At 44.3% G+C, this 281,394-nt stretch overlaps 3 protein-coding genes, 1 long non-coding RNA gene, 1 other non-coding gene and 1 pseudogene across 13 annotated transcripts; 4 read left to right on the top strand and 2 right to left on the bottom strand.

Moving 5' to 3' along the window:
- The first annotated feature begins 34,234 nt into the window (after positions 1 to 34,234).
- Positions 34,235 to 34,307, top strand: TRNAA-CGC (transfer RNA alanine (anticodon CGC)). The gene has a single exon. It is a non-coding gene; the product is annotated as a tRNA-Ala (tRNA).
- A 36,796-nt stretch (positions 34,308 to 71,103) lies between these two features.
- RGMA (repulsive guidance molecule BMP co-receptor a) lies at positions 71,104 to 112,769 on the top strand. Of its 3 annotated transcripts, none has more exons than XM_072950719.1 (4): positions 71,104 to 71,432; positions 89,495 to 89,610; positions 102,716 to 103,230; positions 110,353 to 112,769. In XM_072950719.1, the coding sequence occupies exons 1-4, from the start codon at positions 71,419 to 71,421 to the stop codon at positions 111,061 to 111,063; spliced, it is 1,356 nt and encodes a 451-aa protein (XP_072806820.1). In that variant the 5' UTR covers positions 71,104 to 71,418; the 3' UTR covers positions 111,064 to 112,769. The 3 variants fall into 3 exon arrangements, with proteins under 3 accessions (XP_072806820.1, XP_072806821.1, XP_072806819.1); XM_072950720.1 differs by lacking the exon at positions 71,104 to 71,432 and adding an exon at positions 89,271 to 89,329; XM_072950718.1 differs by lacking the exon at positions 71,104 to 71,432 and having other exon boundaries at positions 89,336 to 89,610.
- Positions 112,770 to 125,363: 12,594 nt separating this feature from the next.
- Positions 125,364 to 217,896, bottom strand: CHD2 (chromodomain helicase DNA binding protein 2). 5 transcript variants are annotated; one of them, XM_006198482.4, is made up of 39 exons: positions 217,279 to 217,896; positions 216,805 to 216,937; positions 198,804 to 199,035; positions 195,315 to 195,401; positions 193,587 to 193,648; positions 187,383 to 187,490; positions 184,912 to 185,052; positions 183,861 to 183,994; positions 182,334 to 182,559; positions 180,827 to 180,927; positions 179,793 to 179,837; positions 179,441 to 179,619; positions 177,206 to 177,330; positions 174,507 to 174,723; positions 172,547 to 172,636; positions 171,516 to 171,706; positions 166,236 to 166,424; positions 165,379 to 165,541; positions 164,886 to 165,038; positions 162,714 to 162,785; positions 159,534 to 159,683; positions 158,773 to 158,921; positions 157,656 to 157,752; positions 157,130 to 157,222; positions 153,695 to 153,865; positions 152,576 to 152,751; positions 150,335 to 150,376; positions 149,482 to 149,621; positions 148,020 to 148,158; positions 147,681 to 147,831; positions 146,427 to 146,549; positions 145,065 to 145,193; positions 144,018 to 144,158; positions 142,115 to 142,249; positions 140,383 to 140,561; positions 138,444 to 138,543; positions 135,803 to 136,016; positions 129,990 to 130,236; positions 125,364 to 126,008 (listed from the first exon to the last, which is right to left on the bottom strand). In XM_006198482.4, exons 2-39 carry the CDS (start codon positions 216,864 to 216,866, stop codon positions 125,675 to 125,677), a joined length of 5,487 nt encoding a protein of 1,828 aa, XP_006198544.1. In that variant the 5' UTR covers positions 216,867 to 216,937; positions 217,279 to 217,896; the 3' UTR covers positions 125,364 to 125,674. The 5 variants fall into 5 exon arrangements, with proteins under 5 accessions (XP_006198544.1, XP_015089895.1, XP_031547731.1 ...); XM_015234409.3 differs by lacking the exon at positions 187,383 to 187,490 and having other exon boundaries at positions 217,279 to 217,866; XM_031691871.2 differs by lacking the exons at positions 216,805 to 216,937; positions 217,279 to 217,896 and adding an exon at positions 212,977 to 213,230.
- On the top strand, positions 182,710 to 183,670 carry LOC116285784 (translation machinery-associated protein 7-like; annotated as a pseudogene).
- A 2,118-nt stretch (positions 217,897 to 220,014) lies between the features above and the next one.
- On the bottom strand, positions 220,015 to 233,320 carry LOC140689700 (uncharacterized). Of its 2 annotated transcripts, XM_072950721.1 has the most exons (6): positions 232,865 to 233,320; positions 232,282 to 232,483; positions 230,482 to 230,550; positions 229,832 to 229,917; positions 224,966 to 225,035; positions 220,015 to 220,390 (listed from the first exon to the last, which is right to left on the bottom strand). In XM_072950721.1, exons 1-2 carry the CDS (start codon positions 233,202 to 233,204, stop codon positions 232,458 to 232,460), a joined length of 366 nt encoding a protein of 121 aa, XP_072806822.1. In that variant the 5' UTR covers positions 233,205 to 233,320; the 3' UTR covers positions 220,015 to 220,390; positions 224,966 to 225,035; positions 229,832 to 229,917; positions 230,482 to 230,550; positions 232,282 to 232,457. The 2 variants fall into 2 exon arrangements, with proteins under 2 accessions (XP_072806822.1, XP_072806823.1); XM_072950722.1 differs by lacking the exon at positions 232,282 to 232,483 and having other exon boundaries at positions 232,865 to 233,311.
- A 90-nt stretch (positions 233,321 to 233,410) lies between these two features.
- Positions 233,411 to 248,212, top strand: LOC140689701 (uncharacterized). 2 transcript variants are annotated; one of them, XR_012064749.1, is made up of 3 exons: positions 233,411 to 233,608; positions 233,878 to 233,929; positions 245,673 to 248,212. It is a non-coding gene; the product is annotated as an uncharacterized lncRNA (long non-coding RNA). The 2 variants fall into 2 exon arrangements; XR_012064748.1 differs by lacking the exon at positions 233,411 to 233,608 and adding an exon at positions 233,651 to 233,720.
- Positions 248,213 to 281,394: the final 33,182 nt, after the last annotated feature.

A 281,394-nucleotide genomic window follows, 5' to 3' on the forward strand; every position in this document is an offset into this window, starting at 1 on the left:
AGCAACATGGGTGGGCCTGGAGATTGTTGTTCTAAGTGAAGTAAGTCAAAAAGAGAAAGAAAAATACGATATGACATCACTTATATGTGGAATCTAAAAAAAAAAAAGACACAAATGAACTTATTTACAAAACAGAAAGAGGCTCACAGACATAAAAAACAAACTTATGGTTACCAGAGGCGAAAGGGAATGGGAAAGGATAAATCGGGACTTTGAGATTTGCAGACACTGTATATAGTATTCTACTATACATAAAATAGATAAACAAATTTCTTCTGTATATCACATGGAACTATATTCAATATCTCGAAATAACCTATAATAAAAAAATATGAAAAGGAATATATGTATGTATATGTATGGTTGAAACATTATCCGGTACACCAGAAATTGACACAGCATTGTAAACTGACTATACTTCAATTAAAAAAGTAATTTTTTACTTAATTTTTTTACCCGCTTGCACCTCCCAATGTGAACATGCCAGCTTCACCCAGGGAATAATCGGCTGAGTTGGGGCTGAAGTCCAGGCCTCCTGACCCCTGTCCCCTCCTCCCTGCACGGCATGGGGACAGAACGGCCTTGCTGGTGTCTCCACTAGGCTACAAGTTAGCACAGGCAGGCCCCGACGTGTCCTTACCTCTGGGCTGTAACGCCAGGTCTCACAGGGGAAGCCAGGAGGGGTCTCTCCAGTCACAGCATCACAGCGTCCTGGCGACTTTTTACGACCCAGCACAGGCCATGTCAGGGAATGTCCCTCTACGCTGTCTCCACCTGGAGAATGCGGCTGACCCCCACTTCCCAGGAGAGGATCACCCGAGGGCTAAGTGCTGGGCCTCCCTGCCCCCAGTAGGGGCTCCCGTTCCCCCCACAGCACCCAGTGCGGCCCTGGAACAGAGCAGGCCTGCACTGCCCAGTGAAAGCTAGCCAGTCCCCAGGCTGTAGAGGAAGCCACTGCAAGCCATCTCCACACCCAGACAAGGAGCGCAAAGCCTGAGCAGGTCCACAGTATTGTTTTCAACTACAAAAGGCAGAAAGCAAAGAGATGGATGGTCTGAGGCACTCACTCCCCTGCGTGAGCCGGGACCCCATGAGTCTCCTCCTTGGGTCTCTCCTGGCCAGAAATTTCCTCCCTGCCAGTGTCACAGGTCCCCTCGACACACACACACAGCTAGGCCTGGGTTGGCCCAGGCAGAGGGGAGGGAGCCTCTCGGGGAGACGCAGGCCGCGGTCCGGCCACTCTGAAAGACCTGTTCTTCTTTCCTCTCGGCTCAGAAGCCCAGGCTCCGTCTGAAGCCAGCGCACACATGGCAAACCGCTCCTCCCCGAGCCAGCCCAGCGTGGCTCCTCCCGGCACATCAGGCCCAGGGGCCTGTGTGTTTACGCCCTGACCCATGGCTCAGGCCTGTTTTCTCTCCTGGGCCACGACCCGACCTCCCAGGATGCCTGCCCTGGGCCTGTTGACTTTGCTCCTTCCTGTCTCCTCACACTTTCCCCCGTCTTCCCCATCTGCAAATGGCATTTCTCGGGGTGTGAGAGATGCCCCGGACCACAGGTATGAGTCCTGTCTCTGCTGGGCCGCGGTCCTTTCCAATCAAAGGCAGAGGCCTGCCCGGCCCTGTCCCGGCGGGGAGAGAGGGCCGCGGCCTGTCCTGACAGCGGTCAAAGGAAGCTTTGTGCTTGGGGGGCTGCTCACTTCTCATCTTTCATTACAGTTATTTCACAGAGACTGCCTCCCCTGTCTGGGGGCTCCTGCCTTGCCTGGGGAAACAGCATAGTTCAGAACCTTCAAGTGATCTGGGACCCAATAATTGTGGGTTCGAATCCTGCACCATCATTTCTTAGCTGCCCCTCACTTTCCTCCTCTGGGAGGAGGGGAGGCTATATGTGGACGGCAGGGACGGCACAGCAGACCTGGTGGGGCTCTGGTCAGGATGAAATGGCAGAGCCTGTGGGAAAGCCTGGGGCCTGGAGGGCACTCCATAATGCCAGCCGCCTTTTCCCCATCCCACACCTCAGGACCCGACCACCACAGGGACCCCATCCCTCGTGCCCCTACGTGACCTGCCACTCTCAGAGCAGAGTCCCATCCTGGGAGAGCTGCCCCGGAAAGGAGGCCCCCACGTCATTCCACATCAACCACTTAGGACCCAGATTTCTGTTTCTTAACAAAATCATGTTGTCACATTTTGTATTGAATAATAAGGTCCTCTTTTTAACAAGATAGAGTCACATTTTATGTTGAAATAATAAGGTCCTCTATTTAACAAGAAATAGAGATCTATCAACGTGTGAATAAAAGTCAAATTTCTACCCAGACTGGGTATTTTCAACTTCTTCTGTGCAGCCAAGAGGGGCCACATTTTGTTGATGACACATAATCAAGAGGGGGTTGCATGTAAGTATTCCCCACCTCCAGCAGTCCCTCCTTCCACTCTCCCCCACTCCTCCTTCCCCAACACCTGCCACCCAGTGCGTTTCACTAGGTGTCTCCCCCCAGTACTCCCAGCAAGGCTCCTGCTAGTGAGACGAGCCCCACTTTTGGAGTTCAGTTTCAAATCCCAGCTTAGTTCCTAACTGTCTGTGTGATTCAGCAAAGTTGCTTTACCTCCCTGAGCGTCAGCATCCTCACCTGCAAATTCAGGAGGGCTGGTGGCAACAGACTCCTCTCAGGGCTGATGAGAAGATCCAATGAGATGCTGTTCAAAGAGGTTCTGGTGCAGGGTTGGAGCAGGGTAGAGGGTAGCCTCCAGCATCCCACCCTGTGCTTTGCCCCACCCCAAACTGACAGACGCTGCCCAGCCCTGCCCTCCAGCAAGCCAGGGCCCCAGGAAGCAGGGCACTCTGATTCTTCCCCAGAGGCTGTCCCTGTCCACCCCTGTAGGACCTCCCTCCAGTGAGCCCAAGGCAGAACTGGCCAGGCCAGCTCCCAGAGGCACCGGGGAAGGCTGACTCGGGAGGAGGCAGGTGGGCAGCGGAAAGAGACTGGGAAATAAGCTACAGACACAAATTTGAACATTCATTAAATCTTCCCAATTTTAAAGGTAATGTTTTATGGGAAATTTAGGTTGCTATTATGGAAAATCTATAAAGTACAAATGAAGTAAGATAAATGTTTAAAAGCTGATGATGCCCCCACACTGAGTGCACCTCTGAAGGGGACTGAATCCTTTCCCCCCTCTTACATCTGTGACGCTTGATCATCAGTTGATGACATCCTATTGTATACCCAGCTTTGCATCCTGACTCTGGAGCCTGACATTAAATAGTCATAAGCACGAGGAAATGGTGTTACTGTTTCCCAATTCTATTGAAAAAATTATTCTGGCTCCAGAGGACTTGGCCAAGGTCATAGAGGTTGAGCTCGAATGAAAGAGCCGCTTGCATTATATCCACCAGCTTCTCCAAAGTTGGTCATCTTCACTTCTGGAAAATTACTGCAAATAAAAACAATAGATTCCACATATAAGTGATCTCATATGGTATTTTTCTTTCTCCTTCTGGCTTACTTCACTTAGTATGACAATCTCCAGGTCCATCCATGTTGCTGTAAATGGCATTATTTTGTTCTTTTTTATGGCTGAGTAGTATTCCATTGTGTATATATACCACAACTTCTTTATCCAAGTCATCTCTTATTTACAAAACAGAAACAGACTCACAGATATAGAAAACAAACTAACGGTTACCAAGGGGAGGGGGCATGGGAAGGGTTAAATTGGGAGTTTGAGATTTGTAGATATTATATATAAAATAGGTAAACACCAAGTTTCTCCCAGCACAGGGAACTGTATTCAATATCTTATAGTAATCTACAATGAAAAAGAATATGAAAGTGAATATATGTATGTACATGTGTAACTGAGGCATTATGCTGTACACTAGAAATTGACACAACATTGTAAACTGACTGTATACTTCAATAAAAAAAAGAAAAAGAAAAAAAAAAGAAAAAGAAAAAGAAATAGAAAAAGAAAAACATCCGTAGAAGAGTTAAGCCTTGGCTTTGGAACAGGGCTTTACCTTTCAGGAGGACTTTCATAACTGTTACTTCTTCTGTCCTTCAGACACCCCTGTGAGGTGAGCAGAGAGGCTGCCACCATTCCCACTTCACAGATGAGGCCCCAAGAAATAAGTGACTCCCCAGAGGTCACATAGGTGGAGGCAGAGGTCGAAGCGGACTCAGGCTTTCCCCTCTAAACTCCACCACCACCTTCTGGGCGCCCAGGGCTACCCTAGGGGGCTTAGGTGGGTGGAGAAGCGATGAAAGTCAGAGGGAGCCAAGTAGGAGGGGAGAGAAGTGTCCTGAAGGAAAACGCGGAGGGAGGACCACAGACGACACATCTGTGCCCTCAGTTCCTCCTCCAGGGCAGCGTCCACAGCGAGGTTACCACGCAAAGTCCCCGGCAGATTCTGAGCTACGTGCTTCCAGAATGTAAGGCTGCTCAGCTCCTCCCCCTCAGGCCAAACATGCCCTCGTAGAACCTTTTTCCAGGCGACTGACTGTGGGTCAGAACCCGACTCAACTCCAATTTCACCGGAACAATTGCTGATTGCAGCACGATGCTCTGAGCCTCCCTTTAAACTCAAGGGGGGAGCTTGAAATAGCAGGTTCAGGGGTGCTTTCCACCCACACCGGGATGGCCCTGAATTCACTTCATGCATCTGGCTATGAACTTCGACTTATTGTGGTCACACCTGACTCTGACCTCCAGACGTGGACTCTGCAGGAGGGAGACACGTCCCGTCCACCCCAGGAGATGGATGGGTGCAGAGAAGGCGCCCAGAGGGGGCGGGCTGTCAGCGCCAGGCTCCTCTGGGGAGAGGGCAGCAACCTCCCCCCACCTTCACTCCTGGCTGGGAGCCGGCTGGGAACCGCAGGGACACGCGGCAGGCTCGTGAGTGGCAAAGAGATGCTCCCCTTCGTGAAAAGCACTTACTAGGGACCCGACTCAGCTGAGTCCTTTACACTTTTCATCATACTCTTTCAGCTGCAAGGAACAGACACGCCTGGGAAGTCATTGGCTTGGGTGACGGGAAGGGTCAGGGTGGTCCTGGCACAACTACACCCAGAAGTATAAACAGGGAATCGTGCCATCAGGCTCTCTCATTCCCTCTGTCCCTGTCTCTCTCTCTGTCTCTCTGTCCCTCTCTGTCTATCTCTCTGTCTCTTTCTGTGTGTCTCTCTCTGCCTCTCTCCATATATAAATCTCTCTCTGTCTTTCTCTCTCTGTCTCTGCCTCTCTCTCTTTCTCTCTGTCTCTCTCTCCCTTTCATAGGCTCAGGGGTATTTATGCTACGTGGGTGTTTTCACAGAGCTTTGACGTCTGAGTTATCATCTGGGATTTCTATCAAGCTCCATCTGTTTCCAGAACTGTGTGCAAACAGTAACATCCAAAGCTCAGGAAAGAGGGGACTTAAAGCATTTTCATTTGTTCTGACCTGAAAAGCCATATGATCCAGAATGTGGGAAAGGAAACCAGAAAGAGGAAGGAAGAACAGATTTTCCAGCCTGGTCACAGCTCACAGAAGCCTCTCAGACTCCAAGAGAGTGGCCCAGTTGCACATAAAACCAGCCCCCGGCACACGTCTCGTGTCCCACGGTGCAGCTTCCTGAATCACCATGCTTGCCTACCGGAAGCACACTCGGGTCCGGGTTGAAACTCTGGCTCTGCACCTTTCTGCAGTGTGATCTTGTGCGAATTACTTCGCCTTCCTGAGCCTCAGTCCCCTCAACTTTAAAACAGGACCAATAGTCCCTCCTGTGAAGACATGTGTGAGAATTAAACCCATGCAAAGCCTTTAGCAGGGTGTCTGACACGTAACAAGTCAGTGGTGATGATGGCGGTGGAGACCCCAGTGATGACAGCAGTGGCAGTGGCTGTGCTGGGGGTGGCGGTGAAGGCGGCAGAGCTGGCGGTCACGGTGATGCTGCTCATGAGTTGGCAGCGCAGGGGAGCCCGGGAGAGGTGGTTAAGATGGTGCTGGTGGGAGGTGGTCATGGTGGAATCCGCCTGTTCATTCCTCTACCTTCTACAACCCCCTTGCACTTTAGGAAGACTGGGCATGTCACTGACAGAGCTGTCCGGCTTTCAGACTCACTTCTCCCTAAGGGACTTCCAGAATCACCAGTCGGCGTGCCAGCTCCTTCAGTCCAATTGCCAGTCACTGAGCACGAGTCATTCACCTTGCTAAGCATGGAGCCAGGCTCTGGGCTGGGCGCTGGGAGAGTGGACAGACACTCTCTCACCCCATCCTCACCATCCCCTGCCTCCAAACTGCTCAGCTTTCCAAGCCCAGTGTAGCTTCCTTACCAGCTCCCCGCAGTTTCTCCCCATCTCCCTAGCTGCTCTGAAAGACCTCATTTCTCAGTTTCTGTTGTACTTGAGATCTCACACTAGGGAAACCCAAAGTGAACCACAAAAATACAGATTTTCCCCTCAATACAGACCAAGAACTTCCTCTTGCCTGGATCCAAAGTTATTGTAAGGAAATTCCTCAACATTCAGAGGACAAGCTCTAAACACCTAGCAGAGCCTCATAATTGCAAAACCAAACTGGATTTAGAACAGAAGCATTAAGAAGTGAGTAGTGAGAAGGGATAAACTGGAAGTTTGAGATTTGCAGATAATAATAGATGTAAAACAGATAAACAACAAGGTTACACTGCAGAGCACAGGGAACCATATTCAATATCTTGTAGTAATCTATAATGAAAAAAGAATATGAAAAGGAATATATGTATGTTCCAGTATGACTGGAGTATTGCACTGTACACCAGAAACTGACACATTGTAAACTAACTATACTTCAATAAAAATATTTTTTTTAATTTTTTAAAAAGAAGTGAGTAGCAGCGGAAGTAGGGTGGGAAGGGATAAGCTGGGAGGTCGGGATTTGCAAATATTAACTACTATATATAAAATAGATAAACAGCAAGGTCCTACTGTACAGCACAGGGAACTATATTCAATATCTTCTAGTAACCTATAGTGAAAAAGAATATGAAAGGGAATATATGTATGTATATGTATGACTGAAACAGGATGCTGCACACCAGAAATTGACACAACATTATAAACTGACTCTACTGTAATAAAAAAAAAAAAGAGTAGCAAATTTTAAGACAATGTGGATCCAGAACGTATGTCACACTTAAGTGAGCTACAAGTTCTTGAGAGGCAGAGATGCTGTCCCACTAAGTTTTACAGAAAACACGTTGTCTGTGGAGATTTCAGTAAGATTGATAAAAAGGGCAGGAAGCACTGAGGTCCAGGTCCTGGCACTGTAGTAACTAATCGTTCAGTCTCCCCCAAGCTTCAATTTCCACGCTGCAAATTAAAGATCAGCATGAAACTGGCCTTCATCAGAAGAAGGGATTGGTTTCTAAACCGTGAAGGGCGCTGCAAAGATTAGAGCCTTTTTTATCCCTCTAATCATTTGAACATCTTTCTAGAACCACCCGACTTTCATCCTTCAGGGCAGGGCTGTGGCTCCCAGCTGTCCCAGAGGACTATCCCCTATCCCATTCTGTTTTCAAGCCTCTTCCTGAAAACCTAAATTGTTCTGAGGTCAGTGATCAACGAAGGTCGGAGCTGAATTGCACTGACTTGTGGTCTGTGATGAGCGTTATGAACAGAAGCCTCTGGTGCACGGAGGATGGGGGTCAGCAAATATTGTGCAGGGTAACTTGCCAACGTGTGCATCCCCCTGGGTTTGGCAGTCTATTCCCAGGGAACTTCCCAGGAAAACAGGGAATGGAGTCATCTTTTTTTTTCATAAGTCTCCCAAGCCCCTTTCCAACAATTCCATTCCTGCCAGCCTGGAAACTTGTATGGGGTGAGGTGGGGTAAGGTGTAAGCTGAGTGACACCAAAAATTTCAGTGAGGACTCACTTAGAGAAGCTTGTTCTCAGCTAGCATGAAGGGCAGTGCTGGTGTGTCTTGACTGGAGAACTACGGGGTCAGCTGATGGCTGTGTAACAGAAAGTCTGCACCCACCCAGCCCTCTTCCCTCTACACTCTCCACTGCCTTGGCTGTTACTTTTTTTTTTTCTTTCTTCCCCCAAATTCAACTTGTTTCCTTTTTCTGGGAAGCCACCTCCTACCACCGTCCTCTACTCTCACTCCTTCCAAATGGTCCCTGAACAACCTAGACAGAAATCTCTAGACTGCTTTCCCCACTGTACCGGAGTCACTGGTTTAGCAGTGTTCCCTCCACCTGACCGTGAGCTCCTTGAAAGTCAAGATTGTGCTTTCTTTCTTTGTATCTCCACATCTCCAGACCCAAGGAAACTGGAATGAAGTTGCTAATGGGTGTCCAGGGTTCATTTAGAATCCATTCTCTCAGGGTTCCAGCAAGGCAGGTGACACCTGTGTCGATGGAGAGATATCCCAAAACAAAGGTGGATATTCTGCCTGGAAATTTTTTTTTAATTCAATTCCAGAAATCACTGGTGTCAAGGACACATGTTAGGAAAGGTCTTCTGTCCACGCAGTGCCTTAAACACATTGAGCATCAAAGGAAATGAATCTGGGTGGGGGCTGTGTGGCAGAAATAGCTCAATAGTAGAGCGTATGCCTACCATGCACAAGGTCCTGGGTTCAATCCCCAGTACCTTCATTTAAAAAAAAAAAGAGGAAATGAATCTAGGATCCCCTAAAAATCAGCGCCCACATAGGAGATGTTTCTGTGATCCTGGCTTCCCCAGCAGCAGGGTGGTCTGGCTACAGTTGAGCCAGGATAGCTCAAGACACTTGGCATCCTCTTTCAACCCACTAATGATCTCTGACTCCTGAGAGAACAGCAGGTCCTCGGTGAAACAGTGGGACACTCACCCCTAACACCCATCTGTAGCTCAACCACTTCTAAAAACATTGGTTTGATTGCATTTCTAACATGTGGGAAAATATCGTAAGCCACGTAGTGTTCCCCATGTTCCACCACGTGTCTGCCACTGTTAGAAGTTGGGTCTGGTTGGAAGCCAAGAAATTCTCCTGAATCCCAAACCAGAAGAATTTTTGCAACAAATCTTTCTGTGTTCTTACTGCTTTATGTATGTACTTTCAATCCCAACGCTTGGCCAATGAGGCCAGTGGAGCAGTGTCTTCCTGCTAAGCAGATGTCTATCCACCAGCCAAAGGGGAAGGTCTCTTTTAAAATCACAGCACAGATTAACACAGCCGAGGAAGGTGACTCAATTTGCCTTGAGTCAGAGAAATTAGCTGGATGGCTCCCCTGCAAAACAGCTGGACTGGGTTTAATTCAGCCTTGCAAATAACTTTTCACCTACTTGTCCAGGGCACTGCTGGTGCTGAATAAATTAAAAATTAACCCCAGAGAAAATTCAATAAAGGACTTGAAGAAGCCATTACAAAAGAAGAGGTACAAATGGCTTAAAAATAGATAAAATATGTACTGTTTCAGCCATAATTTTTTAAAAGATGAATTAAAATGATAATAAGGAACCATTTTACTCCCAATCAAATCACTACCGATGTTACAGAGTTAAATGGACAGTCTCTGGAAAAGGACAGTCAAGAAAATAAGCACATTTTTTCACCCATCCTTTGACTCAGCAATTCCACTCCTAAGAATCTATCCTAAGGAAATAATCAGTGCTTGGCTTTGTGACATGTATACAAAGATCTCTAGTTCTGTATCGTTTTAATAGGAAAATCTTGAAACAAGGCAATTGAACAATATGAGCATATGAATGTTACCTTATGCACATGTATGGAATATTGTGGAATTCCATGCAGCTCTGAAAAGCCATTCTCTATAACAGGGTTCAGCAAACATTTTCTATCAAGTGCCAGACAGTAAATAGTTAAGGCTTTCTGGATCAAGAGGCAAAAATCAAGGCTATTGGAAAAAACAAACTCCCACAAAGCTTTTATTGACAAATTCAAAAGGTAAGAATTACTGAATAATATTTTTTGTAATATAGGCCAATAAGTGAGAATAATCTAATTCTTTTTGGACTGATAACAGTTGATTAATTGAGGTTCAAAGTCAGTTTTCTTTATCCTCAAATTGATTTCCAATGTTCATCTATAACAAGAATTCTTAGCTCAGAGGCTGAATGTAAACAGACAGCAGGCCAGAACTGGCCAGTGTCTGCATTTGCTGACCCCTATACTGTAAAAAAAGGCTGGTTAACATGGAAGAACATTCATGAATTATTGTCAACCAGATTCTGAAATAGTCTGAGCAGATGTGACAGTGTGAGTGGGATGGTCATTCGTGCTGTTCACCAAATATCTCCAGTTCTCTGCCTTTCCAGGCAACAGGTACAACTGCATTTCTTGGCTCCCTGGGAATCACATGGGACCACATGACTAATTCTAGCCAATGGGTCTCACGTGGAAGGAACGCATGTCATTCCAAGGCCACAGACGGGGAGGAAACATTTGCAAATCACATATCTGACTCCTATCCAAAATGCATATTTTTAACACTCTCAAAACTCAATAATAAGAAAACAAACAATGCAATATTTTTTAATAAGCAAAAAATGTAAACAGATACTTCACCAAAGAAGACATATGGATGGCAGATAAGCATACGGAAAGGTAGCCAACATCATTAGCCATTAGGGAAATGCAAATTAAAACCACAATGAGATACCATGTCTCACCTACTAGAATGGCGTAAATTAAATGTTTTTAAAATGTAAAACTGACAGTACTGAGTATTGAGGAAGAAAAGAAGCCACTGGAACTCTCACGCATTGTTGGTGGGAATACAAGATGGCACAGCCACTTTGAAAAAGTTTGGCAGTTTCTTTTAAAGTTAAACATATTTTCTGTGTGGCCCAACAGTCTTGCTCCCAGATATTTACCCAAGTGAAGTAAAAATCTATATTTACAGAAAAACCTTATACCTGAATGTTTACAGCAGCTTTATCTGTAATCACCAAAATCTGGAAACAAACTTAATGCCATTTACCTGGAGAATGGACACGCCAACTGTGGTACATCTATACAATGAACTACTTCTCAGCAATAAAAAGGAATGGAACGCTTGAGAGATACAACAACATGGATGCATTTCAAATGTATTTTCCAAGTAATAATAGTCAGATTCAAAAGGTGACATATTTATGATACCATTTATATTACGTGGTGGAGCAGGCAAAATCATAAGAACAGAGAAGAGATGGTTGCCAGGTGCTGGGTGTCGGGGGGTGGCGGTGGACTGGCTACAAAGGAGCAGCATGAGAGATATTTTGGGGTGTTGCTGGAACTAGTCTTTATCTTGATTGTGGAACTGGTCAAAATTCATAAAGCTGGACACCAAAAAAATGAATTGTATTATGTAAATTTTAAAATTAAATCTTTAGAAAGTTGTTAACGTCTATACCTGAAGGGAAAAAAGAAACACAAACACCACTGCCTGGACCACAGTGGTGGACAGCTCAGCCTTGTTCAGTCCAAAGAGCCAGCCTGGCTTCTGGCCCCTGTCTGGGTCCAGCACGGGTGTAAGTGGAGGCAGAGTCCCCTGTGAGGAAGCTGACGGAGTATCACCTGCTGGGAGGAGGGAAGCCTGAAGTCACTGGAGTTGTCCAATGGGCACCTTCAGTGGAGCCCTTGAAAGGCATCTCCTGGCACCTGACTCTTGGCCCTCTGCTCACTCTGGTCCAACACCTCCCTGTCTGCAGGCAGAGGTTCCACCACATCCGCCTGAGTTTTCTGTTTCTCTCCTATCAGACCCAAACCCTCTTGAACAGAAGCAAATGAAAGTCAGAATCAGCAGCCGGAGTAAGCACATGAAAAGTTGTTCAACATCACTAGCCATTAGGTAAATGGGAAAAACCACAATGAGACATCACTTTGTAGCCATTAGGATGGCAATGATCAAAATTTAGACAATAAAAAATATTGGAGAGAATGTGGGAACTTTGGAAGCCTCACATACTGCTGTTGGGAATATAAAATGGTGTGGCCACTTTGGAAGGCAGTTTGGCAGTACCACAAAAACTTGAGTATAGAGTTACCGTATGACCCAGCAATTTCTTTCTTAGGTGTAAAACCAAGAGAATTGAAACCATATGTTCCCACAAGAACTTTTCACAAATGTTCACAGCAGCACAATTCACAACAGCCAAAAAGCAGAAACAACCCAAATGTCTATCAACTGATGAATAACTAAACAAAAAGTGGTATACATATCCATCTGATGGAATATTATTTGGCAATGAAAAGAGAATGAAGTCCTGACACAGGCTACAACGTGGATGAACCTCAAAACATTCTTGTGAAAGAAGTCAGACACACAAAAGGTCACATATTGTGTAATTCGTGTATGTGAAATACCAAGAATGGGCAAATGAACAGAAACAGAAAGTAGACTTGTGGTTGGCAGGAGGTGGGGATGGGGGAAAGGAGAGTGACTAATGGGTATGGGGTTACTTTTGGGGGTGATAAAAATATCCTGGATTTAGATGGTAGTGATGGTTACACAGTTTTGGGAATATATTAAAATCACTTAATTATAGCCATTGAAAGGGCAGTTTTACAGTACATGAATTATATCTCAATAGGAAAGAAAGGAAGGAAGGAAAGGAGGGAGGCAGAGAGACAGAAAGAAAGAAGAAAGAAAGAAAGAGAGGAAGGAAGGAAGGAAGAAAGAAAGAAAGAAAGGGGGAGAGAGAGAAAGGAAGGAAGAAGGAAGGAGGAAGGAAGGAAGGAAGAAGGAAGGAAGAAAGGAAGGAAGGAAGGAAGGAAGGAAGGAAGAAAAGAAAAAAATCAGCGGCCCGAGTTGATAGGCCTAGCTGATCCCAAGAAGAGAGTAAAGGGAAGACAGAGATGCTTCTGCCAGTCCGACCCTTTCGAACAGCAATCTTCTACCTGAGCCCCGCTCAAAGCTGTTCTGCAGATTAAATAAGACGAAGTACAATGCTTGACCCCAAGCAGCACGAGGGCTACGTTAGCTGCTGACTTTTGTTGGCGTGACTTTTGTTCCACCCCTTGACAGAGGATGCCGGGGCGATATAGAAGTGATAAGGAGATGTTTAATTATTGTCTTCCATTCCTGGAGGTCTGGGAGGAAAAAAGGACCATTACACATCTCCGCATTGCACTTTCTTGTTATCATAGTGATGGAGGGGCTACTAGGGAACTTCCTATCGTGGCCTCTTTCATTAAGCCTGCCAGCGTCCTGGCTGAAGATGGAAGGTGAAACAATCAACCAGTGTTCCATGAGCACCTATGTGGACAAACATCCCTCCGCGGTCTGTGGAGTGCACTCAGGTACTCTCCCCAGAGCTCCATCCACATAGACCCAACAAGTTAAAAGAGGCTGTGTGCTTCTGCAAATGAGCCTCCCGTGAAAGCTCAGCTCTGCACAGAACCCGACCCTCAGCTCCCTGGGGAAGGGTGTGGGTCTGACCCAAGTTCCCGGTGAGCCTGGCAGGAAGCACAGGCTTGGGTCACACCTGGTGAAAAATGGATGGATAGATGGATGGATAGATGCATGCATGCATGAATCTTACTACATACATTGGCACCTGCCAGACCAAAAGCAAATGATGAAATTCAGTGAATAAAGCATAGCACACAAAGTCAGTATGAGTACAGGACTTACAAGTCCATCTTGGGGACCACTCAGACTCAAGATAAAATCCTACACCACTGGCTAAGGGGGGCTGGATGAGAGATTTAATCTCTGTTCAGTTTCTTCATTAGTACAATAGGGGAGTTTGTGATATCTCCCTCATAGGGCTGCCATGGGAAATTAAACAAGGTAATTCATGAAAAGCACTTAGGACAGTGCCAGGAACAAAGCGAGTATCAATGAACGGTAGCCCTTGTCATCATCATCAGAATCATTATCACTATCAGCTATATCAAAAGGATGGAGCAGCCGAAGTTGAGGCAGTGAAACGTGGCCACTCCCTGCCTGTCAACCACGAGCTCTGCTTAATGAAAGGGTCCAAAATAGCAAGTTCCCTCATAGTAGACCCTCCATCACTGTGATAACAAGAAAGTGCAATGCAGAGATCTGCAATGGTCTTTTTTCCCTCCCAAACCTCCAGGAATGGAAGACAATAAGCAAATACATCTTCTATCTAGTCCTGGCAGCCTCTGTATGTTGTGGCTGTTTGTGCTCTGTTTGTGTGTTTCTCCATCACTCGGGCTGGGCAAATTTGATCTCATCAGCAGCTGGGAAACAACCAGCTGTGATCTCAAGTCTTTGGAAGGTCAGCTAGAGAGGCAGCATCTTCCTAGCAACAGTTGCCAGGGAAGATTATGAGGGTGGACTCAACTCCCAGCGGAGACGAAGATACGGAGAGCTATGTAATTGGCATTTGTTTGAATGGGGCGGGTCAGGGAGACTTGCCACTGTGAAGGGCATATTCAGTCCCTTCGGTTAGTGAGATGTTCATTCCTTTTGTTCCGAGTTCTGGCTGGCCTTTTTGTTTTATTTGATGTCATTTTATTTTCCTAAAATGTTAGAACTGAAAATTCTCCAGTCCAAAGAATCATAATCTTATTTGACCCAAGATCCCATTTTTATAGCAAATATTTTACAATATCCCCTTTGCTATTCTTAAATGGAATTGTACATATATAACCTACCTAGGTACATAATTTAAAATATATATATAATACCCTACAATGTAAACAATATAAGTGAGAAATAAAGCAGTTTATAATAAAATAAAATGAATTTCAACATTCAAATGCTTGTGAACGAATAGAAAACATAATGAATAAATCAGATGCTTATATCTAGTTTTGATATGCTATGCATGCTTATTCTATCTAGCTGACATTTTGAAATATGAGCTAAATAAGTACATTAACACTCGGTATAGAATCACCAAGAATTCAGTGTCTACAACTGCAGAGTTAGAGAGTGTTGTATTGACACCTCAAAATCTCGGAATGACCTTATCATCAGTGGCGTGATTTTCAAAATAGTGAACAACGCTTTGCAGAGATACAAATAAGACAAAGCACATGCTTTCTTCCCTTTACACGGTACTTGCCTTTCTAGAAAATTCACGGTATATTAAAACCATGAAGCAATGGTTTGAATGTATATTTAGAGCAGAGTTGGAGTCAAGGCCCAGGTGATTACAAGCCAGTTTTTTTTACCTACTCAGAGAAGAGAAAAGTTGGTGGGACATGACTCAGGATGCCTTGTCCTGCGCAGGATACCATCACTCTCTGATCTCCACCCACCCAATGCCAGTAGAACCCTGACCCATCTCTGTGACAATCAGAAATGTCCCCACAAATTTCCAAAATGTCCCCTAGACGGACCAGTGATCTAGTCCAATCCCCCTCATGATAAAGGGGGCTTGTTCAGTGGAAAGCCAAGATGAAATTCAGACCCTTCAACTCTCAGGTCAGGGATTAGGACAATTAGCTGAAATTCTGTGAATCCCCCTCACTCTCTGAATGTGTAAACAGCAAGGTATGAGACGAGCTGGCATCATCCATGCTTCTTTCTATTTATCACCTCCTCTGCCATTTTCAAAATCAACCTTGATTTTGGATTGCCAGTGATTTCTTGTCATGTACTAAGTTGTGAGCAATTTTGAAGCTCTGATTTTGGCGGAAAGGCATTATTCTTTGGAGAGAAGAGTCATTTCTCCACCTGGTGCTTATTTCACTTGGGATGGATCAACAGTAGAGCCTGTCAATGCTCAGCCAGTGGAAGACCGTAGAATGAAGACCACACAGTTGGCCACAGTGAAGAGTTTTTATTTCATTTTACATGTAAAGGAAAGATGTGATATTGTGATAAGTATTATATATTTGGATTTCATCCCCGTTCTTGGACAGAGCCCCTAAAACCCTCAGAATTTCTAAGTGATGGGGAAAAAGGATCTTTCGTTATTCATAATAAGCCCCTTTCAACCATGCTTGAGTTTATGCTAATGAAGTGACTCCTGGAAGATGGGGGCTGGTTGCCAGGGGAACCAACTGGGTGATTAGAGAGTAGGAACTTTCAGCCCCACCCCTGACCTCCCAGGAGAAGAGAGGGGCTAGAGGTTGTGTTGATCACTAATGGTCAATGATTTAATCAATCATGCCTATGTAATGAGGCCTCATTATAAACAAAAACAGAAATAAAACAGTAACACCTAGCCAGGGAGATTTGGAGAGCTTCTAGGTTGCTGAGAACACGAAAGTGCTGGGAGAGCACCTGGAGAGGGCATGGAACCCGGAATCTACTGAAGTCAACTGTTTCCCTGAGTTCTGTGAACGATTCTAAGAAATTATCGACCTGAGGAGGGGATCTTGGGAACTTCTCATTTGTAGCCAAGCTGGACGAAAGTTGTGAGTAACCTGGAGACCCACTACTTCCGATTGGCATCTGATGGGGGCAGGGGGTCAGTCTTGTGGGACTGAGCCCTTAACCTCATGGGGTCTGCACTAACCCTGGGTAGATAGTGTCCAAATTGAATTGAATTGCAGGACACCCAGTTGGTGTCGAAGAGTTGGGGAAATACTCGGTGTGGAAAACCCACACAGTTGCTGTCAGATATATTCTATGCCCAGAAGGATATAGTAGCTTTTGCATTTAAAAGGTATTGCTATGTTTTAAGAATAAGAGTGTTATCACCTGATTTACTTTTTTTTAATTATATTGAAGTCACATAATAATAGTATCGTTATTATTAAGAGAGACTGAAATGACTGACACATGTTCAAAGGCAATGTCCAGGATGTTAAGGAACTAGAATCTAGACACCAAGGGAAAAGAAGGCTGAACTGATGTTGTCAAGGAGAGAGGAGGTGGGGAGCGTACAGCTCAGTGGTAGAGTGCGTGCCTAGCATGTACGAAGTCCTGGGTTCAATCCCCAGTATCCCCAGTACCTCCATTTAAATAAATAAATACGCCTAATTACCTCCTCCCACCCAAAAAAAGGAGAGAAAGTGGGATAGAAAGGTGAGCTCAGACTTAAAAGTGCCCAAGAAATGTCCACATGGAAGCAACCAGCAGGTCTTCGGCAACGTGGTCTGAGTTCTGCAGTGAAGGCGCTGGGCATCAGGGCTCAGATCTGGGGGTCATAACCAAGGAAGGGAGAGTTGACACCACAAGACTAAATTAAATCACACCCCCGAAAATATGTGTTGAGTAATAATAAAAAAAAAAAGGTTAAGGATAGAACTCTCAGGAAAGCCCATGTTTGAGTCAGATGGAGACAGTAAGCCAAGAAAGGATGATGGGGGAAAAAAAAAAGATGATGAGAAAGAACAAACTGGAAAAAAAGTATAGAGAGTGATGTCCACAAAAAAATTACAAAAATAGCCTCCAAGGACAAGGTCTTGTGCTAAGTGCTGTACAACACACACCATCCTGTTTAATCCCCATGACGTTAACAGCAAGGTAATTATCATGATCCCCAATTTACACTTGAGGAAACCACAGCACAGAAAGGGTAAGTGATGTGTGCAAGGATGCACAGCTAATACGTAGAAGGCATAACTAGAATTTGAAACCAAGTAGTCTGTGTAAAGACTCTACCCTGACTTCCAGCTGAATTAAAGTAAACTAAAAGCTAAAACTTGTGCCTTGGATCTAGATCTATGACAAAGATCATGTGCTAAATTCTAAAAGCAACAACCATATCAACAGGGTTTCAGCTCACAAAGTTGAGTTGGGGGCTCTGACCACCCCGCTCCCGGGGAGCCCTTCAGGCTCAGGTCAGAGTCAAGGACCAGGACGGGCTCTGTCATCCTTCATCACCACGATTTTCACCCTTCTGCAGTCCTCGGCAGAAGCGTGAAGGTGGAAAATTTCTCATTATGGATCACCCTGCCTTCTCAGTAAAGCAAAAATTACTCCTCAAAACAGATCTTCCCAGACAAATGAGTAAGTGGATGAACAAAGAAAACATATGTCCAGTCTGTTATACAGAACAAATGAATTCGCTCTTAAAACATGGAAAGCAAAACTGATTGTGTCACAAACACGGATATAATTTCTCACTCCTATCCTTAGCAGTCAGGTCGCCCACATGAAACAGCAACGTCTGGACCCTTAGGAAGAGTTTCCTGGCAGGTAGCAAGAGAGGAACTCCAACCCCAGTCCACAAAAGAAAACCAAGCCTGGACTGACAGGTGCAAGCCATACTGCATCAGTAGTCCATGCCATCCCCCGAGAATGGTTTCCTGCCATATTGAATGAGAATATCCTTACAGAAAAGAGATGAAATCCATTGCTTATCCTCAACTTTGTGGGATATTTGGCTTTGCTAATCTCCTCCAGGAGAAGAGGAATCAGCTGATACTCAAAACCAAAATAACTGTCACAGCCCTACAGAGGTGGTGATGATGGAGATGAAGCAAAGTGGACAGATTTTGAGAGAAACTCTAGGAGGTAACATCAAAAGATAAGATGTGGGCAGAAAGGTGAGTGTTAAGGATGATATGTAAGTGTTCCCCCTACAGGCCTGGGGTCAGTCACTGATTTGGGAAAACCTGGAAACTGGCAGATTGAAGGAAGGGAGATGACAAGTGTGGGTTTGGACACTCTGAATTTGAGGTGCCTTTGAGAGACCTACAAGAAGGCGGCTGGCAATCGCTCAGAAGTTCTGTGGAGTTGACATTGACTGGGGCATCCTCATGTACGTGAGGGTAACTTACAGATTTTCATGACTTACGGACTTAACAGTTCGGGTGAATGAGACATCCCAAGGGTAAAATCAGAGAGAAAGCCCAGGATTCAGTTCTTAAGGAACTGCAACATTTAACACCAACAGAAAAGGGGCAATCTCGCAATCCCGAAGTCAGGAAAGTCTTACGTCAGGATAGTCAGAGGAAGAGAGTGTTTCAAGGAGGAGGGAGCGGTCGTCATTGTTCGACACTGTGAGGTCAGGAAAGAGGACAGCAAAATATCCAGTGTTTGCAGTGACAGACGATAATTAATGCTCTCAGCAAGAGCCGTTTCTGTGGTGTGAAGGGGGCAGGGACAAGAGTGCAGCGGGATGAAGAGCGGCAGTAAGAAAATGCAGATATATGGGCAGCAGAGCGCCCCAAAAACCCTATAGCGTTTACGCGCGGCATAGTATGAAGTTTCTGCGCATGCGCGCTCCCAGGAGAGGCGGGGCAGGGCCAGGCTCAGCATCAGACACCCTGCGCCACCGCAGGAAAGGCCGGGGCCCACCCCGGGGTCCTCCCGGCTCCATCCGGGGGAGGAAGGGGAGGGGGGAGGGGTGGAGGAGGGGGCAGGGAAGGACAAGGCAGTAGCCCGTCGAGGCTGTCTTGCTGGCAGGTAGCGGGAGCCACTCTCTGGCCCCTGGGCCGCGCCCAGGTAACTAGTAGCAGGTTCCCCCGCCAGGGTTTCCCTTCCCTAACTGAAGTTCGCTGTGCTGTAATGAAAAGCTGCACTGTCTTTTTTCATGTGCCCACTGGTTTTACTATCAATAACACTACTAATTACACACCTTTGGGGCCATTGCTACACAAAATGGGGTCTCCAAGCCCCAGCACTCGGTGACCTGGGAGCCAGCTAGGGGTGGAACCACAGGCCCCACCCAGGCCTGCTGAATCAGAACCTGCGTTTCAAGAAGACGGCCACGCGGTTCGTGGGCACTTTCAAGTCTGAAAGCACTGGTTTGGAGAATGCAGTACCTGCATTTATGCCTCATTCCCGGAGACAACCCTACAAGTCAGGTGGATTATCCCCATTTATATTTGGGCAAACAGGCTCCAAGAGGTCAAGTGCACAGGTCCCAGAGCTAGCGAGTGGAGGGGCCAGGATCTGCATCTCTTCTCTGAGGCACTGTACACTGCAGTGCTTGCCTCACTCAGGGGAGAGTTAGCAGTGGGCCACCTAGGGAACGGGATCTGGAGAGGAGCCGAACTGGGGAGACACCTGTTCTGGAGGGCACAGCTCTATCAACAGAGCTGTGCTCTGAGGAAGGCCCCCTTGCCACCCACCTCCATGGGCATGTGCACTGGAAAAAGAGAGGCGGGCCGCTAGGAGGGAGCCGCCAACTCAGGTGGGGGGGGTCAGAAAAAGCCACGGAGGTTGTGATGCTGAGTTGAGCCTTGACAGATGGGAGTCCCCAGACAGATCAAGAGGACTGAGGGTGTATCCATGCAAAGGGAGGCTTGCAGTAAAGGTCTGGAAGCAGCAAACACTGGGGAAAAGCTAACCTGGGGTGATTTACCGATCTTAGCAGGCAACAAAGTCCCCTGGGGAACCTGATAAAAAATTAAAGGCTGAGAAAGAGAAAGGAAAATACCATATAATATTGCTTATATGTGGAATCCAAAAAAAGAAAAAAAGACACAAATGAACTTATTTACAAAACAGAAATAGACTCAAAGACATAGGAAACAAACTTATGGTTACCAGGGGGAAAGGAGTAGGAAGGGTTAAATTGGGAGCTCAAGATTTGCAGATACTAACTACTATATATCAAATAAATATACATGAAGTTTCTTCTGTATAGCACAAGGAACTATAGTCAATATCTTGTAGTAATCTATAATGAAAAAGAATATGAAAAGGAATATATGAATGTGTATGTATGACTGAAACATTATGCTGTACACCAGAAATTGATACAACATTACAAATTGACTATACTTCAATTAAAAAGAATGTGAATTGTTTTTTTAAAAATCAATTAAAAAAAAAAAAGACTGATTCTCCAGCTTAACCAACAACAACAAAAAATATTTCCAGTTCTGTCGATCTGGGGAGGGACCTGGGAATATGCATTTTAAGCTGTAATCCCAGGTACATTCTATGAACCCTGAGAAACATAACTAAGTGGCGTATTTGGCTGGCCTGTTGGGCGGAAGGAGGAAGATGCAAGAAATGAGAATGGAGAGATAAACAGGGCTTTTGTTCCTGGAGGCTCGGTCGTCAGGGGAGAGAAGATCGAAAGAGTCTGAGGTCAGATTGCCTCTTAGAAAAAGCACGCTGATCAGTGGCTGCTTCTCCCACCAAAGTAGAAGCCCCGGGGTCTGTTTTTGCTGCCACTGAATTGCTACCAGTGTTTAGCACGCATTAGGTGCAAAGTAAGTATTTCTGGGAGAGGGAAGGAAGGAGGAAAGAAGGAAGAAAGAAAGGAAGGAAGGACGGACAGAGGGAAGGAGGAAAGGAAGGAAGGAGGGAAGGAGAGAAGGAGGGAATGATGGCAGAGTAGAGGACGTTTTGGAAGGAGTTTGGGGGCCAGAAGTCTCTCCCTGTGATCCAAGCATGGCATAAGGGCCTGTCTATGGCAGGGGAGTGGGAGTGGAGGGAAGGGGCAGAAGGTACAATCATTCTGGCATTTTCAAGGCCATAGAGGCCTCACCGGGCTTCTTAGAGGCATTTCTGTATTTCTGGCACTTTCGGGAATGTCTATGAAACTAAAAGATCAATGAGACATCATCGGGACTGGAGTGTACCGCATAGCCTGTCCTCCATGCCCCCCCACCGCCCTGGGGAAATATTCTTCCCCAAGCGTCGACCGCTGGGCAGCAGGACGGGGCTGGTGCTGCATGCAGATCCCAGCAAACCTAGACCAGGCGGCCGCTCCTGGACCTCGTTCCCGCCAGAGGCTCCCTTCTGGGTTTGGCAGTCATGTTGGGGTTTTTGTGTCCTAGTGACATTTAACTCTGTGTTTAATTTATGTTTAATAGGCAGCTATTATGTTAAATAGAGACCAGCTGAACTGATTATTTAAGACATGGTTATGGTTGCTTAACAACTATGTGGTCTGACTGCTACATCTCAATAAAGGTTTCCCAGTACTCGGCTATTATCACGAATTTGCATTCAGTCACTATCCTCACCTAACCACTAACCTCTCTTTAAATATTGCCTGAGGGGCCTGGAAGCTTCCAGCTCTATTTGATCCTCTGGTCCCCAGACTCCTGAGCGTCTGAGAATCCAGGAGTAGCCACAGAAATGAGGAAGCTGGAGCTAAGATCACGTGGGGCTGTGCAGGAGGGCCTGGCCCTGCGGACAGCGAAGGAGATCGTGGCTGCCTGCCAGCTCCAGTTCCAAACCGCCTGTCAGCAGTGTTCAGGACTTGCCTTCCAATGGCAACGTGGCTTTGTGGGGAAGTTCTGAGGCCACGGCTGAACCCAGGAGGTGACTAAGACTTAGGAGAAAAGAATCTGTGTGAGAGAGAAAGAAAGAAAGGAAGAAAGAAGAAAGGTAGGAAGGTAGGAAGAAAGGAACAAAGAGAGGAAAAGAAAGAGAGCGAGAGAGCTAGAGAGAGGGAAGGAGGAAGGAAGGGAGAAATAAAGAAGCAGGAAGAAAACTTACACGGGTACCAATTCTCTAGACGTTTCCTCTAGGGCAGTATTACTTAAAATGTGATTCATGGATCAGTGCCAGCCTGAGACCTGTTCTTCCTGGTCCACAAGTTGAGAATGAGCATTTAGGAACTTAATGCAGCAATTCAAAATCACCATGATATCCAAGCATGAGATCAGTGGATCCCGCTGGTCGAGCAGGGTATAGACCAGTTTGGGCATCACTGGACTCACATGCACGTGGCCTGAGTTAGGACTAATCTTGTGCACGGGGACCCCATATCTGTCCTCCAAGGACTGGAAATGTGAAAACTGGTCTTTTAGCTCAGTTTTTGCTTTGGGGCTGTATCTTTGAAAACCACTGCTTTGGGGCTGTATCTCTCACCTCATTTGTTTCTCCACCCCACCTGCACCCTTTGGGGCATGTAACAGGGCTTTAAAAACCTTCATTATGTACATTCTAAAAAATCAAGAAAGACTGTAAATATAATAAAAATCACTGGATTGTACACTTGAAAGGGGAAAAGTTCATGGTACAAAAGGATCAATTTTAGAGTAATTTTACGTGATTGTATCTTAATAAAGCTATTTTTAAATGATAGGTAGGTATAGATAGAAGGTTGGATGATGGATAAATAGACACAACATAAATGTCTTTCTGTGTCAAAGCAAAACAAAAGAAGGATATTATGCACCATGTGTTTTTGCATAGCCTGTACGGGTAATCGCTGTTAGCCCTTCCAGATCCACTTCTCCAGGGGCTATGCCCTGGGGACTGAACTCTGCAGACTGAAAAGATGCCCGCCAGCACAGGTAAGAGTAATCTTCTTTACTCAGTCTACTGATTCTAAAGCTTCTCTTCTGGAAACACCCTCACAGACATATCCAGAAACACTGTATCACCCGCTCTCTGAGCATCCCTTAGCCCAGTCTAGTTGACAATAAAATCAACCATCATACATTCACTCAGTCACTCAACAACCATTTCTCAATTCTGACTAATCCTCTTTCACCAGCCTGGAAACTGAGGATTGGCCTAAAACAGGGAACCTACCCTCTGGGGGTCAATATGAGCCAGCAGAAGAGAAAAATATGTGCACAACTAGCTGTGACTCTCCAGGTCGAAAGCTTAACCAGTTGTATGAACAAAGAGCACTGAAAAGGAAGCAATAGATGCTTGTCCTGTTCACAGCAGGGACTCTATGTGATCTCAGACAAAGAAGGACCACTTCTCCCCTTCCAGTTAACACCGATGACTCTCAGCATGGCTTTGGGGGTACAATATTTGACCTCAGGCACTTTTTGTGGGTCTATCCATGAGCCAGGGCCGCTCTGAGTGCACGAGCTAACAACACTCCACACCCCGCTGCCCTGGCCTAGAGATCTGGGGCTCTGACAACTTGGACTGCAATGGGTTTGGCGCACTGAAGCCTGAGACAAATTTAGGAGAGGAAGTCCTCCCTGAGGGCCCGTCTCAGGCCAACACACTGAGCATCAGAAACACATTTTTTAACCAGAGCCTCCATGAAGTGAAAAAATTGAACCAGCTTAAATCCCAGGAAAAGCAACTTAAAACAATAAAACACAGAGAATTTAGGAAAGTGAGGATGATAATATGACAGCAGGATCTTTTCCATTCATGGTCCAAAAAAGATTCACGAACAAACAGAATTGATGGATAGAGCTGTGGGTAGAGAGTTCAAAAGAAGAACTTCACCAACAGCTTCTGAGAATGAGGAAAATCAGACTTTGAGAAGCAAGTTCTCAAATGGTATTTATTCTGTTGACAACCAGCAGGTAAAGCCTTTGGGAAACATAGCTTTCTGAACGCCCAGGGAAAACTCAGAGGTCAGGTTGGAGTTATTTACACTCAACCAGGCTGGCCTAGCATGGATGACTCAAACCTGCAGGTAGCCCAGAGCATCCATCAGGCTCCACCTCCACCGGCCTCCTCCTGGCGCTGTCCTCACCAGACCCATTTACAAGCCACAAAGTGACCAACTTCCATTGCATCTTCTGTCCAGAAAACACTCTCTGCCCAAGACCCTTGTTGAAATTGTCCCAAATCTTTCATTTTCTGTTTAAAAAAAAAAAAGGTACTTTTGAAAAGGCAACTTTTAATGGATACCACTATTTCTAATTTTTGCTAGAGAGTTACTGACAAATCTGAGTAAAAGAGCTGGATTTCACCAGTTCCAGCCTAAGCGGGGTGTGCCTTCCCTGCCTCTCTGCGTTACAGGCACAGGACTGTTCTGCCACAAAACCAAGTCTTCCCTATGAATTCTGAGAGAGAAGACTGGCCTGGGTGTCCGCAGCGCCCCAGCCCGTGTTCCCAGACAACTCATAGGCATCTTGCTCTGTGTCTGTCTCCCCAAAGGCCTGCCCCTGCAGACCTGCCAACAGCTGAAAGTTATAAATAGGACAGCTAGGGCGGGTGGAGAATGGAGAAGCAAAATCTAAGAAATGTTCGGGTGCAGTGGGCCAAGAAAGCTCTTGGGAGGGACAAGGAAGGAAAATCTGGCTTCTAAAACCAAACAGGATGGTTCACGTGAATCTCATCCATTTACTCTGTTGGTCACAGGGAATTGACTATTAAGGAGAACTTGGGGAATTTCTCTAACCCAGTGACGTGACTTGGGCAATGTCGCTCCCTCAGATAAGATCCTATCCGGGTTAGTAGCTGGGGTTGGGGGTGGGAGGACCAGCAGGCTCCTCCAAAATGGGAATTCCACGGGATACCTGAGCCTAAACTTGAAATGTGGCCTCATGGTGAGTGTGCCCAGGCAGGGGCAGTGACTGATTTTGCAGGGACTGGTTAACATCTGTTATGATGCTAACCTCCCCACCTCGATCCCAAGTGCATCTATGTCCTGCTGCTACCCATTCCCCAGGGCCCACTGCAATGCCCAGCACGTACGTAGCAGGTGCTCACCATTTCACACCCCGCACCACCCACCCCCTTCCAGCCTCTGCCCCACCGCATGCACTCACCCGCTCAGGCTCTCACCGCGCTGTGGGGAGAGTCCATGTCCCTGTCGGTCTCCTTGTAGGCACTTTATCAGCTCATCCTAGTCAGCTTCTGAGCCCCAGCTCCTCGCAGGCCGCCTGGCTCACCGGTGCTCGTGGAACGACTGAATTGCTCCGTAGGAAAGACGCACACAGTTTAAAGAGGATCCCACTTGTGAAGCTCTCCTGTTGTATACATTGACAGTTTAGGACTTCCCTGTTTATCTGTGATGTCATTTACTCCTTCCTCACCGGTGTCTTCAGCTTGGGAAATATGAGTCAGCTGTTTTTACAAAGCAGCGCAAGAGAGCTGAACGGCAGGGGCGGGCGAGAAACTGCAGGAAGGAGAAGCGATTTTCTTCTCATCCTCGTCCAACCGATTCCTTAGACGATTTCTGACATTTCGGGGTTGGGAAATTGGGCTTGACCGCAAGCTTCCCCACTCTGGGACTACTCTCACTGCCTCGTACAAGACGGTGAATTTGGGGATCTCAAGATCCACTCTGAAGGCACAGGAAGTAGATTCTTCCTTTTGTCCCTTAACAACAGGGAGGCTCATTTCCGGAGCCTGGTTGATTTCAGGTTTGCCCGCTGTCCAGGGAGCCGGTTCCCCGCGGGTCAGGTACCCTCGCTCAGCGTGGCCGACCCCATGACCTCGGAGGAAGTTGAAACATCGGACACAGCTAATGGAAACATCCACCACCTTCTCCTCCCCTCAGGCCTGAGAAGCCCAGAGTGTGTGACAGAGGAAAGGGGGCGGGTCACACTCCATCTGCCCCCAAAACAGAGGGCAGGAGGAGCTACTGGTTTTCTCCTGCATCCTTCAAATGACATTTTATAGTAAGAAATTCATTTTTAATCGCCATCTTTTTCTGATGGTCAGTTTTATGCGTCAGCTTGGCCAGGCTGCCGTCCCCGGTGGTTCACACACAAGATGGATGTCACTGTGAAGATTTTCTGGAGATGGGATTAAAATCTGCATCAGTTTACCTTAAATCAGAAAGATGATCCTAGATAATCCGGGTGGTCTGGTTCCATCAGTTGAAAGGCCTTAAGGGCAGAACAGAGTCTACCCTGAAGTAGAGGAAACCCCACCTGTGGAGAGCAATTTCAGCCTGTGCCTGAGGGGTCCAGCCAGCTCCCCCTGCCAGCCTGTCCTATGCATCTGAGACTTGCCTAGATGGCCCCCCAGTGACGCAAGCCAGTTCCTCAAAATCAATCTCTCTCTCTCTCCCTCTCGACATATACTTAGATATAGATATATACACAGATACGTATTTATATAAAGACACAGATAAGTATGCATGTGCACAGAAATATATACACATGTCTCCTACTGGTTCTGTTTCTCTGGTGGAACCCTGATTGCTACACGTATACACATACCTACGTCTAAAACAATAGATGCTCAAGACACTAGTTATTCTTCCTATTTACAATGAACTTCTATTCTATGCATTTAATGTTGGTCCAGCCCTCTAAATCAATTTTGTATCCTATTAAAGGGTCAGAAGTTGCAGTTTGGAAATCTACACAATAGTGAAATTTCTCATGCACACATTCCACTGGGATGCCTGGATATTAGAAAAGACACCTGTCTAAAAGGAATTCTTGAGCAAAATTGCACCCAGATTACACCCATGGTCCCACCTGCATAGCACGAGTCAGGCTCTACCAGGCAGCCTCTGAAGAAATGAGGATGCTTATCCCAGGGGAGTGGGGAGCCAGTCAATAACCCCGGGGTCACCAAAGAGACAGAGAGGGAGGTAGATGCACTGATAGGCTCCCCTGGAGAGCAGAGCACTAGAGAGGTCAGGATGTTCCTTCTGGGAGCAGAGAAAAAGCCAAGAGAATCTTTAGCAGAAACCCAGTTGGAGACAGCACCCCGCAGCCAGGGGACAAGGTTTTGGCAGTGGGAACAGTGTGGCTCTTGGTGGCAGGCTTCCCACAGAGACATAACTCCCGGGACCTCATCTGCTGGGTTGCTGGGCCCCGTGCAGGTAAGTTAAGTTGATCACACACCCCCAGACCCAGGAAGCCTGTCCTAAGATAACGTATGGGTAAGAAAATCTGAAGGCTTTAGTTATCGTGGGCTCAATCTGAACCAATTGTATTAAAAAAATAATAAAAACCTGTCACAAAGTATCAGCAGCAAGTTGCAGACAACATGGAACCCTCCACCTAGTTTACGCAGAAAGGGAACTAGATCCTTACAAAACCGACGGCAGACGGAGGAACAGGCTGGAGCTGAGCTTCCAGGAAGGAATCCAGACAACCTTGGTCATGACCAGCTAATGAGGACACTGTTGTCTTAGCTGCAGGTGCCACCTCCCACCCTGCTGGGGCTCCCAGGACCTCTGGTGCAGCTGTCACAAGAAAACTCAGCACCTCCAGAGTCAGGAAGAAGCAGGGGACACAGCACATGCTTCATGCCATCACCCTCTCCTTCCGAATCTCATGGGCTGCATTGTTTGGGGGCAGCCAGAGCCAAGCTGCAGAGACTGTGGGTGATGGAGCCACAGCTAGGCAGCCTCTGGGGCGGGATACAGCCGTTCCCTCCACAAGAGCCAGCCCACCCCACGTCCCACTTAGGTGACCAGAAACATGCAGAAAAGCAAGCCAACGAACCAAAAACCCGGAAACTATAGCACCCCTGAAAGCTTGGGGTGCTCACAGCTGATCTGCCACTAAAATCTTGGAAGAAACAGACTATACTTTAATTTTTTTAAATAAACAATAAAAAATATAAATAAAATGAAATAAAATCTTGGAAGAAAAGACATCAGATATAAAACCGATAGCATGTATCGTGGGGCACAGTCAGTGGTGGGCTTTGTTCTGCCAAAGAAGCAAGTATGTGGATTAAGAGAAGGAAAGGAGAGCCCTCTTGGGTGGGGGTCAGAAAATAGCGCAGCTACCTCGGATGTTGGGGCACTGTTTTCAAAGGTGACCAGATGTTTTTTATTTTTATCCCCAAACCCTCCTTCCAGTCCACCTGCAAATTGTCAGCACAGAGTTTAATGGCACAGGCTCTGGTGGCAGACAGCCTGAGTTTGAATCTTGGCCTCAACACTTAGGACTGTGTGACCTTAGATAAATTATTAACCTCTCTGTGCTTCTGTTTCCTTTTCTGAGGCAGAAGGGAAAGAAATGAATAAAAAAGAAAAGATCATGAGATATTTCTCCAAGGAAGACATCTAGGTGGCTAATAGGCACATGAAAAGATGCTCAATATCACTAATTATCAGAGAAATGCAAACTAAAACTACAATGAGGTATCACCACACATCAGTCAGAATGACTATCAATAAAAAGTCCACAAAAAATAAATGCTGGAGAGGGTGCGGAGAAAAGGAGACCCCCCTACATGGCTGGTGGGAATGTAGTTTGGTGCACCTGTTATGAAAAACAGTATGGAGATTCCTTAAAAGACTAAAAACAAATTTACCATATGATCCAGCAATCCCATTCCTGGGCATATATCTGAACAAAACTCTAATTCAAAAAGATACATGCACCCCAATGTTCATAGCAATGATATTTACAATAGCCAAAACATGGAAGCAACCTAAATGTCCATCAACAGATGATTAGATAAAGAAGTTGTGGTATATATATATACACACACACACACACATACACACACACACACACACACACACACACACAATGGAATACTACTCAGCCATAAAAAAGAATGAAATAATGCCATTTGCAGCAACATGGATGGACCTAGCGATCACCATACTAAGTGAAATAAGTCAGAGAGAGAAAGGCAACTATATGTTATCACTTGTATATGGAATCTTAAAATATGATACAAATGAACCTATTTACAAAACAGAAAATGATAGACATAGAAAACAAATTTATGGTTACCAAAGGGGAAGGTGGGAAGAGGGGGATAAATTAGGAGTTTGGGATTAGCAGATACAAACTACTATATATAAAATAGATAAACAAGGTCCTACTATATAGCACAGGGAATTACATTCAATATCTTATAAAAAATCTATATGAAAAAGAATATATATATTTATATGTATAAATGAATCACTATGCTATACACCAAAAACTAACACAACATTGTGAATCAACTAAACTTCAGTTTAAAAAAAAAGAAAAAATCACTGCATTTATCCACCTACGTGAGTTCATACGTATAAAGCTCTTAGCACAGTGCCCAGCCGGCAGGAACAGTCAGTGGTTGTGAGCTGTTGCTATGAGAGATGACATGCCCACTCCAGACTGAAACTCACAGTCACTCAAGGGCAGCAGCTAGAGGAGGACTGGCCTGAGAGGGCGACAGCTGCAATTTTTGCACCATCATGCAAAGGACACACACATTATCGCCACATCGTGCAGATAGAAAATTGGGGAAAACAGAAGCATAGATATGCTCACGCTGTGGTCTCTCTCCCACATTGTTCAGGGATGAGCCAGATGGTCCCTGCTTTCTCCCAAAAGAGGACTTCTATAGGGATACAGATGCCACCATGGACATCATAAGTCACCTCAGGGCGGAGGAAGGGGCCGTAGAACCACCCAAGGCAAAGTCAGGGTCCAAGTTCATGTCTATTCAGGTGTCCTCTCATCAGATGGCATCACAAAAAATTTCCATCCAATCACTGATGTCAAAGTAAGTCAAAAGGAAAAGAGGGGAAGAGTACAGATCCTCTTTAATGTGTCCTGTTTGAAAGAAAGGAGACGCGTATACGGTCGCTCCCCGTGCCTTCTTTGTGCCCCAGCCCTGCCTCCCCGGTGCCCAGGAGCCCGGCCGGGCAGCAACGCTGTGCACAGCGTAACTGGCTGAAGTCAGGCAGACCAGCAGGCCCTGTGGAAGTTGTCACTGGAGATGCTGGCACAGTAGCATAGAGACACCTTTGCAAGGAGGGGTGGTCTTCTCATTTCCACCATCCCAGCCTGTGAGGAGGGCACCATTCCTGTTGTGGATTCAAGCACGGATCCAGAGGGCTGGAGTAGAGACCATAGACTCGCATGCTGACGGCTCTCTTCCCTTTGGGTACAGTTGCTTCACATGGGCTTGTACGTGGGTAACAAAGATCGAGTTCATGATCAGCTCCTTGGATTCACTTCCATAGGCAAGTATCTTGGGTATGATCTTCGCGGTCCCAGTACTGGATATCTGGGGGCCTGACCATATAGTTACGTCATTAGCAATGATCCATGCATCTGCATAAAGGATCATGTCAGTAAATTTGAGGTCAGTGCGTTTTGTGGCCAGGGTCCTGATCTGAGGTCAGTGCATTGGGCAGACCTTCCTCTGCCATGGGTCATCAGTAATTTACCACCATTACAGTGGAGTGGGTGGATCATTCCAGAGAATCTTCCCATCTCAGGGCGGGCTGTTTCACCCGTGCTCACTTGTCAGTGGCCAGTGTTACAGGTGGACCCTTTGCTGAGCATCAGTTTGGGTCCAGCGGTAAGTGAGGCCGTGTTTCCAGCTAGTGTGTAGACAGCCACCTCTTCACAAGGATGGCTGAAGGTTCTAGGCCAGATCTGGCCTTTAATCGGGTGCCATTTCTAGCTCAGGGTGGAATTTTCTGGAATTTGTGCAACCTTATGGGAATTTGGTTCCACCAAGCATTACTGGGGAACTCAGGACAATTGAAGGCACGCATCTTGTGGGAGGAGTCTGCGGGAGGAGCCTACCGGAGGCGTGCAGGAAGGAAACCCACCTCAAGAGTGCCCAGGATTTCCAGCCAAGTGCAACAGCAGCCACTCCAAGACAAGCAGGTCGTTCAAGTGAGGTGGATTTGCTGCCGCAGAAGTCACTAGGGAGGGGCTGCTGAGAGTCAGGGGAGACGAGGGGGGAGGTGTTCCGAGTCTGGGAAAAAGCGGCAAGATGGTGTACACTTTGTGGCTGAAAGTTGGGGGACTAAGAGAAAGGGGCCAGGTGGTACTCTGAGACCAAAGGCATAGATTTAAACATTTGTATTATGAAAAATTATAAATAAGCATTCAACGCGAGAATTTTTAAGCCCAAGGATAGTAGGTGAGAGGGCATGATAAAGACAAAGCAGAAATCAAAGAAATTAACAACTAAGAGAAATGACCAATTGTTCCAAGATTAGTTTTTACAAACATGCAGTTGGGTAGAAAAACCTCTGAAAATTCTAATACCGAAAAAAAAAAAGGGGGGGGGGAAGGGAGATCACAAAAAAGAAAAAGAGTGGGGGGAATGGAACACAAGACATAAGAATAGATATGCAGGGGGGTTTTTTTTTCAACTGTAAGAAAATATGGTGGGACAACTTTATGCTAATATATTTCAAAGTCTCAATGAAATGGATCATTTTCTGTGAAAATACAAATCACTAAATTTGTCTCAAAGAGAAGTCACAAAAACCTGCAATGCATAACAAGCATGGAAGAAAGCAAACCGGTTTCAAAAAACTGCCACCCCAAAAAAGGCTTTGGGCTCAGACTGTTGTCACAGCGTGTTCTTTCAAATGTTCATGGAACAGATAATTCTCACATTATGTAAACTATTCCAAAGTACAGAAAACGAAGGAATACTCTCCAACTGATTTTATAAATCTGGCATAGCATTAAGAATAAAATCTAAAACAGGGTAAGTGAATAGATTCATTTCAATAATAAAGATACAAAGCTTCTAACTAAATCCTAATTAGATATTAGCACACTAAATTCGACAACACAACAAAAGCCAATGACAGCTTCTGGGGAGACACGCAGGCTGCACACGCTCCTGCCACGTGCCACTGCAAGGATGCTTGCGTTTGCTGTGGGCCAAATGACACCTGCATCGGGGAGCTGATGCCCCACCCAAGAGGGCAGCCCACGGAGCAAGGACCTCCCTACCCTGCCCCGCAGCGAGAGGACAGAGCTGAGTTTGTGGGAGACTTGGTGGAATAAAAAAACCTTGTGTCCAGCACCTGGGAACGATGCTCCACAGTTTCCCCCAAATAACTCCTCTGCGCGCCCAAGATCACCCACATTCTCAGCCGCAGAGGGAGGTAAGAGCAGCCCCAGTAATTAAAGGAAAGTCACTTTGCTCTCCCTGCTCCCCATTGGGCACTCGAAAGGGAGGGGAGGACAAACAAGAGCCAGAGATCCCCGCTTGAGCCTCTGCAGAGGGAAGCGAGGAACCAGGATTTACGCTGAATTTGAGATCGAAGAGTTTGATGGGGTTGAATGTCAGTCACTTGGGATGGGGAAGCTGGATGCTCTGGAACCAGTAGGGGAGGCAATCCGGACAGAGTCTGGAGGAAAGAAGTGCGTTTTTTTATATTTTCTTCTTTTCATCATCTGTGTTTTCCTGATTTCCTATAACAAGCATACGTCACTTTTATAAACAGAAAAGAATTTTCAGATTGGAACTGATGCTGTGGATTGTGTGGAAAGGAAAATTTGCCATTTAGGGAAGGTTTGAAGGAGGCTGTGATATTTAACCTTGAGAAGATTTAGAGGATTTAGAAGATTTAGGTAGATTTAGATATCATATATCTGAAGAGGTTGTCTTTGTAACTGTCAACTCCATAAAAGTGTAAGCATGAATCATCATCGTCATCATCATATTTGAAGAAAAATAGGCTTATTCTGTGATCTTGTAGGTGCCGAAACAGAGGTCATTGATTTCCAACCTCAGGGAGACAGATCTCAGGCCCATGTGAGGATAACCTTTCTATCCACTGGGCAGCCCAGTGTGGATCAGTCTCCCAGTTAGAGAGTTACAACTAGATTTCCCCATAAGCGCCAGGTAAGGCAGTGTGCAGGGTCCTGGACCAGCAGAGACTCCCTCCACCAGCCCCTGGCTCCCTGCCCAGCCTCAGCCCCTCCCATCATTCCTCCACATTCCCAGTCCTCCGAAAGTCTGTACCCTTGCTGGCGCCCCGTGGGGGTAGAACCTTGTTCTTCTCAATCCTACAACCCTGGGACTCTGCCTGACACACAGCAGGCACTCAGCAGGAGCTGGCTAACTGATTGAATAAAGCAAACACACCGTCGTCGATGCCCTGTTTCTTAATCCACGCAAGCAACAGCATACTAAAGCCAAAGTGACTGCGTGTGCAGGGCTTAAAACCCGGACTGCTCGCTATCTCTTTTGTAATTCTCTGAAGCAAACTCTATGCCCTATAAATCAATCAAGGTGGACATGATTATTGTGCACTTTGGTTAATTGCAAACCCAATCATTTCCCATATTTAAAAAATGGCCTTTTACATAAAGTTGAAATGAGCCACTGGTTTTGAAAGTGCACGTAATGTGCTTTCCTGATGGGCAAAGGAACTTCAGGGAAATATTTATTGTGCTCACGGATGACATTCAGCTATTGTCCGTGTTCCTTTTTATGGCATCATAAAGATTACTTTTTACGGTCAGGCTAGCTGACATCTTCATCAAATCCCCTAATGTGCACATTCACCGGGCGATCATTTGTGCCAATGAGTAACATTCAGCAACATTCAACAAAGGTTTATGAGTGCTTGCTCTGAGCAGGGCCCTGAGTAATGGGATTTGTTTCCAAAGCTTTCAAATCTGCTAAAAATATTCTCCATTTCACAAGCAGTCCGGACAAAACCTAGCTTGGTCTAAGTCTCCTCTCTGGGGCCCACTGGGTGAAAATGCACCTATAGCTGCCCAGAGAAATAAAAGCTCCCTTGAAGGACCCTCCAGATCTCCTGGAAGGCTGTCTCTAGCTGGCTCTGGAGAACGTGCCTGTTAAATCCTGTGGACAAGCTCTGTCTCTTAGCAACTGACTTTGGGGCATGCTGCAACCCCTCAGCCCTGGGAACTTGCCTGGCCGCCTCCCGGAGACCAGGGAAGCTGGATGACCACCAATCCTCTTCTGTCCCTAGGTCAAAAGGCAAAGGCACCTTCAAAGCAGTGAAAGCAACACAGCTAATTAGCACCTCTGAGGTCCAGTTTCTTTGTCTGCTAGTGGGGACAGTACTGCCTTACCTCCCAGGAATGTTATGAAAATCAAAAATAAAAGCTATCAAAGATAAACCACCTAGCAGGGAGGGTAGAGCTCAGTGGTAGAGGGCGTGCTTCGCGTGCACGAGGTCCTGGGTTCAATCCCCAGTACCTCCGTTAACATAAAGTAAATAAATAAATAAACCTAATTACCCACCTCTTAAAAAAAAAAAGATAAACCACCTAGCTTAGTGCAAAGCATCAAGTAGCTGTCCCCAAAAGGCTCAACTCTTTGCATTTCTTCAGGCCACGAAATGGCCAGAGAAGACCCCCCCTCCCTCGCCCACCTTCTGCCCCCTCTCAGGCTACCACACAGAAGTGGCAGAGAGATGGAGAGAAGAGGACAGATGTGGAGAAGTATGCCAGAAGGGAACTCAACTGGCCTCAGTGGCACGGGAAGGGAGGGGATGGAAGGGTTGGTGCTGGCGCCAAGTCTTCTAGCCAGGTGACCGTGTCGATGGTGACGCTAGGGGCAAGGGACATCCTTGCTTTGAGAGCCCTGTGCTCTGGCTTTGGCTGTAACCTCTGTCCCCTTTCATGTCCTTCTTCATTCACCAAACTCTCCCTCTTACGACCGCGATGTTTCCTCCTCCAGGAAGCCTTCCTTACCCTCCGAGAGGGAAGGAACCCTCTCTCCTTCAGTGCTGTGTGGTTCTCAGCATTCCATCATCATGGATTCTGATCTCTCTCCATTGGGTGGGGGTGCTGCGCCTGGGTGTCTGGGACAAGCAGGCAGAAGACAGATGAGACTGAACAAACCATGAATGAGCAAACTACCCATCGGCTCCCCAGCAGGAAACAGAATCTAACTCAGGTGGCATAGAGGGAGAGGCTCTAATTAGGGGGAAGTTTCAGAGGTGTGGCACGGTCCAGCAAAGACAAACAAGGGAGACTGAGGCTCCCAGAGACAAATGCCCGGGAAGCTGTTGCCACCCCTAGGGGGCAGGGGGTAAGTGATGTTACCGGGAGGACGCAGGTAGGGGAAAGATGCCGCCTTCCTCCATTCAGGATGCTGGAGCAGGAGAGAAAATGGTCCTCACCTCTCCCCCACCCTCTTGTCTCCAACCCACGCCTCCTATTGGCCACTACTAGGCACTGACTTGTGCCTTCCAAAACTCACATGTTGAAGTCCTAACACCCAGCACTTCAAAATGTAATTGTATATGAAGAGAGGGCCTTTAAAGAGTTAATTTTAAGGTAAAATTGGGTCTTTAGGGCGGGCTGTCATTCAGCATGACTGGTGTGCTTATCAGAAGAGAAGATTTGGACACAGACACACAGGTGAGGCGGGGGGGTGGGGGAAGGGGCATGAGGGGAAGACGCTGGAAGAGGAGGAAAGAGGCCTCAGGAGAAATGGATCCTGCCGACACCTTGATCTCAGACGCTCCCACCTCCAGAACCGAGGAAAGAATTTCTGTCATCTGAGCCACTCAGTCTGCAGGATGTGTTCCGGGTACCTGAGCAAGCTGATCCAGGTACCCGGCTGGAATCCAGCATGCAAAGCAACAGGGCCACGTGGTCCTTAGGGGTCAGCCTCCTGCAGCCTAAAGCAGAGCAGAGAAGGGCGGGGTAGGGGGTGGTGCCTGGGCAGAGGGCAAAGGAAGAGTAACCTACACACAATGACTCATCAGTTCAGACTGGATGTTGAGTGCAGAGCAGAGAGGAGTTGATTCTGTGCTCAGAACTCAGCATGAGGTTGGAAAGCTGGAGCAGGGTCAGAGGGAAATGCCGCCCCATCCCACTCCCCCGGAGCCAGGTGGTACCCTCGGGGAGAAGGGAGGCCCAGGGGCTGTCCAGCCTGGATAGAAGGGAATACAGATTGCACTGCCTGGAGAAGCCACAGGCAGTCTCAGCTTACCCTGCACGCCTAGAACACACAGGACCAGCGGATCTGGTTCATGGGCCCTGGATCTAGTACCGACTGAGCCACGCAAACGGCAAGGACTGGAACCGGGATGAAGGCGCTGACTTTCTCTACACCTTCCGAGCCCTGGACTGTGTACTGTGTTTCCCAGGTATGATCTTATTTCATGATCCCAAGATTTCTTTTTTATTTTAATTTTATTTTTATTGAAGTGCAGTTAACTTACAATGTTAGTTTCAGGTGTACAGCAAAGTGATTCAGTTGTACACATATATATAAATATATTTTTTCAGTTTATTTTCCATTATAGGTGATTACAAGAAATTACATCTAGTTTCCTGTGCTATACAGTAGGTCCTGATTGTTTATCTATTTTATGTATAGTAATGTGTATCTTTTAATTCCAAGGGGATTTCCACCCTGTGATGTGCCCTGTGTCTGCTTCAAAATAAAAGAAGAAAGTGAAAAACACTTTATCTGTCCTGATCCCAAGATTTCTAAGCAAACACTGAGTTCTAATTTGCAGGTAAAGAGATTGAAGCTCCAGACCCCAAACTAGTGAAACTGAGAATCACCTGAGTGCCTTGAAAATGCAGGTTCCTGGGCCCCCGAGCAGGAATTCTGATTCAGTGCATGTGTGGTGGGGCCCCATCACATGCATTTTACAGAAGAGCCCTGGGAGGCAGGCAGTCCCTTCGGTTACGCCTTGACAGGGCAGGAGGAGGCATCTCAGGGCTACAGCAAGGCCTGCCGCCCCTGGACTTGTTAGTGGGCAGACACTGGTCCTAGGACGATGGAGACATGGAGCAGACCTGAACCCGACCTGAAATCCAGGGTTTAGCAGGGCCCAGCAGAGCCCACAGTCAACTGATAATACAGCAATACACGAAATTATTTGTGAAAGACTAGAATTATTATTGGAGTTAATTTCTATTAGTTTTTCTCATATTATTATTTAAATGGTTGTTAATTTTTGACAACGAAATCCTTTCTTCACTTGGGAGCTTATTATGCAAAATAGATACAAGGTGTGACTCTGGTTGAAGCTGGGTTGAGTCGCCCAGATACCCCCATGTCAGCAGCTGCCCCCACCCCGAGGCGCCTCCACCAGGCTCTGTGGCACAAGGTCTACCATCCACTGCCTTTGTCCTAAGTCTGGACTTGAGCTCTGACATCCTGTCACCCACTGGAAATGTTCCGGCATCCTTCCTACTGTCCCAGACCCATCTAAAGCCAGTCTCCTAACTGAGCCCCAGTAACTTAGCTGAGCCCCAGAGGGCCCACCTGCCCCCAGCAGGCTCCTCGCCTCATGATACAATAGTGAACAGAGTGATGGCCCAGATTTCCAATGTGACTCAAAGCCTTCTTCTGGCAGGCCCTTCCACGTCTCATTACAAGACTCCCGTTGTTTTACTGATTCATCTCACCCAGGAGCTCAATATTCCTTGGGGAAACAGCCTCCCGCCCCACTTTCATCCCCATTCCATGCCATGTGGGTGGAGTGGACTCCGTCTCTCCCCATCTCAACAAGTAAATGGCTGACTCAAGCCAGAGTCAATCCAAGCATCCATCCTTCTGGCCACAGTGATTGGTTCAGGCTCGGGCAAGCCCTCCAGCCAACATAACTGAGACTCACTTCTGGAACTTCAGCCAGAACTTTCTTTCAGCCGATATCTCTAAGCTATAGGAAAGAAGCCACAGCTGCTGGTAGCCACTGTGTGAGAAAAACCTGTCTAACAACGGAGTCACACAAAGGAAAGAGGAAAGAGATGGAGAGAGACATGTGGTACCTCTGAGCATCCGCATCCCATCGTGCCTGGTGCTGGCCCAGCATCTCAGTAATATGAACCAATACCGTTACTTTCCTTTACTTAAACCAGCTGGAGTTGGCGCTGACTACAATCCCCTTAGAAGCTGAACTACCCCGACCTCGCTTTGTCCCTTAGAATGTATGCTGGACAATTGCCCATCCTCGCCCAGGCAGCTTTAGGGTTTGTGTCCCAGCATTTGCCTCCTGGACACTGCCTACTGGGACATCCTCTGCCCCCTGCTCCTCTGGGCACCGTTGTCCCAAGGAAGCTAGACCTTCCTCTGCCCATGCCTGTCTTGAAATCCACCATGCCACCTCTTCTAGCCCTTAACCCAATATCATTTGCCTTTGATGAATGAAAAGAAAAGGAAACAATCCACTCAGAAGGAAAGAGCAACATTTTTCCCACTTGCCTCTTTTCAGGGACCGACCACAGCCCCGCTGCGGGCGACAGCTGTCACTGAAGAGTAAGAGCATCTGAGGCAGAGCTGACGAGGACGTTTAAACGGGTGAGAAAAGCTATCGATTGTTGACATGCTGCTGGCTCCTTGGGTTTAGATCAATAGCTCATCGATGCCTCCTTCTGAGTGTTTAACAACCTGCCTCCTTCTCCCCTCCAGACACAACCAGGGCTGCTCCGACCCTGGGAAAGAAAGCAGAGCTTGGCTACGTGCCACGTGGAGCAGATTTTCTTTGTTTCAAACGATTTGTCTCGAATGATCTGGGTCCCACGGGCCCAAGGGTCTGCTCGCTTAGATAGTCATTCATCACACAAACACCCACTCTGATACTAAACACACTGAACTCAACACCCCTGTCCCTCTGCCGAGAAACTGTGACCCTGCTCAGTGGCTGGGGCCCCTTCCCCGGCCCCAGGAGGGATGTTCACTATGTGGCTAAGTGATCATGTATTTTGATTATATTTGCAAAAGTTAAAAAGAAAAATGCAGGTGTCCTGAAGCATCCCAGCACGGCTTGCATGTAGGTCCACAGCTGACCCTTGCAGTGAAACAGTTTCTCACCTGCTTACGAGGATTCAGCTGCCTCTCAGTGCCACCAGCGCACTGGATGTGAGAGACCTGAAACGCAAGTGCCGTTGGCTCATCCGGCCCAGTGTCCATTTATCTGTAATCTCCCAGGGCAATCTCATCCCTCACAGCATCCTTGTCAGCTCTGAGGCTAATGTTCACCAGGGCTGAACGTATGTCTGATAAGACAGCGTCTTTGAGCCCCAAACTGAAGCCCCTCCTGACCTTCAGAGGGTTCCCAGACGACCTGCAGACACCTCAAACTCAGTGTGTCCAAACTGAACTCTCTATCCTCCCCCGAAACCTGATGATCTAACCACATCTCAGGTCCCAGTCCCTATTGAACAACGGACTGTGTGTCATAACCATAACCAACCACCTCCACCTCTTGATCTTAAATGCTTGATTCCTCTTTGTCACCCAGTCCTGTCCTTCCCCACAGCAGCCTAGCTGGGCTAGAACAACTGACTACTTTTTTAAATTTTTTTTTTATTGAAGGATAGTCAATTTACAATGTTGTGTTCATTTCTGGTGTACAGCAAAGTGATTCAGTTATACATATATACCTATTCTTTTTCAGATTCTTTTCCATTATAGGTTATTACAAGATATTGGATACAGTTCCCTGTGCTGTACAGTAGGACCTTGTTGTGTATCTATTTTTTTACATGGTAATTAGTGTCTGCAAATCCCAAACTCCCAGTTTGTCCCTCCCCACTCCTTTTCCCCACTTCTAACCGTAAGTTTGTTTTCTGTGTCTGTGGGTCTGTTTCTGTTTTGTAAATAATAGAACAGCTGACTTCTAATTGAGCCCTTATTTCCCCTCCAATCTGCTTTTCGCCCTGTAGCCCAGGTGTGATCTTCTCTAAAGTGCAGATCCAACCCTAACCCGCCCTGCACTGATCTTCCAGGGTAAACTCTCCTTCCAAACCTGCTGCTCCAGCCAGATCGACCTGCCTACAGCTTCCCAGGTGGTTCCCCACCTCCGGGCCCTCGTTCTGGCCGTCTGCTCATCTGGGCCACCTCGCCTGACTCCTTTCCCTTGTAGCTTGAACCTTCCTCCAACGCTGCACTCTTCGGTTGCCTGTAGTCCTTCACTCCTGGGTCAGTCTCACTTATTCAGGCTGTGAGCTCCACGTCTCACCTCCTCGCTGAATCCCCAGCATCTAAGCAGCTTTCAGAAAATCTCCTCTGAGCAAGGATCAGAAGGAGAGTTTCTGCCTTGTAGGTGATGTTTCCCTGCGTCCCAGAATGGCCCCTAGACTGACCTCAGAATGCAGCCAACCTGGGTGCAGACACCTGCGGACAAGAACCCGGGGGCGGGTCAGATTGCTGGGCTGAAGGAAGATACTCCAAAACAGGCAGCCTGGGAGCCTGCCCTTGAGGGGAAGGAGAAAATGGTACCAGCCCCTTCCGTCCCCCGGGGAGCCCACTGATGCCCTGAAAACTTCTCTCAGCCCCCATGCCTTTTCTCTGGTCACCTAGGAACGCTGCTTGGTATTCGTAAGTGTAGCGAATGCTGCTCCCACAGGCCTTTTTCCTTCCATTTCATTAGCCAGGAACTCTTTATGGTTTAATGTCTGCTCTTCTTCTTAAATGCAAAAATGTAAGCCTCCTTACCGTGAAGAGCACTCTTCATTCCCAGGGTCGGTTCACCTGGAAGAGATCTACACGGGGGCGTGTTCAGGACCCTCAGCCTGCCCTCTGGACAAAGCACAGGAGGTGGCCCTCACACCCCAGAGGCCCCACGGCAGAGGACAGCTGTGTTTTCTGATGAGCATGAGACATGAGGTGAAGGGAGGAAGCCACTCTTCTCAACAAATTCCAAACCACCACAGGATAATTCCTCGCAAGGTCTCATAACACACATACCTTGAGTTGATATTTTCAAATGAGTGCCTTCTTGCAAAAATCACTGCACCGCCATCAGCCTCACACCAGAAGCCCAAGGCCAGCGACGAGTCTGGGGTCAAGTGGTCAGACAAGGCAGCAGGGAGAACGAGGCAGGAGTGGAACCAGTCGGTCCATCAATCAAACAGATACTAAGCTCCCACTAAGTGGCAGGCACACCGGGTCAGTGGTGGATGGGACAGAATCATCCCAGCTCAAAGAGCTCTTACTCTCCTGAGAGGTGGCAGACAGTGGGAAAGGCTGGGAAGTGACTTACAGCCCAGAGGGGTCCAGATTTCCTTCTCGGGAAGTCAGAACTCACTGAGGGCTTTTAGGCTGGAAAGTGACAACATCTTCTGGTTCATACTTTGAATGGGCCATCCAGCAGTTGGGGTAAGAATGGATTGTTGGAGTACAATCAAACCATCGTAGGATCAGAGCTACTGTAGCAGATCCAGCAACTGAGGAAGAGCATCAGACTGGGGTGGCTCTGGAGGTGGCCATTTGGGAGCAAGTTTCAGGTGTACCTTTGGGGTCCATAATGAATATAACTCGGGAGATGAGGAAAGCATCAGAAAGGCCTCCTCGACTTTTCACTTGAGCCGTGAGGGGAACTGTGGCACCATTTATAAGACAGAAAAGGCTGAGTCCAGGGCGGAACCATCGGTGGAAGGGGACAATCAGAGTCTTGTGTGGGACATTTTAAGTTTGAGACACCTGTGTAGAGATGCTAAGGAAGCAGGTGGACATGAGTCTGCAGTTCAGGGGCCGGGGGAGGGGTGGCAGATGGTCTGAGTTGGAACTAGAAAGAAGCTTAAAGACCGCAGAGCAGAAATATGATGACATCGTCTATCCCAGAAGGGAACACGAACAATGAAATTGCCCCTGCATTTCCATTTAGGAGGCAGGTTTATTTCAGAGTAAAAATAAGAAAGAGTTTTGAGAGGAAGGAATCAGCCTCTGCAATTCAGCCTTCCTGTATCTGGGAAGATGGACAAACCATCCACCAGTAGAACCTGCCCCCATCCCTGGCTCTGCCATCATTTCCTGTGGCCTCAGACAAGTCACCGTGACTGTTTAAGCCTCAGGGTCCTCGCCTGAGAAATGAGAGAGTTCGTCTCAATCATGTAGCTGTAGTCCCTTTAACACCTCGTCTCAGAGCCCAGCTCACTGTTGGGCTTGCATTCTTGGGCCAGCGCAGTGCTGGGTCTGGGGCCACGCTCGGGAGTACTGAAAAGGTTCCTGCTTCAGGAAACTCATCTGGAAACTTAGAGAAGCCAGCATGAATGATAGCAGAGGGCATAGCCGGTGTCTCCGAAGGTACGTGATCTCAATGCAATGTCCCCTCCTCAATTCCTGCCCCGAGAGCCTTAGACCCACTTTGTTCTGACAATGTGCAGACTCTCCTCTCTTTGGGAAGACAGGAAATTATCTCTGTGATGGAGACAACCGAGGGCCACTCCCTGATCACTGTCTTGTGTGCTACAATCTGTGTTGTGGGCAAGACCACCACCGCATCTAAGCGGAGAGCGTTTAACGTTACCGGGTAGGTCTTAGTTACCAGGCAAGGAGATTCAAACTGCTTGTGTTGTTTCCAATATTACAGTTTGTCACCCATCTACATGGCATCAGAGAACTAACTCAGTTCTAGTTTTTTTTTACACACTGATATAACATTGTAACTTGCTTAGAAGTATTTTTTGCAGAAAGAAAATAAGGCTAGAAGGAAGAATGCTACAAATTTCACAATAAATGGTAAATGCAACTTATTGCAGAAGAGTAAAATGAGTGTCTATCATGTAAAACATAAATTTAAGGATAATTTAGTGGATAATATTGAGACATGTTCAACAGATACACAGAGAATTTTATAAGAAGTTTCTTTGCAACAGTCAGAAAAGAATCAAAGAAATTAGTTGTCTGAAATCAGAATTGTGTCCAACATTTTTAAACAAATTTTAGCCAAGCTGAGCTAATAACTTTGGCCAGCTATAAAACAATTTGGATTCCTGCACAAAAAGAAAAAACATTTTAGATAGCGAGATGGTAAGAGAAATTGTTACTTCACCTATGAAGTTATGTTTAAAATTATGAAGAGAAAAATTAAAAATGTATTCTACAGAAATGAACACTCTTCAGCTAAGATCCAAACCATTAACTTTAAAATACAAGACCTTCCAAATAATTTCAAAGATATGTTGATTCAAAATTTTTAAAATTTCAAGTACTTTTTTTTAACTTTAGATAAATCATGCAATATGGGAGACACTGCTCTGCAAAAAAAAAAAAAATTCAACAGTAAGTTTAGTGAAATTTAAATGCAGACCAAGTATTTCTAGCACAAATTTAGCATCAGAATGGAGATGTGCCATAGTGTAAAATACACACTGGATTTCAAAGATTTTGTATGAATAAAAGAATGTAAAATATCTCATTAATAATTTTGAATATAGATTACATGTTAAAATAATATTTTAGATATATTGAGTTAAATCAACTATGTTATTAAAAAATGTTTTTAAAAACTGCTCAGTAATCACTCAGTGCAAGAATCTGGTTCCCATCACGGGGGAGGGTTGGGGGCAGGAGGAGAAGCGGAGTGGGGAAGAAGGAGGGGGGTGCTGCTGTTGGAACTAATTCTAAATAACTATCAATTGTTAAAAAAGAAATACACACACAGTCTGGAAATAAAACCCAACTGAAGAAGTGACAGGGTGATGACAAGGGGTAGGGATGTAAAACTGTGCTGAGATTCGACTATAAAAAGGGATAAAGTACTGATTCGTGCTACAACATGGATGCACAGTATGCTAAGTGAAGTCAGCCAGTTACAGGAGACCATATATTGTGTAAGTGCATTTACATGAAATAATTGAAATGTCTAGAAAAGATAAATCCTTAGAGACAGAGAGCGGATTAGTGGTTTCCTAGGGCTACAGGGGAAGAGGGAGCTGGAGGGTGATGACTAAAGGGTCCAGGGTTTGTTTTTGGAGTGAGAAAAATATTCTAAAGTTGAATGTTGTGATGGTTGCACTACTTTAGTAATATACTAAAAACCGTTGAACTGTGTGCTTTTTTTTAATTGAAATACAATTGAGTTACAATGTTGTGTTAGTTTCTGGTGTACAGCATAGTGATACAGTTATACATATATATATTCTTTTTCATTATAGGTTATTATAAGCCATTGAATATAGTCCCCTGTGCTGTACAGTAGGAACTTGTTGTTTATTTTGTATATGAATTATATACTTTCAATGGGTAAATTGTACGGTATGTGAATGATATCTCAATAAAGCTATTATATATATACTTTTTAAGTGCACTGAGGCTTTTATTCTTGTCATACAAAGGGGGGGTGGCTAGATACTGATGGGTTCTAGATGATAATAGATGAACTGCTGACTTTTAATTCAATCATTGAAGTAAGAGCCACTCCTCTGCCACAAGAGAGCAGAGACTAATCAAGAAATGTTGCTCTCAAAAAACTGCTTCCTGAACTGTGTGAGGGTTGGAAGGAATGTCATAGCTGGTGGTTGTGGAGATGTGATAAAATGAAATACGGGTTTCATAATAAATGTCACTTCTGTCAATTCCGGGAGTTGCAATATGTGCAAAAACAGAACTCTTCCCGTGGGGTGTGAAAGTGAGAGCTACGCTTGCAGGAGCTTGTGGAGCAAAGCCAGAGGGATGCAGGATGCTACGGTGGAGAGGATGCTGGAGGGACACGTGGGAGGCGGGGAGAGGAGGCGTACCAGGTATGGGGACCGAGAAGACACATCCCTTGCAGTTCATAATCTTGGGGACCACCATACAGCAGACTTGAGAGATATTAAAAACTGAACTCTACTTACGCTTTCCGTTAGTATCTTAACACTTGGTCGTGCCCTAGTCCAGTGGGCAAACGTCTCAACCTTGAGTTGCACCAGAATCATTGCAGGGCTTTTCAAAACACAGCTTACAGGATCAGTAGGTCGGGGTGGGTCAGGCATGAGAATTCAGATTTCTAACAAGGTCCAGAGGATGCCGATGCTGATGTTAAAACTGAAGCAGATAATCCATGGACCAAGCTCTGAGTAGCAAGGGTGAAGGGCACCTGCCAAGTGCACTTCGGAGCTGGATGAGGGCATAATGAGTTCTCTTCAACGGGCATTTAAGGCCCCTCTTGAGATGCTCCAGGGGCAGAAAGGGTGAAGGGAGGGGTGTTGTTTTGCCCCAGGAAGACCTGCGGGACCCTCACGCAGTTTACACTGGATTCTAGGCTTCTTGCTTATTGATTGCAATCAGTCGAGTTACCTCGGTAACAAATTGCCTTAAATTATTGAAACAGAAGTAGGCGCAGCTGGGTAAGGAACGCACAGGATGGTCCGGGTCTATATTCATTAAGGGGTTGCCTGCACTGCCTGTCTCCCACTGGGTCTGACTCCAAATGATTTGTTCCCACCAACCTGATATTTCTCCTGATACTGGCAGTGTTTGCCCATCTGCAAACTCCCCACTCGAGCGGACTGAACTCCCTCATGCATTTCTTATAGGTCTCCGAACGTAGTCTGCAAGGTTCTGCACATATTCGTGGAGTGGCCACATGCACACAACCAGTGTGTCTTTAAGCTGCTTAATAGCATGGATGCTAAGCGTTTAATCCCTCCTGATGATATAACTGACAAATAAGATTGTATAAATTTAAGGTGTACGATGTGATGATATGATATACGTATGTATTGTGAAACGACCACCCCAATGAATTCAGTTAACGCATCCATCACCGCACGTAGCCACCATTGTGTTCATGTGTCTGTTGAGAACATTGAAGATCTGCTCTCTTAGCAAATTTCAAGTATACAATACAGTATTGTCAACTATAGTCACTATGCTGTACATTGAATTTTTGCCCCATAAAAAGGAGCAATGTTTTCTTAAGGAAACTTTCCCTGTAATGAGATATGGAGACTAGCCGTGGTAGGGCTGATGAAGATTAAGATAGGTTCCCTCGAAAGCATCATGAGACAGAGTGTGCAAATCACCATGGAAACCAAGCCCTGTTTTATTGTATAAGAGGTTTGCTAATTATCCTAAAAAGCTAAGAAAACCCACTGCCTAAGGGGAGATCAGAGTGGGTATTAATGAGTAATATGGCAAGATAATGGAGGAATGGGGCAGCTAGGAGCACCCATTTCTCCCTGATGAAATGAGGGGATGATTTGCATAGCCGGGCAGGAGAGTGTCATGCTGTCCTGTTGGATGCAGGGATGTGAGGGTCAGCCATGGACTAATGCCGGGTCTCCCCATCCTCTGAGGCTAGCTGCTGCCTCGCTGATGTTTCTAGTACCCACGGAGCCACCCAGATTTGGCGGGGACAGACTAGTGAAGGAAGATGGTGTGGCTGCTGTCCCAACCCAGGAAGCCAGCCTAGCCCTGTGGGATACACCCTGTGGGTTAAGAGGCTGGACCAGAACAGGAAGATGGGGACGGAGGGGGCAAACCCATCCTGGGCACCTGCCCTGGGAACGTTCACCCATGTTAGCTTTTTGAATGCTCTCTTAAACCCTGGTGCGGACAAAACTGAACACTATTGTATACCAATATGTGCCCAACGCAGAGACTTTTCTTTTTAATTCCAATAATCTTGAACATAAAAGAATATGAAATAAGGGCCATGACACTCCTCTAGATGAACACAGGCTAGATTGAACATATATAGATTTGCCACATTCATTTCAGAACTTTTGTTGTTGTTGTTATTGCATTGTATTGTTTTGTTGTTTTTTTAATTGAAGTATTGTTGATTTACAATGTTGTTAGCTTCTGGTGTACAGCGTAGTGATTCAGTTATACGTGTGTGTATATATATATATATAAAATATATATTCTTTTTCATTATAGGTTATTACAAGGTATTGAATATAGTTCCCTGTGCTCTACAGTAGGACTCTGTTGTCTGTTTTATACAGTAGTGTGTATCTCCAAATCCAAATTCCTAATTTATCCCTTCCCACCCCTTTCCCTGGACCTGTTTATTTTTCAACACATTTTTAATACAATATAATTGAAGCAACTTCTGAAACACTCACTACAGCTGTACAAATCTTTCCTCCCATGTCTCTGTGCTTTTACTAATCCAAGTATTTATCCATAAAAAACAAATAACGTGTGCTTTTTAAGTTTTAGGTCATTGGTATCACATTGTATTTATATTCTGCATCTTTGTGCTTTCACTTGACATTGCGTTTTCAGGAACTGTGGGTGTTGATCAATAAGAGAGTTCAGCAATGTCGCTGGGTTTATCCCCTGAATACAAGGGCAGTTGCAAGGAATGGAGTCTGTATGATAGATCTGAGGACTTGAGACTTTGGGACCCAGAATGTGGTCAGTTTATGGAAACGTTCACCGTGGGACCGAGAAGTACGCACTGTCTCTGTATATGGGGTTCCCTCTGTATTTATTGGATCAAGCATGTTAGTGGCATATACTTACTAAATGTGTCTACTTAACCTGGTTTCTAAAGAATTGCATTTAGAATCATAGTATAAGACTTTACCTATATCAATGATTCTGATCATCACAGTTTTTCAAAAATATGGATGGTATGAGTCTTACAGATGAAGAAACATGAATCTCAGAGCTGGGAACCGGCAGACTCAGGCTTGGCCCCTGTCTGCTTTTAAAAACAATCAGTCTTCTAGAAGTCAGTATCTGCAACTGAAGAAATGATCTAGCCACCAGGGCAAGTAGAGGCAATTCGGCCTCAATCCAGATCTGTGAAATGGGAGCTCTCAACCTCTAACCTATTGTGCAAAATCTAGCTAGCAAAACTCTGGCCTCTCTGAATTATATCTTGCTAGTCTGCACTTGGCATTTTGTGACCTTGTCTGCTGACTTTGGACAATCTCCCTGACTGTCCCCGGGGTGTTCTATTTCCCATGGATGTCCTGACACGCCTGGGCCCTCTGGGCCTCACGCCCACCCTCTCCCACCCATCAGGGCTGCCCTGACCATCCAGTGACCCAGCAACGGCAGGTTCTTAAGTTAACAACCAAAGCCCAGTGGCGAGGGTATGGCTCAGTGGTAGAGTACATGCTTAGCATGCATGAGGTCCTGGGTTCAATCCCCAGTACCTCCATTAGGTAAATAAATAACCTAATTACATCCCCCACAAAAAAAAGTAACAACCAAAGCCCAATCCAATATATATTCTCAGCCTTTATGCTGCACTTCCCACAAGTTAGATAAGAAACTGAAATGGCAGATTCAGCATGACACTGACGTGGCCTAGACATCAGGGCTCCTGCCTTGCAAGGGCCCCTTATAAGGCCCTGCACTTAATTCTGTATTCGTAATTTTATCTTCTCAAAGAGGATTCCAAAAATCGCAGGAACTTCAGGCCACCCAAAACCTGGGTCCGCCCCTGCAGAAATGACTTCTTTATCACAGAGACCTCCTGGTCGAGCAGTGGGCGCTGTGGGAGAGTTCACAGGCCATAATCTCAGGACTGAAGCTTAGATCAGTGACACAAATACAGGCCTCCCTGTGCCCCACCTCCTTCCACTTGTGCGTCAGCCGGGCACCTGCCCCTACCCAGTGGGACGTGTTGGCCTTGGTCAGCCCTGCTCCACTGTAGCCTTCAAGCCCAGGGCAGGCCACAGCTCCCAGCTCAGCGATCGCCTGGGCCCCACCCTGCTCCAGCTGTGTCCACGGGGCTCTTGGGACAGGGCCAGGCCCAAGCCAGATGATCTGACATGATGAGAAGGGAAATTCTCCACATTCCTGCTGCAGAAGACATGTGCCAAAGGCGATGCAGTTAGGAGAAGCAGGCTGGGGATTTCTTGAGCAGCCAAATGCATCTTCAACCCTAACAGAGTTCAACGTGGGAAAAAACTGGGTCACCTCTAATTAAGTCGAGTTTTAGGGGGAGCTAGTGGATGGAGCAGGGGGCCTGGGAGGGGAAAACCAAGGGCAATGCAGGACCAGCATCAGGATACTCTCCCAATGCATACGGACTTCCAGTTTTGGAAAAATGTCTTCATATTCCCAGAAATGACCCAATGGAACCATCAAATTACATTATTTTCTCCAGTCATCAATGCATCGAGATGGTTCCAGGCGGAAATGGCCAAAATCCTGTTTTTAACTCTGTGCTGACTCTCTCACTAAGTAATTACCCAAAGTTTCTTGCAAAGGTCCTCCTTGCCAAATGCCCGTTCTCCTTTCTCACCACCAACAAAGGAGGTTTGGTGAGGAAAAAGTCAGGTTGTCAGTTTGAACTTCTCAAGCCAGTATCAGCAGAGCAGCTCCTACCAGGACATTTGAGGGGTGTCTGGAAGTCTGCTCAGAGCCCTCTTCCCCTCACAGCCAGCGAGCAATCTATGGCTCTAGAATCCCTCCCTAACAGACCCTCTTAGAAGCCTGTACAATCTAAGTCCTGTATTATCTGGTCCTCTTGCAAAGCGAAATATTCCTTCAAGACTCAGCCGGTCATGTTCTCCACGAGGCCCTGGTCTGACTGCCTCCCACCTTGAGGTTGAACCAAACACCTGCCCCGCCACCAACATTTCCGTATCATAGCACTTGTGATTTTATACAGCTGTCTACATCAATTCTATCTCCCTCACCAGACTGGAGATGTCCCATTCTCACCCTTCCCTCCTGTGGTTCACTTTATCTCTACACCCTTTAGAGTTTACAAAGACCTCTCACCCCCCCCCCATTTAATCATTATGATGATGAGCTGACATTCTACAAATCAAGAAGCTGAGACTTGGAAAGACTGTGTTTGCCCAAAGTCCCAACCCTAGGAAGTATCAACATCTGGATGTGTACCCAGATCTTCTGATCCCAAGTCTAGTGCCTCTTCTCACTGTCCAGCAGCTACAGGTCACAAGGCTTTAAGGACAGGAAGATATCAGGAGGGTAGAAATACAGAACATAGCTTCCCTGCCCTCAAACAGAAGATCGGATGAGAAACCGTGGACAGAAGTGCAAAAAAATACAAGACCGTCACACGTGAACATGCCCACAGAGGCTGGGCAGGGACTGGGAACGGCTGAAACAAGCTGGGTGGAGACTATGACCCACCAGAGAAATGTGTCCACTCAAAGGTCCCAGGGTTTATTCAGAGCAGACATATTGCTACTGCATGGGAACATAGACTCAGAATTACTCTCGTTTTGGGTTTTTTGTTTTTTTTTTTTTTTTTATTTTTACAGTTGGGAATCGGGACTTTAAATGTGAAATCTCCAATTTTTTTGTTGGCAGCTAATCCAAATGTTTAAAAAAGAAAAGAAAAACACTGAGGACCAAAAAAAATACATCTGGAAGCTTAATGTGGCAGATTGTAAGCTCTGCTGCAGACTCAACACCTAGACGTCAGATCATTCAGTGCAGACTCCTCTCGCTCAGCTCCGAGGCCCCCAGTCACTCCACCCAGCGCAGCCTGCCGGGCAGAGAACGGGTGACGCAGGACAGTTCCCAGCACGCTGCCTGCGTCCCTTTGGTGGCTGCCTCTCTTGCAGGGCTGGAGTTTCTGAGGATACAGAAGTGGGGGCCTTCAGCAGCAAGGCTGCCCGCTTCAACCTAACTTCTTGTTCTTCCACGGTCCTCAACTCACACCAGAACAACCCCGTGACTTTGCTCAACCAATGGTCCATTCAGATCCGTCAGCCTCCCGGAAGGTGATTATTTTTTAATTTGTGTCTGATTTGGCATTTAGGTTGCTTCCATCAGCCTTTTGACCACTATCTTACAGGATCCCTTGAAGATTCTTCCTCAAGGGCCCCGCAGAACCTCACACCGTGTTTGCACAACAGTGAGCATCTCACAAATGTGAACTAGAAGAACCAAAGGCCTCAAATCTTCAGCCGCTCTCTCTTCTCTGCTCTTGTGCAGACATTTCTGCCCGAGACCAGCAGGAAGGGTGGGTTTCCACCGGCTGATAAACCCCTGCCGTTCCTACGGTTACTGATTGCCAGCCATGCACCAGGCACCATTCTCCATCAGATCCTCCCTATGACCCTCTGAGACACGTCCTAGCTTGGTCCTATCCTACCGATGAGGAGAACAAGAACCAGAGAAGGGAAAAAAAACACTCAAGTAGCGGAGCTAGGATTTGAACTCAAGTCAGATCGATTCCAGAGGTCCCCCACTACCCATGATCCCAGCAGTGCAACATTCAGAGGAGCTGTTATTCGCCCCATTTTACAGATGGAGAAAGAGGCTCAGGGAGATTGTGAAACTTCCTAAAAGTCACACCCGGCTGGTAAAACAGCCGAGTTCACAGCTGCATCAGGACAGCAGTGGGCTTGGCCCCAGGAGCTGTTCTAGATCCACTGCTCAATTTTAACACGAGTTCAGTTGACATGAAAAAAATAATTGTAATAAGCATCAGAAAAAAGTTTCACGCTGGCTTTGCCATAATCCCTGCTAATCGTGTCTTTAATTAAAAAGCTAAAATTTTAAAAAAAAGTACCCATGAGCTTAGCACATTGGATGGTGTCCTTTATTTGTAAGTCTGATTTCTTTCCCATTTGCAAGTCTGCGTTTGTCTCCCATGCCTCGCCATTTACTGTGTGGTCCATGGACCAGCAACAGGAGCATCTGGGAGTTTCCCAGGAACGTGGAGTCTCAGGCCCCACCCCAGCCTCGCTGACTCAGACTCTGTGTGTTGACAGAATCACCAGGTGGCCTGTATGCCCAGGAAAATTGGAGAAGCACTGGACTGTGTGACCCTAAGACGTCTCCACTATCAGCCGTTTTACAGAGATTTCTTGGTATATCCAGACAACGTGGTCTAGTGAGCGCTGGTTTTTAGATACAAAGATGCTACCCACGCACAGATCCTGAACAAGATGAGCCTGAATGGACCCCCAGGAAACATCTCAGAAATCTCCATTTCTAAGGGAACCCACTTTGGGAGGACCCAAATTAGACTTGAACCCTCAGCTCCCCCTGCACGCAGCCATCAGCGTCATCCAAGGCAACTCTGCGTCTTCACCCACGATGCCCACCCACCCCCCTCCCAGTGCTTCTGTCTTTCACAGCGCTGCAGGGTGAGTGTCCCCGCTTTCAAACTCCTTGCTGAACGACGAGAAAAAACTGATCTTTTGCCACATGGAAAAACGCACCCAGAAATGAAGTAATAGGGGAATAGAAGTGAACCTTAGGGGCCGTCCGTAAAGCGAGCCTAGGATGATGGGTTTGAGAATGTCCTTATAAAGCCATATGGCGACTCCTCGGTGGCCAAGCTGTGGGTGGTATGGGGCTGAGAGCAGACCCGAGGAATCCTGGGTTATGAGAAGGTCGAAACTGCTTCGGTCAGAGGCCACGTCTGCAATTAGTCCTTAGGGGAGATGCACGGGAAGGGACCCTTGGCTGGGAGAAGGACCAAGCCCAGGAAAGGCAAGAACCTTCTCCACAAGGCGGTGCTCGGCTTTGCTTGGGGCCTGCTGGAATTTCATTATCTGGTTCACACCGTACAGATGGGAATTTAATAATTAATTAGGGAATAGCTCACCCCAGAGCCCGTGCAGGGGGATTATGCAAATCAGCCAAGATGTGTGGCAAGGGGCTAAATATTTCATAGTGCAAATGCGATCCACCGAGAAGGCTTAGGCAGGAAACCCACCATCACCATAATTATTATCGCTCCTGCAAAACTACTTGGCTTTCCATCAGACGCCTTCCTTCCAACTGCTTTGGCCAAACACATCTCCTCAGAAGTATAAAATTTTTTAAATGAAAGAAAAAGAAAGTTACTGCAATGCGAAAGAATATTAGGGATGAAAAGAACCTGTTTGCATCAAATTAAAACTCACCTAGATGCAACCTTTGCTCCACATACAATTTCTTTAACACTCAAATAGCTTCTATCCTGACCATTTTCTTTCACGTGCACTCGGAATATCACCTAAACTAGGAAGCTGAACCAAAAGAAACCAATGTTACCTCCTGTGCACTCCACACGCTGCTTCGTGCATTGATTAAGTCACCCACTGGTTCTGGGTACCTCCAATATCCTTCCTACAGATTCTCCTCTACTTCCATAAGCCTAGAGCACTTTCCTGTCTCCTCCCCACAAAAACCTTAAATGTTTTAGCTTGTGTAGATAATCAGAGCTACAGCACCACGAACCCATGGGCACCCATGGGCTTCTAGCGAATTCTGTTTCACAACCACCACCACCATTACCACCTCAGGCTGAAAACTCAATCGTCTAGAATGGGGTCAGCAAACTTTTTCTGGAAGAGGCCAAATTATAAAGATTTCAGGCTCGGCTGGCCACATGGTCTGTGTTGCAACTTCTCAACTCTGCTGTTGTAAAGGGAGGCAGCCACTGACCAAGTGTAAACAAACGGGCGTGGCTGTGTTCCAATAAAACTTTATTTACCAAAACAGGTGTCGAGCCAGATTTGGCAGCCATCCAAACCTCCCCACATCTAATGCTCTGCTATAGCATTTCTTAAGACTTCACGCAGCTTTACTAGGAAAAAAAAAAAAGATGGACTGTCTCTGTGACTCTGAGCATGTATATATGCAGACCTAAATATATTACATTTAACTAGTGGTTCTCAAGTTTGGCAAAGTCTGGAGACCAGGGTCAGCATCAGGAAGAGCGTCTGGAGACGTGTTATGGGTATGTACGTGTGCAGTTGAATGGGGCACCACACTTAGAACGGCCCCAGCCCCACACTTGATTTAATCCTCTGCTGTCACTATCATAAAATTCTTCACAATTTTTGTATAAGAGGCTCCACATTTTTGTCTATGCTGGAGACATAGAAAACATCAAAGATGGCCACGACCGGGGAGGTGCTACTGGCATCCAGAGAGTGGAGGGCAGGGATGCAGCTAAGCACCCCACAACGTGAAACAACGTGAAATGTCCAATAGTCTATCTTGTCCGGCCTACAAACAAAGTCCTTTTGTGTAGTGCAACCTCATTTAACTACGTTTTACATCTTTATAAGACTTAACACAAATATTTACAAACCAGGGAAAAAGCCCCTCTCCCAGTCTAGGTATTTCTGATTTCTTTTTGTTCAGCACAAATCAGCCTCTTTTAATCTGCCCCCATTTCGTGTACTCACGTATTGACCTGTTTCCTAGAGAAAGAATACATGCAAATGGCATGAATTCTTAAGATTCTGAAATATATTCAGTAAAAGTGAATCTCCCACCAACCCCTTTCCCCCATCCCTGTTTCCTTCCTAAAAGCGACCCCACGTAGCGTGTCTTCAACTGTCCTCCGCAGACATTTGGTAACTGGGGGCATTTTATATGCTCAATTTCTCTCCTGCTTTTTCTCAGACATCCTTTACCTGCCCGCCTAAAATGTTCCCCGGAAGTCCCCTGTATCAAGTCCAGCCCTACTTTGCTTCCCATTTTTCTGGGGCCACCTACTTCCATAACGAGGACTCCAGACCTTCCAGAGCCTTCTGCTCCAGCAACTCTGCCTCCTGGGAGCGGCTTATCAGATTCCCCGGCTCCCCTTCTTTGGAAGCCCTGGCTGAATAAAAAGTAGTGCTCCATTTTCCATTTCCTAACTTCTCTCCCCAGATGCTCTCTGTCACTCTATTTAAAGTCTGCTGGGACCCGGGGCCGTCAAAGTTGTTGAACAGAATAAAAAGCTCTTGAGCTTGATCCAGGCCAGTCTTCTATACATAGACTTGGCCCTCATTTCTGTTCCAAAAAGAGCAGGAAAGAGACAGCCTGAGGTTGGAGGCTGTAACTTCCCCTGGTATTGACTTTGACTTGCAGAGCGACGGACGGGCCTGGGTGGATGTGACCACCGACGTGCTCCTCAATTATTCATATCACTTTTGAATTAGACAGAGAAAAAGACAAACAAAAGCAACCAGAAAAGCATAAGCCGGCCGGGAACACCAGTTCAAGAGAACGATTAATTATTTAGAGCTCTTTAACCACAGTCTCGATTCAAGGGCAACATTTGTGTAGGGAGAAGTGAGAAGCCTGGCGGAAAGTGTGGCTCTGACCCCAGGCGGCAGCAGATGGCTTCTGGGGGAGCAGCAGGTCCCTGGGAATCTGTCCGTCTTCTCCTTCTTGACCTTTCAACTCCCATGGCAGCTGTACTTTGTCTCCCTGCAGGAAGGCTGCCATTTACCCTCATCCACCGGGGAGGTGAGAGTGAGATGCCCCAGGATGGGTTGTCCTGGCCGCTTGATGTCAGAAGTGGCAGCTCAGTGATGGGGAGAAGGCTGGGCCCCGTGTGCCCTCAGGAACCTAGGCAGGTCTGTCCTCATACTCCGAGGTGACGCACATGGTGGAGGAGATGGAACGGCAGGAGTAGGGGGTCATTGTGGAAGGAAATCCCTCCACCAGCTGAACCCTTCTGTCTCCCAGTGCTGCTATCGTGTGGTCCTTCAGGCCACGCTGGGCCCCTCCCACTCCTAGCCACATCCCTGTCTCAATGGATGCTTGGACAAGGCGATGCCAGGAAGAAGGGTGCAGGATAAGCTGGGGGTAAGAGAATAGAAAATACACACTTGGAATGGCAAAGGAGTCTTTTTGGGGGGATGGGGAAGTAATTAGTTTATTTATTTTTCTGGTGGAGGAACTGGGGATTGAACCCAGGACCTTATGCATGCTAAGCACATGCTTTACCACTGAACTATATACCTTCCACACCCCTCAGCATGGACTAGTCTTAATTTTAAGTTCCCAGACTTGTTGCGGTAGAAAAGTCTGTGCAGCTTATGTGTGTGTTTGAGTGTGTGTGTGTGTTTGAGTGTGTATGTGTGTATGTGTATATGTGTTAAAATACATGTAACATTAAATTTACCATTTTAATCATTTTGAAGTGTACAGATCAGTGGCATTAAGTGCATTCATATCTTTGTGCAACCATCACCACCATCCATCTCCAGACCTTTTTCATTAACCTAAACTGAAATTCTGACCCCATAAAACAGCTCCCCATTCCCCACTCCCCCCAGCCCTTGGCAACTGACATTCTACTTTCTGTCCGTGTGAATTTGACTATTCTAGGCACCTCACATAAGTAGAATTATACAGCATTTGTCTTCTTGTGACTGGCTTATTTCACTTAGCATAATGTCCTCAAGGTGTATCTACATTGTAGATGTGTCAGAACGTCCTTCCTTTTTAAGGCTGCATAGTATTCCATTGAACGTATAGACCACATTTTGTTTATCTTTTCATCTGTCCATGAACACTTGGGTTGTTTCCACCTTTTGGCTGCTGTGAATTATGCTTCTGTGAGTATGGGTGTGTTCAAATATCTGTGGCTTGAAAAAAAACACATGTCTCCAATTCTTATCTTGTGAGGTTTTATTTCACTAGCTCTGGAGTAAGTCCTGGGAACCTATACGTTTAACAAGACCCCCAACTGATTCCAATGCCAGATGAGGCTTGGGAAACAAGGAACTAGATCCCTGAACACACTGTGCTAATCCCAGCAGCAAGTCCTCTTCGCAGTCGGATGGGTTCCATTGTCGTCCCATCCCAACGGCGAAAGTAAAGCCAGCTTCCAGTCTGTAAAGTCAGCTCCAACAGTCTGAACAAGAGAAGCCTGATCTTCCTGCTTACCATAGGGAAACCGCAGCTCGAGTACCAGGATTCAAGCTCATCTCTTTCATCCAAAAACCTTGCTGTTAGGCTCATGGACTAAGCTGCCCTGACTCCTCTAAGCCTGTGGCAGCTCTCTGGGGCAAAGCTGGGTATCATCCGACACCACAGAATAAGAGTAACAGGAGAGGAATGGGCTGCACCCCAGGGGGACTGCTGCAGGAGGGGGCTGTCTAGAAAGGTGTCATCCACAGCTTGGAAACAGGGAGCATGGCATGTGTTTGGGTTTTCAGATGGTAGGTCAGCTTCTTATAGTCTTCAGCGCAAAGATGCAGAGATGAAAGGACAGCTAGAAACTCTCACCAACTTTTGCTCCACTCCCACCACGTGATTCAAGATCCCATTCTTGGCATTGAATACATGTGCTCTGACCGGGTCCTCATACCAGCCCTTCAGGGAGAGATTCTCTCCACTTTACAAATAAGAAAATGAGAGTTAGTGGAGCTGGGTGTTCTGCCCACAATCGCTCAGCTGACAGCAAAGCTGAGACTGAAAACCAGATCCCTCTGTCTTGGCAGTGACATCTTCTCCCTCTCACACCTCTTCCTCCCTCCTACTGTCCACCTCCCAGCTCCAAAGCAGTCCCAAGGCCTTTTAGTCCCATTAAAGAATTTCACAGATTAAAAAGGTTTTTAAAAAAATCCCAGAGTTTGCAGACTGGCACCATCGAGGATCTAGGAGAAAAAGAAGGTTTTCGTTTGGGGGAACATTCTGCTAAACTTCTCATCTTCCAGCCGTTGAAGATTAGACCCTGGAGTTCCCAGAAAAGGGGCCTTTGCCTAAGCAAACCTATGGTGTGTCTCCAAGCTCCTATCAAAATTACCACCCTGCTGCTTAATAAGATTCTATTGGGTGCATACCAGGGAGTCACAGTGTGAGTCCATCAAACTTCCTGGGGTATTTTACAAATCATGTCCAATATCCTTTACCATATCATGTCCATGTTTATTTCAATAAGTTGTTACTGACTAGATGAAGGAATGAATGAATGCATACTTCTCAGATGTCCTGAGTTGATTGTTTGAGTGCTGAATTGGTCAAGCTTCTCCAGAGAAACATATATTTAACATACACACACACACACATATACATACATATATATATATTATATGTATGTTATCATATATATGATATACATATATATGACAGGTGGAGATCTTAAAATAAATATCTATCTATCTATCTATCTATATATATATATATATATATGTATATAAAGAGAAATTGACTCACATGATTGTGAGGTTGGCAAAAACTTTGTTGGGCAAGCCAGCAGGCTGGAAACTCAGGCAGAGTTTCTGTTTTTCAGTGCTGAGGCACAATTCCTTCCTCTTCAGAAACCTCAATCTTTGCTCTTAAGGTCTTCAACTGATTGGACGTGGCCCACCCATATTATGGAAAATAAAATACTTTATCTAGAGTCAACCGATTGTAAATGTTACTCATATCTGAAAAATACTTTCACAGCAACATCTAGACTAGTGTTTGACCTAGGGCACCTAACCTAGCCAAGCTGACACAAAATTAGCCATCACAAGTATATACTCCTAAATCTAGAGATTTGTAAAAATAAAAGTTACTATGGATACTGCTGAAGAGAAGGGAAATAGGATGTTCAAGGCTGACAACTGTTAATAATAAGATCATGACATAATCACAAAATCTGGAGTTGTTACTATTTATATCCTCCTTGCTTACAAAAAATATTTGAAGAATCAGAGTCATGAGCACAAATCCAGAATTGTCAAAAGAACTAAAATTATTGAGTGTCATTCAGTGTTCACACTCTAGTGAGTGGTAAAATTAAATATTATTGTATCTCCATCAAGTCATAGTATTTCAGAACTAGGAATGACTTCAATTCAAGACCACTGTTTTATGGGGGGAAAAAAAATCCAGGACCAAAAAGATCAATGGACTGAAGGTCATACCCTGTTAAGCCACGTGTCCCAGTCCCTCTTTCCAACCAGACCACATACTCAAGTTACTCCAACCTCTACTGAGTATCACATGCCAAGCTTTCTGCCAGTCCCCTTGATAGGTGCTGGGATCACATGCCAGGTTTTTTCAAAGCATCTTATGCATATGAATTCATTTAATCCACACAATGATACTTGAAGGTGTGCACTATTTTCATCGCTGGTTTGCAGAAGGAAACGTGGAGGCACAGAGGTACCTGAGGTCACCAGGCTCCCAGGCCGGGTTGATGGAATTCACACCCAGGCAGCCGTGCTCCCAAGAATGTATTCTTGTCCATTATACGATACCATTTACTGTCAGGAAGATGAAAGCATCAACAAAGGTTTTTTGCTTTTGTTTTTTTAATATGTTGGGTGGGGTGATGAAGATAGGAGTCTTAGAATATGCCTGGGAGTTATGCAACAAAGAGAAGTGAGGGGAGAAGGAGGATAGGAGTACACCTAGATTTCACGGCGGGGGGGGGTTCTCCCTTAAAATGTAAAGTTATCAATACAAAACAAAGTGCAAAAATAAATATTTACTTAGAATAAGAAACAACTCAGCAAATTGCAAATTTGTAAAACTGACCAACTACCATAAACATTACACCATCCAAAAAAACCATTTTTATTAATCAACTGCCTGATGGACCTCTACAATACTTCAATGCCTACATATTTATCCTGCACATTCCTTGATTGCATCTTCCTATGAAAATGCAATATTTTCAACAGAGAAAATAGATCATTCAGTCCTTCCTCTGACATGGTTGACAGAAATTTTATTTTTATTCTTATCAGTTTAGAAAGAATTTCTGGTTTGGTCATATAAATTGTAGGATTGTTGCCAAAACTGAGAAGACCTCTCAAGGTTTATGTATGAGCTATGAAATTTCAGGTATTTCAAGATTTCTTATTCAGTGACTACTCTTATAGTCTTCAAAGTCTTTGAATTGATGAAACTCTTTGATCATCTGTTGTGGATTTTCTCAATATAGTATGCATTATAAGTTTAAATTATGTTGTTGGTGTCAGTATTTTGGTGCAAATTAGCAAGAAATATAAGCCTTTACCAAATGTGCTCATATGATTCACTCTTCTAAATTAACTAAATTATCAAAAAATCCAAAGCACTGGTCATCACTTCTATTAGAAGTTGAATACCCTTCTCCTAAAGAATTTCTGCCTTTAATCTATCTAAAATAATTTTTTTACAATTTTTTAATGTCAGACTATTTCTATTGATTTCATTGTTTATTTTGATTACCTTTTGTTCATATTCCTTTAAGTTTACTTGAATTTGCTCTCAAATAAACTAATTCAAAGGTGACAAAATAGGTTCACTTTCATCTACATCCAAATTAGGAGAATGTAATTTTTCACTTCTATTTAAATGTCCCAAAACATCTTTCCAAATTCCAAGAAAAATGCACACTCAAGGTTTATCAACTTTTTTGAATAAGCTTTTTGCCTCTTGTTTATGTTCGGGCTCCTCTTCCAAGTCTTCAGAAGTATATCTGACTCATCAAGAGTTCCTTGACACATCCCACGTTGCAAGGCTTGTAAAGCTACAAAATGGGCAGATCTCCCCGTGACACAAATTCTTGAAAGAATAATCCTGCCTTGGCCAACCTGGAAAGAAAACATGGAACCAATGCAACGTGTCGAAATAGTCAACGACTTTAGGCAGGGTAGAGGCAGCAGGAGGAACAAAAAAGAAAACATCCAAGGTGATACTTGATTGCAGATAAGATATTTTATTTTTGCAAATTTTGTAAACACTTATGGTCATGTGAACATATTGCTAGTCCTCGTCCCAGGGCCTTGGAAGGAGCTTGAAACTGAATCTGTGAGGCGGAAAGAAGTTGAGTGCCCCAACAAGGAGATAACATCAACAAAGGTGCGGGGGACCACCGCAGTCAAACTACTCAACAATTGCAACACCACAAGGATCTCTCATGCTGTCCTTTTATAATCACACTCACCTCCCTCCTACTCGACCTCCCAAACCCCAAACCCCAAACCCCAAACTCCTGTCCTCCATGGACAATGATACAAAATGAAACAAAGTGTTATCATTTGAAGAACGTTATATAAATGGAATCATAAGTTCATATCATTCAAATAGACCTTCTTGGTCTGACTTTTTTATGCTCGGCATCCTTTCCTGGAGATTTATCCAATTTGTTACATCTGTTGCTAGTCTGCTCCTTGCTGAATAGTATTTCATGGTCTCCGTGTATCTCTGTATCACATTTTGCTGAATCATTCACCTACTGAAGGACATCTGGACCATCGAAGGACAGTTTTTGGCTATTACAATAAAGCTGCTATGAACATCTGCGTATAGGTTTTTGCATGAACTTAGTTTTTATTCCCCCAGGTAAATGCTCAGGAGGGCACTTGCTGGGTTCTGTGGTAGTTGCATGTTTGGTTTTTTTTAAGAAACTGTCAAACTGTTTTCCAGAGCTGGACCATTTGCATTCCCACCAGCAGTGGATGAGTAATTCAAATCCTCACCAGCATTTGGTGTGCTTTTTTTTTAAATTTTAGCCTTCCCGATAGGTGTGTGGTGGTATATCCGGTGATTTTGATTTGCATTTCCCTGATGACAGCTGATGTTCAGCATGTTTTCTGATAAGCACCAGAGGGGTACGGCAAACGGGCCCTTGAGAAAGGTCACTATGTGGAAGCAGTTTCTATTGAAACCTAAGGACCATTGGGGGCCGGGCCATGAGAGTGAAGGGACAGAGAGGGATGGGGTGGGAGATTCCAGAAATGCTTCAGGAAGTAAAGTAGGCCGAATGTGGCGACCAGGGAGACAGGCAGAGGAAATCGGTATAACTTACAGGTTTCCAACTCAGATGGAGAGGAATTCATTCTGGAAATGTCGAGTTTTATCTGCAAACCATCCATGTAGCCCAAAGCATTTGGATATGAGCTTTCAAAATCAGGGTCAGATCTGGGCTGAAGATATGGAATCGGAAACTCAACAATTTCCGTCTCTAAAATTAGTGGTACGGGCAGAGTGGGGAGCTGATTTTTTTAAACCTCTTGTCTACTGGTTCCCTCGTGGGGCCCGGCCCCTGGGGACGGCTGCAGAGGGCCCACCAATCCCCACACAGACATCTTCCACAGCACATGACACGCCTCACACACCTAGGTGTTATTTCTCAGTTGTATACAGATTCAGTTATAATTTTACAAATCCATTTTTAAAAAATTTAATTTTAGATTTTTTTCCATTGTGCATATTTTTCAACCAGATAATAGAAGTGCTGAAACTGGCTTGGAAGCATGCAAAATGTTTAATCATTTAGAAGTGGCTGTGACTTCTGGCCAATTGCAGGGACAAGGGGTCTTGGCTCCAAAGTGCCGACTTTCGGGTCCCCCTGTGTGTGCTTGTGTTGAAGGCAATCTTCCACCTGCTTTGTTACCAGGGGACTCTCTGCCATTCCCGCCCACCCCCAGGCCTCCCTGACAATTCCTCCTCCAGTAACAGGTGGCTGCCTTCTCTTTGAACTGGACAATCCCTCTCCTCTGCCCACCCCCTCCAGAAACCCAATGGCCTGAGGGCCTGTCCCCTCTGAGCTATGCCTGGACTCCCTCCGGGGGTCACTGCTGGGCCCTGGCCCTCCCCGGGAGACAGTGCCAGCCGCGCTCCAAGGGCCAGGTGGCTCTGGTCCAGCACAGCTGTGGGCTCTCCTTTGCAACCTTTAAGAAGATTTTTAAATTACATTTCTCAGGTCCTTCTGATCTCCAAGCGCACAACTGCACACCCTCCACCAGCCCCACCCGCAGATACGCAATATGAAAGCAAGCTAACCTCCCCGAGCTGGGTAGAAATGCAAACCAGGGTGTCTCGGTGGGGACCCAGCACTAAGAGTTGTAGCTAATAATATGGTGGTGGGGGGTGGGTAGGGATTCAGGCCCCAAAACACAGTGAATGTGGATTCCAGCTTGCCCTTGGTGTTTCATAAGGTTGCTGCTTGATTCCAAAGAAACTGAGGTTATTTTGGGGAGGGGGGTGGGAGGGAGGGTGGGACAGTCGAGCTTGGCCTGCACTGTTACCAAATGGAAATCACTGACCCTTTGTGACACGGAAGTCATAGGTCAAATCCAAGATCGCTCTGTAAGTCGGGGGGGGGGGGTGGAATTGTTCAACCAAGAAAATGAGCCCGTCCTCTTATCTCCTAATAATACCTGCAAAGTCTCCTGCCTGAGAATTAGCGAGGATGGTGACATGGAGAGCGATAAGGAGATACCGCTGCCTGCCCTTGGTCTGCATAATTAATTGATGATGCATGCTTTCAGCTCTCCAAAACTCCATCGCATATTTCTTTTCCAACAGCGGGGATAGATAACAGTGAAGCTTCTCTTTTTTTATTTATATTTATCTTTTTGCCTTATTTTTGGAGTTTTCAAAAATTAAATATTCAATGCCCAGACCCTGGTTATTAAAAAAAACAAAAAGCTAGTTAACTTCCGCTGCATAAACTGGCCTCTTAAATAACTTCCCTGGAGACCCCGAGAGTCTTAAAATGAGTCCGTCGGAGGAAGCCAGGAGGCAGGGAGGAAGAGGAAAGAACTAGTGATTGAGGAGATACTGCTCTCTCTTCATCGCCTGGGTTTTCCTTCCAGAACGTTCTCAGGCCCGTGATCAGAAGACACCCCCCACCCCGTGCCAAGGTGGCTTCACCCATGGGCTGAGCCATACCCTCCCCTGCACAGTCATGGTGGCCCGGTGGCCTAGGGGAGGCCCACCTGAATGTAGCAGCACTGCCTGCTCCCTGGGGTGATCCCGGAGTCCTAGCTGTCATGTTCAAAGGGTTAAAAACAGCATACATTTTTTGTTTCCTCATTGTTTTATTCAACAAATATTACTAAAGAGGAATACATCAGTGATCAAGATCGTTCCTTGGTCTTCCAAAATTGTATTGATTGGGATGACAAGATCTAGGGATTGGATAACAATGAATAAATTAGTGAGAAAACAATCAAATTTTGATAACTGCTCTGTGGAGAATTAAAGTTGGTGACTTAATTAACAGATCTTTGTGACGTTTTAGACTGAGATCTGAATAATGAAGAAGAGAAAGTAATGAGAGCATCCCAGGCATCGAAAACAGCCAGTGCAAAGGCCCTGAGGCAGGAGTGAGCTTTAGGTGATGTGATTAGATACAACTGGGCCATGGAACTAAAGCAAAGTGTAAGAGGGGCAGAGTGGTAGGTGAGGTCAGAGACGGGTCAGGAGCTGGGTCTTGTGGGTTTGGTAAACCAGGGTAAGGAGCTGGAATTTTATTCTGTGTGTGATGGAAAAACATTGCAGATCTCAAACAAGAGACATGGTCTCATTAATGTTACTAAATTTCACTTTGTCTGCTGTGTGAAGGAATGGATTTGAAAGCACAAGAATAGAAGCAGATCAGACCCTGGGGCTGCTGTGCTGGTCCCTGGCTCCATGGAAACAGAACAGCAGCTACCTAACTACATTAATTTCCCAGCCTCCCTTGCAGCTAGGAGTGGACCTATGACTTCCTCTAATGGAATATTAGAAGTGATGATGCAAGCAGAAGCCACGCCCACCCCTTCACACACACACACACACACACACACACACACACACACACACACACACACACTCTCTTTCCCCTTCCTACAGGCAGCAACCCAGGCTTGGCAGCAAGCCAGCTTTAATTATGCAGATCACAATAAGGCTCTGGGGGATGGCAGAACAATGACTGGGAAAGAGCCTGAATCCCAGAATGACCACAGGGATCACTAGCCTGGAAGGCTCACCTTGGACTATTTTGTGAGAGACAAAGAATATACACGTTCTCCGTTAAGCCATCTTATTGTTGGGTCTCTTTATTACAGCACAGCAGCCTTACCCTAACTGATCTGTATATTTTTAAATACCAGTGGCCTCTTTTGTTAAAAAAGTAATTGAACCCCACAAACACTACCTCCAGACAACAGGTATGATCCCTGTGTCTCCCCTCTCCAGTCCATGGCTAAATTTATCCAATTTGTGGACTAGGTTCAATGCCTGGTGCTCTCCCAGGAGTATCTTTAAAACCCAGTTGGGGCTGGAAAACAAAATCAACAAGACCTCCATGCATGAGGGATGAGAATTTCTTTTGTTTTATATACTATAGTATATTTATTTAAAAATTTGGATTAAGTACTGCATTCCTTGTTCTTAATAAATGCTTAATAATTGATAAAGTGAAATTTAAAATCATGCAATCTGATGTTAATTCTACTAGAATAGGAATAGATTTTTTTAATTGAATTAAGTTTATTCCAGAGAAGCCAGCTTCTGGGGGTCATGAGATCTGACTTCCATATGTTAGTGAATCATTTTATTAAAGACGTTGGTGAGTTAAGAAGCAAGATGAAAACCCTGGCTGATCACTGAGCATGTATTTACAGCAGCCAATGAGCTCCTTCACAAAGGGTCCAAATTGGAATATCAACCCGAGAGCCCCAGAAATAGGTGCGACTCAGTCACTTCCTGGGAAGCGCATCTGAGTATTAAAAGGAACCCAGTGTCTCCCTGACCTTCTCTGGGGCTCACAGACCCACAAAGCCTTCCAAAGCCCACCAGAAAAACATCCCATCAGCGACCTTGCTCTGGGGACATCCGGTGCATTTGGCTGGGGGTGACAGCACGGCATGCACACCCCACCAGCTTTGACAACACCGCAGAAAGGCATGAGCTCACACTCCAGAGCTGTCAGCACAGGCGTTTCTGGCTTAAACCGATGGAGCACAGAAGGAAAATGCGCCATGTGCTTAGCAGGAAATGCACCATTGGAGGACTCAGATGGCTATGGATTTGAATCCTAACTACGATGTGTTCATCAACTCATTCACCTCTCTGAATCTCAGTTCTCCATAAAATGGTAGTACTTGCCCCCACCTGGCATGCAGAGTGCTGTGAGGACGGAGCAAGCATCTATAACAAAGATGGAATGTTCCGGCAGGGTCAGCATGCAGTAAACAAGGACAAAACAAAATCCAAACCCATCTTGCCTCGAGATAAAGAAGTCAGCAAAGGGGGGAGGGTACAGCTCAGTGGTGGAGTGCGTGCTTAGCATGTGTTTGGTCCTGGGTTCAATCCCCAGTACCTCCGCTTAAAAATAAATATACTTAATTACCTCCCCCAATCCACTCCCCCCAAAAAAACAAACAAACAAGGGAAGTGAGCGAGCCTTGCCCTCCTGGTCACATCACCAGGAGGGAATGCAGCGTGTCAGTTGGCCCCGCGGTCTGGCCCTGCGGTTTCTGAATTGCCAAGGACGGGCTTCTGCGGGGGCCGTCGTGGGGTGGGTGGACGTGCTGACCAACCACATCCTAGCTGTTGTCTTGCAACTGCGGCTGCCCAAAACCTCCAGCTAGCCTCCTGGCTAAACCAGCCAGCAAGGCCTCACAGGAAAGTCTGCTTTCCCGTCACCTAATTCTGTTGTCCAAATTTACAAAACAACAATGGAGACATGTGTTGTTTGCTTCCCATTCCTGAGACTGGCTGATTGCTTACTTAACAACAATAGCGACAAAAACACCTTTTTTTTTGGTCTTATGGTTCTTACCATTAGACAGCAAATGACTGGCCTGTGGGAAAGAAAGCTGAAGAGAAACAATGAATTAATTTGATCTTCTTTTCTTGTGATGAGCAGAGGTGCCGTGTTTTAGCTTAAACACATGTACATACTATCAAATACGGACAATCAGGGAATTTGCTCAGCATAGCTTGGGGGTTCCCTCCCATGGCGAGACAATGCTGGTTGGTCCAGGCGCCATCCACCTCCTTCCAAGCTTCTCCTCAAAACTTCCCAGTCTCTATAATGAGCACTTACCACCCCTGACACGGCTGCTTCTCTCTCCCTCTTCTGCAAAGCATTTGAGTCTTCCACCAGCCCCATGCTTCCCAGTACACTCTTGGCACCTTGGGTCACGCTCTTGACAATGATGTGCCAAGATTAATAGAATCTTCTGGCTGGTCTTCTACCTCCTGTCTCTCCAAACCACTGACCTACCTAAAGTGCAGCTGCACTTACATTATTCTGCTCAGTAAACACTGATGGCTCCCTATTAGTCATTCTGCAACCAAGCTTCTCCATAGTATGGCCCTAACCCCCCTTTTCCATCACATCTCTATTCCAGTACATGAATTCCAACTAGACTTAACCACTTTTTATTGAATTTGCCCACCTTTTGCCATCTTCAGGCTTTAGTCACGTGATCCCCCAGCCTGGCATACTCTCCCTCCTTCCTTATATCTGCACCCTAAAATCAAATCCAGGAGGAGGGTATGGCTCAGTGGCAGAGTTTGTGCTCAGCATGCATGAAGTCCTGGGTTCAATCTCCAGTACATCTAGCAATAAACAAACAAACAAACCTAATTACCACCCCCTCAAAAAACCCCAACAAAACAAATAAAATATAATCTATCCATCAGAGACCATCTCAAGTAACACCTCTTCCATAAGGACTTTTCCAATCCTGGGTTCATTCCTCAGGACCTCCAATTTTAAAGTAAATAAATAAACAAACAAACAAACAAAAATAAACTTAATTACCTCCCCAAAAAAAGACTGCCAATCCTTTCAACTAGTAGTCAGCTTGCCTTCTAAATACTTTGTCATTGTCTTTGCCCTTTCCTTCTGTCTCTTCTTCCCTTCTACCTTGCAATGTCAACTCCACCGTGTCTGTAGGGGATTCTGAGCCAAGGTCTGATGGGCAGGGAAGGCCAGAGACTGATCTTAAAGCTGCATTTGCACAAGCACCATGCTTCACTACAATTATACGCAGAGAGAGGCTAATGAGATGAAAAATGGAGCTTCTAAGGTACTGCCCCCAACCCCAGCTACTGACACCTATTTGTTCTTCTTTTCTTTCTCCCACTGGACTGCAAGTGTCTTAAGGGTAGAGGCTGTGTTCTTCAAGCCAACATCCCCAGGGTCGCACTCATTGCCGGCCTTGGAGTAAATGCTTGACACAAGGTACGCTGGATTTATGAGAGCAGGCAATGCTGCTGGGACGCATCTAGCCCGCATAGCTTTTTTTTTTCCTCAATGTTTACACTTTAAATCTTGATTACTTTTCTCTAATGATAAAAATGTTGCTGTAGAAAATTTCAGATCTTTCAGAAACAGGCAATACAGGAAGTGAAAGCCATCCACAACTCCATCCCTAAGGGCGAATCACTCTACCTTTTTCTTCTAACATTTATTTAAAAGAAAATAAAACTGTTATTGTTTTGTAAATGGGATCATACTGTGTTTAACCCAGCAACTTGCTTCCCCTGCTTAAGATTTTATTTGGTTTTCTGAATAAATAAGAGGTCCATCACATCTCTTTAAAAAGATTGCATAATCTTCTATGTGAACATGTTTTCCCAATTATTCTACTTTGGTGAACATTCTTGCTCACATATCCTTGTACCCATGTGAAGCATTTTTGGATATAAAATCCCAGAAATGGATTTGCTGGGTCGAAGGGTGCATGGATTAACATTTTTATTAGACGGCACTAAATTTCAAATCTTTCCAATTGGTCTGTGGCTTGAAGTGGAAAGAGCACAATTCTGTGTTACAAAGTCTGTCTCTCAAACAATAGCCACCACGTCTAGAGTTTGCTTCAATTCCTTTGTCAGAAGTCATTGCAATGACAGTTTCCTGTCGCAGGCTGGCATGGAATCTCAGGTGTTTTCAGTTTGTCTGTATAGCTTTTTGCTGTCTATGCAAAACAAGTAAGTCACCAGCACCCAAATTCCGTCCCAGTGTCCCACTGAAGCCAAGGATGGGTCAGCCCCTCCCTCTTTAACAGGCTCCCACAGCTCCTGACCTGCTTCTCCTTTAAGATCCATTTTTACTTTTAAAACTGAATTTACCCCAAAAAACATCATGGGGTGGTACGCAATTCAAAGGGACAGCTCCTGGTGCCAGCCCCCAGTGGAGAGTTGTGCCAATTCATTTGACATTGTTTTGTCAGCTGGAAAGAAATCCTAAATCAATTTCAGCAGGAATCCAGGTTCTGAGGGTGCCCTCTGGCCGTGGGCGCCACCCTTCACTGGAAACAGAGACAGTACATTGCTCCACAACCCAGGAGCATCCTCTCTCCCTGCGCTGGGCGTGGTGTCTCCTCCCACCAGTTTGAGTCCTGCTTGCCTCACCAACACAGCGCCCTTCCCTGCAGACTAAACTAAGGGCTTCCGCAAGGGGCTTGGAGGGACACCTGGGACTGCATCTCCCCGTCACAAACAAGAGAAAAGGAAAGAGTGGCAGAGAAGGGGATGGAAACTCCAGCACTCCTGTTTTCCTCTATGAATTGTGAGGCCAGATTTTTTTTTATTCTTATTTTTTATTGAAGTGTAGTTGATTTACAATGTTAGTTTCAGGTGTATGGCAAAGCAATTCAGTTATACATAGGCATACATACATATATATTTTCAGTTTCTTTTCCATTGGAGGCCAGATTTAAACCTCTCCCTTGGGAACTCTGTGCATGGGATGAGAGACAGAGAAATTAGTCTTAATGCTGCATTAGATATTCACTGCCCCCCACCTTTTGTTTCATCGTGGCCTTAATTTTTTTTTAATGCTTGAACCCAAGTTAGCCCGTTTCCTGTTCATATATTTAAGGAATTCAGGCCCTTTGCAGTAAAGAAAGACAAGCATTCCCTGAAACTTGATACGAGGAATGTTTCTAGATTGTTGGTTGGAAGCGTGTACATTTGTTAATTTGCACCCTAAACACACCCCACGGCCTCATTTAACTCTAAGTGCTCATGTGTGCAATGCAACTGCCTATGCATGGTTCCAACTTAATCAAGAACTTAATGAGTAGCATTAATATTCGTTGTCTTCTCCCCGGGAGCCAAGGCTCATCAAGGTAAATAGCTGGTGGCCGCCTCCACAGTCTGTGGCTCAGCTGAGAATTGTCCTCATCTAGACAGTGGACTGTTTGTCCCCCTAAGATGGGAAAACCCTGCTGGGTGCTTTCCAAAGCCTCCTTTTGAAAATGTTTCCACTTAACAGATCTTTGAAAAATGCCAAGGGATTTGGGAGAGCAGTAAGAAATCTACCATCTGGATGATGTCCTTCATATTCTTGTAGCACAGCCGTCGTGTAGCAGGCACTCCACTAAGTGCTGGGGACTCAAGGATGGCCTCAGGCAGTCCCAGTTCCTGCCTTCAAGGCACTTACAGTCTGGTAGGAGAGGCCCACACCTACGGAAGGGTCACCCTAACCAGTGCATAACTGCAAAGTGAGATCAGCGTTAGGAAGGGAAGTGTACAGTGCTGGGAGAGCCACTCCCTAAGGAGGGGAGGTTGGAGACAAGTTGAAAGGTGGATAAAGGAAATCCGTTGTTCACTAACTATTAGGGCCAGACTTCTCTCTGTCTCTCTCTGTCTGTCTCTCTCTCCTCCCCGCCCCCACCCCAGCATCTAGCACAACTCCTCTATTTATAGATAAAGAAACTGAGGCCCAACAGAGCTGAATGTCTTGCCCAAGGTCACAGCTAATTATAGAAACCAGCGATCTCAATACCTAATGGCTTCCTGCAAAATCACATGGATTTTATTTATATCCCAGCTATAGATTATCTCCATGCCAATAAAACACGTAATACTGAGTGAAAACCACATCCCTCAAGACCACAAGCATAAATAATGATCATGTCTTAACGTAGATGATACCTTTTTATTTTGTAAATCCAAACAGTTCTCATCAACTCAAAATCCAAGACAGCTTGTTTTCTGTAAGAACGCGAAGGCCATAACCCTGTCTGAAACGCACTGGCAGATTTCTCTAACCGTGCAATGCTAATTTGGGCGTGAGCTGCGTGTTCGGGCTGACTTCATGCCCCAGCTGGGGTTTCAGATTTGCACAGGGCGATTGAGTGGCTCTTTGCTGTTTCCCTGCAAGGCGCTTTCCCCGGACTCTGGAAGCCTCTGGGGAATTTACCGCAGCTGAAGTGGCGGTGTTCTCGCCAGTGTGTGCATGCGCTGCATAGGGAAACATTCTTTTGAAAAGCCGGGGAGCGTCCACTTGCAATCCGTGCGTGTGCGTACGCATGTAAAAACGCAGAGCAAGGACGGGAAGGACTGGCAGCCGGGCACACCCTGACCCGAGGCTACCTCTGGGGAGCGGCTGCAATGGGCAGGGGATGTGATACGGTCCTTTTACTCTAGATGTGCCTGGGCTGTGTAAAATTACACTCAAGAACGTATTCGTGTATTTCAACGCGTCTTTCATGCATTAATTTTTTCAAAAGAAGAGTCTTAAACAAATATCTCAGAACAACAAAGGTGCTCCTCTGCAGAGAGCAGCAGCGTTTCTCCCGAATGCGACTGTCAATTCTAGAAACCTCAGAGTAGCTCCCCCTCACCCTTGGACCATCAGGGAACTGATGATAGAGATGTGCTCTCCGCGGCATCCCAGCGGGAGGTTAGGAAAGTTGGAGCGCTTCGAGGGTCGCCGCACTGGCCGCCCGCGCCCCCCAACCCAGGCGTTTAGGGGACTCTTAACTTTGCAACGCGCGCACCGCCCCCCTACCCCCCAACTGGTGCTGATGCGGGAAGGTGCGGCCGCAGTGGGGCGGGGCAAACGGAGCCCGCACCCCCGCTCGTCTCCCGCCCCCGCCTCGCCGGCCCCGCCCGCCTCGCCCCCCGCCCTCGCCCGGGGCGCCTGGCCCGCCCCCTCCCCTCCGCGCGCAAACGAACCTCGAGACGCCGCGCTTGGCGGCGGCGGGCGGGGGCCGGGCGAGGGAGGGGGCTGGCCCGAGCCGCCTGACTCTGCAGTTGTCTCCCGAGCGCGGGCTGCGCCGCCCAAGCCGCTGGGCTGGGGAAGCACTAGCCGTTCGCTCCCGGGCCGGCTCCTCCAGGCGCTCGCGGGCATGCAGCCCGGGAGCAGGCGGCGCGCCCCGGGCCGCTGCTGAGCCGGCCGGGGCGGCTGGGACCAGCGCCTGCCGAGCCCCTCCCACCTTGCCCCGGGGCTGACGAGCGGCGCCCCGGCACCCCCTCTTCGCCCGCAGCTCCGCCAGCGCCACCCCCCGCGGGCTGCAGGGGCTCATGCAGCCGCCAAGGTAAGCGCGGGCCGGGAACGGGGCGGACCCGGCTCTGGCATCCCCGAGGCGCTGCCGCCGCTTGCCCGGGCCACGGCACTGCTTTGGTCCTCCCCAACCCCCCGTCTCATCTTGCTCCTATCCTGCCCAGATTTGGAGCTTTGCTGCGCCTCCATCGCTTTAGCTCTTGGCAGCAGTAAAGTTTTTGTGGTTTGGTATTTGCTCTTTTTTCCTAAAATGCTTTCCCCGAGCAGCCGGCAGAGCGCGTGGCTGGGCAGACCCAGCGAACGTCCCTACCACGGTGCGCTTGCTGGGAGCTTCCTCACCCCCGCGCGGCCACCCCCGCATCGGGCGACCTCTCCGCCCGGCCCGTGGAGCCTGGGACGGAGCGGACCACCAGGCTGTCCCGCCGTGAACCCTCACTGGCCCGACTTGCCCGGGCCCCCTCCTCCTGCTCCCTGCCAGGCTGCCTAACCTGCTGCAGAGGAGCGGATCGAGCGCCTGCCCCGGGGCATCGGCGGTGCGCACTGTCTGGGCTCGGTTCCGAGCGGTCCTTTGCCTGGGAGCGCAGGTGCACAGGAAGGTGTGGGACTTGGGTTAAGTGCTTTAAGGGACAGGATTCCCGAGTGGCCCTGACGTTCCTAAGTGTACAGGTGGGCTTCGCGCGGGGCTCAAGATGTGGCTTATCCCAGGGAACAAGCTGGGGCAGGGGCACAGGTGTATTTAGGGGGAGGGCCTGTGTGGGGAACGCTCGGGTGCACTTCTTGATTGCATCCTGTTAATGTAATGGCTTTAGATTTGCTCAGTGGTAGAATCAATTCCCCCAAATTGAGATTTTTAATGGGAGCCTGCGAGCTGCTATTATGTGATGTGGTTTCGGAAGGCGTTGGATTGTATTTATTTTATAAATCGGGGGAATTGCGGGCGGATTAGGGGAAATCGCGCCATCTAGCGGAAATGGTCAGCTGCGCGTTTCTTTTAGGCGGCGAAGTTGGGTGTTCTCAAAGTAGGAGACTCCGGCCCGAGGTGGGGAGGCAGAGGAGGGTCCTGGGACCCGGAGCGAGTAGTTCTCGGTGTATCCACAGTCCTCCTGAGCCGGAGCGTCGCCACGTCCCCGGCTCCACCCGGCAAGCTCAAGGGTCAGAACTGCAGGCCGTACTGAGTGGCAGGCAGTCGCCTCAAGGAGATCCGACACTCTCCATCTGGCTTTAGGGTCCTCTAGCAAAACCACAGCATAAAATGTTACCTGCCGGTAAGACGGTGCCTGTTCTTTGGGCGGCTATCCCAGATATGGAAAAAACCTGTTCACGGCCCCGTTCTCTTCTCCCGTGCATCAGAAAAAAAGTGATTTTTCAGGCGAATCTTGAGCCGTGAGCCCTAGAAAAGAGATTGGTGTTCTCTGAAGGGCAGCTGAAAGAGAACTGGGAAAGAGCCAGGTGCAGGTCTTTACAGGAAAGGTATAATGTAACAAAAATGGCAGTTTTTTTACCCAAAGAGGAGGTTTCCTGCTGTTCCACTACCACATGTATAAGGGACATGAGCTCCAATTAGCAGCTGGGCCTGGACTTTGCTGGATGGCAGGCAGAGCGGACAAAGGCTGTGGGTGGGGCGCCCACACATTCAGGCGGGCTCCGCATCCTCCGTGCCTGGTTTTTGCTGCCACCTTCCAGGCCAGCTGATATTAGCAGTGAGCTGGGCTCTCCCTGTCCTGAAGGGCAGGCTGGTTTCTTGTTGAGCAGGGTGGTGTTCTGCTTGTGGCGAAGACCACTTGCCCTCTTGGGATCCTCTGAGCCGTGGCGCTAGTGGTGAGGGAGATCCCAGCCTCCTTTGCTCAACACCCCTGATCTTATTTCCCTCCCAGGTGACGGACAGGTGCTTATGCTCTGAATGGACATTTGGAATGGTGGGTGGCTTCGCTGCTTACCCCCGACACTGCTGGAAACTGTCTCACCATTTGCAGGCATTGAATTAATAACTAGATTTATAACAAAAAGGATCTTGCAGTAACCTGGCATCTTATTCAAGGAGGGGTTTCTCTGACCTTTGCTAAGAAACCTCTGTCTTTCTCTCCTTACAAGCCTCTCCAAGGCGTGACTCACTCCCTCCCCAGCCTGTGTAATAATACAGAATGGAGAATGAGAAGCCCCTAGTTAATATGACCCTCGACTTGGCTCTTCAGCCACCCCACGGAGGCCAAATACAGGACTTCTTAGAAGAAGAGATGCAAAACAGAACGAATAGCTGCTGAGCACGCCTAACGCTGGGACAGGGAGTTTTTCAGGTCACTCTCACAGTGATGCTTGCTGCTTCTAGGAAGCAGGCAGGAAGAAGTGCTGGCATTCCCATTTCTCAGAAGAGGAAACTGATGCCCACTGATGTGAAGGGGTATAGCCAGGGTTCTGTGCATTTGAAATGCTTTTTTGCCTACAACCTTGCTACCAAATGAATTAAACTCAAGCACTTGCTTCTACCAACCACGGTCCCTAAATTAGGCCTGCGTTAGGAGGTGTGATCACTGATCTCTCCAGAAGGCTGACATCCAGGAAAAGAGATGGAATATAACCAAATGAAACTGAGCATAAACAGACAGGGATTATCGGAAACCAGTGCAGGCTCACTAGAATCTGTGAGTCCTGTGAAAAGAGAAGGCACTCCTCCTTAAAGATCACTGTTCTAGAACTTGAGTTACAACATCCCCAATGTAAGTTCAAACAACTGTTAAGCATCTGCAGTGTTCCTGTGGCTCTCAGGAGAATGGCTTTGCTTTTCAAACAACATTCATTGTTTATTCATTCAACAAACTTAAGACAGATTTAACCTGAAGCAGGGAGATCCAGGCTTTCCCATCTGTAGTATCAGCCCTATTCAGATGACAGGCTTCTCTTTTTCTTATTTTGATTGAATAACAGTGCGGTTTCAGCCTCCCTTCCCTTAGCAACAGAGCTCTGAAGAGCAATGAACAGGGCAGTGGAAAAAATTAAGGATTGCCTCACCCAAGTGTACGGGCAAGGTCAGGAAGAAGTCAGTTTCCTTGGTGACAAATGAACAAGTGAACATCTTTTTAAAGGATGCCCAGTTTCTTAGCCAGGTCTGACCTAAGAGTGGCAAATGCTGTCTCACGCTAGAGCCTTGGGTTCAGGAGACAAGAATGCCCACTTGACAAACCTAAGAGCAGGAGGAAGAAGAAATTTTGAAATTTGGGCAGAAATTGGAAAAAAAAAAGGCAAATGCAAATCTCTTTTATAGCCCCATCTAAAAGAGTTAAAGACACTGCTACTTGACAGAAATAAATCTGCACTACTGCCTCCTGGACTTGTAAAAGTCTCATATCTAGATTATTATGCTACAGAATAAAAGCAGAGCAGACACTGTTTACGCAGAAAATAATGACAAAATTGCTAGCTGAGTTTACTTCTCGTTTCCCAATTGTTTGTTTAAAGCAACACTGCAAGATGGAGAACTTTCAGGAACCAAGATAACTGGATTTGCCAGCGTAGGAAAATCGGGCAAAAAAAACTTGAAAACAAAAGATTCTGTCAACAATCTGGTAACACAAAGCCAGTTCCTGTAGATCCTGTGTCCCCTGCGGGCACAGGAGGGAGGAGCAGATATGAGGACAGATGCCCTAAAGCTTGCTAATTTCTGTCTCATTAGGGCCACGTGTAGTAGCTGCCGTCCGTTGTGGCTTCCACTTAGGTTTCATTTTTTCATCTTTGGAGACTCTCAGATCTCCAGATCTCCGCACCAGCTCGCCCTGGCTGACAGCAACAGTCTGTCCTGTTTCCTGGTAATTCTCTGTGCTCCATCTGCCCTTGTGAACAGAGACACTCGGCCTCAGTCCTCAGCAACAGCCTTGGTACCATTACTTGTTCTTTTTTGTTCTTTTTTTTTTTACATTTACCCATTTATTAAAGAATACAGATGAACAGCCAGAGAGAGAAATGAGGTCTGGGAGCACCTTGAGCTTCTGTCCCTGTGGAGCTGGGGGAGGTGTGTCACCTCCTGGTATATGGATGTGGTCATCAACCTGGAGGCTCCCTGAAACCACACTATTTGGATTTTATGGAGTCTTCCTCACTCCATTTCCAGCCCCTCTCCCTTTCCTAGAGAAGTGGCCATCAGCCCTGATCCAGAAGCCATCCAGGAGCTCCCCCAGAGTCACCCTGTTGGAACAAAAGATGCTCCAAGAGCTCTTACCACATAGGAATTTACAAGTGTTTTAGGAATCTTGTGTCAGAGCTGGGGATGAAGAACCAATATATATATTTTTATTACAAATCACATCATCACAATTATGATGGTACCAACCCTTTCTAAATCCCTTATTATTCTGAATATGTCAATTGCTGTATGCATAATACCTTCACGTACAGCATTAGTATTAAAAGAGGTAAAAAGCCACCGAACTACTATTTCACCTGGAAATGTGTCCCGTTTCCTGAGTTTTTCTTCACCCTCTTCATTCATGTCCATTCTTTTTTTTTTCAATTGAAGTATAGTTGATGTACAATATTATATGTTACAGTGTACAAGTATAGTGATTTACAATTTTTAAAGGTTATACTCTATTTATAGTTATTATAAAATATTGGCCGTATTCCCTGTGTTGTACAATATATCCTTGTAGCTTATTTTATACTTTATAGTTTCTACCTCTTAATCCCCTGCCCCTATCTTGCCCCTCCCTGGGTCCCTCGCCCCACTGGTAACCACTAATTTGTTCTTTGTATGTATGAGTCTGCTTCTTTTTTGTTATGTTCACTAGTTCGTTGTATTTTTTAGATTCCACATATAGGTGATAACATACAGTATTTGTGTTTTTCTGTCTGACTTATTTCACTTAGCTTAATGCCTCCAAGTCCATCTGTGTTGCTGCAAATGGCAAAATTTTCGTTCTTTTTTATGACTGAGTAGTATTCCAGTGTGTATGTATGCACATGTGTGTGTGTAGATTACATCTTCTTTATTCACTCATCTGTTCATGGACACTTAGGTTGCTTCCATATCTTGGCAGTTGTCAATTGTAAATAATGCTGCTATGAATATTGGGATGCATGTATCTTTTCAAATTTTTGGTTTTTTCAGATACATACCCAGGAGTGGAATTGCTGGGTCATGTGGTAGTTCTAGTTTTAGTTTTTTGCAAAGCCTCCCATTACTTATCCTTGTTCTTGAAGAAACATGCAAATAATTTTTCATCCTCTTTAGGAATTGTTAGGAATTCTCTCCTCGCTGGCTTCTTGAAAGTCTACTAGCTATAAACATACAAGCAGACAAAGACTTAACCCATGATGGCATCCTAAACATCCATCATGGTATAAGCATTGTCCATCACATGCAGACACTCCACCTTAGAATTCACTCCTCTGACACACTTTTATGCACTTCCCGATTGTTCTGGACTGCTGTGTGTTTCTTCCTCCAGGTTGGCTGTTTAAAATCCGCAGTGTTGAGTTGTGCTAGGTGCTTTCACAAAGTTTTGTCCTCTCTCTCAAAGCCTGACCCACTTGTGAGATTCCGAGACCTTGCTGGTTAACCCCTTGCCGAGATGCCATTTCCCTGGCTCTCAAAGAGGCGTGCTCAGGAAACATCTGCAAGGCAATCACTGTGACGTAGAAATTTGCTGCCAGGGTGCATTTTCAGCTCTAGAATAGAACAGAATGGAAGGCTCTCACAAGAACAGGTCCCTTGGACGGCTGAGAGTTTAGCTAAGCCGCCCCATGGTATTGCTGCCTCCGCATCCATTTTGTTTGACCACGTGGCCCATGGGGACCATAAATTGACACCAGCCCTTAATACAAGTGCGTGCTCTGCTCTGGATGGCAGCCAGCCATCATGATCGGCAGTCTCCCCTTCTCCCCAGGGCCTACTGCTCCTAAGCTAAGTCCCCCATCAGGCTCACCAAAAGCCCTTTCTTCTGGTTTGTGTCAACCAAACTGGCCTTAGCTCCAGGAACCCCAACGTGCTCTAACCACAGACCCTGATAAAGGCACGTGCCCTGGGTCCTGTCTCTCTGTTTGCACTCGGCCTTGACTTTCCCACGTGGCCCCTCCAGGCATGCGCGGGACTCCCTCCAGGACCTGTGAGCCATAGACTGTATTTCAGTTTCTGTCCTGATCTGTTAAACCCTAGCTCACCTGCCGGCACCCTGTGCTCCACTGAACAAGTGTGAATTTGACAGATTCAAAAAAGAAGAGCACGTGGAAATGCACATTTCATTCACAGAATCGTAAAAACTACATGGTTTCCTCGAAACAATTAGTACCTTGAAAAGAATCAGAATTTATTGGAAAGAATAAGAATTAATACTTGTTTGAAAATTTTGGTGTATAGTAGACTCTCATTTACATTTAATTTAATATCCTTTATGGAAAGAGGTAGAGTATAAATAATAAATCAACTTTTAAAAAAAGTTTTTTTGGGAGGGGGAGAGAATTAGGTTTTTATTTACTTATTTATCTTTAATGGAGGTCCTGGGGATTGAACCCAGGACCTTGTGTGTGCTAAGTAGGCCTGCATTCTACCACTGAGCTGTACCCTCCTTCCATAAATCGACTTTTTAATGCAGTTGCACTTTATCAGATGAGTAAAAAGCAACGTAGAGTTTAGGGGCCAGCACACCTGTGGATGTCACAAGGTTCATGAGGGCGTCCTCTCACAGGCCCGGACCTGCTCATAAACCCTCACTGCTACGTTTGGCAGGTCGTTCTGCCCCAGAACAAGGGACTCGTGGGAGTTTAATTTATGTTGTTTCACTTCCGTCAGTGCAGCATACTTGGGTTTGTATCCTTGGGTATCTCAAGATCATACGGTCAGGGAAAGCTAGGTGCCGCTTTCTTCCATGCAGAGAGAGTTTTACGTTGCATTTTGAGAAAAGAGATCCCTAAATTCCAAGCATCTGATTTCTTCATGCGCAAATGGATGCTCCTGGCAGAGTCTGTCCACTTCGGGCCTGGCAGGGAGCGTAGTGCCTTCCCAGCACACGCACACCAGGGCCAGGAGTCACCGAGGGCAAAACCAACCCAAGCCAAGACGGCACCCAAACCAAGACGGCGCCCACGCCCTCCCTTTCTGGGTCAGTGACCAACTTCTAGGGGCAGAAGCCCATCTGGCTGTGAAGTTGAACACGCTCTGAATGCCATGTGGTCTGAAGGGACCGCAGGGAATGGCTGCTGCAGGTAGGTTTACCTAAACATCATCCTGTGTATCATTTACTTGTCACTCAGAGGCTATTAAATCCTGGTAAGCACTCTATGAAAACTTGACCCCAAAACACCATTTTCACATCCAAAAGGAAGAAGAAGAGTACTATCACTATTTCAGCTTCCAAAGTTTTTAGGAGGGTGGGGGAGATTATTCAGGGAAATTTTCTCTTTTTTTAAAACATTTTAATATTTTTGCTTGCTCTGGGAAGCAGTGTGTCTCTAAACATATTCACAGTTCCAGTGCATGATTATATATATGGAGCACACTGTTTGTCTAAGGAAAAAGTAAACCTGGTGAAGATGAGAATGGGCTGTGATTTGGTGGGAAGAACACTGAACGTGGCATCATCAGGCCTGGATTTGAGCCCCTTCCTGCTATTTGTGTGCTTGGTGACCTGGGACAAGTCACTTACTCTTGCTGAGTCTCAGTCTTCTCTTTTTGAAATGGAGACAGCTGTGTCCATCACATAGTTGAGGTGACTCTACTGTTACATGGGAGATTTTGTCTAATAGAGATTGCTCAACAGAACCTGAGTTGAATTGATAATGCCCTTAGAACCCACTAGGAGTCCTTGGGCACTCATTCAAAAAGACACACACACCCCAACACGCAACATTATTCACAATTGCCAAGATATGGAAGCAACCTAGGTGTCCATCAACAGATGAAGGGATAAAGAAGTGGTGATGCGCGCGCACGCACACACACACTCACACGCACGATGTGGAGTAGTACTCAGCCATAAAAAAGAACGATATTTTGCCATTTGCAGCAACATGGATGGACTTGGAGGGCATTAAGCTAAGTGAAATAAGTCAGACAGAGGAAGACAAATACTGTATGATATCACTTACATGTGGAGTTTTAAAAATACACCAAACTAGTAAACATAACAACAACAAAAAAGAAGCAGACTCACAGATACAGAGAACAAGCTGGTAGTTACTAGTGGGGAGAGAGGCTTATAGGGGTGAGGAAGTGGGAGGTACAAACTATTGGGTGTAAGACAGGCTATGAGGATGTATTGTGCAAGATGGCAAACATAGCCAATATTTTGTAGTAACTGTAAATGCAGTGTAACCTTTAAAAATTATATTAATTTTTTTAATTTTAAAAATAAAATAAAATGAAAGTCCTTGGGGAACTCTGCAGATTTCCCCCCAATTCCCACACATACAAAGGCTCTAGCAGAATCAGGCACATAGTAGATATTTTGTTACAACCAAAACAATTCTTAAAACTAATATTGGCAACTACTTATCAACACTTACTCTATGCCAAGTATCTGTTCTAAATGGTCTCTTATAACTCATTTAATCCTCGTAATAATCTTCGGAGAGAGCAAAAGAATATCCCCATTTTTCTGATGAGATAACTGAGGTTTCTCAGGGGTCTGGGTTCATACTGCGTGTTCTCAGCTAGCGTGATGTATTACGTCTTTAAGGTAAAAGTAAAGACAGCCCTTCAGCCTTCCAACAAGTGTAAAATAGAAGACCACGGTGGTAGAGGAAAATGTCACATAAAACAGCACATTTTTTCTTTCTGGATTGGCACCCTTCCCCACCTCCCATCAGCTCGGGATCTTCTTTATTTCAGCTTTGCATTAGCCATTCTAAACAATTTTCAATTTGATGAATAACTTGGTTATCTCTGATCCTATTGCTAAACGTCTATGGTATTTGTGCTTGGCACCAACTTGTTCATTAATCCAAATACTGCAGCCTTCTGCTGGTGGAGAGGGAGACGCAGACTCACTGTCAGTTCAAACAGTTGCCATTTGGTGGATAAATGGTTCCAAGCTGGTTCTTCTCCCAAGAACTTACTGGAACAGGGAGAGGTGGATGCTGGGGGGTCTGTTCTCTGTCACAGGAACTTGGCGTGTCTTGGTATGGGTACCCAAAAGTTGCTTTAAAACCAGAGGTTACTAGATGTTTTCAAGGTGTGGTTTCGGGTGTGCAGTGGTATTGCTGGGGATTATTGCTGAAGAATCTCGTACTGACACTAAAACATAAAAATGTCACTTTTCAAATAACATTACCTACTTGCTCAGCAACATTTCCGTTGGGGGAACCCTGAAGTGTTCCAGAATGGCTCCTCGGAGTCGGGTGTGGGCAAAACCAGTCAGTTACAGAGCCAACACCAGCTCAGTGACTCCCTCGAGACAACAGACTGTGGAGCTGGAAGCCCACCCCCACCTCCCTGGGGGCAGCCAGGCCAGGATTCTGCTGATGGAGAAGCTTTGGGTCCAGAGATAGGACAGGACATGCAGGGGTCCCCCAGCTAGGGGCAGTGCCGCCCCAAATTCCTGGCCTCTCTCTTTCCCAGTTTCCACCGCAATGTCTAAAATGTCTCAGTCTCAATACTGATGATTAAGCGTTTCACAAAGACTATCACTTTCGTCCTGCGCTTTGTGGACGGAAGAATTTGCAAGTGTAAACCAGAAAGGAGGTGTGCACTGGAGTCTCAGACAAGAGCTCAAGAGGAAAGTGACGGGAGGAAGACTTTCAGAAATGAAACTCCCGATTATATATTAGTTTATAATCCCGGTTAGGGAGGAAGGAGAGATGTGTCCAAAGAAGAAATGAGGCTGTTCCAGGTGTTTTTTCTGAGAATCTCAGAGGTGAAGAAGGAGACTGCAGAAGGTCGGCAGGAGGGGCTTCAGTTATGGAAATGGGACCCGACAAACTGTTAGCAGGTCATTAGGAGGGCTCCAGCCCAGCCTGGGCTGAGGCTGGGGGAACTCGAAGGGAGTCCTTCCTTCTGTTCAGAGCAAGAGGTGGAGCACAGAGATGGAGGAGGGTGAACAGAGGCAGAAAGACCAAACATCTCCGTGCCTGGGAAGGCGTTGGGGAGCTCATCAGAGGTGGTGTGACGGCTAGGAGTCACCAGACCTGCCCCAGCCCCACTCTGCCACCACGCCAGCTGGGTGACCTCAGGCAGGTGCCTTACCTTCTGCAGTGTAAGTTGGCGTAAATGTGGGTTGTCTGACTTCCAGATGAGAAGGGACAGATGAAGTGTTTTTAAATGGGGATTGAAGTCCAGGAAAAGAGAAGAGGATATAGCTTTTAAAAAGCATTTGGTATTCCTCACAGAGAGACTATTTTATTTTATTTATTTAGTCAGTTTTAGTTATTATTAAGTGAAGCATAGCAGATGTATAATATTATACGAGTTACAGGTGTACAATATATTGAGTCACAATTTTTATAGGTTATAATCCATTTATAGTTATTGTAAAATATTGGCTGTATTCCCCGTGTTGCACAGTATATCCTTGTAGCTAATTTTGTACTTAATAGTTTGTACCTCTGAACTTCCCGACCCCAATTTGGCCCCACCCTCTTCCCTCCCCTCACTGGTAACCACTAGTTTGTCGTCTCCATCTGGGAGTCTGCTGCTTTTTTCACATGGACTGTTTTATATTCAAGTCTGTCTGGCCTTCCATCAGTACATCCCCTTCAGCTGGGGAACTCATTCCTCGGACTGCTCAGCTCCCACTCCTGCCATGATGGACAAGTTCATAGGACTATTTAACTGAGAGACAGAATAAAATATGAAATATCCCCAGAATAAAAACAGGAAATAGGGAGCATTTGGGAGGTTGCTAATAGTTTTTGGTAAAATTATAGTGAGCTGGCTAGATAAATTGATTGATTGGATTTATACATGCTTATATGCATATGGAAATACCTAGAAAGATGTGCATGAAACTGTTCATGGTTATTCTCTCCAGGGACAGTGACCCGATTTCATGTAACAGGAAACTGATTTCTTTTAACATATGCCTTTATTACTGTTTCCATTTCTTGAAATAAGTGTGATGTTAGATTGAAGGAAACGGAAAGTCCGGAAAATTTGTTTTCCCAGCATTTTCTTTTTTAAAAAATCCCTTTTATATTTTCCCGGCACTGTGAATATGCCCGTATCTACCAGTGGGGGTGTGCTTCTGGAAGGTTCTGAAACAGGCCCTCCATACAGATGTCCATGCCAGGCTGGTTCTCCAGGCCCTGAAAATCCCCAGACTGTGTTCCTGAAAGTGGACTCCTGAGCAGGAATCCTGTCCCACAGGGCAGTCTGATGCCGATTGTCCACAAGGCGGAATTTTGACAGACGGTGTTCCAGACAGTATGCGTCTGATGGTGGTGTAGATGTCACCAGACCGGGTACTAGTGATGGCTTGCTTTGCAGTCAGTGGTCCAGTTCATTAAAGAAGCTCCTGACAGAGACCTCCCGCCCCCAGCTCCGAAAGACCCTCCAGCCTTAAGTCCTGAGTTGATTTGCGGGGACAGGGATGGGGCTCCCGAGACACCACACAGACACCCCTGTCGGAGTGCTCCACACTGTGCTGGAATGATTTGTCTCCACATCTGGCTGCATCCCTGGGCTACCCGGAGTGGGTGCAGACCTGTCTGCTGCTCATCTGAGAACCCCCAAAACCTCACTCCGAGCCCAGTACTGAAAAACAATAAATAAGCTAAAACAATCTGCCTTGGGTGCGAGGGCCGAACGTTACTCATCTGATCACACTCATTTAAAGACAGGTCCGAGAGCAAATAGCCTCTGCTAAGGGGTTTAAATCCATCGGGAGAATTTAAAGAGAAAGTGAGATATTGCTTCAGTTTCTAAGAAGAGCTATTGGAGTGCCAGAGAAAGATGCGTTTCAAAAAAACCCATTAAAATATTGGAATGAAATATGCATGTTTTAATTACTGAGAATAAGCACCCTCGTGGGGAGGGAGGGAGCATGTAAGCCAAGAAAACAGCGTGCACACGTGCAGAGAAAGAAAAAAAAAAAAACAAAACAGCTAGACCAGGGTAGGAACACACCGAAGGCTTCCCGACATGAACAGTGAAGAGGTTCCTCAGTGCCTGAGTGAGGACAGCGAGACCCAGAAATACTTTGGAAGAAGAGAAGCAAGGCGATTCCTAAATGGTCATGGAAACAAATGGGTCAAGGAGAGCCTGTGGCCCTCCATCCCAGGACCAGCTGGAGGGAAGGGAGCATTGGTGATTAAAGATGGCAGTTGTATCTCAGTGATAAAAATATACATCTCTCTTCCACGTCGCGCCTGAGCCCAAGGGCGGACGTGCTGGGCCCCCAGTCCACAAAGGAAGCCCACCCCTCTAGGGACTCACTTTTATTAGCCACTTTGGTGGAACAGATAAGCTAAAAAAGTAATATCAGCAAACATGTTTTAAGGTCCTAATTACCTGGACAGAGCAGCACACATTTTCTGAAAAGAGAACATGAAACTGGACCAGTCTATTTGCAGTCTTTGAGGAGGCAGAAACGGGCCTGAGACGAGAGAGAGAGAAAGCCAGGGATGAATTATGTTTAGACTCTCAGAATTCCTTCTGGCAAAGTTCCTCCCCAAGGGTCATCTCCAATAGTTAAGTTCCTCCAGAACTTAGGGGGAAGTCGCCGTGGACCGGAATTGTCCTTAGAGACAGGAAGCACAGAATAGGATAAACAGGTGCTTTTCTGGATGAAGAATTATAAACAGTGGGGATCCCCAAGGATGGCTGGTGCTCCCAGGCTTCATTTAAATGTCCATAGATCATCTGAAGGAGAGAAGGGTTCCAGGCCTGCAGCTGAAATGAAGGCTCTGCAGAGAGATGGCAAACAAATGGTGATTCGCTGCAGGACCAGCTGATGAGTTAGCAAGAAGATACATATTAAGCTTTTGCAGGGGGGCAAGCCTCAGTTAATGCATTTAGGGGAACAGAACCCAAGTTACAAGAAAAAGGACTGGGTCCAGTCTGTTTATAGTCACAAAAAGGGGTTTGGGCGTCCTGGCAAAATGTTTGACCAAGTGTTCAGAAGTAATATTGGAAATGAAGCCAAGAACACTGCTCTCCCTGGGCTTCCCCCAAACCTGGCAGGGTTATGAGCTAGAGGAAAATAGCTCAGAACTGCAGAAAGGTGAGTAATCAGCCAGGCAGAAGTTTTTCCTGAGAAGCTGGGCTGCTTTGTTCTTTCAGGAGTTTAGTGTGGAAAGATGAAGCCAGAAAGGTGATATGATCAAAGTCTGTAAGACCTTGAAGGTTGTGCAGAGAATGAGCAGGTCTGGTTCATCAAATTTGAAACTTGAAGGTTGAAAGGGGAATTTGAGGGATAAATTACAAAGAAGGATTAGGTCCCATTCTGAGTTGTAAAGTGAAGCAGCTGAGTTTCTCAAGTCATGGTATAGGCAACATGGTTTCAGAAGTACAGGGTGGACAGGATGGGAGTAGACTCATGAAATTTTGCCAGTAAATGAATGATGGATTAAGAGCCATGGACAATATATCCCTGTACTTCTGAGGATGGTGAAAATACTTCTTGAGACCAGTGTTTTTGAGACCTTAGCTTCCTCCTTATTGGTCAAGAGTCTGTGCATGCAAGCGAGAGGAACTGAAATCAAACCAGTTTCAGCAAAATAAAGAATTTTGTTGACTCCCATAGCTGGAACAGATCCTGGTATAGCTCAGAGGAGCTAATGAGAAAGAGCTTCATGGAGAATCCCATGCTGAGGAGTGATATGGGGAAGGTTAGCCCTGAAAATTGCCATCAGCCCCTGGAAAGCTCACCAGATAAAATGCAACTTTGGTAATAAATAAATAAATAAATAAATAAATAAATAAATAAATAAACAAACAGTATGTCAACTCTGCAAACACAGCTTCAACCTGCAACACCCATAAACACTCACCTTGCCATCAGATTGCTACCCCCAGACCCATCCTGTGTAGGATGAGAAACTACAGAGAGCAGAACGGGATCAGTGGGCTCTCCCATAGCAACAGTCTCAGGACAGGTTCTAATTGGTCAGCTTGGGTCATGTGCCAATCACTGCTTTATTGAAAGTGATTGTTAAAGTTCCCCGTCTTGCTCGGACTTTAAGTCCAGCAGGGTAAGCTGTGACTCAGCCTGGGTCTTTTGTGCACCCAGGGTTGATAGAGGGTGAGGGAACTTAACAAACCTATGAGTCCCTACACATGAGACTCCCAGGAGAGCTCGTTTTATGATGGCAGTGCCCAGGCTCTATTTCCCAAGACTCAGATTCAGCTGCTCTGAGTGGGGCCTGGGCATCTGTATTACTGTTAAACCCATCACAATGGTCTCCCAAGAGAATAAATCCCTCCCCTTCTTGAGGCTGTGGGTGGGGCTCCCAAATACTAAAACCGCACACCCTAGCAGAGTACATGCTGGCCCTTCTACAGCTCTCCCAAGCTCCTGCTCTCTCTGCAGCCCAGCCTCTTCCTCCTATAGCCACCCTCAACCTTTTCCAGCTCCTCCAGCAAGCCACACCTTGGCCCGTGATATATTCAGTGTTCCTTCTACCTAGAATCCTTGCCCCTCTCCTCCTCCCCTGCCCACCGTCTTCCCCTGGCACGCTCCCACACTGGGAGCCCTCCCCACGCCACACCCCAGCCTGGGCTGGAGGCCCCTGGCGCCTGTGTTCTGTGCCGCCCCTGCCGGAGTCTGGGTGATGCTCTATTGAAAGTGATTGTTAACTTATCTGTCTCGCCTTGACTTTAAACCCAGTGTGGACCTGCATCACTGGAACGAATGGCACATACAGCACGTCAGGGACGGGGTTGGGCGTGCTTGGCTCTGCAGTTTATTAGCTGGTCATTGGGTGAGTCCCTAACCTCACTCAGCCTCAGTTTTCTCATCTGCACAATGGGGAGAATAATAGAACAGACCTTAACTTACCAAGTGTCTAGAAATGTCAAGCACTTAGCCAGCACCTGACAGAGTGTAAGAGCACGTTGAGACGTTAACTGTTATTACCGTCATTCTTACTGAAAGTGAACCCTTGAAGGCACCTCACGGGACACACCACCTTTTTTGGTAAAACTTTCCCTGGGTAGTTAGTTGTTCATTCCTCACCTCTGCTTTACCCCGCACCTTCCCCTAATATCTGTTTCTACCAGTAGTTCCGAGATAGGAGCTGTCTTATTGATTCCTTTATCCCCCAGGGACTAGCATGCTCTGTTCCTGAATATGTATTTATTGACTGATACCTCAGTCCCTGGATTTGGGAACACCCTGTTCATACAAGGAGGCAGGGGAAGCTGGAGTCCCCGCCCACCCCTGCCCCTGGGAGGGCTTCAGCCTTACGCAGACATCGCCTTTCAGAAGCCGCCTGCCCGTTCCTCACCATATTTCAAGAATCTCTTATTTCTGCGAAGAGTTAGGAGTTGTCAGTAGGCTGGCTGGTTTGGCCATTACAGACAGATTTCTCAAGGTCAGCACAACGCCATATTGCTCTATTTGGGCCTGGGTTTCTCCTCATAGTCTAAACTGTGTAAAGGCCCAGTCTCCACTTCTGCGATGCCCGAATTCAGCCTCATACACTTCTCGTGAGAAGACAGCCCTTTGCGTCCCTTTCCCAAACGACTTGCTTACGTCATAGGAGTTGGCTCTCCTCCCAAAATGGCAGCCAGCCCCCTGGCAGGACCGCTGGGGAGCTCCCACGGCCCAGTGCCCCTCCCACATTGTGCAGGCACTCCTCTTTTTACTGAGCTTCACAGATAATGCATTTTTTACAAATGGAAGTTGTGTGGCCACCCTACGTCAAATAAGTCTATCGACGCCATTTCTCTAACAGCATTTGCTCACTTCACATCTCTCTGTCCCATTTTGGTAATTCTCTCAATATTTCGAACTTTTTCTTTATGATTATATTTGTTATGTGATCTGTGAGCAGTGATTTTTGATGTTACTCCTGCAAAAAGATTTCGACTCACTGAAGGCCCAGATGAGGGTTAGCATTTTTTAGCAATAAAATATTTTTTTAATTAAGGTATTAATTGGTTTTTTTGGACATCATGTGCTGTCACACACTTTAAATAGACTACGGTATAGTGTAAACATAATTTTGATATGCACTGGGAAACAAAAAAGTTTTTGTGCCTCCCTGATTGCAATATTTGCTGGATTGTTGTAGTCCAGAACCAAACCTACAATATCTGAGGTATGCTCATATTCAGGTGCAGTTTGGGGGTGATAATATTATCAGCCTGCCCCCTGCAGATGAAGAAACAGCGGTATAGAGGCTAAAAGCCCTGCACCAAAGGTCCACTCCTGGGCCAGGACGGTGTTGGAAGGTGCTTTCAGGTCTTCTGCTGCCTGCACAGCGTCTTCACTGGGTCCTGAGCCACGTCCTCCGACCTGGAGATGCTGCAGCAGTAGTGATGGTGGTGAATTTACTGTCTGGGCTGCTGGGAATGCTCACAGCTCCCTTCTCTCTCATTAGCGAGAAGCTTTAGAATTAACTTGTGAAAAGGCAGAATCTAGCAAACGGTGTTAATTGGTGGGCCTGACAGGTGCCTCTGTGTATTCTGGCTCTGCCTGCCTCGGTGTGCCAGGGCTGTCCTGTGATTCTGGAAGATTAATTGTGGGTCATGCCTGAGAGGAATGTGATTGGAGACCTGAATTTTGAGGTTTGGGGCTTTCACTGGGCAAACCTGTAGCATTTTACCAACCTGTTTCAGAGAAGCCAGATTCACAAGTATTACTAAGCTTTGGATTGTATCTACCGACCTAGGATCCCCTTCCCCTGGCCCAAAGCCGCTTCTCCAGAGCTCCCCTCCCCTCCTGGCAGTCACAGTCCTAAATGCAGCCTCTGTGGCCTTCAGCAAGTGAAGACTGTGAGAGTGCTTAAGAGAACATCTAAATTGGATAAAAACTCAATTTTTTTTCCCCAAAAAACCAGATAAGCAGGCTTGGAAGTGAGGTGAGGGGGACTGAGGGGGGAATTGATTTAACTAAGATCGCTTGGTCTGGCCTATTTGTGTTCGGTCCAGAAGATGTTTCTCGGGGAGAAGTTTCCAGTCCCTTAAATATCCCAACAGCGGCAGGGATCTGCGGGGCCTGGGGAATCTTGGGGAGTAGACATTTTGCTCCTGGAAAAATAAGTGACCAAGTTAAGGCAAGTCACCACCCGGATGCCCTCCCCAGAGCGGCCTTGGTGGCCTTGCCCTGGCAGCGCCAGAAGGCCTGGCCCGGCGCACGGCTGGGACCACACCATCCACACCACCTCCCCGGTGGCAGCTGTCCTGCTGCCTCCGTCAGTCAGGCCCCCAACTTGGGAGCGCAGCCAGGGCAAGTCCTGGGAAAGCAGCGAGGTGCCTGGAGGGGATGCTGGAAGCGGCTGAGCACAGGCCAAGTGGGTGGCCCGGGTGGCCCAGGGCTGCTGCAGGCGAGACCCTCGAGGTGCTTTAGTGGCCGAGATCCAGCGGGCCATCCCGCCCAACCCCGGACAGCTCGGAAGCGGATTTTTCAGCCTCCTGCACTGGGGACGCTTCTGAGTGAGGGAAATGAGCCGGGGTGTCGGTGGCGTCTTCGGGACGGCAGTCTAGTTGTAAAGGGGTCCTGGGGTTTCTCTCCAGTCTGTTTCTACTTGAGTCGGGTGTGTATAGGGAAGATTGAGGGGAGTGGCGGGGAGCAGGGCACGGCCGCCCTTGCACTCTGCAGGCCTTAGTCTTCCCGGGGGATTTGGGCATTTTCTGCGTGGACTGTCGCGGAGTTCGGGGAGCCAGGGCGCGCCCTGTGGCCCTGGGTTCCCGAGGTCCCCGTGGCCAGCGCCGCAGCTGGGCCGCCTGGGTCCCCGCCCAGCTCCTCACCCCCCACCCCCGCGGGCGGCGCTGAAACCCGAGCGCGAGGGGGCGGGCCGCGCGGCGGCTGGGACGGCGGGGCCGCGCCGACATTGGCGGGGAACCGGGTGATGGATGGCGAGGGAGGGGCGCGCGGGGAAGGGGGACGCGCCGGGCGCCCGCGGCCGAGGTGGACCGAGCCTCCCGGCTCGCTGCTCCCGCCGGCGGAGCGAGGCTGCCCTTTCTCCGCAGCGTGATTTATTTTCTTCTTTTCTTCTGAACTCTTCTTCCAGGGAGAGGCTAGTGGTAACAGGCCGAGCTGGATGGATGGGTATGGGGAGAGGGGCAGGACGTTCAGCCCTGGGATTCTGGCCGACCCTCGCCTTCCTTCTCTGCAGCTTACCCGCAGGTAAGGAACTGCGCCCGGCCTGGGGACAGCCGGCCGGGCCCGCTCCCCGGGTCTCCTCGCAGCGCTGGGCCACGGGTCTGCGAACGCGTCGGAGCTCAAGTTCGCCGGCCCACCTTGGTCCCTCGCCTCCCATTTCCACGCGTCTTTGTTTCTCCCGCGCCCCTCCGAAGGCGCGACAGATCCCCGGGCGGGGTGGGGGCTGGACCCAGGAGGACCCGTCACAGGCTGTAATGAAAAGGAACCGGGCAGGGAGGTAGCAGGCGCGGGAGACGTCTCCCAACTTCCGAGAAAGGGGTTACCGGGGACGCGCCCCTTAGGGGGCCGAGAGAAGGAGAGGCACTGACTTGGAGCGAGGGGCACATTCTCCAGGTCCTCCCCCAGCAGTTTGCAAACCTGCCCGGTACCCAGGGGTGGAGCCAGGGGCGCCCCTGAGGTCCCAGCCAAGTCCCCGACCGCCCCCTCCTGCGGGACCCCGTCCCGCCCCCGCGCGCTGGCCCACGCGGGGAAGCCCACGGACTGGGCTCCAACAGGCAACGGGTCCTTACTCCTGTTTGATAACATTCCGCGTCGCCCCCTGTTTGTTTTTATTGTGTCAGAAAGGGAGAGAATTTCAGAATTAAAGCTGAAAAAGCCCATCTGTTTCCAATGAATCCCCCATAGTTTTTCACAATGTTTTTGGCAGATCGCTGCTTTCAAATTCCTCCGAGCCCGGACCTCTTGTTTTTGTTGGGGGAAGGGAAGCTAAGTCCACAGAGAAGCATTTGTTCCTTCCCAAACGCTCCAGTTTCTTTACTTCCCCCTCCCCCTTTCGGGGGAGGGGGAAGGCACGAAACTTAAATCCCCGGTCTGTTTTCTTTATAATGTTTCATTAAAGTTTATTCCATTTTTGCCATATGCTACTCACAGCCTGGAAACGCCAGTTAAACCCTTTATACCCATTTTTTCCCTTACTAAAAATACAAATAAACCCAGTGTCGCGGGCCAAATGGTCCCCGATGCAAGGCGGGATTTCCCGGCTGTTTCCATTGTGCTGCGGGATTCCGAGGTGTCTTTTTGCAAAAACGAGGGCTTGTTTCGCTCCGCAGCCGAAACGGATCGGCAGCCCCCGCGCAACACCCGAGCTGTGCAAGAAAGGACTTGAGTAAGACTGGGATTGGATTGTTTTGTTTTGCTTCTCAGCCAACTGGGTTTCAGGAACTGGCAGAACTGGGCAGTCCGGGCTCGGCCTGGCTGCAAGTTGGGGCTCCTGGTGGGAGGACTGTTCGGGCAATAAGGATCCCTTTACCTCCCCGCCTCAGCTCCTCTCAGGGGGCCCTGCGCGCCCCAAGGGCGTCCCGGAGAGTCTCAACCTGCTCGCTCGTAGCCCTGGATTCCACTGAGGAGGCCCGGGCCAAACACAAGATGAGGGGTGGGGGGAGTGTCAGTGCCCTAAAGAGCCTTTGGACCCATTCGCCCTAGCCCTGGAACTTTACAACCTGCATAGTAGGTCAAGCAGCGGGCTGTCCTGCCCCCGCTCCCCTTTTCTAAAGGCAGTTTCCCCACCTACAGAAGAGCCTGGCTGAAAGGCAGATGTGGTTCCCTCCCAAGAACTAAGAAAATAAAATTTAAAATGATCCTCTCTTTAAAAAGGAACCCACCCCCACCCCCACCTTTTGCAGAAGGAGGAATTCCCCATATGTGTGCATCGCAGTTTGGTCCAGATAATGATCCAGCCCATTGGAAGTTTTATCAGATGGGTTGATAAATGGCTTTTGTCCCTTGGCTGCCGTGGGGGATGTGATCTCAGCTCAGAGCTGAAATTGAGAAGGGGGGCTTAGAGGCCCTTAAAACAACACCTTCCCGCTCTTAAAGGAACAGCACTTGTTAACTTCTTGGGCTGGAGAGGGAGGAAAGGAAGGGCTGGCGGGAGGTATTCACAGGTAGGAGGGAGCCTCGAGGGCTGGGCTGGTGGGGTATTTGTTGCTTTTCAGCTCAATTCTTCACCTTAAAAACTTTAAAATGTCCCCCATAGTCCGAGGAAAGCGGGTGGGTTATATAATTCACAACCCGAATTCCACCACTTGCTTCCAAGAAGCCCATTTCTTTTTGGCTTCGAGGCTGGTAACTAAAACCTGGCAGATAGAGCAGATAGCTGTTGCACTGTCATGCCAACTGGCTGATGTTTCTTCTAATTTGAGGCCTTGACAGCTACATTTAGTCAAAATTGCCCACCTTGCTGAAAACTGAGCTTCTAGTACGTCCAAACGAAAAGACGCCAGGGGCCTCTGGAAACGTGTGTGCTTGGGAAACCTGGGTCCAAAGACAGTTTCTTGAGAGACGAGGTGGGTAATTTCTACCAGAAAGAGATGGACTGTTTTATTCTTGACCTGTCGGCAGAGGGCTGCTTGGGGATAAAGTCCGAGAAGCTGCAGGTCTCGGGGGAGCAGGATGGGCACTGAAGAGAAGGAAAAAAGAAAGCAGTGGAGACAGTCCGTGGCCCTGTGTGCAGGCCTCTCACTGAGGACAGGTGGAATCTGGCTGGAGCTGCCTCCTGAAAGCTTAGGCTTGTTCCGTGCTAGACTTGAATGGCTTCCAGGAGTAAACCCAGAGGAGTGCAAATTAAATTGGACGTAGTTATGTGGAGAAAGATGCCTTAACCTCTGCTAGACTGAGAGGGTCTGTGTCTTTGGGGAGTGTTTACATGTACCCACTCAACGTGCATGGCACGCGTCCTGTGGTCCTGACTCAGGGACAGCGTTCCAGGCCCTCATCTGAGCAAGGCTGGCGTCTGCCTTCAGGCCTAGTGAAAGGAAAGGGGCCCTTCAGTGTCCCTCGGGCTTTCGGGGTGTCTGCTCGGACGATGCTTTTGCCTTCAGCGGATGGACAGAGTGGCCATGTCTGGCTGGGAAGGGTGGGGGGCGTGGCGGGAGGCCATGAAAGTCTTCTTAGGAGTCTTCCATCTGCATCAAAACACAATTAATAGATACTTTTTGAACTTTGAAACCACTGTGACTTAATAAAACGGATTTCTAAGAGACAGCCATCAAAGTTGCATGTTGCAGACATGTTGGCATGCTTCCCGCCAACTACATATGGAGGCTATAATGGTGGTTCTCAAAGTGTGGTCCTCAGATCAGCAGCGCCAGCCTCCCCTGGGAACTCCTTAGAAACCCAAGTTCTGAGCCCACCCCAGACCCACGGCAGCAGATGCTCTGGGGGTGGCGCCCGCAGCCTGTAACCGTAACAGGCCCTCCAGGCGGTTCTGATGCACTTCGAGTGTGAGGACTGCTGTTCTAAAAATTATTGCCCTGGCCTTTCTTCTTCCTGCATCTTTCCCTTTCTTTTTTAAACTGCAGCTGTTTTAGAAATGTTAGGTCTCAGCGGGGAGACTGAGGCTTGCAGAGACCCAGGCCCTCTGAAGTGTCCAAGAACACCTGTGTCATTGTAGAGATGAGAATATTGATCTCAAAGATGCTGCTCAAAAACGTGCGAGCAGGTCAGCCTGCTTCCCGTGTTGTTGTGCTCCCGCTAGGACTTTGTGTCCCAGAGGGAGAGAATGAAGCAAGTCCCACTGCAAGAGCCAGATGGCAGCAGGGCCAGCCAGCCGGCTGGTGTGTGACACACCCCAGGGTCTGCAGGGCAGAGCCCGGCTCTCAGGGAGGGTGAGATGTAAAATCCTGCAGCTGGTTGGCCCCTTAGGCCTTGAGGGTGGATTAGGGGTAAGGAGAGGCTCTCTGGCTAGTTTAAGAGGGGAAACCTCTGCGAGGTTGGAGGAATTGCGAGCAGTCACCCCAGCGCCTAACGGAGAACTGGGGAGAGGTGGTCCGTGGGCTCAGATAGGGATGCTCCGTGAGATGGGGTCCCAGGTCTCTGCGTAGGTAAGAGGATGGGGTGGGGACCACGTTACAGGTTTTGGGGGGCATGTGATTCCTGCTGAAATTCCCTCTGGGGCGCAATGTGCAAGGAACTTGGTGGAACTGGGCAGAGAACCCCGACTTTACGTTTGGTTGAGTGGTTAGGTGCCACCCTGTTTTACAGCCCTGGCGACGTTCAGCCTGCCTAAAATTGATGGCGCTGTTTCTTCTAGTGTGACCAACTCATCTCAAGTTTGCTAGCTTTAAAACTGAAGAATCCCATGTTTTTAGAAGTGCTCTTCGTCCTGAGCACACCAGGATGGTTGGTCACCCTCAGCTCTTCCCCCGTCGCCTGGACTAGTGCCTGGCCTGTGTCTGTTAGACTCCCCCAGCCTGGGACCGTGAAGTCCTGGGTGTGAAGTGGCCTCTTCCTTCTGCCCATTCACCTGGGGCTGGGCTCCTTCCTCTGCCCTTTCCTGCCAGTGCCCACTGTCACCTTGCTTCAAGACCCTCACCAGCCTTAGGACCTGCCTCCCCAGTGACCCCCACCCCACCCTCCAAGTAGCCAGATGAATCACTCACTCTAAAACTCCTGCTTGGAAACTCGCAGCTCCCCATGGCCCTCTTTGGAGCATCCACAAGGGAGAACTCTCTGACATCTGGTCGCGCACTCCTCCCCCGCCTCATTCTCATGGCTTCTGTCACATCCCCAGGCTCCAGGTTCCCCTGGCCTCCTGGTCCTCTGTACCATCCGTGGGCAGCCCCTGGGCCTTGCTTATGCCACTGCCCAGGTTGGAATGGGAGTGCCCACTGGATTAGAGTCCGAGGTCAGTGCCATCCCTCCAGTGACCTGGGTGCCTGTCATCTTGGCTGCTGGCGTCTGTGCTGCCTCTTGCTTCCTGGGTCTTGGGGGTTTTGTCCTCCTCTAAATCACTAGATCTGTTTATAAGGGCAGGAACCCCATTTCCTGTTTCTTTATGCCCCCTCCTTTCTACACACCCCAAGTGTACCCGGCCCTACAGGACCTTCAACAAGTTATTTATGTTTCTGGGGTTTTTCTAAGTTTTTGCTCATTAGGCGGAGACCACAGGTTTTTTTTTTTTTTATCCAGATACCGTAATCTTTTTTTCAAAAAAAAAAAAGGTTTTCTGGTCATAAAAACAAGGCTCATGCCAAAAAGGATAAATAAGGAAATGAAAATAACCACGTTCCAACTTCCACGGGCTACCATCGCGAATTAACACTCACAATCAGCCTTCGAGACATAATATCTTCATATTGTTCTCTCCAAAATAGGACCATTTGAAGCAGTACAATATCTTTTAAAGCTCCTCCATTTATTGAGAGGCCACAGTGTACCAGGCACTTTGCTAGATGCTATAAATATGTCCCCTCATGAGATGGTCACCCCTCCCCAATGACTGTCATCATTCCCACTGTATCGAGGAGGAAACAGAGGGTCAGAGAGGCTGCCTGACATTACACAGCTAGTTAGTGGCAGAACCAGAAGTAGACCCCAGACCCCTGCCCTTTTCCATATACCACATTTTGGATGAACACACTCCTTAAACTTGCTAGGGAGTGTTTTAGACTCTGTGCTGTGTAGCATATAAGGCTTCAAGGTGGGGAAAAAATAAGAAACTTGGGAGGTGTGATTAGATAGCAGAATGAAGAGTGACCACGGATCTTGGGTAGTGCCTCTTCCCGAAGGCCTCTCCGCTCCCTCTGCATCCCTGGCTTAGCATTCCAGACAAGATGCCACCCAGCCATAGGTTAGGAAAATGACTTTGGCAGTGCTGTCATGGTGCAGATTTTCCCAAGTCAGATTCATGTCTTTGGGGTTTTGCTTATTTATTCATTTCACGCCCCATTTCACCCGGGCAGTCCGAATACCGAGACGCCTATTAAAGTGATCCCTCTGCGCCCAGGTCCCCACAGAAAGGAACCCATTATTGCTCCCCGTGCTAAGGAATGTTCTGTGAACACAGGCTCACACACACGTGTGTGCCGGCCGGGCGGGTGCCCTCCCACTCATCGGGACGGTGGAGGAGGGCCTGCTTGCAGATGGCAGGGCTGAGGGGAGAAAAGCCACTTCAAATGAATTTTGGCCCAGAGCAGCCAAGCAGATGAGCCCAGGGATGCTGGAGGCAGAGCCAGGAGGGAAAATTATCATCTCAAAAGCCAGCCCTAGACTCAGGAAAAAGGGGTTCTGCCTCAGAACAGGAAACCCAGATTGCTCCCCTGCAAGCTTCATTTGTACCTGAAAAGTGATGTCTTTGCCCGTAACCACCCTCCTGGTGGAACTCAGGGTCGCTTAGGTCTCTGCCCTAAGACAGGCTGGTCTCGGCAGGAATCTCGGGCCTGGCCCCCGCCCACCGTGGGCTCCACTTCCCCAGAGAAGCCCACAGCTGCCTGACTGCTTGTGGCCTTGGGCCCAAGGGCCAGCACACGTGCTTTTTCACGTCCTCTTTGCTGTTGATCTGGCTCCGTGTGGCCCCCTTGGGAGCTGGGGGAGCAGGTCCAGTTTGGAAAGCTGAGGTGTGCCCTTTTCCTTGGCACTCAGCGTGGTTTCTTGCAGCGACTTGGCGTGTGTGGAGGCTGGGACAGAGCAGCCTGGCTGGGTGTGACGAAGGGGCAGTGCCTCCTGCCTCAGCCCAGCGAGTGGCACTCAGCCACCTCTGCCCACACTTGGCAATGAGTTAACCCCCAGCTCCCCAGCCTTCCCTCCTCCCATCCTAGGTCAATCCAGATTCTCGGAGAGGCTCCTCTTGCTTAGCTCTTTCTCCTGGAGGCCAGTCCTTGAGAAAACTCCCAGTGCGTTCAAGGGGTGAGATACACACTGGAGTCACAGGCTAGATCAGCCCCCTGGAATATTCTTAAGCTGAACTGGGAGGGACACCTTTTAGGAGAGGTGATTGGTTCTGGCTGTTTGTGGGTTAAGTAAGGTAGGATCCGCTGCACCTGGTGAAACCTCCAGTCACTCACCTGGGCGTGTTCCTCTCCGTATCTGAGGCCAGACACCTGGATGTTTACGCCAGGACGATGGAGTGACACGGACCAGCAGCCTCTGGCATCTCGCAAGCAAGGAGACGCCAGAACACTGCCCTGGCTAGTGTTTGCCAAATCCTGGCTCTAGATCCATTTACTGTCACCTCTCAGATTCGGTGCTAAGGGACAGGAGACGGTGGAGAGTGGCCACGCGGCAACGCAGGTCTCCCTCTGAGCACGGGCAGATGTCCCACCTCCTTTGGGATCCCCACCCCAACATGTTGCTAAGAGCCTCAGCATCCATGCTGCCTGGGCAGGTGGGCGGTGAAGACAGGGGACAGGCAGTGTCAGGCTTCAGTGCTGCCCTTTCCACCAAGGCTGTGTGGCAATTTCTCTCTGAAGCTACTTTCCCTGTGCTCTGCCTACTTCCATCCTAATTAAAGCCATGGCCTCTTAAGTTACACCACTTCCTAGAATAGCGTTCTGGTCATGCCACGCACTTACTGGAAATTATCTGGGGGGCTCACCATGATCCACTGGACCTAGTCTAAAATCCTTAGGCTGGCGTACCAGGGTCCGGTCTGGAAAACAGAAACCATACGAGGTATTGCCACGGAGGGAACTTAATACAGGGGACTGTGTCTGTACGGGCGTGAGAGGACAGAAAAGGCTGCGAGGGACCACAGAGACGCACAGAGTTGAAGGGAGCAGCTTCCACCCCTGGGCTGGCGGGGACAAAGGGAAGAGGAACGTGGGGACCCAGGGCTCAGAAGAGGGGCCACTGCCCGGCTGGTCTTGGTGCTTCGGAGCAGCACCATCAGCTGCTGGAGGGCAAGAAGAACCACTGCTGGGCAGTGGTGTTAGAAACAGCCAGGGGACAAGGTAAACCCGCCTGGGCCTCATCTAGTGCCCCCTGGTGGTGGAATCTAACAGGAAGCTGAGTGACGGGGGGAATGGGGTTTGCGGAGTCCTGGCCCTACACGGAGCAGGGGAGAGCGGTGTGAAGCTGAGTGACTTTTACTTCATCACAACTTTCATTCAGGACTTTCACATCTGGCCCCAAACTCCCAGCCACAATCTCACCATCTGGCATCTCGCCTCTGACCAATGCTAGTTGTTCTGGAAGCCCCTTGGGCTTCGGGACCTTTGCCCCGCATCACCCACCAAATCCCAGGGCATTTCAAGCCCCGGTGCAAAGGCCGCTGCCCTGATACCCTCTCCGCCTCCATCCTCAAACCTCAGTGTTCAGGTGGACCTTATCTGCCCTACATCCCGGCAGTCTGTGTGGCTGACCCCACCTGATCACAGAAACCCACTGGGGCTTGTGCCGGGGACAGCAGGAGGCATGGTGCGTGGCGCACAGTGGGATCCAGAACCTTCAGCAAGTCCACGAATCCCGGCAGTTCCTCTGTAATCCACCGAGCTGGGCTGAACCCCCGTGACAGCCTTCCTCCTTCAAGAAGAGGCAGGTTTTTCTCTTCCCAGCTCACCCCACCCTCCTTACACGGCGACTGAAACCTGATCTAATCCCTTGGCACACGGGTAATTTATTGGTCTGTTGGGCTTTTCTTGGTGGCAAATTGCATTGTCTTTATTCCCGGGTTCAGGCTGAGGAGTGGCTCCCGCATTCCTAAGACTCCTTTCTCAGGGCCGAGCCTTCCCACCCCTTGGCGCTCGGCGAAATAAGTTTGATTGGGCTTCTTTGTTATGCAAACAAGACGGTAATAATCAGGCTATTATTCTGAAAGATTGGGCTTGATTAACAGTTCAAAGGAGGTCTCTGAAAGCAGTGAACGCACTGGTGCATAAATATTTTCATCCTGCCTGGGTTGGTAGAGCTGGTGCTCCCACAGCTCCCTGCCCACCCCCATCAGTCTTTCTGTTTCTCGGAGAGAGAGGCGCTGGGTTGCTGTTTAAAGAAAAGGAGTTAAATCAGGCAAGCTGTGTGGCAGTGATTTCTCTCCCTGCTGTGTCTCAGTCCACCTCCCCCAAAGTGAGAGGGTACGTTTGTGAGGGGCTGTGGCACAGATGCTCTGAGTGTGGAGGGTGGGAACCAGAGGAGTCCTGGACAGAGATGAGGGCCCCCTGCTCTTGGGATTTGCGGGCACCCTCTCTGGGGCATCCATGCTTGACACACAGTTCAACGGGGCCCACAGAGAGGAGCAGCCGGAGAGGGAGACCAAAGAAGGGGACTCTGGGGAACAGAGGGGTCATCTCCAATGTTTGGAGGGTTACATTTGAGCCCTTTCTCTCTGGCTTTAGGGATGGGCCAGGACTTCACGGATCTCCCTGGGAGGCCGCTGTGGGTCCACAGCCAGGGCTGCCCAGGGCAGGAGGGGCCAGCCCTGCCCGGCAGAATTCCGATGGCAGTGGAGGCCAGAGGCTGGACTCCCACCGGGCAGGGATGCTGCAGGGAGATCTCCCGCTGGCTGGAGGTGCAAACCAGTGACCTCTGGCATCCTTTGGGCCCCGGGGTCCTTGGCCCACCTTGAGAAACCAGCATGGAGCTTGGTCACAAAGTGATCATTAGATAAAGTGATCTTGACAAAGTCAGTTGCACAGAGAAGCAGGGATCTCTGGCCCTAATTGCACAAGTTGGGGGCATATGGGTCCAATGGTTGCCCAGGGGCTCAACCTAAGCACCGAGGGCACTGCCTGCACCCGCACCCTTTGAGCCAAGGGTCCTGCCTCATGGGCACCAGAGGGAGCTAGGGGGCTTCCTGTTGATGAGCCCGGGCTGGCCACTGTCTTTGGATTCTCCTCAGTTTGTTCCCTAGTAGCAAATCCTGGAAGTCCTAAGTCTCAAGAGGCTTGAGTCAAAACACACCTCTTACAGGCTTCTGAAGCAGCCTCTGCCTTTTCCTGAGTGTCGGAAACGGAGCTCCAGGTACCAAGGGTCAGCCGCCCCCCACCCCACCCCCACCCGAGGACACAGTGGCTGAGATGGAAACAGAAGCCCAGGGAAACTTCTTACTTCCAGTCAAGTTCTTTAATCCCCTGGCTCTGCACAAAGGGGCCGGCGTGGCCCCGTCGGGAGGTGGCTGGCGGCCCAGAGGGCCGTTCTGCCGTCTGCAGGAGCCAGGCAGGAACCGGGCAGCTGGCGGCCTTCCGTCGCACTGCAAGCACCAAGGGAGGCCTGCTCAGAAAACCTCGTTTCCTGTTCCTGCTCACGCGAGTTTCAGAAAGATGTTTCAGACTCTCGGGCTTTCCTCTCCTCCCTTCCTTCCTTGCACACTCACATCAGAAAAGACCCAGGTTTACTGTCTGGAATTCAGATCTCCTGTTTTGTTTTGTTTTTTTAACTTACAGCACATAAAACTCAGCCCTCTGGGGTCTCTTTGGCAGGTGCCGCCCCAGCCCAGGGCTTTTCCTTTTGATGCGGTGCCAGGTTACACTCAGGTCCCTGACCTGCGGGACCTTTGGCCTGTGATTTACTAGAGTGGACATGGGGTGGCAGGATGACTCCATGGGGGTTGGGGCCCCTTGGCTCACCACCCGTGGGGACTGTCCAGCCCTGGCATCCGCAGCGCACTCCCCTGAGGTCCCCAGGAGACTATTGAAGGCCCGCCTGAGGCAGCAGGGCCCAGGAGAGCTGTGTTACTGCCTGGAGAGATGGCCCAGGGGACTGGGATCCCTTGGGTCTGGGCCCAGCTCGTGTTGCTCTCAGTGGCCTCTTGCAGACCACTCCCCGACCCTGATCTGCAGCTTCTCCTGTATAATGGGAGCGCTTGGACTTCTTTAAACTCTTAGGAAAGATGTACAAGGCCCAAGGGTTCAGGGCAGGTGGGGAAACCAGGACAGCAGAGAAGTGTAGCCCCCAGTCATCATGGTCCTGGACCAATCCAGGTGGGCTGTGGGGACAATCACGCCCAAAGGGGCAGGAAGAGCTGCCCAGACTGAGCCGATCTGAATCGAGGTGGAAAAGTGTGCCGGCCAGGTCCCTAACCTGAGGGGGTGGGGAGGGCAGTGCCTGAGATTCACTAGGGGAGAGGCAGAGGGAGGGGATGGCTCCCACCCAGTGCCCTTCCATACTCTACCTGGTGACCCTTAACCTCTGACCTCACAGGGGGTTGAATTTGTCCCCCTCTGAGACCTTTCTCGGGGACCCTGTTTGTAAGTGGAGTGCTCACTGGTCCCAGGTAGGCCATGTACATCTCCTCAGCAGCCTCGGAGGCAGTACTTCCTGCCTCATAGGGAAACTGAGGCAGAGTCAGATATCCCCACAACTACTGGTAGGGGACAGGGCCGGGCTGTGGGCCAGACTCTCCCCCTCCTTTGCTCATCATCCCACACAGTCAGTGTCCCCTTCAGGCTTCTTCATTTTTGGCCCAGTCCAGGGTGGTAGCATGGAGAACATTCTCCAGATGGCTAAGAAATGGAATTGGCAGGACCTCGAGGGAGTGAGGGGCCAAAGGAGCTCTCACACACACACACACACACCCCCAGCTCCTGGGTGCAAGGGCAGCTGGAGAGTGACCACTGTCACCACGCCACCTAGGGGTGGTGGGCGGAGCTGCCATATCCCTCTCAGGGTGGCCTTGTTCCTACCAGGGGCTCTGGGAGGGGGAAGGGAGCAAGAGAAGGAACCACACTGAACAGAGATGAAAGGCCTTGTCTCTAAGGGCTGGCAGCCTGAGTGCCCCGGGTCGCTCAGGGTTGGCAGCTGCGACCCTGCTGGGTTTGCATCTTGGGAGACCTGGCTCCCTCTGACTGCCCCCTCCAGCCCCTCCAGCCCGCAAGGACAAGCGCCGTTCACGCACTCCAGACTGGCCAGGCTGCAGGGGGTGCCGACTTGGCCCCTCTGAGGCTGTTGAAAAGAAAATGACCCTCTCTGTCCCCTGGGAGCCTGACAGACGTGCAGAAGCCAGGGCCCCAGGGCCGGCTGGGTCTCAAATAAAAAGAAAAATGCTCACCTGGATACTACCTGAAATGACCTTGTTGTGCCTACAGTGTGACAAACACAGGGCAAGTTAAGGGGAAAGCCTGGCTTTTAGGACGAGCCCCGGCTCCCCTGCACCCGGGTGTGTGACTTGGGCAGGTCACCTCAGCTCCAAGAGCGCGGTGCCCGCACCTTCAGGGGTGGGCAAGCCCCAGGAGGGAGGTCGTCCAGGCATCCAGGTACGGGGTCTGGCAGCACAGATGAGGGTAGAAAGCCAGCACCAGAGAAGTAAACTGACATTCCCAAGGTCACAAGCCAGGCTAGTGGCCCAGCCAAGAGTGGCTGAGATTCCCAAGGCCGGTCCTTCCGGCTGGTTTTCTGACCCCTTTACCTGGAGCCTGTGTGGAAACTTCCCTCCTACTGCCACCTGTGGTCACTGTGCAGCGGAATCCAGGAGGCCAGGAAAGGACAGGTTACTTGTGTCTAGGGACAGGAATCAGGTGTGTTAAAGCCACCATTCTCAGGCATGGTTATATGTAGCTAATTAACTCTAAGGTCTCAAAGTTTGTGAGTGACCGTAAACATTTTTAAAAAGGCATGAATTAGAGCAGATCCAAGGTTAACACTCTCAGTTGCTTCCCACCTTGCTCTCTCGAGCAGGAGAGAGAGGGATGGGGCTGTAGCAGCTAAGAGTGAAGGTACCCTCACTCTGCAGACAAAGTCACGGAACCAGGCCCTCAGTGACCAGGGCGAATATAATCATTGCACTGGCCAACATTCATTGAGCTTCTGCTCTTTGGTGGTGCTGTGCTAAGCCCTTTAACACTTTCTGCAACCTCACACAGTGGATACTATTATTATATGATTCCATTTTCCAGATAAGTATAATGAGGCACAGAGAAGTTAAGGGATATGTACAAGGTCACACAGCGGCAGAGATCAGGACACATACAGAATAGTGGGCCTTAATGCTCTGCCAGATTTCTGTTGCTTTTGCCAAATTCATGGGGATGGTTGTGAGGGTGCCAACAGATGTCAGAGGCCCAAGGGTGGCCTGTTAGCTCCCACAGTTCTGCTGCCTTGAAACACAAACCACTCCCCTAATGTAGAGAGCTGGGAGGTGGGGCGCCAGCCCTTTCAGCCTGCAAGTCTGCAGGCCTGTTTTTTGGAGGTCATTACAGGCTGCAAGAAGGATCCAAAAGGTGGAAGGGGCAGGCCCCACACTGAACTGCCACCCTCGGGAACTTTTCCTGTCCTCTGTGTGCAAAGGGGCCGTGTGGGTGGTGCCATCTGAGTTGAGGCATCCTTGGTCCCTGGCCCAGCCCTCAGCCCTAGCCCCCCAGGAGTGGAGGAGGCCTGGGCTGGCCACGCCCCCCTGACTGTGCATGCCTTCCCATCCCCACAGCCACCTCCCCGTGCAAGATCCTCAAGTGTAACTCTGAGTTCTGGAGCGCCACGGCGGGCAGCCACGCGCCAGCGTCGGACGACGCCCCCGAGTTCTGCGCGGCGCTGCGCACCTACGCCCTGTGCACACGGCGCACGGCCCGCACCTGCCGGGGCGACCTCGCCTACCACTCGGCCGTCCATGGCATCGAGGACCTCATGAGCCAGCACAACTGCTCCAAGGATGGTCCCACGTCGCAGCCGCATGTGCGCACGCTGCCGCCACCAGGGGACAGCCAGGAGCGCTCCGACAGCCCCGAGATCTGTCACTACGAGAAGAGCTTCCACAAGCACGCGGCCGCACCCAACTACACGCACTGCGGCCTCTTCGGGGACCCGCACCTCCGGACTTTCACAGATCGCTTCCAGACCTGCAAGGTGCAGGGCGCCTGGCCGCTCATCGACAATAATTACCTGAACGTGCAGGTCACCAACACGCCGGTGCTGCCGGGCTCTGCAGCCACTGCCACCAGCAAGGTAAGGGGCGGTGGGCAGGTTGGGGCGGCCCTTGGTGGGGGTGGGGGTCACAGCACCCAACCCAGACGCCTCCTGCACCCACCGTGATGTTACTGTCAGTAAATGAGCACATTCTTTAGAAAGGAATGTTCTGGAGATTCTTTGTCATAGGTTAAAAACCACCCTGGAACCACTTCTGCACATTTTCCTAGAATGTGAATGTTTCTCATCTGGACACCATGCACTAGGGGTCTGTGAAATCAGCATTCTGGGGTCAGAAACCAGCATACACACGTAAATTTTTTTTTTCATTTGGGCAAGGTTGAACAGGAGAGCCAAACCTAGTATCCATTAAAGGCAGTTTGTGAATACTTTGTAGGTGGAAGGGTCAAGATTTAGGAAAGAGTTCCTGTGTGTACACGCATTGGGTCTAGATGTAAGATGGATTTCTTACTGGAGTTACAGTGCAGGAAGTTTAGAAACACTCCCAGCGCATCTAGTTTCAAACTTTTGGAATATTCTTTTCTTGCCTCCCTAAACTACGTTTCGGTAGAATTCCAGTGGTAAATCCCAATAAAGAGAAACCGATTCCGATAAAGGGAAACCTGTTTGTGGTACGTGTTCATCGTTGCCCTCTCAGAGCTTCCTGTCTAGTGAGAGGACAAGTGGACCCCGCAGCCTCCTGAAGGCGACCGTCCTACCCAGAGGTTCTCGTTGTGGCTGCACAGTAGCAAACTAGGCAGATTTTAAAAGATAGTGATTCTCAGCCCCCAAGGCCGGTCTGACTCCAAATCTCTGAGTGAGGGCAGACGTGTTCTTTTGTTAAAGTCCCTAGTGATTCTGGTGCCTGATGGGTGTTGGGGAGCCTGGTGGGAAGCCAGGGCTATGCGCTGCTGCTGGGGCCAGTCCGGGCTGCAGCCTCAGAGCAGAGAGGGACATGGTGTCTGGGTACAGGGAAGACAACAAGTGAAGACAGAGCTTCAGCCCGCTGGGCACCCCATGCAGCCTCTCCGTCCTCCCTTGGGCCAGCCCTGCCCTGCCCAGCCAGGCAGCTCCACTTGACACATCTAGAACCTGAGGCTCTAAGAGGCGAAGTGGCCTCCCCACCCGACGTGCAGTCAGCTGAGAACACCAGGCTAGGATCTGACCTGGGCCGGAGCATGGCGTGTTCTCACTGCCAGGACAGGCGGTTCCCATCTGAAGGCCCAGAGGCAACCGAGAGCTGGTCATTTTCTGACCCAGGGAGGCCTCAGTGTCTGGGTGGCAGGACTTGAGCTCTGCTCACGGGTCCACAGCCAGAGGCAGCCGTGATGTGGCCCGTGGCCCAGGCAATGGGACATTCCTGTCCACCCTAGATTCTCCCTCCCGTTTTCCAGGAGGGTCTCCTGCAAGGGTGGGTGTGGCCTCCAGTCCAGGAGGCTGGTGGGTGATCAGAGTCCCCACGATGGGGGCACCTCTGCCTCCCCTGGGCCTGGCCAGAGCCCCTGGGGTTTCCGGTTTGGCAGTAGGTCTGTTTTCCCAGAAAGAGCACGTTGCAAGGCGGCGTGTGGGGCAGCGCCAGGCTGGCCCACAAGGGCGTTTCTGTTCCTTCTTGTCCCTCCACAGCCCAGAGGAGGACAGTGAGGTGACCTGGCAGCCAGGAAAATTCCTGCCACCTCCCTCTGCTCTGGTGGCCCTTGCATGCCCACAGGGGTCTCTCTCAGGGACCAACTGCTGGGTAGGAAACAAGCTGGCCTTGGCCCCGTGGGTGTCCTTTCAGGCCTTGGCACCAGGCCATTGAAGCCTAGTGAGCAGCAAATTGTGGCTGGTGGTCCTTCTGCCCCGTCCCTACTCCCCGCCCTCTGCAGACCAAGGGGGGCCTGAGTCAAGGACCCGGCCACCTTCTCTGCGGCCCCTTCACCTTCCCGCCTCCATCCCCAGAGCCAAGATAAATGAACGCTGGGAGCCTGAGGCTGCAGCTTCTAAATCTAGCAGCAAACATACTGTGGAGGGGGACCCCACCTCCCTGTCCCATCCTGACAGGGGGGCACCCAGAGGTCCAGGGGGTGAGAGGGCTGTGCACCTCAGGAGGGCTGCCCCTCCTGACCCAGGGTGGGGCATCAAATGTGATAACAGACCTGGGAGGAATAGTGGTCGGTGACCAGCAAGGCAGAGCTGCTGCCCTCTTTGGGGAGGGGGTGACAGGTAGAGCAAGAGCCTTTAGGTCCCACACTGGGGGGTCCCGCAGGCTGGGGTGATGCGCCTGGGCTTAGACCCTGGACCCCACCCTAGACTCTCCACTGACGTGCAGCAGGACCCTGAGCTCAGCAAGGCAGTCCAGAAACCACATGGATGAATCATTCATTCCTGTGTTCCATTCATTCATTCAGCCCACATTTTTCAAATGCCCACTCTGTTCCAGACTCACTGCTGGACACTGTGGTCAGCAGACCTGCCCAAGCAGACATTGGCGGGGAGGCCTCCCTTCCTCTCCCAGTGTGGAGCCTCCAGAAGAGTAGGGAGCTCTGCAGCTGGGCCCCTTAACCAACCCAGACTGTTCCTGCTGCGACCAGGGGCCCCCTTGCTCTTGTCAGCAGGCTAAGGGCCCTCTGGCAGCCTTCTATTGTCTTCCCATCAGCCAGGAGGCAGCGCAAGGCTCTTGGCTGGAGGCCAGGCAGTGACAGGCTCAGTGTCTGCGGCCAGGCGGGTCTCGGGTCTCAGGGCAGACTGGGGGCCTCATGGTGCCCAGGTGAGAGATGTCGGTGGCTGGTCGCCAGCACCCTCAGCCTGCCTCTGCCTGTTCTTGTGGGCCTCCATTACTCAGCTGTGTTTGTTCCCTCGTTGATTCAGAAGACACTGACCAGGCAGCTCTTTTGTGACGGCCTCTGTTCTTGGGGATGCTTCCCTCCCAACAGCTCCCAGGCTAATGATGGAGAAGAAGCCGGCCAAGGGGTGCTGGCGATGGGTGCTTGGGCAGCAGGATGCTGAGGGCCTGGGGGCGCCTGAGGGAGGGCTCCTGCAAGTCCTTGCACCGAGCTTGCACTCGAAGGACGGACAGGAGTAGGCGGCAGCAGAGCCAAGCAGAATGTGGGCTTTTATCTCTGAGGTGGTAGGGCCGGGGGCTCTTGTGATACCCCCGCCCCCTGCAAGAGCCCTCTGCCTGACTCCCTGCTCACAGGAACCCACTCCCCTCAGCTGCAGTGCCCGCCCAGGAGTGTGATGTTGGCTGGTCCAGCCCTTCCCATCCCTCTGTTCTTTGGAGGGTCAAGATGTAGTGTTTTCCAGCCAGCTTCCTGCTCCCAGGTTCTGCCTCCCCTGCCCGACCCCACCCCCGGCCCCCCCTGCTCTGTCTCCCTCTTGCCAGCTGTGCATTTTACAGGTGGGGAAACTGAGCCTTAGGGAGGAGAGGAACTCCGGGGTCCCTGCCTTCCCCCATCCCCCTTGCAGGCCCCTCAGGAGCACTGACGTCCCCTCACCCGGCATCACTGCTCGGCTTGTCTGTGATGCCACCCCTCACCCCCCGGAATGTGAGCTCCATGAGGACCTGGGGCTTGGCCTGTTTCCTCCGCTCCTGGGGACACAGCCCCCAGTCCCAGGCCTGGCACATAGTCAGTGCTCCCTAAATAGCTGTCAGTGAAGCGGGGCTCTGCCCCCTGCCCCGCGGTGGAGAGGGCGCGGGCCCCTCCGGGAAGGGGGGCGGCAGAGAGGGGAGCGGCAGCCACACCCGTGGCCGCATTGGCAGCGAGCCGCCCGGCTTTCGACAGGCCCCCTTCATGCTGTTACTTGTGGTTGAGTCCCTGGCACTGGTGCCAAGAAGAGTCAAGCGGCCTGTCAGCCTTCCAGGAGACTGTCTCCACGAGAGATGGCGGTTAGAGCGAAACCAGCCTTTCCTGTTCCAGGGAGGCTGATGGCCCTTGGAAAGCCGCTCCCCCCCTCCCGCCCCCAGTGTCTGTGTGTCTGTGTGGCCCTGCACACCAGGCACACCAGGCAGGGACATCGGAGCCCCTCATCCCATTCCCCTCCCTCAGAGGCAGGACCACCCACTGCCCAGACCACCCCGGCTGGCCCACCTCCCGGCCCCCCGCAGGCAGCCTCCACATCAGGGCAGGAGCCTTGGATGGAGCAGGAGGTGGATCCAGGTGAAGTGGTAGGTCTGGGCGGGAGGGGGGGTGGCCGTTCCCTGCGGTTCAATACATAGGACTCGCTCAAGGCGGGATGGAGAGGCTACAGCCACCTTGGACATCCCACAGCCTATGACCTCCAGGGAGCCCCGGGCCCAGGGAGCTGTGCACGTGGCCCCCGGCATTCAGCTTCCGAGCCCAGCCCCTCCTTGTGTCCCAGGAAGACTCCAGAGTGTGCCCCGTGCCCACCCCGCCGTCACCCCTCAGGCCCCACAGGCGCAGCACGGTGGCCCCGAGGCTTCTAGGGCCCACGAGGAGGCTTTCCTTCCTTCTCAAGGCAGAAGGGAAAAGTCAGTGTCATCCCACCTAGACTGTATTAGTCTTCACACCGACGCAATCCAGAAATGCGGCTTTCAACCCTTCTGATGGAGGACGGGCCCCACAAAGCCTCAAGCGCCTACAAGTCTCAGGCGTCACACTGCGGCCTGCATGCGCCCCTAACACCCTCTCACCCTTGCATTTCTCAGGAGCAGGGTGAGAAGGGCCAGGGTCTCGTCTGAGTTCCCTCTAAAGGCCTCAGGCTCCTCATATGCTCCCTGCCTGATCGCCACTGAGCTTTACTCTGGTGGTGTGGGCAGGAGGACCCACCGAGCAGTGATGAATCAGAGCCAGGGACACCTCCACCCCGGCTCTTGCCACCCTGTTGGGGTGCTCAGCCTTGAAATTTCTGCAGCCCCTGGGCCACCTCTCTCTCCAGTCCTCAGCACCTGCTCCTGAGGCCCCAGGCAGAGGCCACTCCCTGCCAGCCTCCCCCTAGGCCTCCTGGCTGTGCCCCAGCCACCCCAGAACTGCAGCCAGACATGCTCCAGGCCTGGGCCCTGCCTGTCTGGGCTGGCCTCTCCCTACCCTCTGCCTGAGCTGAGGTCCGTCTGCAGCTCTCCCCACCATCCCTTCCCCATCACAGTTGCTCTGGGTCTCCTCTTTGGTGCCTGGCAGGAAATTGCCTTAGTGCCTTGAGGTGCTGCCCTCAGCCCGCAGGCTACCCCAGGCCATCTTCATGCCTCTAAACAGCCATGTACCCCGGGCTGCCCAGGCAGAGAATTCAGCCATGGCCAGCCATATGTGTCATCAGCAGCTCCCTGCCCCTTGCTGGAGCCCCCCAGGTCTAATATGTTATGAGGAGGCATGGTACCCCTCAGGGAGCCTTGTGAGCCAGCTGGCGAGGCCTTTCTTCTCCAGGTTTGGTGGCATGGGTGAGGGGACAACAAGGCCTGGAATGGTGTACAGGGGCCGTGCAGAAGTTGGGGTGGGGGGTCCTTTTAGCAGGGGGTTCCAAAAAGCCTGGGCACCGACTTGCCCCCATCACCCTGCCTCCCTCCCTGGCTTTGGGCTGGGAGTCCAGGTTCCAGTGGCCCTTGGGCCCGGGGGTGCTGTGACCACAGAAGTACCCAGAGCCACCAGTGGTAAAGCCACTGGCACCCACAGCAGGAACGTCAGTGGGGCCGTTTCCCAGTTTCCCTCGTGTCTCCGCCCCGTACAGTCTTCCCGGTTAGGATTACGGAGGAAGGAGCAGCCGGACGTTTCACCCTGGGTGGCGGGGAAACACATCATTCCCTCGGCTGTTTCTGGCTCTTATCCTTCTCCCAAGCCTCCCACCCTATGGCTCTGCGGCCAATGAAATGCCCAGGCACTGGAAACCAAGAGCTTAATCCCACCTCTGCCTCTTGCTCGCTGTGTGACCTCGGGCAAGTCACTTTCCCTCTCTGAACCTGAATTTCCTTATCTGTAAATCAGAGGTGATGTCACCTGCCCTGCTGCACCGCACAGGACAGGAAGTAATGAATGTAGTGAGCGTGTCTGTGGTTCTCAGGAGGACAGTTACTGATGGAGCCACTCAGCTCTCTGCTTCTCCAGCAGCTCAGCACTGCCCCTTGCCCCAGCCTCAGGCTCCAGCAGAAAAGGGCCTCCCTGCTCCCCTGGCTGTCCCAGTCTGGAGCCCCCTTCTCCCTTTTGCTGACCGGCCCCTCCCTCTCCTCCCTGTGCCTCCTGCTCACCTCCAAGGCCCAGCTGGTTACCCCTCGGGGCAGCCCTGCTGCGGTGGCCTCTGCTGGCCTCTGGTCACCTGCATGGATTTTGCTTGCTCGTTCTTTCTTTGAACGTCAGCCTTTTCCATTTCACCTGCTGTTATGTTCGGCCAGTGGCTTGCAGCCCTTTTCCAGGAATTCTGCTGCGGGTCCCCTGGCAGTGTGAGAGGTGATGTTAGATGGTTGTGGGCCTTATGCGTTTCCTACTGCTGCTGTAACAAGTACCACAAACCTAGTGGTTCAGACAAAAACTTACTCCCTTATACTTCTGAAGGTGAAAGTCTGAAATGGGTCTTACAAGGCTAACATCGAGGCAGATGCTTCAGCAGCTCCAGGGGGAAATCTGTTACCTCTTTCAGCCTCTGGGGGCTGCTGGCATCCTTCAGCTTGAGGCCGCATCATCTCTGTCTCCATGGAAACGCAGCCTTCTCTTCTGTGGTCAGATCTCCCTCTGCCGCCGCCTTTTGAGCGCATGTGATCACCTTTAGGGCCCACCAGGAAAACCCAGACTCCTCCATCTCAGTAACTATAACGTAATCCCACCTGCACAAGCCTGTTTGCCATATGAGGTCACACGTTCACAGGTTCTAGGGATTAGGGCCTGATACCTCGGAGGCCATGATTCGGTCCACTGCAGTGGACAAGGACCTTCTGTTTTTAATTGGCTATGCTTTTCTTTTTATGGTTCACCTCTGCTTATGGTCAATGAACTGGTTCCCACTTAGTGTAGTAGTATGAAGTTCCCCTTCTAGTCAGAAAAAAATTTTTAAGCAAAAAAGCAAATTGTTTTAAAGAACAATATGAAATGCATAACAGGGCAGGTGGCACTGAGCTGTGACCAGAATGGGGGACGGACAGTCTGGGGCATCCTGGGGGCCCCTGCCATCCTTCCTCGGAGTCCAGAGCATCATAAAAATGGGGCTGGGCCTCACGCCCTCTCTGTGTCCCCTTCCCCGCAGCTCACCATCATCTTCAAGAACTTCCAGGAGTGTGTGGACCAGAAGGTGTACCAGGCTGAGATGGATGAGCTCCCGGCTGCCTTCGCCGACGGCTCCAAGAATGGCGGGGACAAGCATGGGGCCAACAGCCTGAAGATCACGGAGAAGGTGTCGGGCCAGCACGTGGAGATCCAGGCCAAGTACATTGGCACCACCATCGTGGTCCGCCAGGTGGGCCGCTACCTGACTTTCGCGGTCCGCATGCCCGAGGAGGTGGTCAACGCCGTGGAAGACCGGGACAGCCAGGGCCTCTACCTCTGCCTGCGGGGCTGCCCCCTCAACCAGCAGATCGACTTCCAGGCCTTCCACGCCGAGAGCCCCGGTGCCCGCAGGCCGCCGGCCGCTAGCCCCGCCCCAGCGGCCCCCGACACCTTCCCGTACGAGACGGCCGTGGCCAAGTGTAAGGAGAAGCTGCCCGTGGAGGACCTCTACTACCAGGCCTGCGTTTTCGACCTGCTCACCACGGGAGACGTGAACTTCACCCTGGCCGCCTACTACGCGCTGGAGGACGTCAAGATGCTCCACTCCAACAAGGACAAGTTGCACCTGTACGAGAGGACTCGGGAGCCCCCGGGCCGGGCAGCCTCTGCGGGGCCGCCCTCGGCCCCCCGGCCCCTCTTCAGCAGCCTCTTGCTCCTGACTCTGCTCCCTGCGCTCTTGGAGGCTGTGTAGGATGGAGAGCCAGGCGTCCCTAAGCTGGTCGGCGGCTGCACGCGAGGGCTGGTGGCCCCACACTCCCTGCAGGGGTCTGGAACCCAGCCAGCCACATGGGACGGTTACCTCCGAGCTGCCTGGGGCTGCCTGCTGGCAAGGGCTGGGGGCATGGGGCATCCCCTCCCCTCCCCGGGGCCCGTGACAAGGTTGTGGTGACCGGTGCTGTGATGTTTGTGACAGTAGAGCTGTGCAGAGGGAGAGCTGCTCCTCTCTGCCTGCCCCGCCGTGTGAATGTGCAAATCAGAGCCCCTCAGGCCCAAGCCCCCGCCCGAAGCCCCCACCCCGCCAGAGACACTGGGCGTGGGCAGAGTCGAGCTGCCCCCACCCCTCGCAATGCACTGAAACAGGCCCGGCTGACTGCTGCACGCGCATCCTGGGGCCGCCTGCGCCCGCGCCCGCGCCCACGCGCACACTCACACACACTCGCACACAGGAAGCCAGGGTCTGAGGCAGCCTCAGGGCTGGACCCCCCTGGGCAGGCAGGGCATCCTTTCCCCTTGGGCTTGAGGACACCCCCAGGGCTTGCTGAGCATCGTTAGGAAACTGATAGAACCCTTAGGCCAAAAGGTTGTGCCCTCCCGGTGCCTTCCTGCCCGTGGCCTCCCTGAGAGCCAGGGAGAGACCACCGTGTGCGCCCCGGATGCTGTGGGTGCGGGTTCAGCCCTGCAGGTGGAGGACAACGCATGCTGGCACGTGCTCTGAGCGATGGCCCTTCCCCAACCCTCCTGTCCCCTGGCCCCTACTGTTCTAAGGAAGTCGAGTCTTTGTTTCTAAATGTCTAAACAGAGAACTGCTCCCTTGATTTCTGTTCCTTCCTCTCCAGCAGGTGGCAGGAGCCTGTGGGCAGCGGGGCTGGGGCCACAGGGTGTGGGCTGGAGACCCAGTGGATAGGGCCAGCTGGCCTGCCCTGATCCTCTGCTGTCTCCTCACCTGCCTCTCAGAGCCCCCCCCCCCCGACATTGTCCACCCAGGTCTGCATTCTGGGGAGAGGAGCAGGTCCTGGAAGGGGTCTCAGCCCTTAGCATCCCTGGCAGGGTCTCCTCCATCTCAGCCTTCCCCTTAAGCCCAGTGGCCACACAACCAGGAGTCTTGCCGCTGGGCCTGGCTCCAGCCTCTTGTCAGCCAGGCTGCCCGTCCCAGGAGCCCCGAACCAGCCCCACCTCTGCTGCTGTTTCAGAGAACCCCAGGGACCAGCACTGGGCTGGGCTCCACTCCCAAAGGTACGGCCGGGCCCCAGAGGGTGATCCTTCCAGAAGCCCCCACAGGCCCACACTGTCCCCACCCGCCCGCCACATCCCCGGCAGCCTCTCTGCTGTTCCCCCGGGACCTCTCATACACTGGCCCAGGAGGCTGCGGACGTCCCTGCCTCCCCCTCCAAGAGGTCCTCTCTCCCTGCCAAGCTGTGGGTGTGGGCGGTGGGCAGGCAGGTGGGTGGGAGGCGTGGCCTGGCCCCTCCCTGCTGGTTTTTAAATGGTCCCTCTGTCGGAAGTCAAAAGTGAAGCACTTTATTTTGGTTGTGTTTGATCGAGTTCTGCTTGGAAGTGGGGACCCCTCACTGTGTCCTGTGTCTGCGACCTGTGTGGAGTGTCACCACATGTACATACTGTAAATTATTTATTAATGGCTAAATGCAAGTAAAGTTTGGGTTTTGTTTTGTTATTTTCTTTTGGACTACGTGTTGGAGTTTGTTTTCGGAACAGGCTTTGGTCCCTTTGAGGGTGGAGGGTTGACTTGGGTGGTAGGTGTCCCATTACAGTGTGTGTATCTGGGGTGGGGGACAGTGCGTGTGCGTGTGTGACTTGGCTGTTGTGAACACCTGCAGAAGATGAAGCAGTTTAACAACCAAAGCCTCATGCTTCTCTAAAATTACTTTTTCTCCTTGTAATGAGCTATCTTTAGGGCTTAAGGCGTCCAGGTTCCCTTGCGGAGCTGGAACCATCTGGAAGACAGATGGCCACGTGGTGGAGGGACAAGGAAGGGTCTTCTGGGATGAGGTTGGGTGGGCTGGCCTGAGATCCAGGATGAGACCATCTCTGCTGCTACCATCAGGCTAGGACCCCCAAGCTGGGAGTGGCTGCTTCCTTCCCAAAGGTCCCCCTCCTGGCTCGCAGCCCAGGGATAGGGTGATGGCACTGTGGAGGGGTCTGTCAGCCTGCAAGAGACCGGAGCTTGTTTGGGGCCAGGTTAACTGCTGGCTGTCTTCACATTTCATCTTTTGAAACTACCAATGAGTCAAGAACAAATGCCTGCCCATTTTACAGATGAGAAAAGGGAGGCTCGGGGAGCTGGAGTGATTTGGCTAGGGTTACTTAGCAAGGGCAAGGCCACAATGTACACTTAGGTCTGTTTTGCCCCCAAATCCCTGCTGTGAATACTAAATGCCATGCAGCAGAAGAGCAGCAGATTTAAGCCAGACCACATCTCAGCTTCTCCACTTTCCTAGCTGTGTGACCTTGAGCAAGTCACTTAACCTCTCTGAGCCTCCATTCCCTCTTCTGTAAAATGGGCTTGCCCATCCCATAGAGTTGTTTGAAGATGCAGTGAATTAATTCATGTAAAGTACTTAGGACAGAGCCTGGCACACAGTGAGTGTCCAGTGTTGGTGCCATTCTTATCCCAAGCAAGAGGGGTTGAGTGGGAAGGTGTGTGAAAGGAGGGGGAGAGGGCCACGTGGACCCTGGAGCTTGGTAGGGAGAGGAACTGAGAAGCCCAGAGAGTGACTGTGTACACCAGTCCCAAGCCGAAGAGGAAGCTAAAAATAGGAGGAGAGGACTTCCTATTTTTACGCAGGCTCCCAGACAGAACAGGGGAACCTGGGCTTCGGGAGGGAGAAACCAGCCTGGAAGGGACAAAACCAGGCTGGACCATCCCCACGCACCTTACCTAGTCGCCCAGACTCATCCTCGCTAGCAACTGGGATGAAATAAATTACTCACTTGGGGGTCGGGGGTGGGGAGGTGTTGACACCCCTGTTGGCCTTTGGCCAGCACAGAAGAACACATTATTGAGAAGCCGGGGAACACGGGAGGGGAAAAAAAAATGTCTCGTTCACCATCAGATGAAAATGCTACGGCACTTGCCAGAAACTAGTCTTGGGTTGGAATTCGTTCAGGACCCTAAACTTAACCTGCTGGAATTCTTTTCCAAGTACCACGCTGCTGGTGAACATGGAAGTTTGCATTCATCGTGAATATGGAACAGCGTCTTAAGCTCCGTGGTCCCCAAGAAGCAGGGTCATCTTGCTGGGCGGGCCGGGTCTGGAGCAGAGACCCGGCGCAGCTCGGCCCGGCCGGGCGGCCTGGAGGCACACGCAGCGGCGAGAGCTCCCGGAGATCCCGCTTGGTGAAGCAGAATTTGTCAGGATAGAAGACGGGAGACAAGGAGCGACCAGAAACAAATCAATGCGAGTCATTTATAATGCAGGGGGGGCAAATCTGGGGATGAAAATGATCACCAGACACTTGGACAGAGACCCGCTGGAGCCAGGCCAGAGGGGGGCTCGTCAGAGTCGGGCCAGCCAGCCGGCGGGTGGAGCAGGGGTGGCACTTGGTCCCGGGCGGCAGGCCGACTTGGCCTCCAGACTGCCTCTGCCCGTCGCTGACTGTGTGGTCTCCCTTGGATTTTTTGAACCTTAGATTCCTTATTTGTAAAATGGAATTATGAGTACCAAACTCCCAAGGCCATGACAGAACTCCAATGAGCTAACGCTCATAAATTGCCTCGCACATGGGCCCTGGCGCGCCCGGGCAGCGCCGGGAGGCTGCCAGAAACGGCCATCGCCTCCCTTTGCGATTGCCTGTGTTCCTCGGTTCATCGGATACCGCTCTCAGGATCGCTGGTGCCGGGGGGCACAGCAGAGGCACGTGCATGCTAGCTTGCGTTCTCGTTGGAGACACAGGTCTGTCACTAAGCACTTCTGGAAGTGAGTGCCCCATGGTGACAGCGACATGAAGAAGAGGGTTCACGGGGCAAAGGTTCAGAGACAGATGCAGAGTCAAAGTGGGGAGGAGGTCAGCAGGGACCTCTGACTAGTTCACCTGCGTGAATCCAGGGAACAGGCCGTGCAAAGATCTGGGGAGAGCATTCTCCACGGAAAGGACGGTGAGTACAAAGGCCCTGAGAGCAGCAACCCAGAGAGTTTAGTGGCAGCAGGAAGCAATGTGACTGGGGAGCAGTGAGAGGACAGACCAGGGTCCAGAGTGAGGTCACAAAGTGGCCGGGGCAGGGAAGGCCTTGTTATTCCAGTTGCCCTAGGAAGCCGCCAGCAGGCTTTGAGCATGGAGAGATGGGCCTGACTCCGGTTCCAAAGGAATCACTGCAGGAAAGAGTGGGACCATCAGGGGAGATGGTCAGGGGCTGCAGCACGAAGCCAGTCAGAGGTGGGATGTCAGAGGCAAAGCCAGAGATGATGCGGACGATGGGCTTTGGAGTTTAATGTGCAGATGGAGCTGGCAGGGTTTGGGGAGTGAAAGAATTTGAAAGAGAACCAAGATGCTGCCTCCAGGTGTGGGGGCTGGGCTCCAGGGAAAGCCAGAGTAATATGTACTGAGACCAGGGGGAACAGGTAGGGAGCGGCTCTGGGAAACCGACAGCAGTATCCGCACGTAGCTGGACTGTTCTTAATTTTTAAATCTAAATGGTGAAACTTCCAAGAGCAAATTTGTAAGGAGTGAAGGGTTCAACATAAACCTCCCAAACAAAGGGAAAGTGTTATTTGTAGTTGCCCAAGTCAATTGCAAAGCCATGGTTGGTAAGAGGCCTGGCAGGGGTCTCCTGGCTGTTGTGAGGGAGCTGAAGATGTTTGAAGGCTGTGCCAGAGCAGAGAATCTTGGCAGCCCCATGGGTTAGGTGGCCTGGGCCACACCCTTGGGAAAAGACAGCTGGCTTCTCTAAGATTGAGCTTAATATCATGCTCATAAATATCCAATTATGCATGAACCAAAGTCTTGATCCTGATGGGGATAATGATGCTAAATTTGAAAAATTTTACTTAAAAGAATAGCAGGGAAACCTGGGTGGGGCATGTTAACTCCCCCAGCTACCGGACGATGTAGTGGAACCTCTGTAGACTAGAAAGAGTCCCCTTCAAGCTGTGGCCTTGCCACTTGCTGGCCACGTGACCTGCAGGCGGTTCTTCATCCACCAAATGAAGGTGGACCGTGAAGAGAAGGGACAGGAGAGAGGGTCCCCCGGGTCTGAAGCCTGAGAGGCTTGGGGTCAAAGGAGGAGATGGCCCAGGTGTGCCGTGGGTACTGGGCTGGGACACCAGTCCAGGGACGGCCATCAGCTGTCCCAGGTGGGGGAGGCCGTGTTGGCAGTCCCAGACTTGATCCTGCAGGTGCGGACCCCACTCCCGAATGCCTGGAGACTGGAGTCACCCCAGCCAATGCCACGACAGCTCCATTTTTGGATACCTGCCATGTGCCGGGCGCCCTGCCAAGTGTTTGCTCCAGGGACTGATTTATCACGGCGGAGCCCCTTCCAGCCGCCTCCTTCCTGGAGCTCAGGTGACTGGAAGCCGGGGTTCCATCTGAGGGGTGTGGCGAGCAAGGCTCCCAGGTGGCCCTCAAGTCAAGGCAGGGGGCCTGGACCACCAGAGACCAAATGCCAAGGTGCGCAGAGCCAGGGGGACGCCAGCACTTGCCTTGCTGAGCTGACACATCCTTCCCGCTACTAATGATTGACTGGGGTGGGGGCTGGTGGTGACTCCCTCAAGGAAGTGCCCAGGCCCCTCCCTCTGGGTGTTGATCATGTGGGTCTAACCTGCCTTCTCGCTCTCCTGTCCTTCCTGGCACCAACACTGGTAGGCGCGTCCCCTGTGAGCCCTGGTCGCAGTCTAGATTTTGGGGACACATTCATTTATGCTGCACACATTCAGTGAAGCCCTGTGATGTGTTGGGGGCTGTGCTCGGGGCACTTGGGCCATTGAATGAGGTGGGGACAAGCTTCAGCGGCAGGAGGAGCTGGGGTGCAATCTGAGCTCCACCACTTCTGAGCTGTGTGATCTTGAGCAAGTCACTTACAGTCTCTGGGCCTCAGGATCCCCAACTGAGAAATGGGGATAAATCCGACCTCAAAGAAATTTTGTGTGTGTGAGGACTAAACAAGAAAACACAGTACAGCCACAGATCCTGGCACCCAGTGACCCTCTGTGGATGGTGGCTTCTGCCTGTGGACCCATCACACAGGCTGCTTCGTTCACTCACAAGTCTAGGCCATGAGCAGCTTGGGGTTCATAATATACGGATGCTTTCCGGGGACCCCAGGCCCTGCAGGGCTGGAGTTAATTCATGAGGATGAGTACAGATCTTTGTAATTACAGCTCCTTCAACTATAAAATCAAGACCCATTTATTAAGCCCATACAAAACTATAAAACCAATAAATCACAATTGAGCAGCATTAATTTAAACCACGGGTGATGTTTTGCGGACACTGAATGGCATGGGGGGAGCCATCCGGGTCCAGGCTCTCTCCGGCTCAGCTGTCTGTCGTCTGTGCCAGGCAGTGACTCCGTCCCCCCGTGCCTTTCACTCCTCAGACCCTGGGAAGCCCCTCGTCCCGGGTCCCCTCTCCCCCTGGGGTAAGGAGCCCTGACCCCTTGGCCCCAGATCAACCCTTAAGTCCTGGGCTCCTCCTCGCCCTTCCCGAGGACCCAGGATTTGCTTCAGTTGATTGAAAAAGATGTTCATCAAAATGAAAACATTAGCAAAATTAAATTCTTCTAGAGACCTCTAAGGACTTCCCTCCCCATCATACATCTGTGGGCCCCAAGTCAGGAAGGGAGAGGCCCTGGTGCCCCGTAGACAGAGGGGTGCGGGAGGGGGGAGGGCAGAGAGGCCCCCCTGGTTGGGGGTTGGGGGCTGCAGGACCCCAGAGCGATGTGGGAGGAGGTGGCCCCAAAAAGAGCCAGGGAGGCCCACAGAGCCTTCATCTCCAACCTCTCCAGAGCAGGGAGGGCAGGGTGTGGGCTGAACCTCAGGACAGGTCACCAGGCCCAGGCCGGCCCAAGCTCGGGACCAGCAGCCCTGAGGAGGCAGCCACAGTGGTGATGGTTCACCCCACATGTGCTTCACATGGGCCAGGTGAGGCTCCCCCAGCAAGTGGGTGACCCTGGATCCCCCCTGAGAGGTTAAAACCCGTCCCAGGTCACAGCAGTCGGGGTGCAGCCTGACCCGAAGATGGACAGTCTCCGAACCCCATGCTCTCAGCCCAGCTGCTGCGAGGGCCCTGGGTCTCCTTCCTGGGCCTCGGGGCCCCCATGTGAGCCCACTCTGCCGTCCACCCTGCGGCTGCCACCCCCAGACCTTGCCGCCTCTTCACCCTCCTGCCCTGTACAGCGAGCCTCGGGGCCTGGGCTGCCTCCCTCCTTGGCTAAGGCAGCCGTGTGTGCGCCCCCGCAGGGCCGTCCCAGCACTGCAGCACTGAAATAACACCACAGTGGTTAGGAAATTGCCTCAACTGAGTATTTGCCACGGGTCTCTAAAGCCGCATCACCCTTCCCTCCAGCTCCCCGACCTTCTCACAATCCCCCAGACGAAGGGTTAACACCCGGCAGGCAGGAGGCCTTGGGGAAGTTGTTCCACTGCCCAGAACTGGCTTCTAACTGCTTTAAACGTCCCCCTGGTCCAGGAGGCCTGCCCACTGGGACCTGAACTCCAGCCTGAGCCCCTAGCCGGCTCAGCCCCCGGGGAAGGGAGCACCCCAGACCCCGCTTCCTGGTACCCTCTTGGGTCACCTCACAAGAGAGGGCTCCAAGCCCCGCCCCTACATAGCCCATGTGGAGGCAGGACTCAGAGCTGGAGATGGAGGGAAACTGGTCCCCACTGGGAGCCCCACTTTTCTTGGGGGGGGGCATGGTGGCTATGACAACATGGGGGCAGCAGACTATGCCGGGGGCCCTGATGGCATCTGTGGGCACAGGGAAGGGACAGACAGGAACTGGATGGGGGGTGGGCAGACAGCAGGGTCAGAGAAGGCTCCTCAGAGGAAACTGAGCTTGGATTGAATCCTGAGGATGAACGAGTCAGCAGGAGGAAGGGGACAGTGGCCTGGAAGCAGACCCGCAGGATCTGAGGCTGCTGGAGCAGTTTGGGCTGGCTGCAGTCAGGGGGCTCAAGGAGACAGAAGATCAGAGCAGCCAGTAGGGCAGGTAGTAGAGGGGCATGGACCCAAACCAGCAAGCTTAGTGTTAAGGTGAGCATCACCGGGAGCAGCAGAGTGATGCTGGGCCCTGTGGCTCAGGGCAGCCCCTCCCGCTGCCCCACCGAGGTAGAGGGGAGGAGAGGCTGGACCTGGAGGAGCCTATGCATCCCTGAAGGGTGGCTGGAAGTGACGGTGATGCAAGGCCGACCGTCAGCCAAGCTGGGCCTCGGCGGGTCAGCACTGCCTCCGGGCCTCCTGCTGGTGGAGGCAGGTGAGGCTGGCCTCTCCCGGTAGCCTTTACCCCCTCCTCTTCCCTACCCCTGTCACACTTCCAACAGGGGCAAGGTGTGGGGTCACAGCCTAGGGGAGTGGCACCCCGGGGGCAGGGGAGTGAGGGCTGAGCCTTCCCAGCACTGCAGGCCGGCTGTTTATAGTGGAAATCTGCTGCCCTCTGCAGGACAGTTCTAGAATCACACTCACTCAGGGACCTCTGTCAGAGAACGGGAGCTGATCTCAAAACACAAGGCCGACCCCAGTTGGGGTGGCAAGAGTGGTCTCTCCCATGCGCAGTTCTCCAGCGACTCAGGACATCCAAGCCTCCCTCTCTGATAACATCAACAGATGCCGAGCTCATCGTGGGGGTCCCCTCAGTGACCCACTTCACGCTACACACCTGGCAAGGGGCTCTCATGAACCCTGTTTTGTGTTTGGAGGCTTGGAGAGGCAGCTAACTCGCCCAAGAGTGTCAGCTGATTCAAAGCCAGGTCTGTCCGCCTCCCGGACCCACGCCTGCCATTGATCCTCCCCTTTCCCGCACCCCCTCCCCAAGGCTCAGCCTCCAGCGCCCTGTCCCTCTGCTTACCTCCTGGCTCTTCTCTCCCTGGCATTTATGTGACCTTTTGTCCTCTGTTGTTTGCTTGTCTGGGGTCTGCCTCCCTAGTCCCCCAACCAGAAAATCAGCTCAGAGAGGGCACGCTCTCGTCTGGTTCACCATGTGTATGTCCACAGCACCCAGACCAGGGCTTGGCCCACAGGGAAAACCTCTCTCTCTCATGACGGTCTAGTCCCAGGTGTGTCTCCCCCAGCAGACTGTGAGCCTTGAGGGGGCCTGTCTCTGCCTTCATGTTTAGATGGTTCTGGTCCCTGCTGGGCCCTCCTCCTGGGGTTTAATCTCCACCCAGAGCAGGCTTTGCAGAAGCCCCCTTCCCCGGCTTCCATTGTCTGGCTGTCTCCAGGGTGAGGGCTGCGGAGTCCTAGGTAAACCCAGCCTCCCCTCCTCAACCCGTGCCTTCCCCACCCAAGGACTGATGAACGCTGCCTCCTTCTGGGTGGCCCCCGGGGTCTAACAAACCTTTTCCTTTTCTGCTATTGGAGCTCTCACTTCCAAAACACATTAACCCTAAGAGCTGCCTCCTCTATGAGCAAATGTAGGTGAAAGGGCTACCTGCCCTACAGCACACAGGGAGGGACAGGACAAGCCACAGACTTCCCTACCCACCTCCTAGACCATCCCCGCCCCCCAAGGCCACCCCAGGGCATGGGGTCAGTGGGGAGGATGCTTTGGTAACAATTCTCTCTTGGGTCACAAAAGAAATTAAGAAAGAGATAGCACATGCGAACCTTCGTGGGGCAGCTCCGGCCCCAAGAAGTGGCTGCTATTCTGTGCATCTTCGAGGTCAGGAGCCTGTAGGTCAGGGACTTGCCTGTGTTCCATGCAAAGCTCCGTCACCCAGCCCAGAACTGACCAGGAACCCCCAAAACCCAGCCCAGGGAAGGGCCTCACCACCAGCAGTGGGGGCAGCACCACCAGAGCCCTGGTTTCTTTCTACAGGATAAGCTGGGCCATGTCTCTTCCCCACGTGACAGAGCAGAGCAGACGCAAGAGGCAGGTTAGGAGGTGACACAGGCCAAGTGGGTTTCCAAACTCAGAACGTGATGGCAGGGCTGCTCTGAGGCAAACCTGGTCCTGCTCCTTTAAGAGCCACAGGTTGGAACCCAGAGCCACTGTTTCAGTAAGTGACCTTTCTGTTGGCGCTAACTGGGGAGGACTTGCCTGGATGCCAGATGTATGAGGCCCCGCCAGGGAGCAGGGAGGGGCCTGGGCCTGCTCCTTCCAGTAAAAGGCAGGCATTTTGGCAGCGGTCAGTTTAGCAGCCTGGTTGCTATTGTAAATCACAAGCTGATTATTACACTTGTTCTTAAAGTTTCCCAAAGCTGTTCCAGCCGAGCTGTGAGTTGCAACACGATTGTGTGTTAAGTTTATCGGAAGGAAGAACCCTGGGCTCTTTTCTGAGTCTTTTGACACCAACTACATGCATTAAAACCCCAGCACAGGCGGGCTGGCGGGCGGGGGTCCCTGCAGCCAAGGGTCCCGGGCCAACAGTCACAGGAGCTAACCCCTCAACTCTGAGTGGACACATGGGGTTTACTTGGCATCAAGAATTAAGAGCTTCACCAAGACTGAAGTTTGGTTTCAGAGTCACTTAAGTAGCAGTGAAAGCCCTTGGGCCTGGCCGACTTCTCCGACTCCTATTCAGACGGCTCCCCGCCCGCAGGCTGTGCCACCCTTCCTCCGTCTGGGCCTCGCAGGCACGGGGCGGCCCCTCTGCCAAATTGCTCAAGTTAACATCATTTGTGTCAGTCTTTCCATTATAAAGTGCTCTTTCCCCCTTCAAGAATATACAACCCAACTCTACAATTACCCTCAAGGCCGCAGGCTGGCAGACGCGGTGTTTTTATTTCCTTGGATAGAGGGAGGGGGCTGAGGGACCCCCGCCTGGATGGGCACCCACCGGCCTGGTCTCACAGGGACCTCCCCGGCTAGACCAATATAGCAAACTGAGGGAGGCCCTGCTCCCTCCTGGCGGCAGCTCCTCCAGGGCAGCATCAAGTGCGGGACGCGGGGCTTAGAAGACAGCGCTGGGCCAGGGATCGTTAACCTCAGCCACTAGGAGATAATGCTAGTCTGTTGGGTAAGGTCCCGCACCCACCACAGCTGGTGCCAGGCGGGGCGGGGGCAGGGAGGGAATGTAACTTTAAAAACCTTCATTTCACAAGCTGTCAAACAGCCCTGATGACCCAGAGACCAGAGGAAAGGAGGCGAGGCGGCCGGACGGTCACAGGTCGCGCCGATGCAATGCAACGTGTTCGCCCAATTCTAAAAATCCTTAGTAACACTTTTTAATATACAAGAATCAAAAGTACAGCAGTTTTACAATGTAGGAAAATTTAATACATACTATATAAACAACATTATTTACATCAGAAATCACTAGGACAGTGGCATTTTTCACAAATATAAATTAATTACTGTTTAGTCAACAGGTTTTTAAAAGTCCACAATTTTACAATAAAGAAAACCCATCTGTCCCCAGCTGAGTGGGGCACAGATGGACTAAAGCAGCCTGGACCCTCGGCCTGGCTCTCCTCGCCCGAGCCGGCAGCCCTCACACAGGCAGGAGGACCGCCGGCGCCGGGCCCCGGGTCACCGCTCCTGCTGACGAGTGGGTTTTGGTCTGTAGGATTTCAGCGTCGCCGTGTGAATTCGGAACTGAACTGCGTTTGCACCGCGCACCCTGATGCGGCTCGCAGGTACCAGGCTAGTGTCTGCAGCACGATGTGACAAGTGTCCTGCTTTCCCGATGAAGGGCGGGAGGAATGACTACAAGGAGGGCCCAGGGCTGTGAGCGCAGGCCCCGCGGAGAGCCCGGCTGTCTCCCACTGGCCGCCCGCGGGGACGCGTCCAGGGGCACCTCCCCAGGGTTGGGACATACACGTGAAGCCTGTTCGGGTTCGAGTGGTACCAACTCCCCTCTTTCTCAGTCCCTATTCCTACCTAGTAGTTAAACCTCTGAAAGCCAGGCTCCATGGAGTATCGCCCTCAGGTTCCGGGGCAGCTTCTCCCATCCACAAGCCGGAGTTTCTACCTGTGCAAACTTCTGTTTTTGATCTAAGCATATTCATACTGACTTAGGGCCACAAGGAAACGCCTCCGTTCTCCCAACCCCTCTTCAAACACACTCCAAGGCCTCGCGTAGATGCTGCGTGGGGATACTGCACTCCTCATCCTCAGTTTAACACTGGTCTGGCGGATACTGCCTTCTGCTACATCATATGGCACCAAAAGTCCTGAAAGTGAAAAGAGCTCCTTTTTCCTCATGAGACATCTTTGGGAGTAACTCACATCTATTAACGACTATAGAGCAAATAAAACCTTGGTGAGGACTGAAATGCAGGCCCTCCAATGACTCCTTGTGGCCTCCTCTGAACGAAAGGAAGGGCTGCCCTGCTGGAAGACGCGACCTGACTTCCCATGGGGAAGCCGTGCTGGGCGCTCCCTGCCCACCCCCACCAACGTCGAATGGCTCAAGGACCAGCAAGCTGGCCCGCCCTTCCTCTTTGGCCTGGGCAGTGCCAACACAAGGTATGTCAGTCCTGTCAACCAGAGCTCGACCTGTGGCCAAAGCAGATGTGACTTCCCATCTCCTCCCACTGGGCGATCTCACACGTCCTCAGTGGGGTGACAGTGGCCAGGGGCGCCTCTGCGGTCCCTCGGGCTCTGCTCTGGGCACACATCGTACAGGCCCAGGATGACCGACCCCAAGTGCCAGGAGGAGACAGGCTAGGAGGTGGTGGGCCCTCTGAGCTCCCCACACAAGCTTTGCGGACCTGGTCTCTCCCGTGGACTTCCGCCCAGACAAACTGGAGGATGCCCTGTGTAGCACAGAGCGACAGCCCAGCAGAGACCTCTGCTCCACTGGGTGATGCCACGTGGGAGGGTCCTGGTAAAGGCATTAATGGTGCTGCCCAGGACAGCAGCAAGAAAGTGATGATGATTTTATGAAGTCCCCACGGGTAAGGATGGGGAGTTTAACCCTGTGAACGCCCAGTGGAAGGGTTTCCACCAGCTCTGAGCCTGGACGCTTACAGGCACACTGTATGTTCAAGTCAGTCAGTCTGTCTCCATCTAGAAAGGCCTCTGGACACTCTGAACAATACTGGCAAGCTCTGTATAAAATGAACAGGATGGAAGGCCCCAGAACCAGTGAAATGAAAGGAGCCTGCCTAGTTGACACAACCACCTTGCCTCCCGTCCTGACTCAATTCGACTCTAGTGTGACCCTTACTATCTACAGCTCAGTCACCCTGTCCCTGGATGCTTCCTGTCTGGAAAAAATTTAACTTATCCTCTTAACTTGATCTCACTCTAAAAGGGTTCAATTCTAACGATGTCCAACTAGCAGTGGAAACGTGTTCACCACAGGTAACTAATTTTTATCTGTCTACCCACCACAAGTGGCAGGAGACGTGTGATTCCATGTAATCTACTTCTGCAAGCTGTGCAAAGGGAACCAAGATGCAGCAGCAGACACTGACCCACTGCCACGTTGAAGCCTCCCCCGTTGGCCGCACTGCCAACTCCCGTGCTGGGAACCCGTCCGCCCCCTCCCCAGCACCCCTGGCCTGGTCTGGCCAGCATCCAGCCCGCCAGCAAGCCTGCTTCCACTTCCCCCTCCTCTCCAGGCCCGGTACCTCACCGCTCATCACAGGAATCGGAAGTCCACCAGGGATTCCAGTGCCCCAGCCACGCTCCCCCCACCCCACTCCCTAACCCCGACATTCAGCCCGCTCCCAACCAACCCACGCCAACTCCAGTGCCGCCTCAGTCCTCAAAAGTCACTGCACAGACCCGACCTTCCCTGGCACAGGGGGCAAATGAGGCCCATGTGGGAGACCAAACCTTTGAAATGTACAGTGTGGGAAAATCTAGTGTTGGTGGGGAAGTGGCTGTCGTGGAAACTGCTTCCCCTTCTCTGTTCCCCCCACCCCCCCCACCCCACCCCGCACCACAGGTGTCACACAATGAGGCCTGAGCATCATTTTCTCCCAAGAACACATTCGAGGGGGGTACCTGCTCCCCTTCAAGTCCTATGACACGAGACCCCACCCTCTCACCCCTACGCCCCGCTCCCCGTCAGCAGCATCTGTCACGTCCGAGTGAAGCAAGTCACGTGCTGTCCAGTAGGTCCCGGCAGCCCTCATGCACACGCTCCTTCCCCGACCCCCGCACCGAGGTCCAGGGCGCACTGACCCTGGCAATAAAACGTTCACGGCTCCGAGATCCCTTCTTCCTTCACTGGGAGACAGCCTGTGAAACTGGCACACAGAAAGTCCCCTCTTCCTCCTAGCACCCATCAGAGTGGGAGGCCAGGACCAGGCTGGAATGGGATGGGGTGCAAAGTGCAGGAGTGGTGACCGAATCAGAGCCTCCCACTCCCTGAAGTGCTCCTCCAGCCGGCGAGCTGACGGCAGCAGCGTGTCCAGAAACTCCACTCACTGGTCTAGATGCCTGGCTCCTGTGGGATCAGACCAAAAACATCCAGGTGCTTATGACTCTTGCTCTCCCCTTCTTTCCAAGCTGTCCTTTATGTTTTCCTAACATTCCAGTTATAATCTGGGTTGTTTTTCTGTTCTAGTGATCTCTCCAAAGGAGATCTGTGATCCAGGGGTGACTTGGAATCGTGAGGAGACTTCTGAGAAGGGGGCGAGCGAGGATCTGAGACTGCGGGGTGCAGCGGGGGCAGGGGCTGTTTATACTCCCCCAACTTGTCTGTGTGAAAAGAGCGATGATGGTCCGAGGGTCCCTGGCCATGGTAGCCCATCGGGGGGCGGTGATCAGACATTCGTCGGAAATCCTGCTGGTGGTAATTCTGAGGCCTAAATTCATCGGATCGCCTGCGCTTGGAGTCGTGATGGTGCCTGAAACAGACATTCAAGGATCAGCCGAAGACGAAAGCCGGATTCCCACCCTCCTTCATCGTCCACTGACTCTTACTCGTGCATTCACATTTAAGGACACTTCCAAGGACTCAGAGGCAAATACTTACATTACTAGGAACCGAAAAAACAAAACTGGAATAGTAACAAAGGGCTATTTTATACTTATTGGCAAAACACAGCCTACGAAATGACATAAGCCTCACCAAGCCTGCAATGAAACAAGTACACACTTGAATCACTGATGGCTTTGTAAACTCATATGCCCTTCAGGAAAACTGGCAAGATCTACAAACATTTTCATATTCCTTGACCCAGCCCAGGAGAAAAAGAGCCACAGAAATGATTTTGCAAGTTATTAGTAACAGGAAAAATTACAATCAACCTTAACAGCCAACAATAAGGACCGGGTTAATCAAATTATTTTAAAATTGACTCAATGTGAAGAATATTAAAAATTTTTAGTCAGAGCCATGGCAAACTGCTTGTTAGACTATTAACAGAGAGTTTGTGTAAGCAACAATAAAAAGACAAACAGTCCAGTTAAAAAAATGGGCAAAGCACTTCAACAGACATTTCTTCAAAGGAGATACACAAATGGCTACTTAGCACATGAAAAGATGCTCAACATCTTTAATGAGCATTAATCACTAGGGAAATGCAAATCAAAACTACAATGAGATACCATCTCACACCCATTAGGATGGCTGCACTCGAAAAATAGAAAACAAATGCTGGTGAAATTGTGGGAAAACGTCAATTCTCATCCACAGCTGGGAGGAATGTGAAACAGTTTGGTGGTTCCTAAAAACTTAAACAGAACTACCACATGACTGACAATTCCAATCCTAGGTACATATCCAAAAGAGCTGAAAACAGGTATTCAAGTAAACACTTACAGACCATGTTCACAGCAGCACTATTCACAATAGCCAAAAAACAGAAAAACTCCAATGCCTATCAATGGATGGATAGAGAAACAAAATGTAGCATAGACATACAGTTGAATATTATTCGCCCATGAAAAGAAAGGAACTGCTGATAATATGCTACAATGCGGACAAACCTCTAAAACATTATGTTAAGTGTTCAAAAATGTCCATCACAAAAGGCCACATATTGTATGATTCCATCTATGCAAAATATCCCAAATAAGTAAATCCGCAGAAGTAGAATGCAGACGATTGGTGGTTGCCAGGAACTGGGGAGAGGGAAGAGTAGAGAGCGACTACTGAGTGGTTACAGGTTTTCCTTGGGGTGATCAAAGTGTTTTGGAACTTGATACAGGTGGTGGTTGCGGAACACTGTGAATGGACTAAATGTCACCGAATTGTTCACTTTAAAACCATTTATCTTACATGAATTTCACCTCAATAAAAAAAGAGAGAGAGGGAGAGAGAAGGAGATGGGAAGGGAGGGAAAAAAGAGAGAGACTGACCAGGTTCCAGCCAAGATGGAGTAACAGGGACTAGATTTACTCTCCTGCCTGAAACAACCAGAAAGGGACAAAATGTATGGAGCACTGGCTTTCAAGACACCAGATGTCAGGCAACAAAGAACAGTGATCCCGGGGGATGGGAAACTAATGAGATGAGCCTCACAATCACCCCCCTTACTGTTTTAAGACAGTTTCCAGGGACAGAGAAGGGGAGATCAGGAGAATCCCAGCAGACCTGAGCTTCGGGGTGAGGGTAGAGGGGTCAGGACAGCTGGAGCTCTAAGAACAGAGCACAGGAGAGCTCTAGGAAGAGAAAGAAGTGCAAAGATCAGCAAAGGCTCCCCCTGCTGAACCGTGCTCAGCGTGTGTATGTGAGGAAACTACCCAAAGGCCAGCAGCGAGAAAACCACTGAGAAGGCTGAGAGGTGCCAGCCCGAAAAAGCTCAGGGTAGCAGGGCACTGGTAAGGCACCAGGAGAGCCCTCTCCTCGGTGGGGGGAGCAATGGGCCCCTGCCTGCGCCCGGCTTCAGTTCTGCCTGACAACCCCCAACGGCAAGATGTGACAGCACCAAACTGTTTCCAAGTAACCCAACTGTGTTCCGTAACAAAGCTCCAGAATGTTTATAGAAATACAGAAATATCCAGCACTCAACTAGGTATCTAATCAAAAATTACCAGGCATGGAAGAAAGCCAGGAAAATAAGACCCATAATGAGGAGATAAAGCAATCAATTGAAACTGCTCCAACTGACAGAATTAGCAGACAAGGATATAAAAACCAGGTTTGAACCGTATACCAGATTTCACAAAGGTCAAAGAGAGACGTGAAAAGTTAAAAAAAAAAAAAAAGACTGGAATACAACTTCTAGAGATAAGACTATAATGTAAAAAAAGCAAAATATACCAAATGAGCCTTAAGGCAGATTAGACATTAAAAAAGAAAATATTAGTGAACTTGAAGACAAAGCTATATAGAAGCTATCCAAAAGAAACAAAGAAAAAACATAATTAAAAAAAACACAGCATCAGTGAGACACATTCAAGCAGCCTAATATAGGTGTAATCAGAATCTTCAGAGGAGAGAGTAGGGGAACAGAGAAAAGTATTTGAAGAAATAATAGTAAAAAAAAAAATCTCCAAATCTGGTAAGATGATAAATCTACCCAATCCAAGAATTCCTAAGCACAAGAAACATTTAAGAAAAAATATACACATTATGTAAAGAGGAACAAAGATGACAGATTTTTCATCAGAAAAGGGTAGAGGAACATCTTTAAAGTACTGAAAGGAAGGGTCAGTCTCTAAATTTATACCCAGCAGAAACACCTTTCATAAATGAAGGCAAAATAAAGACTTGCTCAGACATAGGAAAACTAAAAGAATTTATCACCACACTAAAACACAAGTCCTTCAGGCAGATGAAACGGAAATGCAGATCTGCACAAAGGAATGCAGGCCAAACGCCCACCGGAGCCCGACACAGCACTACAGAAGGGTGGGGGGGCAGGGGACAGACCCCTCCTCACAGGAGCAGCCACTATTCAGCCACGGCTGCTATGCTAATGCAGCCTGGTATTACCAGATCTTCCGAAAAGAAGGCAGGACATGGAGATGTTTGCACGACATTTTCCTACGTTAAATTCAAGGCGCAGTCCCAAGTGCGTGTTTAGCCTAGGGAAAGCCAAAGCTGCCAGGAAGTTAAAACACAGCCATGTCCTGAAATTCAGAAGAATAGGTAAAACCTCTCTCGCCCTTCCTACATGTGCTAACTCTCACAATTACTCTCACGAAACCCTGGCTCGTGATGTCATATCACACAGTCGTAGCAAAGGCGGCACAACCTCGAAAGGCTTTCACCCCTGAACTGCGGGCTCCGCGCAGGCGAGGACCACAGGCGGGGACCAACCCCGGAACCCCAGCCACCCAGCGTGGTCGAGAGCCTAGCACAGGGCTTATAAGTTTTGGTTGCTGACTCTATTATATGGCTACCATTCTAAATCTCCTCAGAGAAGGCAGAGAACTCTTCCTGCCCAAGTGTAATGATGAAACCGCAAATGGTGCCCTGACCCAGAGTGTAATACTTAAAACCTGTACCTTGGCATTCAAGGGCCTCCCACTATCCAACCTATTAACCTTCCGGGCATCCCCTCCTGGATGCCCATCATTGGCCTGGGCCGCTGAAGCCTATTTCATTTCTCTCTGCTTAGCTGACTCCTTGGGGCCCAAAGCCAGAAATCGCCAGCCTCCCCTCCTCTTCAGCCCTCAGGAAAAACTCAAAAACCCCTCCTTTCAGCCATCCGCTCAGCACACAATGTCTGCTGCCCAAATCACAACTTCTCCCCAATATTCTGAAGGTGCTTTGATGGCAGAAAACGCTGGCCCAGACTTGGGACCATGCCTGGCACGTGATGAGAAAGAGCACCTGGCGGGTACATTCATTACGTTTATGTTGCCCGTTTCTCTCCCCATGAACAGCAAGCCCCTGGCAGAGGTCAGTGCCTGGTCTCTGAAGGCCTTCTGCATACCGGTCGTAATAATCTCGGTGTCCCCGGTGGTCTCGATCGCTGCTGTACTGGTCATAGGGTCTCTTTCTGGACAGGTTGTTGGGGCGGTAGCTCCCCGAACGGTGGGCGTCCATGTGTCGCCGGTCCCCGTAATGGTGGTCCTTGTACCAGTGCTGCTCGTACTGATGGTGCCTGTCGCTGCCCCAGGGTGGGTTGCTGTTGCCACCACCATAGTTGAACTTTCTTTCCCTCTGCCAGTCACCTCGATCTGCAGGGAAAGAAATGATGATCTCATGACTCTAAGAAATGGCTGCATTTCACTTCCACTGGTTTCAACTGAAAAAGGCTGATGACATAGGTTACAAACAAGCATTACACTTCCTCCTTCTTGACCTTTTTGCTGCTGGTTAACATAATGACGAGTCTTCACATTTGTTCCCCAAAATTTTAAGGCAAAAGAAAGTTCACTATCTTTTTTTCCTTCTGAAATCTTAAGAATTACTGCTTTTCATTTTCTACACCTGCTTACCTTCCAATCTGGGACAGACCCTTAGAATGAGACTTCACTCAAAAACAAACAAAAACACTACAAACATTTCGGAAAAAGGCACTGCTGAGTTTCACAGCCACAAGGCAGTAGCCTCCGTTTACACATCTAAAGTTTATCTACCTGCTGGTACCATGAGCTGTGTGCCTGGTCCCTGAAAACCCTACCAGACTGCCCTGACTGACCCTACTATTCTTCCTCGGCCCACTCCAAAGGAACGGCACTCTCCTATAACGTGATGCCTCTTACTCCGGACTCTGTTAAGTCTCCAGGACAGAGCCAAACTGAAATTTGTCTCAGCTTCTGTAGCCTCCCTTTTTCCCCGAGGAGAAGAATCACACTTGTTTGAATCAGAAAACACAGAAATCCAGGAATGGAGGCTATAGCGGGTTGAAATGTGGTCCCCAAAATGTATGTCCACTTGGAACCTATCCTGTGACTTGACTTGAAAACAAGGTCTTTGCAGTTGTAACTACGGATCTCGAGTTGAGATCGCCTTGGATTTAGGTTGGGACCTAAAGCCAACGACAGATTTCCTTCTAAGAGAAGGGCAGAGGGAGATCTGGGATGAAGAGATAGACGGAGGAAGGCCATGGAGAGACGGAGGCAGAGACTGGAGAGATGCAGCCAAAAGTCAAACACCAGGGACTGCTGGCAGGCACTCACAAGCCAGGACAGAAGTGTGGAACAGATTCTCCCTTGGACCCCCAGCAGGGACCAACCCTGCTGGCATCCTGACTTCAGAGTTCTGCCACCACAACTGTGAGGACACATCTCTGTTGTTTGAAGCCACCCAATGTGTAGTACTTCGTTACAAGTCTTAGGAAGCTGTTAGGGGCTTAACCAGAAGGAACTATGTGGCCTCAGGGGAGATCCACCTTCTATAGTTTGTTAAGACCAAAGGCATGCTACCAAATAAATCTCTCTTGACTCATTTCGCTGGCCTCCAGCATCTTTCTAGAGTCAAAGAGTAATACCATTAAGGAACTTGTGCACCTTAGAAATTTATATCATCAAAATAATGTACTATCAACCCGTGGCTTAAATTCACTGCTGACCTACGGTGGAGCAGGCCAGAGAACCAAGAAATAAAAACTGTTTGACTACTCAACCTAAGAATTCACAAACAACAAAGAGAGACACCTTCACAACATGAAAGGATCATGTGAAGACGGCTTCAAACCAAACAGAAAAATGTCAAATGGGCTGTCAGTGTCTGTGGCATAGTGCAGACGCTTCAACTCCAGCCAAGTCAGTCACTTATTTCCAGAGAAAGCAAACAGTACTTTTATTTTTTCTTGAACCTTCCATGAGGTAGGAGGAAGTACTATTAAAAAGAGGGGGGTGAAGGAATCCAAGGAATAAATAAAAGACTGCATTTGGCTTAATAAGAAAAGTACTTTGAAAGGATCAGAACATAAAATCAGTGACATTACATGAAGGACACAAAACCAGTCTAATCCCAGGAAAAAAAAAACTCAGTACAACTAATCTAAGATTTATTTATACTCAGTACAACTGGATCTAAGAGCATGGAAACACCTCCCCACTGTCTTGTACACTCATTACCTTTTCCCTCCCAATAAAACGGCGACCAATTAATTTCGAACTAAGATACGGAGCTTCTGTTTCCAGGTAATTTACAGTAGCTGCAGCAGAATTACACTCTGCCCAGAACAGTAAGAAGTGCCGGATAATCAGAAAATAATCTGTTTAAAGACATCAAAGAGCAGCCAAAGCAATGAGGACTAGAAGGTGTAAGATTCCCAAGCGCAGAAAACCCCGAAGAGGTCGTTAAGAGCTGGCTTCTGCCGCATCTGAGAGTCTCAGCACAGCTAAGAAGCTGAAGTTGGGTTTTTCCCAGCGGACAACCACTGCTGGGGGGAGACACGGGCAGGGCCTTTGGTGGTCTCTCTACGGCACAGGGACACTGGAGGCCTGAGGGACTTCAAACACGCAGCCTTAGAACAGTTGCTGCATCTGCAAGGGGGCAGGAGGCTCAAGAGCTAAGCTGAGGCCTTCTGCAAAGCAGAGCAGTTCAGCGCAGTTTCACGGTGCCGAGGAAACCAAGATGGGAGTTTAAGACCTGCCGGACGGCAGGGACAGACGGCGCAGCAGGCCCTCCCCTGAGTACGCCGGAGAGCCAGGCCCCAGGAGTAGGGGGGATCAAAGGCAGACTCCAGTAAGAGGACTGCCTCCCTCTCCATGTGCCCAGGGGAGGAAAGAGTTTAAGTCCTCTCTGGAGAAAAGTGACATCTGGAGCTTCTACAATTTTTAAAACACAGTGCCCACCATTTAATCAAAAATATCTAGGCATGCCAGAAGACGGGGCTACGTGACTGAAAACCAAAGGGAAAAAAAAACACATGTTACAAAATGGCTCACAATAATTCAGATATTAGAGTTAGCAGGCAGGAATTTTTAAATACCTATAATTAATGTGCTCCCAAAAGAAGAAAAGCTGGAGAAAATCATTTTTCCTAAAAGCTAGAGAATTTTACCAGAAGACTAAACTGTACTTAAAGGTTAAAAAAAAAAAATCAAATGGAAATCCTAACACTGATGTTTAGAAAAGAAATGTATACTTTCCATTTTGATTATTATGGGACATTTGATTCTTTGTAAAATCATATACTATACTTCTCCATATACTATTTTCTTTTTAGGTTTTATTCTCTATGGTTCTTCTTTCTTATTACTTTTATCTTTAAAAGCAATTCATGCTCACGGTAACCAGTGGAGTAACGGACAGTAGAGAAATTACTGATTTCTCCCAGTCCTCCCACATTTTTACCAGCCTAATTGTTATTGTGTGTATGTTTTCACATCTTTTTTGTGCTTATACAAATACATTGTTCAAATATATAGGATGGAAAACAGCCTACTGGTTCCTCAAAAAGTTACACATAGAATTGTCACATGACCCAGAACTCCACACTCCTGGGTATGTGCCTAAAAGAACTGAAAATAGGTACTGAGATACAGACACACATACACGCACAACAGGAGGAGTCACAACAGCCACAAAACAGAGACAACCCGAATGTCCATCAACTAATGACTGGGCAAATTATAGTGTGACCCTGCAATGAGATACTATTCAGAACAGCCACAAAAGGAATGAAGTACTGATGTATGCTGCAACTTGAATGGACCTTGAAAACTGTGTGCCAAGTGAAAGAAGTCAGACTGGTACTGTATGAGTCTGTGTGATTCCATTAATGTAAAGTGTCCAGAATAAGTAAATCCATGGAGACAGAACACACATGGGAGGTAGTCAGGAGCTGGGGAGAGGACAGAATGAAGAGTGACTGCATAGTGGTTACAGGGTTTCCTTTGGGGAGGATCAAAGTGTCATGGAACTTGACACAGGGGCTGGTCACACAACACTGTGAATGTACTAAATGCTACTGAACTGTTCATTTAAAAAGGTTGTTTATGTTATGTAGTTTTCACCTCAATAAATTTAAACACATACACAACAGATATTTTACTGTTGCTGTTTTTTCCTCAAAATTTTATTTATAAAGCCAACTCACTCTTTCTAATAACTGCTAATATACAGTACAAATGTCCTATTACTCAAGCCATTCTTTATTAATGGACATTCAAGTTATTTCCAGCGTTTTGCCATTATAAGGCTGTAACAGCATCCTCACGCGTGTATGTGTTTGCATTCCTACAGGACAGACCCCCAGAAAAAGGGCCTATGTGTTAGGATAGCTCAGATTATTCTCTGGAAAGACTGTACCAATTCACACTTAGTAATCTGTATAAATTTCACCCTTTAATTTTTGCTGATCTGAATGGGTAAACAAATTGGTTAACTTCCTTCTTGCTGTTTTGTTTTTTTTTTTGTTTTTTTTTAAATTTCCCCAGGAGCAATGTTGGTCATCTCGTCATACTGGCCATTTGAGTCTTCTCTTCCATATGAATTCCCTTTTCCTAACCTTTGCCCATTTTTCTATTTGGTTATCCTTTTGCTACAACTTATAAGGGGTTTTTTTTTGTATATATATATATATATATATTTCTTATTGAAGTATAGTCAGTTTATAATGTGTCAATTTCTCGTGTGCAGCATAATATAATCCTTCAATCATACGTGAACAAACATACATTCATTTTCATGTTTGTTTTCACCATAAGTTACTACAAGATATTGAGTGCAGTTCCCTGTGCTATATAGTATGAACCTGCTGTTCATCTATTTTACATATATTAGTTAGTATCTACAAATCTCAAACTCCCAAATTATCCCTTCTCAACTCCATCCTCCCTGGTAACCAACCGTAAGTTTGTTTTCTATGTTTGTGAGTCTGTTTCTGTTTTATCAATACGTTCATTTTTGTTTGTTTGTCCTTTTAGATTTCACATATAAGTGATATCATATGGTATTTTTCTTTCTCTTTCTGGCTTACTTCACTTAGGATGACATTCTCCAGGTCCATCATGTTGCTGTAAATGGCATTACTTTACTCTTTTTTATTGCTGAGTTGTATTCCACTATATAAAATATACCACAAGTTCTTTATCCAATCATCTGTCAATGGACATTTAGGTTGTTTTCATGTCTTGGCTATTGATTTCAAATAGTGCTGCTGTGAACACTGTGGTACATGTATCTTTTTGAATTACAGTTCTCTCTGGACATATGGCCAGGGGTGGGATTGCTGGATCATGTGGTAAGTCTATGTTTAGTTCTTTGAGGAGTCTCCATACTGTTTTCTGTAATGGCTGCACCAAACTACATCCCTACCAATAGTGCAGGAGGGCTCCCTTTTCTCTACACCCTCTCCAGCTTTTATCATATGTGGACTTTTTAATGATGGCCATTCTGACTGGTGTGAGGTTATACCTTACTGTAGTTTTGATTTGCATTCCTCTGATAATTAGAGACATCAAGCATTTTTTTCATGTGCCTGTTGGCGATTTGTAAGTCTTCACTGGAGAACTGCTTGTTTATGTCTTCTGCATATTTTTGGATTGGGTTGTTTGTTTTTTTTATTAAGTTGTATGAGCTATTTATATATAAATAAATTCTGGTATAAAGCGTTTTTCAGTATTAGCAGTTTTAACCATTTAACTATTATATATAATGCAAGCTGTTTCCCTTAGTCTCTCATATGTCTTTTTTTATTTATGTTGGCTATGTTCTTCTTTAAATAACAGCCTTTTGGATCTTTGTGATGAAGAGAGTAAAGCACAAAAGTCCAGCTAGTATCTCTGGAAAATAAGATGATTCTTCTTTTGGCACCTGTTTTAAAAATTCTACTTAATGACCCACCTGCATTACTAAAGTGTCTCTTGTTGGGGTGATTGTAGTTATCTCTTGGGTGTCCATGCATCTGTGGGCCATGAGAGGCAGGCAAATGAGGCTTCTGAGGGTGAAGGTTGTGCGGGGCGTGGGACTGAGACATCAGGGAATCCCGGCTTGAGCCCGAGGCCTCTGGTCGAAATGGTTTCTTACCACCAATCACATCATCTTTCTTCTTTTGCTCCTGCAGAGTGAAAGGAAACCAAAGACTCTCAAGATCCCAGGCAGAACTCCCAAGAACAGGATAAAGATCATCACCTTTAAATATCTCCCTCCTGACTTTTGACAAGTCCCTCTCAGCTTCCCTGCCATTTACTACCTTCTTAGGCAAAAAATGCTCATAAATTCCACCAAGCTCCCTGAGCATGAACAGCCTCACAGAACTCCATCTGTGGCTCTGACCTACTAGGACTACCAGGAAGCCAATCTCCACTGACCTGCGCCTGTAAGGACACGGGCACGGACTGCAAGATGTCACTAACGGGGCAAGGACGGGCACCCAGGCTGTCAGCATTCTGGGAGACTCCTCCTGGGCCATGGAAAACCAGGACCACCAGCTTTCTTAGGCTAACTAGAACAGACAACCCCCGACTGGTCTAGTGGGAACTAGTTCCCAAACCAAAGTCATCAGGCTAAACATTTAAATGTTTGAGTAACACGACATCATTAATACACAAGTGAAATACTTCAATATAAAAACATCAGAAAATACAGTGAGGAAAAGTAAGACAGGTGAAGCGAAAAGTGACCTAAAATCTCACCACCAAGGGAATTACTATTAATAATTTGCTCCGTGTCTTTCTAAGCCATTTTGTGTGTTTGTAAATACACACACATGCACAGCAGGCCCCTCTTATCTATGGGAGATACATTCCAAGACCCCAGGTGGATGCCTGAGACCACAGATGGTACTGAACTCTACACGTACTATGTTTTTTCCTATAAGTACATACTTATGATAGTTTATTTTATAAACTGAGCACAGTAAGAGAATATCCAAATTGCCACCATCCCTACTCTTGTGCTTCGGGGCCATTACTGAGTAAAATAAGGACTTCCTAAACACAAGCCCTGCAACACAACAGTTGATCTGACAGCCACGACAGCTACAAAGAATTAATGGTGGGTAGCATATACAGGGTGGATATGCTGGACAAAGGGATGACTGACGTCCCAGACAGGACAGAGCGGGATGGCTCAAGGTTTCATCACACTACTCTGAATAATGTGTAATTTAAGACTTTTATTATTTGATATTCTTTTTTCAATGTATTGTAAAAATCTTACGTGCATACTTATTTCCAGAATATTGTATTTATGGTTGAATACTCCCTGATATGGATACACCAAGTCATTTCCATATAAACATGTTTAAATCCTTAATTACCTCCTTCAACTAAATTCTTAGAAGGAGAAGTGCACACTGAGTCTTTCTGTAAATCATACTGAACTGTCCTCCAGAAAGGCTGTGACAATGCATACTAGAAGCCCTCAGCAGGACCACCACTTTCATTATCCACCTTAGCCTAACTCCTGACACCTAGACTAATGAAGCCCTTACCCTTTACTTTACATCATGTGTCCAACTTCAAACACTCCCCCTCAGTTTCTTCCCCAAAGGGCCTTTCCCACCTATTTCATTCCCTCCCGGGGCCTTTCCTGATTATTCTTTCAAAGACTTTTTATGACGCATAAAATTTCTACTAACACTCAGCAATATTAGTATATTATTCCTGCAAAATTTAATCATATTCTTCCATGTAAAATTAAATTATAAACTACTTGAAGGTGCTACTCCCACAGCTCAACACAGTGCTGGGAATATGTCCATGTGACAAATACTTCTGAGCTCCTGCCCTCCACGTGGCACCATTCCAGGTGCTGAGAATACAGGAGAGGATGAGAGACCTAAGACAGACCTCCACCCTTGCAGAGCTGACCTGGTAGTGAAGGAGGTGTTCATGTTCCCAGACTGGCCCGGCGTGGCTAATGTGGGCAGGGCTCACGTGGCAAATCGGCAGACCTGCGAGTGGACATGCCCGCACAAGGGATGCTGCCCTGCGGCGCCGGCCAAGTCATCCTGTGCCCAACCCTCTCTACCCAAGAAGCGGAGGCAGCTTCTGGGCACCTTGTTTGCTCCTTTATGTAAGCAGTTGGGACCCTACATACAAATGCTGGAAGGACACCAGGTACACATGGCCCAGAAAAGAAGAGACAAAGCATGTGCCGCCCATAACCCTGTTACTTACCAGGAGCCACGTTTATAAGGTATGTGCATATGGAAGAAGAAAAGGCCTGGTGAACAAATGACTCCAGGACATAAGAACACAAACACCATCAGTGTGACTACTGGTGGAGCATGTGGGGCAACTATAGCCGACAGGATGGAACAGCCTGCCGTACGGACAGGACAGCCTCGGCAGGCTCCTTCACCCTCTCCTGGACCTGGGCCTCCATCTGTTACGTAAGGGCCGAGTACCAGCGACCTTTCTAGCACCAGCAACCTATGATTCTGTGATCATCTCCCCAGGAAAAAACAGCAATTAAGGTGTTTTTCTGCAGAACTTGTTTCAATGTATTTGTAGGAATTAGGATTAAATTTGTATTTTACCTCCTCCTCTTGAGATCTTTTCTTGTGAGCCATCTTGTATAATTTATGCAATTTTCGAGCATCAAATTCTGTAAACTTGGAAACAAAAATCCACAGGTTCCTAAAAACAAAAATTTCTGGTAAATTATAGGATTTAAAAAAGAACTATTTATTCTCTTTATGGATGACAAGCTATTGAATTTTGCTGTGGAATACTCTCCAAGTGTAGAAATTAAGTTACAGAAATAATCTTTCAGGTCTTTGCATCACTAATAAATACATGTTTAGATGCTACTGTGAACAGAGTTTGACCAAAGAGTCTGGAGTCTAGGGTTCTGTCTCATAGCTCAAATCCCAATTTATTTCACTGGCACCTAGAGCTTCAGTCCCAGCGTCTCCTACTTTCTGCACTTCCTGGACTTTTCCTGGACCATGCAACCCATCCTGACCACCAGCTCCCAGGTTGGGCCCCACATACAGCTGGGCATCCCTCTGTATTGCTGCCCCTTCTTTCCTCTCAGCTGTCACCACCAAGGCCTGTCATTTCTTCCTTAAAACACCTCCCCTCTAATTCCACTGCACTCATCCTAGCATGGCATTACTGTCAACAGGGGCGATAGATGCCCTCTCGGGAGGCTGGGAAAGAGGCCTCACATCCTCTCACACTTTCTAGAGATCAGTTCCACCACCCCGTGCCATGCCACTGCGAACACTGTGCCGGCTCTGACTAGTACACCTACTGCATTGTGTGGAAAGCCGTTCACCTTCCTCTCTAAAGCCTTCTGTAACAAGGCTTCAGCCATCTTAACAAACAACCTTTAAACCCTACGTCCCTCCCAGTCCCACTTTCAAGGCTTAGCTGAAGCCTGAGAACTCTCTCCACCGAAGCAAGTCCGCTCTGCTCCTCTAGGCCAGCTCAAGTGCACCTGCCTGCCTCTCGGACGACTTCCCTCCCTGACTGTCCTTCTGCGTGCACTTCCTTCTTGAGCTTCTACTATACTTGGTCTTCCAATTACCACTTCATGATGGGCAGTTTCTCATGAGTAGTGGGCAAGAAACTCCCTATGAACTACAGCTGGCCAGGACCACAGTGTCCGGCGCATTTAAAAGCAGACAGGCCCCAGGCACAGTATCTTCTAACAGGGATTAAGTCGGATAGAAAGAAAGCCAGAAGGCTAGATACAGGAATCCGGTGCTTGGAAATGGTGTAAAGGGGAAGAAGTTAAGTTAACATCTCAAAACTTGAACCATTTTTTTTTTAATAGGTGTGAAGCATGCTATGGATAGCAGTCACTGAAAGCAGGTATATCACACAAAGATAATTACATTAACCACGACGTACATGAATTCAAAGTAACTGGAATATGGGAAGAGACTCACTGTTAACACTGTCTTTGAGAAATTTCAGTAATGTTTTCTTAAAATATCAAAAGTGAATGTACAGATGAATGCGTATGTCATGATGCCTTACACACGGAAATTCTGGATTAGCTGCATGAATCCAAATTACAAGCAGAGCTCTTCAATTTTAAAGAGAAGAGAACTCAGAGCTCAGGGGGCTCTAGCCTGTTTCCTCTCACGAGTTACTAGAGAACTGAACAGTTAGCTATTACAGTGTATCTGAGTATTAACCCGAGATGGGTAATGTAGTGAAATGAGCTGATTTCTTGCCCTCCCAGGTTTAAAGACTGAGTCTTTATCCTGAGAACAGGCCAGCAAGTCCAGTACCACTGCACTTCTCTTATGAAACAATGACATCATCATACCTATTCAAAAGCCTGGTCTCAGGGAAATGGAAAGGAAAACTGAAGCCTGCAGGTATGTTGCCAATAGACGGCTTTCGCCGGGAAAAAAATTTTCACTAGGTGGCTGTGTCATGTTTTATAAAACAAAAATAGAGCCCCCAACACACACTCTGTCATCAAATCAGACCAGGCGCTTGGAGGCCAAGGCCGGTTACCTCCGCCACAGCTTGATGTGCTCCTGGTCTGAGTAAGCTTTAAGGCACTCGGCTATCCGGTCTCCGATTTTCAGCAGGCAGTTCCGGGTGTGCTCCAGCTGTTCCTGCACATTCAGCCCCTTGTCCGGCTTATCCAGCTGCTTCAGTGCCTTCTTCACAGGCCTCATCCTCTCCTTGCACTGGAACAGGCCGAGAGAGGAGAGACATAAGCCATCTGCAGCGAAGACATCTCCTCCTGTGCTTACTGTGCCCGCAACTCCCAGAGGACACGCAGCCAGCCTCCGGCCACAGGATCACAGGAGGAGGAGTGGGCACAGCCAGTGGGGCAAGTACAAATGTTAGAGTCAGGAAAACCTGAGGTGTAAGTCCCTTTTACACCTTACTTGGCCTTTCAAAATGCTGCTGTCTTCTCACCTCCAAGAGAGGCATGATAATCTCATAAGGACATTTTGAAGATCAAATGAGAAGCAAAATTACAGACCTGGCCTAGAAACTTTCCATCACAAACTACCTAAAACTACAGGATGAAATATTTACAAGTCCGTTAGACTGGTATGAAACCGAGGGAAAAGCTTCCAGATAAACACAGTGGACTGAACACAAGAAGTTTTGTCTCCGCCTCCCCAACTCCACCAAAACAACAGTAAAGAAATTGTCTTAAAAGAAGATAAGCCCACAAAGACAGGGGAAATGAGAGAAAACAGCAGCAACAGAGTATGGGCAGCAAGTGAAGTGACTTAATAGACCCGAGGAAACGAGATCCTAAAGCCAGCAGGGGAGGGGAAAGGTGGGGATGGAGCGGGTGCGGCACCACGAGCTACACATGTGCAGCTCCAGGAAGGGGCCAAGGGCCCTGAGGATGCACTGGCCTGTCCCCATCCCATGCAGGACCTGGTCCACGACTCCTCCCCTCACCTTCCCTGTCTCATCTGAGAGGGGCCACGTCCTAGGCCACGTCTTAGCTCCTAGCACCATGCCACGGAAGCATATGGACAGGCCACGTTCATCACTGCTGGAGCTCTCGCAGCCGGGACCCCAGCCTCCTCTCACGCCATGCCTCCCCATGCTCTCCTTACTCCAGCCACAGCAGCCCTGCAGCCTTCTCATGCACCACGCTCGGTCCCACCACACCACCTCTGTGCGGACTCGGGCCTTGCTCTGGCTTGTTCTTCCTCTTCTGTTACCTTTTCCATTTTCTTCAGAACCCAAATTCAGAATTCAAAGATCTCTTCTCTAACTGAACCAGCCTTCCTGATACCCCTGCCTGACCAAATTCCCTTCTCACAGGACCTTGGCAGTATTTGGTTTTTCTCCTCCGGAGCCCCAGCAAAGGAGCACAGACACAGTTTGTGTGACTGTCTATCTCCCCTACTCAAATGTGAAGTCTAGAGTAATAGTTATCTATCCAACGTGGTAACTCCGGTGGCTGGCACACTGCAAGTATTCAATCAATGTCAGCTCAGTGAACACAAGTTTTCCAAATGCTTCTAAGCATCCATTGCCTTTCCGATTAGGAGCACAAGTCATGAAATCCATTTTCTAAAATTCTTTCTCACTAGAGACAGAGTAAGAAATCCTAGCAGCCTGTTCCAGAGCACACGGTCTTTAGATATTAGGAGCAATGGGTTTCCAAAGTACTGTTCTAATGCCTAGACCAACTGAGAGCTGTGTGGCAGGAACGCAGCAGGCACCATGGCTGCAGACCCCAGCATCCCTCAATTTCAGGACTTACTACGCTGAACGTCTCCTGGTCCAGATCATCATCCTCATCTTCTCCAATGGGGACAGGTTCACTTCCTGCTGTAATATGGACAGGACCCTGAGATCGCTTTGACTTACTGGAAGATTTGGCATCACCACCTTTGGGCTTTTTAAAAAAAGAGTTACAGGGAGTCATTGTCATTTGTGTGTTCCTGTCTTGCAATTTTGACTTCTGCCCTATGTCACATCACTACAAGTGGGTCACACAGGATGGCCTCAGTTATAAAAAAAAAAGTTAAAGGCTCCTAAAATGTCATGAAGCCAAACCTACTTGATTAATAACTTTTAATCATACATCATCCCCACTTCTGTCTCTAAATGTAGCCAATTAGAATTTGAGCTTCATCAGTGCTATTTTGGCTTCTATTCCCTCTTCCATAAAAAAAGGTAAAAACATCATCAAATGGTTATCATAGTTGTAAATTGGCAGAGCTCTCGCCGAATAGCATGCAGCAACGTTTAGTGACAGCTTATAAATGAACATATACTTTGATCTAGGAATCTGTATTAATTAAAATACTGTAAGTGATTGAAATTTACATAAATCTATGTGGATGATGTTCCTCTATCCATGGAAGGTTACAGAGGATGGAGATATACATACATATATACAGGTATATAAAAAACAACTATGTACGAACATTTAAAAACATAAAACAATACTATGCTTTGCTTATGATTATATAACATGCAGTGAAAGTCTAAGAACACAGATAGGAGGGTCTGACACCAGCTTCAGAGCAGTGTTACAGAGGAGGAGAAAAGAGGGACAAGGATTAATGAAGCCGGGAGAAGTACCAGAGGGGAGTGTCATTCAGCTGAGGGGGTCTCAGTAATGAGTGTGTGAAACACTAAATACTGTAGCCAAAAACAGCCACTTGAAGTAAACATGAAAAATGTTAACAGCTGTGACTATCCAGGTGCAGATAAATGGATGTTGGTTAAACCCTTCTTTGTGCTTTTATTTTCACCTTAAAAATTAAAAAAAATCTTTCTTTGGAAGCACAAATGCAAAGAAAGATATTTGTCACAGTACGGTTCATTACATTAGAAATTAGAAAGCAAATTTAATATCAAAAATGTAAACTGTTCCTAAAATTTTATAACCAAACAAAATCTTCCTTATCTTATTAAAAGTGATTTTAATCTTTATTAACTTGGAAGGTTGTTTGTGGTATATTGCTAAGTGGGCAGAAAAGGCTACCCAAACAGTTTGGCCTGACTTTTATTTTATATTTGTTCTTATATGCATAATAAAAAAAGGTAGCTCATCAAGAAATCTATTCGAGTTATAACTGGATAGCAGAATTATAGCAGTTATTCGTTTGTACATTGTAACAATGATTACAGATTAATGGCAAAATAACTTCATCAGAAGTCAGCAAAACACTGTACCAGAATGCTGTGGTTTGGAGAGAACTATTTAAAACCCCAACGTGAAGATTATATAATAGTTTGGGGCTTACCACACATTTCTACTCCAAAAACATTAACTCTTGATAGAATTTGGTTTGAATCCTAAACCTTTCACATACTCAGATTCATCTGTGGATTGTGCTCTTTCTACCATGAATCTGAGAACGTTTACCCGGAAATGCAGATTTCTCTCACCTGTCCTATCTCATTCAAACACTCCCTCTGAAATATGTACTAAAAGAGCAAGGAAAGGCTTCTGTATTAAAGAACACCCCAAATTCACACATTCCTCTCTGCAGGAAGAGGTGCAGGCATCCCCCGACAGCCCCATCCTTCCTCTGGGCTACACTCGTAACAAGACAATTATTTCAGGGTCCTCAAACCCCATTCTATTTCTAAATCCTAGAGGGGAATTGCAAAGACTGTGGGCATCAGGGGAAGTAGAGTGACATCGGTACCTTCTCTTTTTTATCTTTCGATTTCTTCCTTTCCTTGTCCCCTTCCTTGTCTTTCCTAGAACTCATCTGCTTCTCCTTGTTCTCCTTGTTCTCTTTCTTCTTCTGTTTCTTTTTCATTGGACTTTTTTCTAAGCCATCATCCTAGAAAACAAACAAGGAAATGAGCTTTTGCCACAAACTTTATAGCTACTCGTTTTCTTCCTGGAGAAAAAAAAAAAAAAAAGCACTGCCCCCAGTGGGGCATCACCGTGCCCAAAGAAGTTTGTTTTCAGGCGTCTAGACTTCAAGCTACCTGCCTCGAGTGAAGTCTGCAGAGGCAGACGCTCTTCACTTGTATCTTCTCTTTATTTCTCACAGCAACACTCCAACATAGGCATTATCATTCCCACTTCACAGATGGAAAAACTGAGAACTGAAGAGATTATACACCTGCCAGGTAGTAATTGCTGAGGTTGCTAGTATCTGAACTCACGTATGCTTGACTCAAATTCATGCTAGTTCGTCTACCCACCGCTGATACCTCCTGCAACTAATCTCAAAATTACACTCAAGATAAAATCCTGTAAAGTTGTCACTCACTGAAACAATACACCGAATGCTACCAATGTACTTTTTCCCTTTGCTTAGGCCAGAGGTTACAAACTGAAAGGCCTTGGGCCAAACCTGATCCACAGATGAGTTTTGTTTGGCTCAACAATGAACTGAACTGTGTAACAACTACCCCAGTATGTTAGCCACAAGCTCCCTAGTGAACCACAGTCTCCACCACTCCCTACCGCTCCCAGCAATGAGGCTGAGTGTCAGCTGCCATTTACCACTAAAATTTGCATGGTTCCCTTCATTTACTTCTGTTATCTGTGAATTCTCGATTGCTGACTTAAATGAACAACCATATTCCTCTCTCACAGGTTAAGCAAAGACATATATTTTCTATTTTCATTTTATCTACTCTGGTGTGTAATCCAAACACATTTCAAATGGTTTTATACCAGTTGGGACGAAAAATGTAGCTTAAAAAATAACTTCAACTGAAATCCAACCTCATACCTTTACTTCCCCCTCTTCTGATGGATTATCTGAGTGTCTAGGAGATGAACACTCAATTCCATGTTCATCTTTCAGCCTGGGGGCTTTGTTCTCCTTCTTTACTCGAGGCTTCCGCTTCTTTAATTTGGCCTGGAAAGGGAAAGATGATGATGATACAACCACAAATCAAGCCCCTCAAAAGCATGACCAAATAACATTACGATTCTTTAGAACAGTAGCAGCCATATAATTCCAACAAGAAAACTTGGAGGAAATTCAAAGGAGTACAACCAATTTTACCTGAAGGAGAAAAAAAGAAAAAAGAGACTACAGGCTTATACATATCCTGTGCCACACAAAAACATCCACATCACTGAATCTACTGATTCCATTTTTTGGAAGTCAATCTAAAGATAAAATTCAAAAGAAGGAAAAACACCTTACAAAGATAATACGTGAAAGATAATAATAATATTAGAAGACCTAGAAGCATGTTGCATCTAAAAATAAGGAAAAGGTATTTATCTACTCAACCAAACATGATACAGCAATCTAAAGCAAGCATAACCATGATCTAACCTCTCTCTCCAGAACCTAACTTATAGCATGTCCTCAACATATTATCTGGAGAATGACTTTACTTACGACACTACTATGTGAAAAAGGACAAGGTACAGGATGAGGATTTTTTCCTTAAAATTTGTTTGTAACACAGGGAAATTAATACAAACGGCACAGCTCTAAAAGCACTTAAGGAACACGCACACACAAAGACTGACAGCACTGCGTGTAACTTATAGTGTCTCTAACTGTGATTCTCTTCCTTCTAGGCCTGAACTGAGATGCAAAGTTGGGGAAATAAAAGGAATAAAGCTCAGGTGAGTCCATTACCAACTTGGTTGATCTTTTTCACTGAACAATTAAAGCAATCGTAACTGGTATCCAATTTCTGAATTAACTGTGGATTCTTAATATCTACTTTATCCCTGGGACCTAATATTACAAGTAGCTGAGTGTTAGCTATAGTAACAGGCAAACTCAGTGATATTCACCAAGTAACAATGTTCTAAACATGAGGAAGCAGCATAAAGAAACAGCAACAGTTATGCCTAGACCAGCGGCACTGGGAGAGATGAAGACTTTTTGAGGCAATATTTGAGAATGATTTTGTAAGGAAGTTGCCAGAGTGTTCAGGTCAATTATTACATGAAGATTCCTATTACTACCAATCAAACTATCATTGCTGGAAGCTCAGTGCAACACCTGACAAGCAGCAGGTACTGCTCTGTGCAGCCCCTGGGGAGGGCACCTCTTCCCCTGCCTGACCCTGCAGGGCTGAAGCGTCAGTGCTCTCGAGGACACCTGGCCGGCGGCTACACTCACCTCTTCCCCTCCCGTCACAGCCCCCTCCTTCTCCAGACTCTTCCTGAGCAGCTTCAGCAAGTAGTCCACTCGTGTCTGCAGCTGCTTCCCCTGGGGCTTTTTATCCGTCTCCACAGGCAGAATCTTCAACAGGAAAGGAAGAGAAGCACCCGCCATCGCCCAGGTCCCGGTTAGTGCATCAGGATAAACAGAGATAACACACAACTGAGCAGTCCTTTCCCTCCCCAACCACCCAAAATACAGATAAAGCCTCAGATCCTATCTCATGTCCATGGCTCCCAGTCACTGAAAATCCCTCATGAGCCGTTCTCGTTTTACAAAATGGGATGGAGAAATCCAGCTCTCCCACTGGCTCCTACCTGTGCTGTTAACAGGGTAGAACAACTCAGGTAGGAGGGGCTTGTTGGCTTCATCTGCTAGAGCATCCCAGCCGTCGTGGATTTCCTCCTTCCAGGAGCAGGGAATCCCTGGAGCTAGGTTAAAGCTTCGTTTTAGATTGAAAATGCTTCTTAGAGCATTGCCGGAGAGCACTGAGCTATGCCAGGACACAGCTGGACCTCTCAGGCCAGGCTGGATTTGGTCTCAGTGCTTATGGCAGGGTGCTGTCACCCTCTGAGAACATCGCACCTGGGATGAGCATTGTTTGACGTGCCAGGAAAAGCCCTGCCGGGAGCACAGCATGGAGCACATCCTACTAAAATTTGAGCCAGTCAGCTTTCCCTGCTTACAGCTCTCAGCACGGCCTTACTACTCGGTAGCCTGATGTGCAACAGATAGGGTGGGAGGCTCGATTTTGTGGGAGAAGCACAGCCAGTGTTTAATTCCATTACAAAAAATACCAAGGTGTGGCTCATTCTTTCTTCATGTGTAGAACTGAAACGTGGTTGTTTCAAATATTCAAATACGGTCTTAAAGAAAGTGCCAACAATTAAGGCTGAGGAGTGCTTTTATTATTAATAATCTTACCCTGGTATTTGTTGCAATGAGATTACACCTATAATTAAAAATCCGAAACTTTTAAGATTTCTCCTAAAATTACCCCAAAATTTTACCTGGCTATTAGCTTCACCTCTGAAACAGTGCCACAGTCCACTAAAGACGGTAACGTTTCCAAGGATAAAGAAATCCAAGGAATTTACTATTATACTAATTCCCAGTCTGATTCCCCACCCCCAAGAAAAGTTAAAAGTAAGTAATCAGTATAAAGTTATACAACAAAAGTCTAGAAATCTCCAGCTTCACAGAATTTCTTACTTTGTCAGTTAACTTAAGCTCTGGATCCGTTTTAATTAACTCCCAGTTTCCATAGCCATGTTCATAAATTCCCAGCAACAAGCGCGAATCATCCTCCACTCCCCACTCAACATCGAAGTGTGCGGCCTTGACACGACACGTTAAGCAGTATCTGGAAAGATTTCAAAAGCAGGGGGACATTAGAAGAGGGGCATTTGGAAATAAACACAAATGAACAAAGTATTCTGATGTCTTAGAGAAAAGACAGTGGAAACACTACGTAACTACACACAACTGTAACTTCCGATCTCTTGTCTTTCGGCACAACCACCCAGGCACAGACACACACGTTGTACTCACTTTTTTTTTTCTTCAGGGTCTACAGGGATCGATTTATGCAGCATCTCAAACTCCTCCTCATGTTGGATAATAGATTTCACATTAACCTGAACCCCAGAGATCTTGATTGTGGGGCCTCTCTTTTTCCCAGGTCCTTTCCCTACAGGACACCAATTTCACATTCGTTACTAGAGAAACCTGTTTTTCATTTTTGAGCCACGTGAATGTAATACTTATTCAAAACGATGATGATGAGAAAAACAATGTAAACGTAAGGTTTACTCTTGGATGTGTTCTGGGTGCTATAAAAGCATGTATTTACATCACTGTCCAAACCACTGAAGCTACTGAAGCTTCTTCTATGAAAAAAAAAATTAAAGAATTTTTTTGACTGTATTCAAGATATTTTAAAATTCTATTACTTTTAGCCTAGCCTTCAGCAGAAAATTTCAAAGCGCAAATCCTTCTTTACTTAATGAAGAAGCTAACACACCATAAACCAGACACGATGACAAGCCTTTTACATGTATGGAATTACTCAGGTAGCCACCCAAACCCTTTGAGGTAGGGACTACCAGTGTTTCGCAAATGAGACCTTTGAGAGGCTATCACTTGCCTCTGGTCTTGCGGCTAAGAAATGGCAGAACCAAGATTCCAGGTAAGCTAGCTGCCTCCAGGGCCTGAACACTTAGCCACAGCTGACAGAGCCTCCTCTGAGTAACCTCTAACATAGTGAAGGGTGACAAAAGAATGGGGGCAGTGGCACAGAGAAACCACAGTCCACTGAACCAGAATGACAACGTCCTCATCTCTGTGTCTGAGGTTCAACAGTCAGAGTGTCTTTAATAATAAGGACTTCAGAGCTTTCTCCTGATACCTCCTGGCTTTTAGAGGACAGGAAAAACACCTTCTGGTGAGGAAGAGAAAACATGCTACAGGTCAAATCCAATTACAGCACTTTCTAGTGCCAAGAAAATCTCACTATAACAAAAAGGTTTATAATACCCATTCACTATTTTATTTATTCCATTAATTCTCTAACTCCTTTATCACAACAAAACAATACGTGTATGTATTATGTCCAAGATCATTACTGACGTCTGTGATCTGTGATGTCCTCACCTACAGCCAAAATGCAAATGTGTCCACTCAGCTTTACCCACTCAGGTCTTGCATCATTTAGACCAATTTAAACTTCCTACCGTAACATTATATCACTCATCTTGTTAGTCACTACGTATCTTCTGCAAATCAACTTCATTTGTGAGTAAATCTCTGGGATCTTACAACTGAGCTCACATAAAGGCAGGTAAGAATGCACACCGCAAAGGATCAGGGATGTAGGGGTGCATGGGATACGTCCCTAAACCCTTTGGAAAAAGTCTGCTCTTCTTTAAAAAAAAAGGCAAGCCCTTTAGCAGCAGGGATCCCAATCCACAAGGGCCAGGGTTTGGAGAATCACCGAGGAGACCTGCTGACTTACCCTCGCTGGCATTTTCTTTCAGCTGCTCTTCATACTCCTGCATTGCTGACACACAGCTGTTGTGAATCAACTCCCCCAGGCGCTTCAGATCTGCCACAGACTTGTCCACGAGCTCAGCATCGCGAGCTATGCATTCCAGCCTGAGCAAAGACAAATGCGGGGACACTTCAAGGCCCTGTGCCCATGCTTCTAGCGTCACGTGAACAACCACTTAGTTTCACATAGGCTGGCTCCTGCAAAGACACTTTTCTCTACGTTCCTTAATTGATGGTTCCAAGGCTCCAACAAGAACCCTCCAACAGTGACTGAGGACTAACTTATTTTCCAAACTTAAAAAACTGTTCCTTGAACAGTCCACAAAACAGAGTAATTTCAAAAACATGGAGGGGAGGGTATAGCTCAGTGACAGAGTCCATGCTTAGCATGTACAAGGGCCTGGGTTCAAGCCCCAGTACCTTCATTAAGAAAAAAAAAACTAAATGAATAAATAAACCTAATTACTTCCCCCCTCCAAAAAAAATCCAAAAGCTCAATGGGCTGTCTGATAACAGTAGCAGGTGAAGTGCCCGAAAGCTACTTATACTCGTTTGCTTCTCTCTCATCACTTTCCTCCCTCCAGCCTATTTTCATTCATCACAGTGTTCCTAGAAGCAAAGTACAGTTACGTCTACAAGGTTTTGTTGACCTCCAGTCATCTAGAGACACTTTAATGTCTAAAAATCAGGCTGTCAAAAGGTGCCAGATCTTAAACGGAAAACAGAAGCAAAATAAAAGAAAAACAACAAGAAAAAGAACTGCTACATAATAAAGTGAAAAAGAAGTAGATAAGGAACTATTGTATTACTAAGCTTACCGTTCAAGAGGGAGACCAAACTTCTTATACGCCTTGATGAACCTAAGAATATGATCAATAAATCACATTACAAAAACAGATTTTTAGCTATGTTAATGCAAACTCATCCTATGATGAAATATGGGCCATGAAAACTGTCAAAAAATAGACTGGGCCCAATCCTTGCGACCGCCACTAAGAGAATGAATCTGAATGCCTCTTGAAAATGGCCAAGTTAAAATAATGAGTGTTAAAAAGCTATTCAAACTAAAGATCAACTTTATTCTCAATGACTGGTCATGAAACTGCTTAGGGATATAACTGAGAACAGTAACTTAACTCTAATATTATCATTTTTAGGATGTACAAGTTTATGGAGTTCAAAATGTAATAAATGATTCACTAACCACAACTCTTGTGATAACACCCCAACATAGTTAACTGGTCTATTCAGTCTACCACCGTTACTTTCAATTCCACACTGCAATATTTTCCAGTCAACGATACAACTGTAAGATTTTTAGGAGTGCCTCAAATACTTTTTGGAATAAGGCAAAGTAAAATAAAAAAAAAGAACAAGAAAGTATGGCCCATATACAGGGAAAAAAAAGCAGTCAGTGGAAATAGCCCCCATGTAATCTATGTGACAGTAAAAACACAAAAGCGGGGGAAGGAATGAACCTACACTGGAGTAAAGTTTTACTGAAAAGTTTTACTTTACCACTGAAATTTAGTTGGTATTAGTCCAAATGAAATTGTTCTAAGTTAAAATATTAACTATAATCTCCACGCCAATCACTAAGAAAATAATTTTTAAATATAGTAAAAGAAAAAAACAAGAGTATTAAGATGGTATACTAAAAAGAATCTATGTAATACAAAAGAAGACAATAATGGAGGATAAAGGGACAAAAAAGACATAATAAGACATAAAAAACAGAGCAAAATGTAGACATAATTCTGTCTTATTGGTAACTGCATTAAATATAAATGGATTAAAGACTTCAATCAAAAGGAAGAGACTGACAGAATGGATTTTTAGAAATCGCTTAACTATATACTGCCTACAAGAGTCACAAGCTGGATTCAAAGACACAAATACATTGAAATAAAAAAGAAAAGATACCACACATACAGTACCCAAAAGACAGCTGGAGTGGCTACACTGATGAAACCAAAATAGAAACTTTAAAACATAATGTTTTTACTGGAGACAAAGAAGGACATTTTATAATGAGAAAAGAGCCAATCCATCAAGACATATAAAATACATGCATCTAACACAAGAGATCCAAAACACACGAAGCAAAACGGACAGAAGGGGAAAATAATACAGCAATAATAGAGACTTCAACACCCTATTTCCAGTAATGGATAGGGCAATCAGGTAGAAGGTCAGCAAGGAAATGGAAAATGTGAGCAACACTAAACCAAACAGACCTATCAAACATCTACAGAACACTCCACTCAACTGCAGCAGAAGACACACCCTTCTCAAAACAATACAGTGGGGAGGGGACGATAGGAAGCAGGGTACACATACAAGACTGATGACAAATTCATAATGGTTAAGATGACACTTATGGGGGAAGGGGTTACACTCTATCAATGTTTGCACATATTTACATCTTTCCACAATAAATTGAGGAAAGAGGAATGAGTATAACATTTAGGGGGAAACAAACACTTCACGGCTTCAAATATTGACCTAAAAGGACTATTTGATGTAATTATAATATGGACTGAACCATAAAGCTAACCGTCTTTGTATTTTCTACTTTCTTCAGCCTTAAAAAAAAAAATAACATGGGAACTAGGACAAAAACTGGTTTGGAAGCAACAACTTTAGATTTTTCTGGAGGGCAGAGGGCTGTGAATCAGACACCAACAAATGTGTATTAAGTACTGACACAGAAAGACGGTGGAAAAATTGACTGTAAGTGAAAAGAAGCAAGCTGCAGAATAATGTGCTGTGTATACTAATAAACTGAACCAAAGCACCAAACTGATACCAGTGGTAACACTGACGGAAAGCAGACTGGGTTATCCGTGCTACTTCAACATTTTATATTTACGCTATTTCTTTTATACACATAGATGTATACATATACGTATGTATGTATCTATGTACTTATGCACGTATGTATTCCTAGTCTTCAATCCTCTGCCCTCTCTTGTCATCAGCGTCAGGGATCCAGTCAACCTGAGGCTTACAGCATGCCCTTCCAAACCAGGTCGAGGAAAAGCAGAGCCCCAACTAACCTCCGGATCTCCGCATCAGTGAATCCCTCCACGAGGTCCTTCCGGACGCTTCGGGGGCGGCCCCTGCGCTTGGGCTTCTTGTCGTCGTCTGAGTCGTCCGTCTCACTCTCAGAGGCGGAAGATCTCTGGGCCTGCCTCTTAGACTCAGTATCAGAGTCACTGTCATTCGTCTGAGCCTGGAAAGGCAAACAGTCACGTTGCAGCAAAAGCCAGGTCCAAGAGGTCTAAGGACTAAGACCAGACCGTCTTAATTCTGTAATACTCAGCACTGCTCATCATATCAGGCAAGTCAATATTCCCTTGAGGAAGGAGGCAGACGGCATGTAATGAAGTAAGACCTGCTTGGGATAGTCACACTGCCAGAGACATACTCTAACGTGATTAAGCAAACGGGAATAAAAATACTTGGATTGTAGGTTCATGTCTACCTCCTTGGGCAAATCACTTTACCTCTTTGTGCCTTTGTTTTCCATTTGTAAAATGGGGATAGTAGCACCTATAATACAGGGTTTTCATATAAATGAGTCAGTGGATGTAAAAGCACTGACTTACGCTTGGCACACTATTAGCTACTATTAGCTCACGCTGATTTACTGTGATCTTGGACAAACCCAAGTCTGTTATCTCCAACAAACCAGATAATAAAGCTTAGTGTACCTACTTCAATGTTGTTGCAAAAATCAAGTTAGATACTGCCCAAGTGGTGCTTTGTAAACTGAAGTACAGTTACATAATCTCTTACTAAGTATTTAAAACAAGTGCTGTGAACAAACACTTGAGGCAAAAAGAGGTCTGACTCTCTGAAAGTCAAAGGCTTTGCCAATTAGAACCAAATTATTAGAATTACTGGTTCTAATTTCAAGGGCAAAATGCAAACTTGGGTCACACTCAAATCCTGTTCAGCCATCTCTCAGAGCCAAGTGCAGAGATGAAACGTCTCGCAGGTGCTCCGTGAGTCCTGCGCATTTTTCCATTTTCCTCTGCTAGGTTTCCTGTAACTACACCCGGGAACCCTCCACATCGGGACAGGAGTGAAAGGCCTCTTCCTTGAATAATCAGCACTTCTGCAGCCACTGCAGCCTAAGAAGTACTTTCGTGTCTTTCATCTCACTTGATCACCTTTTTAGTGGAACTCCGAATTCGAGGCAACATATAGATTTCCTCCAGCTCCTTCTGCCGCTCCTCCTCCTCTACTTTCTTCCTTTGCTCCTCCGGGATGATCTCATCCCAGTCCTTGTGCGGACGCTCTTCTAGCTCTTCTTCATCCTCCATTGTTGCGAAGTTGGCAACCTTAAAGCAGATGGACAACCCACCGTCTGACTGACATTTCCCTACTTCCCGAACACCACCCACCAAAACACCAGCTCAGGCAATGCTGTGAAGGGTAACAGGACTCCTGTGACAGTAACATCATCAAACAGTCAATGTTCTACTGATCTCTCTCTCCCTTATCCCCCTCCCCACAAACTCTACTTGCCAAATCCTGAAGTTCATCAAAAACATTGCTGAAAAATAGGGAAAGATATAAAAGATGTAAACTGTCTTAAAAAGTTTTACTGAAAGATTTGTTGTTCAATCATACACATTTTCTAAGATACTAATTAAGAAATTTTAGATTTATTAAGATTACAAAATGCTGAATACTTAATACTAATCCATTATGAATTTACAGTTCTGTAAATTATAAACTGCTACTGAATAGAACTCATTTGAAACAATGCATAACTAAAAGCAGTAGCTATTTGGTCTAGCCAACTGGTTATCTCATTCATTTTTATCAGAAGTATGGAAGCTAAAGTTATGTAATAATTTCATGTGCTCAAAATTGCACACTAGTCTTAGGAATGAAAATGAGAACATAAAACGCAAAAAATTCAAACAAACTTAGAAGAATATTCAATGTACTTCATATCAAATATTTAATATCTAACATCTATTTACATTGAAATAATATGTATCCCAGAAAGAAAAACATCTAAACGTATGCATGTCATACTATGGCTACAGAGAACACCCGCCAGCTCTGGCCAGCCTCTGGGCAGCGGTGGGCAGGCCCCCGGCCTGGGCTCCACAGTCCGTTTCTCCCCGGGGTAGCCTTTATGATTATAATGAAGCTAAAAAGAGCTTTTGGAGGCTCCACCCCTCAAAATCACTTAGAGCTGACAGTGAAGTCAGAACTTTATAACTTTTGGCCAAAATTAACTCTTACTTCCAACATGGATATCGTGGATCCTCACGATTAGGTGTTTTAAATTCCACAATAAAACAAGTGGTTTAATTTCTGAGATTTAAAATTTAACATTTTTCTATTTTATAAAATGAATCATCTGGCCACTCTCTCAAATTAAGCACTGTTTGCGATTACTTTAAACCTAACTTCTAAAATATCAATTGATACAAATACCAATATTGCATACATGTTAGTGGCTCATACAGCTGGGAATCGAACTATTCCAAGAGTGGCAATAATGGTTACACCAGACTCGGCAGGAGGCCCCCTGCCTACGATGTAATCACAGCTCTACACATGCGTGACCCTGGGAAATCTACTTAGACTCCTTGTGCCTCAGTTTCCCCATCTATAAATGAAGATAATATCTACATCATAAGATTGTTGTAAAGGGGGGGAGGGTATAGCTCAAGTGGCAGAGTGTATGCTTAGCATGCATGAGGTCCTGGGTTCAATCTCCAGTTCCTCCTCAACAAGTAAACTTCATTACCTCCCCTCCAAAAATAAAAAATAAAATGTTAAAAAGAGATTGTTGTAAAAACTGAAAGAATTAATATATGTAAAGCACTTACAACAGTACCTAAAGTATACAGTAAGAGTTATTATTAGTAATCTTAAATATCTCAAAAAATGTGGGCTGTGTTTCCCACATGTTAAATTAGCATAACAAGAAAAAGGATTATCAGGAAAAGTAAGTCAATTCAGTGACACACTCCAGAAACAGAGAGCCCCTAGGGTAAGGAGATTCCTACTTTAACTAAACCAGCTGACTAGGTGCTGAAACATAATGGCCAAAGGGCTTTAGAAAGACAAACGTCACCAGTAAGGTGACTTCTGATCAACTTGCAATATGAAGACATTTTTACACCTAAATCATCATGTAATATTCTGACCAGGATACCATCATGAAGATTACTTCTGCTTAAGAAAAGAGCAATGGTCACGGAAGTGAAATCCAGTTGAAACAGCGAACAATTCACCTCCACCCTGCCTCCTCAGACACAGTAACTCTGCCCCTAGAGCTCTGTGGTCCACTCAACCCCTTCCTTTTTCTCCCACTGAGATAATTTCTACTAGCGGCCAACCGTGGACTTCATCACAAAACACTGCTTCCTTCCAAATACTTCTTCAGTCCTAATGGGCTACCACACGTAACCATCATTGTAACCTCCAGGTCTCCCCTGCTTCTCCAACCTGCGTGGAACCAGCCCATGAGCCATCAGTGCAACCATGTTCTCACCTCAGTCTGGGAAACCTCTGCCACTTGGACTCTCCTATGCCTCCCAAGCCCATCTCCCACCTTGGGATTGCCAACTGATCCAACTTCTCTGACCTCACGTATTGCGGGACAAGGCCATATGATCCTGCCGATTGGCTCCACTGCGAAGCCCAAGCTTCTGTATTCAGCTCTACTCCCTGTCAAGCTCCTCCCAGCACAACTCCTGGCCCCTGCATGGGGCCATCCCAAATCTTTCCCACTTCTCAGCAAACACCTCACTCACTTTCCTGGTCATTAAGGTCAGCAGCTGGACATCTTCTCTCCCGTCCTATTCCCTGAAGTATACCTTCCTTTTTCTTTCGAAGCCCAACTCCTCCATCTGTGGTTTTGATTATATCCCTTCCAGTTCAACGTACAATCACATTTTCCTTCTTTCCTCAGACCTTTCAATATTTCCCTATTCTCAAGTTCTTTCCTCAACCTAGAAACAGGGTAACACCTTTTAAAAAATCTTGCCTTGCTTGACTACTCTGTTCTCATGAGTTACTTTCACTGTTGGCTTCACTTCATTTTTAATAATGAGTATACTCAGAGCTGTTACCTCCTACTCATCTGGAGCCCAGCTTCTGCATTTAGTCCACATCTCACTTAATATTCTGTTATAGCAAATACCACTAACCATCCTGTAATAGTCCTTTAAAAAAAAAATCCTACCAAGTCATCAGGAGCTTCCTGTCACTCTCCATTGACCTTCCTTTGTGATGATCCTATCAATGTCACTTCCACAACCCCTCCACACCCCCCACAGCTCCACCCCATCCAGTTCTCCACCCACCCCACTGACAACTCATTCTCATCCCTCGTCACCGACTTCTCCTCTAGCCGCTGACTCTGGGCAGGGCGGGCTTCAGAGGCTACCCTCACGGGGAGGACTGTAGAATCTGTGCTCACAACATACTTACAACTCTAGAGAACGATATGGGAATCTGAGTCAAGGGTAAAGGGAAAAGTAGAGTGTCTTGCACCCAGAAAGTACTCACCGGCATTAGTTACTACCGGTTAATAAATCAACGCTAAGGACTTTGGCAGACAATGGTTTTCATACCTTAAATTGTGACAGAAGCTCATCTGTTGCACTTGTTGAAACTTCATTCTCTCTGGTTTCAGCCAAGCGCAAAATTTCATCAATATCCATTTCCTAAAAATACAAGACCAACACAAACATGGTAAAAAGGCAACAGTGGTTATTAGCATTTCTTGAAAATGACTGGTGCAAATAAACCAACTCTCTTCTCCAATACTCCACTGTCTCTGACACTCTGTTCTACACCTTTTACATCTAATGTTTCAAACTTCTATTCATACAAATGATATGGTGAAAATTCAGAAATTATAACAAATAAAATTGGAATTAAAAAGACCAAAGATTAAATCCTCAAATGTTTTTCTCATTCCTTCCCATTCAATTTAGGGAGAGCTTTGAGTTCTGCAAGAAGAAAACAGAAGCTATGCCCTTCAAGTAATTACTGTTTCTGTATAAAAGCCTCATACTTAGAATCTGCTTCCAGAAAAATTCAGACTCTCACAGATGATACTTGTCAAGAAAAAAATCTTCCCTCACTGTTAATTACCTGAGGCTCTGATTCTTCCCCTTCAAGTTCTTTGAAGAGATCCTCTGCTCCAAATTTCAAAATAGCTGTCAGCTCTTCTTTATTAAAAGGATTTGAACTGTAGAAGTAAAATGTAGCTGTAAGCCCTCAGGAATGTCAAATAACCTCTGCGGGGTTCTAAACACCTATTCTTCATGAAGAGGTCAAATTACTGGTGAAAATACAAATTCTGCCACAAGAAAAATGATCTCACAAATATTTCATTTCTTTCTTTTTCTTAATCCAGAGGATAAGTCTGTGCTGGTAAACCTAACCTGACAGAAGACCAGGAAACCAATTAATCTTCCTGTTGGCTCATCGATTACAACACGGTTAAGCAAGAAAGATAATTAGCAACGCGAGAGAAGGGAGCTCTCCCTTTGCCCTTTGACTCAGAAAGTTACCATTCAACAAGGATTTTCAAACTTCTCATCTCTGGTCCAAAATGAAAGAACTAGGTTCCTCTTTAATGGAAAACTGTCACCTGAAAATACTCTACTTAGGAAGGGCTCACTGGATTTCACATGTAACACAAGCTGTAACACTGCCACAGAAGATACTCGATAATCTGATCAAAATATCAACTCTCTAAGAGGAACAGCTGTGCTTCCAAATAAAGCCAGTTGAGACTTAACACCTTTCCTTTTATACCTTTCTGTTTTCAATAGGACAAATAATCAATCTGCACACAAACATTTTTACCAATAGTAAGAAAATAGCTGCCAGTTCAACCTGGTGCATTCTTACTGCTGAGAAGGCCAAGGCAACGCTGTGCCAGGATGAAAGGGGGAGCCCAGAGCTGCCACTGCTGCTCTGCGTCATTTGCCACAGGCAGAGCCGAAAGCAGAAGGCAAGAGAGAAGGGCAGGAGAGAAAGAAAGAGAGGGCACCTAAGAAGAAGGCTGACATGTCAGAAAGAGGAAGAAACAGGGGGGAAAAAAGAAAGAAAAAGAAAATGCCATCTTGCAGTTTCGGCTTGGCCTTTTCCAGGTAATTAATGGACTAATGTCTGTTGTAGAGCATCCTATTTGAAGAACTATTTATACCAAATGTTGATGTAAAATCGACTCTGCTACCTCCCCCATCTTTCTGGCACTTACTTGGACCTTCCCGAGTTGTTTTCCAGAACCGTCCGGCCAGTGGTATCCATGCGCTGAATCACCAGATGGTCCAATACCATCTTCTTTTTGGCTCGTTCTATGATCTCTTCCTCCACTGTCCCCTTTGTAACCAAGCGGTAAATATTTACCTATAGGAAAAGGAAATGTTACACTTACACCTGATCACACACAAAAAAGTCACCTCTGTCTAAAACCAAGAGGGGAAATAAAAAGTGATTTGTTCTATGCTATGAAATACCACTGGTAAGCCATCCACCCAAGCAGACAACTTAAGTTCTTGCAATATTTTTATCATCTACAGCACATTACATTCTTAAATAAAACTGCCCCTAAGGGACTGTTACTATAGCCTTGTTCTAATGGTAAAAATGTTGCTAAAGAATACTCCATTTCACCAAAGCCAAATCTTTGGCCAAATACGAAACTTATGAGTTACCCAGTATTAGAGCAGACTTTGAAATTCATCTACAAAATGAAAAAAAAAATGTGTGTACTTTTCCAACATACTTCAGAGAAAACACTGGTCATGCATAATAAAAATAAACCACTTTCAACAATATTAGAATATTTAACAACTTTTCCATATTAAAATAAAGGGAAAATTTCAGTTCTTAGTCTATGCATCATGTATCTTTCTTCAGATAAACCAGAAAGTAACTGGTGATGTACTTTTCAAACAGTGAAATAGTTCCGTAATAGACTCATCTTACAGCCATATCCAGACGCTTCTCCCCACTGACCTGCTTCTTCTGACCAATTCTGTGCGCTCGGGCTTGTGCCTGCAAGTCGTTCTGGGGGTTCCAGTCAGAGTCAAAGATGACGACTGTGTCCGCCGAAGCCAAATTGATTCCCAGGCCACCAGCCCTTGTCGAGAGCAGGAAACAGAAGTCCTGTACACAATGCAATATACTACTTTATGCAGTGGCCTTCTCAGAAACAGTTTCACAGTCCAATAAGCCCTTATACCTGGAAACCCCTGCAGGTGTGAAGAAAAGTGAGATATGATGGACAAACTTTATGGAGGCTACAAGAATGTCAGGGACTTGATGGCAGAGTGAATTTTCATTTGATTAAGAGGTAAGTGTCAGTGCAATGAACTAGGGAGTAACGTAGACTCTGATAAGGCAACAGGAGCAAAAGAATTAGTGTTCTCTCCTGGCTAAAACTAGTACACAGGCAGTTAACAGAAACCAGACGAACTTAGTTATCAAGGGGATCATTTCAGCAAGTTGCCTAGATACTGATTTTCTGGGTAAAGTTGGTGTATGCCACATGAGGCAGTCAGTACAAGCTAGGAAACTTTACTGTATGAACGTGCATTCATCTGTTAGGCTGGTGAAGAATACAGAAATGCTGGACTAACAGATCACATGAGGGAAGCACAGGATCCTCAGTCACCACAGAACGTGCCCTGAGAAAACCAGAGCAGCTGTGGCTGCAGAGGCATGTGTGGGAGAGCCCCAGGCACAAACATATTCCAGTTGCCACAGCAGTGATAACAGGGATCAGGCTGGCACAGCACACCTGCCCGCATCTGCATGCTCAGAGAAATACGGCAGGAGGCAGAGAATGAACTCTTGAGCCACCAAAAAAGAAAGTCAAATATTTGTTTTCAGGGAATTCCATTATGTATATCAAAGGCCGACACCTTTCTGGCATGGGAGTGGCACTCAGAAACTGGTAGCTCTGAGTTACATGTTGATAAATGGGTATATTTAATATATATACATAGACGCAATGAAAAAGTCTCCATGTTCTACATAACGGTCACATTCGGCAACACTACACCATAGAAATAAAAATGGAGCAGCTGTCTCACAAGGACTTTAAACAGGTTCAATAAAAAACTGATCAGCAGGTGTATGGAAGCACATCCTCTGTGATCCTCGGCAGAGACACTGAGCATCACCACACTCACTCTAAAGAGAAGCCTGCAGGTAAGCACTTGAGAATGAAATACCTAAAACTTAAATAAAATCTGGGGTCTGAGTGATCATACAAAATATTTTCCATGGCACTCTTCATCAACGATAACATGAATTAAGGTATTATGTGTGTCTATCATCAAACTGACAAAGGTTAGAAACTATGAAGCTAAGGGTGAGGTAAAATGGAAATATTCACACATAAACAGGATGACCATAAATTGGAAAAATTGAGCAAAATGTGTCAAAAATTTTGTCGACATGCTCATATCCGCTTAAGTAAGCACAGAATAAAGTAATAAATAATGGTACAGGCATGAGAAAATATTAGAAATTACAATGTTTTTAAATCTTTAATTACATGGGAAAATGCTCAGAGTAGAATTCTGAGTGTGAGGTGACAACAAAACTGTGCAGTTTGATCCCAGCTGGGCCAACATATACAGAAATAAATGGTTTCCTCCAGTATAAATGGAAACACACACAACTGAGGTGGACAGCAAGCTGTCTCTGGGGTGGGAGTTTGGTACAATTTTTCTTCTTTGTACTCGTGACCATCTTCCAAAATTTCCAAATGTGCATATAATAGTTTCCCTCGGTGAGAAAGCGTTTAAACTTCTTTAATTGACTTAAAAAGGCTCAAAGTGGCAGAAAACGGTGGAGAATCTATACTCTACATACAGCCATGGGCCAGGGGGATCAATTAGAATCACAAAGAGAGCAATTTTAGCCTTTTTTCATTCCACTCATACTGTTTTGAACCAAGCGTAAGGAACACAGAAGCAATCTCCACAAACAGTGAGTAACGACACTGGCTAACGCTGACGGGTGCTGGCTGGGTGCCAGGCAAGTGCTCAGCGCTGCGCGCTGACTTCTGCACTTAACCCTCACAGCAGGGCTAGCGCGTAGGGTTTGGGGCGATCGGGATTTCACAGTTGAGAAACAGGGAGGAGAGAAAGGAGGAATGGGAATTAGATAGTTATTGGTATTTTTAGTAATTCCTCTTTTCTTTAACTATTCAGAGCCTTGGTTCTGAAGAGATTAGTACCCAAAATTCCTCAAGGAGAAGTAAACTTTCAGGCTGGAGAAGCGGCCAGCATACCATAGTCTAACGAGGCCTACGTGCACCTGGAGAGGCAGGAGGCATGCGATTCTGGAGCCACAGACAGACATGAGGAGTGTGTAAAACTCTTCAGAAAGCAGAAAAGTTAAGCCTGGTCTGTCTACACAGAACAGTGGCCCAGACTTGAGCAGTTCTAACACTCTCTCCAGAGCAGTTCTAATCCTACCTCCGGCTCTCTCCGCTGCCTCCTTACCTCCACACACTGCTACAGCCTCACCTGCACCAAACCTCTTCTCCCCACTTCTCTCGATCACATGGCATTTAACAGTTTGATGTGCACAAATTACAATGTTACCATGGTTTCCAGTGTGTCCTAACTAGCTCTTCCATATGTGCCTTAAAAACAAAATTACTTTACAATGTCAAATTCAAGCTGGAGACTTAACTGATGAACAAATGTTGCTATTTGCCAAAGCAAGGAAAGTAAGCCATATTCTACCAGGGTCCAACAAATCTGAGACACGGCAAACAAACTTTTCAAGACACAAGTCACCAGATCAGAACCTTGTGCTGTCAATACAGATACATGTCAGAATCAATCCTGCTGGCCAGCCCTCCCCAACCCTTGCCTTGCTGTTGTGCTAGACCCAGAAATTTGGTATCTGGAAGCCACCAGAGAACACAGTTGCTATCAGGACTATTCTGTCATTAATCTGGACCAGGGGAGATAAATAAGCATGCATATGCTTTTTCTGGAGTGGCAAACAACAAAATCAAGAGGCAACTTTCATATTAGTGACTTCTCAATCCCTTGTCAGGTAGGAGAGCTGCACTGTGAATTTGTTTCTGAAACGGAATACGTGAAGCCAGAAAGGCTTTCCCCTTGATACGGAGCCCAAGCTGCCCAAACAACAAAGCCATGCATAGTGTACCTCAGACCCATCCGCATTGAAGTGGTCCAGTGCCTGTTTTCGGATTTCTCCTTTGATGGAACCATCCAGACGCTGTAAAAATAAACCACAAGAAAATCACAAGGTAGGAAGGTCAGCGACACTCAAAATAGAACACCGGACTTGTAACCTTCATCACTCCAATACCTACTGAGTAAAAATAACCAGAACACACTGGCAGAGAGCTGTCAAGGGGCTGTGCTTTAAGCAGCACACCCTTACTTGCCCCAAGCTCTCTGGTTACAAACTCAAGGTTCTGGTGCAAAGGGCTACCTAGGCCTATCCCAGGATCAGAATGGCTGCCAGGACCCGTAAGGAGAAAGACAGCAACCCAAGCCAGGCTGACAGGCTTTGTCTGCCCCTACAGCTGTGGACACTGAAGAGATTGGGGAATGCCACCAGCAGTCACCTAGTAACCAGCTCCTGCAGAAAGATGACGCTCTAGGCTAACGTGGCTAAACGCTGCCCTGTTATTAAGTGCTACAGAAGCCAAAATTATTTACATAATTTTGTTTGGAGAACACTTTTCCATAATATTGAAAAGTACTAAAATTTAGTGGGTCATATATCACAGCTTTTCCAAAAACTACACTCTAAAATCAGAGCAAAGTGTCCAAGCAGGCACGATGCATCTTCAAAAGAGCCTCTGGCATTTACTAGCACGTACAATTCTTATTCTAGAGTATATGTCAACTCTAGGTCCAAAACAGGGTCACCACAGAGAAACTACATAATATGTAAAATAAATACTAAAGAATGATTGATTACCTGTATGCTATACCTATAAAGCATTTATCACTCTTTAAAATCATTGTCACATTTCTTCCCCTTGAGATAAGCAAAATACCTCATTTTACAGAAGGCAAAACTGACCCAACAACTGTCATCAGTGGTCAGTGATCAGTGATGGCGTAGGGCTGAGTTCATGCCCACCAAACCCAGAGCCACCTGAACACAAGTAGAACCGCATGTGGGAATCCCTTTTCTCCTTTCTGATGACAGACTCTACTCAGAGCCTTAACCCAAAGCTAAGTTCAAATGCCAGGTTCACAGCCTATGTTTGAAATCAGAAAACCCAAATGACCCTTTTTTTTATCCTCACTAGAAGACAGGATAAACCTGAGTGGACTCCAGGCTACTCCCTAGAGAGAAAACTAACGCATTCTTCTTTTACTTGGCATCAAGTGATTAGCTAGACCTGAAAGCTCACAAGGATCAGACGCACTGAGAGATAACCGACTTTCTGTAGTGTGCCATTTCTGATCTGACCATATTCTAAGACAGCTACCGAAAGGCCACACAAGGTACTATGGATATAAATACCTTTCAGGGTATGTTAAAAGACAACCTGTTACTGAGTTTTAAAGCTTGGCCTTTCTAGGAGAGAATCCAAGATTCTTCATTAACAGCATAATTACATGAGTTGGTAGAACAGTCCATCAAAAGTAAAGAAAAAAATTTCTCTAATACACCTTAAAACTCAAGTCCCATAAAAACATTAGGCCAAAAGTCAAGGTAAATTGCATTCATGTCTGTAAACAGATCACAGATAAGTTCCCCACAGTCTTAACAAGGAGAAAAATACTATGCTATTCAAATAAACTCTTATTTTCTGAAACTCATCTTATTTTTGCCTTTATCTTACAGGAAATTAATGAATGAAGACAAAAACCCGAAATTACAATTGTGCAGAGCATACTCAGGGATGAGTGAGGTTTCAAGTGCACTGTCCTCCTGAGCTCCCAGCCTCACAGCCAGGGCCTGCGTCCTCTGGGGTGAAAGGCACCACACCGCCACCTCCCTTTTTCTCTCTTCCCAGGATGCGGGCTTCTGTCATCAGGCTCACACGCCCCCTTCTGTTTGCCACAGGCTTGGAGGCATAAGATACCATCCAATACACTTTTCTCTTGCCCAGTTTTCCTTCCTCTAATCCCCAGCCCTCACCCACAAAAAAAAGAATGACCTTCCCATGACCTTTCGTCATTACAGGGTAACCTAAAGGCATGGAAGAAACATTAAAACCCTCCTGGAATCTTAATCTCAATTTGTTTCAAGCAAGAAAACTCATCTTTTCTACTTGAGGGTAATTTAGCAAGCGAAGTGTACATCCCAATCCAGAGGGAGAAGAGGAAGGGAGAGACCCAGCGTCCTCACCTGGAAGGGATAGTGCTTTATAGTCAGGTACTCAGCCAGGATATCCAACATTCTCACCATCTGAGAGAAGATAAGGACTCTGTTCCCCCTTTCTCGAAGTCTTGTCAACAGTTTATCCAATAGAATCAGCTTCCCACTGCTCCTGATCAGGGACTGAAGATTGAAAAGACATTCCAATCGTCATGTTCAAAACCATCCTTTGATCTGCCCGTAATCTCTAAAAGTTACTATTTTTAAAAATCATCTTTAAGCTTTTCGAAGTCTTCTGCAATCTGGCTGACAAGCAATTCCGGAAATGTTCCTTACTTGGTATCTGTGACAATACACTTTTCAGATTTTTTCCTAGCTACTTGACGTTTCTCACCTATTTTTAAAGGTTCTCTTGATGCTCCCTGAAGAGTCATCAAGGAGAAAAAAGAGCATTTTGATAAAAAGCATCTAAAAAAACTAACTCGTCTTTAAGAAAGTAATTACAAACAAGGTAACCACACACCAGAAGAATCTCCTGTCCATATTCCCTTTCATTTTCTTCAGGGGGTTTAATTAGGTAACAGTGGTTGCAGCATTTTTTCAGTTCCATCACAATGTTAAGGAAACCAGAAGTGCTGCCTCTTGTTCCTTTGGCAAGAGCCTTGTAATTCCTGGTCAGAATCCATCTGCAAATTAAGATAAGAAAAATATTATTAGATTTAAGGAAAGAGTTGGAGGTACCAGAAAATTATAAAAGAAAAGTAGTGTTCGGCGGAGGAGGGGGGATAAAAAGACAGGGAGGAAGGCTTTATTTTGTATCTCCTGCCACCTAACCAGGACCCCTCACACATCTCCAGACTGTTTCAGACCATTAATTATTCTGTTGGGTATTTGAACCTGGCTGAACACAGAAACATTAATAAGAAATAACAGTAACAGAAAAAAAAATACATATATAGCTCATAAATGTAAAACAATGAATGTCACTGAAGCAGTCTTTATTGTAGGATGAAAGTGGAAATTAAGCTGTCTACAGCTAGAGAAAGCAGTTAAAGAAATTAGATATACTGTAAGATAGAAGCTATATACCCATTTAAACTGTTTTAAAAAAGGGTACTTTACATGATATTCATGGTAAGTATGTTTTGTATCCCAATTTGAAAAGGGAGGTGAAATGCATAAATATTCATGCATATCAATATATATGCTTTTAACCACAAACCTCAAAATAATAGAAGTACTTTTTTTCTAAGTAGTGAAATTTCTTTACACTTTTAGCAATCATACCTTAGGAATCTATCTCAAAGAGGAAGAATGCTCCAGGATTTTCACAGGTACGGATCTTAATTCCATTCAGGCCTAACCCAGCCAACAACTTACTTGTAATACTGTTTCTGAAGGGCCGACATTTCCACCCTGAGAATCTGTTCCACTTTGGCAGGAAGGGATTTCTCCACGTCTTTTTTGACTCTCCGGAGAAGGAAAGGCTCTAGCACCTTGTGAAGACTCTGATAGCCATTCTCTCTTCCTTTCCCATGGTCTTCCTCAAAGTCTTCCCAGAACTCAAACCTAGAGATGAAATAGTACATGTAGCATTACTTAACTACACAGGAAAAAAGAAGCATTTTTCCAATTAAAATTTCTTTTAAAAGGAACTAAGTAGAAAAAAAAAATCTGTTAAAAAAAACGAATCTTCTCTATAAGGAAAAATAAATTATCAGTCACTAGCTCTTGAACACAAGAGAAGGGAAAACAAAAAGCTAAGGGGAAACACAATGGGTAATGGCAGGTTTCCAATTCTGAGACTGGATCCACAGTTCACAAAATATTTCAGTGTATCATACAATTAGTACATAAGAAAATGTGAGTTATTGTGATAACATGTTATGCAGAAAAATTAAATCATAAACTATCTTTTAATAAGCACCAATTGATTGGGAAAATAAAATTCAGAGGGAAAAGAATAATTAGTGGCGATATTAGAGCTGTCACTGCTCAAAGGTGAAAGTTAGTTATATAATTCCCACCAGTCATCTTCACTGCTCATAGATTAAAAAGTTAATGGATTACAATGACAGTAAGACTACAGTCCCCAGACAAGAAGAACAAAATGTGCGATAAAAATTTAATACTGACAGAACTTGGGGACACAAAATTTATTAATGAATTTAAAAACATATCACCCGTAATAATTCTACCTGAACTCTACAGATAAAAGTTTCTCATGTTTAAATCTTAATTCAGCCATCTTTAGTTTAATAAAGGCTGTGTGGCAGAAATCCATAATGAGACATTATGATCAACTTCTTTCCAAAAAAAAAAGAAAAATTTATTTCATGAGGCTTAGAAAAATATGCTTTGTGTCTCACCACCAAATAGCCAACAAAGTGCCTGGAAGAACTAGCTTAGCTGTGTGTGCAGGGTCTGCTCTCTGACATCAGGTGGCCCTGCTCTGCGGGCGAGTCAAGTCTCACAACAGTCAACTCAGTGACTCAGCATTGCCTAGAACTATTTAAGACTCAAGCACGTGCTCTCTGATAAGACAGAAAATTCAAAGACAGCAAATGCCAGCACTGCTACTGGGTACAAGGATGTCAAGAGTCTGCTGCCATTTCTGAACTCATGGATGGCCAAGCGCTGCATTAGGTACTGCCAGGTGGGTCAGCATCCGCCTTCATGACACCTGGTCATGCCTGAAACAACCATGATCAGAGAAGCGGACAAAATGATCTTTTGGGATGAAGATCGAAAAACATCATCGAATCTTACAGCTTGAAAAATCTAAGATGAAGTGTATTTTGCCACACTGCTATGAAAATACTCTAAGAACATAACATAAAATGAGGAATTAAAACTGGTAACAGGACTAAAAGGAATAGCGTAAAGTGAGCTATCTCAGTGGCACCTCACACGAAATGTATGAAGCAAATGGAAGTGAGGGGCGATCATGACATATCAGACCATTTTCTGTAAAGTGGGGAGATAATTTCAAGAGAATGTTTTCATTTACTTAACACACTGTAATTAATTAAAATTATACTAGTCTAAAAACTTTCATTTTATTTACAAGATTTATTTCCCCTACCATTTTAGGCAACAAATATTTTCACCCACCTAGTGTACTCTTACATTTAATATGTAATTTAATACGTACTCTTACATATTAAAGGAGTTACTGTGAGATCATGGTTTCTTTATATACACACTCAATTGTTTCTAAACTGCCTACGGCTGCCTTCTATCTGCACAGCAGGTGAGTAGCTGTGACAGAAACCATAATGCCTACAAGATGAAAATGTTTACCACCAGGTCCTTTAAGAAAAAGTTTGCTATTTCCCGCAGCAGATAACTGTCAATTCACAACACCATATATTGAAAAAAAAATATGGTCGGAGTGGTGAGCTTAAAATGATACCACATCACAGCCTCGAACGTCGTTACTTTACATATCTCCCTGTTTAACCAACTTCTGACCTTAACATGTCTCTCCAAGAGAAGTTCAAAAGACACTGACCTTGGTCACAGCAGACCAGAAACTGATCTCAGTCCATCCACTTATTGACTGTGTGACATGGGGTTTCATGGTCTCTCTAAGACAGCATATTCTTACCACAATCTGAGGCTAAACATACAAGTGCATCAAAAAGCTCAGTTATGGGAAAGCAGTATACCATGTGAACAATCACCAGAAGAGAGCTGCGGAGCTCAGCAGACCTAAGGAACAAGAAACAGAACTAAAGAGGGACACTCCATACGATAAGAAGGTCATGTGTGCATGCACCTAACAATAGAGCCTCAAAACTGACAGAAGTAAAAGAAATAGATCATTCAACAACTCGAGTTAAACACTTAAGTCCTTCACCCTCAGTTACTGATTGAACAACTGGACACGAAGTCAGCAAAGATACAGAAGGCTGGGACAAGACTAAACCAAGTTAACTTAATGGACACTTACAGAACTCTACCTAACAAAAGCAGAATAAACATTATTCTTTTCAAGTACACACGGAAAATTCTCCAAGACAGAAAACATATTAGACCATATAACAAGTAACAATTTATTTAAAGCATATTCTCTAAGACAAAGTTAATCACAAATCATTTAGAAAATATCTAAATATCCAGAAATGAAACAAGCTTCTGGGGAAAAAAAACTGCATGAAAGAAGAAATCACAAGATAAAGTGGAAAATAGGTGAAACTGAATGAAAATAAAAACGTAAGAGATCAACATTTATGGGATGCAGCTAAAGCAGTGCAGAGGGGGAACCTATGCCTTTAAATACCCATAGTGGGAAAAGGAAGAAAAGGACTTAAATCAATAATCTCAAGCTTCCATCTTAAGAAAACAGAAAACAAGAAAAATAAATGAAAAGCAAAGGAAGGGAATAATAAAAAAAAAATGAGAGTAGAAATAAATAAAATTTAAAAACAGAAAAAAACTGGTAACATCAGAAGTTGGTTTCTTTGAAAACATCCTCAAAATTGTTAAACCTTTATCTAAAATGACAAAGAGACAAGACATAAATTACCATAACCAAAAAATGTAGTCACTATTGATCCTTCAAAAATTAAAAAGATTATAAGGAAACACTACAGCTTTATGCCAACAAATAAGGCAACTTAGATGAAATACACAAATTCTTAAAAAGACACAAGTTAATAAAATTAAGTCAAGATGAAATGGAAAACCTGAATAGAGACCTGTAACTAAAAAATGAATTAGTCATTAAAAATTTTCTCACAAAGAGAAGCTAAGACTCATAGGGAAACACTGGTGAATCCTACAAATATTTTAAAAAGAAATAACACACATTCCAGCAAAGATACACAAAAGGCTAATGAACACATGAAAAGATGTTCAACGTAACTAGTCATTAAAGATATGCAAGTCAAAACCATAATGAGATACCACTACACACCCACCAGAACAGCTAGACCCCGAAAGACTGACAACATACCAAGTGCTGGTGATGATACACAGAAACTAGAAAATGCAAACATTTCTGTTTCTAAGTGTAATGCCAAATGGTACGGTCTCTTTGGAAAACAGCCAGTAGTTTCTTAAGAGCTTATATACTTTCCAAACAACCAGGCAATTCTACTCCTAAATATCTACTCATATGTCCACACAAAGATGCAACAGCCCCAAACCGAAGCAATTCAGACTCTATCAACTGGTGACTGGACACACATACAATGGAACATCACTGCATAGTAAGGAATAACTCCTAATAAACTCTGTAACGTGGGCGAATCTCAAAATTATTATGTTAAGTAAAAGAAGCCAAAAACAAAAGACTGCTCAACTAGGATTCCATTTAGATAAAACTTCCAGAAAGATAAATCTAAGGAGATGAAAGCTGACTGGCAATTGCCTAAGGCTCTAAGTTGAAACAGAGATTAACTACAAACAGGCAAGAGGGAACTTTTTCCGTGAGGAAAATATTCTAAAAGTAGGTTATGGTGATGGTTGCACAACTGTATAAATTTGTTTAAAAAAAAGTTGATTTGTATACTTACAAGCGTGCATTTTATGGTATGTAAATTACATCCCAAAAGGCTGTTTAAAAAAATAAATAAACAACACATGGGGAAAGGGACCATTTCTAAGTTGTTCCTTAAGCCATCCAAAGTGCCTTGCTCAGTTTATGGCACACAGTAGGCACTCAAGTCTTTTCTAAATTAAAAAGAAAAAATTGTGGAGCATTTACCTGTCAGTTTGACAACTCTTAATTGAACTGTTCACAGCGTGCCGGGTACTATTCTAGGCAACGTGGACCGCCGATGAATAAAGTAAACAAGATCCCTGCTACTTCTGGCATAATTTAATGACATGGGATGAACGAGGAAATAAATGGAAAAAAGAGGTGCAGTACAGAAAATAAAATGGGGTATGGATAATAAGCATGTCTAATAGGCAACTTTCGGTTTAATAGTCTGAGAAGACCTCTTAAAAAGTGGTGGGAATATAAACTGAGGCAAAAATATTTAAGAAGTGGCCATACGAAGGTAAGGGGGAGGAAGAACTTCCCAGGCAAAAAGAATAAAAATGACTTGGCACGTTATAGGAACAGAAAGATGGCTAGAATGGCCACCACAAGTGATGGAGAAAGTGGTATGAGATGAGTCAGAGTAAGGAGGGCATTCCTAATTAGGGTAACAAATTTAGATTTCAAGTATCACTGAGCACCACTGGGTAAGTTTTATGAAAGGTCCATATACCATCTCTCCCACAGAAATATTTTCAATAAAGACATTTCATGTAAAGACATGCTTTCATTATCAACAGCTTAATTCAAGATATTCTTTAATACTTGTCAGATTGTGTACCTTGTATACTTCATTCCAATTACACTGATTACCTTATAACAACACTGAGGACTGATGCTTCCTATTTACCAGCTATTTTCCCCAAAGCATTAAATGATCCAAATATTTGGCAGACAGTATGCTTTCCTCCTTTACTTAAGTCTGGTTTCTGAGCTTTCCATCATTTACTATGAAACGTTTTACTACTTTCGTTGCTGCCTCAGTTCAATACGTTGCTTCCCCCAAACCATGCCATCTGTTTTCCCTAAGGTCTACTAAAAAAAAAGTTCAGAAGCATTGGCATTTCAGACATTCTAGCATCTTTTGAAACACATAGGAAGGAGCTTACTTCTCCGGCATAATAAAGTGCAGCAGGGACCAGAGCTCTTTCAGGGAATTCTGAAGAGGGGTCCCCGTAATCAGGAGCCTATGGTTGGACTTGAAATCAATCAGAGTTTTATACAATAAAGAGTCATCATTCTTCAACCGATGGGCTTCATCCACTCCCAGAAAGGCCCAGTTAATACTGCCCAGCACAGTCTAAAGTAAAAACAAAACAGAACGAGCCACCAGGTCAGAAGGGAACCCAAAAGCACTTTCAAGAGTTAATTATCTCTGTACAAATACCATCACAAAGGTACACATAGAAACATTTATTCTTCACTGACTTAAAGTCTCTCAGGACTCTTCTGTTTATTCTATTAGTGGCCAAATTGGTGTCTACGCAGAAGGGCAGGTCACTGTCAAAAGGTATGGGGGGGGTCTCTTATGCCAGGTATTGCTGCGTGCCTCAAAGCAAAAATGCAAACACTGGTATGCTGGGCAAAAACAACACAGAAACAAAAACCACATGATTCTGCAGTCTCTCCTTAACGAAGAGTCTTCTCCGCCTACTCTCCACCCCAACCCTGAAGCACAGAAACACCAAGAGCCACCGAGTTGAACTGTTTATACTTATTATCACCAATGGGATCACCCGCCACATACATTTCTTAGTAACTGTAGAAAGGAGATAACTTAAAGAGCTTCGTTTTTCTGTCCTCCTCACAGAGACCAGTCACAACATCTGTTCTACAGAAATGCTTAGCAATATGATGGCAGTCAAGACCAGTTTCCAATGACTGACTGGAATCTCCTAAGTTACTGGCCTCAATACACTTTCATCCTGTTTAATTCAGTTGGATTAGGTGACCCTTCAACTGTAACAGTTCTGTTTTTTTTAATTTATAAACTTCATATTCTTCATGTTTTTTTTTTTTTTTTACTCATTTGCTGTTTTAAATAAGGAAAGAAAAATAACATGGCGAGTGGGAGGCAAAGACCCCACCATTTGGACAAGTTGTACTCCAAAATCCACCCTTTTAGCTACCAACTACACACCTTATCTTTTAAGAGGATCTCGTATGTTGTTATAAGTGCATTGAACTTCAGCCTTTTGGTCTGAGAGTGAATCCATTCATATTCTCTTATCTACAAAAGAAAACGGTAATTAAGATACAACTTCCACCTTTACCTTTCTGTATCACCAGCTAGTCTTGTGATAGATGCAACAGAAATATGTCAAATAAAACTGATTAGAATTTAATGAATACTTCATACGTTCTAAATTGATCTAAATAACTGAAGTATAGAGCAGTAAGAGAATTAAAAGATCTACTGAACAGCAAAAACTTTATTATCAGAACTTATCAAATAAATAAATAGTCATCTCCCCATGCCCCCCACCCCAATACATCTATCTGATCAAAGAAATGCATTTCATCAGTAATTAAACCCTGGTGACTTGAACTTATCTAGGGATCTCCCAGAACGAGAGTCTTCTTTAGGAAATATAATCTGATAATTTTTTGGATAGGGCATACTTTTTTGTTAGGAAGTAAAACAAATTCCAGTCTCTGGCTTGGTCAGAAATTTCAGTAATCATATAACGGAAAGATGTGGCCCCCAAGATAAAGGAGAGGGAGGCTTACAGGATGAAAATATAATTTAATATGAATGAAAATGTCAATGTGAACTAACACAAAAACTAACACTTTCAAACTGAAGTATAATGTACGTAACTGGACACATAGCAAGCACAATGGCCCACGATAAAGCTCCTACAGGTGGGTTGTGAAGTTAGGAGCTGGAGAACAGGTCTAGGAGCGCAGGTGATCACCAAGTGAGAAGAAAGAACAAAGAAAAGGAGTACTGGAAAGAAAAGATAATGTCCCTGACTCCACAGTTTTTTTTCAAAGTTCACTTTCTTTGTCCTCACCTTGAATTCAGTGCTTGAAGCCATTTTGTATAATCTAGAAAGTTTTTTTTCTCATTTTTAATGGTTAACAAATGGATTAACAAATCTAAGAACTACCATATAGTTAAAAACTCAAAATTGGGGCAATGAAATCTACCAGAGTTTAGATTAGACAATTTAAATGAAAACATTCAGTAAAAATAAATCTGAATTAGCAATGATAATATATGGTTGCAACATCTCTAAGATTTGAGGATTCCTGACGGCTTGCTCTTATTATAAGCAACCTCTTAGAAATACTTTACTCCAACACACACACAGCGGTGGAAAAGGAAAGGTGTGGGACGAGACACTTCCCTGTCCCAAGCCCACATTCCGGCTGGCCTGGAGACAAGCGTTAAACTCTCTGAGTTAATTTCTTCCTCAGTCAGTTGGAAAGAGTACCATTTACTTTGAAGACCATCATGAGAATCACGGGTAACATACACATAAAGCACCCAGAGGGCCCGGCGCATAACAAGTACTTTTTAAAAAGTTAGTTGTTATCAAGAAAAGATTTGCTAAACAAAGATAAACTTAAGTCCCTGTGTTCTGAGTTCCTGATGCTCAAGTTAACTTTGATATCAGACAAGAAAGCCTCATCTCTGCGGCTCTGAAATGGCTCACTGTCCTTTCATTCCTTTCCTGTAAGTTACTCAACCTCACCATTTTAAAAGGATAGGAAACAAACTCTAAAAACTCGATTATTTTTAGTAATAACTCCCTACTCAGTGAAAGTAATATGAACATTCCACAAGGTATTATTTCTATCTCATAATCCTTTATAAAGTGGTCTCAGAAGTACAGAAGACAGAGAAGAAAAACTTAATACTGCAGCCCCAGCTAAGATTCCCATTCATGTACTGCTGCTGCATTTCTTTACATAATAAGCATAAGTTTTAAGGAATATCTGAATTGTATTTCTGCGATACATTAATCTCCCAAAGCCAGGGGCATAGCACAGTGTCAGAATCATAATTTTACTAAAAACTATAATGGTATTAGGTCAATTTCCAAAATACATTCATAACACAGATTCTATCCCAATTCTTTTTGTTTACACACCGTATTTCTGCTCATCAGGTCACCTATGTAAACCACTACGTTAATCTCTGGTGCCCAGATTTCAAACTCCCTCTGCCATGAGGTGAGGGTGGATAAAGGGACGACTATAAGAAAGGGGCCATACAGCTGGTGTTGGTGGAACAGGTAGGAGAGGAATGATATGGTCTGGATGGTCTTTCCTAGGCCCATTTCATCAGCAAGGATTACACTGTTACTTCTGCAGAAAGAAGAAAATAAAAACAAAAAAATCATTAGCTCACACACATACACACACAACACAAAACAGTATGTGTACAAACAGCAGTGCTATCAATGCCTCACGATGTCACCGAGCAAGACGTCGGCCGCGAGCCTCAGACATCCTTCCTCTCAACTGCAATCAAGTCTCCTACGTAAGAAGAAGGCTGAAGCTATCAAGAGCGGATTAACAGGTAATCTAAGTACAGTCAAGGTTTAGGTTACTGCAAGAGCCTCTTCAGACTTTGTTCTTATCTTCCATTTTGCTCTCGTGCATCTACCCCTTGAAACAGAGCAGGCAGTTTTGTTATCCTGGTGTACATGAGCACACGACCTTGCGATCCATCACTACTGAAAGCAGGGGCTACCCCCAGTGCTGGTGAACCCTGTCCACTACTCCCCAGACCCACGTGCTGCGGGTGCACAGAGCGTGTTTTAAACACGTGAGTGTACACAGGGGTAGGCTGCAGACCGGACATCTGAGTCCCACCCCAGACCTGCCGAATCAGTGTCTGGGAAAGGGCTCGGGAATCTGTATTTTTACAAGCACTTGTGGATACTGTGACACAGGTGTATTCCCTGGACCACACTTCGAGAAATACTGCTCTAGGAGATGGGCTGGATTTCGACAGGACATGAATAGGAAGACTGTCCAGGTAAAAGGAAAATTTTTAAATTTAATTAATAAATTTAACTAAAAGTTAAAGAAATAGCAAGAGTTAGGAAAGTACATTCAGGAAATAGAAAACAGCTCATTTGGCAGGAAATTAAGAATGCATGTATGGACGTAAGATTACAAACATTAAAAAGTTCTTGAAAATCAGGCCATGGAAGGTTTATACATACATAACACATGCTTAATCAGTGAACCAGAGAGAACTAAAAGCAAAATTCAAGTTAAAGACAATTTGATTAGAAAAACAAGACAATCTACTAAGAAGAGATTCTTCTGAGTCATTTTCCTCATATTTCTCTCATCTTTTCACACTACTGGGGAGGAAACGGGGTCAATTTTCTCCAACATTTCCTCTCCCTAGCAAACTGCCACTGCCCATTTATACACACGAGAGTAGGTTTGGATTGATTTCCCTGGTTTTATGGAATCAGACCAAAACAGCACGTTACTTAATACAAGGTTCCCATGACCAGGGCCTGGCAGCTGCTTGGAGCCTTTTCAGCTGACTCTGAATTAGTTTAAAGTAGGAAACGCTAGCTCAGGACTGCACAGGAAACACGGTGTGCTTTGGCCAGGGGCTCCGAAGAGCCCTCAAATGTAACGTAAGAGTAAAGTTAGGTGACACAACTTCTTAAGGCTCCACTGAGCTTCGTAACTGTCCTTTAAAAAGGCCAGGTCTCACTACTCTCTGAAACAAAATTAGTTTTCAAGCAGTTTAGAACAATAGTTCCATCAGACCTCCATTCTCAGTCATACAAACTGAATCTCCTCAAGATCTCCGATTCTCACAACTGAGTGTTAAATACTATATGAGCTTTTACAGAACAAAGAGTAGCAGATGAATCAACTGGTTCAACGGGGAAACAGTCACTGTAAATGTGTCTCTGTAAATAAAAACCATCTTTTCGGCATTGAGAAAAGCAGCTTGCATGTTACGTTTTTACTTTCAGGTTGTAGTCTAATTCTGGGATAAGAATTCTTGCTTTACCATAAAACACTGAAGAAATTAGGAGATCGCATATGAGAGAAGGAACTTGTAGACAGACGTTAAAGGTACTTCTTACACTGTATGCTCCCTGAGGACAGGAAGGTCCTATCTTGTCTTGGTTTACTATTAAATTCTCAAGCCCTACATGGGTCCCGGCATAATAATTAGGGAATACTTGAATTTTCAATTGAATTCGGTGAATAAAATTTATGAGGACAGCCTCAAAGTACCTTTAAACCTCAAGTGCTATCACTGTCTCATCTCCCCCCCCCCAAGACTACGGTGATCTTGCTATAAAAAGTAAAGGATAATTTCACAGGCTCAAGAGTCAAAGACCTTCCTCTAAACGGAACAGCCAGTACAGCAACTGGGGGGCAACGGTGGCAGGGGAGATCACACACTCTTCAGCACCACTATTAAAAATTAAGTTAAAGGTTTCCCTGGCCTAGAAAGAAAACCGAATTTAAAAAGACATTTTCTTCCTTCATCTGAGAATAACTTCCTTCCATACCAAAGATTTCGGCAAATTGTCTCGCTGTTTATATTTACGAACAACATATTATGACACAAGTCTCTGGCCAGGACAAATCACCGCCCCCTCCCCCCAAGTAACTCAGTGAGAAAGTGCTCTTTATTTCACATTAACCTGGTATGACACAAACAAACTCCCAAAAGCAACTGCTCCCAATCACATATTTTTTTGTTTCTATAACATACAACAGAAAGGAATTCTTCGCATCGAACAACAAAATAGGCCAGCAACAGGGAAGAGAATTTCAAACATATTTCTCTACCTACTTGCACCAGGAGTGAGCAAGCCAGTTGAGACCTTCTAGCTGATAATCACGGAGCTCCAGATTCTCTCCTCCTAAATATGACGGCTGCTTCTTTAAGGCCACAAATCGTGGTCTCTGCTTCAGGGCCTGAAAAACACAATTTTAAAAAAGTCCAGGTCTGGAGAAAACCTTCTTCCTGTTCCTTTGTTAAACTGCTAGCCATGATTCCTATGCTCTACACAAAAGCACAAAGATTTGAATTTCACATCTGAGGCACCAACCCACTCAACCCACCTGAGCCTTCGCATCGTGGTCTATATGCCCAGTCAGACTGCATTCTGAAATATTCTTTAGCTATTGCTCCTTTTCTGACCTAAGTTTGTGAACACCATTAAATAGCACTTACTTTATGTCATCTCTACTGCATGGCAGTGAGTCCCCTATTTTCATCTTAATGTTATCTTATTCTAAACAGCACAAAACAATGCCCCTGGTCTGATATATGCTAAATGCAGCAGAACCTTACCAAAACAGCACCTGCAGAGTCTGAAATGCAGCCCACCTACCGTGAACCCCCAACTGTGTGACTTTGGTTTTCTGAAGGAGAGGAAGCTGCTTTTACCTCCAGAGGTGTGAAGAATTGGCAGTCTAGTAAAGCCATGTCTCTATGGTTTGCAAATGTGGATTCTGTGGCCAAATCAGTTTGGGAAACAACGGATTAAAAAGTTATATAAACGTCATTGCTCATAACTTTTCAAAGTCTAACATGCTTGTGTATGCTGTGAACTCACAGGAGAAATTCATTCAGGAATGCTTCCCAAAGTCATTTGGCCACAGCAGCTTTTTTTTTTTCAGGGGGCATTTCTCTGAAGATTAGCACTCTGTGGAATCAGTGCCCCGTTTTGAGAAGTATCCTCCTAATAATGCGTTTGCTAAGGGAACTCCTGACAGTTTCAGCTCTCCTCTGTGAGCACCTGGCAGGAAATGGAATCAGACGCCTCACGCTCACCCACCCAACACTGGCTGGCCACTTCCGCCAAGTCCCCTCCACAGTGCTTCTCCCCTCCGACCCTCCCCACCTGCAGCTACTTCCCTAGTCTCCACACTAATTCTTCCTTCATGGACATCTTCCTGGCAGGACATTCTGGCTTTAATAACTGCTTACTCTATAATAGAGTCTCCTACGTGCTTGCTGTTAGACGAAGCTGTCCAAGTGAAATACTGTTCCCTGCCTGCTGTCCTACTCAGGAGGGTAGGCTGATCCATGTCCACAAGATAAAGTCAAAACACCCTTCAAGGTATTCAAGACATACACACTTCGAATCTCCAAGATCACCTCCCCACTCTTCCAACCCTGAAGTCTGGAAGTCTTCCTCCTGCACTAGAACATCTTTCTCTTAATATCTTCCATGAGAGGGCAATAACCTGGGCTCCCCTTTTCTGTCTATCCACTTCCAATCTACTCTTCGAGGACCGGGGCACTTCAAGGACCACAATTTCCTCTTGTTTTAAAACCCCTTCAATGACCACTGGGGCTCGGGGACTTCTAGCTCTGTACATATTCTTTGTAACACTCACTGACCTTCAGTTACACTCTGCTTAGAGGTCCGGTGCCATGAATTTGAATGTCAACTTCTCAGAGACAGTCTATGTCTCACATATACTTTTACTATTGAAGACCCAAGCACACACTTTATACAGAAAATGAATTCCAACGAAAGAAAAGGATTTGCACAACCAATCCAGCAAATAAAAGAGCCTGTATATTTAGTTTCTAATCTAGGATTCAGAGACATTCCCCTTTCCAGTCACTTCTCTTTAAAGTGCTTAAATTCTTTCAAGTATTCTCCACAATATCTCTTGATTAGGTCTATCTGACTCTGTAAATAGTAAGAATGAAGAAGTCAGCAAAGCCACTATTTAATTCATCCTCTCCTTTTTGTTTTGTTTTTTGTTTGTTTGTTTTGAGGGGTAATTAGTTTTATTTATTTTTACTTATTATTTTTTTTTAAGGGAAGTACTGGGGATTGAACCAGGACCTAGTGCGTGCGAAGCAATTGCTCTACCACTAAGCTATACCCTCCCCCTCCAACCTCTCCTTTTGTTTTCACTATTTTCCTTTGATGTCAAGGTTTCTCTTTAAAACAGGAATTATCGTGTACTTTTGTAGTATTTTCTCTTCCCAAGATCTATGTGACCAGTCCTTTGTAGCAAAACACCTTTCCCCTGAAAATGCAAAAGCCAGCATTCACCACACCTTGCATTCTCTCGTTGGGATGGTTTTTGAGTTGTTTCGACTATGAAAGCTGTCAATACAGCTCTGGAATTTCTTCCCAATCAAGGCTTCATCCTCCCAGCTGCACTCTGAATAGGGCAGTCCCATCCATTTGCATAGATATTCAGGTTCGTTGGAAGGTGCCGGCTTCCGACTGTGAGCTATTTCATATATAAAAATTTATAGATCAGCAACTGTCAATTAAAGGAGAGGAGTGACATTCTGTTTTATGTGTAACCAATGAAATGTTATGTGACAAAACTGTAAATACTCTGCAAAACATGAACTGCTCTTACATGCTAAACAGCATTTATAAACAAGATCTCTTGCTTACCTGGAAAATCTGTTTGACCCAGTGTAGATTTGCTTGTCTTCACAGCTAAATAAATGGAAAATTAGTTAAGTTATCACCATAAGTGATAAAACAAGGAAAGCATGACATTTTAGGTCCTACAGCTTAGACTACAAATACACGCCACTATCTCACATCTTAAAAAAAAGAAAAGAAAAAGCAGTCTTGTTCTCATGGTCCTGTCTAGCGATCACTCCATTTCTCTGTTCCCCCTCTACAGCAAAACTCCCCAGGGAGAGTTGTTTGTATTCTCTGTCTTCTCACTGTCCCTTGAAGCCACCCCATCAGGCCTGCATCCCCACCACTTCTTGGATCCATCTCACAGTGCCAGGCCTCCTGCCAAGTTAAAGGACGCAGCCCCTCCTCCCCCCCAAGCGTGGGCATCACCTGGCTCCCAGCACCCCACGCCCCCAGTGGCTCTCCTCCCATCTCACTGGCCGTTGCTTCTCACTCTCCTCTCTGGCTTCTTCCTGCCGGCCAAAAGCTGGGATGCTCTCACCATGTGTACATTTCTAATGATCTCATTGCACCTTAGGCTTTAAATACTATCTATATGCTGATAAATTCTCAAATTTAGATCTCCAGCCCAGACTAAGAGTTCTGAACTCCACTCACATATGCTCATATATGCAACAGCCTTCACAGTACTATCCAATTTTGATGGCTGAGGAGTATATCACCACTTACAATATGAAACTAGGCTCTTGATTTCCACTCCAAAAATCAGTTCTTCCCTTAATCTTTCCATTTCAGCAAATGGTACCTCTAATTACCCTATTTGCTCAGGTCAAAACCCTTGGTATCATCCCCACCACCTCCTTCTCAGCCCCCACATCCGAATTTACCAGCAAATTTTGTTGGCTTTTCCTTCAGAATAAATGTAGGTCTAGGTATCTGTCTATTCTCATCAAATACGCCCACAAAATTCCATTTTTTAATACACATTACTCCCAAAAGAAAAAGCTCCCTTATTCCTGGAGCTCAAACCCTGCTTAAGTGAGTTTCCACGTACTTACCTATTACTCTTTCTACGATCTGATACTGTTTGTTCAACTCCGAGGCCAGCTCTTGTTGGCAGTTGAAATATTCCACATCTTCAGGAGAAACTTTCCCTAACCTGAACAGAAGGCAGGCAGAAAAAGTACATTTTTTTTCACACACATCTATCAAAGCAAAGCCAAGGTAGGAAAGGAAACAGTCTTCACTTCCATTTGTCCCTTCAGTAACCTTTCACTAACAATTAGACCACAGACTTTACAAAACACGTACGCTACTTGCAGAAAACACTGAAAACTTCAGGCTGAAGGACAGACCAGTTATTCTCCTCCTCATGATGTGGCCTATTTACAAAGAAACATTTTAAAAGTAACTATTTTGTGTGATGAATTCATGTGATCTTATGTGATAAATTCACGTATCTTCAGAGATAAGGACAATAAAATGGTCTTCCAGATTTACAAGAAAACATGCCTTTTTTCATCTATGTATGAGCTTTAGGGGTGATTAAATGCAGCATTTTTGAAAACTAATTATTCTTAGTTATTAAAGGACAGCCCAAGCAACCAGAACCTGAGTATTACTGGACTTCTGAGGACTTTAAATTTATAATTGCTTTACAACATACCTGCCTTAGGGGTACGTATTTCTGTTTTTGACTCAAAGGAAAAATACATGTTTTACCGGAGTAGCACTTTTTGTACAGGAATAAAGCAGGAAATGGAACCCATTTGTCCCTGTTCCTAACACAACATAACCTGATCACGCAACACTGACAGATACATCTTCAGGGGGAATTTGTTTTTATATTTTTGGGTTTTTTTTTTTTTGAGGGTTATTACTGTAATGTTAGGGACTTGCTATTTCTCACTAGTCAGTTTAGGTCTGTGGGTGTTACTGCCCCACGTATTTCTCGTATGCAACCCAACACATGCACAGCTGTAAGTAAACTAAAAACCCAACAGGCTATCACAGTTTCAGAAATTACCTAATCATTTCTGTCACATCATTTCTGCAAACTGTGTATAACCAAGATTAGTTTTAAGTGCATGAATCATAACCCAGAGGTCTAGACTATTACCTCCTGCCGTCTAAGCTACCCCAGCAAAACCACAGAAAAGTAACAAGGTGCTTAAGAACATGAGCTGTGGACTCAGGCTGCCAGAATCCCAATCCCGGGCCCACTCCCGAGTTGCTCTGTATCTCACTCTTCCCACCCGTAAAATTTGGTTCAGCAGTACCAATCTCGTAGAATTACTGTGACAATTAAAGAGATTATGTGTCAAAAATGCTCCATAAGCTAGTTACTCTTATTAAACTCTACAAATTTGCTGGCTATACGCAAAGAACATACAGTGTTTTCAGGTCACAATTTTATAAAACATAACTGCAGACGCCTCCATGCTCATTCAGATATCGAAGCAAAATCTGATACCCCAAATAGCCATGTTTCTCCAGCACTATTTAAAAACCTCCCCTCCCCCCAGGCAGCAGATACTTTTCTTAAATCCAGGACAGATAATGTACCATTGCTTGATTTCATCCTCTTTCTTCTTGAAGTTCTCTAGCTTTTTTAGGCCTTTCACCTTCTGCTGCTGTAAGGACTCTTCACTCTCCCACGTGCTATGGATATACGACCAGCCTTTCCACTTGATGAGGTACTGGACTTCGCCTTCATCCTTTTCAGGGTCAAAGTCGCCACTAGGGTCTCCATTAGCTTCAATCGCATAGACAGTAGTAGAAGCTCCGGTGGCTGCAAAAGGATTCAGTTAAACTTTAAAAAACGTATTATACTAGACACTGAAAAGTTTCACAAGGACACAATTATCTAAAGAGTCTCATTTTGGATGAAGCACCAAAACCCCTTGATTTCAAACAAGCAAAAATTCACAGACAATACACAATGAATACAATCAATAATTGCAGGTATTTTTAAATTTAAAACCCTACTTTTACAATTTAAAACATTCCAAAGTTTGCTGGTGAAAAATCAAAGAAATCTTTGTGTCCAAATACAATAAAAAAGGGACAGCGACACCCTTTTGTTTTGGTCCCTACTAACTCAGAAAACAAATCTGTCTCTCCAGGAATATTAAGAATAAGGTAAGAAAACTAAAAATCTCCTCAATTATCCCTCCACCCAAAATTCTCTGCTAATTCTCTCAACTTCAAGTGAGGCTGGATTACAGGGGAAAAAAAAAAAAAAGACAAAGAAAAAGGAATTAGGTATCATTCTGTTATTTCCCACATGGGAAGATTATTTTAAAGAACTGAATTATTATGAGATATTTCAACCTGGACACAAAAAACTCTTTCACTGCTGTCTAAAGTGTATTTAACCAACGTGACACTTAACATAGGGAGACACAGAAGCAACGAACTAAATGTAGACGTATTTAACGTTAACAAGCAAGAATCTGCTACATCACTGTTTTTTAAGATACTAACACATCTTTAACTAGCTTAATTTTAAAATCTCAAAGACATGTGGGACCCAGCCCTATAGTCTCAGTTCTGACACAGGAAGATTGGGTCAGGAAAAGTTCCACTTTTCACAACAAATATTCATCATTTCAGAGCTGAATAGATAAAATCTGGGCCATACTAAGCAGCGATAAAAAGTAATCTGCTGGCTTCCAACAGCAGGGTCTGGGAAGGGGCAGCAGAGCTAGGTCTGGCCACAAAGGCAACAACAAGAAGCCTTGAAGCAACCCAAGAAGCAGGCCAAGGAGACGGACGAGGAAGATGAGGAATTCAAGCAGAAACAGAAAGAGGAGCCAAAGAAATGCAAGGAGCTAAAAGCAAAGGCTATGGGAAAGGGCCCCCAGGCCACAGGTGGAATTAAGACATCTGGCAAAAAGTAAACTCTTCCTCATGCCTGAGACTATGACCCTTAACTCCATGCCGGCGTAAGTATCTGGATTCCTTGCCATAACATCTGCTGCCCACCATAGCTAATGTGAAGTGTTTCTGGAAGCCTGCTGTACGTTTAAGGACAACATTTGTTCAAAAAAAAAAAAAAAACACAGTAATTTTCTCCCCAAAGACACATACCTCCTTTCTTTCCCAGCCTTGAATCTAAGACCTTTTCAATAGTTTCACTGTTATCCTGCTGTTCATCAACTCCTTCTCCAGTCATTTCAATGAGGTCATCTGAGTCGGTCTCAAAGTCATCATCTTCTTTATAACTGCATGAGGAATAGGGCCAAGTAAGTGAGAAACTATCTTTTCAGATTCAAACACCGCCATACACAATAACATCCTTAGAATGAGGAAACACACTCTTCTGGCTTCACCATGCTGTTTTTATAGATCAGCCACAGATAAAGTGCGCTCCAAGTTCTTTTCTCCTACTTAAAAGTAGCAATGCATGTTCGTAGATTTATTAACAACAAATGGTTTGGAAGTTACACAAGAGAAAAACACAATCCTGGATGCAGTACAACTGGAGGAGGAAAAAGTGCTAAGCTACACAGTAACATACCCAAAGCCTAGCCCTAGCTTTCAAATTATTAACTGGATACACTTGACAGGTTATTAATAAAGTCAGGATTCAGTTTCACCATCTCTTGGGAGACCAAAAGAAACCTACGTATCCTCTAAAGAAAGTTAAATGCCCTTTGATTTATATGAAGTAGAATACGTATGTTTGCATATAGCTGTTCCTTCCTTTCATTTTCTATTAATGCCTTATATCCTATCAGTAAGCTTGATAAAATTATTATATCCAAATAACAATACATAAGCTGAAACTTGGAAGGATTTGTCTGAATAAGAGTAATTCAGAAGTGAGAATACAATCCAAATGTCTTTCCTGAAAAAAGGATGTGATGAAATGAAGATCACATCACTGCCACCTCAGTGGAACATGAGTTTAAAGCAGTTCTCTTTACAGGAATGAAGGCCTCCAACGATGTATCGCTATTCTTTCCATATTCTTTTTGCAAGAACCCTGACCAGATTTCTGAACACAACCTCAAGACACTGGTCATCATTTTTGCCTATCAAATGCCTAATCCTGGACTTAAAGAGTCAGAACCAAGCCCTAGCCAGCTACACGACCACCCTCACTCACTCTAATGAAACCTTCCGGGGCATCACCTACCTAACGTTTTTAGCCGCTCTGCGACGAGTCTGCCTTTTGGGAGCTTCATCGTCCTCGTCATCCTCATCAGAAGACTCCTGCTTTTTTCTTTTTCCACGCTGAGTCTTAGGCGGCTTTTTAACACGAGGTTTGGGCACTGTTCTAAAATGAGAAGAAGAAAAATGGCAGTCTTTATCACTTGGTGTCTACTTCAAATCTACATAACTGTATGTCTCAGAGCAGGGTTCATATTTAGGGTTAGCCAGGGGAATGTTAGACAGGTCTATTCCTAGGTCGCATTCCCTGAGATTCCAAATCACTAGAAATCTGCATTTTCAACACGAAAGTGATTCTATTGCTAACACCCTTCAGTCATACACAGGAGATACAGTCAGCCCTCCGCATCTGCAGGTTCCATATCCACGGGTCTCCCAGCAGCAGATTCAACCAAACATGGATCAAAAATTGATAAATATTTTCCAGATATGGAAGAAAAAAAAATTCCACAAAGTTCCAAAAAGCAAAATTTGAATTTTCTGTGCACTGGCAGTGATTTACATTGTATTTACAGCTATTTACAAAGCATTTATACTGTAGTAGGTATTATAAGAAATCTAGAAATGATTTAAAGTATACAGGAGGGTCTGTATAGATTATATGAAAATACTACACCACTTTATATAAGACTTGAGTATCTGCAGATTCTGGTATCCACGGGAGGTCCTGGAACTCATCCCTGGCAGATTCCAAGGGACTGTGGGTTCTAAGGCAACAGTTCTCAAATGTTCCTCAAGATCACCTGACATAAATAGACAAATATGGCATGATGCTGATGGTACTTTTTTGGTGGACAATTTGGAAACATCTATCACAGTTACAAATATAACAACATTACTTTCTGGGGACTGATTTTACAGATATAAAGGCACACTAAGGTATACTGTGGTATTACATGCCATAACAAAAGATTTTAGAAAACTAAATCATCAACTAGGAACTAGTTCCATAAACAGAATACTATGTAGCCATAAAAAGGGGAGTTTTCTCATGTATTGATATAGAAAGATTTCCAAGATAAAGAAAGAAAAATGCAGAAGAAGATGCATGGAAAGCTATCATCTATATAAAGGAAGTAAAGGACAAGAAATGACCACACATATATTCTTCCTTGGACGTAAAGTATACCTGCAGGACTGCCCTGCCACAGACCAACGGAACAGAAGGAGCAGATGGCCCCTCTGGTGACTCCCCTGCAACCAGGACTGAGAGCCACAGACCAGGAGCTCTCCTAAGGAAATCCCCAAGGACACCGTCGGTGGTAAAAAGGTGAAAGGAGAAAAAGGGAGCCAGATACTCATAATCATATCTGTTTCTCTCATACTTGCCACAACCAACACCACACAGATGATCAAGGATTCAGTCGATGAAGGGTAAAATCGAGAAGACAGAACTAGAATGGCATTCCAGTCCTGGGAGCTGAAACTCAGACCAAAGGAGACAACACTCGGTGAATTTCCTTGCTGGGGTGAGGGGTGAAGGGGGTGGGTACAACATCCTAAGCCAGGGATAGACATACGTTTGCGGAATATGGCCAGAGTATAAGTATTTTTTTACTTTCTCAGACAAGAGGCAAAGTTGAGGTCACTACTTATATATTTAGGTACTTACATAACAAGAGAAAATAAATTTTAACAAATATTTTATTGACAAAATTCAAAAGAAAATAATAATCATCAAGTACATTTTTTGTAATACAACATCTAACTAATGAGAATAGAATTCTTTTTTGAAGGGGTAACTTAATTGGGGTTCAAATTTAGTGTTCCCTGTCACCAAACTAGTGTTCCCTGTTCACCTATAAAAGCTGTATTTAGTTCACAGGCCACACAAAAATAGGTGGGGGGTAGGATTTGGCCCAAAGGCAGTATTTGCCAACCACATCCTAAGCAATACTGCAATGAGGTGAGTCTTCCTGGGGCCTCTCTGCCTCTTATATTCCTTTCCCCATCACCAGTTCCTTATGCTGCCATCTGTTTGACCAAAAATTACCAAAGTTTCCTGCTATCTCAGCCTACTGTCTTCTCTGCACGGACTTTCTGCTTAATGTTATATGTAAATTATATGAACAGAAGCCTATTAAACTTGAGAATCAGTTCTCCCAAAAAGGACTTGTACACTAGTGAGATACACAGGGACCTTTTTTTTTAAGAGTGGAAGACACGTTCACCCCTCACAACTAGTCCACCTGGAGTAAGAAACAGTAAAATTCAGTCTGAGCTACATACCATGCAAACACACAAAAGCAATGCAAGTAGCCCAGTCATCTAATCTAACGATGCAGGCTGGCAAGAAGTTAACCAGACATTCAGAACCCAGGATCACGACACACTGTATCCCATCAATTAAGGCTTGCTCTAGCACTGCATCACCCTTCTCAATCTAACACACATCAAGCCGGACCAGGAGCAGAGATGTTCAAGCAAACACTGCACCTTCTGGGGACAGGTCTTCTGGCTGTCACTTTTTTTTGCTCTGGTTCGCTCTCTGCACTGGTGCCTTGTTCCTGTTCATCTTCTGAGGGCTCCCGTTTCCACTTTTCTCTGTGATCAAAAGCAAAGCAAAATGTTTTTTCTAAAAGAATTCTTCAAGACTGTTTAGCTTGAAGAATCTGACAAAACCAATTTTGACTCAATTAGCCAGAAAGGCAGAACATGTATATTTCAGATATTATGCTAAAAAGAGATTTTTCTAGCTCTATTTAAATTAAGTTGTGTTCCTTCCTGGGCTGTGATTAACATCTACTCCTATTTTATGTCTGGTAACAAAAATAAGTGAAAATGGAAACTAAGGCTGTATTTTTTAAACTATTTTTTTTTGGAAAAAAAATGCTGTTAAGTCTCTAATATTCTATCTTTATTTACAACTGTCATTGACCAGACTGAAGCCATAATACATACTACATCAGTGGTTCTCAAATTTTAGCGTGGATCAGAACCACCTGAAGGGCTGCTTGAAAGATTTCTGGGCCATATTCCGAAAGAAAACCAATAAAATGCACCTACACAATCAAAAAAAAAAAAAAAAAATTCTGGGCCACAGCCAGTTTGTGATTCAGGAGGCCTAATGTGAGGCCTAAAAATTTGAATTTTAACAAATTTCACAGATGATGCTGACGCTGCGTAGGGACCTCTTTGAGCACTACTATCTTAGGGACGTTTTAACACCTTAGTTAAATATACTTGACAAAACAGTCCCTAAAATTATTTCTCAATGATAAACCTACTACCTACTAACTAATCTATTCAGCTAACGAGGTAGTTTTTAATAATTATTCAATGCAACTGGTATTCTTTTGCTCCTTGAGAGCTTAGAACTGGAAGAGCCATACCCCATAGGTGCCCTCCTGCCCCAAACGGGTTTTGACATTTACTTGAAGACCAAACAAGACATCACAAGGACTTAGCTCATTTCTCACTTGCAGGGAAGAAGGAAGGAACATATACAATAGCTACTAAGCATGAAATATCTAGGGGGAAAAAACTTAACAGGAAATTACACAGGGTTTCTCTCTAAATAAAATAGTTACTGTTGTGCCTCTGGGTCTGTGTATAGAAAACGAGGTTATGCTAAAGACAATTGCTGCAGAATTGCAAGGTCAAATCAGTATTCTTCATGGGAGAATAGGTCAAAGTAATACCGGAAGAACCTTCCTAAAAAGTCCAGGAGCCACCCTACGCTTGGAAAAAGAATGTCAAGTCGTCCATGAAAGACAGTGGAGCACGTCTGTCTGCACTTTACTCAAGTTCTACTGGCACCATTACTTGCTTCATACCCATTTCCCTAATAGTACATGACTCCTTGTGGGCAGGGAATCTTTGTACCAGAGCTTAGCACAAAGGCAGGCAAATAGAGATACTCCTTTGTTAAAGAAAGAAAGAACCAAAGAGTGAGCCATGTCAGTCTGTCAGACAGGTAGGGTGCTTCTGGAAGCAGACTGATGAGATATTAAGGCCCACTAGTATCACCTAATATTCTTCAGTCTCTTTAAAACAAATGACACTCTGGGTACCTGCCTTCTTCTCCTTCCCTAGAGCCTAGTACAGTAACTGTGTGCTAAAGAATCCGAGGAATAGATGGTGATGACCAGCAAGGAAAAAAGGAAGCTGGGAGGTTGGCACATAAAGCTAGTCTCCCTTGGGCCGAGTCCAGAACAGCACACCCTTCAGAAGGAGCTCACACAGTCAAATAGGAGGGAAGTGGTTTCACAGGAAACAAGCTTGAAAGAACATGCACGTTGGACGTAAGGGGGAGTAGATCAGATGAGAAAGATCCACCGTCAAGTTAACACCTGTAATTTACATAACTGCCAGGAATTGAGAATCTTTATCAAGGCAGCTAATGAGGTCCACTTCTATAACCCTAGGAGACTCAGATAGCAGTAAACACAGAGAATGAGTGTTGAGGCTAGTTTTCCAGTTAAATTGCAGATCTGCAGACTTACAACCGGGGGGAATCCAAATCTTCTAGTTTGAGAAGGTACAAAAACTCAGCAAATCAACTGCTCCAAAGGCCTCTTCCTACACAGAGGGAAACTCAAACCCAGTGACAACAAGCCGTTTGGTACATGTCAAACCCCTGTTACCCTCAACCATAACCCACTGAAGACCAAAGAATCCAGGAAAATTAAAGCCAGGCTTACACATGCTGGGAGGAGCTGAATAATCGCAGGCTTAACAGGCCTAAATGAGTTTGTGTGCATGTGTATTTGAAATTGGCTGGATTATTTTAATTTTCAAGGCAAAAAAAAAGTAAGTTAGGATCAGCAGTACTAAGTCACTCTGTATAAAGGGTAAAGTAAAAAGAGTCATCAATGACAAAAAGATTACTGCTCAACCCTGCAGAGATACAGGGCTCTCCAACAGGTGAGGCTGCGGTCCACTCCTAGTTTGCTGGCTTTCTATAGAACACAAACTGCATGAGGAAGACTCCTTGACTAAGCTATACGTTATAAGCAGGGCTACGACCAGAAGTCTGAAATAAAGACTTGTTGATTAAAATATTTCTGACATGTTAAAGGAGACTCGAATTGCCAGATGTAGCTCCAAGAGCGAATCAATGGAATTTCTGCCAAATTTTGGGAACTGGGGAGATAAATACCAAGATTTGGCCACTGAGGCCCCAAGGCAATTAAAACAGACTTGAAAAGGTCAGAATGCGAGTTAACTAGGTATAGCTTTCCTCCTTTACTGGGAAATGCAGGTTGGCAGGACACAGATCACATCTGAACAACTGTAAAGGGGGGAATGAACAAAAGCCATTTTTAAATAAAGCTGGGCTAAACTCTAGTTAAGCGTCACTGAGGCTTCTCAGGAACTGCCTCTAAGAGCTCAGAGAAGGGAACTTCTTTCTCTTCCACGTGGAAGGCAGGTAAGGAAAAGACGGGAAACAGATGCTTTAACTTCACTGATTTTCAGTAGCCTTTCCTGAAGAGGACGCCTTTCGGGAGCTGGTCCCCATCAAGAGGGGAATCGCAGGGCTAACAGGACTCTTCCGCTGTGTCACGGGTCTGCGACAGACTTCTAAATCAAAGCACGGGCAAGGAAGAAGTAACTGATCCCAAGAGGAAAACTTCAAATGATTACGGCTGAAATATTTTTTTTAAATCCAATTTGGAGAGACGGTTCTGGAACCACTGTACCATGGGGTTAAGCACTACTGGGATCACAGTGAATCAGCAGAAATCCTATCCAACATTTCACAAATTTGAGTAACATTAAAAGGTACTGCCTGGAAAAGGGTTCAATGATCAAAACAGCATGCGTGGGTTAAGTAAAACTCAAAATGTTATTTGTATGACTTTAATCCAGGGTTACAATCTCAAAACACCCACTGGGGCCAGGTTAAGGGCTGTAAATGGGGTCAAATGAGGAACTCACGGCCTGTCCAAAGGCCACAAAGGCCAGTGTTATTCTCAAAAACTAGAAATCTAGACTCTTACATACCAGTTCTCAATTTCCAATGTTGCCAACTAATTTGAAAAATGTTTCCAATATTGTGTAAGAACATTATGTGTAACCTCTTCTAAGCTTTAAATTCACATGACTCAAGGCAAGTTTGTCCCTTGTAAGACTATTTATTCTTCAACAGTGTCAATGTCATAAAAGCAAAGGTCTGTGAAAGTGCTCTAGATTAACGAAACCTGACAACTAGTACAAAATCTAACCCTAGACTGGATCCTGGACTGGACGTCGGAAAATTTTATAAAGGATATCATTGGGTCAACTGACAAAATGGGAATATGAATTTGACCAAAGTGTTTTAGTAATGTTAAATCTATTTACATTAAAACTGTACTGTCCTTCAGGAACTATATACAGTATTTTGTAATAACCTTTAATGAAAAAGAATATGAAAACAAATATGTGTGTATATACATGCATGATTGGAGCATTATGTTGCACACCAGAAACTGACACATTGTAACTGACTATACTTCAGGTAAATATATATATATGCACTTAAAAAAACTGTACTGTGCTTTTATGAAAAATAACATCCTTGTTAATAAGAAATACACACTTAGGGGTAAAAGACCATGATGTATGAATCTTAGTCTGACATGGTTCAGAAAAAAAATTATGTGTGAACACACATAAATATACACAAAGAGAGCACCACAATGATCAAGCAAATGGGGCAAAAATGGTACCCAACAGTAAATCTTGGTAAAGTACACAGTCATTCTTCACACTACTTTTATTCTTACAGTTTTTCTAAAGTTTGAAATTAACTCCAAAGAAAAAACATGTTTGAAAAAAATAGCTTTTAAAAACTTTAAAATCTGTGATGCAATATGCAGGGTTTCAGAAAAGCATTTCCCTATGCTAGTATTTCAAAATTTCCACTCTCTTTGAGTGACTCTCAGTTCTGAAATTCATGTGCCCACACACCAGGTTCTGTTACACTTGCTCAGATCACAGAGGCTCCTGGAGCGCTGTGCCCCGCCACCTGAGCCTTAACAGCAGTAGGACGTCCTCTAATTAATGATGCTAGTTAAACTGACTCAGGAGAAGAGTTCTCCACAAGCCCTAGTACCCTCCAGCTGCCCAGAGGATGGCAAGAAGCGAGGCTAGCCCAGGGCCCAAACGAACAAGCAAGATGGGAATGACCTCAGCTTATGGTCACTTGCGAAGGAAGAGCCCAGGGGTAGGAGAGCAGATCACAGAAGACACAAACCCCGACAAGGAACACAGAGGTTCTACTCAGGAAAAAGAAAGGTCCATGAAGACCTCTGAGAGTAGCCAACTCTGAAGAGCTCTCAGGATTGACAGGAGAGGGAAATTAAGTACAGAAGCCAGTCAAAAGACAAAGCCTGATGTGTTATACTTTGGCTGAAAAAAAAAATGTGGGCTTCTGCATACACAGATAAAGCCATTAAAATGAGAAGGTCGGGTTTTCAAGCACAGCACCATTTAGATCCCAGCCAAGAAATCAGCAGAATGTAGCCAGACGGTGGAGGAAAGAGCACATGATGGACTTCCCCGCAAAAGGCCTTTAGCCTGGGACCAGCTGAGGACAGGGTCCTCCCAGCAGGCCCCGGGACTGGGGCAGAACAAGAGCCTTCCGAGCTGCCAAGCACAGGCTTTCCTCCAGTTATTTCTCCAACTCTAACGAAGTATTTAAAACACAAATGCACACCGCATGCACTCTGGGCAGGGCGATGTTAAAGATCACTTGACTTAGCATAGTTTCTAACAACTGTTAGGTCAGCAGAATAAGTGTTACTGTATTTTGGAGATGAGGAAATGGATTTTAAGAACCCATGTTACTCTGCCTTAGGCCAAATACTTAAATTAAGGATTACTAATACTTTAAAACAGAGAATATATGACTGAGGCTCTCAATAGAGGCCATGGACAATTGTTTATCACGAGAAACCCCTGAATTTGTGTGTAAAGTTTTGATTATTTTTCTGAGAAGATGGGCTATAGAATTCAGATAGTCAGAGACTCATACGTCCCTCAAAAAATTTTAATTATTTCTTAAAAAAAAAATTTAAAAATTGACCATGAGAGGATTTTTTAAATGTTTTAAAATAACAAATACATATAATCTACATTATAAAGGAATTTCATGTTAAGTCCAAACAATTAAAATTTTTCTGACTTATGAATTACAATAGTAAAATTATGTGGAAACAACAATGTGAAATTTCATACTAAAACGGGTGTCCATTTTTAATTTTTAAAATATAATTTTTAATAATGTTTAAAATATAATTTTTTAATTTAATTTTTAAAATAGAATTTTGCCGTGCCGCACAAAAAACAAACGGAAAGGAAAAACAGCCAATCCAAATGTGTTCCTGGCTTAACTAGAATAGAATATCACATGCCTGTATGTTTGTTATTTGCACACATTTTTAAGAAAAAGACAATTTGGTTAACTGGGCAAATCAGATGGAATAGCTGGGGTTTGCCCCCAAAAGCAGAGCGACATTTACATCTGAAAAACTAAGAATCCTGGGCTTCCAATGCTGCTGCCGCAGCAGATCCAAGTGGACAGGAACCCACGACAGCAAGAGACAGAAGGCGACTCTGGGACCCGGGTGCACTACAGACACAGCAAAGCCCGTCCCGGAAGCGCTCACGTGTTCGAAACCACCAGATGAGTAATTTCCCCCGCGAAAGACTTACTGTTTTTTCAGCTGCCTCTGGCCTCTTCTCTTTGGGCTCCCACTCTCAGACCCGCTACTTGCCTTCAGTGTGCAAGGGGGGAAAAATGATTACAGACTTTAATTCACAGTTCTTATGGATAACATTACCCCCTAGTTCAACAATCTACTGAACATAATGTTATTCAGCATGTTCTTTTAGACAGAAAGAAACCTAGGCATTTGTTTGGTGTGCTCACTCTTCGTCTGCTTTGAAAATTAATTTGTCTGTTGCTGCTGTGCTCTAATACCAGGAAATATTTCCTTTGGCTTAACTTCTCAAAGAGCACAGTCCGATAAAATCTTCTGTGACGATGGACATGTTCTGTCCCTGCAATGACTAAACCCAGGAGCCGGCAGTCACATGACGGAGCCCCTGAAATGAGGCTGGCATAACCAAGGAACGGAATTTTTCATTCCCTGATTTTAATTAATACATATTTTAAAACCCACCTGTCTAGTGGCGAGCATACTGGGTGCTGCAGATCTAGAATATCATATGGAAATGCCACACAACGTTTAGTTGCCAGTAAAGGCGGTAACTACTGATCTATCTCATTTCAGAATCATTAAAGAGCACGTTCGGTCATTAGCCAACAGTGCTCTGCTAACAGCGCTAGGCCAAGTAAGTTTATAGTCAGAGATGTTTGAAAACAGCTCTTCTTCCCTCAAATTAAGCAAATTGGCAAACTGCTCTTTCTGCTGTTAGTCTTGTGCCCTACAGAGAAAGCGTTAACTTATATACAAAAAGGAAAAGATTTACACAACTATGTGCTTGGTTTTAACAAATAAGGAAAAAGCAAGCTAAGTAAAGTAAACCAGCTCAGAGGTCACTCAAAACACCACAAATGCAATGCAGGTGTTATGGTCAATTACATTTTTAAAGTGTATTTACTACCCCAAACTCACTAACTTTTGGCTATTAATATTTAACTTTTATGAGGAGGATGTTATATAGCTAAGAATAGCGAAGTCCTCCTAAGAATGCAGACGGGATATTTCACCGAGAGACCACAGAACACCTCTTCAGAATGTAGGCTACAAACCTAATACAGAGGTAAAAATCCACAAAAATATCGCCCCAACTGAGAAAGGTCTGATTCTATAGAAACAAGAGAACACAGTACATAATTCTAATTCTAGAAATCATCAATCTATTCAATCTCTCACAATTTGATCAGAGAGTAAATATGCGTGAAACATTTTATACTGCACATTAAAAATGAACTAGTAAATCAAATTTTTAAAGTTCAGGTAAAATAAGATAAAATACATCGCTTGAGTTAATAAGCAAACTCTCCTTCCTTTCTCAGGAATAAATCTGAAAACGACTACCATTGTTACATTTGTTTAGTTACCCAGTTAACAAGATCTAAGAGATTAAGAAACTAGGTATTTTAAAAAGGAAACTTCTTGCTATAATCAACCACACTATGAGAAACATTAAAAAAAAAAAAAGAATTTGAGGCCAGTTCTATATAATACTCTCTCTACTAAAGCATTCACTATGACATGATCTTTCTGGTAATTTTCTTTTCTTAAAAGCCTCATGTGGCTTTTCTTGCTGTACTGGGTTGGAAAAGCTCACTTTAGAGTCACTTAACTCCCACACCTGAAGTTCAGTCTCATAAATGGTAATACATTCGAGTCAGAAAGGATGAGGTAAGATAAGGAGTTTAAATGTATCCCCTTCAAATGTTTTTTTTCTTACCTCCTCCTTAATATTAAATCGTGATGGTTCTTGTCTGCTTCGGTTTGACCGCCTAACCCCATAAACATCAGGATATTCTTCCCACATCTGTAAAATCAACAGACCACGTGTGAATCTTTTTTTCTTGACCCCCATTTATTATTTACATTACTGGAACATGAATTTCAATTTAAGAGAGAGAATTCAGAAAACTAAATAGCAAAAGGGTGGTTTTGTTAGCTTTGTGTATGAGACAATAAAGGATCATCTTTAGAAAGAATAAGGCGTGTTATCCCAGAACTCATTGAAGTTTTAACAATGCCTCTTCATCACTAAATGGCTATTCAACTATATGGTACACTGCTTCCCCATTATTAAAATATAAACTTACAGCTGAGCAACATGGATCACTTCCACTAAAGACAAAATATTTACTGACGAATTTAAGTCCCTCATGCTTTCAGTTTCACCTCTGACTGCAAAAGACCCATCACCAAGTTTAATTAAGTAAGAATCAGTGCATTTGCTTATTTCTTTAAATTCCTCAGGATGTGTCACATACCAGGTACAGGCAAACGAGGTATTTCTAACATTTAGCTGGAAGTTTTCAGAATGAGACCCACTGCCACCCTTTTTCCAGCACACTTAATTTTATTCTCTAGCAGTACTTTAACCCTTTGCCTTTAAGATGTGATATCTAGTAATAATCCTCACCGGTGATCAAAGTTTAAAGAGGGATTAGTTGAAATTTTTTTCATGATATATTAACACCCTTTAATAAAAAGACTCAAACCAACAAATCAATAGAAAAAAATGTAACAGCTTCCCCTTCTTCTTCAACCTCTAACAATTAGTCTGACCCAGCTTCTCTCTCCTTCCCACAGATAACTGCTGGTAAGTATGTTGTATGTTCTTTTAATAAAACCAGTCACCCACAGGCAAAATGAATTTAAATGGATTGTGGAACACGGAAGTGAAGATGTTTTACAGGAGTTAACCATACAGAAGAGATGCTTAAAAGCCAAGATTAGAAATGTGGGTTTATCATCGAATACAGGCAACAGTTCATGTCATGAAAATATCTGGAGTTGAGGCAAGAGGAGAAGCCATCATGAAATGTGTGGAAAGTGAACCCCCAAGATGACAAAAATGACAAAAGATCCAGAAACACACACAGGTCACTAGGCCAAGGGAGGACATTATCAATAGCGCCTTAAAAAAGAAAAAAATGCTGGGTAAGCTGAAGGAAAACAACGCCTCCAAAGGTAACAAGCAAGATGTTCTAGGAACAGACACTTGAGAACAAGAAGCCATCTAATCGTGTCATCCAGGGTCCTCAGTTTTTAAAAGTGAAAAATCCATAACCACCTTAGAATAATCTGAGTCGGAGGACAAAAGGTCCTGAACGCTCAGGACGACTCGGCAGAGGAGGGACGGGGAGCCAAGCGGCAGCCCTGCCTGCCCCACCCCCAGCCCTCTCTGGACCTCTGCCAGAGCGTGAAATGACTCAACACAGGTATTGCCGGAGCTTTTATGAACTGGGTTGGCTCGGCTATTGAAATGTCACTACAACAGTTAGTTTTATCACTTTAAAATCTTAGACAGGCACTCAGGCTCACGTGTTGGGGCTTTATTCCAGGATACATTCTGATGCGTACATCCTAAAATCATCTCTGTATTTGTCCTTCTGAGGGCTGATGACACCTAATTCAACCCTTCAATTAAAAAGCTACCATGTGAAACGGAAGTGTGTACAGAAAACAAAGGGCTTCCTTTAGAAGTTCTCGTTTCAGAATAATCATGAAAGTCACAATCCAAGCACTCTAACTGGCTAGTACGAGCATCCACGTGCTAACTTACATTAACTTTTGGAGCCGATCACCTTGACCTTAGTATTTCTGCCTAGAGCTGTACTTCTGTCTCGAAATTCAAACTTAGTAATGAGAAAGTCCCTTCTTTCTTATCGTCTTTTATCTTTTTAAATGAAGTCATCTATGTAAGGTCTTAGAGTTAACAGCTGTGAATCTCAGAAAGAGAACACGATTTCAGCTAAGTTTTAAACACATTATGCCAAGCATGGTTTCTATGGTTTCCCTTACTCTCTGCAAGTAAAGAACTCCCTGCCGTACAGAAGATGGTTATATCCACACTTGTTTTTCCCCATTACACTTCAAAAATGTGTTGGCAGTCTTCTGGAAAGAGCACCTGCCCGAGATGTACAGAGGACACCAGGCTCAGATGTCAGGCTCTGAAGGTGGCCAAGCAACGCCTTCTGTTACAAGTCTGGGTGGCAAATTTGAGTCAAATGATACTCAGAGAAGATCTCTAAGTGGTACTTCTACATATAGGGTCTTTCTGAAATAAGGCACCACATGAATTGTCTCTTGAGATAGGCCCCTACACACTGAGCAGGCAACTATGCACCACACTTGAGTGTCTGAAGGTCACTTCTCTGGTGATGTGTGAGTTGCCAAGGACACTGTTCATTTTCCTATCCCTAACACTACCCTCAGCATCCCCTCAACCTCCCACCAGCTCCTAAGGGTCACTTACCATTTAGCAATGACTACGCTGGGAACAGAAGAACTGAAATAACATAGTTAATCCCAATTCTGCCTCAAGAGGTAAAAGCAGTTTTGTTTTGTTTTTTTAATTTCAGGATTGTTGAAGCTATTCTGTAGAACCTGCAGATAATTTAAAATCGTTTGTACTACTACGAAAATCTCTGCGTGCAAATGTAGATTTATAGTTTAGAAGAAAAACTGATTTAGCATAGAGCTTTGAATTTCTATAAGACATTTTATTTTTAAATTTCTAAAAGCAATCTTTAATATTTTAATGATTCAAACATAATTCTCTCAAAATGGAATTTTAAAAGATCAGCTGCATTCTCATGATTAAGTAGAACAAGTCATTCATTTTTTTCCCAGAAGGAATGCATCCCAAAGTTTGGGAATCAAAGAGAAAATGATATGCAACTCAGTTTCTGCCTTTTTTCATTCTGTGCTGGACAAGTCTTCTATTAAGCAAAGAATATATACATTGCCTGGGTACAGATAATTTCTCTTCTGTGAAAAGTATCTCTCCTTCTATTCCCCAATGAAACAAAAACCGCCCTTATTCTTCGATTGTGATTATCCATAACTAAGCTTTACAACTGCATTCCACAATTACCTGCCAATGACTTTCTCGGGTATTATTCAGTATCACTTAGAGAAATCATTTTAACCACCTTTTTTTTTAATGTTAAAAAACCAAAAAAAAAAAAACTACAAAAATTTGTGTTTTGGCCCCATAGTTTGATGGTTCATGTAATTATTTTCCTTACAGCCCTGTGTCTATCAGTACAGCAGACGGCAACCCCCATTTATATCCACAGACAGTACACCACGAGAAAAGGCGGCTGTAGTTTTCACTATGGAGAGACACTAACGAGTGTTCCACGGGAAACAAAGATCTGCTAGCTGGTCCCAGTTCGAGCACGTTTGTATTGTACAGCAAAGCCGATACCTTCTTCACATCAGCTATCCGTTCCTTCTTTGAGGCTGGCTTCTCTTTGGCTTCTGGGAGAGCTGGCTGGGATTTGGAGCCTGCCGATTCGCTTTCAGATTCTGACTGACTCTCCGAAGACTCAGAACTACTGTTTGACTCGCTGCCATGTCCGCTTCCTGGATCGCTGCCCTGCTCACTCTCCGACTGGCTGCCTGAGTCTGAACCAGAAGCTTCTTCAGATGCTGAATGACTTAATTAATTTAAAAGAGAGAGAGAGATTTTTAAAAGACTTAAGAACTGCCAGATAAATGTGTTTTTAAAAAAAGATCCTAGTGTTAATATGACAGCAGTTAACTTGGTCATACAAGACCAATACTTTCAAATTCAACTTTTATATTCTTACATTGCAAATAACGTCATTACGATCATTCTCAACATCCCTAATAGCTACCATTTCCTGAATACTTGTACGATGCCATACACCACCTCATTTACAGATCAGTTCTCTTAATGAAAGCTCAGAAAGGGGATATTATTTTGTCCTTCATTCACATAAGGAAAAACTGAAGCTCTAAAGTTGTTAAGTTACTTTCCCAAGATGACACACATAGGATTCGAAACCAGGTCCATCTGTCTGAATCCACTAAGTCTTACTTGTTCAGTATCAATCCCTCCCTCAAGACAAAGACAAAATTACAAAAACCACCACCACCACTACCAGGATAGAATGAAACAAAACCAAGGCAGGGTCACCCAAACAGAAAGAACACAATCTGGTTGCAATTATCCAGTCAGTGGTCCCCTCAACCACAGGTGCAGATGGAAACACACACACACAGTAACCCCGGCCAGAGCTCCTGCCCTGAAATCCCCTGCAGTGAGTCCCAGACCCAGCAGACTTAACTGAAAACGATAAACAAAGAGCACATTCTGATCCCGACGAGAAAGCCTACTCCAACAATGACTGCCGCTGGCTGGCTCCCCAACACGCCACCCCTTCCTCATTCCAAACACCCCTCAGCCTAAGCAGGCCGATGAAAGCAGAAGCCACAAAACAGAAACACAAGGCAAGGGAAGGCTGAGTAGCTGGGAGCAGGGAAGGGAATACAATACCCCCTGTTCTCCAAGAGTTAGAAGGTAATTTCTGGGCCCGTCGGTGGGAGTGAGGACACTCCGAAGACAAAAGGCCTCAAGGTGATGGACTCCCTCGACTCTTCCGGCTGAAAGCTATCTTTTCGTTCAGGGGCAGAGCAACAGGCAAGTAGCAACCCAGAACCCAGAGTAACACCAACAGAAAGGTCCCCGAGTTTAGCAACCTGGGGATGACAGTCATAGGGCATGAAGGTAGGAAGGGTAAGGGGGGGCGCTTCGTATTTATCACCACTATATCCTCCAAACTAGAAATGAGGTCCTATCACCTGACAGACACTTGTCCACAGAATGAACAGGAGAGAGAACCCCGGAAACTGGGATTGACCCGGACAGCCCGTGTGACCCACAGCCAAGCACAGCGCAGCAGAGGGCCCTCTTAGTTAAGATGAAGGAGCAATGAGAGTAAATGCAGGGGATGGAGGGTCAGTAGACGGCGAAGACCATTTATTAATTACCTGATCATCTAATAGGTGCTGGACAATATGCTGTGTCCCCTACATGTTTATTCTCCTTATTCTCCAGAACAACCCTTTTAAGTATTGTATTATTATCCCCACGTGAAGGATGAAAAAAACTGGTATTTTAAAATAATCTGGTCAATGACAAAACTAGAAGATACTGAGGGTTGAGGAGGGATTCCAACTCAAGTCTGGCTCTAAAAAGCTCATATCCTATTTCACCACAGGGGTTCAAAGCCTTAGCGACTCAGGAAACAAATCTCCCTGTTACACAATGTCCCAAACCAGTCAGGCATGCCTGAAAAAGGGACTCAGCCCCTTCAAGGCGTCGTTATGCTTCCTGACTCCTTGGCCCTTGGCAAAGTAAAGCTGACTAGGCCAGCTGACTAAGGCGTCGTAAGTCACTTTTCCCCACCTGTGACTAATCACAAGGTGCTCACCAAGCAAGAGGAAAAACAAGGAGGGCTGGACAGGACAGTTAAGAAATGCTGGCTGTGGCACCCACGGTCCTGTCCTAAATCACCCCAGGCCTGCGCCATCTCTGACCCTGTGCCATCCTCTGAAACATGACATGTAGGGTTATGAAACTATCAGATGTCAGCTACGAAAGCAGCAGTATGTGAACGCCAATGCTTTAACCAATCATTTGAGGTTTTAGAATTTCACATCCAACATCAGAGTCCCCTTCTGACACAAAGCTCTTCCAGCGAGCACCCACTAGTGAGTCACACAATTCAGGGCACCAGCTGGAGTATAATAGTTTGGCCTCCACCATTTGCTCATTGACAGAAAGCTACAGAGACAGCTCCAGAATCTTCTTGTACGTAAGGGATACAGAAAGGCCACTCTGCTTGAAAGGGGTGTTAGGGATGTATTGGGAAGCTGCATTTACACAGCCAAAGCACCCGAGTGCTTGGAGAGGCCTGAAAAGTGGCAAAGCTAGTGCTGCCCACCGCCTCCCAGCTCCCCTGGGCCAGGACACTGGGAACATCCAGTCCCAGCACGCCTTACAAATCCCGGCCTCTGCCCATTTCTCAAAACTCATCACTTAGCCATTCCTACCCCTCACCCCCAAGGCTCCAGCCATACTGCCCTACTGCAGAGCACCAAGCCCCAGCACTGCTCACCTCCAATCTCTGCTTCTGCATCAAGCTTTGTAAGTAACTCTCCAATTCTTCAAGCCTCAGGAAGGGATCATACATCTCTAGAAAACACCCTTTATGCATTCCAACCCTCAACTCAGCTCCTACTAGTAGGCTATTTTCATAATACCCAGTCACCTCTGCGATCACAGTTACTACCACTAGGAATTGAAACCAAGCAGATTCTTTTCGGTCTGAGCTTCAGCCACCATGCTCCACTGGCTCTCGCCTCACTTTTATCAATGACACACATCCTACAAGACAGACTCGAGCCCCAGCTGTTCACATCTGCACCACCGTGCCTTCATGTGTGCCACCCTATACAGGTAATTTGGTCACCTGTCAACCTCTCCAACAGACTTGAGAGCTAAGTCATCTTCCTGGATGTTCCCTGCGCCTGGCATGTTAGAGAAGGGAATGGACATAGTGGGGGAGGGTGTACATAATGACTTTGCCAGAATGTGCAATCTTTTTGAAATTCTTTTGAAGTGAAGAGTTTAGTTTTTTAACTGCTACTATAATGCTTAAAACTCCAGACAAGAGATTAAGCCTGGAACCATATTTTGGCAAACACCACCAATGGAAATAGTCACAGGACCACCACGTACGCCCCTGAAATATGAAACATTCCAACAAGATGGAAGACCTCCAACTACCAACTTAAAGAGGCAGAAAGCCACAAAAAGCAGCATTAGCCTGCAGCGGATAACTAGAACTTGGTTAGCCAGGAATCCTCTTAGTGCATTGTGCTGAAAAGCCAGTAATCATTGCAAATGTGGTGGAAACATCCAATGCCAGTATTCATCGCAGGGTATGTGTATGTATATGAGTATCTCACTCTCTGAACTGTCTCACAGTATGAATACACTACGTTTTATTTACAATGCCCTATTAATGGGATATTTAGGTCATTTTTAAACTGTCTTCTTAACCAGTAAGCTACAAATATTCTTGATACACTTCCATACCTCTGTATTTCTGAGTAGAATATTTAGATTTCCAATTATTCACTATAATCAATAAAACTATAAATATCTTTGTATATGCCTTCGTGTGCAGCTCTGTATTTGTGTTTGTATTGGAGAGTAGTCTCTGGAAAAGTAACAATGCATACCTTTTAGGTAAAAGACATACCCATGATTCTACCAGTACATATCTTCTGCGTAAGTGCATTTTAATCACCAAATTGCTAACAACGGTTTACTCCACTGGATGGGTTATCTGAAGTATGCTAGTGGATTCTGTGAACTAATTCACTTGTGCAATTTCCAAAAAAAAAAAAAAAAAAAAACCTACCAATGAAAATCAAACCCAAGAAAAGATAAACAGGAAATTTACAATTGCATTTGCCTCTGGGGGTTTAGGGAGGCAGATGAAATCAGAGAATGATATTGGTGACATTTATGACTGAGGCTGAGTGGTGAGTTCACAGTTGTTCATTATGTAAGTATTAACCTTTTTAATGTTTCAAATCATTCATAATATATCCAGCCAAGTTAGTCAAATTCAAGGCAAGGGATATAAGTATCCTGAATTCTTACACAAAATGAGCTATGAATGACATATGAATGAGAGTGAGACTAAGGTGGTTTTTTTCTTAATTATTTCTAAAACTAGCAAGTCAGATTTAATAGACTGAAAAAATATTTAGGGAAAAACTATAAATACCTTCACATTTAAGGCACTGACAGTCTAATTATTCGCTCAAACAACAAGATATTTCTTGAAATATGCAGATTCACTACTAGTGCATAACTGTGATACTAAATACTATCAACATTAAACTGCAGGTTGCAATGCTGTTTAGAGTCGGAGATGTGAAAAGTGTGACTGAAAAAAGGGTCAAATCAAGTTAGTGGTGAGCAATCCTTTAACCAAGCTATCACCTAAATTAAGATAATAAAATTCCCTGATTTTCAAAGGCATTAATCGTTTTAAGGCAATTAAAAATGGAATTTTCAAGAATGATCATCCACCATACATAATCCTCTAGAAAAATAATTTTATCTGAAAATTACTCAATACCTAAATTGCAAACAAGTTTTATAATTTTTGACTGAATACGGGAAATACCATGTAAAAATAAATTAAAGGGACTCAAGTCAAAACTGGGATTTTTAAGATTTCAATAGAAAAATAAATGTTTATTTTAAAAAGCTTAGCACTTCTTTTCACTTGCTGAAAAAAGGACTTGGTATCTCTTCAAAGTCCTTTTTGAGGCTGGCAAAAATGGAGTGATTACGTTTTTAATAATTGGATTCTGAAAGCAAGCGTAATCAATAGCTATCGTTCCATCCTTAAGTTTTAATCGCCTCTCCTCAAATGACCACACGAGGGCAGCACAGCAACACTTCACTGAAGAGCAAGCCTGTGGGTTCCTCGCCCAAGAGCTGCCATTTCCGCACTTACTGGATAGGGTTTATTTTCCTAAACTTACAAAATGGCTGAACTGCTGGGCAGACCTCGGGGTTTTTTTGTTGTTGTTGGAGGTGAAGCAAAATGTGGTAAAAACACAAAGCAACCTATACTGGAATTTTTATAAAACTTGTTTCCAGACTTATATTCTATCAATAATAGCTAATATTCATTCATTCAATGTGAAATCTAAAAAAAATGACACACATGAACTTACTTATAAAACAGAAACAGACTCATAGACATAGAACACAAATTTACAGTTACCAAAGGGGAAGCAGGGGTGGAGGGGGAGGGATAAATTAGGAGTTTGGGATTAACATATACACTGCTACATATAAAATGGGTAACAAGGACCTACTATATAGCACAGGGAGCTGTATTTAATAACTTGGAATAAGCTATAATGGAAAACAATCTGAAAAAGAATAGCAATCATATAACTGAATCACTCTGCTGTACACCTGAAACTAACACAATATTGCAAATTATACTTCAATAAAAGAAAAAAATAGCTAGTAATCGCAGAGCACTTCTGTGTCAGGCATATGCAAACATCCTCCTCTCATCCTTAAGAGGATCCTTGAAGCCATCCTCAAACTACCCTTTACAGAAGGGTCTTCGCCCCCACCCCCACAGCCTGAATTATTAAATCCACATTAATAACCTCTAAATGGTATTGCTGTCCTTGTCATCCATAATCAGTTAAACAGATTATTAAACCACCCAACAAGAAATGAAGGTCGGAATCACTCCAAGGGTGACGCAGGACAAGTCCTCATTCATTTCTGTGTATCTTAAAGAGAATACAAAGACAAAGATCATTAAGTCATAAGTTTCTTACTGATAAAGAATCCTTAAATAAGCCGAACTGCATCTTTAAGACCTCTGGTTCAAGTCCTATGATTCTGAAGAATAAACTACATTATAAACATGGTTCAAAGACAAGTAAGAGACTGAGAAATCTCAGTGTATACACAACCAAGGATTTATATTTACAACATATAAACAATTACATACCAAAGAAAAATCCAATAAAAAAACTAGGCAAAGGAAGTGGACATGCAATTACAAAAAAGCAAACTGCAATAGCCAATAAACATATGAAAAGGTAGTTAAATGTCACTGGTAATTTGGGAAGTGCATTTACAACAAGACTATTTTACACTCATCTGCTTTGCAGAAATTAAAAAGTCTGGTAACATTAAAGGATGGTAAGAAAGTAGGGAAAATAGTACTCACACACCATTACTGAGAAAGAGATCATGAGAAGTTTTGGAAAGTAATTTGGCATTATCTGGTATACATAAAAATATGCACATGAATCATGCAATTCAATCAGTGGGAACATATAACCTCAACAAATTATCAAACGTGTGCAGGAAGAGAGAAATAAAAAAATGGTCAGAGTTCTGCTCATAAGATTAAACAAAAACACTGCACAGCAAAGGAAACAAGAAGTAAAACAAGAAGAAAACCTACGGAATGGGAGAAAATTTTTGCAAGTGAAACCGACAAAGGCTTGATCTCCAGAATATATAAGCAGCTCATACGACTCAATAAGAAAAAAATAAACAACCCAATCCAAAAATGAGCAGAAGACCTAAACAAGCAATTCTCCAAGGAAGACATACAAATGATCAAAAAGCACATGAAAAAAATGCTCAATATCACTAATTATCAGAGAAATGCAAATCAAAACTACAATGAGGTATCACCTCACACCAGTCAGAATGGCCGTCATTCAAAAATCCAAAAATGACAAATGCTGGAGAGGCTGTGGAGAAAGGGGAATCCTCCTACACTGCTGGTGGGAATGCAGTTTGGTGCAGCCACTGTGGAAAACAGTGTGGAGATTCCTCAAAAGACTAGGAATAGACTTACCATATGACCCAGGAATCCCACTCCTGGGCTTGTATCCAGAAGGAAATCTACTTCAGGATGACACCTGCACCCCAATGTTCATAGCAGCACTATTTACAATAGCCAAAACATGGAAACAGCCTAAATGTCCATCAACAGGTGACTGGATAAAGAAGATGTGGTATATTTATATGATGGAATACTACTCAGCCATAAAAACCGACAACATAATGCCATTTGCAGCAACATGGATGCTCCTGGAGAATGTCATTCTAAGTGAAGTAAGCCAGAAAGAGAAAGAAAAATACCATATGAGATCGCTCATATGTGGAATCTAAAAAACAAAAACAAACAAACAAACAAAAACAAAGCATAAATACAGGACAGAAATAGACTCACAGACAGAGAATACAGACTTGTGGTTACCAGGGGGGTGGAGGGTGGGAAGGGATAGACTGGGATTTCAAAATTGTAGAATAGATAAACAAGATTACACTGTATAGCACAGGGAAATATACACAAAAGGTTATGATAAATCACAGAGAAAAAAATGTGACAATGAGTGTGTATATGTCCATGAATGACTGAAAAATTGTGCTGAACACTGGAATTTGACACAACATTGTAAAATGATTATAAATCAATAAAAAATGTTAAAAAAAATTAAACAAAAACAACCTAAATGTTCATGTACAAAACTGTAAAAATAAAACGTGAAATATTTATACTATGCAATGAACTACAACAGTTAAGACTAGGGATGAATTAGATCTATAAATATCAATGTGACAATCTCAAAACCACCATATTTTTAAAACACATATATATTACATGAACCATGTACGTTCTAAAAATGCCATGGCTTTTATATGCCAAGTTCATGACAGTGACTAGGGGAAAGGCATAAATAGGATTTTAACTATATCTAACTTGTTTAAAACTTTAATTTTATTTTTTGAATCTTTCTGAATTTCTAACACTGCAGAACTGATCGGCATCCCAAGGCAGACCGTTCCAGGATTTCAGCAGTTCTGGAAGTTACTTTAACACTGGTAACACTAAGGATCCTCTTCTCAGAAAAAGGCATACAGATTCCCGGGCACCACCCAGAATGCCTGAATTCAAAATTCCAGGTGAGAAGCCTGGGACTATGTTTAACAAGTATCTCAGGTGATTCTTAAACAACTAAATTTAGAAACAACCTAACACCATACAAAGCTAAATGCAGAGAGAACAAACTTTTTAATCAAGCAAGGGATATGGAGCATGGCAAGACTCTGACCCATCACCTCGATCCTCAAAATTACAACTTACTAGCCATTTACTGCCTCCATTTGAATGTCAAGTAACCTATACTGCAGCTGAAGACGCCCTCTATTAAAACCCACCACACTCAAGAACTAGTTCCCTAGAGGTCACGCCTACAGAACTATTCCCCACCCTGGCTTTGCAACAGACACACCTGGGGCATTTCTGACAATTCCGATCATCTCCCCACCACTCCCTCCCTTCCCCTAACCCTCATCTCCTCTTTCTCCACCTCCCTTTTCCTCCCCTCCCCTCTCACTCAAAAACCCCTAAAATCCAATCAGGTATGGGCCCGATTTTTTAAATTCTCACATGATTTTGATGCAAAGCCTATTTAGGAACTAAGTTTAGAACAACAACAACAACAAAAAGAGATTAGAAGCAAAACCCAATCTCCACAAACTGTTGCCCAATCCAAAGTACACATGTGGCACTGGAGTCACACTGGACAAGGACAAAGTTCTCCAGTGCCCACCACCGACTCACCATTCCCCACGTCCCCCTGTTGTTTCTCAGACTACCCACAGGGGAATCACTTCCCAGATACAATTTAACTGGACTCTTCTGATGTAAAATTATGGCCTTTTGGAAAGCAGTGTATCTTCTGGCATCAATCACACCGGTGATTTTCAGTTTCTGGTTTCTTTAAAATGTAAAGTTTTTTAAGATACACAGAGCACAGAATTATTCTACATTTTCACTATTTTCCCCAATCACCTGTACAGTTTCCTCTTACCCATCTAACCCTGGAGCCAAACGACCAGCGTCTGAATCTAATTCTACTATTTATTCCCCTTGTGCCTCAGTTTTCTCATCTACAAAATAAAGGTGATACATACCTACCCCGCAAACTGATGTGAGGACTCAAACTAGCAATCAGACTCAGGAAGTTACAGGCCCCTAGCAGGCAAGACAAATGGTGGCTATTACTGAATTTTTGCAGAACAATCAAATCAACTGTTTTCACTGAAAAATCTCTCTACAATCATTTCATCTATTGCTTTGTTATTTAATTAAAACACAAAACTCTAAGCAGAACCAGCATAAACGAATCTGAGAAGTATCTACCAATCCCGGCTAAGGATACAACTCAACAGAAGGAACAGGATGGCAAAGGGTACAAAAAATGCCCAGCAGGACACAGGCTCACCCACAGAAGTTCAAAGGGAGAAAGCTCAGTGACAGTTACCTTGGCAAGGGGACTGCTGGCAAGAAGGTCACTAGCATTTCTGTTATATCAACCCTCACACCAAATAAAATACTTTCAAAAACCCTTAAAACAGTGCTTGACAAGAGTAAGCACTCAATAAACGTAAATCTACTCTGGTATTTTCTATAAAATGTTCACCACACGCTATTTCCTTTCATGATAAAATCCAAAATGTAAGATTACCAGCCACTGTTGGACTTAGAAGTATCTCATACAAATGGGATACCCTGAGATTTATTTTTATATTCTGGTCCCTTATTTTGTTTTTAACACTGGTTACAATTCACAACCCAATGGGTGACAAACACCATTCAAAATTAACTGCTTCCCTGCAGGGCGCACGGCCACTGCTCTAGCCCTAGGTCTGAGACAGTTACCTTTATCAACTAGAGGCAAAAGGAATCCTGAATGGAATGCAGTTGCATTCAAAGTTAACTCTGGAATCCAAACTTTTGGAGGTCTCTAAAAAGGGTTTAAGTAGACAATTACAGTAAGGAAAAGCTACCACCAGAATGGAAAGCAAGTGGGGGTAAAAAAACAAAAACAAAAACAAAAACACCTCCCTTCAGCATACATTTTAAATGTGCTACAGCTGGATCTGGTATGACATTTAATACAGGAACTCCTCCTCTTCCATCAAGCATACAACTCCCCTTATCAGCACCCCGCCCCCCATCGCTTCCAACCTCCAAACTCAAGCTGCTGCTAAAACTGCCCTAAAAAGGGAACTGAGAAAATGGGGCAGGCAATGGGAAGACAAAGGGTGAGAGAAAAAAAGGTAGTAAGAGCTCCATCAGAAAACCTGAGGCACACGGAGACGCATGCAAACATACGCAGATTTGAAACACATGGAGCTTTTAAAAATTAACTCAATCACGGACGTTGGGCTGGGCATTAGTATTTTTAGAAGCTCTCCAAGGTCTGATGAAGAAACCAAGAAAAAAAAAACCTCAACGAACTCAGAACCAAAAGTAAAGGAAATGAAGGAAGTAGAGGAAATGAAAAGGCACAAATCTTGAGTCTACAGTTCTAACAGAATACCCTGCCCACTGGTCATTAGGTTAAATCAAACAGATAGCGCCACGTGAAGACTGATTAGCAAAAGCCAGCTACACCCAATTAGATATTTGTTGTAAATATTACTGCTGTTACAGCACTGCGCCTTGGTATTGCTCATTCACTCCTGTACAGCTGGAAAGGGAAAGGAGGCAGAGGGTAAACCAGGGCAGTAATTACCAGCTCCAAGAGGAGGAAATAAGGCACCTACTCAGAGTGACTGCCAAGAGGAGGGCTATGACTCACATAGCTGTTCTGGTCCAGAAAGAGCCATACGCTCCCTTCAAAAGGCCGGGTTCCTTTGGCGGGGGTAAGTTCTAGGAGTAACTGCAAAATATACCCAAAGTTTCAACTAACTAAAAGAGGGCTTGCCCTCTACGGTCATTTTTAACAAACCTCTCTCCTAATCGGCCTAAACAGACTCCTGGGGAAGACAAGGCCACCAGCTGTGGCCCTCAGGGGCAACCTGGCTCTTAAAGTGCAGAAAAAATAATAAATAAAGTAAGATAAAGCATTAGGAATCAAACATTACTAACAGCTTATATTTACAGAGCACTTTCAATGTAACAGACTCTTTGCAAAGCGCTTTATAGGCATCACACAATTTAATCTTCATAACCCAATGAAGAGTCTCATCCACATTTTAAAAAGGAGAAAATTCCAGGTCCTACAGTGTATTTCATTGGCCTAACTTGGGAACACTCGTTTTCAGTACTAAAGTTAAGTGCTGCACTAATGCTATTATTATACACAGCTCTTGACCTGCACTGAGGGAACAAACACTTCACAAATTACAAAGTAACCCATTAGAACTGAATCCTAAGTATAAAATGAAGACTATTTTTATAATGACACTCTTCTGAAAAATTCTCCCCACCAAGATCAGACTGATCACACTTTCCCCAAACTGTGGGGGGACTCTCCAGTAAAGGGAACTGAAATACTTTTCAGTATGCAATACAGTCCAGAAGCTATCACTAAACCACCAAAAAAGGTGACACACTGTTACAGGTCAATGATGCCTCAAAAACAAATTCATAGGAAAAAAAAGAGATCAGATTTGTGGTTATCACAGATGGGGGGGGTGAGGAGCCAGTGGGGGTGTAGGGGGAGGGGAATTGGATGAGCACAGTTAGAAAGGTACAAACTTTCCAGTTATAAAGTAAGTATCAGGAATGTAAGGTACAATGTGATATATATAACTAACACTGCTATACCTTACACATAAAAATTGAGAGTAAATCCTGTTAAGTTCTCAATACAAAGAGAAAAAAATTTTTAATTTTGCATCTATGAGATGATGGATGTTCACTAACCTTATTGTGGTAATCGTTCCGTGATGTATGTACACCAGATCATTAATGCTGTACACCTTAAATTTATACAATGCTGTAAGTCAATTTTATCCCATGCACCTAGTATAGCAGCTTTGTTAGAAGGGTCTCTGTCCCCAGACTTGTCCTATCAAAGTTTAGACTGATTAGGAGCAAGGCCATAACATAAAAAAATGTGCTCCAACGCTGTGCTAAATCACTGATGATAAAATAAACATACATCAGACCCTAGGCATTTGATGAACTGAGTCAACTTTTGTTGTTCTGGCTGTACACTAATAACACTAAAGTTCTAAAGAAGTTGTAATAGGCATTTTGGTGAAATATACATTTGAATTCAATGCCCAGTCAGGCTGAAACACAGGAGGGAATTATTCAGCTAGAATAAACACCAGCATAAGTAAACCAACATAGTAGTTTTTACTTCGGTACAAAAGAACTCTAAGGTGATCAAATAGAATAAATTCTTCACTAAAGTGACCCCCCCAGTTCAAGAAAGCCAAGTGAGTTCTAAGGTTTTCAGAGAAAAAGCCCTAAAAGACTTAAAAAAAAAGAGAGAGAGAGAGATAGTCATACCTAGAATACATTTACCAGATGTCACACACAGCCGACACATAATTTTTGTCAAGAACAAGTTTCCTGAGCCACCTTTTATGGGACAAATGATAGGCGTCTAGTAACAGGTGGTCTTTGGAGGTACCTCTCACGACTGTCAGGAGTTTGCTGTATATGGGAGGGGGTAAGTAAGCCAATTATAAAACCTGTGAGTTTCAGATATTATCAGGTAAAATTCAACTGAACTTCCAGATTCATCTCACAGTAATAACTTAATAAAATCAAACTTTTATAACAAAGTCCTTATGAAATAGTTTGCCCACCTTCCCGCAATGACTTCATCTTTACAAAAGACGTTACTCTCCAAAAAGCCAAATATCAATCAGAAACTGCAGGTTTTCAAAGCAAGAATCCAAAAGAGAGAGAGGATCAATCAGCACTTTTTCTTGCCATTTCAAGCCATTCTGCACACAGGACAAAAAGCCATAGAAGGCTCAGTGAACAGCCCTAATAGGCTAGTTCTTCAAAATTTAACTGGCTCCAAGTGGCATCAAACACTTGATAGATAAATTGCTGTATCTTAATACTCAGTTTAACTCATATGGTAATTGGGCTAGAACATTTTCAATGGAGCAGAGTAGTTTACATCCTGGAACATGAGTGCAATGTTACTTAATTCTATTCCACTTTTAACTTAGGGCATTTTACAAATAAAATTCTAATACAACTAACCAGAATTCAATCTCATACACAGAAGAACTTTTCTTCTTCTTGCATTAGATACACCTTAAGGAGTTGCTCTTAATATGCTAATAATAATCAACAAGTTCTACAAGTGTTTGTCCTTAAGGCTTTGAAACATCTCATATATATATTTTTTGCACGTTAACTTAAAATCACTTACAGAATCTTTGAACAAGTCTATAGAAAAAAATGAAAACCCAATTTCACCTAGTTTCCATAAACTATCCAAAGAATTCTTCCTAAAGAACCAAGACTATGGCAACCTACAAAACCAACTGATGATGCATTTTTACCTTCTATATGTGTTTTACCTCCTATAAACTTTATTCAGAAACTTAAGATGTGCCCAGGTAAATATCTCTACCTACACCCAGGAGGTCCAGATCTCTTTCAAAGTACCATATTTAACTCAATGAAAAATTTATAAATTACTGTCAACTACATGACAGCTCATTCCTATTACTGCTAAAGATACTCGAATAGTGTAGGAAAAACTTTTCACTATGGCACAATTAAGAAGATACCAATATAGTCTTTCCTTCATGCTTAAATTCATTATTTGTGAGCAAATTATAAAGTCACCATTGGTAAGCCATGTTTTTTTTTAACCATAAATCCTTGCAAGGGTTTCCAAACAAGGCAGACCATAGAATCACAGCATTTTAACAAGTTTACCAGGAATGAATTAAAACTCCCAGGAGATCTGAGAAGTTTCCCAAGATTTTGCCAAGTAATTCCACTACAGACCAAGCTTAGTTACTGTTCTTTAGCAAGTGCCATTAACACCTAAAGAGTTGTTTTCTGACACCTGTTTGCAAAGTAATGGTTGCCTATTGTTGTATTGTTAACCTAATGTTTATACTTATTAAGCCAAATGGAAATTCCTAGCTGTTTTCTACTTAAGTATCTATAAATTTGTTAATCTTAAAGATAAATCACCTTGCACATACTGACCTGAGTTTTTCTCCATCAAATGCCAACTGAGAAAATGTTTGGTAACAAGTAAAAACGCACGGGGACAAGTTAAAATACTCTTCCCTTTGTTTATGAGCCATGTATTAAACACAGGTGTAACACTCGTTAACACGTTTCAACTTAAATTACAGTATCTCCTCTTGACAGTGAAACACTTTTGGTCAATGGTAACAAAATTAAAATCACTACTGATTCTTCACAGAGAACGCAAAAGGGGGGGGGAGGACCCGCTAGGATACAAAAAAAGAAAGCGAAAAATGTAAAAAGTGGTAGATTTTCGATTTGAAGGTTTCCGATTAGTACCTTTTACTTTCTCCCAAAGCAGAAGCCGCTTCTAAAAGAGAAGCCCTTCCTAAAGAACGAGCAAAGAACACACGCTGCTGGGTGGGAACCGCTACAAGGCACGGCGGACAGCGCCACCAGCAGCGACCTCGCTCCGGGAAGAGGCCGCCCACCGGAAAGTCCCGGCCGGAGCGCCCGGCCCTTCCCGTCCCCTCCCCCGGGTAGGCAGGCCGGCCGGCCTGCTGGAGCCTCACTAGGCGGAGAACAGGACGACCCAGGCTGCGCACGCAACCTAACGTCACGGCGTTCGCTCCTCCCCGACGGCGAGGCGCCTGACGTCACGGGGCGGAGCCTGCCCGAAGGCGGCCACTGTTGACCCGCTGTTACCAGGCGTGCGCACAGCCAATCAGCACTCGGCGCCGGCGCCGGCCGGCCTTTGAACTCGGCACGGCAACTTCCTGCTGTTTGGCGAGTACACAGTGCAATGCAGTATGTCTGTCAGCGCTGCGGCACAAAGGAACAGCCATTTTGTGACTGAGCTGGACCTGCACCAAGATGCCAGGGACTCACAGAGCCGCTGCCTGCACTAACTACCGAGCTGCCCTTTATTTCAGTACCAAAGAACCGAAAAAAAAAGGAGGAAGGGAGATGTTTTGGTATTTCAGGTTTCAATTCGCTTTATTTTGTCTTCTCAAAAAAAGAAAGAAAAAATCCCGATTCTTTTAAGAATTACCAGCTTCATAAAATGGCTGCCACTTTAAAAACTGACTTCCAGTCCACAAGCAACTGCATTACCCCATTTCTAACGATCCCAAGCCCTGTAGAGTAACTGCTAAAAGGCTGATTAAAAAGCAGATTTTGCCCGCACCGCATGTTATCAAAATAAATCTGGTTCAAAGGCAGAGGATTTGGAAAAAAATTTAATAAACTGTTTCAGTTCTGATGATAAAATTGAAAACGCAGCGTCCTAGAACACACAGAGCTCTTTGTGTGCACACTGTTCCATTCACATTCCCTTCTCTTTCCATTCTTTGATACTACTGAAGTTATACCCCCAAACTGCAAACTATTTAGATAAGTGTGTGGTATACATTTCTATGTATGTCCGTCACTGAAACTTTGTGTCAAATATTTTAAAATTTTACAGATAAAGTATCTTTAAAAATCATGTTTTTGAAAATGAATCTTCAAAACCATGATATACAAAGTATAACATTATTCTTAAGCAGTAACTTCAAAAGAATACACGAATAACAAACTTACATAATGACTCTTATTAAGTGTTGCATTATTTCCAAAAACAGGAAAATATCAGATTTACCTAAACTTACACTCAATCCTTTCAGATCCTATAAATTCTCAAGACCAAAAAAAGTTTACTTGACCAGCAAACTCCTCCCTTCCTCTCCTGTGGCTCAGGCTGCCAAAGTGATTTTTGTAGTATTCCCTAAACATTAGACTTTATGCCATAGAAACTAGGTCCTTATGGAGAAGTTCTGATGGGTTAAGGAAGGAGCCAAGTACTAGTTACCAGAACAGCCACCTTAATTTTAAGCTCAACAAAAATATAACTAATCTACTATAATAAAACACCAATAACATTCTATAGCTTTACAGTTTGAAAAGGAAGTGATGTCATAATTATGTACATGTATTAAGGTATGCAATTTAGGGTAACAGCATTTTAAAACTCCCATCTTCTTTTCAAGCGTCCCTCAAGTATTTTTTGACATTCATCAGGTATATGAATCCAAACATACCTAACAAAACATTTAAAATTACAGCCCATGCTCGTTAAGCTGCAACCCCATTACCAGTAGACAAATGCATTGCAACTTCCAAGCAGTTTTCCAGGTCAGTGAAAATTATTAACAGAAAGAATAGCAACACTGCTTAATTTTTTTAAATTAGAAAGCAGTCTGATCAATGATGTTAACCACAAACCTTGCATGAGAGAGCCAAAACCCATGTGAAACTATGCAAATTATACACTCAAGGGAGTACCAATTTTAGGTATTGAATCTTGAATAATTTGTCAAATATACCTGGGGATTCCTATTTCTTCAAATCACCACTGCTTTTCAGAAAAATCAGTTTAAGATTAGGAGAGAAGTTTTCTGTCCTAAATCTAACCTAGATAATTATATAGGCAATTCAGTTCCAAAGACAGCAATCCAAACTATGTGACAACTCAATCTGCAAAGAATTTGGAAAGGTGTTTTTAAAAGCAAGGTTCAAAATATTTTAAGTCTAATAAAATATAAATGAAACAGCATTTGTAATAAACAAAACCATGTCCAAAACTTCCAAATTCACTAACCTAAATATAAAGTATACGAGTTATATAAAATTATAAAAGTAAAAGCAAAACTGGGAAGAAAATAATATAACCAAATTCTTGTTAAATGCATGATTTAAAATTTATAACATAATTCATAAAACATACATCAAGAAATGCATTCATATATACTTTTAAAAATTAATATACAGATCATACAACAAAACATCTTAGAGGCTTTTCAAACAACAAAACATCTTAAAGGCTTTATTACTTATAGTCACTAATAAGGTGAACTCCAACAAATATGAAACAAATCATGATTTGAACAAACAGTACATTTGTAAGCTTCAGAAGATAAAGCATTCCAGGCGGCTCTGTCGAAATAAATCAATAAATTTAAAGCAGCTACAACTAAAATGCAAGGATAAAATACTACATCTATCAACTAGAGCATTGTCTGAATATAAGCATACAAATGCAAACCTCAAAGACTTTAAATATAAAATACACAATTATAACCACAGCAACAAACACAAAACAGAAGTATATTAAGAGTATTCCAAGATTTCTGTGATCATAGGTTTGATTTCATAAATGCAGGAACTGTAACCATCAAGAGGAAAGGTTTTGATAAATCTTATCAAAATTTCCTAAAATGTCAAGAGTATGAAAAGAAATATAGAGTCAAATAAAAATATAAACTGAGAGGCATCAGTCAAAGGGTCCTTTTTGCAATTTCATTTTAAAATGTACATTTTTTCATTCATATAACTTTCTCAAATGTCTATTTACTATAATTTACTACCACAAGGCTCCTCTATGGCCTTCAGTTACAAGTTTGGGTATCCTAGATTCTTCAAAGAAAAAATTTGCCTTGTATGTAAAATGGTGCAATGCAGCAATGGCTAAACCGACAAGGTCATTTTCCTACAGCACAAAAACCTAAAAACTTAAATTTATTAACAAAAAAACTGTAGTTTACAGGAAAGGCCCCCTTGAATAAAGGTACCTTACCTTTTGACTGCTGTAAGAGGCCTTAAGTCACAACTCAACTTTCATAAATTGCTACCAAAAAATTAGGGTGTGGCATATTAGCAATCTCAAGGTCACGCTTTAAAAAACGAACCCAAATTAGTAAAATACTTAAAATAAAACAGACTGCTATCCTTGTCTGTCAAGGTAAACAATGTAAGCTGAGGTTTCCCCCAAAAAAAGAAAATAGGAAGAAAGTTGATAGCTCATACCTCGATGCATTGCTGTGTAGCGAACTGTCCTCCTCTTGGCTTTTGTCCTTATTTCTCATCATCTTTTAATTCTTAAATATTAAGGGGGAGGGGGAATCTGTGTCTGCTTTGAAGTCCTGTGCCCAGGTATTTACTGTCAAAAGTTGAAAGAAAGGTAAGGTCCCAGCTTCTATCGATGTTTTTTATTATCAGGAACAAAGTCCTGACGATGTAACGATATTGTTGTAACACAACAGCGGTAAGCACCAAAAAACAGAGTATTTCTAATTTTTCCTTAAAAAAAAAAGAACAGCATAAACCGAACAGGGGGAACCATCACTATCAATAAGGAAAGTTTCTCAAAGTAACACACTGGATACAAATAACAATCTCTGTATCTTATTGCGTCATCCAGGAATTCCTCATATTTACAGAAAATAAAGCAAACTTAAACATGTAAATCTTTTAAATTATCACTAATGATCATGAACTTACCTGATCCATGTAGTAGGTCCAAAGCAAGAGTCCTATCTAGTAGTAGAAAAATATCAGATCCCAAATAATTAAAAATAAAAACAAAATTCTCCGTTAAAAACCGAAAAATAAATAAAATAATCCTCAAATATGTTAACTGGTCAAAAAAATAAAGCAACAATTAATACTAAAACGGGTCCGGAAGAAAAAAAACCTCATTAGGAGAGCGCACAAAAATGGAGGTGCGCCATGGCTTCTAAGCTGGAAAAAACAACGACCTGGGCTCTCAGTACGGCTGCTTCTTTCCAACAAGGCACGAAAAGAAAGCTCCCAAAAGCTGCTTTTCTCCCTAAAAAAGGTTCGAATCGACCCCAGTAAGTCACTAAGAGAGGCAGGGGGCTGCGGGGGCCCCCTGAGGCTGCCCGAAAGTTAGGGAAAGTTGCGTAAAGTGAGGCGAAGGCAGGGAGCAGAGCGCGCTCTCTCTAAGGCACAGCCGCCATCTAGAGCCTCCTTCCCAGCTCTGAGAGCTCTGCCTTTGATTGACACTCTCTACATTTACCCCACAACTCAGGTGATGTACCATAGACCCACCCCTTCATCTCCACCAAAAAAAAAAAAAAAAGATCCTCCATCCCAGGGAGCCTAAGGACCCCTACCCCCACCCCTCCCTGCCCCTCCAGACCACCCCATCAGGGGGAGGGGGGAGGGTTTCTTAACCCCCTCTGGCTCAAGCACCCTTTTTAAGCCAGAGAGAAATGTAATTTGTTCCTTTTGTCTAAAGATCTGCTAAATATTTCAGTCCTTGAGCTAAAATAACTTCCTCTCTGGACAGGAAGTAGTGTTTTATCAAGCCATTTTGAAAAAGGGATAATTCTTAGAGAATATAAAGCTCAGCTTAAGTAATAATCTTTTTAAAAACTACCCCCACCATGGGTAAAATGGTTTCTAAATAAAAGCAAAACCTCAATTTCATAAAGTAAATTGAAGTCTTGCCTTCTTTATGAAACCTGAAAATTATCTAAGGACTAAGTTTGAGGGAATTTTCCATCCCAACTGAAAGAGGGGGTACAACTCAAGAGCGCCTCCCTAGTGTTCAGTTGCATTAGGGCAAAAATTAACGCAACTAGATTTTATTCAAGAAATCTGGATGTTTCTTTGTACTTTCACAAAATTCTTTAACCCATTATATAACCTTGCCAAAACTTCATGCAAAAAAAAAACTTATAACCACACTGATTCAGGTAAAACAATGTTCTTAAATTCAAGAGTATGGAACTACAATGAAAAAACAAATCCAAGAAACTCCACCTCCAAAACCAACACTACACATATCTCAACCATTCCCTTGTATTTCAAACCAAATTCTAAATATATACCCATTTCAACAATGGTAAATTAGTAACAATCCATCATATCCTATGGAAAGCTATCAAAGTAATGTCACATATCAAAGTAATGTCACAGGACAAATTCTCCTAAATATCAAAACCATGAGATCTAAGGAAACAAAACTGCTAATGCCAAAACCAAATTATTCAACACTCTCTCTCTCAACAGGAACCCCAAGAAAATAGTCACACACCCCCCAAATCATATCAACTTTCCTTACTCAACATTATAATCTGCCAGAACAATGAATGGCCTTCCCTGAGAAACCCATTTTAGATTTATACCCAACAAAAGCAACAATGTTGCACCCAGGCAAATGAAAAACCCATAATCAAAACCCAGTTTCAATTCCATACTTTCTACAAGATTAATTTTGTACCAAAATTAAAATCCAAAATTCCACTTTTGATTTATACAAACCAACCATCTCAAATCAGCCAATGGGAACAAATACTACACATGTATTGATCACCAAACATGTGTACTCTGGTATTTGACATTTATCACAAACATGATATACAATACTTTCTCATCAAAAAAATTCAAACGGAACTATTACTGTTTTCTATGTAATGGGAAAGTATAATCAATTCATTTAGTGTATCAACATAAAGTCTACCACACCTTATAACAAAACCAATTTTAGTTATCAATAAATGAAACTGCAGTATTCACCCAGAATTCAAACATAAGTTATCTATGACATGGTGTGGTTCATTTATTCTAAACTCCTAAATTTACAGAAGAAAGATTCTATAATCAATTCTATTTTATAAAACATATTATAGACATTATTGTCACCAAAATTTAAGTCCTTTTATGAATACCCTCAGGGAATCCCCCTATGAATCCAACATCTCTTTACCAAACTTTATTAAGATGGTAGGAGGATTCAGTTTAATTTAACTATGTTCAGATATTCTGCAAGATGTTTTATTTATAGTATTTAAAAAGCATAGGTAAAAGGGACCTTTTCTATCAAAACAAAGTAACTCAGAAAAATATCACTCATACTCAATTCTGAGACAAAAGGCATTTTGTTTTAAAAGTTCAGTGAAATCTCACAGCAAATTAAACATTCTATTATTACCCACTGGTTAACTTATTTTGCAAGATGTTTCAAGAGAGCATAAAATACCATTTTAACTGAATAACCATCTCTTAAAGCACAAATAAGTTTCCACAACTCTAAAAAGACAAATCTTAACCAACTAAGTGAAGCATTTCCCAGCCACACCATTTCCATTTTATCAGCTTTATTTAGTGCACTTCACTGCTGGGCAACTGTAAAGGTCATCAAAGTGTTCTTTAAGGCAACACTGAGTATTTAGCGAAACTTCAGCTTAAAAAAAAAAAGCCCAAACTGAGAAATTTTAAAGTGTTAGAAATTTTATTAAAGTTAACATTCCACAAGGTCATACTCATACAAATCAAACTGCAAAAGATTGCAGGCATATAAACTATCATCTGTCAATGTGCCATCTTTCTTCTCCAACGTCAAAAATGTTCTTGTTTTAGTGATACAAAAAGTCTTTAGAAAGTCAAATCCACTGTCCATTTGTGTTGAGTAAGAAACCTATATCTTCATTCATTTCATGAAATCCATTTTAAAAGAACCCTGTCTTGGTTGTATATTATCACAGCACTCTTGTATTAATCCATTTTTCTCAATTCCCCATAGTGGACTGCCATCTTGATTTCTCAGTGGTAGGGTCCATTTGAGACTCTTCAAGCTGACTGGGTGCTTGATGAAAACATTAAAAGAAAAAATTGCTGTTGGAATGTCAATAATCTTATTCCTTCAAACAGAGAACATCCACCCACCTTGAAGATACTCTTACCATACACAAAGCTTTAATAATTTTGTAACTGCTTTAAACTATAAAACTGTATTAAAGTTGTATGGGCTGCACACACAACTTCTCAATGAGATAATCATGGGAAAGCCCGCACACCAGTAACAAAGTTCTTCTACTGTCACAGATACATATGTAACCATAAATATGTGGCAGTGAAGAGTCAAATTTTTAATAGTTAAATGTTATATTGTTATGCTGTCTACATGAGAAGTGAAAACAAAAATTCAAATTCAAAAATCCTGGGAAGCAACACTATGGATTCTGAATCTCAATGCAGAAAACTTTCCAAGCTTCTTCAAATAAAACTAAATATGGAAGTCTTAAAGGATGATAAAAACAAAAACAAACAAACAAAAAACCCAAAAACCAAAGCAGTGGATCACAGTAGTTTCCCAGTCCCAGATGTTAATTAATTTTGCAAAGATAACAGAAATGGCCAAGATAGATGCCACTATCTTTAGCTACATATCTGAGAACGCAGGATATATGTAGTCATTAGAAAACAAAAATGATCAAAAATGTACAATATCTGCCTGGCTTATCTGATACTTGCCATAAAATGCTATCAGATTTCAAATTAAATACAAACAAAATATTCCCATTGCAAAAATATCAAATGTTCCTCATTAAAAGAATTTATTTTAATCCATTACTTAACTAATTTGAACTAAAGGAATTAACGGAAGCCAGGAGATTTTACCATTAAATAAATGATCCTGATTCACCATGATCAAACAGAATTAGAAAGATAAGTTTTAACCCTGGTCTTATAATAAATGTTGCAGCTCTCAAACTAGTGATAAAGTCTGGGTGATTGATTAGGAGGTTATTAAACATAAGGGCATTTTTTGCTCATTAGGTAGTTAATGCCTTGATTCCAAAACTGTAATTAGGCTTTGCTGTCTACTATATACAATACAAAAATCTTAATAAACTATTTGATTAACCAAGAGACACTGCCACTCATTTAAAAAAAAATACTGAAAATGAGTGTCACAACAGTAAACATCAAGCAAGGTATTTCTCCTTAGTATATTTTGCCGATTTCTCTCCAGCCTAAAAGGAGAACTAAAAATAACTCATTCATTTCCCATATCAATAAAATATCTTCCACTGGAATTGTTCACTCCTTGAAATTAAGGGACATATATTTCTATATAAAAGTATAAAAATAAAAATACCATCACTTCTCTTGCAGTGTTAATTATAAACCAATTTCTCCCCAATCTCTACTGTTACAATGAAGTTGGGAAAATAAATACTATTATGAAGAACAATGACATTAATGCATTGATAACATTACACTCATTTCAATGGCTATAGGTGCAATTTATTCAATCAAGTACACTGAATGATAAACTCAGTGTTTTATATTCTTCAGCCACATGACAAGAGGTAAAATTTATCCCAGACACTGTATGAAACTTCCTTTTAAAACCGTATTTTCTTAATTTCCAAAAAAGTCTAATGATATGAAAATCATACCAAAATTAATTAGTATAATGGACCAGTTTGTGTGACAAAAATACAGATTTTAAAATGCTAGCATATAGGTCATGCTATCACATACACTGTCATATATTTATAATGAAAAAAACAGGAGGGAGGGAAATGCTACAAGAAAAGCCATGATCAATCTGCACTCCTGTAAACCCAATCAAAAGCCAGAAGTGAGAATTCTGTTAATAAAGCAAAAGTGCTCTGTCAAGCATGCACCTAAAAGAACAGTGAAGGATTTAGGAGTAAGCCATTTATTTTCATGGAATTCCAATTTCTTATGAAAATTAAATTTGTAAATAAGCAAAGTCATGTTTAAAAAAAAAAAGGAGGCATGAGTTCTATGAGCCTGGAAATTTTTTTGATAACAAAATCCAGTTCTTCATCTGTAAAATACAAGTAACAGCAGTACCTACCTCGTATGGCAGTAGTAGTGAGGATTAAATGCATTAGCACATTTATAGATTTTACAATACCTGGCATACAGAAAGACCTCAATGAATGTTAGCTATTATTCTAATATACCACAATAACCACAGTACCTGAAAACCTACAAACTAATCTTAACCTTAATGAATCATAATGATTTATCTTCCAATGGTCATGCTATATCTGAAAAATCCATAGGATTATGGGGTCAACTACTTAAAGACAAAACACTTCATGCTTCAAAGAGAATTTAATCTTGCATTAAAATCAGATCAGTATTGAAAACTGAGTAGGGTTTAGTATCAAAGCCCTACTACTTCACATCTCTCTAGTAATTTGTGAATTACTGCAAACATACTGAAGAGATGATGGTTTGATCTAGAATTCCATCATGAAAGCTTCAAGCTCTTACTATGAAAAGTTAGGAGAATTTTTCCACAATAAAGTTCACTAGTTTTACCTCCTTTTTTAAGGAAAATTGCTTGCTCTAAGATAACAGCCACAAGCAAAATAAAGGATTCTATGGTAAAAAGGCAGTTAGTACCTACTACCTCTTAAAATCCCAATATTGTATATCCAGAAATTAAAAACATGAAATTGAGCAAGGTCTTCTCTTTAAGTTCTAATGCAGTAAATTTGTTCAAAACACTGGAATATTATAAAATACCTTGCTAATTGAAATGCAAGCAATCAATTCACTATTGGATGGGTGTAAGAGGGGCTCCCCTGAAATAATCAACTTCCTTATTACCTCTACTTCCCAGCCAATCCCTATTTTAATAGCAGAAAATGTGGGAGACAGGGAGGTGTTAAGATTAATGATTCTTAATTTTTAAAATGAGATGCTCTAATAAATGCTACAATTTGATAAACTATATAATTTGTATTATTTTAAAACTTAAATACTAATGAAAAACCAATGGGACAAATGGGTACAAAATTACAATGAGAAGCAGACATGGATCCTTCTCATCATGCAATTAAGCTTCTTGGTACTTATGATTTCCATCTTCTTCACAGTGTCTTTAAATGTGAAAATATTTTATAGTGAACTCACACATTTTTGTCCTATTACCAAAAATAGCTTGAATCTTCAATAGGATTACAACATATTAACCAGTCTGGGTTCTAAATGAGGTGGGCATAAAACCTCACTACAAAAAAACTAGCCAGCTGCTGTTTGCTAAGAGAATAAGATCAATTATGTTAGCTAATAAAAAGTCATCTTAAGGTTTTACAATCAAATCAAATCTTCCCATTATCCCTATTAGTTTAAAACTTGACTACATGTGCATAAAAGATTGAAAGCTGTTGTTTCTTGTCATCTTTTAAGTTTTCACTGAGTCAAACTTTAAGCTTTCAGACATACCTAAAAATTAGTATTTCAAGCATTATAAACTTATGCTTTAACAGTGAATTTCACTGTTTATAGATTAGACCCAAAATACTAGTTGATAAATAATGTTTAATAGAAACTATATACAATAAATCAACAAATATTTACTGAGCATCCACTATGTGCCAGGCAGTTAAATGCTTTAAAATACAAGACATGAAGTCACTAAATTGCACTACATTAGGAAAGTTTTCACCTCTGCCCTCATCATCCCCATCAAAAAACAAAACAATTGGCTGCGTTGGTGGTATAGTGGTGAGCATAGCTGCCTTCCAAAAAACAAAACAATTCACTATTTTATAGGCCCTAGTAGCCATTTATACAACAGAAGCTGAAGTAGTAAACAGAAGCAAAGATTATCATCTAGAATCTAGATTCCCAAATGTGATTCAAAAAATTATTTTTATGAAACAGCTACTAAATAATTATTTTACCTAAAAAGTTCTGTCAATAGTAAATAAATCCTTTTGAGAATTCATCAAAAATCGCTTATACCGTCTTACTACTAACTCTTTTCCCAACCATTTCTCAGGTTGGGATTTAGAAATTCCAAAATAGTAGTAACCAAACCTTCTAATATCGAGGCATAACCCTCAGTGTGAAAATAACTTTTTGTTGAGCTTTCAAAGTTTAAGGAGCTTCTAAGCTCTACACAGGTAAAGGTGACAAAAGGGATGATCCAGGTAAAGGGTGAGTAAGGTTTCCTTACAGGACATGATACTAAATATGTTAGGGTTTGTGGCCTTTAGCTGTAACTGCTCTCAACTATGTAGCTGCAGTCAGAAATCAGACACCAACAATGTGTAAATGAAAAGAGCACAGCTGTGTTCCAATAAAACTTTATAAAAATATGGGGGTGTTTAACACCCAGCTCGAGGGTGCAGTATTAGAAGCATGTTCAGATGTGAGTTTCTTAACAGTTTAACTTTAAGAAAGTAGAAAGTGATAAAAGGTTGGAGTAAACAAGTAAAATTTTAATAAACTTCATATACATCTAACCATGTTGATTTTATTTTTGTACTGCTTCAGTTTCACTAAATCCCTCTATACTTTTACAACACTGACTCAATTACTCAAAATTTTCAGTCATATTTAAAATTAAAAGACAAATTCAATATGTAAATTGAGTAAAACTTACTAAATGCTTCCACCAACATCTATTTCGCTGTACAGGCCCCTTAGAATATTCAGCCTCAGGATTCATATTTCTGCAGAAAACAAAAATAATATAATTGTATGCACAGAAAAAGACAAAAAACAGATTTATATGGAAACTTCCAACATCTTATCAGGATCATTCAATGGAAGACCAAGACATATATGTATTTATAAACAATAAAGTCCAAGCAGAAGATCAGAAGTCGTAATTCAGAGGATCTTAATTTGACTGTTCAGAAGATTCACCTGTAGAATACATAACTGCACAAACACACGTTAAATTTCAGTCTCCAAGAATTCCCTAAGTAAAAATTTGGGATACCTAGGTAGATCTAATGGGCAGCTGGGATTGAGAAATAACTGCCTAACACACCCAACATCACTCCTTCCTAGTACAGAATTATTTTTATCTTCTGGTCTTTCACCTAACCTACTTTCACAACTTCTAAAGGAAAACTTCCATTACCAACCTGGTAAGCCCATGTTTCTCGTTCCTTAATAGTACCATGTTATTTCACATTATCATGTACTTTAATAAATCAATACTGTTCCAGGGTAGAAACCTTAAGCACAATTTCAAACTTTTTTTTTTTCTACTAATCATACTGACCCACTTCACCCAACACTAACCCTTTCTATGTACTTGATAAAAATATCATATACATACTTTGCACTAGTTAAACTGAATACCTCATAAACATGGAAGATGTTATCTGTACCTCAAATACATATTTGAGAATACAGGTATATACTTTTTTCAGTCACTCCTGCTCCAAAGTATGATTACAATCATCACAATAATAGGTAGAGCTACCCAAAAAGCGGTTTAAAAGTTCAATATTGAAGTGTAGCAATTTAAGGACTTTCAGAAAGCCAAAGAAATTAGGATTTAGACTAAAAGCAAGCTACCCAAATGCTTTTCCATGACTAAAGTTTCCAGTTTTCAAATTATAAAAGCAAGTTCCTGATTATCTTACCAAACCTAAATCCCTCTAATCATTTTGACTAACCATAACCAAGAAATATTACAAAATCTCTGCTTCAAAATTACTTTTAAGAGTAAAATGCCAAAATATCCTCCCAACAATAAATGAAGCAATGTACGGGAAGCACAGAATTATCTATGAGCTTTCAAATTTAATCTGACCTTGTAAAAAAGTTTGTTAACAAAGACAAATCTTAAATCAGCCAAGTAAAATAGATTGATTTAACCCCTAAGAGAAGGATAGAATGACTTATGGAATATTGGTGAGAGAAATGTCTGAGAGAAATCCATCACATTAGTCTGATTATGTGTTTATAAAAAAAAAAAACTATCTAACAGTACTAATATGTGCCTTGGGGTGCCCACTCCACCAAAAACAGAAGAACTTGGATCACACTGCACTACCACAAAAATTACTGATACCAATGTAATCTACCATATAATCTCCTTCCCAAAAATTGACAAAAGTACTCTGTCTTCCTTTTAAGGGGATAAACCAAGTTCAGCCTAAGCAGCCTACAAATGTTGATGATTTTGCTCATATTCCTGTATTTAATATTTTGCAGTATCAAGGATCCTCGTATAGTATGAAATTACAGATATAATGTAAATAACAATTTTGATCGCTGGTCCTTTTATAATAAAAGGCAAAGAGGATTGTAGTCAAGCCTTGTATCATTCCTAGCCCATTTGTGCTTTCCTTAGAATATTTGAATTTGTCACTTTTTAAAGTCCTTAAAGCAATGTTTACATTTAAATTAACAAAAATATCTGAGAGCACTGTGAAATGAAAGATTTAGTGATAAAGTCATTAACAGTCATAAGAAAACTTTGTCACAACTCACAAACCGTTAAAGTTAAGCAAAATATCGAGTCTGATAACCTAAATTATTTTGATTATTATGTAATACACAGTAAGGATATAATTGCTTGTTGGGGAAATACTCAATTTCAAATAAATGGATCGTTTCAAAAAAACAAAGGACTGTTTTCCAAAACATGGAACTATGTAGCTTTACACAATGTACAAATCAAAGCTTTATCAAACTGCTAGTAGGAAACATGCTACTTGAATGTTAAGAAAACAATCAAGTTATAGTTTTCAAAGTTCAGAATATCACTGAATTTAGATTATAATGGTTAATTATATTCAGAAATAACAGCCAATTTGAAAATTTGAAGTTTCTACTGAATCACTCATTCTAGCAGGGAAAGGTAGCAGGTAAGATGAGGATTTAAAGTACAGAAATACCTTAAAAGAAATTAATTATTTCAAGCATGTAAACTATAAATCATCATTTATACTCACGATGGTCAGCTGCAAATGTTACATTAAATACACTAATCTTTAAATTATTTAATAAAATAACTAAGAAAAAATCCAAACAATGCTTTTAGCACAACAGTCCAAATCTTTTATTTTTTTTCATATCTTAACTGCTTTTTAAGATTAACTTTCCATTATGTCTGCATTTATACTATTAATATTAAGAATGCCTAAAATTAAGAAATTTGGGTACACTATCACCCAGGTGTCATGAAATACCACCCATGATCTGCAATGCAAAAATTACAAAAACTATTCTCCATTTTGTTTAAGACAATTAGACACTCCACTACTATTTTTACCATACAATTTGAGAGCAAAATGGTACCTCAAGAGATTGGAAATTCCAAATTCTTTATACAAATTAGAAGACTAGATCCACAGTGAATAGAATGTTAAGATCACAGGGCTAATTTATATTAGAAGCTGGGTCTCCTGACTGCTGAAATCGGTTGTATTTTCCGCTCTCACACCCCTCTCATTAATGAAGATGCACATGTCCTCAAATTACCTTTTTCCCTCCCCTTAATGCCTCTCAACAAAGAATAAAATCTCAGAGGAGAAAAGGTACATTAATTGGTTGTCCACAGTCCAAATTTTTAAATAATCAAGAAACTGAATAGTAAACTAAACTTGAATGAAAATTTATATTTAAAATTACCTATTTCACATAATCTAGCCATGTCCTAGACTGTGTCATGTCAGTTCATGAAAACTGTGCGGACTATGGGTGTGGCTTCTTTCATTTCTGTGAAACTTCACGTAATTTTTTAAAGTTATTACCATAATAACAAATGCAATGCAACCCAATAACCAACTTGATCAGGGCGATTTTTATGATTCACAAATTCAAAATGCTAAAATAAAGACAAATATTTAAGTATTCATCAGTTTGGTTCTCGAGCAGAAAATAGTAGTAAACTAAAAAATGTACTTATGAAATATGGTAATTTAAATAATAGTATCTTCGTTTACATTTTTGCCGATGTGTCCATTATTTTTGTCCATCAAAAGTACTGCCAATTTTACAGGCTTAGCTCAGCAGCAAATATCAAAACACTGACCATAAGTATTATCATAAAGGTTGAAGTACATGCAGTTTTTTTAAAATGTGACTTACTATATGTAAATCTTAATCTTGTTCGTAATGAGGAAAGCTATATTCCATTACATTGATTTAGAAGTTACTATCTCATTCTTACTTTTATATAATTATTAACACTGGAGTAAAAAGGATTAAAAAAATCTTCATTTAATATCTCTTCTTTTTTATTTTATGGGTCAAATTATACCTTTGGCAAGCATTATAAATTTGCCAGTATATACTTAAGCTTACATTAAACTTCAGATACATTCCTGTCTTAAGAGGCCCTATTCTCAACTTTTATAACAGTGCTCAACCACATTTCAATGCCAATCCAACATCCTATCGTTCATTTACATACAGGAAACCCTAATTTTGGCATTTATGTTAAAGAAGCTTGAGATAAAAGATGTTTAGACATTTTTGTGCATGTTACATTTTTAAAAAGTTACAGCTAAAGGTCTAATATTTGGTTTTCTTTTGCACACTATAATAAACACAAATTTAATCAAACTGCAAGGGACTGAAAAGCAAAAATTAAGCTAAAGCAAAGGCAAGAAAAATATTATCTGTATCACCTATTTGACTTAATAGAATAAGCCAATACCAACAGATAAAAGAACTTCCACAAAAATTACAAGGACAAAGGTAAGCTTGTCCCTGTATTAATTATTTGGCTATTCTTAAAACTTCCCAAGGTATCTCATTATGTATTTCCTCTGGTAAACCCCCTGCTGATATCGGCTTGACAATAATTTCCACATTCAGTGTTAAGAGGAAGAAGTAATTCCTGAAAATTTTCACTGTATTTTTTTTCATTCACATATCTAGTTTAAGATGTTAAAATATCGTATACATGTTGAAATTATTTTAAAAAGACTTATTAAGCTAAAGATTAGAAGTCTCCTCAGTCACACTATTCTAGTTTCCTGTAAGGTAACTTATTTTGTACCAGTTTGAAAACAGACTCATGAAAGTAAGTCCTGAAGGACATAAGTATTTTAAATTGATTAAATGATAACTAGAATATAAAAGTGTCGTTTTTGGAGTAAGTTAAGAATCGTAAGATTTGCAAATGCAAAATTCTAGGCAATTTGTAAAACAATCTGTATTACCAAAAAAATTGCTAAAGAATTTACATTTCAGATTGTAAAGTATATGTCATTCTGATGAATCAACTACTGACTTAATCATAATCCTAAAGCACTATTTTACTGAAAAGTACTGAGTGTCTCACTGCTCTGAAATCAATTACAGGTATCACCTGTTTTAACATTAACACAAAACTGCTTTGATGTAATAAGGTAAAGAATTTGATGGGCTTTTTTCATCTGTTTCTCGAGATAAAGAAACATTCTACAATTTATGTTACGTTGACAAACTAGTGATATTTTCCTACTCCAATGTTGGGAGGTATTAAATTTCAGTGTTGGATTAAAAATGTACTTACTTGCTATATAAAATACAGACTTTGGCAAAGATTTCCTTTATCCTCAAGGATTAAATGACACGGTCTGAGTCTTCAAAATGGCATACCTTTGGGGGAAAAAAAAACAATACTCTAAACAATTTATTGATGGAACAACCAACAGCAAGTAGGAATAAGTGTTTTAAATCTTTTTATTATATAAAAGTAAACAAAAATTAAAATCTTTGTTCACAAAACCTGATTTTTAAAAGTATTCCCCAAAATCTATTAGTATGAATAATAACTAGCTTAAATTTTCCAATAAATATATTTCTTTAAATATTTAGAAGATTAAAACTGTTTGCACAGTGTATTACACTAAAAAGAAAAAGCGTATCCTTTGGTTTATGGTTTTCCTCAAAACATAATCAGTCTTTTCTTGTTTCCAAAATTAAACAAAGGCTTAAAGGACCTTCAGTATTTTAAACTATTCAAAAGGAACATTAAGTTACAATGGCTACCCATATATACTTTTCATTCAATGAAAAGGTTTAAAGATTTTGTAAAATTACTTCAGATATTTAGTTCACTCATAATCACTACTTACTAAAAATATAAACTATCAAAGAACAAAACAAAAACCTAGTAAGCTTACTTTTATGTCAAAATAATAAAAATTTACCCACTCTTACCTCAAATAAGAGAGCCGTATTTGTTCAGAACCATCATCAACCAAATTTAACTTTAATCTTGTAAGTTACCTTTAAAAAAGAAAAGGAAGATGGTATCAATGTTTTGATTTTTAAACATTTCTTGGCCAAAGTTTCAGTGTGATGAAACAATGAGAAATATTCCAGAGACACGATCAATAGACAAATTGAAGAGATGGCTCATCGACACACTACCTGTACATTTAAGGTTGCAGTTATTTCCTATCTTAATATCTATCAGTCTTTGTTTTCCTTCTTTTGGCTGCATGGACAAACATTAAAATTTAAGGCACTGAGAAGAAAAAGATACAAAACATCCACATCTTGGATAGATTTAACATTATGACCTTGTTTTCATTTTTATTTTTCTTTTGATGCCAAGCAATACACAAAAACAAAGGGAAAGTACCATTTTTAAAGACTGAAATCATCTTAAAATTTTCTTTATCATCTAAAAATACCTTTTACAATTTTGAGCAATTAAAAATTAACTCCTCCAGGAGAAATTAGTGAAGTTAAAATGTCTGGTTACTTTAAATTTTTAAAACACAAGTTATTTGATCTCACCAAGTGGGATATTAGCTTTGTCTAAAGCAAATCTAAAACATGTAGTATCTATGACCTTTATTCAATTTCAAACTAGGGTCTGGAACATTTTCAGTCTCTCCCCTCCCCCATTTCTCAAGTAAAAAGATCTTATGAGGTTAAACTGCTAACAATTATTTTCTTATTCAAAGAGGATTCTGAAAAACTACATTCAGAATATTAATTTAAAAGCGACTTGCAGTGTTCAAAATTTCAAAAACGTTGATTTGAAAAACCAAAATTGTTACTTAAACAACAGAATCTGCACCATCAAGATATGCGCAACTGATGTAACATGAAGCACTATATGAATACTCTTCAGAAAATAAAACAATTTCACTGACAAAAATACTCTCAAACACAGTCCATTACACCAGTATCTATATGGCTTTTTAAGTACTACGTAAATCTGCCCAACACTATTTTCACGTAGATATGCACCTCTACAACACAAGAGCTACCGCAGAATGAAGACAGATATATTCTAAAATACACAAAAGGTTTGTGCATTTGTGGTTTGTTCTTCAAATCCCTAAACTTAATTCCCTCTCAAACAATTTTTTAAATTCACAGACTACACAGAGGGCTCTGCAAAATTTTTAAAAAACCAAAATATACTATAAAAATACTGTTCCGTTTTAAGCATATCTAGATTTTTAAGCATGCAACAAATGCAACAAATATGGCTCCTCTTCATCGCCCATTACCGAGCAGTCCTACTTTAATATTTACACTGCGAGAAAGTAACTTCACAAAGAGATTTGGTGTCAGAATATTCCTTTGTAAAAGTTTTGTTGACCATGGGTTAAGATAATATACATTATTTTTTTAAATAATAAACTGATAAACCTAAACTTTTAAAAGTCTCGGAACTGACCCAACTACGTCCTAACATTCAGGTGTGGTAAGTTACAGATAACGGCTCCTTGTTACCTTTTTAAAAGTACCAAACAGCACATTTAATCATTATTTAAACATCAGAATGTCAAATAATCTTAGCGTAGTTACTCAGTAAAACAAACTATTTTAATCAAACGTCATCGTTTAGCACCGTAATTAAAATCTATTTCCATTAAACAGCTTTGACGACATAGTAAACTTGTCTTCGTAATTTTTGAAACACCAGAAGCACTCCTCCAACTTGCATTTTTAAAAGACAACCTTAACGTCATAAAGGTTTTAACAAGCAGCAAATACCTTCTCTTTTTTTTTTTTAACACTGCAGCCGTTTTCAAAATCGGCTTTGAAAGAGTTAAAAGCCAACACCCAAAAGAAAAAAAAAACAAGTTTTATTTTTGTTTAAACGTAGTCCGGGTTCCATTGTTCTTTTAAATTCGACCACGAAGATGAGTGCCCACCTCACCAGAAAGAGGTTAAAAAAGCTCCCCCGTTGGAGAATCTGAAAGGGATTTTTCTTTTCACCCTAAACATCAAAATAACTCACCAGGACAGAAAGGGGCTCTCCTCGCGCGGTCCCCTCCAGGCTCTCGCCTGCGGTCACCGCCGCCGCCCCTTTCTCGGAGGGGCCGGTCCGGGTAGCGAGGCCGCCCCCGCCCACCGCGGGGTCTGCAGCGGGGCCCCCCGCGCCCCCCAACCCCGGGCCCCGCGCCGCCGAGGCTCTTCCCGCCTGGAGAGCCAGCGAGCAACGCGGCTGGGGCCGCCCGAGGAGAGCCGGCCGCCGAGGCCCGGCCCGCCGCCCCCTCCTGCACGCGCGCTCAAGGACATTTTGCTTTTCCTCCCAAGGACAAAGGACAATAAAAGGAGCTGGGGAGCCACTCACCGGGTCTGAGCACCGCTGTTGGCACCTCCTGGTCGCCTACACCCGAGTCCCGCGCCGGGTCGCCCGCCCGAGCTCCCGCCCGTATCGGGTCGAGCCGCCAGGGCCCCGGGGAGCCTCCGCGGCCGCTGCCGCAGCGGCGCTTTCCGCGTCGTGGGCCCGGCCGCCCCAGGAGCCTCTGCCGCGGGCTCCGACCTCGGCGCGCGGCCCGCTTCGCCTCAGCCGCGGCCGCTTCGCTCCCGCGGGCCTGCGGGCGCCCGGGCGCAGCTCCCCGCCGGCCTGCGGGCCCCGCGGCCGCGGCGGAACGCCTGACAGCTCGGGGTGCTGCTGCCTCTCCGGCCATCTTGTGCCGTGTGTGTGGTGTCTCTCTCCCGTCTCCTCTCTCGGCTTTACTCCCTCCTCCTCCTCCCCCCGCCCCACACACCACACAACATGGCCTCTTCGCTGCGGCGGCGGCTGCTGCGGCGGCACCAGCTCCGCCGCGCTCCAGCCCGCTCCCCTCCCCCACCCTCCCCGCCTCCCGCCCGCAGCCCCGGGTCCCAGCGCGCATGCGCGCCACCGCCCGCCCGCCGCTGCCATTGGCTCCGCTAGCTTCCTGCTACCCTTTCCCGGGAGCGGCCTCACGCACGCTCGCAGGCGTCTTCCTCCCGCCTAACAACAATCACTTCGATACTATTGGCCAATCCTGACCCCACCTCTTCAGCTGCCTCCGCGCGGATAGGCCAACTTTAGTGCCATTCACCTCCCGTAGGTGTTTCTGGTTTTCTTGTGGAGTTCCAGCCCGCGATTGGCTGGTGATGGAATCTTTGGGTTTGGAGGTGGACTGTTGGTTTGCGCCCCGCAGTGCGGACCCCTAGAGGTGGGCTGGGGGTTCCTTGTGCCGGGGGGGTTCCTTGTGCCGGGTAGGCAAAGCCAGTATCATTAGTACAGTACTCTAGAAATAAGGGCTTCTCTGAGAAAAGCTTGGAATTCGATGTTTCTGACTTCAGATTTTTGTCTTTTTTTTTTTTTTTAAGGAAAATGACTGACAGGATGACGAGCATCAAGATGCAGGTTCATAGCCTTTGGGTGAGCAGCCATATCTCCTCAGCTGTAGAACTCAAGATTTTTCTTCTAAGTGACCAGTCCTTCCCTAAGGGTCAGAGAGTTAGGGCCAATGATTTTAGAACCAGCACATCCCACTAGCCCAGTATCCGAATTGAGATGTCATTTATTTGAGGGTTTGCAAGCTTCTTGTTGCCTGTTTATGAGAGGCAGCCTGTAAGTATGTCCAGTGTCCCAAAGCCTTATGAATCAGTATCTCGTAATCCTGGTTGGGCCAGATTCCACCCTTTAGGGAGTGTTTGTTAAAGGGGTAGTTTGAACCTGAACAATCATAGTCTACCTACCTGTCTAACTATCTTCTCCCAGAGAATCAGGCAGAACAAGTTCAGTTCCTTTAAGCAAATCGCACTCTAGTACTTCTTCCTACTTAAATCTGGAAGCAACTCTTGGCAGACCAAGGAACAACTGGAAACCTAAACTTCCCTGAAATGGTTGGGAAAAGAAAAAGTGATGGCTCTCTCCCAAGGCCAGCACTGGGGAACTCTTGCTCCTCTTGGCAAGGGACCTCGAGAAAAAGAAAGGAACGTTAGATGCTTTTAATCTTAGTGGATTTATTTGAGGGGAGAGGTCTTGGGACAAGGTGAGCAATTCTTAAATTCTGTTGAGACCCTATCCTTGGATTAGAATCAGAGAATGTTAAATACTCATGGGGCCTAGGAACTAGGCCTGGCCCCTTCTTTAAAATGGCACAGTTGTTCATTGACTGGATTCAATATGGTATCAGCTGCTGATGGCAGAGCTAGGACTAGAACCCAAGTCTCCTGACTTAATAGATCTTGGGTTCCTTCTGTGCAACCTGGCCATCCTCCTTAACAATATAGTTTGAGCTCTAAATGGACACACATACACAAAGGCACTTCTTTAACTGAAATTCAACTTTCTCCATTTAATTTCCAAGAGACATTCCCTTCCACAATCTAGCTTTGAAACTTGTGGACTATTTTCTCTGAAACAGCCCCACCCAGAACCCTTTTTCCTCACTCTTCCTGGTGTCTCCTTGCTCTCCTATTGTTCACCCCCTCTTTTCCCCTCCTACCACTGCCTGAAATCTATGATTCTGCTTGTCCAGATTCCTCACCAACTACTTCTGGGCCAGCAAAACAGGCCTGAACAGACCTTTATGTAAAATAGGTATGGCAGAAAAACCGTGAGTTAGCTATGTGCCAGGCATTGTCCTGAGCCCTCATTTAGGTTAACTCAGTCAACCAGACAACACCCCTATGAGACTATTATTACCTCTGTATATTGTCTCTATTAGGAAACTGAGGTGCAGGGAGTTTAACTTGCCCAGGTTCACACTGCTACGAAGTATTAGAACCAGGATTGAGCCCAGGGAGTCTGATTCCAGACCCATTCCCTTCTGCCTCTCCCAGTTTCTTTTTGAAGCCTGCCCCCTGGCCAGGTAGGTTCAGTTGGATCTCCTGTTGTGTGAAACCATCTGATTTGTCAGCTGCTCCGTCCCCTACTTCACTGAAGTGTTCCACCTTCAGAATAGGACCTCCCTCCAATTGGGAAATGTCAGACACATTCTAACTTTATTCCCAGACCTGGACCCCACCCTACTGCTGTCCAGTCTCCTGGCATGTATGCCACCGGGGGACCATCTAGTTCTCTTGCTTTATTCCTTCTTGATTGTGGACCCCCACAGTTCTACTCCCTTTTATGAAGATACCCCCTTGGGCGGCTTACCCAAAACAGCTTTCTTCTCCCAAGGTTACGTTCCACATAGCATCTTCTCCAGAAAAGGCCCTGATCTGCCACACTGAAACTTTTTTCCATGTCACACATGACAGTCATGATTTCTTTTGCCATATCTATGCCATGTCTTTAGCCATCCCTCATTAAAGCTAGACTAGCTCTGTCCTAAATAAAAAGCACCTGACACCTGGCAGACCACGTTCTGTCCCTTCTGCAGTTCCTTTTCATGCTAAGTGATCTGCCAATGAACCGAGAGGCGATCCTTCCCTCCCCCAGTCCCGCTGGCTCTTATTACTGTCTGTTTACCAGCGAAAATGAAGAGCCCAGCCCTTAGCCTGGACTTACTTAGAGGAAAGACCAGACCTTTTCCATGTGTGTACTGTGAGTAGTTCTGTTCCTATTTGTGTCCAAAAGAAAAGTTGGATAGGCAGAGAATATTTCTGGAAGGATACAAATATCTGTTTACACGGGTCACCTCTGAGGAGACCTCGGAGGAGGATGGAGAATAGGGGTGGAAAAGGCACAAGGTCACAGGTCATACATCACCTCCAGATGTGAACAGCACCTGAAATGTCCCTGGATGATGATAAGGATTCCTGGTCCATAAAATGGCCCATGTACCGTGTTCCCCATGTTCCGTGACCTCACACATGCAGAACTGCTTCCCTGCAACTCCCTAGGTCTGTTTCCACCCTCCTTTCCTCCTGTAGCAATTAAAGAAGAGCCAGCAGGATGTGCTTTCCTCCCTCTTTCCTGTCCTATGCGTCCACCTTTGCCTGAGGTGATCAGCCCATCTTATAGTGGAGGCTCAGCTGAAATCCAGGATGACCTTAACTCAAGTCAGAGACACAGTTTTCAGATCCAGGCCTTTCCAGATTCCCACAGCTCTGCTCCTGCTCTTTGCAATTTCTCTTGCTGCTTGTATTCAGCGTGACTTATATGCAGACTCTGTCTTATTTCCGGATATACCCTGCTCCCTTCTCACACAGCCTTTCCTTTTCCCAGGGTACATCTCACACACAGGGTTGAAACTCACTGGATCCTCAAAACATAATTTTCAAACACAGTTATTGAGTCTCTTCCTTGTACCAGGTACTGTTTTAAAAGCTGAGGATGCTATAAATGAACTGGGGTACCTCTCCTCATGGGGTTTAGATTCTAATGGGGCAGAAGTCCGTACGTAAGAAAATACCAGGTAGAGAGAAGTGCTATAATGATGGAGGCCTAATTTCAGTTGAGTTGTCAGGGAAGGCCTCTCTGAGGAGGTGACATTTAAGTTAAAGCAGGAAGGACACAAAGGAGACAGCTATGTGTATATCTGCATGCCAGTTCCAGGCTAAGATGGCAGATGCTATGCGTGCAACTAATTTTGCTCCATCCCGGAACTGCACTAAACAAATTCTCTTTTTTCTTCCTTCCTTCTTCCTTCATTTCTTTCTTCCTTGTCATAAACTCATGGGGAAAAGAAAACAGAAGAGAAAAGAGCAACACAATTCCAGATGCTGGAAAATATAAGAGTGGTAACTTAAAATTTAGCAGACTAACTATTAGAGAAATGCAAATCAAAACTACAATGAGGTATCACCTCACATCAGTCAGAATGGCCATCATTAAAAAGTCTTACAAGTAATAAATGCTGGAGAGCGTATGGAGAAAAGGGAACCAACCCTCCTACACTGTTGGTGGGAATGTAGTTTGGTGCAGACACTATGGAAAACAGTATGGAGATTCCTTAAAAAACTAAAAATAGACTTACCATATGCTCCAGCAATCCCACTCCTGGGCATATATCTGGAGGAAACTCCAATTCAAAAAGATACATGCACCCCAATGTTCATAGTGGCACTATTTACAACAGCCAAGATATGGAAGCAACCTAAATGTCCATCAACAGATGATTGGATAAAAAAGATGTGGTGTACACACACACACACACATACACAAACACACACAAACATATGTGCACACACAATGGAATACTAGTCAGCCATAAAAAAGAATAAAATAATGCCATTTACAGCAACGTGGATGGCTCTGGAGATTGTCGTACTAAGTGAAGGAAACCAGAAAGAGAAAGAAAAATGCCATATGATATCACTTCTATGTTGAATCTAAAAAAATTAGACAAATGAACTTATTTACAAAACAGAAACAGACTCATAGACATAGAACACAAAACTGGTTACCAGCAGGGAAAGGGAGGGGGGACATGTAGAGATAAATTGGGAGTTTAGGATTTGCAGATACACACTACTATATATAAAATAGATAAACAGCAGAGCCCTACTGTATATCACAGGGAATATATTTAGTACCTTGTAATAGCCTATAATGAAAAAGAATATAAAAAGGAATATATATAATGTATAACTGAATCAGTATGCTGTACATCAGAAATTAGCACAACATTGTAAACCAACTATACTTCAATTAAAAAAATAAATTGGCAGACCTGAGAAAGCGGAGATCCAACCCAACTGCTACTCAGAAGGCTCAGAAACTGCTAGAACCAGGGACCACCGGGGGAAAGGTAAAATAAGGAGACCGGAGTGAAAGCAATTTAAGAAGCAGTTAGATCCCACATCACATCCCTGACCCCAGCAGAAGATTGGAGGTTTATCCTGTAGGGAGAATCTCTGGTCTGGAGGATGCCAGGCACACAGAGGACATAGGTACCATGCTGGAAATGGGGGGATCCAGAGGCCAGACACACAGCAAATGCAAAGACTCCAATTGTCTTGCCTTATTTGGCTCTTAGAATGCTGGCAATGTGACATTCATCTGCTGGGTGGGAGTTTGGAAGACTCTTCTTGAGGAAATCTAATCAGTCTAAGAGCAAAGACCCACAGAGTCTGACACTGGAGGACCTCCTAACTCCTCACAGTGGTCCAGCCAGGTCATCCTTCAGTGAAGCTCAGGATCGATGCACCAGACACCTTTTGGGCACCACTTCTAATCCTCTTGGTCTCACCCAATGTTGCAGCCACTGTTCCATCAAACTCCATTCAGCTTCTCAGAGCCAAGCATGATGGTTAATTTTATGTGTCAATTTGATGGGACTACCAGATGCCCAGATATAAATCATTATTTCTCAGCGTGTCTGTGAAGGTGCCTCTGGACAAGATTAGCATTTGAATTGGTCGACTGAGTAAAGCAGATATTGGGCCTCATCCAATCTATTGAGAGCTTGAATAGAACAAAAAGGCAGAGGGAGGGTGAAGTCCCACACCTCAGCCCTGAATCTTGCTTTCTGTCCCTAAACTGCTTTGATATCTATGTGGGTCTGCAGAACCACTCAGCATCAGCATTTTAGGCATATGAATCCAGAAATTCAGGGAAGACGACGTCTGTGGGGCTACCTTTGAGGACAAATGCTTCCCCCCTGAGTGGACTGTTCTGAGACACATTCCACAAGACTCAGAATATCCCATGGAATGGAGTAGCAGTCACGGGAGCAATGGCCAGCTAGGTGACATATCTAACACTGGTGTCAGCTTTCATCCTGCCTTTTTCCTCCCACTACCCCTCATTCCTGCCTCTTTGGATCACTTCCTAAATGAACTACCTCTGTATAAATCTTGCACTCTGTTTTGGGGGAAACCTTGGCTAAGACACAACAAGGCCCAATCCCATACTCAGAGCTTCCAAACAGCCTTATACTCTTGATCAGGGACAAACAGTTAACGCCAAACAACTAAAGAAAGCTTCTCAGATGAAAGATAAGGACTAAAACCAGCATAGAAAAAAGTAACCCAAAGGAAAAACAGACCATGTGGGGAAAAGACATCAAAAAATAATTCTTTTGCATTATCATTAGTATTTCAAAAGGAAAAGAGATGCCATTGCATCTGTGAAACAAAGAAAGGGTACCACGTACATAAATAATTCAAAGGACGAAAAAGACCTCTTGGAAATCAAAAACATTATAGAAAAAATGGAAATCAATAGAAAGATGGGAGAAAATTCAGGAAGCAAAGCAAAAAGCAAACCAAAAAGACAGAGATGGACAAAAAGAGGGAAAATTAGAGCACAAGTCATGTCCAGCGTTTGAATAGTACAAACTCCAGAAAAAGAAAACAAAGACATTACACTGGAAAGAATCTTTAAGTAAATCCATCAAGAAGATTTCCCAGACTTGGACACAACTTCCAGGCAGAAAAGGCTGATCAAGAAACAGATAAATTAGACACTCACCAAATTCTATCTTTGTGCAATTCAAGAACATAGAAGGCAAAGAAAAGATTTTAAAAGCTTCAAGGGAGAGGAAAAAGTCACATACAAAGGACCAGGAATCAGTAGCTTCAGGCTTCTCAGTAGCATCCCTGGAACCAAGAAAGTAGTGAAGCAACCGCTTCAAAATGCTAAGGGAAAATGATTTTCAACTTCAAATTCTATGCCTAGCCAAATCACCCAGTAAATGTGAGGACAGGATGAAGACATTTTCATGCAAAATCTCCAAAATAATCTTTACCTCCCATGCATGCTTTCTCAAAGAGCGATTGTTAAGGATGGTTTTCACAAGGGAGCAAACCAGGAAAGAGGAATTCATAGGCGAGAGGACAGAGGCAGTCTGTTGCAGAAGGCAGGCAAACAGAATCCTTGGGTGATTGGCACATGGAGATTCCAAGGTGTTGGCTGTGCCCCAGATGGCCACCAGTCAGAACTGGAGCAGTGTAACCAGAGACACAGACATGCTGAGGAGGGCTTCATCCAGGTGCTGCCTCCTGTTGTTCCTTCCTTTTTACCAGAGGACCAGATACCCAGGTGAACTTGACCCAGATTCTAACTTGTACATAACCTATCTTGGGCCGTGGGTTGATAAAGCCCCTTTCTCCCCTGTCAACCTGGCCACCTAGACCGGCTGAGGAGAGGAGTCCTTTCTTCCCCACAGACGTGGCCTGCTTTGATCTACTCCTAGGCAGAGATGAGCTTAGAAGCAGATAAAAACAGAGAGCATACTCCCCTGATCGCGTAACCGCCACATGTCTAACACCTGCCTCCTACTCTCGACCTACCAATCCCCTGATGATGCCGCACTGTGTTTCCCCAGGACTCAGTCATGACGCTGCCTAGGAGAGGTTCTGGTAAATTCCCAGGGAAGCTGCAGTCAGACTACAACCTAGGGACCATTCTCTTTGTCTTCTCCTGGGAGCCTTCCTCTAATTCTGGCAGTATTATATTCTATGATAGCGAGGTGTGTGCTTGCAACTCAATTTTTCAAAATTAAATAACTGCGTAAATCTCAGGGAGACCTCTATAGATGATTTTTTAAAACTATATTTTAAAAAGAAAGAATGACTAAATCGAATTAAGTCAAAACATAAGAGAATGGGTAACCTCTGTGGGGGGAGGGGTACAGATAAATCATCAGGACTCTCTCCATCTCTCAGCTCTGCCCTCTACTCAGGTGGCTTCTTTCAGGAAAGCCCTTCCTGCATGGAAGCTAGATGACCACCAGGAACTTGAGGCTTGTTTCTAAATCTCCCATTCACCACACCCCGACACATACACACAAAAATTCCTTATCATTTTTGATGATTAACTCAGCCTGCGTTTCATGCCCATCTCCCTGGAGCAGCAGCTGACTGCCAGGCCTGTCATTGCTCTGGATCCTGAGATGGATAGCTCCAGCTTGGGCTTGGGGAAGAAAATCAAGCTGTTATTACCAAAAGGAGGAGGAATGGATTCTGAGCAAGCAAATCAAGAGCGTCATTATAAAAAACAAACAAACAAACAACAACAAAAATAACCACTGTACAACCACTGTGTTCCTCTCCCAGTATGTGTGGCCAAATTGGTAGGGAATAGATATCCACTGCAAGACTGTGGGTCATGTTTTTTGTGTGGGGGGAGGTAGTGATAGGAGAAAGTTTATGTATTTTTATTGCTCTGAATACCAGCTAACCTGTCCAAGGTTAGTTGTCCGCACTTATCTTTTATATGATAATTTGACTAACATCTTTCTTGGGTCCCTGGCAGCATGTGAAAATGTTATCTTAAATCCCTATATAGTTTGAAATTTGATTTGCTTAGAGTACTCATGAACAATCATTTTTTTAATTACGCATGCTTCTGAGTTCTAATGAAAGCTTTAGGCACTCTCAGAAAAGCGGACATCCCACATACACAGTTTTTCATACAATTTTGGAGGTTCACGGAACCCCTGCAATCCATTCAAGCACTTCAAGGGAAAAGTGTGTCTTTTCTCAAGTTCAACCTTAGCAACTGAACTCAGATTTCGAACCTGAAGCCTGACTGTTTTCCACTAGCACATCTTTTATTGGAAATGCTCTTTCCCTTTTCAGAAAGTCTAATTTTATCAAACTTCAAAAGAGAAGGTAAGGGAATTTGTGCTTCCCAGCCAAGATGGAGTATCAGGAGCCAGATTTACACACCTATCTGAAATACTTTTAAAAAAACAGACAAGGTGGGAGGGTATAGCTCAGTGGTAGAGTGCATGCCTAGCATGCATGAGGTCCTGGATTAAATCCCCAGTACCTCCATTTAAAAACAAACAAAAATAAAATAAAACATAAAAACAAACAGATAAAATGCAAGAAACGAGGGTTTTTAAGACATCTTTGTTACAATCGTGTAACAAAGAACCACGATTCTTGAGTAGAGGAAACAAATGAGATAAGCACTGTGGTTGCCCCAGTTACTGCCTGAATTATGACTGCATCTCGAGGCCTTAATGCAGGGAGGGGTAACCCAGGCGGAGCCCCACCATCTCCCTGAACAGAGGAAGATGAGGTGGGAGTTCAAGGAGGGCGAGGTGGCTGGAGCTACCAGGGCAGAGTACCAGAAGGAAGAAAGCATGAGTCATAAAAGAAACAATTAATAGTTTAACTTCGTAAAAATTAGAAGCAACTCTTCTTTGAAACTGTTAAGAAATTGAAAAGCCACCGATTGGGACAAAATACTTGCAAATCACATATTTGATGTAGGAATTATGTCTAGACTATTATAAGGAATTCTCAACATTCAATAATAATAAACTGCAATTTTTAAGTGGGCAAAATATATCAAGAGTTCACCAAGGAAGATATACAGATGGCAAATAAGCACACGAAAAGATGTTTAACATCCTTAGTCACTAAGGAAATCCAAATTGAATCCATAGTGAAATGCCACTATGGGCATAATAGGAGATTTGAAAGTTAAAAAAGCTGTGCCACAGGGATGAAATGTACAAAGTGATAAATATAATTTACACTACTAAATGCTATATATGAAAGTTGTTATGAGAGTAAATTCTGAGTTCTCATCACAATTTAACTTTTTTTTCTATTTCTTTAATTTTGTACCTATATGAGATGATGGATCTTTATTAAACTTACTGTGATAATCACTTCATGATGTCTGTAAATCAAATCATTATTGTGTATATCTTAGACTTAGACTATGCTGTATGTCAATTATATCTCGATAAAACTGGAAGGAAAAAAACAGAAATAAAAAAACTATGCCAGGTGGTGAGGATATAGAGCAACTGAAACTCTCATACTTTGCTGGGGAAGATGCCAAATGGTACAATCACTTTGGAAAAGTTTGGCAGATTCTTGTACAGTTAAACATACCTAGCATGCGACCCTACTCCTGGTTGTTTACCCAAGAGTCGTGTCTGTAAAATGGAACACACTCAACAGTTGTTAATGAATGAGCTATTGATACAGGCAACATGTATGATCTCAGCAATAATTTTACTGGAGTGAAAGAAGCCAGACAGAAGAGTACATACCATATGACTCCATGTATATATAATTCTAGAAAATGCCAACTAACAGAAAGCAGATCAGTGCTTCAGTTGCCTTCAGGGGTGGGAGAAAGGATGGGGAGAGGTGGAAGACTCTTTTACTTCACAAGGCATGAGGGAACCTTTTCGTTATGCTGATGGCTTTGCAGATGTGAACACATGTCCAAACTTACCGAATTGTACACTTTAAACACATGCAGCTTATCATCTGTCAGCTACATCTCAACAAGGCTATTTCTTTAAAAACTGCAAAAAAGTTTGCTCATTTGCTTGTTTTTGGTAGAGGATCCTATTAAGATTGTACTTGAAGAACATTTGTTCCTATTTCATTCATTTTTTTCAGCACACATGTATTTTATATTTTAATTTTAAAAATTGTTTTATTAAGTAGTGAACACCTGGTTCAACATTCAAAGGTACAAAAGGATATATAAGAAAGCAACCTAAATGCCCATCAACAGATGACTGGATAAAAAAGTCATGCAATATTTATACAATGGAATACTACTCAGCCATAAAAAAGAATAAAATAATGCCGTTTGCAGCAATGTGAATGGACCTAGAGATCATCATTCTAAGTGAAGTAAGCCAGAAAGAGAAAGAAAAATACCATATGATATCACTCATATGTGGAATCTAAAAAAGAGAGAGAAAAGGATGCTATGAACTCATCTACAAAACAGGAACAGACTCACAGACATAGTAAACAATCTTATGGTTACTGGGGAAAGAGGGTGGGAAGGTATAAGTTTGGGAGTTTGAGATTTACAAATGTTAGCCACTATATATAGAAATAAATTTTATGAAGTTTCTTCTGTATAGCACAGGGAACTAAATTCAATATCTTATAATAACCTTTAATGAAAACAAATATATGTATGTATATGCATGACTGGGACATTGTACTGTACACCTGAAATTGACACATTGTAACTGACTATACTTCAATTAAAAAAAATTTTTTAAAGGGTGTATATACAGTGAGAAGTGTGTTCCTATCCAACCAGCACTCTTCTCTAAAAGCAATCAATATAACTAGTTTCACCAGTGTCTTTCCAAAGATATTCCAAGTTTTATTATAAGGATCACACTACTGAGATGAATTAGAGTATGGTTATATTTTATGTGTTGGCTTAAAGACTGCTGGATCAAGGGCAGGTTCAGTATTAGACATACAGACTGGTAGGGTCCCTGTAAAGTCGTGCCATCACCAGACTCCCTCCCCTTAAAATATGACCATCAGCCTCAAGTTTTTCTCTCTTAGACTTTTCTTCTGCATCACACACTAATGACTCACCTCTTGTAGTTCTTCACACCTGGGCCTTCCTGACACGACATCATCCCTGCTTTCTTCTGACTGCTCCAACCATTGCTTTCTCAGTCACCTTCCCCTTTGCCTTCCTGTTCTTCTCTGGCCATTTATATGAATGCAGGCCCCAGGCCCTGGTCTTGATGGATTCCCTGAAAAGTTTCATCTACTTGCAGCTCTCCACTCCAAGTCAAGTATAAGATTGGTGCTTTACCCACTTTAAAGCAGCTACTCAGCTAGACCGATGGTGTCACTCTCCTGGGATCCTGTCTGGCTCCTGACTGCCCCTCACCTTTGCACAGCCCTCCCCCTAGCCCTGCAATATATACAGCGCTCATTTCCAGCGAGGTGCTAGTCCTACAGGACCAGTTCATGCAAACTGTTCTGTTTTCTGTCTTCCACAGTGATTGCTTTCCCTCCTTGGAATTGCTGTGAGTTAATGGCTGTGTTATGCGGTAAACTCTTATCATAAGTTAATATTTGTCTGTTTGAGTGTATGGATCATAGTTCCCTAAGTAGTCTCCACGGGGCCGGATGGGGGCCAGAGACCTTGACTTAGACTTTGCCTATCACTGCACAGTTGTTGATTCTCAAGTAACAGCTGATGGAAGACTTGCTATATTAAATACCCACCAACTGTAAATCAGATTCCACTAAACAGATCAGGGGAACTTGATACTAAGTGAGTTTCAACATGACTTAGCCAAAGTAAATCATCACAATTTAATGCTCGTCTTATGGAAATATAGGTTTCCATTTATTTGAGCTCCTTAAAAGTAGGACACACCCTGTATGTCGGTGGTCAAAAATAGATCTTGCCCCTGGCAGTTGGATAGAATCTCTGGAACACTGATGTGTTATGCAATAGCCCCGAACCAGCCAACCAGAAATATCTCCATCCTGAGAACTCCTTGGGACTTAACCTGGGCTTTTATCCTTTTCAGGGTGCAGGAGAGCGATTCCTTGGCGTGTTTTCTCTTTACTGGGTGTGGGCATTGGGAAGAGAAAGCGTGAACAGAGGCAGTACAGCAGCAAGCAAAGCCCAGAGACCTTGGCATCCTCAGCTGTGAGGTCCTGCCTGGGCTTGGCCATTGCCTGGCTCTCGTACTCCGCCAGGTCCTAATACTCCTTTACCATCCAAAACCATGACTCCATAGAAAGCCCCGCATTGCCCAGTCTGTTTGCACACCATCTTCAACCTTCACAAACCCACGAGATGAGGATGAGATGGCCTAGGGTTCCTGGAAGCCTCGGGCTGATCAGAAACAGCTGTTTCCGTTGCACAGTAACGCAGAGTCGGAGAACAAGTAAATGGTCGCGCTTTATTTAAATTTTTGATGTTTTGTTTATCACAGATATTGTCACATTAATTTGAACTTTTTAAAATATTGCATTAGAATATGATTTGTCTTGATTTGGTGTTTCTTAAATTTTGTGCCAAAGGCAACTGCCTCACTTTAATCCCAGTCCTGCCAGGACTGTAGAATTCGAGAAAAAGACTCGCAACCGAAATGGCTTTGGTTCTGACCTCAACTCTGCCATTAAAAGCTTTAAGACTTAGACTTCCTGGACCTCAGCCTCACAACTTCCTCAATCATAAAATGTAGGTAATTACACCTGCCCCGTTTTCTTTACAGGGCAGTTAACTATGACAGTCGGATGAGATATGTCGGAAAAAAAGTTTTTAAACAGCTCCATACACAAAATGTCTCTTCTCCAGCTCATGCAAGCAGGCAGGAAGCCAAAGGGACAAAATTTCTTCCTTCTTCCTCTTCTTGCTCTACTACGGTCCTCAATGGATGGGACGATGCTCACTCACACTAGGGAGGGCAACCTACTGTACTGAGTCCACTGATTCAAATCACAGACATATCCAGAAATAATGTCTAATCCAACCATTCCTTGGCCCCGTCAAGTTGACGCATAAAATTAACCATCACAATCACTTAAAACTAGAAACTCTGTAAAGACTCCTATAATTTTTGATATGCTATATTCATTATCATTCAGTTTTTATTTCTTATTTAACCTAAGGATTATTTAGAAATGTGTTGTTTCATCAAAACACGTGCAGTTTTCACAGATAAACTGTTGTTAATATCTAGTTTAATTCAGTGTGATAACAGGATGTATTTTATATTATTTCAATCATTTTAAAGTCATTGGGACTGTTTTATTGCCTAATATAGGTCTAACTTGGTAAATGTTCCATATGAACTTGAAAAGAATGTGTATTGGGTAGCTGTCAGGTGTAGTGTTTTATAAATATCAAGTCGGTCAAAGAGGTTGATAATGTTATTCAGATCACCTATGTCTTTGCTGATCAATTCCTGAGAAAGGGTGTTCAAAAACATCTCCAATTACAATTATGGAATTGACTGTATTTTTTTATTGTTTCATGTGTTTTGAGGATGTGTTGTTAGGAACATACACATTTATGAATGTTACCTCTTCCTGATAAACTGACTTCTTTTCTCATTGTGAAGTGTTCTTCCTTCTCTTGAAATGTATTGCCTTGCTGGAAATTAACTTGATGCAGTGGTGGACTCCAAGTACACTACCATGCAAACAATCCAGAAGTCATGTAACAGAGAGGCTCATAGGCTAAATTAAAGTGCTTGAATCACATAGTTTATTCAAATCAATTTAAGACATACAGTGAGAAGCAAGGGGGAAAAGATAGGGGAATTAATACACTCACCAGAAGATGCAGATAAGGTGGAAGTCTCACATTACATAGACCTGGGTTCTCAACATTCACATGTCCTGTTTTTTTCATTGCATCATCCTTCCCCACTGATAGTGGGGTTATGAGGATCAGAGTCGAGGTTAGAGAAAGGGGCCCACAGATAGGAGGTACCCTGGGCCAATCACACACACAACCTGTGTGAGAGACTCAGGAACAAGTATGCTTAACCAGTGCGGCAGCTTGCCAATTAGACTGCTGAATGCCCAGATGTTATTGGTGCTTCTTGCACAGAGGACATATGGGGTGAGAATGGGTGCCACCAGTGGGTGACATTAAGTATATTAAATACTCACTGAATATTTAATGCCTTTTATATATTTAGCATCTCTTATGTCTCATGTATATTTAGTGTATTAATGAATATTCTGTATCCTTTGGCCTTTCTTTTCTTTTCTACCCACATTTAACATACACACGCTGTACTTACTATTTATCTATACTTAACACATCTTAAAATGTTTTATTTATGCTTTACAAATTATTTATGCCAAAAATGCAATGTGATATCCTCCCTTGGGTCCTGGAATAGAAAACCAACATTAGTGGAAAAACTGGAGAAATCTAAATAATGTCTGAAATTTAGTTAATACTAATGTGCCAGTGTTAATCTCTTGGTTGTCAAAAATGTACCTTGGTTATTTAAGATGTTAACATTAAAGTGAATTGGATAAAGGGTATATGGGAAAAGCTGTACTATCTGTTTAACTTTTCTGTAAACCTGAAGTGATTCCAAAATTAAATTTTACCAAGAAAAAGCAAATGCACATTACATCTATTTTATGTAATACAATATAACCATTCCTGCCTTCTTAGGCCTGGTGCAACTTTCCCCATCATTTATTTTTTAACATCTGCCTTTTATTTAGAGTGTTTAATTCATTAAAACTTGCTGCAATTATCGATATGTTTGGACTTAGGACTGCCGTTCTATGACTTGCTTTCTGTTTGTCCTCTGTTTTTCTGTTCCTTGCTTCCCTTTTTCTGTGTCTTTTGGATGATAGACCTATGTTTTTAGAATTTATCTATTGACTTTTTTTTAATTGAAGTGTAGTTGGTTTACAATGTGCTATCTATTGACTTTTTAGCTATACCTTTCTGCCTTTTTTTTAGTGGATTCTGCTATATTCCTTTCTCCGGATTTCGACTCCACTTCAAACCTGCCTGTTTTCATTCACTCTCCAGAGACGCTGGGTAGTTGTCTTCCGCGTCGGTTACAGTATCTGTGGCACTTACTCTTTCTGTTAGTCACTTATTCTTCTGTAGTGGAAGCGGAACTCCTACACAGTTGAATCTTGAGCAGAAAATCAAAAAGACTGAGAAGAACTATAGCTGACTCATTCCAGAAATAATGTTTTCAGGAGACAGTTCAACACTCCCAGAGCATCCTAGTTCTTATCTTTTTGGAAACTGGCCCTTGAGACTTCCCTTTCATCATGAGTGCTCCCTCATTCTCCTCCACTTTTAATGAGAGCAGATTTACGTGGCTTACAGCTACAGACTAAGCTGCCAGGCTCATCCTCCTGTTAGAATCGGAGCACTTTCTAGCCTTTCACCTTGGTGTCCCACGGCCCCTCCGCTCCTGCTGCTTTCCTTTCCAGGCCACCACGGCAGCCCCTGTCTGCGCAGGAACACTGAGACTACAACACAGACAGGCGCTATGAACCTTGCCCTTGAGATCCTGTCCTCTAAGGAAGGTGGCAAGATGGGCGTTTATGAAATGACTGAGGCTAACGCAAAGCAGAATAGGATTAAGGATCTAAACTGGGGGCTAAATAAGAATGGCTATGTGAGATCCAGAGGTGGAAAGCCCAGACTGGGTGGGAACTGCCTGGGGGAGCTTCTTAGAGAAGGGGACTCACCCTGAGCTGTGAGGACCTGGGTAAGCAGAGATTGATGCTCTGCAGGGAGTAGCAGGGCTGCCATCAGTCCCCCTACACCATGCTTTGGAAAAGTCATACATTTTAAAGTTAATATGTTGACATAGCAGTTATTCGAACTGGAATAGAAAAAAAAGAAGCATCAATGTATACTAGCCTACATTTTTTTTAAAAAAACAAGCAAACTATATAACAGAAAACTAGCTTTGCTCCAAACCTTTGGAACCCAGCTGTCCTTTGCACTGAGTGCAGTATATAGCATTTAAAAATTAACACGACTGATGAAAGAGGAAAGTCAGTTTACAACACCTACAGCCTCAGGCTTGGAGGTCAGAAAGCTTTATGTGTGACACGACTACATTTAAAGGTGAAGTTGAAGACACTGGCCAGCTCTGATAGTCATGGTTTAAAACTATAACAAAAAAGTGGGGGACGGTACAGTTCAGTGACAGGGTGTGTGCTTAGCATGCATGAGGTCCTGAGGTCAATCCCCAGTACATCCACTTCAATAAATAGACCTAACTACCTCCCCCAAGAAAAACAACAAAGAAAGAATTTTTTAATTGCACATTAAAAAAAAAAAGAAAAAGAAGAGAAGGGCAGAATTCTAGGAGCCCTTATTTTCCAGTGTACTCAAAAGTGGGAAAATACATAAAGTTCTAGAAACTTGGGCAAGGCTGCAGGGCAGGGTGTTGCTCAGTGAGGAAACACAGAGGGGCGGGAAAAGCCTGAAGTTTGGAAGGAAAAACTGCAAGGTTGGGTGAGAATTAGGGCTCTCAGCAAGCAGGAGGCAAGGTTTTACTGCTTCCCTGAAACATCACGGGGGCTGCAGTCTTAACCCTTTCTTCACCAGAAGTCTCCACTTTCGTCTATTTATAGAAAGAAAGATGGGGGAAGGGATTTGCTCCAGCACAGTTAACTTTATACAGCTATTGTATAGAACAAAGCGTAGGTAGGAAAGCTATTGAAAGGAGCCCTTTAATTCATCTTCCCCCTCTCAGTCTCATTACAGAACAATTGAGGAACTCTTGTGTTCTGTTTGTTACGGGTTCACACCATGAACGGTACTCTTGGGCTGGTTCAATAGCTGAATAACCACACCCTGGCCTCCAAGGAGGAAGCAGAAGAGAGCCCCGGAGACAACACAGGCGTGTTTGGTCTTGGTTTCTGAGAGCAGAGGTAGGCTTTTTAATACCTGAGGAGGAAGTAAAATAGAAGAAGTACTGGGGGGGCTGGGCAGCTTCCCTGAAGGACTGAAACTGTGGGGCTGCGAATCAACAGCCTTGGACCTAAGAGAAAAATCTTTAGAAGCAGCAGCCTACCATGAAGATTCAAAGGGCAGGGAGGGGCGCAGCCCAAGCTGATGAGAGTCACACCAGTCCAGAGCTCGGGAGGGAAGTGGATTCCTCTGGCTCTGGAAGCAAAAATGTCTCCATGACTGCGGAAAACCTGGAGCCACGCCAAAGGCTCAGATTTGAGAGAGCTTGGAGCCGTGATCGCCTAGTGTTTGGCACTCTGCTTTGGGGGAGAACTTGGCTGCCATATGCCTTTGGGCAACGAAACAGTCACAGTGCTATCTTGCGAGCATTGATGTTGCCTAGAAACCTGAGTGATACAAATGGTGGCCTGACCTTCATGATCATGCTTCAAGTGGCAACTGGACTCTAGGGAGGTCATTTTTCTGGGGTCAGTACGGAAGGTCAAGCAAACCAAAGCAGCACCTTTCCCCCTAAGGTTTACATAAATGCGTGAGAAAGGTCCATTTGTGACGCACTAATATACATACATGCCAGAACAGCTTTGTAGAAAATTGTATCTGCTTTTTTAACAGTTGTGGTAAAATACCCCTAACCTAAAATTTACCGTCTTAATCACTTTAAAATATACAGTTCAGTGACATTATGTACATTCACATTGCTGTTCTGTCGTGCATCTGTTTTTTCTTTTTTTTTAAAGAGTTCGTGAAGCACTTCAGGATTTTGTGGTTTATTTGGTTGTTATTGAGAACATTAAGTACGGCCATTCAAGAGACTGGGAAGTGCCTCTAAGTGGAGAGTTTCAGCTAGCAGAGGACTGGCTTTGATTCTGTTAGGGTTCCTGTCTTTCACAGGGTCTGGAAGGTCTGTTATCAGCTCCGCGTTGGGCAATGAGAGCGTGACCGTGTGCAGGTCACAGTGCGTTAGTCTGACAGGCAGTCTTACAGACGCATGGAGAGCACGAACCCGGAGCCAGACTGCAGGGCTTTGAACTGAAGCTGTGACACTTACTAGCTGTAAGACCTTGAGAAGCTGCTTTAGGTCCCGTGCCTCTATTTTCTCTTGTTTAAAATGGAGGCAATAAGGAGAGGTGCGTATATATAGCTCAGTGGTAGAGTGCATGCTTACCATTCACGAGGTCCTGGGTCCATTCATTAAAAAAAAAAAAAGGCAGTAATAATATGTACCTTATTGAGTGGCTATGAGCAGTAATTGAGTGAATATACAAAACCCTTAAAACAGTGCCTGTTACGTCTTAAGAGCTGTGAGGCTTGGCTATTATTTTTATGGGAGGGAAGGGAGAGAAAATGAGAGGTAGAAGGTGGAACAGAGGATGATGTTCCTGCAGCTGAGCCTTGAGATGGAGAGAGATGGAGCCAAGTCGATGCAAGAGGGTGAAGTCAAAACAAAACAATTCAAAGCCAGGGTGGAAGTGGTTTCTATCCATAATAGAGGAGCTGTTCATGACGCTGGGCCTGAGCCAAGTTAAGAGCCTTTCATTTTGCTGATGTTTTGTTTTGGATCCTTTTGCTGTGATAAATCAGAGGCTCAAGTACAACTGTATGCTTAAGTTGACAAGTCCTCCTAGCAAACTATTGAAGCCAGAGATGGTCTTGGGGAACCCCTCCCAGGGAAATCTTAGAACATCACTGTTTTAGTCACTTCAGAGGCTGCCTCCTGTTTGGGTTCAGTGCTAGGATGAGTGGTGAGAAACTCGGTCAGTCCTCTGACTACGTTGCCTGCTACCATAATTCCTCTGTATTTTTTCAGCTTCACGATTTTTTAGAGAACTTTGGATGATTTTGAAGCCCAGAATATGTTATTTGATGGTCATTCCTTTTCAGGCATGTAATGTAAATAAATTTAGTGATTTTTTTATCATCTAAATGTTTTAATGTTAGCTGTCATCTTTATTGACAACAACTAAGATTATCGTGAGCTTGAAATGCAATTATTGCATGAAGAAAATAGTTGTAATGGAATTCATTTTTGTGAAAAATGCACTAAAAGCAGCACGTACCTTAACTAATTAGATAATAATTTTAAAAGGTGCGCATTAGCTTTGAAATGCTCCAGAAATATTTTTCCTCATTCTTTTTCTGTAAGACCATCAGTAACGTTATTCCACTTTAAGGTGAAAAGTTAAATAACCAAACTGAAGTGACTTCCTATTTCTGGTACCTAACCAGTGTTTCAAACACACCAACAAAATTCCTTTCTTGTATTTTAAAGGACCACACAGAAGGCTAAAATTTCCAAGGTAGCCTTGAATGGTTCAAATTACCTTTGGTTTAAGCATTTTTATACTTGTGATTGACCATTGGCTGTTTCAAGAGCAAAAAGAGCTCCCAAACAGGACTTCAGGCTTTGCTTTGGCACTTGAAACTTTCTTTTATTAGATTTCACCAAGAAACTCTTCGCTTTAGTTAGCTGTCTTTTGTATTATTCTGTGGAGTGACGAATTTTTTAATGTGTCTGCACAAGAGGTCTTCTGGGGCAACTGCTGCTACTGCTGAACATGTGGGAAGACAATTATTCTTTCAATCTGTGAAAACAAATTCCAGCAAAATTTTAAAAAACTTAATTAAAATGAACCTCTCTAGCTCATTCAGATGAAATTGCCATGTGGCTTTCAAAATAGCTCTTTCTGAGAAAATGCTCGTGAAAATAAAAACCAGACGAAGGCAGCTTAGTTTGAGGGTGGATTATGGGGAAATCTGAATGTTGGTTCCTGCATCTCTTACAGAGTAGGTCTCTGAAAGTTCTGACTAATCCCAGATCGTGATTCTAAGTCAGCGATGCTCAACATTTCTGTGCACATTCTAAACACTTTTACTTGATGAATGGATAAATAAAAAAGAAGGTCCACCTTCCAATTATCTCACCGAGAAACCTGTTGGTTCCCTTACAGGGTAAGTATATATTTACTGTTTGAGTTTTCATGCCATTATCTTTCTTGAGTTATAAGAACTTCTGCTTCTATTTGCAAAGCAAAAAAATGTTCTCACTTAAAATGAGAAATTGAATCAATCTCCTAGACCTTTTTCTTCTTTAAAAACAAACAAACAACAACAAAAAAGGAGTAACATATGCTTCTGTGTTGTATTTCTTTGCTAGGGCTTTGGTACCAAAGTACCACAAACTGGGTGGCTTAACAATGGAAATTTATCCTCTCACAATCCTGGAGGTTAGAAGCTTGAGGGCAAGATGTTGGCAGGGCTGGTTCCTTCTAAGGACTGTGAGGGAGAAATTGTTCCCTGCCTCTCCCCTAGCTTCTGGTGATTGCTGGCAATCTTTGGTATGTCTTTGTTTATAGAAACATTCTCCCGCTCTCTGCTCTTATCTTCACAAGGTGGTCTCCCTGTGTGCAATGTCAGTGTCCAAGTTTCTTTTTTTTTTTTCAAGGACACCAGTCATATTGGATTGGTGGCCCAGTCTACTCCAGTATGACCTCATCTTAACTAATTACATCTGCAATGACCCTTTTTCCAAATAAGGTCATATTCTGAGGTACTGGGGGTTAGGACTTCAACATATGAATTGGGGGGGGGGGGCGGCATGCAACTCAACCCATAACATGTGAGTGCACTTATTTTAACAGATTACTACGTGGCCTTGCATGAGAGATTTGTCCTCTCCGAACCTAAGTTTCTCCATTTCTTAGGAAGGGTGATTGTGACTGCTCTTACTTTCAAGATGGTAAGTCCCCAGGAAGCCAGGGACTGACTCATCCTGTTGAATAAGCTGAGAGGGAAGTAGATCCAACTTTACTTCTGTCTGGAACCTGGAAGCAAGACTGTCTCCTCACCCCATCTCCAGTACTGGTGGTGGAAAGTCCTTTTTTTTCATTCAGTTCCAATCCTTGGACATAGCTACGCTTCATTACCAGCTGAGCAGCAGTTACACACACGGTCCCATCCCCACTGCTAGGATGGCATAGCTCCCACCTCTCACCCTCCCAGTACCTGAGCAGTTACCACTGCAGGTTCTCATATCTGGCTCCATATTCTCCCTCTGATTTAGTGCCACCTTGGCCAACTAATGCCTCCAGCCTCCTTTTCCCAGGACCTGCCTTGATCTCTCAAGACTAATAAGGGGGTAGAGCTGATGTTCTAGCCTGAGCCTCCACACCACCCCCAGACAATGGATACTTCACTGCACACTCAGCAGTTCCTCTTATCCCACATCCTGTTAGATCTGAAACCCTCCAATAACCATATTATCCAAGCTACACACAATATGTTCCTAATTCCTAGAATGGAATTCACTGCAATCTGGTTTTTAGAGCAGTACATTTGGATATCCAGTGAACCAACCATAGAAATATTCTGGCAAAGTTTGCCATCACAAGGGGTTACTATCTATCAAAATCTTACAATGTATTTAATGAAACCTAGTGGACTGCATACTCACAGACAAGCTTTCAGGATCATGAAAACATGGGCTGAGAGGGACGTTTGAAGGAAAAGAAGACTAACTGTGTGATATAAGGAAAGAAAGTCAATCTAGCGGGAAGAACAGGGTGAAGGTTAATTTCACGTGTCAACTTGGCTAGGTTATGGTGCCCACTCGTTTGGTCAAACACTAGTCTACATTGAGGCTGTGAAGGTATTTGGTAGATGTGATTAACATTTACAATCAGTTGACTTTAGGTAAAGAAGGTTTTCCTCAATCATGCCTCATCAAATCAGTTGAATCTCTTAAAAGCAAAAACTGAGGTTTCCCAGAAAAGAAGGAATTCTGCCTCAAAACCGTAAACATGGAAATCCTGCCTGAGTTTCCAGCCTGTCCTTTGGACTTCAGACTTGCCAACCCCCACAATCATGTGAGCCGATTCCTTAAAATAAATCTCTCTCTCTACTTCACTCTGAGTATTGCTTTAATGCTACCTACAGAGAGAGAGAGAGAGAGAGAGGGAGAGAGAGAGAGAGAGAGACTTTGTGTGTGTGTGTGTGTGTGTGTGTGTGTCCTATTGATTCTATTTCTCTGAATAATCCTGACTGATATGATCAGATGCATTCTTAGTTGTAGCCAAGAGGACAGGACGAATTTGAAAGAAGAATCTGAGATGAAGTAACTGAGAGGCTAGAAACCAAATCTTTGGTAATTTTCCACTCTGGGTAGTAGGGAAAGAGAGGAGAAAGATAATGGCATTTGACAATGCCAGATAACCTGCTTCCCACTTGGAAGTTACACCAATAAGGCAAAGTCCTGCAAGATGTTTTTTCAAATCCACATATCTGAGATCCAAAGGTGGAATGGATTCTAAACTTACCTCTACAAATAAATGCTTAGAAAATTCCCCTTGTGGACAGGCTATAAGCATAAGATGGACTTTCCTTCCAACTCTACACAGTTCTTGAAAAGATGCAATAAGTAGGTTATGCTAGCTTCAAAGGCAATGAAATGAATTATGGATGACTCAATGGAGAGAACTGAACAAATAAAAAGGTACATTTTCTGGGCCAAAAAATCAGCTAATTAAATCAAAACTCAAAAGGCAAACACTAGATGAGAGGACTTATTTATTAATAATATAGAAAAGTATTAATAGTCTTAGTATTTAAGGAGGTCATAACATTCACTAAGGACAATTCCAGTAGATAAATGGGCAGAGGAGTTTTCTACCAGATAACTCTCAAAAAACAGGCTGGCAAATACTTGAAAAAAATGTCCAACCCCGTAATTCAAAGAAATGCAAACAGAAGCAACAATGAGATCGCGTCTACCACTTATCAAATTAACAAATATGGAGGGAAGAAATGAACCTATTTGCTGATAGGAGTAAATAGCCTATTGGAAAGCAATCTGGCAATATCTAAAGGCTTTAACCTAGTCCTTCCTCCTCTTGGAATCTACCTAAAGAAAGCTTGAACCACAAAAATGTTTCACATAGCATAATGTAAAATGGCAAGAAATTGAAATGTCCTACCAAAGAGGAATGGTTCATTCCTTTAGTCATTGGAATATTTATTGAGTGCCTACTGCATGATCATTTCCTGAGATTGTGAAGCAATGGCTAGTTGTTCTGGATTTATCTTCTTTAAAAAAGTGGGTAGAATTTGTGTAAATAAATAGATGTATATGATTATGCATAAGCTTATACATGCTTGAATATGTGTCTATTCACTGGAAGTCTACACAAGGACCTCATAACAGAGACTGCCTTTGGAAAAGGAGCTGGGTGAGGAGTCGAGGGAGAATTACTTTTCACTGTACCATCCTGAATTTTTTTAAACTTGCCCATGGATTTTGTTAACGTTTTGAATGTGCATGGTGTGTATCTTATATTTCTTTGTATTAGCCCACAGGAACATAGCACAATTGGGGCACATAATGGGTGCTCAAAAATACCTGTTGAACAGAAAATCATGTAATTTGGTGCTCAAACACCCTGGGAGTAGACGTTAAAATCGGTCACTCTGGGTATTGCTGTAATGCTGACTTGTATGTTTTAAGGTTTATCAATTATCTTTTATACCATAAGTTACCCAAAAGTTTGCTAATCTGCCAATAAGAAAAACAAGATAATTGATGAAATTTTTTGCTGAAACTCTATATGGAGGGACGCAAAGTGCCTTAATTCCTATGTATCCACCTATAATCTTTTCATAGTTAAATTAAATTAAACACCCTTCAGTATCGAGTAGGGAAACATACAGATAATCACAAGGTTTTAATTATTACAAAAAACAAAAATGTAAGTCGGGGAGAGTATAGTTCAGTGGTAGAGCATATGCTTAGCAGGCACAAGGTCCTGGGTTCAATTCCCAGTACTGACACTTAAAAAAATAAATAATAAACGAAACTAATTATACCTACCTGCCCCCTCCCCTGCAAAAATAAAAATAAAAATAAGACAAACTGGAGGAGTGTATCGCTCAGTGGTAGAGCACATGCTTAGCATGCACGAGGTCCTGGGTTCAATCCCTGGTACCTCTATTAAAAAAAAAAGACAAATTTTAGAAAATATAGGGTCTATTTTGAGCAGTTGTAGAAATTAGGTTTGTTTTAACACACTTTTTGAGGTGTTTGTGATCTACAGCAATCCTCTTATTCTTCTCTGTATGAGAGACAGGGAACAAGGTAGTTACTGTAACAAATTGAACTCACCGGGGAATTTATTTCTTTGGTGCAGCTTCATGAATGAATGACATCAGTTGAGACTGGCACCTGATTTGGTACATGGATTCCTTTCCCTAACAGCTCCCCCCACCCCTACAATAGCCATTTACTTTCCAAATATCATTGTTGGCTGAGGAAATTAGCTGGCAAACTACCAGAAGGAAGCGTATGTCACTAAATGAAATTCCTGAAATGCAGCTTTTGTTTTTTGTTTCTTTTTGCTCTGCCAGCAACTTCAGATTATGAGAAAATGCATCCTCTGCGTTGGCATAGTGGAAGACAGTTCAGGACTGTTCCAGAAGGTACAGCCATTATTTGATACAAAGTACAAAGGGAGGGGAGTGGTGCTGGAGGAAAAGATTGAAAGAACTTTTCAACAAAGGATCTGTTTTTGCTTCTGAAATTCACGGAAGGAGTTGGTTTGATGTTGAATGAAGTACTATGGGTGAAAGGCCAGCGCAATGTAAAAACGCAGACTTGGAGGCAGATGTGCAAATAAGATGTATTAACAAGAGAGTGAGGAGGACCAAGCTCAAGGGAAAAAGTAGTGAGCCGAGTACTCCCAACTGGTGGAAGGGGTCTTGGCTGCAGAATTCCTCAATGAAAGGAAACCAACCCACAGACTCTCTGGAATGCAGGTGGGCTAGATGGTGGGAAATCAGAACATTTTATTAAACTGGAGAATAAAGACTGAGATGCTAGTAACAATAGCCTGTGTATCTGGGTCCCAGTGCACCAACTGACAAATTACCAGTTGCCAATTGCCAGCCTGAGTCCAGAAGTCCGGAAAGGCAGCCCAATCAAATCTCAAGGGTATGCCTTGTCATTGAGGGAGAGGGGACAGTGTGCTGTATTTATTGCGATTTCCATAGTGTTTTCTTTGATAAGAGGAAGAAGAAAGAAAAAAGAAGAAAGAGAAAAGAAAAAAGGAAAAAGACAAAAGATGAAGAAATCTTTGTTTCTCAGAGAATAAAAATGAGCAAAGGGAGGAGGAAGAGGCAGGAGCTAACCTTTACAGATGTCATCTCATTTCGTCCTCTCTACAATCCCAAAGCAGGATTAATTTAGTCCCATTTTACAGATGAAGGAGGCACAAGGCTGTGCAGCTTTGAAGTCATAGAGCCGACCTGGAACCTGACTACAATAATTCCCCTCTTTCTGTTCTGCACATGGAAATGTTCAACAGTCAGCAAAGAGGACACCCATTTAGCCATGGTTTGGTCAATCAGTGTACACATATAAAGGGAAATCAGCATGTGAGACGTTACTTGCAGAATTGTTGCTGTAATGTGAAGTTAAATTTCACCTTTGGGAAAGAAGTAATGAAGGGCACGGAAAGGCCTTTAACTCCTTTACATCAATCCTGAGCACATAGAAATGGAAATTACAACCAGTTACAATGACACGCTAAAAGACTTGGCCTTGGAAAAAAAGAAAGAAAGAAACCTCGATTATTTTGTCCTGGAAATAAAAAGCTGAAAAGAGATGTAGTGTTCTGTGATACAAAAACTGGACTGCAGAGACTTGCTGGTAATTTAAATCATCACCCTCTTCCCCCCCTAAAAGAAGGGATGGAAAAACCTTGGGGTGTTTACAACTACAGAGGTGCATTAAAAACATTTAACTTGGAATTCTCTGTTCTGACTCCCTTAGAACATCACATATCTCTTAAAATTGATGAATTGTCTTAATGTGGCCTTGTCTAAAAGCAGAGATTTATGGGTTGAGTTCCTTTTTTGGAGGGGGAGTGGTGGCTGAGTTCTTTCTTTGTTGGTGCTGATGTTACATCAGACCCAGAAGGAGCCAAGACAGGTTCCAATGTGGTGCCAAGTCCCTCATTTCACAGAGGACAGTACCATGGTTACAGACTCTGCTGGGTGCCTAGTGTCATTTCAAACCCTTTGCTGTCCTAAGACTCTTCAATCAAGCATCATTCACCCAGTCCTGTAACTACTTATCCTCTAGCTCCAGGGGAGGGCAGTCAGGGATGCAGCTGTGGTCCCCTTTGGACCACAACTGTGACTAAGGGCCCTAACTTGTGGCTTTAAGCTGCATACTTTGTCCTTGTCTTGGCCTCTTTCCTAGCTCCTGTCTCTGCATCTTATTAAAAGGGAAAAATATAGTGTCCCCTTAATTGACTATGGTAGAAATGAGACAAAACCACCATCATAACACAAATGAATGGTTTACTCTTTATTAGTTATTTTTAGTTATGGTAAAATACACATCACATAAAATTTACCACTTTAACTGTCTTAAAATGTACAGTGCAACCATCACCACCATCCATCTCCAAAACATCTTGCAAAACTGAAACTCTGTACCTGTTAAACAAAAACTGCCCATCCCCCTTTCCCTTCAGCCCCTGGTAACCACCATGCTACCTTCTGACTTCAGGTATTTTATTCCTCTAGATACTCCGTATAAGTGGAATTGCATAGTATTTGTCCTCTTGTGACTATTTCACGTAGCATAGTGTCCTCACAGTCCATCTATGTTGTAGCCTGTGTCAGACTATCCTTCCTTTTTAAGGCTGAGACCACATTTCATCCTTTTAACCACTGATGGATGACTGGGTTGCTTCCTCTTTTTTTTTTTTGGCTGTTGAACTGATTTTTTAAAATCTTGCATTTGATTCAAAATTTTGAAGAAACTTTCAGAGTACTTTTCCATATATGATCTTGCTTTATTCTATTTATCTTCATTGTAGTTAGGGATAAATGCATAGGGTTATGAGTTTAGGAGTTTTGAAAGGAAAGTCAATCACAAAAGGTGGAGAACAACCACCCAAAGCATCGCATGGCAACCAATCCACAGAGAGGCCTTAGCAAAGTCACCCAGGGTGAAGAGGCTCTCAGCATCTTGGGTGTTGGGTTGCCCTTGGCACAGTGGAGAAGTCCAATGCCAGGTTGGAGTAGGCAGGAGAAGGAAGGGCTTGCTCTAGACCCTGGCATTTGTAATCTGCTGCCCTGTCATTTAATTGTATGCAAAAATAAATATGTAATAGGTTTGACGTTGTTGTAATATAAATGAGGTCAGAACACAAAGAAGATCAACTCTCTTGCAATTTGTTTGTTAAACCTGACATTTACATAGTGCAGGATGAGGGAGATTTTTCACCATGGTTATCCCCATCAGATGGAAGATTCCACAGAGTTAATAAAAAGAGAAAGCAGCTGAAGAATATGACAAGTAACTGATGAGCTCACCAACATTCATTCAGTCATTCAACAAACATTTAAAAGGATGTGGTAGTTTCTGCCCTTTCTCATGGGTTTTCTGACTTTGTCTTTGCAAAAGCCCTCTGTGGCTGGCCTGTTTAGTCACATCTTACAGGGTTTGTACTAGGCACAGTGCTGAGGGCTGCTCATGTGCTGTGATTTACAGGCAGGGGGGCCTGGCCTGGCTCCACCATTACCAGCTGGGCCACCTGCAGAAGTGGCTTCACTAACCTGAGTTTCAGCTTCCACATTTCTAAAACGAGGTCAATAATAAAGTCCACCTCCTGAGGCTGTTACAAGGATGGGATGAGATAAAGCATGCAAGCCATTTCATCCAGTGCCTGGCAGACAGCTGGCGTGCAACATAGTCACCATTGTTACATAGATGCTTATGTATACATTCATCTCCATTTACCTACCCAACATATACATATACATATATATAATTTAGATACATACGTAATTTATATATATTTATATATAAATTTATATATCCCATGAGGTATATATCTTTTTTTTTCTATTTTACTTTTTTTAATTGAAGTGTAGTCGATTTGCAATGTTGTATTAATTTCTGGTATACAACACAGTGATTCATTTACACATATATGTTCCTTTTCCCTTTCTTTTTCATTAAAGACCATTACAAGGTATTGCATATAGTTTCCTGTGCTATACAGTAGGACTTTGCTGTTTATTAGACGTATATATTCTTTATTTTATTTTATTTTTTAGCATCTTTATTTATTTCCATCACTCCCCCAAGAGGTGCAAATTTCAAATTTCCAATTTATCCCTTTTAGTTCCCTTTACCCCTTGGTAACCATAAGTTTATTCTCTATGTCTGTGAGTCTGTTTCTGTTTTGTGGATAAGCTCATTTGTGTCACTTTTTTTAGATTCCACATATAAGTGATATCATATGGTATTTTTCTTTCTCCTTCTGACTTACTTCACTTAGAATGACTATCAGAGTTTTATATTCTTAATATGCCCATTTAATGAATGAAAATAGAGCAGCTCAGAGAGATTAAATAACTGTCTAAGGTCTTGTGTGTCAGGAGTAAATAACAGGGGTGGGGTTCAAATCCTAGATCTCTTCCATTTGACAGTGGTGGATCCCCTGACCCGGGAAGTCTGTGATGACACCTGTGCTCCATGTGGGGTCCTGTGGTAGCTGCCTGTGGCAGTCCTGACCATGGCAGCGGGAGGTCAACTGGTGTGCTCAGTGCTGGGAGCTGGTCTGGGCCCCAGCAGCATCCTTACCATGTGGCAGCTGCTGCCTGGGTACACAACATCCACACCCCAGCTCTCCATCTGACCTGCACTCATTTGCAAGCCCTGAGACTCTTTTCCTGTGTCTTCACACCCCTCCCTCCTGGCCCATTCTTCTCATCTCTCTCACCCTCCCTTTGCCTTCCCAAAGCCACCTTCTCCCTCTCCATTTTCCTCTAACCTTTTTTCTCACTTCCCTCCCTCCTAGCCTAATTTGGAATGGATCTAAATTATTCTGTGTTCATTAAACAAGGCATTAAGTTTCCTGTCTGAAGTTTTCAAAGCAAATGAGTTGAATATTTAAACCAGGCTTTTAAAAAGCCTCAGATATCAGTGGCTTGGAAAGATAGAAGAATATATTATAAGGAAAGCAAATCCAGCAAAATCTTAATTGCAGAATCTAAGTGGTAGATAGATGGGTGTTCGCTGCGTAATTCGTTCAACATCTCTTTTATGTTTGGAAATTGTCACAATAAAATGTTGATGGCGAGGGAGTCAATGGCTTTCTATGTGTCACTTTCAGTGAATTTTTGTGGTGAAGAGGACAGGAACGGTAGCCTCAATATGAAAAGGTTTCTCCCCCATCCTGGCAGAATGTATTTTGGGGGTGGGGGTGGGGAGTGGGTGTTCTCTGTGTTGGCGTCTCCTTTGGGAGGAAAATCACTGAGGGGCTCACCGGGGGGGCTGGCAGTCAAGAGAAGGCATCTTCAAACAAAGCCGGGCAGTAGCAGACATTGAGCTGTCGGCCTTTCTGGGAGGAACCACTAGCCTTACCAAAAGCTCTGATTTCAGTGACGAGAATATGGGAACCGGGCTGAATCAAGGTGCCCAGGTGTTCTCACAAGAGGAGCTGCCGTAGGTAGGAGATCTGCAGAGAACCCCATCCCGTTGGTCCCCTCTCTCTTGGCCCCATTGCCCTGGCTCACAAGGAGTGCCTCTCGCTGCATGAGTCACAACCCAGTCCTGGAACTGAAGGTTCTGCTGGCAAAGATGACAGTGGCATACTGGCCAGGCACATTTGGGAAAAGTTGTGGTGTGTTTCCATTGCTGCTGCTGCTGCTGCTGCTGCTCCCGGACAGCAGCGATCAGCTAGCTGAGCTGTAGTCTGCGTGCTTTTCCTGAGCTGTACCTCCGTGTAGCCCTGTAAATTCTCTTCTGACTGCAGCCCTATAGAGGAAACTCCGGCAGTAATATATGCCTTGCTGGCTGGGGGAGGGCATGCCATCCACTCCCCTCTCCCCCTCCCGTCCCCGTACGGGTGACATTAAAGATCTTAGAGGGGTCTACACGGCACTGCAACAACACGCCAGCAGACGCACAGTGCTGGCTTGACAGAGCTTCTGATCAGAAGCAACCCAAACGCTCTCAGAGGGGATTGACTGGTTGAATAAATTACGCCACAGCCCTAAGAAGGGAATCTATGCAGCCTCTTTAAAAAGGCGAGTTGGGGGGAGGGTACAGCTCAGTGGTAAAGTGCATGCACAAGGTCCTGGGTTCAACACCCAGTACCTCCATTAAATAAATAAATAAACCTAATTACACCCCACCACCACCAAAAAAGGACAAGACAGTGCTTTAGGTATTGACAGGAAATAATTTCCAAGCTACAGTGAGCATTACAAATAAAAAGGAAGATACAGAACACTGTGTATATAGTATGTGCCCACTTGTGTGGTTAAAAATATGTCCCTCTGTGGTTATATATGCAAGAATATCTTTGGCTGTAAGTACAAGAAAGGTTAGCTCAGGGTGTGGGGACAGGAGCAAGGGTAAAACGAAGACTGATATTCACTAGATAAAATATGCTTTTTGTGTTGACTTTTTATCACGTGTATATCTTCTATTAAAAAATATATTACTTACATAGAAAAAGTAGAAACAAAACCAGACTCTCAAGGCATCAGAACCATAGTATTCAGCCTGCTCAAACTCCCTTTTCTCATGTGAGTCCCAGTAATGAATTCAACACTGCAGCTGGAGAGTTAGAGACCAGGTCACAACACAGCAGGGACCTGTGGGCAACAGGCAACCATATCTACTCTGGGAGCCCCATCCCCACCCCACCTGTGCCCCAGGGCACATTCCCTCGGCCATTTGCATCTCTAATTTCTGATTTCCAGGCAAATGATTTGGTGAGAGGGGAGGAAGTGAAAGGGGAAAATCAGCAAGGCTGGGGTTGGGAGTGGAAGTTGTGGCCATGTCAGGTGTTTCCAGGTGGGCCTTTGGCAAGATTCTCAGAGGTTAGTAGAGCTGTGGTCTCTCACACTCCCTAGGGCTCTGACTCCTGGGGACAATTGGCCCCAGATTTTGATGCCAAGCTGCCTAGGTTTACCCTCCTGACTCTGCCACTGACTGCCTGTGGGACTTGCGACATGATACATTTTCTAAGCTTCAGTGTTTTCGTTCAAAAAGTAGGAAGGAGGGTGGGGATGGAGAGTGAAAAATGCTGCTAAAGATGTCCAAAGGTCGTTGTTAAAATTAAGCTTTCCATAAATGTTGCCCAGCTGAGATTCTGGAGCCAGACTGCCTGGATTTAAATCATAGTTATGCCATTTCCAAGTTGTGTGACTTTGGGAAGTTTATTTAATCTCTGTACCTCAGTTGACTCATCTGTAAAATGGGCAGAATAATTGTACCTAGCTCATAGGACTTTCCTGAAGTATAAATAAGTTAACCCTTGCAAAATGCTTAGAATAGAGCCTGGTATGTAGCAATATTTGAGCTGATAAGTTCTTACCCCTAATGAAGAACTGTGGTCCAGAGACGGACATTCCAAGAGGGCACTGATCAGTGACAGAGCCAGGAGCAAAACCCAGTCTCCCAGCTCCTAATCTAGACTATTTTCCACTGTTTACTTTAGGCCAAAATATCTTCTTACTTTCTGGTATAAAATTAGAAAGAAGTGAGGAGAAATCTGTTTTAGATCTAATAAAACAATATTGGGTTCAAATTCAGTGTGTGGCCACAGCCAAAATTTCTTGAGCTCTCTAAACCTCCTCTTCCTTAAGAATAGGATGAGGATTGACACAACATTGTAAACTGAATATACCTCAATTAAAAAAAAAAGAAGAGGATGAAGATAATAACATGTGCCTCATAGTGGTGTTGAGGTAAGTGAGCTTCTATATGTAAAATGCTTGGCACATAGCATTTCTCAAAAAAAAAAAAAGTTAATACCAGTTAGCAGCAGGTGATGGTGTTGTTAGGATCCAGAGTAACTGACTGGGTAACTGACTTTTATTCCTCACTCTTCCAGGGGCTTGCAAACTAATTTGACAAATGCCGATGTGGATAATTATTAACTGTATAGATTCATTTGGGTAGCAATTATTTTTAAAACAAATTGGAAATGTCAGCACAAGCTCTCTAATATCAGGGGCAGGGATAAGTTGGTTTTTATGAAATGTGATGATGAAATAGCATAGTAAATACGGTTGGTTTCTAAGTTGGGTTATAATATTTCTGATCAAAAGTACATGTGGCATCATCCAGAAAATGCAAATTAACATCACAATGACAAACAACCCCACACCCACTAGAAAGGCTAGAATTTGAAAGACTTTGACAATAGATACCAAGTGTCTGCAAAGAGGGAACCCATACTTAAAAAAAAAACTCTCATGGTTTCTGTGGATCATAAATGGAGACAGGGTACCTTTGGCTCCACCATGTCTGGGCACGGCTGGAAGACTGAAGGCCAGGGCAGGAACACATGAGGGCTGATTCACTCACACATCTGGTAGATGATGCTGATGTGGGCTGGGGGCTATTGTCTGGAATACCCACACCTGGCTTCTCCATGTGGCCTAGGCTGCTGCACAACATGGTGCCTGGGTTCCCAGGGCAAGCCTTCTGTGAGAGGAGAGGGAGGAAGGGGGAGAGCGAGAGAGGGAGTTGCCTGAAAACAGGGATCACATCTTACCCATTTTTTTATACCTTCACAACAGTTTCAACCCAATAAGCACTTTGTAATTTAACAAGTGATTTTTTTCAAAATGTTTGCCTGTGTTATGGTTAATTAAATGTGTCAACTTGGCTGGCCCATGGCTCCCTAACATGTGCTCATTATTCTGGTGTTTCTGTGAGGATATTTTTGGATGAGATTAACATTTAAAGCAGTGAAGTTTGAGTAGAGCAGATTGCCCTCCATAATGTGGGTGGGCCTCGTCCAATCAGTTGAAGGCCTGAATAGAACAAAGACTGACCTCCCCTGAGCAAGACGGAATTCTGCCAGCTGACCTGCCTTTGGACTTGAACTGTAACACTGGCTTTTCCTGGCCTCCAGCCTATCAACTCACCCTGCAGATTTTGGACTTGACAACCTCCATAATCACATGAACCAATTCATTTAAATCAATCAATCAGTTAATCTCTACACACACACACACACACACACACACACATACATCCTATTGGTTCTATTTCTCTAGAGATTCCTAACTAATACAACCTGGCTTCCTGGTATCACCAAAACCATGAGCTTCTTGACCAGAAGGTTTTGCTCTTGGTTCATAACTGCAAATGAGATTTTCATGTAAAATATTTCCTGTGCTACTTCTTCATAGTAGACAGTGAGCCCCTGATACACAGCATTTACATAGCGGCTGCAAAAACCTTGTAACGAGGTGGCAGTTCTCAGTGGTTTTGGGAGGAGGACGTGAGCAGGAGCCATTACACGGCCCATCAGTAATCTGTTGCAAAGAAGCTGTGCTCATCAGCGCAGAAGTAAATCTTTCATTACTGGAAAATGTGAATCAACTCATGTGAAACAGGGTTCTGTCAGCTTGTAAAACTTAATTATGTTTTTAACTCCATAAATTCGACCAAGTAAAGACGTTTGAAAAAAATACCTAACTTCCAGTTGGAACCGGCAGAGAATTCATGGCAAGAATGTAAAACATGTACCATGTGTTCAGAAATTATCTGCATTTTAATTGTTCTCTTTAACCCTGTCTTCCAGCAAGGATGTCAGCTTGAAATAAGTTGCCCCATTTCCTGTTAGTCAACAAACCCTGGATGATTCTTAACTTTCAGAAGAATCTCCCCCAAAGAAGGGAAACTAGAATGGGGAGAAAAATCAGTACAGGGCTTAAGTTTTTCACTCTTGGGGAGTTAAGAAAAACACTACAGCATGAGGACAAAAGCTCCCTTGTTTAAGCGTTTCCCCAGCTGCACTTCAACTAAATATATCCTGGGCAGAGTGTTTTCATTTCTCCACCCCTCTGCTGGAGCCAATCACAGGGTGACAAACAGCTCAGAGGCCCCATGGGTCTGACTCTGCAGAGGTAGTGTCTTGGTTACCGGCTTGGCCTTCCTGCCCAGCACAGGCCTCCCCCTGCACCGCCCTGCTCCCCTCCTCCCTGGGAGGCTGCAGGGGGCCCAGGACAGGCGGCTGCGGGCTCTGCTGGGAGAGGAGGCCTGCAGGGGTTAACTCATCAGCCTGTCTGGAATTCATGCACCACCTGGGCTGGCGGCATGAATGACTTATTGTTTCCCCTCTGAACGGTCTGAGAAGGGCTTCTCGGGTGTCAATAACCGAAGCGAAGTAAAATTTTTTTTTTTTGCCTTTCCACATAACCAGCTTTCTAAAACTGAGTATAGAGCTGGGAATCGGCGGCGATGGTAGCCAAGGTTACTGCTCTTGAGTTGGTCTTCGGGGACAAAGGATTTAAATTTACTGTCCACAGACAGAAAGGAGGCCTAAAGCCAGGGGTCCTCTGATTTACAGCGTGTGTGACGGTCCTATAAAATGAAGCAAACTTAGTTTAGACCTCTTACCTGCCTAAGCCTGCGGCCTGGCTGGATACAATATGAGATTTTACGTTATCCGTGATTTGTATAAATGGAAATTTTGACCGATCATTTCCCGTGGCTAAATTTAAGACTTGTAGTCTCACACCCCTAGTCCTAAAGCAGCATATTAATAATCATGCCCCACCTCACATCCTTGTGTATGGTGCCCTTCCTCGTTGTCAGCGAGTTTTACTCTCCTTGGGAAACTGGATTGGAGGTTTTTCCTAGACTGTGGGATCTCGTGCCTTTCATGAGACATCTCAGTCCAAAAGCTGGAGAGGAAGGCCACACGTGTTACTACCTTTCCGCAAGTGTGTCGTCGATAACGCATTTTGAACTCTTGTTGCTTTGGCCTCTTTCTTCTACTTACTTATATTTTTAGGTATTTGAAGGAAAATATTCAAAAAAGGAAAATGTCAAAAAAAAAAAAAAAAGAGAGAGAGAGAGAGAGAGAAAGAAATATAGGAAAGGAAAAAAGTCCTATGTAGATTCAGGACCCGGGTTCTAACTCAGTCTGGGAGGCTAGCAAGCAGCAGGTTTTCCTCATCAAATTAAGTAACAGCCCTGAATAGATTTCGAGTTATTTTGACTTGGAATAACGCTGATGACAGTTGATATTGCAGAAGAGAGGAGACGCATGGGATACGGAGATGAAAGGGGGTGTTAATAAAGCAGCAGTAGATGCCTTTGTTTTCATTGTTATCAGTTAGTTCATGTATCCTTTAAATTTCTGCAGTAATAGGAGACTGATTTGGCTTTGGCTGGTTTCTTGTGATATATGGGGCCACTCTATCCCCCGGATGGAAATTCATGTTGATTCTGAATTAGAAAGAATCAAAATAACAAAAAATATTTTCCTCTCTTTCAAACCTATAATTGCTGTAATTTAGCAAATTGAGCATCTTTCTTTGATTGCTAATATCCTTAAAGTCAGGTATCAAAATATTTGCATTACTCTTTTTGAAGCTAATGAAAACCTGCAAAGATTAAGTATTTCTCCATTTTTGCAGGCAGGACACAACTAATGCAGCATGCTTCGAGAAATGGCAATAATCAAGGCTTCATTTTCTCATACTGAACCACAGCTAAATGGGTGGTTCTCTGCGGGGGAAGGTACGGCTCTGTGGTAGAGGGGGTGCTATGCACGAGGTCCTGGGTTCAATCCCTAATACCTCCATTAACAAGTAAATAAATAAATCTAATTACCTCCCCCTAAAAAAACCTAAAAAAAATGTAGTTCTCTGAGCCTGTTTTATATCATATACAATTAACCTATTTACCAATGAGCTTCCTTAGCTACTAAAGATTCTGTGGTCCCTGTACCAACACTATAATCAGGCATAGCTGTTGAACTATCTGGAGGATGGAGACTTCAGACACAGGCCTACTACATGCTATGTGGTTTGGTTCTTCCAGCAGAGACCTGAATGTAGATTTCTGGGAAGCTTCTAAGCTTGGAGAAAGCAGAGTTACTTCTATTTTCTCATTTGTACAGCCACCTTCTCCATCCTTACTGAGTCTTTTAATAAAAACTCAAGTTTCAGGACTCCAAATTTGCTTTAGTTCCTTTCTCGTGGATGGTGGGTTCATTCCGTTTTTCTCAAGTCCAAAGTAAACACAATTTGCATAGCTGATTGGTTTTCTTCCCCCATGCACAGACCTCGTTCGCCATGAGTTTAATAGATGTAAAATTATCTGATGCACTCTTTCCCTTGAGAACCGTATTGTATACCCTCGACTTGTTTGTAAGTGGACCTAACAGGAAAAGGTATGTCAGAATCGATGGTGAGGCTTGTCCTAACTGATCCCACCCTCAACCACTGCCCTAATAATTCTCCACATTTGGAAATGTCTAATAGGGCCAAGCAAAACAATAATTCAATGACTTTAAAATGCCTGGCAAGGAGAAGGGGACAGATGACTTGAATTATATATCATGATTCACAGCAGGTTTAGAACAGAAAGGAACATTTTGTCTTGACTTCATATGGTCTTCCCATACTCACTAATGCCATTACAGGACGGCAAACACTCCAGGTGTTCAGAAAGATACTCTATTCCATTAAACCGGTTGAGATTCTGGTTCAAATAATGTAACTCTAAGCTATGAGAATTTAGATAGAAATAATAATTTTACATCTTTCCTGGAAAATAAAATCTCTAGTAAATGAATCCCTGGAATGAAAAGCATTTCTAACTTCTTAAATATGGATTTGTTATCTTGGTATGTTTTTTAATTTTTTAATTTTTAATTTTATTATTTTTTAACACTTTTTTTTATTGAGTTACAGTCATTTTACAATGTTGTGTCAAAGTTATCTTGGTATGTTTTATGTGAGACAAAACAAGAATATCCTTCTACTCTGTACATGCTCCGTACCTCTCATCTCACTGGCGTTGGAGGAGAAAAGACAGTATTTATTTTATTTTTATTTACAGTATTGTATCAATTTCATGTGTACAAGATAGTGATTTATAATTTTTAAAGGTTATACTCCATTTATAGTTATTACAAGACATTGGCTATATTCTCTACGTTGTACAACATATCCTTGTAGCTTACTTATTTTACTTATTTTATATATAGTGGTTTGTACCTCTTAATCCCCCATCCCTATCTGGTCCCTCCCCTCTTCCCTCTCCCCACTGGTAACCATTAGTTTTCTATATCTGTAAATCTGTTTCTTTTTTGTTATATTCACTGGTTTTATTTTTTTAGATTCCACCTATAAGTGATATCATACAGTATCTGTCTTCTTCTGTCTGATTTATTTCACTAAGCGTAATACCCTCCAAGTCTATCCATGTTCTTGCAAATGGCAAATTTTCGCTCCTTTTTATAGCTCAGTAATATTCCATTGTGTGTGTGTGTGTGTGTGTGTGTGTGTACACATACATCTTCTTTCTCCATCTGTTGATGAACACTTATGTTGCTTCCATATCTTGGCTATTGTAAATAATGCTGCTGTGAACATTGGGGTGCATGTGTCTTTTCAAAGATAGTATTTATTTAGATGCTCATTTTGATATGCAACAGGACTAACCATTTCCTCTTGTTTGTAAGTTTTACAAAATAGCTCTCAGTTCTATTCATCAAACATTGTCTATCATATATAAGATTATATATATAAAATGATATATATATATATAATCACCCACATAAAGTGAAATTTTTTTGTTCTGCGCATTCTATGCCTATTACATCACTAAGGACAAAGGGCATATATATAAACTTATCTCATTGGTTTTTGATAAGGTAGTTGCCATAGGAACTGAGTACCACATGCACACCCAACCAAAACACAGCAAAAGGCAGAAAAGATGTTCAGGATGACATTGAAGGATGGGCTAAAGGTGGTAAACTGGGAAGTCGAAGCAGCTGGATTTAAAAGTTTGGAATCTTAACCATTTGCTGAACGTTTCTTTTCTTCCTTCTTTCCTCCTTTCCTCCAACTGTTTTTCAGTATCTATCCTAAGGGTCAGAAACTCAAATATCTACAGGGGCCAACAAGATAACATAAATAAGCAAAGCAGGTGCCTAACAAACACAGAGGCAACTCTTCATTCCCACCAAGAAATGAGCTCTGTCCCATTATTCTGGAAAGACACTTTAGTCTTGTTCTCTTTTGGTGCTGAGAGAGTTTCCTCCAGGAAAGTACCAGTGCACACTCAGTATAAGTGACACGTCATACTGGGCCTCATGAGGAAGCAACAGGGAGTGGCAAAGCCTGCAGGAAAGTGACGAGCCCGTGTGCCATCTAACGTGGCCCATCTCTGCACCAGGCACCTGCTGCCCTGTGGAAGCAGGCCCAGGGTGGCCATATTTGATTCTTCAATAAAAGTCAAATACCATGATTTGTACACAAATCTGCATTTAAAATGTGACCTGAAATTTAAAAACAAAAAGTTGAGAAACAGCTAAACATAATAGTTCGGTGGGCTGGATTAGGCCTGTCAGTCACCAGTTTGAGATCTCAGACCTACTCATTAGGCACCCTGCTATGAGGTGCTGGGAATACAGAGATTTCAAAACAGTAACAGCAACAGCTTTGCTCTCTCAAAGTTTATGGCCTAGTCCATCATACATGAGTACACACACCTAGGTACCAAGCTGTCTGGGAGCCCAGGGGAGATGCAATCAGAGGAAGGTGAGTGAATAGGGAAGAGGGTCAGGGAAGAATTCCAGAAAGAGGGTCTAGCTAAGCTGTCTTGCTAGTTGAGTCAAACAAGCAACATGGTGGAGGAAGGTGGTACAGGCTGAGGTGTCAGCACATGCGAAGGTGCAGAGGCCACAAGCAGCCAGAGCCTTGAGCTAAGAAGCTAACATCGGTGTTTGAGACTCAGGGGGTTAGTGGAGTGAAGAGGTCCTCCCAGTCAGGCATCTCCAGGAGGACCAAAGACTGAAGCCTGAACTCAAAGGAACGTGAAAGCCAGTTGTCCGTTTGGCAGTTCTTGGACACATTCTCACGGCTGGTGCAGCACACAAATTCACTCAGCATCTGCTAGGAATTAGCTGTCATTTCAAAGAAGCCAGGAAGCAGAAATTTGAATCAGAATAGAAAACTCAAAAACAAAAACAAACAAACAAAAAAACAGAATACAAAACTCAATCCTCCATATTTGGTAATACACTTCCCGCTTCCTAATATTTAACTCATTATTATGTCTGTGAAGGGGATGGGCCAGTGAGGTGCACATTTGAATGCAAGCTGATTCTTTGATTGGAAGAAGTGGCCTGAGTTGTCTCTGTATCCTGTGTCAGGGTAAATATAAATCTAAATAAGTAAGTAAATAAATAAGTCTCCCTAGTACTGAAAAGGAGAGACTCCCCTTGCCTCAACCCTGTTTCTTCAGCATTTACATTAGAAATTTTGTGATTGTAAATTCTTTCTCTGCCCCTTTGAGAATTATGCAAACCTTTTTAAACGCTAAAGGAGCCACTTGCCAGCTTTACAACCCAGGGATGTCTTTCTCAATGACCTGGGAGCCATCTCTTTGAAATGCAATCCCCAAGGAAGATAACGTCCCTATTTCTTCTCTGTGGAAAGATTACACTCCGTGGGAGAGTAGGAGTCTAACTTCAGTTGGTGCCTATTTCCAACTAGCAAACCTGCCTCCTGTGGTAAAAAATATAAGGTGATTTTTCCTTTGGATCAACTCATTAGCTGACACAGATAGCAGCTACCAATTACCAAGGTGAATTTAGGATGAACTGTATGCGACAAATGGTGCTGTCAAGTCCTCCTACCTAAGGACCAGCTAGTGTTGATCTGGAGAACAGGTAGTAATAGGGTATATCCCCTTGGCTACGTATAAGTGAAATTTCTGTTTTTGCAATCTCTCGGTGGATTGCCTGTGATGAACATCTTATTTTGGTTTAATGTTTATTCAATAATAAAATGGTTTTCTTTCTTGTCTACTTTTGGGGAGAGTCTTTTGGGGTTGGCAAGAGATTTTGTTTTTAATTATATTCCCCCAACATCTGCACCAAGGTTGGCCGGGTTTGGGTCTTTCAGCTCAGGATATGGTAAGCATCTAAGTGCCCTGACTCATACAAATGTGAAACGTCTATTCATGGCAAGGCAGAATATATTTCAGGGAAAGAGACTTTCACACTCTCCCTGAAAGTGCTGCAGTTAGAAGACATCAAGTACTCTCTGCAGTATTTACAGACAGCTCTACAGCACAATGGCAGGCTAACATAGACTCTCCTCAGACTGTCCGGGTTTGAAACTCCGTTCCACCGTTTACTAGCTGTGGTGTTTCAGGCACTTAACCTCCTGGTGCCTTGGTTTATCTGTAAACCACAGATAAAATGGCGGTGCCTACTTCATAGCACAGTGCTTTGCAGAGTATAAATCCTCAATAGTTAATCAGAATTATTCAGCAACATTGATAATTTGCAAATACGCAGAAACACTTCTGGGATACAAAGATGGATAAAACATGGTTACTTAATCCCCAGAGGAATTTACATTCTTGTAATAATTACAATGGTGACCTTAATTGGGGCATAAACTAACTTCTCACGAAAAAGAAAAACAGAAAAATCCACAGGTAGTTTTAAAGGGGGAGGGGACACGGCCAGGGGCTATTACCCTAATTGAGCTCCACATAATTATACGGTCTTTATGGTTAAGCGTCATATTCCAGTTTAAAGGTAAGAAGACTTCTTCCTGAGCTAGTTTAACAGGAAAAACCAGAATTCTTACCAAAAGAAAGAAATGTATCACCAACTGCGAAGCCAAAAGCCCTGCAGCAGAAAGGCTGAGACCAAGGCTTACAGACTGTAAGGCACTCCCTGATCTTTCTCCCATCCAGACAACCTAAAAGGATTTTTGCAACCTTATAAAAGTAACTAAATATTGACATGGAACACTCTTAAAGCCAACCATATGATTCTTGCTTTCTGCTAAGCTCAACTGGCTTTGTTCCTGGCGTATAGGACAGGTCCTGGAGGCCATCTTGGAAACAAAAGGGCGCTGCGTGTGGAGGAGGTGGTATCCAGGCAACGGGAGGCGCGCTCCGCGCAGCCGCAGTCCGCCGTGCCCGGCAGGCTGTGTGGGCGGAGCTGGCAGAGTGGTGGAAAATTACTGGCGCTCCTCTTAAAGGCACCCGGGCAGTTCCTACCCTAAGCCTCGGCTCTAGTAAGCTAAAATTTCCTAGAGGAAGTAAAATTCAGTTAGCAATTTCAGAGGCAGGACTAGTCTATACACAGGCAAATAATGTCGGAATGAATACCCTTCCTCCTAATCAAGTTAAGAAAGGAAAACCGAAAATCTGAAATTATCGACTCTGGGGCAGAGATTCTGAACACACAGGAACTGGACGCAAGGAATAACTTCACAAATAAAGTCACATTGACTGTGCAACAGGTTTAAAAATGATTGGGCTCTGAAGTAAAGAAAACTCATTTTTGACAGACGGATTGACAAATTATACTGAAAATGACCAAAACCCAGAATAAACGTGTGTAAGAAACACAGGGTGGGTTTAGCATGCATCAGAAAATTTATCCTCTCTTTATAGATAAGTTTTTACAAAAGAAAAAATAATCAATGAGATTTCTCCCCCTTCTTCTTAATCATCAAAGAACTTTTCTCCAAGTTAGAAGCTTTTATGATTTACAAGTTAGTGGTAGTTTATTGCTGTCTTACTTTTCTGAAAGAACAGATAAATAACAATTCTCCTGGGTTTTATAACGTAAACATCTAAGATATATTCTTTCTGGCTCTGAGATTTCCCCTTACCAAGTTATGTTTACTAGAAGTCATCCTGGAAACAACTGTATGAGAAAGAAATATTGGTCTTCCCGAGGTAAAGCTCTTAACACATTAAATCTCTTCAGTCCATTTCAAAAGATGAAAAAATCGCCCTTCGCTCTGTTCCTCCTCTGACGGTTTGCTCGGAGGTAGTTGTCTTCCCTGTAATAAGCCGCTATCAGGCATCCCCATCACCCCCTTTCTGATTGCGGACATTACTGTGGGAGTCAGAATGGATTGTCACCAGTCGTGGAGGTGATGTTCCAGGCTTACCCTGATCCTGGGAAATTGATTTTCCACACTCGACTGAGCCATTTCCCCCGATGCTTCTCGGCCATATTAAGACACATTTTCACTCCACTCTCCTTTTAAAACGTCCCCTTTTATCCCTGATGTAAACTCTCATTCTGATCGCCACTTCTTAGTAATTTTTGAGGGACGTTTCCTATTTCTCAGAACGCAAAGCTGTGACATTTAAGTACTGAGCAACTGTTCTGCGTGAGTTTAGACACCTAGGACAGTGCTTAGCCTGTAATTTTCAACTTTGGATGTTAAGGAAGGGAGACACGTCTCGTTATCTTACTTTACACAATGGGAAAATGAATTGCATGTAACAAAAAGATGTGTGGTGTACAGTTGTCATCCACTTTGAAGCTTCAGGGGAATGTGATTTAATGTAAAGGGAATTGTGCCTTGGAAACAAAAATATGTGCAGCTGCACTTGGTGCCTGAATTCCCCCCCTCCCACAAGATCGTTTATCAGTGCCAAGAAACTGAAATTGGAAAATGCCCCATATCGGATTAAGATGATGTTTCTAACTTTTAAAAGTCTTGTTGTGAAATAATGCTTAATGGCTCCTGAGATGGCCAGTTGCAGGTGCCAGCGCTGCGTAGGGGAGGCTACCACCTTCCCTCTGCAGGGAAGCGGCATTTTACAGCCCAAACAGCTCTGCGGGGTTTCTAATGGCCAAGAGTCCCTGTAGCGATAATCTCCTGTTACTTTAAATTTACTGCAGAATAAAAATGGAAAAAAGTATAGAGACTTCAGATGTAGATCTGGATTTTCCTTCTCAGATCCAATTCTACTGTTAAGTGGCTGAGGCTAAATTCGTATAAATTAGAATCTAACTCTGATAGTTAAAATATAATGAAAGAGTTTTAGCAGAAGGCAAGTGTTTAAACATGTGTAAGAAACTTTAGAAGCAGAGTTAGTAGATTTTGGTTGCTTATTTATTTAATAAAGATGGTAAGATTGCATGGTTCATGGCATTTTCTAAGGGGAATTACTGCATTTGAATGCAGCAAGGCAGGGTAGGGCTGCCAGATAAAATACAGGAGGACATCCAGTCAAACTTGAATTTCTGATGAACAATTAATACTCTTTTTAATATAAGTAATATTGGGGACATAATTAAAATATTATTTGTTGTTTATCAGAAATTTAAATTTAACTGGGCAGCTTGTATATTTATCTGTTAAATCTAGCAATCCTATTTAAGGGCATTAAAGAGGGCAAATGTAATTAGACTTCTCCACCTGCATTAGAGTGCTAAACGCCACCAAAGGGTTCCACTTCAAGATGCCAGGCTGAGATGTGACTACAACACACAGCATACAAGTATATTTTCCCAAATAAGTCACAGAGGGCCATCATGCACAGCTCTTCAAATTATCATGAGCATTTACTATTGCCTTGTTCATTCATCCAACAAGCAATATTGATTGAGTGCCTGCCATGTGCCAGGCATAAATTCTGGGAGGAGTAAGATAAATAAGGTAAAAATCCCTGTCTTTGAAAAGTCCTAATTTTTGGCAGGTGGACTACCATGTAAAATAACTGCAGTGAATACCAGTGATCACAAGTCTGAGCAGAGACCCATGGCAACATCAAGTTTATCTGACTGAGGCAGGAGGAAAACAGGAAGGCTTCAAAGAGGAAGTGATTTTAAATGAAGGAAACTGAGCTGGTGAAATAGGACAGAACATCAGTGGAGCAAATTGCATGTTTAAAGGTAAAGAGTATGAAGACATTGTCGATATTTAAAAAAAAAAACACGAAAAACAGAACAGGGCAAACCAACAACAACTACAAAAGACAGTGAAAAGTCAGGTGTAGCAGGAGCTACCAGAGGGTTTGCTAGGAATGTCTGATAATAAAGGGTGGGCCAGATTTTAAAGGTGAGGCTGGACAGAGCTCAAATTCCCCCCGGGCAATCAGAATAGGATTAGGGCAGTGGTGGGAGAGACGGTTATAGAAGACCTTTCAACTCATTCTTCAGAAAAATAAGTGTGTGTGTGTATGATCTTGTCCCGGATCCTTGGAGCATAAAAATGAATACAATATCCACCCTTTTAGATGCTCTGGGTTTTGCAGGGAAACCAGTCATGTGGACAGTTACATATAATGGGATTTAAGTTATATTTAAAACACAGGGCAACTCAGGGAGTAGGAAGGAGGTAGAAACTGGGAAGGAATAAATGCTTAGGCCTAGAGAGCCCTGACCTTGTTGGAATGTGCCCACAACTTGCCAACAGAGCAGCCAAGACTCTGGGCCTAGAGTCTAGGACAGAAGACAGCTTCAATTCCCTCTGATTTCTGGCAGGACTGAGTTAAGGGGCAAATTTACAAGGACTTTTTCTTTCCTTTTTGAGAGTGGAATCTTGAGGTTTTCAAAGGCTCTGGAAATAAAAAATATTTTCTCTTCACTATCTGCCTCCCCCCCCACCCCGTCTTCATTTATAGCAGTAGATTTTTAAACTTCAGCTCCTAGGAAACAGTTTCCAAGAGTTATAGCTTCCAAAAGCTATTCAAAGTCAGTGTTCCTTAAAAGAACTCAAATAAAAAATATTCATCCATTTACTGCCTTGGGTATCAGCTATGAAATCTAAATGGTAAAACAAACAAATCTAGAGCTGTTTGGAAAGGATCACAGTGAATGAATCTCTGATAACAGACTTTAATCTCAGATGCACAGTGCTGATGTAGCTAAAAAAATTTTCGCGTATTTATTGCTGTGCATCTGTAGAATCAGATGATTTAGTAACTGGCCTCAAATGCTATATTTCCAGAGATAAGCCTCTGCACTGTCGCTAAAAGGAAGACTGTTAGAGAATAATAATGATTGCCATATATGGTAGCTCTTAACACCCCAAATCCTTTTGAATAAATATTCTTAAATGATGTTCTCCATCTTAGTGAAATACATGTTATTCTGATATAGTAATTAGAAGGACTTTATTTAAAGAGAATCTAGGGTTGCTAGAAGTATAGGTGGTGATCACAACTGATGTTGCCCCAGGAAAGAGGGTCACATGCGCTGAAGTGGTTTTAAGATGATCATGTCATGGCTGCTGATTGATACTTTCCCATTACTCACGTATTTTATTCAACTTTACCTCTCCGTGTTTTCTAAATCATTTCTAGAGAGCAAAGAAAGAATTGTGGCAAACAGAGTTTAATTCTGGAAGAACAGACTACGGAACAGTTTCCTGGTAAGGAGTATGCAAGCATTGCATTAATATAGAGGAGAAACCTTAGAATTAATCGGTCACCTTGTTTTGAACACAGCAGTCTTTCCTGGCCCTGTGGATAAAGCTTTGGCAGCATGTCCACAATAAAACAATTGAAAATAGCTAGTAAAATGATGGTGAATGATGTTTAGAGGACTTTACCCTAAAAAACAACAACTCCCATGCCCAAAGTTCATTTATATTAGATAATTTTGGAGAACTACAAAGGTTTTATACTTCTGCACACTGGAAAGAAAACTCTAGTAATGAGTTTCTTTTGTATCTCAGCTATACATAGAAATGAAATTGTTAAAAGGAAAAAAGTTTTCAGGATTGTTCACAGGTTGACAGTGAAAGGATTCCTTTTAAATATTTAACTGGAAGTTAAACATACATGCCTGGTAGTTATCAGACTCAAGGCCATATCAAAAATAATATACAAAGAATATATGACATAAAAAGTAAATTTTAGAGGTGTGAGGGTAGTCAAAGTAAAAGAGGTGGGAGCTGACCTCAGTTGGAGTGCTGATGCATAGTAATCTGGGCTCCAGATGGAACACCATGAACTCAACAGTCTGGGGAGTCACATATGTATCAATGAACCTTAAGAAGTTCACATTCATTGTAAACGATATTTTACAGAAATAGGCAAAAAGCTTTTTGTACAGAAGTATTCATGCCAACATTATTTATAAGAGCAAAAAATGGCAAACAGATTTTGCGTCCAATAGTAAGAGAATGGCCAGAGGTCAGACATTAGATTCATCTGACAGAATATGATGCAGGCTCTAAAAATCATGGGGATTCTCACTGGACCTTAGTGAATGTACATTATACGTGGCTAAATGCAAAATGTAGGTTACAAAACTAGGTATCGTGTTATTTTTAAGACAACTACAGACAATTTGTTTAATAGTGGTTATTCCATGGTAGTGGCATTCTGAGTAATTCTTTTCCTTGTATTCTTCTATATATTTGTTTTGTGTTGAGCAGAATTTCAGTAACATGAACTGAAAAACTACATTTTTTAAAAGTCAAGCGAAGAAGTGAAGAAGAATTGTACAAATATAATCTCCCCAAACTTCAAACTATGCCTACAAAGAAAAGTATCTCTGAATTACTGGAGTAGTGGTTCTTTTAATTTTCTTTTTACTACTTTTCCATCTTTAAAAAATACCAAATTTGCTATAATAAGATATAAAAATTTAAAATACACTTTCTTTTAACAGGAAATTAGTGCTAATGAAATTCTGAAGGCAAACAACTTAAGGCTTGAGGATGCTAATTCTCGTGCTTCTGTATGTCATGAGGATTTGCAGAAAAAGTTGCCCAAGTATCTATCTGAATCGTACGTACAAAAGTAGACAGAGAAGTGGGTAATTACTGCAAAGTATAAGGACACGATGAGGCAGGCTCCTTTTGAGAAAATGCATTCTTTTCCCAGGCTCAGGGGAGGGAAGATTCTAATCCTTCAGGAAAAAGGATCCTTTGGAAACTTCGTCCAGCCCTTTTTTGCCAAATGATGGACAAGTCTGAAGTGAAACCTCTGAAGGCAAGTATGTAAAAAGGAGTGGCTGCAGGGAAATTTTCTCAAATCTTTGGGTAAAAAAAAAAAATCGTCATTTATGCCTTAAAACGAAAACCTTGAGCATTTCCCCCTCCCCTTCCCCTCCTGATCGCATCATACTGTTTCTAGGCTGTCACTTAACAGCAACACGGTTTTGATCGCAGCATAAACGTTAAAATCCCTACCAGTTTGAGGAAACTACAAGGGCTCCTTTGTAAAGAAAGTAATGACCTTCTTGAGCTTTGTCACTGTGGCGGGGCCCTTGGTACGTTCAGATATTTTTATTAAACCTCCAAAGCCTTTGGGAGGCAAGTTTTATTATTAAAAACAAAACAGTCGCATCATTTTCAGACTTGCCAAGTCTCACAAATTAACGAGAACAGGAGAATCTGAATCCTAACTCTAAGTCGACAAATTTACTTAAAAAACCAAGGACAAACGTCTCCTTTATTCTAAATATACCACAAGCCAAATGGCCGTGTTAACTATTTTTACCCACACTGGCTCTCCTGCCTCTCAAACTAATGTAAAATAAAACGGGATGAGGAATGAATTCCAGCGGAGGCAACTGGCCAGGCAGAGACTGAAGGGCTCGGTCTTCCAGCTCCAGATCCAGGGACTGTGAAGGGAAAGCTGCGGACCTTTACTGAAAGACCACGAACACTAGATGATTTTGCTTTATTTCCTGCAACTTTATAATTTGCAACAGCCAGACATCTACGTTTCTCTTTCTGAACACAAGTCCAAGGTGGCTGATATAAAGTAACAGAACTGAAAGGGGAAGGATAAATGGGAAATTCGGGATTAACAGATACATACAGATACTATTTCTAAAATAGATGAACAACAAAGACCAACCGTATAGCATAGGGAACTATATTCAATCTCTTGTAATAACGTAAAATGGAAAATAATATGAAAAAATATATATATGTAACTGAATCACAGTGCTACACATCTGAAACACTGTAAATCAACTATACTTCAAAAAACAACAAAACAAAACAGAACTTTGAACTCTGCTTGCCATACA

The sequence above is a fragment of the Vicugna pacos genome, chromosome 27 (assembly GCF_048564905.1).
Source record: "Vicugna pacos chromosome 27, VicPac4, whole genome shotgun sequence".
Taxonomy (NCBI): Eukaryota; Metazoa; Chordata; class Mammalia; order Artiodactyla; family Camelidae; genus Vicugna; species Vicugna pacos.

Bases quoted from the DNA above. Each gene is read 5' to 3' on its own strand.
- RGMA (XM_072950718.1), top strand. From the start codon at position 89,337: ATGGCGAGGGAGGGGCGCGCGGGGAAGGGGGACGCGCCGGGCGCCCGC. The intron at 89,611-102,715 runs GTAAGGAACTGC...CCATCCCCACAG, and splicing joins TCTCTGCAGCTTACCCGCAG to CCACCTCCCCGTGCAAGATC. The intron at 103,231-110,352 runs GTAAGGGGCGGT...CCTTCCCCGCAG, and splicing joins CAGCCACTGCCACCAGCAAG to CTCACCATCATCTTCAAGAA.
- CHD2 (XM_031691871.2), bottom strand. From the start codon at position 213,077: ATGGCTCATAAACAAAGGGAAGAGTATTTTAACTTGTCCCCGTGCGTT. The intron at 179,620-179,792 runs GTAAGCAAGAGA...TATATGAAATAG, and splicing joins GGGTCAAACAGATTTTCCAG to CTCACAGTCGGAAGCCGGCA. The intron at 153,866-157,129 runs GTATGAAAACCA...ATCTGCTTTAAG, and splicing joins AGCTTCTGTCACAATTTAAG to GTTGCCAACTTCGCAACAAT.
- LOC140689700 (XM_072950721.1), bottom strand. From the start codon at position 233,204: ATGGCCGGAGAGGCAGCAGCACCCCGAGCTGTCAGGCGTTCCGCCGCG. The intron at 232,484-232,864 runs GTGAGTGGCTCC...AATCCCTTTCAG, and splicing joins AACAGCGGTGCTCAGACCCG to ATTCTCCAACGGGGGAGCTT.